This window comes from Antechinus flavipes, chromosome 5, assembly GCF_016432865.1.
Source record: "Antechinus flavipes isolate AdamAnt ecotype Samford, QLD, Australia chromosome 5, AdamAnt_v2, whole genome shotgun sequence".
Taxonomy (NCBI): Eukaryota; Metazoa; Chordata; class Mammalia; order Dasyuromorphia; family Dasyuridae; genus Antechinus; species Antechinus flavipes.
The window spans coordinates 194,475,130-194,763,487 of NC_067402.1; the positions used below are offsets into that span (position 1 = coordinate 194,475,130).

Consider the following 288,358-nt stretch of genomic DNA (forward strand, 5'->3'; position numbering starts at 1 on the left):
GGATTGGATTTGTTGGATTAAAGAAACATTAAGGATGATTTTTCTATTATTTTTTCCTTTGTTTTGGGGATGTGGGTCTAGAAGCAACTAAGGAGAAATTAATCTCTATGGAGAAGTTAATCTGATGTGTCTTCTTATCATCTTGAACAAAACTGCCATTAAGGAAAGCATGGTCCATTAAAGTGAAATGTTTGTTTAATGTGTCTAAAATCTGCCATAGTGAAATGACATAGGAAAAAAAGAAAAGAAAATCACTGATTTGTTAAAGAAAATGAATGTTAAAGAGACTAAAGACTGGGGTTGCTTTTTTGGCCATCATTTTAGTCACTTAATCTCCATTCCAAGATAAAGCAGCTTCCACCATTCTCTGAGAATAGCATTCTAGCATAATCATCTTGCTAGAAAGTAAATTCAAAGAGAAATAGGACCTTCTTCAGACTAATAGCTTTGTTCCATATTAGACATCATTCTAACTTTTGACAACAAAATGAAGCCCCAAAGAAGGGGTTAGTCACCATGAAGTGTGGTCAGTTTCAGGGGTTCAAGTTCAAACAAATGGAGAGAAGGTTTAAGTGTGGAAACGATGAAAGATATGGTATTGGAAGAAGTCACCTTAGTGTCATAAGAGAACCAAAGTGGAAGTCAGGGGACCTGGGATCATGCCCTATAATCTCACAATGATTAGCTATGTGACTGTGGGTAATATTCCCACCTCACTGTGGGTCTTAGTTTTCTTATCTGTAAAATTTGGGGACTGACAACATGGTCAGTGGGTAGAATGTATTAGACATCCAAAGACCTAATTCTGTACAGTGAAGAGGTTGGATTACATGAATTAACATCTCTTCAAGAACTAAAGCATAGTTTTATGTTTCCTGGTTAGAGGAAAGCCAAATAATATCAGGAATGGCCTTAATACAATACAATACAATACAATATAACACAAGAAAACACAACATAAGAATTCAAGATATATAAAGATGTCATTTGGACATTTCAATTTTGTCTGATTCTCTGTCATTCCAGTTGGGATTTTCTTGGCAAAGAAAATTTTCTTCAGCTCATTTTACAAATGAGAAAAATGAGGCAAACAAGGCTAAGAGACTTACACAGAGTCATAGTATAGTCAGATAATAAGTGTCTGAGGCCGGATTCAAACTCAGGAAGATGAGTTTTCCTGACTCCAGGTTCAGCAACTTATCTACTCTATCACCTATTGTGTACACATATTAAACAATAAGAGAGAAAGAGAATTTAGATCAAAAATGGTCTATGCTCTCATGCCCGGATGGAGATAAGATATCAGCACAGATGACTACAACACACATTATTCCATGATAATTGCACCAGAGCACTGGAATAATAGAAGTAGTGATTTACATAATGTGTTAGGCTGTAATGTGCTTCCCACACATTAACTCACTGCAGCCTTTTAACTGCAGAGTGGGGTAGGTGATTCAGATGTTAGTGTCCCCATTTTATAGCTATGAAAACTGAGACCCAAAGAGATGAAATTTTTTGCCCTAGATGATATGAATAATAACCGACCAAGCAGTTGAGACAGATAGAAAAATAGAAAAAAATAGAAATTAAGTTTGGCCTCTTTCCTACAGATTTGTTGATCTTCTAAAAATATTCTCATGCTAATAATTAATTAGTGTATCCAGTGGAGAATTAGTATCAGTGGGGAGAATACTGAATTAGGGATCCAGAAAATGTGACCTTAGGTAGTCTTAGCTACCTAATGACTCTAATGACTACTTAATGACCAAGCTAGTGACCTAAAGACTTGGTTTAGTCCCTTAACCTCTCCGAGTCTCAGTTTTCACATCTATAAAATGGAGTTGACAATAATACTATCTCCCTTCCAAAGCCTCAAGATTGTCATAAAAATGCAATAAGCTGAGAAGACATCTCCTCCCACTCCTTTGTACAGGCTGGAGTTCACAAACAGAACATTACATGTATTGTTAGCTTTTTAGAAAGGTATTAATAGATTTTTCATTTTTTCTCATTATTGTAGTTTCACTGTAATCTTTTTTTAAATTATATTATATCATGGAAATGCTTCTTTTATTCCATAAATAAAAAATAAAATAAATTTTAAATTTTTTAAAAAATTTCTCTTCCTTTTTTTCCTCTTAAAAATAATTCTTTGTTATAAGGAATAGCTCTCTAGGTGGGAGAGAGACACAGGATAAATTTAAATAATGCAAAAACATAGATAAAAATTTTCAAAAACAAATTTAAAAAGAATTAAATGAACCATCTAATGAATGAACAAAGCATTTATTAATAGCTTACTATATTCAAAGCATTGTGCTAAGTGCTGGAGATACAACTAGAAAGATAAGACAGCCTATGCTTTCAAGGAGCTCACACTGAAAACTATAAAGTTTTATATGACTACAAGATACCAGTACTATTACTTTAAAGTCTTTGGCACTCATCTCCTGTATTACCTTGTAACTCAACCCACTGGCTGACATTATAATCATAGATGAAATACTTACTAGCTCTATGGCTATGGGCAAAGCATCTCTTCTCTATGAACCTCAGTTTCCTGATCTCTCAGATAGAGATAAATACTACTTGCACTGCCTACCTCTTGCCTTCACTCTGACTCATCGGGAGGTTGTTGCTCCCTAACTAATGACTCATCTTCTTCCTTCCCAGGATCCTCAAAGAACAAGAAGACACTGTGAAAGAGAATATCATCCAGGTCCACCATCAACCCAAGAAGAAGGCTTGCTGTGGCCAGCAGTAGAGGGATGTGTTTTGAGACCATGACAGATCCCATATTAGATTTAGAGTGCAAGTTCTTTGTTAAAGGCTTCTGCCCAGAGCTTAATTCACTTTAATAACTCATTCCTCCTGGTTGGGACATTCCAACCTTGTGGAAGCTACTTTTAGACACTAGAGTTCTATTTCTCCCTCTCCTCTTCCTAAACCCCAGATGTCCATTTTTTAAAGCTGGTTTCCTATAGTGAAGAAGAAGGTGGGGATGGAGAGGGGAGGGATGGACTTGACAAAGTTCACTATGTGCCTTTATACATCATTTTTTCTTCCCTAACCCATTTTTAAATAGGACAGATTTGCTGCTTATTGGACAGCAACCTGAGTCCTCCTCAGGGATTATATAAAGGCATGTTCTTTGGTAACTAAACTGTCTCTGTAAGCACTTCCTAGACCTTGATCTTATTTAGCTGTGTTTAAATTACTTCAACTCAATAAAGATTTCTTGTGAAAATATACCAAGAACAGAGAACTCATATTCCCATCCCAAATTTTTCTAGCATGTTCTAACTAAAAATGGAATTGGGACTCTGGGCTTCAGTTACTTCATTTATTAAAAAAAAAATGGAGGTGGGACTCAAGACCCCATAACAGCACACCATTGGCTAGATCTCTTGCCCTACCCCAACCCCGACCCAGGCTGCAAGGAGAAACTTCTTGGCCAGTAACATTGCTCATTATGATTGATCACTTTTAGTTTCCTTGGAAGTGTGCCTCACAAAGGACCCATGACCTCACCTCCAAATCTTTACCTCCCCTTCCTCCTCCCACCAAGCTTTTGTTGGTGTTTGTCCTACATTCTTGAAGAGGACATCAGAAAGGGGCTACCAAGCTGGACTGTGGGCAATCATACTAGATCAGGGGTTAGGAAAGTGAGATTACTATTTGGTACTGGGTGAGAGATGAAAATCAAAAGGTAGGAAAGGAGGAGGGAAAGAGGGGGGAAGGGAGGAAGGGAAGGAAGGAAGGAAAGAAAAAAGGAAAGAAGGAAGAAGGGAAGGAGGGAAGGAAGGAAGGAAGAAGGAAGGAAGAGAGGAAGGAAGGAAGGAAGGAAAGAAAAAAGGAAAGAAGGAAGGAAGGAAGAAAGTAGGGAAGGAAGAAGGGAAGGAGGGAGGAAAGGAAGGAAGGAAGGAAGGGAAGAAGGAACAAAAAGAGGGAGGGAAGGACGGAGGAAGAAAGGAAGAAAAAAGAAAAAGAAAGAGAGAAAGAAAGAAAGGAAAAAGAAGAGAAAGAAAAGGAAGATGAAAAAGCCATCTGCTTCTAAAACTGAAACCATTTCTAGGGGATATAAATACAATATATATAGCTATATAAAAGGCATTTTCTAAATGTTTCTCAAAATAGCTTCTAGAAAAGCTGTATATGATGATTAATGGGTTAGATTGACACTGAGGCAAGAGAAATCACTATGCTTTCAGATATGCCAGAGAGGCCCCACGTTAGGTCCATAGTTACCAACATAATTTTCTTTTTTTCTCCTCTTTTTGTCCCCCCCCCTCCTCCCACACCTCTTCCCCAGGAGATCATATTTAAAAACAAAGCTAAAAAAATCTGTAGCTGTGTCTTTTGATATTTTGATAGAATTTCAGAAGGAAGAGAAATGTTGCTGTCATCTTGACTGGAATGAAAAAAGAATGGGAATAATTGAACCTCAGTTTCCTCATTTGTAAAAAAAGGAAAAAAAAAAGGATGAATTAGCTGACTCCAATTCTAATGTTCAATAATCCCTGCCCTGAGAACCATGTGATAATGCTTTCTGTTAGTTTCTAGTCTAGGGGCTCTTCTAGAAGTGGCCTGTTCATACACAGATTTGGAGGAATAGAAAAGGGGAAAGATAAAAGAACCCTACTACTGAGGTCAATTCTCCCTCTATCTCATGGGCAGTCAGGCAGATTTGTAGCCTGCCATCCAGCTGGGAAGAGTTTCCAGAATTTCAGACCATTAGTGCCACTTCCCTGAAATCTAACTGTCAAAAATTTTAAGAATGCCATTTCCCACCCCAATAACTGCTAACACAGTATCAATGGGAGTGGAAGGAAAGATGCTTAGATTTCCTAGAAGGGCCAGAATGATGCATTGTAAAGGATGCAGAATCTAGGTTTAAATGCCTGCTTTGCTGTTTTACTTACTGTGCAGCTCAGACAATTTGTGTTAGCTCTTTGAGTTAAAGGTTAAAGAACCTTTAAAATGGAAGGGCTGGATTTTTTGATCTCTAAGATTCTTTTTCCTATCCAAAGCTTATTATCAGTACTGTACCTAAGGCCAGTCCTGTTTCCACTTTCAGTTTTCCCTGACATTACTAGATCTACATTTCATTTCCCAATCAGGCACTTTCCCCCCAAAGTCCTTTCCTTCTCTCCACCCATATCCTTTTCTAATCTAGAAGCCTGGCCTCAACCCAGATCTGACTCACGTGTATCTTATAAACAGGAGATTCTACAAATTTCCTCTCACTAAAGAAAAAGGCTCTCTTTAGGGACAAAAGATAATTCCTCGTAAATTCAATAAAATATGGGATCTTGTAACTTTCATAGTTCAGCCTCACTCAGAGTAGGATTAAGCTGGGAGAGAGACTTGTTTTATAAAAATGCTCATGATACAGTGAAAAGATCCCCCCCCCCCATCCTTTGAGGTTAAAGAGAGTTAGAGTTGTTCAGAGAGCAGCTGTACTGTTGCTTACTACTTGTATAACTTCGGACAAGTTACCTTTTCCCTGGAACATAGCTTCTGTACCTAATCTCTGTCAGGGGTTTCCTTTTGATTAAAAGGGCCTAGATATGCTTTGAGGAACTTTCATTTCTGTAATTTATTGCCCTCACCAGATAGAATATGGGAAAATCAATATCTGTAAACTACCTACCTTTAAGAGTAGCCACCAGCTCACCTTATAAACACTCAGTCTCACAAGGTTCAAATTATAAAACTTTATTTATATGGAAAATAGAAATAACTCTTATCTGAGCCCAAAAAGAGTAAGTAGAGCTCTACTTTACCCCCATTGTTGGCAACTTTCCCTTCATAAATCTATACTGTCTCCATTATTTTCAGTATTGCTGTGGATGGGACTCCAGCAAACTGGGAGGTAGTGTTTGCTGCTTACTATAATACTGTGCTTCTGAGAATTCCCACCATCTCCCATCAGGTGATGTTTGTCTCTCAGAGGTTCTGTGGTTCTGTCTTTTATTGCTCAACTCTTGGAACCATTGCAGTTTTGCTTCCTGTAGCCCAGCTCTCAACACTGCTGCCCTTTGTTATCCTACTTCCTTTAGTTTGGTGATCTATCCAAGGCAGGGGAATTAAATCTGGGCACTGGTAGCATTGCCAAGTCGTTATACTGCTAGCATTGCCAAGTTGTTATGGTACCTTCAGCAGGATAGCTACACGCTTGATACCCTCTAGCTGGGGTATTTTGTTTTGTTTTGTTTTTCAAGAGAAGATTGTTTTTTTTTAATTTTTAATAGCTTTTTATTTACAAGTTATATGCATGGGTAATTTTACAGCATTGACAATTGCCAACCTTTTGTTCCAATTTTTCCCTTCCTTCCCCCCACCCAAGATGGCAGGTTGACCAATACATGTTAAATATATTAAAGTATAAATTAAATACAAAATAAGTATACATGTCCAAACCATTATTTTGCTGTACAAAAAGAATTGGACTCTGAAATATTGTACAATTTAGCTGGGGTATTTGCAGAATTCTCACACTCCCCATTCCCCTAGAATTATACTTTTGAAACAAATGAGAAAGCCAGCAACTCCGAGTCTTTGAAACTACAAAAGCAGTGACTTTTTTCTTTCCCACATTATACTGCTTCTGGCTCACTGACAAAGAAAGAAAAAAATTAGGTTCAGTGTTCTATCTTTCTATATTTTTTACAAGGCTTATAGAAAAATAACACTGATTCCTTCTCTTTGCCTCTGTAAAACTCCAGTCTCAGTCCAATCTTACTGGGCAAAAATGTTTTTGATCTATTTATGGAAGGGAGAATACCTCTTCTTTTTATAGATATCTATACATTAATTGATACATCAAACAGCCTAGAATTTTTGTTAGCTACCAAACTTTATCACAGGGTAAAACATAAAACAAAAAATGAATCTAGTTTCTAGATTCTAGAAGGAAAAAAGGAAGGAAGGAAAAAAAGAGGGGGAGGAATCTAGTTTCTAAATCTGGGCTACCCCTCCATCACCGCACTGGGGCCAAACAGAACCAGGGAAAGAATATAGAAGAGAAGCATTCAACTTCCAGAGTCATGATCTCTTCCTCCCATATCAGTAATGAAGATTCACTTCAGCTCCATAGTTCATCCTTGGTTTGAGCTTCTGTTCCATTTTGACCTATGGGAGGATGGTGTCATCCTTTCTGCAAGCCTGTTCCAGTTCAAGAAAATGGTAGACCCCAGAATAAAGGCTGAATCATCTCTCTAACATTTGCTTTCCTCTCTCAAGTCTATCAAGTCCCTACCTCTGAGGAATTCAGAGAATACTCTGAGGAATTTACTAAAGAATAAAGGAATACTCTTTAGAAAAAGGTGCTCATCTTCTTCCTCTGCCGTCTCTCCTCTGGTCACCTTGGAGGCTCCTTCCAAATCTAGAATTCTATAATGACTTTGGAGTCCCTGACTCATTATGTTTAGAGGCTAGAAATACATTTTAAAGCCAGAATACTCATTCCCTTGAACCTATTTTTGTACCCAAATTCCCAATAAATCACTTCAAAATTATCCCAAAAAAAACTCTAGGAATCCAATTATCCTAGACTGATAAGAGAAGCTACAGGGCACAGTAGGTAGAGTGCCAGGGTTAGAGTCAGGAAGATTTGAGTTCAAATCTGACCTCAGATATTTGCCACCTGTGTGAGCCTGGGAAAGCCATTTAAACACCACTTGACTTGGTTTCTTCATCTGTTAAATGAGCTGGAAAAAGTGGCAAACCACTCTAGTATCTCTTCCAAGCACCCCAAATGAGTTAATAGAGTCATATATGACTAAAATGACTGAATCACAACAGACTAATATTATGAATTCTACCCAAATGGCTTTCTCTCTGTTTTCTGAATTTAATTTTCATATCTCCTCTCTAAGCACTCCTACAAGCGAGTATTGCCTTGAATGCTTTGATTCCTTCTTCTGCCTTTTGGAATCATTAGCTTCCTTCAAGTCTCAGCCCAGATGTCACCTCCTATATAAAGCCTTCCTTGACCCTTCTCACTCAACTGCCATTTTGCTCCTCAAATCTTTTTTCTTTCACTTCCCTATATGCTATGTCCCACCCCACCCATAGGTACCTCTACACATACCAGGAACAGACACTATTTAGTGTGACTGAATGTAGTGCTTAATAGATGCTAAATTTATTTGTGTTGTAAGGAATGTCTTCTTGCCTTTTCCCATAGATTCAATCAGTCAATCAATCAGCTAGCATTTATTAAGCACTTATTATATATTAGGCACTTTGCTAAGTGTTGGGGTTGCAAAGAACAATAAAAGAAACAAAGCATGGTACCTCTTTTTAAGGAGATTAAATTTTTTAATGTTGAAAAAATTTGTAAATAACTAAATATATTTAAGATGTGTGAAAAGTAGATGGAAAGGGAACTCAGAGGGAAGATATTAGTAGCTGGGGGACCAGAAAAGGTGTCCTGCAAGAAGGTAGGATTTTAGGTGACTCTAGACAAAGAGAAAAAGAGAAAGAGAAAGAGTTCCTTTTACCAATGAAATCAAAGGCAGTAATATCTAACTTTATTTTTTTATACTTAGATACACAAGATAAATATGTTCTACATAACAGTTCAATAAAGTGGACCAAGAAACCTGAATGACCAATATGACCAATGATCTTGCCAAAGTACCTTAATTAAATTGTTTTCTGATGCCTTGGAAGTGATATTGATTTCTCAAAGAACATACAAGAAGAGTGAAACTGAGGGGGAGAGGGGATGTTCCATGGTGAGAAAGCCACTGAGTCATAATAGTGAGTCAGAAACACAGGCAGGGCAAAAGCACAGACAGGAGGGATATTATGGCACAGATGGAAAATGGAGCATCATGTTTTGACAAATCAAGAAAATAGACCCATATCTTAAATTCTAAGGAGGAGTAGAATTTCGGGATACTGGAATAGTAAGGAGGGAATGAGCATTTATAGAACACCTACTGTGTACCAGGAACTGTGCTAAATAAGCACTTTATACTGATACTATCTCATCATATCCTTACAACAGTACTTTAGGATAGGTTCTATTATTATACCCATTTAACAGATGGATAAACTGAAATAAACAAATGAACAAAAAAAGACTAAATGACTTGCTCAGAATCACAGCTCAAAAGTGTCTAAGGCTAGATTTAAATTCAGTTCTTCCTGATTCCAGATCTAGCACTTGATCTGACATACCACCTACCTAGAACTGATCCTAGAGGTAACAGAAAGTTACCAGAATTTACTATAGAGGGATAACACGGTCAAACTCATATTTTAGAAAAATCATTTTGCTAGCTGGATATTAGATGGAGTGAGGGGAAACTTGAAGGATGCAGAACAATTACAAGATTATTGCAATAGTTTGGACAAAAGGTGATAAGGATCTGAACTAGGGTAGGCAGCTGTGTAAATGGTGAAAGAGGAGATGTTGTGAAGAGCTGGAGAAAAGATTTAGCAATGAATTAAATGTGTGAGATGTATCAGAATGAGGATTTGGGTATGGTACTAGTATGATGAAATTGGCTTTTGGCAGGGGATGATTACTCTTGATACCCTTGATAATTACAGGAAAGGGGGAAAAAGGGGAAATTTCAAAGGGAAAGATAATGAATTCTTTTGGGGATATATTGGGTTTGAGACACCTAATGGACATCTTGTTCTAAATATTGTGGACTGGTATTCAAAGGAGAATGAGGGCTAGATATATAGATATGAGAAACACCTATATAGAGATAATAATTGAACCTATATGGGAAAATTAGGTCACCAAGTGGGGTAATAATATTCTTTTCACAAAGAGAAGCAGGTTCAGGACAGAGTCTTAGTTATGTGTGAACTGGAGAAAGAACCACCAAAAGGTACTAATGAGTGTACAGATCTTTGGAAGAGAAGTAGAAGAATGTGATATCAAGAAAACTCAGAGAAGAAATCCAGTCGAAAGGGGTCTGCAGTATTAAATTCATAAACAAGTCATGAAGGATGAGGAGTTAGAAAAGGTCAGTATATCTGGCATATAAGAAATCATTTTAATAGCACAGTTTTAGTTGAGTGATGAAGGTCAGAAGCCAAATTATATTGCCCAAGATTTGGGAGAGAACGAGAGTAAAGAAAGGAGAAAAACTTAGATCTCTCAGGAAATTTTGCCAATTAGAGGAAATGGCACGTAGGATATCTGAGAAGATGGTATAATTAAAAGATTTTTAAGAATAAAAAAGACATGAGCAGATGAGAAGAAGCCAGTAGATAGGGAGAGATAAAGAATAAGAGAAGGAAAATTATAAAAATAGCAATTTGCTGAAGAAGAACTGGGAGACATAATCCATTATGTATTTAGAAATGTTGGTGTTGGCAAGAAGGGCCACCTATACACAAAACCTAAGCAAAAGATGATATATTGGATTAAGATCTTTCAAAGCTGTGGGATTAAAGTATGAGGGGACATCTTCAACTGAGAGGGTGTGGGAAGGAGTGCTATGGGAGGTTTGAGGAGAGATGAGTTTGGGAACAGCTATTCTCTACAAAGAGAATGAGATAGAAACCAAATGACTGCCCTGCTGCAATGACAGCCCAGGTGAGATTAGATAACATCAATTTGTAGGACTATCCAGCATTTTCATGATTTACTATAGCTCCCTTTTAGTAGGAACTAAAAAGAACAAAGGAGGCTGGGAGTGGGAATCATCCAAGTAATTGAGGGAAATGATTAGACTCTTCATGCTTTAAGTATTTGCCAATATGTGTGTATCATCCTTTTGTGTTTTTAATATTTCTTTTGTAGTGGAAGAAATAAAAGGCTGACCTATGTCTCAATACTTATACAATAAAGAGTTAATCATTTTTAGGGAGATTCTCAATTCAAATCAAATATAATCTTTATAAGCTTGTCTCTGGGGTTTTGAAGTTGCAAGAACTTGCAAGAAAAATATCTTTTCTTTTAGCAGTCTAGATCCCAGAGCATTGAACTCAGATCTCTTTAGTTCACTATATCTTAGACCTCAACTTGGACTCCGTTATTGTCTTTGACAATAATGAGGACAAGTAAATCATAGTAGTGTAATGGATGGAAAGTTGTCCTAGGCAGTATGAAAACCTGAATTCAAGTTCAGATTCTGACACATTTAGAACAAGTCAGTTAATCTTTCAAGGTCCCAGAAAACTTTCTTTCAATTGCAGGACAGATATTGATTTGCAACTGCAGAAGGAATCTCTTTACTGTGAATTCCCTGTCTCAAAAAAAAAAATCACAGGTCCATTCCCGAAATAATCATATCATGTACAAAAAAGCAATTATTTTATCCATCATTGTAATCTATAAAACTTAAATACTGAGGATTAATAGCTGGATATCTGCTCACCTAAAGACTATTTTTAATCTGTATGGTATCAAAAAAGTTGAAAACAAGATGATACAAGATAAACAACAAAAATGTCATTTTTTTCAAACCTTTATTTCAGTGGAGGGAATTGCTAGAACTATTCTCCTTAATGGAAAGAAACCATGTGACTCTGACAAAGGAGCAAAATCAATGTAATAAGTGAGAAGTACCAAATAAAACCCTTATTTCCTTGAGAACCAGGGCAATGTCTTGTACATTAACCAGACAACTTTCCAGATGGTTTCTACCTTCCTTTAACCTCAATTTAGAAAGAAGAACATCTAGACACTCATCTTATCAATAGGATATCAGTATCCCAAACATTGATTAATACAATGTACTGTTCCAAAAAAGCCCATACGCTATTACTGTAAGTCAAGACTTGCTATAAAACTAAACTGTGAGGATGATAGCATTGTGTTACATTGAAGAGAATATCCTCTGAGAAGACATAGGAAAATTGTAAACTCTCTAGCTCTGCTACAAACATTGATATTAGCAGCAATAATATTAACAATAGTTTACACTTGATATGAATTAACCCTTAAGATAGGAAAGTAAAATGTTAAAATAATATTTTCCTCAATTAAATGTAAAAACAATTTTTAACATTTTTTTTAAAATTTTGAGTTCAAAGTTCTATCCCTTCCCACTCCCTGAGATGTAAGCAATCTGATACTGATTTTACATGTGCAATAATGTAAAACTTATTTCCATAGTAGCCATTTTGTAGAAGAAAATTCAAACACAAAAAAAGAAAGTGAAAAATAGTATGTTTTAGTCTGTATTCAGAATCCATCAGTTCTTTCTCTCAGAGCAGATAGTATTTTTCATCAGGAATCTTTTGACATTATCTTGTATTATTATATTGGTGATAATAGCTAATTCATTCACAGTTGTTCATTATACAATATTGCTATTATTGTGCACAGTTCTGGTCATTTCACCACTCATGTAAATCTTTTCAGGTTTTTCTGAAAGCATCTTGCTCCTCATTTTTTATAGCACAATAACATTCTGTTATGATCAAATACTATAATTTGTTCAGTCATTCCCCAATTGGTAGGTATCCCCTTTTTTCCCCAATTCTTAGTCATCACAAAAAGAACTCCTAGAAAAACCCTTGTACAAATATGTCCTTTTACTTAAAAAAAATATCTCTGGGATATAGACTTAGCACTGGTATTACTGGATCAAAAGGTATGCACAGATTTATAGCCCTTTAGGAATAATTCTAAATTGCTCTCCAGAATGGTTGGATAAGTTCATAACACCACAAATAAGGCATTAATGTCCCAATTTTCCCATATCCCATTCAACATTTACAATTTTCCTTTTCAATCACTTTACCAAATTTGATGGGTGTAAGATGGTGCCTCAGAATTGTTTTAATTTACATTTCTCTAATCAATACTAATTCAGAGCATTTTTTTCATATGATTATAGATAGTTTGGATTTCTTTATTTAAAAACTGTTCATATTTTTACACAATATATTAGTTGGAGAATGACTTATATTCTTATAAATTTGACTCAATTCCCTATATATTTGAGAAATGAATCCTTTATCAGAAATATGTAAAATTTTCACTTTTTTGTTTTCCTTCCAATTTTGGTTGCATTGGGTTTTTTGTGCAAGAAGCTTTTTAATTTACTATAACCAAAATTTTCCATTTTACATTTTGTAATGCTTTCTTTCTCTCATTTGGTCCTACAGTGTTCTCTTATCCATAAATCTGACAGGTAAACTATTCTATACTCCTCAAATTTATTTATGGTATCACTCTTTATATGTAAATCCATGTACCTATTTTGACCTTTTCTTGGTATATGAGATGTTGATCTACATCTAGCTTTTGCCAAATTATTTTCCACATTTCCTAGCAGTTTTTGTTGAAGAGCGAATTTTTCTCCTAAAAGCTTAGATCTTTGAGTTTATCAAATACTAAATTACTACAATTGTTTACTTCAATGCATTGTGTACCTACCATTCCATTGATCTACCACCCAACTTATTATACAGTACCAGATTGTTTTGGTGATTACCACTTCAAATAAAGTTTGAGATCTAGTATGGCTAAGTCACCTTCCTTTACTTTTTTTTCATTGATTTCCCTGATATTCTTGACCTTTTGTTCTAGCTTCATAAAGTAATTTTGGGGTAATTTGATTGGTATGGACCTGAATAAGTAGATTAATATAGATAGAACTGTCATTTTTATTATATTGACTCATCTTACTCAGAAGCAATTAATACTTTTTCAAGTTTTTTAGATTTGATTTTATTTGTCTGAATATTAATAAGTATTACTTATTGCTTAAGTTATAGGTTAACTTCAAAACATAAAAAAAATTATGTTTGCATAATCCTTGAGTTTGCTTTAGTGGAAAGACTCCCAAGTATTTTATATTGTCTTTACTTATTTCAAATAGAATTTTTCTCTCTAGCTCTTGTTGCTGGATTTTGTTAGTAATATGTAGAGAGCTGAAACTATTGAGCCGATGCACTGAGGTCAGGACTGCCGAGTACTTGAGGCTAACTACTGATTGAACCATACTCTATGGGCATATGCTTGGAAAATGATCCTTCCCACTATCTGTACTGGCTCAATGATTGGTGTATAGAGGGGGTTGTAGAAAGGACTAGGGGGTGGAGTAAGACTAGCCAGAGACACTCTTTGGCGGTAGACGAGAGAGAAGGCGGTTGCGGAGATTCTGCTTCCATCCTGTTCAATCCTGCATCTAAGACCAAGAATAAAGACTAAGGACTTTTGCTTATCCTGACTCCAGCTGATTCTGAGGTATCTGGAGTGCTAGCATGGTCATCACAGTAATATATAGAAATACTGATGATTTACATAGGTTTATTTTATATCCTGCAATTTTGCTAAATTTGTTCATTATTTCAATTAGCTTTTAATTAATTCTTTATATATGACATCAGAGCAATTATTTTTATCCCAGTATTATAGATAAAGACACTGAGACCCAAAATATTTAAGTGATTTGCTTAAGTAATAGGTTAACTTCAAAATTTAAATCCAGGTTTCTCCTGATCCAAGTTTAGTGTTATTAAGGTAAGTGAAAATTGAGCAGGTATGAAAAGTGTGACCTAGAATTTACTGGATATACCTGTTTTATGGGCTCTTTCACAACAGTAAAATACATTCAAGGGATTGCTGGTAAATGTTTAACAACCTCTTTTCAGAAAAAAAATATTATGTAAAACACATCTTTTAGTCTAATTTACATCATTAAATTTTTTTCTTTACTTTCTTAAATCTGAACAATCAACAAAACATTAAGTCAAGTTTCTCATGCCATATTGCCCTCAGTGTTCTTATGTGTTCAACCATTCTTTGGAGTAGTTTAAGATGGGCAGTCACTTAAGGTATTGAGCTGGGACTGCAAACCTCTCACTTTACAGATGAGACAAGTGAAATTTAGAATTATGAAATGACATCACACTGCTAGCAAATAGAACATGAATTTAACCTGAATCTTAGTTTTAAATCCATTTTTACTCCTATTACACCACAGAGTCTGATGGAAATCAAACCATCTCCTACTAAAAATAATGAACAAAGTTAACCATCCATTTCTTTTAAGAATTCAGTCCCCAAAGTCTTTGCATCAAAAGGCCTGGCAAATATGTCCAAGGGCAGGCAGGTGACTGGCTGAAATTTGCTTTTCTCTGTGCTAATGGGCAAGTTGCTGTATGTTGTTGATTTTGTAAAAAAAAAAAAATAATATAGCAGTAGCATGCCAGTGTCTGGGGCTTGATTGGCCTTTCTTTCAAGCAGTGTGATGAATATCAAAGCATTCCCATTCCTTTCCCCAAGAGTCTCCCTGACTGCTACATGGGGCAACTTATTACATGGAAAATATTAATATAACTTTGGCTCTCTCATTGCCACATGGAAAAGACATTTCCATGCTTATCTTCCTCTTGCTTCCTGCAGAAACAAACAGACACCACCCCCTCACTCCTTTCTCATTTGTCTTTTTCATCTATTACATGGGGCTTGTATATTTGGAGGCAGAGGAATATAATAATGATAACTGGCATTTATAGAGCACTTTACATAATTTGCTCCCCATAACAACATTCTGTGTAGATATAATTAGCCCCATTTCACAGATGAGAAATGGGATTTGCCTGACATCACATAGTCAGTAAAAATCAACCTGGATTTGATCCTGGCTTTATCTTATTTGAATTAAATAGTTCATTCCACTCAACTTCACACCTTCTCCAAAGGCCTATATCCTCTATCTGGTAGAAAGGGCAATGAGCTTCAATTGTTAGAGCTAAAATGGATCCCACAAATCATTTATTTATAGGAGCAGAGTAAATAGAAGGGAGGGAGAGACTTTAGAGATGGCCTAATGTGACTTTGTATTTGTGAGTTCAGTTCTGGTCTCAGACACTTATAGCTGTATGATCCTGGGAAGGTTTCCTTGTCTATAAAATGAACTGAAGAAATAAATGACAAACTACAGTATATTTGCCAAGAAAATACCCAAATGAGGATACAAAAAGTCAAACTAGATTGAAAAACATCAAAATCTGACCTCTTTATTAACCTGGATTATGAAACCTGATAATCTACAGAGAAAACTGGTTTGCCCAAAGTTACTCGTTGAGGTAATGATGGAGGCAGGATTAGCATTCAGGTCTCCTGATTCTTAGTCTAGCATTCTTTCCACTACACCAAACCCATCCTGGCCCTTCCTCCAACTGGCTCAAGAGACCTTTGATCAATGACTGCTTCTGTTGAAGCCCCAGTAGCTGTGATAGCAGCCTTCTATTTGGGGGAGGAGGGAAGGAACTTGTGACAGTGTGAAAGGCTCTTCAAAGCAAGATTGGCTCTTTTTTTTTCCTTTTGGTAGTAGTTTGATAAGAGACTTTTTAAATATCTTATTGGTGCTTTAAAAAAAAACCTTACTATAACTTTCTGCTAACTCAGTAAAGCTTTCTCTTGCTCCATATAAATAGAGTTGAGCAAAATAAATCAACATATTAGCCATGTCTGAAAATGTGTGTCTCATTCAACACCAAGACTCCATTGCCTTTTTTTCCTGAAAGTAGAAAGCATCTTTCACCATTAGTCAAGTCACTGTATTGATTAGAGTTCTGAAGCTACTTCGTATCTTTCCATTATGGTGATCCCAGGGTAGAAATGACTGGACGTAAAGAGATAATTTGGAAGGATTTGCTAAACTAAGTTTTTAGATCCTATATAATAGACTCTAGAGATACTGTACCTGGAGAAATAAGGCTCAGAAAGATACGCCTGAGAGCTAGAGAAAATAGTATATTTGACTATAGATTCACACTGCCTCAAACCAGAGATCCATAAAAAGGTGATGAAGGGATTAAAAACTGATGATCCCAATTCGTACAGAAACTTCTGTGAGATCAGAAGCTGTCAGAAACTGTTGAGCATGAGAAAGGTTTCAGAGAGGATTTCAGGTCCAGAACTGCTGAATTTGAATTTTATTCAGGGAAAATTTGTTTCCTTTTGCAATAAAGGAATTTAGAATAATTTTTTTCTGTGTTAGGAAGATTGGGTCTGTAGCAGCAGGGAATCTTCTCTGAGAAAAAATTAAAAGAAAGTCAGGGAAAAGATTGTGTGTGTGTGTGTGTGTGTGTGTGTGTGTGTATGCTGGTTAAAGAAGAAAAATTTAAAATGTCACATGCTGCTAGGTACATAGGAATTGAGGCAAAGAGCCAAGAGAAGAAATCTAGAGAAGTCCCCAAAGACTTGACCTTACCTGATGATGCGATGGAGAGAGAACAGTCATACAGGCACCTTGCTGAGGGCTCTGGACCACAGACTGGAGAGCTATGAGAATCTATACCTTCTGAGGACTGAAGACACAAGGATAAGTGACAAAGCTCTCTGGGGGGAAAATTTGCTTGTTATTGGGCATTATTTTTTTCCACAAGCATTGAGATAAGTTTTCTCTGTTTTCTCCAACCTGAAAATTAGGTCAGGTTCTTCCTTGAGCTTTGTACTTCTCAACAGAGTTATAATAAGAAAGGGCAACTGGATCTTTGTCCCAAGGCTCTGAAATTTAGATCTCAGTGACAGCATTTGTACTTCTTCAGTAAGTAGAAACAACTTGATAACACCTAGTATGGGAAGAACAATATCTGACATGAAGGTTAGGGTAGTTTTTCCTTAAAAGGCATTGAAACTGTCATTCACACTTAATTGGTTCAGGGGAATAAGTTTCATGTAATTTCCTGAGGCTTAAGTACAAGCCAGACCACACAAAAGCAAATGTTGTTCTCTCTGTCTCTCTCAGGCTAGACTGGCAATACTAGCAAAAGCATCACAGAAGCAGGAAATCTTCACTAATTGGCTCAACGATGTATCCTAGCTGGTATCCTTTCCCTGTTATGACTAAATAAGCTGCTTTTCGTTAAATGTTAGACAGTCTCGAGTAGTAGTTCTCAAAATTTTGTTCTCTGTATTTTTATATACTATTAAGAATTATTAAGTATCTATCTAAAGAGTTTTTTGTTTATGTGGTTATAATTGTAAACATTTACAATTATAAATAAACACTAATTTTGAATTTGTAGACTCTGAAAGTGTTTCAGAGATCCCTGGAATTTTGGGGGCCACACTTTGAGAAGCACTGTTCTAAAGTTTATTGTCAGATTGTTCACCTCAGAATCTCTTTAGTCACTTAAAAATTATTGAAAATCCTTAAAAGACGTTTTGTTCACATATGGTTTGTCTGTTGATGCTTAATATACAAAATTTTTGAATGTCTTAGTATTTTTATAAAAATAGTTTTTTTTTTTAAATGTAGACTCAGTGCAAAGGTCTTGGGTACCAGAATTTCCCACATGATACTTAGAGAAAAGATGGTCTACAGTGTTTTATTTCATTCTAATTCTGAACTTGAAGCTCAGGAAGCAGGTCTATAGCACCTAATTAGTATCAAAGTGTAGAGAGTAAAGGCCCATTCTAGACTTTGCCCTGACATTGAGTAGCAATATCCATTTGTTGAAAGGACTAGAATTCAGTGAACCTTAGTAGAGGTAATGATCTTGATTGCTGGGTGACATAGCCTCTGTACTTTTCCCATCTTTCACCCCCTCACCAATCTATTTGGGCAAGTGGGAGAAATTTAGAGGCAAAAACTGGGAAAATCTCAGCACCAGATCTACTTAGAAGTCACTAGAGAAATGACCATTGCCTGGGTTATGATCTGAAAGCAAGGATGTACATTTAGAAATAACTTTGGATGGTCTTTATAAACTATGATGAAGTGTCTGTTTTTCCTTTCTAAAAGGGTATGAAAAGATGGATTCATTAGTAGGGATGACCCTACTCTTTATTCTAAAGTTTGACACCTGAGAACATGCTTTTCTGCTTGGGAAATGGGAAGCCACAGAGCCTAGGCTTAGGGGAAACAAAATAGAGAAGGCTTCTGCTGAGTTAGTTGTTGCCTTTTTTTCCTTAAAATATCTGACATAACAGAACCTTGGCCCAGGATTTCATCTGAGTTAGAAACTGGATACTGCCATGTCTGAGCTGCCAGACACTGCTCTTCTGAACAGCCTACTGCCTTCCGAATGTTGAGAGATGTAATTCCATCTTACCTAACTTTGTGTGTCCTTCAGTGTTTATTATATTTTCTATGTCATAAGAGTATAAAACATGTTTATTGACATTTTTCAGCTTTTCTTTATCTTTAACTTTCTCTGTCTCCCTGTTCTGTATTGATTCACTTCTTCCTTCTCTCTCTTTCATAAAATCATAGAATTTGATTGTTGAAAAGGACTTCATCTATTTCAGTTTATGCAAGGAAGAAAACATGGATGGATCTCCTTTTCCCTCTCTGACCATCTTTACATTTCCCCCCCTTCTGCTGCTTCTTATTTTTTCCGCCATATTCTGGTACTCTTGCAGACCAAATAGGAAGGCATCAGGACATCTGTGACCCAGGAAAGGCTGCCGAAGGAGAACTTGGGCTCCCTGACTTTCCCAAAATTGTAAGAACATTGTTGTATCCCTTCCAGCCTCCTGCCAGCATCTATAACATGGCAAGTGAAATTACCAACTTCACACTGTGGGGCTATTTAAATCCGCCTTCTACGTCTGATGAATTTAAAAATATGCTAAGAGTCGACATTTTAAACACAGCGAAACACAAACAAGCAGATGAGGCTCCATTTCCCTCCTATTCCCTTCCCACTCCCCAGAGAGAGAAAGTAATTTTTCATTCATGAAGCTCATCTCCCTCCTCCCCTATAAGTAAGGGGGAGAAGAAGAGAGAGAGAAAGAGAAAGAGACAGAGACAGAGAGAGACAGAGAGAGATTCAGAGAAACAGACAGAAGATGTAATGCTGACCTGATGCGAGGAAGTCATGAAAACATCTGACTTCTGAGAAGGTTTGTGCAAGAATCAAATGGAATTTTGTATGTACGTTTTGTAATTTTTAAGTCTTATGTCAATATAAGCTACAATAAAAAGTGTTTAAACTAATTTCTATTCCATCAAGACCTTGACTATGTAGAGACTTTGAGGCAGGATGACGACCTGGTCTCATTATCAGAAATGATACTATTCACTGATATGGAGCCTGTATTGATTTCCCAATGTCTGGTAAACACCTGTTCTTTTTCTCTCCTTTCAGCTTTGGCATTCACAGGACTGGATTCCCTTCTTGCCCCTACCCACTCTCCACATCACTGTAATCCCTGGACATCCTTTTTAGTATTAGTCGTACCTTCTTTTCATAATTCCCAATTCTCTGTCTTTCTCTGTCTCTCTCTCTCTCTATGTCTCTGTCTCTCCTCTTTCTCCTTCTCTCTGTCTGTCTGTCTGTCTCTTACTCTGTCTCTGTCTCCCTCACACACACATATTGCCCCTCAAATACCCAAGCATGTCCACACTGATCTCAGAAAAGGAATCAGAATATTCCTTGTCTCCATTGTCATTTCCAGATTCCCTCTACTTCCATGAATTAACAATCTCTCCTCCCTTAAAGTACTCTATCCCAATGTATCACCAGATCCAGATCTTGGTGGCTATCTTCTACTGACCCCAGGGCATTCTCCCTCCTTTCAAATTGCTTTAATGGCTATACCACAGATTTCCTTTCCACCCCAATTCCAGCTGGTTTATTTAACATGAATGGTGATGTTTGCCACTCATTTCCTCTTTCTAACCCCATGACCTTCACTGTTCTCAACAGCACAGAGGGATGATACAGCCATCATTCAGGTCTTCCAATTCTGTGATCAAGAGTTCTGAAATTTTACATTTGGTCACATTCTATTATCATTCAATCTCTTTCTGTGCCTTAACTCTCCTAAATATATTTTTCTTCCTCTCTCTCTCTCTCTCTCTCTCTCTCTCTCTCTCTCTCTCTATATATATATATATATATATATATATATATATATATATATGTATGTATGTATGTATATATCCTTCACTTTTACTACTGAATTTCCCAAAGGAGTTAAAGGAAGTCAAACAATCTTGCTAACTGGGTCCACTACAACAGGGCTCTCACTGAAGCAAGACAATCCTTTTATTCCTTCATTAACTAATCTTCTATCCCAATTACAACAACAAATGTTAAAATTCTCTCCTTAAACCTTTCATTCCTCACTTCTCTCCTGAAAATCTTCATTATTTATTCAGAAAATCAAGACCATTGGTTATAAAGTCACTTTTATCTCCTTCTCTTCATCTCATAATCCCTTGACATTAATCCTCACTATTTCTTCCTTTACTTCAGTCTACAATAAAGAGGAGACTTTTGCCCAAAGTAAATTCCTTGACTGATGCTCTAGATCCCTTCGCCTACTCTTGTCTCCAGTAGATTGCCCCTACCCACTATCATCCACTTTTTAATTTTTAATTTCTCCATATCTATTGATTCCTTTCCTACAGTGTTGGAATCCTTACTAACTGCTAAGTAATTAGAGTTGATCTAATCTTACAAGAAGTTGTTTTGGCCAGAACCTGAAACAAGGTACTAAGTAGAACTAATTAAGACAAGGCTGGTGTTCACACCTTTACTCACTGGAGTCCACAAGTATGCTAGCTTCACAAAGTACACTTTCTACACCTCCCTTAAAGCTCATTGGGCCAGAGAGCACTATGGGAGAAAACCCATAATCCCATTCTCTCAGAAGAGGCAGATAAAAGGCCAGCGATGAGGGATCTATGGCTGAATACATTTTTTCCTCTCGAGTCCAGCGCTATCAGCCAGCCAAGAGGAAAAAATGTATTCAGCCATAGATCCCTCATCGCTGGCCTTTTATCTGCCTCTTCTGAGAGAATGGGATTATGGGTTTTCTCCCATAGTGCTCTCTGGCCCAATGAGCTTTAAGGGAGGTGTAGAAAGTGTACTTTGTGAAGCTAGCATACTTGTGGACTCCAGTGAGTAAAGGTGTGAACATAAGCCTTGTCTTAATTAGTTCTACTTAGCTACAGATACATCTAAGTACCCTCCACCTTTAAAAAAAAATATTGTACATTCTCAGCTACTGTATTCTCTTTCCTTTCTTAGCCAAACTCCTTTGAAAAAAATCATCTTTGTCTCTTTGTCTCATTCACTATGAAATCTGGCTTTTGATCCCATTATTCAACTGTAATTGTACACCCCAGTGTTATCAATGATCTTATAATTGCCTTATCTGATGACTTTCTTTGCAGTTTTAGAAACCGTTGGCCTCTCTTTCTCTCTCTGTCTTTAGCCCATCTCTATCTGTTTCTGTCTCTCCTCTCTCTCTCTCTCCTCCCTTCCTGTTTCTCAGTCTCTATTTTAATACTGTTTGCTCTCTCAGTTTCCCCCTATTTACCTGAATATTCTCAAAGTATATCCTAAGCCCATTTGTCTTTTCTCTCTGTATACTCTCATTTGGTAAATTCATCATTAGCTCTCCTCTGTTCAATTATCATCTTCATGCTGATGATTCCCAGATCTATATACCTGACCTTAATCTCTTTCTTCAGCTTCTGTTCCAATACCACTTATTGTCTACAATTGTATCTCAAGCTCATTAGATCCAAAACAGAGCTCATTATTTTCGGGCGTTAAACTTAACCTTTCCAGAACTTCCTTATGTCTGTAGAAGATGCCATGTCTTTGCAGTCTATCAGATTTGCAGTTTAACCCTCATCCTCTACTCAACATATCTACTGGTTTGCTAAGACTTGTTTTTTTTTTTAAATCACAATATCTGTCCCACACATTCCTTTATCTATACTCACACAATCACCATCCTAATTTAGATCTTTATTACCTCTTCCATGGCCAATTGCAATAGTCTTTCAATCAGCATCCCCTTTTTCATGTCTCTCCCTAATCCAATTCACTTTCCACACAGCTACTAAAGTGATTCTCTTCAAGCACAGGTCTGATCCAGTCATTCCCTACTCAATAAATTCCAACGGCTCCTTAGTGCTTCTAGGATCAATTTTAGACTTCCCTGTTCAGCATTGAAAACTCTAGCTCCATTCTACCTTTACAGCTTTCACTCCTCTCCACATTCTCTACAGTTCAGCCAAAATGATATTCGTGTTGTTCCTCACACACGACACCCCCTGTCCTGTCTTGATGTCTCTTCACTGCTCCTGGAATATTTGTTTTCTCTTTGAATTCATGGTGTCCCCATTTATAAGCGTGGTACCTGACACATAGCAGGCATTCACATGCTTATTGATTGATTATTGGTTGATTGACAAATCCATTTCCCCAGGAATGTGGACTTACTAGATTCTTCTGCCCACCCAGTCAACACACCCAATGCCACATCACTGCTTCAATTGGATCATAAGTCTTTCCTTGTACTACTCTCAAAGGAGACTGTCACCTTCTTTCAAGATCTCATTACAACCACCAGGGCCCAATTCCTAGACTAATTCCTATAATATGTCATGGAATATTAGCTAACTCCTCAATGTCCCAGGACATAGGGATCAAGTGGTTTCTTAAGAAATTATTATCTTTGTAGCTTTTGGTCCAAGATTTATGCTCAATTCCTCATGCTAATTGATCTCATAAAGTTTTATAACATTTATCTTACCTCTCTTGGCAAAATAGGCAGATGAATAGATCGCCTTGGGAATTCCACAAGGGAATCATTCTTCTGTGAATACAGAAAAGACATTCTTGTCCAGGATTGGATTCTGGATAGTGTACAAGAATTTATATAAAGAGGCAAAACAAAAAATAACTACAAGAAAGATGTCAGTCTGGCCATCCTCCCAATGGCAGATCTTTCACAGATATACAAGCCTATTTTTGAGATGCAGACTTATCTTGACTATAATTAAGTCCTGACCAAGTGATGCCCTAGTATTTGGGCTTATACCACTGGAAGCTGTTTCTACCATTTCAGTATTTACTAGCACAATGTCAGAGATACCTATGGGACATTGGGAATAGCAATTCCCAATTTTTTTTAGAACCAAGAGAACAGCTTTGAGTACAATCATCTTTTATCAAACTTCTAGTTTTGTCATAACCTCCTTGTATTTCAGTTTCTTAGCACTACATTGCATGGGATAGGCTTGATGGTCTGCAAGATCCCCTAGTTCTATGTCCATCATAACATGATCTACAGACCAAGTACTTGTCAGTTCTTAGCTTTCTAGTTGTTATAATGCCAACTCATATCAATAAGTGGAACCTCCAGGGACTGATGAAATCTTTTATGAAACCATTTTGAAAATGGAAAGAACCCCAGATTTTCGGTTTCCTTCTTTGCATAGTCAAAAGAGACAGAAACTTTTTCCAGATGGTTATTTTTTTATTTGTTTTCTCTTGTTTTGTTTTGTTTGATGCACTTAGACAACAATGAGAACAATGTTATGAGTGTTAGCATGTTAGCATTATTGTCACAAAGCATCCATCACACCTTCAATGACAGACATATGGCAGGTCTGTCCTTGTGTAACATCTACAGCTTTGCAGATTGCAGAGCTTGTCCTAGCTGTGACTGATTTCTTCATAAACAAAGATAGAAAGGACCTACTGAGTCACTGGGTAATTATCTGCTACTGCTGCAGTTTTATAGATTTGTACCTAGATGCCTTGGCCCAAAGTAACTTTGATAGATCATCTTGCAACAAGAAAAATGCGGAAAATAAGAGTTGTTGGGATTTAATCCTATTTTTCTGTCTTATTTTGTAATAGAGATACCCTTATATCCTTGAAATCTGTGTCAATAGAGTACAAATTTTGACAGGTTCTACCACGTCATAATTAACACTTCAGATTTTGTGATAAATTGTATCTCCTATCTGAAATTAAACCTAGCTAAATAAGAAGCAGCTCATCATAAGAAAATTGTCTAATTGGGAATGAATTCTTTGACTATGGCCAACCACAAAACAAAGAAAAATAGAAAGTGCCCCTTAGTCTTCTGTGACATGCTTCCTTCTCTTTAGACAATAATTGCATAGTGGTAGAAGAGGAGGCATTAGGAATCACAGTTCTAACACCATTTATAACCATTAATTTAACTGTTGGTCCAAAGACCAAAGAGTTGTTAATATTAGAGGAATCAAAGCAGTGAAGTGATAAATAAGCTTAGCAAAATTAGCTGTGGCTCTAAGTAAGTAGATTAAAACCAAAATATTTAGACAGGGTATCCCAAAAGTCTTTATAAGCTTATGAAAGATTAAAATTGCATTAAGACTTTTGGGACATATTATATAAGAGGAAAATAGAGGGAAAAACAGAGATGCAAAACAGAATACATTTGGAGTATAGCCATATTGATCCATTCTCATTATTAATGACAATGGAAACACCAAATTTAGCCTCCCACTTATTAGCACTTAGTGTACTACATGAGAAGGAAGAAATGGAATTTCCATCAAGCAATGTGGGACAGGAATTACACCTGAACAAATATCCAAAGATAAAATCATGACACATTACAAAGGCATTCAGATATTGATCTTCAAGATATCTTTAAGAGGGAAAGATATCAAAAGAATATAATAAAGTCAAAGGTCTGGTTGCATAATTGGAGAGTACATATACAATTGTTTATTCTTCATTTTTCAAAGAGAACCAACAACATTATGCTTGATTTGCTTATAAATTGGATTTAAGTAAACCTTTGTTGTTGTTCAGTAGCATCTGACTCTTCACAATTCCATTTGGAGTTTGTTTGGCAAAGATGCTGGAATAGTTTGCTATTTTCTTCTCCAGTTAATTTTACAGGGTTAATTGACATGCTGAGTGTCACACAACTATTAAGTGTCTGAGATGGGATTTGAATTATTATGATAAATCTTCCTGACTCTAAGCCCAGTGCTCTATATCCATTGAGCCACCTAGCTACCTTTAAGCGATACAGAATTGTGCAAAATTCTCAGCTTCATTCCCTCTTTCTGAGCATTGAAGTCTGGTGGAAGAACAAAAGTCAAGATGAATGATGTTGGTCCAGGATATAGTAGAGCAGAGCTTCTCAAACTTTTTCTACTTGTGACTCCTTTTTACCAAGAAATTTGTATATAACTCTAAATATATAGATATATTAAATACATATTTTACAATACGATATAATTTTTTATAATAAATCATAATTTCATAACCCTTGCATTCAATTAGAAGACACCCATATAGAGTTGCAACCCAAAGTTTAAGAAGCTGGGTAGTAGATGCTTGGCCAAGCTCTAAAATCTCCATAGTACCTGCTTTAGCTGCCTTTGTGGACATTGAAATAAATATTCTTATCTGCCTATTCTGCTGAGGAAAGTCTTCACATGCTTGGGGTCAATTTCCCTTAATACACTGACTGTTGGTTACACTCATCCTGGATTAACCCATCTTCCAAAAGGTTTAATGGGAGGGTAACCACGACTCATGGTATAGCTTCTGGGAAGCACGAGTGATAGGTCAAATTGAACACCAAATTAGATAAGCTGCCCTAAAAATGACTCATCAAACCCTCACATAAGAGGTGCTAGTCTTCCATGAACATCTGTATGGCAATGGAATTATAGATTCATTAAAGTCTGAACATATTATTATCAAAAAAAAAAGCTAACCAAGAAGACATCAGTCACTACCAACTCTGTTTTCTTCATCAATTTAAAACCTTTTTTCAGAATTATCTACATATGTATCAAAATTATCCTTAATAAAAAAAGATAAAAGAAAGCAACAGATTAGCTTTTACAGGTGGTTTTCTATTGCAAACTACTTTTTCTCAGTCACACAATTGACTAAAAACATAGAAAAATGCAAGATTTCATAATGCATATTTCTTATGTTTAAAGATATTTAACTCAGAAAGTTAAAACAAATTTCTCTCTTCTCCAACAAAGTATTCCCCATGTTAATTTTACATAGCATTCTTAAATAAATGCTGTTATAGAGATAATTTTGTTTAGTGGTCTAATTTTCTCTTTCAAACAAAGCACAAAGCCAGGGAGCTGTATGCTCAATATTTGTCACTATCATAAAAAATGCCCTGGGCTCCAAATGGAAAAGATACCCCATAATGAATTCTTCCAGATGTTTCTGTTTATGGATAGCATTTTGCCATTTGCATCCATCTTACAGAATATTAGAGTAACTCCTTCATCTGTAGTTAGTCAAAAGAGACAGGGCTATGCAGATAGTCCTCCAGAGGACAGTTGGGTGGGATGCTCATGCAGTCAGTTTATCATGTCTTGACAATGGACAGATACTATGTTAATCCTTGAATCTAGGTTCCAGTAATGTTCTTCTTTTCTCTTAGAACTGTCAGTTCCAAAGGTGAATTAGAGAACCTTAATTATGTCACATGACTCCACTTAGTTATAGAAATAGGAAGGAACAAATACTCTCACCTAGTTTAACTTTCTAGAAGCCATGTAGGAGCTCTTGTGTCTTCCTTCCCCAAGCTATATGGTGCTATTTGTCCTTCATTTTCAAAGAGTACCATTGACATCATGAGTAATGTCTTGACTTGCTTTAAATTGGGTTTAAGTGAGAGAGAATTGCACGAAGCCATCAGCCTCACTCTCTCTTCCCAATTCATTAAAATCCACTGGCAGGACAAAAGTCGAGACACCTGGTCATGGCTGAGGATGCAGTGGATAACTTTGGCTTCTTCAACTTAGAATCAAGCCCCAGTACTTCACAGTGCCTGCTTCGGTCATCTTTATGGCTGCTGGAACAAATTGTTCTCATCCATTCATTCTTGGGTTAATCATCCTCCTAATTCACGGGCAGGTTTGAAGCCTGTTGGTTACCCTTAATCTGATTTATCCTATCCACTGCAATGGTTTACCAAGATGTGGTCACTGAGCACCTTGTAGCTGTAGGTGAGAATTGGGTGAACCAGGTGAATGCCAAGATGGATGAGCAGCCCAGAAAAGGGCTTAGTAAGCCCTTAGAGCAGAAGTACTAGCTCCCTAGAACACTCTACACACATGTAGGACTTATTCCAATCAACCCTGTGTCATTTTTCTTTCCTGCTCAATGTAATCCCTTGCCCTAAAGACTCCAATCACATTGCAGAGATAATGTCTCTTCCCATGAGCACATCAAGTCTTATGGTAACCGTGGTACATGTTGTGATCACACTCTGCATTCCGGCATTCCCTTCATCTCTCAGCAGTAGCTATACTTCTATATTAACGCATTTTTTCTTCTCCCTTTCTATTCCATCCAAGTTATCAGCCAATGTTAGTCATCAATCCTTGAAATGTTGCTTCATGGCTTAGCAAGAAAAAGTTAGGGGGCAAATGGAAGCTTCCCTTTATCCATTAAATATATTATCAGACTTTGGGTACTTGGAGCTGAGCTAGTTCTTGCTCGGGCCTGCTTAATTATTTACCAAATTAACTCTTTTACCACCATAACACTTTCAGTGCAAGTAGATAATGAAAGTAGAATAGGGACCCATAATGGAATAAAAGGAAGAAAATAGACCGGATTTCATCCAGGAATTTGTGAAGTGTTTTCAATGAGCCCAAAATGTCCACGTACATACACACTTAAACATCCCCACACAAAATCTCTTAACATTGATATTCCCCCATTGAAGCTATGTGCCTGTGAGTCAGTGAATACTACAATCATTGAAGAATAAAAATTGGACATGACCAAAGGACAATAAATAGAAATGAATAGAGAGTATAAGTATGGAGGTATGATTTCACCAGGAATCAAATGTAAATGTGAAAGATGCCATCAAGGGAATGTGTGAAAGAAAAAGAAGAGATTGGTTATGTGGTAAGAGTAAGTAATGGAAAGACAGCTTGAGCTCTGCATTTATATCCATAACATGTTTTTTAAACAAATCACAATACATGAAGTATGGAGAATGTATAAAGTATATTGACAAGAATCAAGCAGATTGAGATAATGCAGATAATGAAGAGAATTAATAAAATGGTGTATCCATTGAAGATAGAACTAGCCAGCTGTTACTTTGTCACCTGACCTCTCTGACTCTCAGTTTCATCATCTGTAAAATGAAAATATTGGGCTATATATTCCCTCACAGCTCTAAATTCTTAAGTTCCTACATTTTTAACCTCGTCCATTTAACCCTAGTACCTAACTAAGGTCCCACAGCCTGCTCCTTCCATTATACCCTCCAGAATGCCTGTTCCATAATTAACAAAATTCCTTTGATTAAAAAAATGTAATAAAACAAAAATCCATTTTTCTCCCTCCCATGTTCTCTTTGATGTTAAAAAAGAAAAATAAAATCCTTGTAACAAATAAATATAAGCAAGCAAAATAAATTCCTATATTGACCATGTCAAGTCATTGACAATAAAGATTTATTAAATGTTTAATATATGACAAACCTTGTGATAACTGTCCAAAATTTACATTTCATTTTGTCCAGGAGTGGGCAGCAAACTTCTTTATCAGTCCTCTGATAATCATGGTTGGTTTTTGCATTGATCTAAGTTATTATTTATTTATTTATTTATTTGTCTATCTATCTGTTTATTTATTTATTTATGCTGAGACAATTGGGGTTATATGCCCAGGGTCACACAGCTAGGAGCTGTTAAGTGTCTGAGACCAGATTTGACCTTAGGTCCTCCTGAGTTCAGGGCTGATGCTCTATCCACTACACCAACTAATTGTCCCAGTTATTAAGTTTTTTAAAGTTATTTGTCTTTATAATATGGTTGCTACTGCAATTGATAAATTGTTCTCCTGGTTCTGCTCACTTCACGACGCATCAATTCGTACAAATCTTCTCACATTTCCTTGAATTGTCATCTCTTTCAGCATAATTCATATGCCCAATAGAGTACTGGAGTTAACACATAACAGCTCACAAGAGCAGATTATTAAATTTGGGGTAATTTTTCAAACTGGTTTTTAACTCAGGCAGAGTGCTCATTTAAATCAACTCCCAAACTTGTAATGTTATTTGTTGCTTTAAAAAAACTGGTGACTACCACAACAAAGTGTATTTTCAATATAGTAATATATGCTTTAAATGAGTATGACTTTAATGCTGAATATTTAATTTAATTATTTATATTTAATTTAATTTATATTTATAATATAATTTATATTTAATTTAATTAATAAAAAGCAACTTTAATTGCTTTTTACTCTCGTGGTGCTGATATGGTGCTGGGGCAAAAAATGCTGCTATGAAGTTTTGAAATTTTTCCTAAAATTATCATTTGGCATTGATTGCAATTATCATTTGATGATTCAGTATCTGGAACAAAGTTAATCATTTCAAAATATTTCTGGATAAAATTTATTTCATTTACTGCCAATCCAATAAAAATCAAGCTGAGCTAGAAACCATAGCTAAAGTACTTGAAATTGAAATGATTAAAAATGGTGGCAAACTGGGGAAGCATATAGTTTATGAGTCACTGCTAAATGACATGCTTGCTTTCACTGCAAAATATATGACTTTTTTCTCATTCTTATTCAAGTTTGGCAAAAAAATTAATTAGTATTAATAGTAATACTATGAATAATATTGATATTGATAATATTAGTATTAATTTCTCACAAGATCTTGCTTTAATGATTGATATTCTTGAAGAATATTTCTAACTACATTGTAGTAAAGATCAACTGTCATTCAGAAAGCACAAAAATTAATCAAAATGAGCTTTGGAAAATGTAAAGATTAGTACTTCAAAATATGACTCTCAAGTTGAAAATTTTATCTAGTCAAATAAGTTTAAAGACATTCCATTAAATTAAAAATAATAAATTTAATGGTATTCCTAGAAATATATTATTAGAAAATATAATTCAACCTATGAACATATGTTTTTTATTAGACAGATTCAATGATGACAGCATTTCTAATTATTTTAATTTATTAGAACCATCTACACAGCCTTATAAAAAATCCCCCTGTGAGTAACTAATGAAAAAATTATTTCATTTAAGAGAAATTTTAAAACATGAAATTTATTTGAACTGCTTTGGGGATTTTGTAGATAATAATGTAGAATCAAAGAACATTTCAAAGCTCCGCAGCTATACAAAAAGTGAAAAAAGACAGCACTGTTGTCAATAGTGCTGAAGCTGCAAGAAGTTGCAATTTAGTGAGTATAATTTGTATGAGGATGAGAAATAGTTTAATAGTAGATCATACAGGAGATTTAATGACAAAAAATTTATTGGGAAAAGAGTGGATTGGGCTGAAACTCCATTTGTCAAATTGTGGTCTATTGGGTATGGATATAAGAATTTGGCAAAAATCAGCAAAAGCATTTCGTGAGAATAAATTGGTTATAAGGAATTTAGAATAAAAGATATTTTTATTTTGTTATGTGTTATGCAGCTTTCTTAAGAGTAAAATTCATTTACAATAAATGAATTTTATTCTTAAGAAAATTGTGTGTATATACACATATATATGCATACCCTTTTTTTCCCTGAGGCAATTAGGGTTAAGTGACTTGCCCAGAGTCACACAGCTAGGAAGTGTTATGTCTGAGACCAGATTTGAATTCAGGTCTTCCTGACTTCAAGACGCACACCCCCCCCCCTTTTTTTTTGAGAGTCAGTTGTTAAACATTTACAAGCAAACCACTGTGTATATCATAATTTGGTTTGTCATTCCTTAAGTGCTGGACAATCCTGTAGTTTCTTATTCTTTGCCATTACAAAAAGAACTGCTGCAATTATTTTTGAATATAGGGATCCTTTTCTTTGTTGATCTCCTTAGGGGTAATCTCCACTGCCTGTTTATTAAAAAAAAAAAAAGAGTAAGAAAAGGCATATGTGATCAGCATTGTGTTTTATGCTTAAGGCAATCTTTTTGAGAGTTCAAAATCCAATCTTACATAATATCATTTCTTTCTTTTAAAATATTTCTTAATGATCCATTCTCTGAAATTAGATTTGTGTTTGGCTTAATGGTTAATCCCTCTTGAAATTTACCCTATATCTTCCCCCCTTTTTTCTTCTCTTTGCTCTGCTCTCTCTCTGTTCTTTCCTATTTCCCTATTGAAATAAATCTGCATCCATATCTGGAGGAACAGCATAACTGGGGTGGGGGGATAAAATATTATTTTAAAAAATAGATAAGATTACCTTTCCTATATTCTGTATATATCTGCAATGCTCTCTTATATTTTGTCTCCCTCATTGAGATCCCTTCACTGTACACCCAGTTTTTAGCAGAGTCCGGTACATAAGTGTTTAGTTCATGTTTGCTGAATATCTGACTAAGACTAATCTATGAGCCTCATAGAATCATAGAAATGGATATACTCATATTTTAAATGCATGGGAGGAATGAGTGAGATCACATTCATACACTGTTCTAGCATCAACCCCAAGTTCCTATCAGTTATTCCTCCTAATCCCTACCTGTTACTCCTTTCTGTTTCCCTCACTCCCTACCCCCAACCAACTATTTCTCAGGATCTTTGCTTATAAACATGTCAGTAAGGCACGTGAAAAAGGATCTAATCAGTGATGATCAATAGACAATATGAACTGAGCAGAATTAACTTCCCTGCCAGTTAACGGCAAGGTCACGCCAGTATTGCTACAGGTAATATGCTTTCTTGATTCTCTTTCCCTTCAGTTATTAAAATGATTTTTCTAAAAGATAGCCCCATCTCCATGGGAGCTTCAGACATTAATAACTTATAATCAAAAGTGAGAGGAAGCCTCACCACCTTAAATTTCTCTCCCTTTTCCTTTGTCTTCTTTTTGGCAAGCTCTCAGAAATGCTTTACCAGCTTCACTGTCAGGAAATTCATTTGCCTCCTGCACAATGTAGAAGAGCCATCTAATACCATCTAATCAGACAACCTAGTTTCTGGTCACATTCTAGCAGTAACAAGTTGTGTGACCTTATGAAAACCATGTCAATTCTCTGGGCTTCTAAGGAAGGAATGACAGCTAGAAGGCTAGGATTTTCTCAAAGCCTTCAAAAAGAGGGAAGGATGGATTCAATGTTTTCTGTATTCTCTTCCACTTTGTCATTTCCATCACTCTCTTTCTAAGAAGGTGCTTAGAATTTCAAGGTATCTTATGGGCTCGGACTAACATTTGATAGAGAAGAAAATGAGTTCCAAATAGGTGAAGTGTGTTATCCGCAGTCAGTCCCCAACTCTCTTTGGATGCAAATGGCTTTCTACATCAAAAATCTATTGAAATTGCCCTGAATCACTGAAGTGAGATTCAAATTCAGGTCTTTCTGGCTCCAAGTACAGTGTTCTATCCAGCATACCACCTAACTGTTGCTGTAGTTCCAGCCATAGACCTGTGGATTTGGGAATTAAGAGTAAAGGATTCTGGTTCCATTTTCTGGTTTAGTTACTTTCTATATGTGCTGTTCTAGGTAAGTCACTTCTTCTCTTTTCACTTTTATCATTTGAAATGATTGGACCAATCCATCGAAGGTCACTTCTAGCTCTTTGACCCTACCTCCAATTGGTTATTACCATTATTCCCAATATCACATAATAATCATTTTATACTCATAATTTTTTACATCTCAGTTGAATGTACCATAGTATAATTTTGTTCTAACATGATGAGCTTTTGTAGAGTACAATAGAAAAATTGTCACATTAGAAATCTCCTGTGAGAATAACAGGTTTTCAAAGTCCTGCATTGTGCACCAAATGATCAGAATACAAATTTATTTTTTCTCCTTCACAATAAAAAGTTGACACTATTGACTCCCTTTGGGCTCTTAATTGATGGGGAATCCACTTCCTTTTCAGCCAGCTATTTCTAGAACACTGAATTTGGAGTCAGGAAGATGTACCAACAAGTATTGGGGGATAGCTGTGGTTGTGTTGGAAACAAACTATATTATTGCATGTTCAGATTAGTAAATGTCCAAGGCTAGATTTGAACTCAGGAAAGGGAGAAACTCTGGTCAAAAAACTTAACCTTGTTTGCATTAATTTCATCATCTGCAAAAATAAACATGAGAAGGAAATGGCAACCCACTGTAGTATCATTGTCAAGAAAACCCCAAATGGGTTTGCAGTTGAAATGAATGAATAACAAATAACCAAAAAACTGCCCTTGAGAGTGGGATCTGTACCATATAGAATTTTGTATTTCCAGCACTAAATGTGTGTATATGTGTGTGTATGTATGTTTGAGAGTTTGTGTATGTTTGAGAGATTAAGTTCTGTGATTTCATTAATGATGGGAACTTTTAGGGTCAAAAACTTTCTCCATTAATGCAGATCAGCAACTCTTCTGTATCTTATCTTTTTAGATGAGTAGTACCTGAACCCACATTTTCATGGTTCTAAGACTGGCTATCTCTTCATTCTGACAAACAGAATCACTTATCTGCTATAGAATAAGCTCCTGATCAATTCTTGTTGAATCTAATTGTAATCGAGTATTCATAGGTTGGCAGTCTCACAAGGAAGACTGATGGGAAAAGAGTTGGATTTGGAGTCAGAAGAAGGCTATTTGAATCTTGTTTCTCCTAATTATAACCTGGATGCATCTGGGTGAGTCACTTTATGTCTTATACCTCAATTTTTTCTCATCTGTAAAATGAGTGGATTGGACTAGATGATATCTAAAGCCCCTTTCAATTCTAAGCATATATTTTTGTGATCCTATTAGGTGCCAAATGATATAAATGGGAAGAACCATATGTGAATATATAAAGAAAAATTTAGGGTGCTATATTGTTGTTCAGCCATTTCAGTCATGTCCAACTCTTTGTGATCCTATTTGGTGTTTTCTTGGCAAAGATACTGAAATGGTTTGATATTTACTTCTTCGGCTCATTTTACAGATGAGGAAACTGAGGCAAACAGGGACACATAGCTAGTATTCAAGCCAAATTTGAACTCATGTTCTTCTGACTTCAGACCCAATCCTCTAAGTGCTATATAAATACTATTGCTATAGTGCTAATAATAATAATATTGATGATGATAATCCATCATCTATAGAGAGGTTAGACAGAATATGTGTCCAGTGTCTTACTGGATCATGAGTAGTGTAGTGGATAGAGAGTTGGCTTTGAGTCAAGCAGATGCAAGTCACTCAGACTCCTACTGACTGTGTGATCCTGAACAAGTCACTTAATTTCTCAGTTCCTCTAGGCAACAAGATAGCAGGTTTGTTTAGTTTAGACTTCACAGAACATCATGCCCCACCCAGGAAAAACTGATCTTCTGAAATGTCATATTTGAGCTGATTGACTCAGTTTTTTGAGGGGTAATACTTTTTAACTCCTCTATGGACTCTCCCCTCTGATTGGAGGAATGGAAAGAACATGAAATTCCTCTCAAAGCCTTCCTTTATAGAGCACTGGAATCTGAAATTTTCAGGTAACTTCACTTTCCATCAGCAATTTTGATTAGTTTCAACTTCACAGAACATTGTACTTCCAAACCAGGGAACCCCAATAGGAACCCCCGTTTTCAGTTTCATTCTATGGGCTTCTTCGCTTATTAGACTATAAACTCTTTGAGGGCAGGGCTGGGTTGTTGTTGTTGTTGTTGTTTTAACTTATAGCTCCAGCACTCAGCACAGAACATGGTACATAGAAGGCACTTAATATTTATTGAATTTAATTCTTTTGAATCACAAGTTCCAAAAATCTACATTAATAAGAGAAAATTCCTCACCAGGATTTTTTTCCCCAAGTATTTACCCTCTTTGTTTCAGATTAAAACATATCTTTCCAGATTAAGATTTGTTTCAGATTAAGACATGTCTTTTTTTTTTTTTTTTTTTGTCACCCAGATAAAAATGGTAGACCTAGGACTCAAACATTGCCAGCACACTCTGCTGAGTTTTTGTGAGCCTATGACTTTGCCTCATCGAAACATTAATTTAACCGAGAGAACTCCCCATCCCTAGGCAGGTATCAATCCTAGGTCTATCAGAAACTCATTACAGCACACAAAGCCAGACACTTCATAAAAACACCATCACAAAAAGCCAGAAGCAATAGCTAGTTTTCTGTCCAGACTAGATATGGCTGATTGCTGCAGAAAGGCAGAGATGCATTTCTGTGATTAATATCCAGCTGAACAGAGACCCATAATGTCCATAATGTACCTAGGAGATTGTACAATAGTAGAGCTGATAGGATCTAAGAGGTAATCTAATTTACCATTCTCATTTAACAGATGAGGAAATTGAAGAGAACGTAATACAAACCCCAAAATAGCAAATCCAGGATTTGAAACCAGGTCTCATAAATCCAAATCCAGTGTTATTTTCATCATCATCATCAGCAGCAGCAGCATCATCAAAAAATACATTTATTAAGTACCTACTATGTGCTAGGTACTGTGCTAAGTGCTGGGAATACAAACTATAACCACTGGTCACTATATGAGGCTTCTGTCAGATAAGACAGATTAAAAATAAACAAACACCATTCTAATGACCCAAGGTTGTAATGACTTGGAAGTTAAATATGATGTGGCTTATGGCTTATGATGAGATTTTCTTAGAAAGCAAAAATTAACATTGAGCTGGGGAAATTAGATCCTCATCCAACTAGGAAAGGTCCTGTTTCCTTTGTGGCTCCCATATTGTCATGCCACAAAGAAAGTATGCTGGAAAATATAAGGAAAAGGAAACCACAGATTTTAATAAGAAATGAGATTAGACCCATCATATTCAGTATTTCATTTAAAAAGACACAATTAGAAATGGGCCAATTACACACAGAACAAGTAAGACAAGGACTAAGGATCAAATAAAAATACTTATTGTTTTGATTATGTTGAGTTTGAGATGTCTATTTAATATCCAGTTCAATATGCCCAATAGACAATTGGTGATGTGAGACTGGAGGTCAAGAGAGAGGTTAAAGTTGTATAAATAGATGGTATAATTATATGCATTGACATAATAAGTAAATCCATAGAAAATAATGAGATCACCAGATAGATCACCAGGGCCAGTTCTTGATTCACCATACCACCTGCCTGCCCCAATCCATCTATGGGATGGTTGAAAAGAGATTGAGAAAAGGCTTACCAATTAATAGTAAATTGGAATATCCCATTTCACTAGAGTTGCTGCTACAAAAACTGGATTGCAAGGGATTGAGATGAGAACAGCTAGTAAAGAAGTAAAACAGTGAGTGTGGATGATTCTTGAAATTGCATCTAGAAAGAGGCAAAAAGAAAGATATAGAATGATAACTTGAGGGAAGGTTAGGGTTAAGTGAAGATCAAGTAGTAGATCTCAGTGTTTGTAGGAAGCAAGAAAGGAAGCAGTAGACTGAGTTTCAAGATGAGGAGCAGGGAAAGGATGAGAATGATCAACTAGGAAATTTTTCAGAAGACACAGAAGGTATGATGTATGCAAGGAAATTATTTGGCCATTGACAAAAAGAAGAGCCACCTGTCCTTGTGGCACAGAAATTATTTACTCTTTAAAGATCTGATGAAATTCACTTATGAATTTCTCTATTTCTGAAGTTCTTCCCCCTCATATGGTAATTTGTTTATGGCTTGCAAAAATTCTCTTTCTCATTATGAGACATTCAAGTTATCTTTTTCCATTTTTCTAATTTGAATAGTTTACATTTTTAGATCATTTTCTATTTTGTTTCCATTGCCAGTTTATTTGACATATAATTGAGAAAATTGCTTGAGTTCACTGAGGACTTTCCAAGGTTTTATTTTCTTTCTGAGAGCATCTTGCTCATCATTTCTCATAGAATAATAAAATTCCATTATAAACACATGCCATAAACACATATAACTCAGCCATTCTCCAACTGATGGGCATCCCCTCAATTTCTAATTTTTTGGGCCCTGAGAAGAGAGTTGCTGTGAATAATTTTTGTACATGTAAGTCATTTTCCTTTTCTTTTCAAATTTTGTTTGGTATTCACGTTAACTAGTGGTGTTGTCAAAGGATATACATGAATTTAGTAATTTATCAATTGGAGCATAATTTTTTTAATAAGTTTGACTCAGTTTCCTATATATTTGAGAAATGAGGCCTTATCAGAGGAATTTGCTTTGAAATTCTTTTTACAATTATTATTGCTGTTTCCCACTCCTCCCCCATTAACTCTCTCCTTTCCTTAAAAATGTTTTGGTACTGGCTATTCCCTCTCCTAGTATGCCCTCTCTTTTATTGTCCTCCTCTCTTCCTATATCCCATTTCCCTCCTATTTTCCTGCATGGTAGGATGGATTTTTAAGCCCCTATTGAGTATGTATATTATTTTCTTTTTGAGTCAATTCTGATGAGAGTAAAATTTATTTTTTCACCCTCTTATCCCTCTCTTTCCTCCACTGTAAAGGCTTTTTCTTGTCTCTTTTTTATGACAGATAAATTGCATTCTCCCTTTCCCTTTCTCCCAGTACATTGGTCAACTCACACCTGTGTCCTCTGTCTATATATCCTCCTAGTTGCCTTAATAATTATAAAGTTCTAATGAGTTATAAGTATTACCCTCCTAAGTAGGGATGTAACCAGATAGACCTTATTAAGTTTCTTATGATATCATTTTCCTGATTACTTCCTATTGCTTCTCCAGAGTCCTATATGTGAAAATCAAATTTTCCATTCAGCTCTTGCCTTTTTCATCACAAATGTTTGAAAATCCTTTATTTTCATTGAATGATCACTTTTTCCTCTGAAGGATTATGCTAGGTAGGTACTTCTTGGTTGTAATCCTGAGTCCATTGCTCTTCAGATTATCATACTGCAAAGCACTCCAGTCCTTTAATGTAGAAACTTCTAAATCTTGTGTTATCCTGACTGTGGCTCCACTGTACTTGAATTGTTTCTTTCTGGATGCTTGTAATGTTTTTTCTTTGGCTTGGGAGTTTTGGAATTTGGCTATAATATTCCTGGGAATTTTCATTTGGGAAGCTATTGCAGGAAGTGATTGATGGCTTTTTTTCAATTTCTATTTTACTCTCAGATTCCAGAATATCAGGACAGTTTTCCCTGATAATTTCTTGATAGATGATGTCCAGGCTTTTTTTCCCAATCATGATTTTCAGGTAGACTAATAATTTTAAATTATCTCTCCTGGATCTATTTTCCAGGTCAGTTGTTTTTCCAATGAGATATTTCACATTTTTTTCTATTTTTTCTTTTCTTTTCTTTTTTTTCTTTTCTTTTCTTTTTTTTTTTTTTTTTTTTTTTTGGTTTTGCTTTATCATATCTTGATTTCTAATAAAGTCATTAGGTTCCATTTGCTCAATTCTATTTTTTAAGGATATTTTTCACAGTGAGATTTTGTACTTCCTTTCCCAATTGTCCAATTTTTGCTTTTTAAGGCATTCTTATTCTCATTAACTTTTTACATTTCCTTTTATACCACTTTCAATTCTTTCCCTAATTTTTCCTCTATCTCTCTTATTTGATTTTTGAGTTCTTCCATGGTCCAAGCCCCATTCTCATTTTTGAGGTTTTGAATGTACAAACTTTGACTGTGTTATCATCTTCAGAATGTATGTTTTTATCTCCCTTGTCACCATAATAACTTTCAATGGTCAGAAACTTTTTCTGTTGTCTGCTCATTTTCTAAGACTATTACTGGCTTTTAATTCTCTGTTAAAGTAGGGCTCTGTTCCACGGTGGAATATTTAAAGTTTCAGGGGTTTTCTGTATCTGTTTTCAGAGATCCTTTGAGGAACCTAATCACAAGCACTCTTTTCTGCCCTGGAGCTGTTAGAAGTGTCCCTGCTGCAAGATCTAGTGTGCTGAATCAACAGAGTACTGCTTTGCTCATGCTTGAGCCCTGAGATTGGGACCTGGGATTGTACTGACACAGCCTACAGTGGGACTGCACACCAGACTCCCACACTGTTGTTATAGATCCTCGCCACTGATCTTCCAAGCTCTCTCTGGTGTTCCCGTGCTGAGAAGTCCAGAAGCCTCTAGCATTACTGTTGATTGAAAGATCCTGCCTCACTGATGCTCAGGTCCAGCTGAGGCTGGGGTCAGGACTGGGATGGGTTGGAGCCAGGGCTGTACTAGTTCACCGTACCCTGTAATTACCCTAGGTTCCCATCCTGGTTCCACAAAACTTTTTTGCTGATCTTCTGTATCCTCTTTAGTGTTTCTGGGCTGAGAGATCTGGAAGCCACCAGTACTATCACTGATTCAGAAGTCCCACCTAATTGATGCTGGAGTCCTGCCCAGGGCTGGGGCCAGGGCTAGGCTTGCCCTGGGATTGTGGATTGGGCTTTGATCCTTATTGCACAGATTTTTTCTGCTGACTTTGCAAGTCCTCTTGGCTGTCTCTGGGCTGAGAGATCTAGAAGCTACCAGTACTGCTGCTGATTCAGAGATCTGGCTGGGGCTGAATCTGGGGCAGGGTCCAGGGCTATGCTGGCACAGCCTATGCTAGGATTGCACTCTGGCATCCCACCTTGGTCCTACAGACTTTTTCTGTGGACCTTCCAAATCCTTTTTGGTATCTCTGGGCTGAGGGATCTAGAAGCCACCAGCTCTACTGATGACTCAGAGGTCAGGCCTGGGCTGGACTGGAGCAGGATCCTGGGTTGCACCATGTGTCCTGTCCCAGGATTACCACCCTGGAATCACAGACCTTTTCAGCCCAGCTTCTTCAGCTGGCAAATGTTCTAGTCCATCTCTTGGGGTGTTCTGATGCTCTAAAATTTGTTTAGAGTCATTATTTAAAGGAATTTGGAATGATTTGGGGGAGAGACTGGGCAAGCTCCTGCCTTTACTCCACCATCTTGTCTCCATCTCCTTGACTTTTCAATACAAGGTAAAGTTGAAGTAGAATCTTAGAGTTTATATGCATTACATATAAAAGATTTATCTCTGACAAATATTGGATCCTTTGCATTTGCTAGGACCTACACAAAGTTTAACTGGAAAGATGAAACATGAGAAAGATGGGTGTCTGGCAACTTATTTAGAAAAATAGATAAACTACAAATTATATAATGAGGCAGATGTCATAAATGAAGACACAAGGAAGAAATAAATATGGAAAGGGAAAGAAGAATTCCTCTAGAGATACTGGTGACTGGAAAAAAACATCCTTAAAGAATTCTGCATAGTTAACCTGAAAGAAAAAAGAAGTAACTTACATAATTGAAGGGTACCTTTATAAACTGTCACTCTAAGTTTTGGTTTTATACTCTGCCTTCCATTCAAAATATATTCAAGGGCAATATTGCTTATCCTAGTGACTCAGAGAGAAGTCACAATTCCCAGTAGTTTTGGTATTTTGTAGAAGGGAAGGACAGGAGGCAAAAGTATAGGGAACTGTTCCAGTCATACCAGGTCACTGGAAAGTTTCCAAGTACTCTGGTCACTACTCACTCTCTCTATTGGAAAAACAAAATGTTGATGTCTTTGAGAGAATCATATGATCATAGAATTTGGGACTGTAATTAGAGACAATCAAGGCCAAACTTTTCATTTTATAAATGAAGAAGCTGATTTAAACAAAGCTCCCCAAGGTCATACAAGTACTAAATAATAGAAGAGATCTGATTCCACATTCAAGCTTTTTTCCACTGCATCAGGGCTACCCTTTCTGTTTGGAGAAAACATATGGGATATGATCCCAACTATTAGGAAGATAAAACCCAAGTCTTAGGGGAAACAGAAGAATCTGTGCAGCTCCAAGGCAAACTCATTGAATAAATAGATACTTCCAGTTAGGTGTGTCCCTCATCACCATCCCCTAACTGTATTTTGCTAAAATTACTGGCAAAAATTTTGCTTATTTCCATTCTGCTGATTTGTGGCACGCTGAGGACAGAGGAAAATGACAGCACAGTTCTTTGACAGAAAAAGCACAGGAAGAGTCAGGGTGGGATGGATGATACCCAAATGAAATGAATGGCCACCCTTTTGTTGGCCAAAATGACAACTGGCAAAGCAACTAAAAACATCTTATTCCCTCTGTACCAGTGAGACATTTTCAAGCTTAAGATCATGAAGGAAAACATTTGAATTAGTGGGGATGAGGGTGGGAGAGAGAGAGATTTTGTTGTTGTTGTTTTGAGGAACATGATTTTCAGAGACTTCAGAGATTTAAGTCATTGCAGCCCTGAAGAGAATTATAAGAGCACCAATTTAAAATAGGGATGGGAATCAAAAATCATCTTGTCCAACCTTGCATTTTTACAGTTTAAAGAAACTGAGGTTAGAAAGATTAATTGACTTGTTCCAGACCACCCAGGAAGACAGTGGCAAAGGGGCGGGTGTTGGAGAATCCAATCCAAGCATTATTGGAGTTACACTTCAGATGATTGTTTAGAAAACAGGACAGTCAGTAATGAGGGGGCACCTGCTGAATCATAAGTCTATTACCCATCCCAGAAGGGACTGAAAGGACCAGCAAGAGCAGTAGGTGGTTTCTAGAGTGAGATGGCTTAGGATTGGTTAGGTGAACACCACTTGAAGGAACTGGAGATGTTTAGCTTGAAGAAGAAAAGGCTACTAGACAATAATCACCATTTTCCAATCTTTGAAGAAAAAATTGTTGTAAATCCTGATTAAAAAGGGATCACACTTGTTCTGCTTGGCTTCAGAACATAAGGTTAAAAACATGCCAAAATTACAGAGAAGAATATGTCAGCCTAACATACGAAAAAACACACTACATAATGAATAAAGCAGTTACAAAATGGAATGGGTTGTTTCAGAAGGTAATGCATTCTCTATCACTTAAAGTCTTCAAATGTAGTCTGGGTGACCACTTTAGGGTTTATAGAAGAGATTGCTCTCTGGTACAGGTTGGATTAGATGAGTAATCTCCAAAGTGGGGACTGTGGCATAAATTCCAAGATGATATGGAATGACCCCAAAGGTATGTGCTCAACAATTAGAGAATGGGAAGATGGATCATGTCCTATCTTCCTTAATAGTCCATCATATTGTTTATTTCCAACACAACTACAACTCTCCCTTACCTCTTATCCCCTAATATTTGTTTATTTCACATCCTCCTTCTGTTCTTCAATCTCCCTTCTGTGCAAGGCCTTAGATGCATTCTCCCATAGAAATAGCTGCAAGGGTACCACTGGATAAATCCCATTCTTCCCTCAAGATTATCATCCACAGTAGTTTCTTCTTAGTTTCAGGATCAAATATAAACTCCTCTATTTGGTATTTAAAACATTTCACAACCTGTCTTGACCTACTTTTTAATATTTATTATGAGTTGGTCTTTTTTTCTGTTTCCTTCACTCATACAAAAACACAACTAAGATATTCAAACATAAATAGCAAATTAAGGTATAATATCTTTCATTAAATGGAACCATGCAAAGAAATAACAATAGATCTATACTGAAAAATGTCTGATTAGAAATCAGAGACAATTCAAATGCCTATTGTTTTTGTGCTGATTATGGTGAATTAATTCACACACAAAGAAAGAAATATGACACTTACCAAAAAGTTGTTATATTCACTAACTTTTAAGATCTATAAATTAATTTTTATATTGTATTTTTCTGAAAAACATTATCTAAAGAAAAAAATTCATCTGCTTGGCCAATTTCATTTAGTGACAACTATTATTTACAAGTTTGCCCCATTCCTCAACACATTTACATGGATTAAAAAGATGTTTTCACAAAAATATTATTGTTAATAACATTTTGATGAGAGCAAAAGGTTTTGATTTTGAGGCTCTTTTTAAAAAAAGTATAGCTTTTTATTTACAAAACATATACATGGGTAATTTTTCAACATTGATCCTTGCAAAACCTTGTGGTCCAACTTTTCCCCTCCTTCCATCCACCCCTTCCCATAGGTACCAGGTAGTCCAATACATGTTAAATATGTTAAAGTATATGCTAAATCCAATATATGTATATATATTTATACAGTTATCTTGCCGCACAAGAAAAATCGGATCTAGAAAGAAAGAAAAAAAAAACCGAGAAGGAAGACAAAAATGCCAGCAAACAATAACAGAAAGAATAGAAACATTATGTTGTGGTCCACACTCATTTCCCATAGTTCTCTCTCTGGGTGTAGCTGACTCTCTTCATTCCTGAATAATTAGAACTGGTTTGAATCATCTCAATGCTGAAGAGAGCCACATCTATCATAATTGACCATCATATAATATTGTTGTTGCCATGTATAATTATTTCCTGGTTTTGCTCATTTCACTTAGCATCAATTCATGTAAATCTCTCCAAGAGTCTCTGAAATCATCCTGCTGGTCATTTCTTACAGAACAATAATATTCCATAACATTCATAGATCACAATTTATTCAGCCATTCTCCAATTGATGGGTATCCATTCAATTTCCAGTTTCTAGCTTCTACAAAAATGGCTACCTCAAATACTTTTGCACATGTGGGTCCCTTTCCCTTCTTTAAGATCTCTTTGGGATATAAGCCCGTAGTAACACTGCTGGATCAAAAGGTATGCACAGTTTGAAAACTTTTTGAGTATAGTTCCAAATCGCTCTCAGTTCCACCAACAATATATCAGTGTCCCAGTTTTCCCACATCCCCTCCAACATTTATCATTATCTTTTCCTGTCATCTTAGACAAGCTGAGAGGTGTGTAGTGATATCTCAGAGTTGTCTTAATTTGCATTTCTCTGACCAATAATGATTTGGAACACTCTTTCATATGAGTGGTAATAGTTTCAATTTCATCATCTGAAAATTGTCTGTTCATATCCTTTGACCATTTATCAATTGGAGAATGGCTTGATTTCTTATAAATTTGAGTCAATTCTCTATGTATTTTGGAAATGAGGCCTTTATCAGAACCTTTGGATGTAAAAATCTTTTCCCATTTTATTGCTTCCCTTCTAATATTGTCTTTACTAGTTTTGTTTGTACAAAAACTTTTTAATCAATATTTTATCCATCAAATATCAATCAAATAATCAAAATTTTCTATTTTGTGATCAGTAATGATTTCTTGTTTTTCTTTGGTCACAAATTCCTTCCTCCTGCACAGGTCTGAGAGATAAACTATCCTATGTTCTTCTAATTTAGTTATAATCTCATTCTTTATGTCTAGATCATAAACCCATTTTGACCTTATCTCAGTATACGGTGTTAAGTGTTGTCAATGCCTAGTTTCTACTGTACTAGTTTCCAATTTCCCCAGCAGTTTTTATCAAATAGTGAGTTCTTATCCCAAAAGCTGGGGTCTTTGGCTTTGTCAAACACTAGATTGCGATAGTTATTGACTATTTTGTCCTGTTAACTTAACCTATTCCACTGATCAACTAGTCTATTTCTTAGCCAGCATCAAAGGGTTTTGATGACCACTACTTTATAATATAGTTTTAGATCTGCTATAGCTAGACTACCTTCATTTGATTTTTTTTTCCATTAGTTCCTTGAAATTCTTGATCTTTTGTTCTTCCCAATGAATTTTGTTGTTATTTTTTCTAGGTCAGTAAAATAGTTTCTTGGGAGTTTGATTGATATATCACTAAATAAATAGATTAATTTAGGGAATATCATCATCTTTATTATATTCAGTTGGCCTATCCAAGAGCAGTTAATATTTTTCCAGTTGTTTAGATCTGACTTTATTTGTGTGGAAAGTATTTTGTAGTTTGGCTCATATACTTCCTGACTTTCCCTTGGCAGATAGATACCCAAATATTTTATACCATCAGCAATTACTTTAAATGGGATTTCTCTTTGTAGCTCTTACTGATGGATTTTGTTAGTGATGTATAAAAATGCTGATAATTTATGTGGGTTTATTTTGCATCTTATAACTTTGCTAAAGTTGTGGATTATTTCTAATAACTTTTTAGTAGATTCTCTGGATTCTCTAAGTATATCATCATGTCATTTGCAAAAGTGATAATTTGGTTTCCTCATCACCTACTCTAATTCATTTAATCTCTTTTTCATCTCTTAAATCTCAAAGCTAGCATTTTAATACAATATTGAATAGTAATGGTGAAATGGGCAACTTTGTTTCACTCCTGACCTTATTGGGAATGGGTCCAGTTTATCCCCACTAAATATGATACTTACTGATGGTTTTAAATAGATGCTACTGACTATTTTAAGGAAAAGTCCATTTATTCCTATACTCTCTAGAGTTTTAAATAGGAATGGATGTTGGACTTTATCAAATGCTTTTTTCTGCATCTATTGAGATCATTATAAGGTTTTTGTTAATTTGGTTATTGATATAGTCAATTATGCTAATAGTTTTCCTACTATTGAACCAGCCTTGCATTCCTGGTATAAATCCTACTTGGTCATGGTGTATTATCCTGGGGATGATTTTTTGTAATCTCTTTGCTAATATTTTATTTAAGATTTTTGCATCAATATTCATTAGGGAGATTGGTTTATAATTTTCTTTCTCTGTTTTTGTCCTACTTGGTTTAGGTATTAGTACCATGTCTGCGTCATAAAAGGAATTTGATAGGAGTCTTTTGTTCCCTATTTTTTCAAATAGTTTATATAGTATTGGGGTTAATTGTTCTTTAAATGTTTGATAGAATTCATATGTAAATCCAAATGGTCCTGGGGATTTTTTTTGGGAGTTGATTAATTGCTTGTTCTATTTCTTTTTTGAAATAGGACTATTTAAGCAATTTACTTCCTCTTCTATTAATCTGGGCAACCTATATTTTGTAGGTATTCATCCATTTCACTTAGGTTATCACATTTCTTGGTATAAAGTTGGGCAAAGTAACTCCTAATTATTGCTCTAATTTCCTCTTCATTAGTTATATGATTTCATCTTTTCATTTTTAAGACTAACAATTTGATTTTTCTCTTTCCTTTTTCTAATTAAATTTACCAAAGGTTTATCTATTTTGTTGTTTTTTTCATAAAACCAACTCTTAGTTTTATTTATTAATTCAATAGTTTTTTTACTTTCAAATTTATTAATCTCTATTTTTATTTTTAGAATTTCAAGTGTGGTATTTGATTGGGGGTTTTTAATTTGCTCTTTTTCTAGCTTTTTTAGTTGCCAGCCCAATTCATTGATTTTCTCTTTCTCTATTTTATTCAAGTAAGACTCTAGAGATATAAAATTTTCCCTTATTATGCTATGGCTGCATCCCCAAAATTTTGATCTGTTGTCTCATTATTGTCATTCTCTTGGATGAAATTATTAATTATGAATATGGCTTGCTGTTTCACCCATTCATTCTTTAAGATGAGATTACTTAGTTTCCAATTTCTTTTTGGCCTATTTTTTCCCTGGTTTTTTTTATTGAATGTAGGTTTTATTGTATCATGATCTGAAAAGAATGCATTTACTATTTCTGTCTTTCTGCAATTTATTTTGAGGTCTTTATGTCCTATATATGGTCAATTTTTGTATAGGTTCCATCAACTGCCAAGAAGAAAATGTACTCCTTTCTGTCTCAATTCAGTTTTCTGCAAAGATCTATTATACCTAACTTTTGTAGTATTCTATTTATCTCTTTAATTTTCTTCTTATGTATTTTGTGGTTTGATTTATCTAGTTCTGAGAGTGCAAGTTTGAGATCTCCCACTATTACAGTTTTGCTGTCTATTTCTTCTTTCAGCTCTCTTTACTTCTTCTTTTGGAATTTAGATGCTATAACATTTGGTGCATATATGTTTAATATTGATATTGCTTCATTATCTATGGTACCCATTAGCAAGATATAGTTTCCTTCCTTATCTCTTTTAATTAGATCAATTTTTGTTTTTCTTTGATCTGAGATCAAGATGTCTACCCTGCTTTTTTTTTACTTCACCTGAAGCATAATAGATTCTGCTCCAGCCTTTTACCTTTACTTTGTATGTATCATCCTGCTTTAAATGCGTTTCCTGTAAACAATATATTGTACAATTCTGGCTTTTAATCTAGTCTGCTATCCACCTCCACTTTATGGGAGAGTTCACCCCATTCACATTTATGGTTAAAACTACTAATTTTGTATTTCCTGCCATCTTATTATGCCCAGATTATACTTTTCTCCTTCCTTTTCCCCTTATTCCCTTCCGCAGTATTTAACTTATGGGCACTACTTGCCTCAAACAGCCCTCCCTTTTAGAGCCCCTCCCCCTTTCTTATAACCTTTCCCCTACTATTTCTGTATTCCCTTCTATTTATCCTACCTCTTCCCTTTTCGCTTTTCCCCTCCCACTTTTCAATAAGGTGAGAGAAGTTTCTCTGTAAATCAAATATGTCTAATATTTTCTCTTTGAGCCAAGTTTGATGAGAGTAAGGTTCACACAATGTTCACCCTCCTTTCCTTCTTTCCCTCAGATACAATAGGTTTCCTTTGCCTCTTCATGAGATGTAATTTCCCTCTTTTTACCTCCACTTTTCCCTTTCTCTGGTACAATCCCCTTTTCATTTCTAGTTCCTTTTTTATATTGTAACAGTAAAATCAAATTATACATGCACTCTCTATGTATACCCATAACAGAAATACAGTTCTCAAGAGTTCTTTTTACTTTTTATCTTTTTATGCTTCTTTTTAGTACTATATTTGGAGTCAAATTTTTTGTTTATCTCTGTTTTTTTTATCAGAAATAAATGGATTTCATCTGTTTTATTGAATGCACATCTTCTTCCCTAGAAGAAAATGCTCAGTTAAATAGGGTAATTTATTCTTGGCTGCATTCCAAGTTCCTTTGCATTTTGGAATATCAGATTTCAGGCCCTTCAATCCTTTAATGTGAAAGCTGCTAGATTCTGAGTAATCCTTATTGTGGCTCCTTGGTATTTGAATTGTTTTTTTTTTTCTGGCTTTTCATGATTTTCAGGGAGTCCAATAATTCCTAAATTAACTCTCCTAGATCTATTTTCCAGGTCTGTTGTTTTCCCAAATAGGTATTTAACTTTTTAAAAATTTTTTTCTTTTTTTTTTTTGGTTTTGCTTGATTGATGTTGATGTCTCATTGAGTCATTCATTTCCATTTATTCAGTTCTGATTTTTAATGAATTATTTTCTTTATTTACTTTTTTTTAAACTTCTTTTTGTATTGGTTCAATTGAGTTTTTAAATGAGTTTGTTTTGTTCTATAGGATTTTTTTCCATTTCACAAAAATTTTTAAAGAGTTATTTTCTTTCTCCAATTCACAAATTCTGTTTTCCTGGGAGTTCTTTACCTTTTCCAATTCACATATTCTGTTTTTCGGGGAGTGTTTTCTTTTTCCAATCTATCTTTTAATGAGTTATGTGCCTTTTCCAAATACTCTTGCAAAGTTTTCCTTTCCTTTCCCTATTTTTCTTCTAGCTCTCTTTAAGCTCCTTTTTAATTTCCTCTAGGAGAGCCTTGTGTGTTAGGGACCAGATTATTTCACCCTTTGGGGTCTCATCTGGAAACAATCTGCTTTTAGTCTCCTCAGGATTTGAAATCTGTCCTCTTTCACTATAGAAGCTGTCTATAGTTAGAGCTCGTTTTGCCTTTTTACTCATTTTTTTTAAAGTTGAGATCTGCTTTTAGGGCATGGAAGTTCTAAGCTTCCTCTACAGACACCCAGAAGAGGCAACTGGACTGGGATTGCACTGAGTCACTCCCAGTGCTGGGTAGGTGTGGCCAGATCCTATGAGACTCCAGTGTTTTAGGGTATACGTTTTATCTTTTGCATTTGTATTGGATGTTTTATAACTTCTCTGCTGATCTACTGGCCTGCAACCAGTACAGAGTGACCAACACTATGGTAGAGTCCACCCCACAGAGACTGCACCCCACCCCCATCTACTCAGCATGTGCTGGCCTTCGTTTTTCTGCCTCCTTACCTGTACCTAGCCTTCTCCCATGCCCACACTCAATCAAAACAGACTTTTTATGGTGATCTTCAAAATTATCTTCTGCTGGTAATTTGCTACACTCCCAATATTTGTGGATTCTACCAGTCAAGCACTATTTCAGAGGCTAAATTTTGTAATTATTGTGCGGGTAGTAGAAGAGCTCAGAAAGAAGCATGTGTCCTCTCCACCAGCTTGGCTCCACCTTCACCTCCTAGATTTTGAGTCTCTTTTGCACATTTAATGAATAAAAAATGAAACAATATGACTAAATGGATGGAGAACAGACCTGAAAGCCAGGAAAAACTTGTGTGTGAAAGTCACCTCTGGCTGTGTGGTCTTGGAAAAGTTATTCTACTTCTAAATGCTCTAGGTAACTCTCTAAGATTATAATTTTACAGATATGGTGTCAATTTGAGTTTCCCATAGCAATGAAATCACAGGTCCAGACACTAGCTAAAGAACCAAATAAAATGTATTGTGCATTTCATCTCATTCTTTTTCATTTCTATTTTTTGAATTTTTGTAATATAGATATTATAGTAGGACATCTATATCATTTATAAATTTCTAACTTTACATATATTGGGAGTAAGTGATCAAATTTTTATTTGCTATCATAGTCATATGAACTTTTGGAAATCCCTGGACTATAAAGCTTTTCTAACTCTGAGAGGCTCTGAAAGGCAAGAGAAAAGTACTCTCACTGCATCCTTTGGACCATTAAGTCCCATCTGCCACACTACACTAATGAATGAGGTGGACCCATGGCTTTAAAGTTTGCAAAGTGAAGTTTTCTGATGTGAGCTTCACAACAATCTATAGGGTAGGTAATTTTCTCTCTCTATTTTACAAATTAGGAAATAAAAACTCAAAAAAAACTGAATGACTTGCCCATGTTGATGGACCATTGAATGCAAGTCATGAAGATCATCTAGACACCATACCATGATGTGCCATAAGGACTGAATTTTTAAGATGCCCACCCAAAACTCTTGTACCAACTTCGCTATATTATGTTTTATTTGATGAAATGCACTAAATTTCTGCAGCAATAAGCACAACAGAGTTGAAGGAGCAGGGATAAGTACACAGTACATGCAATCCTTATGAAAAGAAGGCTGGCAAAGTGATTTGTACCATGCTGGGCCAGAAGGCAAATGAAAAAGCCCAGCATGAAGCATAGAGCGTGACAGCATGTCTCCAGCTGGCACTTCAGGGCAGCTATTTCTGCCAGAAGGAAGAGCTGCCTCCCTACAGGTTTTCCAAGGTGCTTTCCAGGACCTGAGGACCCTGGAGAGGGCATTTAGGACAGTTGTTCTGAGGGGTTAATGAGTTAATGTATACTCTTGGTATGTTTCCAGTTTGGGATAGAGAAAACACTGAATTTGGAGTCAGAAGACTTGGCTTCCAGCAAATCTGATGTTCAGTTGTGTCTGACTGTAACTCCTTTTGGGATTTTCTTAGCTAAAATTCTGGCATAGTTGGCTATTTCCTTCTTCACTCATTTGATACATGAGGAAACTGAGGCAAACAAGATAAAGTAATTTGCCTAGGTTCACACAACTAGTGACAGAGGTCCTATCTGAACTCATAAAGATGTGACTTCCTGACTCTAGGCCCAACATTCTATACAGTGTCCCATCTAGTTGCCCTTCAAATTATCCTTCCTTTCTAATATTACTTCCATACTTCTACTTCTACATTCTGAATTTACTTGGTTATTTGCATGTTGTCTTCTCCCTACCCCTCACCCTATTGTAATATAAGCCCCCTGAGGGCAGAGTCTGTTTCTATTTTTCTTTGTATCCCCAGCACAGTGCTTGGCACATTGTAAGTGCTTAATAAATGGTTGCTGCTAGCTGACTGACTGCATGATGCTGTGAATCTCAATTCTTCATCTGTGCAATGCTAAAATTATTGGCCTTGCAGGGTTGTTATGAAAAAAGCATTTTGCAAATCTTAAAACATAATAGTGAAAAAAATGTTGGGTAGAGAGAAAGAGAAGGACTTACATTGAAATAGGAAAAAAACTATAAAGGATATTTAGAGGTCAGAGAAGGAACTAAAAAGGAAAGCTTGGAAAGATTCAAAGAGGACAAAGACATGGACTCAAAAGAAAAGAAGACTTTGAGCTTAAGAAGAAGGACAAAATAGAACTTCCAGCAAAAAAAAAGTAAGGATAGAAAGATATGAGAACAAGAATCTGAGGAGGACAAATAAATTTGTAAGGGAAATGAAAGGAAGCAGTGTTTAAAGGTGTAACAAGATATGAAAGAGAGTGAATATTCTAGTTTCCATGAGCTGCATTTCTCCAAATAATCTGGTCATAAGAACTGCTAATAAGAATGAAAAAAACCAAGAGTGTTTCTTATAAAAGCAAGAAATACACAGTGTTTGTCTTTCTGCTACAATCAAGAAATTGTAATGCATGTTCAAAGTACAGGCTGACCTTCCTAGAGAGAGGGAAAAAAACTTAGATGTCTCTTTGAATTGTCAGTGAGAACGAAATGTTCCTTAAAAACAAACAAACAAAAAACCCACAGAAAAAGGGCTTCAATGTTGAAACAAAGAAGAACAAGGCTCTGAAGAGGCTTATATTAAGAATAATGTTACACATGATATGAACTGAGCTAATATGATGTGATATGATATATGAAATGACATGGAATGGTTTGGTATGATATATGACAGTGTGATATGACATGGGATAGTAAGACATGATACATGAAATATTAAATGATATATGATACAACATGGTAATATTTATATTACCATATTAATATTATGTATGGCACATGACACAGCACAGTAAAGCATAACATAATTGGATATAATGTGTATGATACATTATCTGATATGATATGATACATGACCTATGTTTAGAAGTTGAGGATAGAAGAATATGACAGAGAAGGGACCACTGAACACTTGGAATTAAGTAATTGAAATTCAATGCTGAGGAAGGAGTTGAACCCTCTAAGGAGAGCAATTGCTTCTCCTCCTAAGAATCTTTAGGTACTATCAGGTAAGAGATTATTCAGCATTAGTTCAAGACAAAGATGAGGAGCTGAGCACCTACTTAAAAAACTGACAATAACAGTAAAGAGATGACTGTCTTCCTGTGATATGTACAGAATATGAATGAGGATCTCTCAAGACTTGTGAGACAATATTTAACTACTATGCACTTCTGGTAATTCATTTGAATACAAATAATACTGGGGGGAAATGAAACTAGAAAGCATCAGTAAGACATTGAAGATTTTAGGAGGGCAAGGTAGTAATTTAATCATTGCTGTAAATTGAAGTCAAAGGCTTCAGAAGGAAAATTTTCTAATATGGACAATTGATAAAAGTGTCTAAGAATGAGATTTGAATTCTGGTAAGAGTTTTTGCCTGCAGTCTGGTAGATACAATTGAAAGGTTTTTAGCTAAAAAAGAAAGAGGATGGAAAAATTGCCTTCTCCTCTTTTGTACTCCCTACACACATATATATTATATATTATTCTTATTCTCTCTATATATGTATATATAGATAATATATGTATTATATATAACTGTATAATATCATACATGTATATGTACACATGTGTAAGCACACACATATACACATATATGAATTCACATAGATGGACAGATAAATACATATACATACAGAGAGACAAAGGACTTTTTTCTTGGATTTTGTCTTTTGTAAATTTCCAGGCTCCTTTAATATCAGTTTTGTGTAATTCATGGCCTTAAATAGTTGTCCAGGGAGAAAGAAGTTACACGATTTGTTCATAGTTGTACATACAACTAGTAGGAATCAGAGACTCAAACTCAGGTCTTTTTGATTCCAAGATTATGGCCACTGTGCTTTGCTGCACATCACGTTTGTAATATATAATACACATACATAACAAAGTTTGGGTGGTTCAGTAAATCAATCAAATTATCCTACCTTAATATAACTTAATATAACTGATAATATGCTCAATCAATGAATGATTCTCAAAAACTTTAGACCAAATGTGAAAAATCTTTGAAATCCATTGGAAGGAGTGAAATGATGCAAGACTGCTCTTCCAGTCGGAAGTAGGAAGTTGTTATGCTTTCTTGTTGTGATTGTGCCTTCTGGGTCCTATATAAAAGCATTGAGTTTATCTCTAATTTAGGAGTTCCTAATCCTTGCAAGTTTTGAGGATTCTGAAGGGAGATATATCTAATATTTTAGGAGGGGAAGGGGAAGGAATGAGGAAAGGGACAGAATAAGCATTCCTTAAATGCCTTCTATATGCCGAGACTTTTCTAAGTGCTTTACAAATGTCTCATTTGATCCTCACACCAACCCTGTGAGGTTGGTGTTATTGTTATCCCCATTTTTTCATCAAGGAACTGAGATAGACAGGTGTTAAGTGATTTTTCCTGCGTCATTAATCTAGAAATTGTCTGAGACTGGACTTGAACCCAGCTGACTCTAGGTCCAGGTCTCTATCCACTCTACTGCCTAGTCTACATCTAAAATTATTCTCATCAGCTAGAATACTGAGGCAAATATATATATATGTATGTATGTATATGTATATAGACAGCATGATAAAACTTTTAAAGAAAAAAGATTAAATCTTAATGATTAAAAAAGTTAAAGTTGTTTATATAGTTATGATAGAAAAATATATCTAAAAAGTAGTTTATCTGAAAAAATACTACTTTTTATAGGCTGCAAAGTTAATATGAGGCAACAGTGTGAAAGAATGGGATGGAAAAGCATTTATGAAGCTAAGTATTAACAATACAGATAGTAATTTGAGACAGTCTCTGCTATCAAAGAGCGCAAGTTCTAATTTGGGGAGACAACACCTAGAACTCTTGGTCACATTGAGTTAATGGCAGATGCATAAGCCAGGTAATACCTAGCTTCTAGCAGGATGAATTACAGTTATCTGAGAGTCATCTACACAGAGGTGGCAACTGGACCATGAGAGCTGATAAGGTCATCAAGAGAGAAAATGTGGAGAGAGAAGATGGCCCAAGACAGAGTTTTGGGGGACTCCCAATTGCTACTCACAGGGGAAGCTATGGACCTTGCCAAGGAGATTGCATGCACTCATTCAGCTAGGCAGGAGTATTCTAAAAGCATCAAACTTTCTATAATTCTCAAAGAATAGATCTCTAGAGAGCAGTGATAACACCATGTTAGGGGGCAATGCTTATTGTGACACAGTGATTAGCAGGAGTGGAGAACCTTTTTTTCTGCCAAGGACCACTTGGATATAAATATAACATCATTTGTGGGCCATACAAATTTATCATCTTAAAGAACTCAATCAGTGGGAGACTGTTGTCACCTGCATTGCTTTTGCAGGGCTAAATCAAATTATTTTATTGACCTTATATGACTCACAAGCTGGATGTTTCCCATCCCTGGGTTAGAGGATTGTACCTGAAGTTTAGAATGCCTGAGTTCAAATCCAACTTCAGAAACTTATTAACACTGTTGTGTGACTCTGGCCAAGGCATTGATTGTGCCTGTTTCTTCATGTAAATTGGGGATAATAATAGCATCTACCTCCCAGGATTGTTGGGAAAATAAAATGACATAATATTTGTCAAGCTCTTCACAATGCTAGCTAGCTATTATTATGACAATCAAACATGATCTGAGAATACAATTGGGCAAACACCTGATAGTATGACCCTGGCCAGACCACATCTGAAGTAGGATGTTCAATTTAGAGTGTTAATATTGAAAAATACAGCATGCTTCTTACAGTCTGCCTTAACTCTGCTGCTCAGAGGTATAGGGTTTGGTGAAATAGGAAGTGCAATGCAGAAGGGCAAAATCAGATAGGATGCCAATGTAAAATGGAGGCACTGCTCCTTGACAGAGCTGGCTGTTAAGTCCACTCATTGTGCTCCATAATGAGCCAGCCAAGGCGAGGAGTATTCAGAAGTCTTCACCAATGACAACACAGTTAGAACCTGGGGAAGAAACAATTCTACTAAGAGCCATTCCCCAATCCCCTTCAGATGCATATTCTTTTACCATAAATCCAAGGTGCCAGTTTACTCCAAGGTTTTTGCCTTTGTAACTGATGGTCAGTCTTTTGGAAATATTGGCTAAATATCTTATAGAAATTGTTATTCAGACTCCTTTACTACTCACATGGGACATAGAAAGAATGAAATAAAATCACACACATCTTAGAAGTTCTAGGTTCAGATTAAACCCATATTTTAGGGTTTAGAAGACCAGTAAGTTTGTAGTCTCATGGGAGTGGTTGCATTCTTTTTATTACACATTTTCTTTATTATTAAGTACTGTTATTTGCTTTTTGAGTCTATGGTAAGACTAAAAACCAGCTTTCTACTGAAAGCATTCATCTGTGTTCTTACATATTTTAAAAAGCTTCCCTTACTTCCCCCACTTGTTATAACCTAAGAAATTGCCTATTTTGCTTACTCTGTTACCAGATTTGGTTCTATTTTCACATCAGTTGAGTCAGATTCCAAAATACTACAGGAAGCTTGTCTAGAGAAATCATAGGAGATCTGTGGAAAATGGAAAGCATTTTGGAATTTGGAGTTCTGAAATAAGGATTTGAATGGCTGTTCTGCCTCTTTCTGGGCAATTTATTCCTTTCTCTGAGCTTGTTTCCTTCTATGACAAATAGTAGGACTAGGCTCAATGATTTCCTCCAAATTCCTTCCAACTCATTTGGCCTTTCCCCCACTTATTTGGTGGCTGCTGCACATTAGGTCCTTAGGTTTTTGCAGATGAATGAGCAAACTGGCACTTGGAAGCAGACATATCTCCAGGAAAATAATGGCAGCTGGGAAAGAAACTAGGAAGTGAAAAAGGAAAGGAAAACCTGTTTTAGTGGGCTGGAATTATATGAAACAAGGCCCTCTTTCAAGGTCTTCCCTCATGAGTAAGTCAACTCAAGTACTTCTTATGGAAATTAAAATCCAATATGGATTCAAGGCTGACCCCACAGAACATTTTCTTTAAATTTCCAGGGAGTGAATGTGCACACAACCAGAAGCTCGTGTTTTGCTTGGATGGGTTTTTAAGGGGTGTTGTTTTCAATAAGTTGAAACAGCTTCTTGTCACAGCACTCTCAGAGGCTCTCTGAAGAACTCTGGAATTGGGACAGCTAGGTGGTACAGTGGGTAGAGCACCAGCCCTGAAGTCAGGAGGACCTGAGTTCAATTCTGTTCTCAGACACAACACTTCCCAGTTGTGTGACCCAGGGCAAGCCACTTAACCCCAATTGCCTCAGAAAAAAATTAAATTAAAAAAAAGAACTCTGGAATTACAACATTTTAGGAGCAAAGCAGAATTGAAGTAACTCAAAAGAAGGGTGAAATGTGCAAATTTAAAGAAGCTACCCCAAATGCTCCCCTCACCTATTTGTGCTTTACCTGCATTCCCAGCTCGAACTGGGCTGATCAGCCACCGTCAGACCCACTGTAACTCGTACCCAACATAGTGATGTCATTTTGGTCCTCTTTGAGAACAAAAGATTGACGACAAGCAACCGAGATGAAGCACTTAATTTTCTATTCTCTTTAAATCTCAAGGTTTTTCAGGTGGGTGCTTTCTCCAAAACCCAAGGACAATTCATTTTGAACAAAGGATGCATTTAACTTCAGTCCATCTCACTTTCATCCATTTTTATTCAGTGCCTTCTAAACATTTGGAACTATGCTAGGCACTAAGAGACAGATCCAGTTAAAGGAAAACCAGTGCTGGTACAGGTAACTTTCACTGGCTGCTTAACATCTGTTTAAGGGGAGAAACTAACCACAAAACAAATTCCTTATTCAAAAGCAACAGAACCCCCTCCAAGTGAGATATATATATATAAATACATATATATGTATATATATATATATGCACATATATACATACTTACATACCACTCTGCATTAATGTCTAGGTATACCCACTTGATTGTATATGCATGCATATACAGGCATATGTGGATATATAAATTAATATATATGTTGCACACACACACATACACACACACACACACATACACACACACACCACGGATAGACAGATAATCTTGGTTAAGCTATCAAAGACACTATGTCTCTGCGTTTTAATGTAAACAGTCTGCCCTAATTGCCTGCAGCATGCAAAACTTGGAAGATCCAGAGATTCACAGTTAAAGAATACAATTGGTATGCATGTGTCCTTTTCCATCCTTGGGGGGTTTGTTGGAGCACCAGAGCCTCTTTGCCTAGATGGCCTTTAGGTTGGACTTTCAGAGCTGAGCTGGGAATTCTTCTGAATCTCCAACTTAGAGCAAGGCCTGCCGGGAACCTCTTGAGGTGACCAAACTTCTGGGCCGAGTTAACACACTGAGGTCCACTTTGTGTAGTCCTGCAAACAGTTTTCCTTGGTGGGCAAATGCAGCAGATCGAGATGAGACAGTGCTTCTTTTTTTGTTTGTTTTCTGCAAATTCCTTTGTGTGCTAACGCATTTTGTAGTCATTAGATACAGATGTTTCACACAGCTGTCCCTTAAAGTCCAAGTCCACTGTGAAATCAAGATCCCGCTGCCAAAAAGAGAAATGAAAGGTCAATTCATCTTTTTCCCTTCCTGCGGACAGAATTCATCAAACCTCACCTGCACAATTTAGGTATTTAACTGACTTACTCTTACAGCTCTCTAGGAAAGGCAAACGATGGCAAACACCCAGTAACCTAGCCATATGTCTTACAGGAGGCTTATTGCAAAAAAAATTTTAACTAGATCTTCTACATTGAAATGCAGATCTTCTTGGGAAACAGTATGGGCAAAAAAGCAGTGGACGTGGCTCCAAAGGAGATGGGCCATGATGTAGATCAGAAATTCATTAGTTTTCTGACCTTAAACAAGACCCTAAATTCTCTTGAGTGTCCATTTCCTCATATGTGAAATGAAGGGACTAAGACTTCTCTACTCATGTCACGAGGTTGTTTTGAAGATTATACGTGTGGAACACAAAGATCACATTTGTGAAAATGCTTTGTAGACAGGAAGTATTATAAGACCATGAGCTGTTTTCTGCAATGGGTCAGTGGCTCCCTATTGCGTGCTGAGTAAAGTTCAAACCCTTTTCCCAAAAGGGTTCAAAGCCCTCTGAAATTTAGTCCCAACCCACTTTTCAAGTCTTATCTGATATAATTTCTTCCTATAGACTTTACACTCTGACCATATTGGACTAATTCTTACTTCCCAAACCATGCCCTCTTACCTCTAAGCCTCTCTTCTGGGTTCTTTTTATGCCCTGATATCTCATTAGTTCCCATGAATTCAGTGATTTAACGCTGTGCTGTTAATTTTGAAATCTATCTATCCAGATCTAGCCTCTCTCCTCACCTCCAGCCTCATATCTTCAGCATCCCATTGAACATCTTGAACTGGATGTTTTGCAGACATCCTAAACTCAACATGTTCAGAACTGAATTCATTATTTTCTTCCCCCAAACCCTCTCCTCTTCCAAGCTTCCCTAATATTACTGAGGGAACTACATCCTCTCAGTCATTCAGGATCACCACCTTTGTATATTCCCAGACATCTCACTACATCCCATCCCTTCTTATCCAATCTGTTGCCAAGTCCTATTGAATTTAACTTAGAAAGAAATTATTTTTTCTATTATATTGATAACCATTTTTTATATTATGATTAAAACATCTCTCTACTTCCTTATTCAGAGATCATTTCCTCTAAGTCAGTCAGTCTCTGAAGGATATTGTTGATAGATGAAATGTCCAAATCCTTCCAAAATATGCTCCTCCAGTCTTGAACAAGATCCCACATAATTAGAAGACCTTACTTTTGTGTAGAGTGCAAATAGAATCTAATTTCAGTGAATTCCAGCCCTAGCCAGGGGTTCTCAAACTTTTAAATAGGAGGCCAATTCACTGTCCCTCAGATTGTTGAAGGGCCGGACTATAGTAAAAACAAAAACTTTGTTTTGTGGGCCTTTAAATAAAGAAACTCCATAGCCCTGGGTGAGGGAGATAAATGTCCTCAGCTGTTGCATCTGGCCCTCAGGTCGTAGTTTGAGGACCCCTGGCTTAGCCCATGTCCTTGTACACATCCTTTGGAGGTTAGGGTAATTCAGCTCATGAAGGAGAAAACCACACAAGGTGTTCCAGGTAAAGATGGACTGCTTTGTCCAGATTGCTGGAGGCACCTGAGTCTAATGATTAAGCCATGCTCTCAGCAGGAGGCACTGAAGGCTTTCAGCCCACCTCCTCATTTAAAAGTTTATTCTTCATTAATTGTTCACCAATCTGGATTGACTTTTTATCTCTGTGGAAAGCACCCTTTTTTCTAAAAGCATATTAAAGCATTCGGTATCTCCATTAGGTGTTTTTGATTGCTGAGATACCCTAATCATCAATATATTATCAGCTAGGCTAATTAATTGATCATAAATTACCCAGAAATTCTATCTCTCCAGTTTTCATTAGTTTCAGCTTCAATTTCACTTTTACAACATCTCTTTAATACACTCCCTTCTCTTTGAACTACTACCCCCTTCATGCAGGCTCATATCACCTTATATCTGGACTATTATGGCAGTGGTCTGCTGGTTTTCAGCTACCTCCCCACTCCACATCATCCTCCCCTCATGTCTCAAAATGATCTTCCTAAAGCACAGGTCTGACCATCTCTCTCCATCTCTCCTCCCTCCCCATACACACACACACACACACACACACACACACACACACACATATCTTTGATAAACTCCAATGGTTCCTAACTCCTCCAAGATAAAGTAAAAAATTCTTTGACATTCAAAGACCTTTATAAATTACCCCCCCACTACCTTTCCCACCTTCTTCCTACAGCTTTCTCATTCCCCTGTTTTTTGTGACCCACCCCCTTCGGCTCCATGCTGTTCCTCCCATAAGACATTTCCTCTTCAGACTCCAAGCATTTCCTCTGACTGTTCCCCAGACCTATGATATTCTCTCCTTACTTCTACCTCTTATCTATCTTCTACTCTTTGCTAAAATCTCATCTTTTTTTTTTTTTACGAGAAGCCTTTCCTGATCCTCCTTAACATGAATGTCTTCCCTCTATTGAATATTTCTAATTTGTTCTTTATCATGTTAGGCTTGAGAGCAATTATCATCTTTGGCCTTTCTTTATATCTCAGCACAGGGCCTATAACATAGTATGTGCTTAATAAATATTTATTGATTGACTACCAGAAATGCTTTCTTTCATCTTTCCCTGATGGATTCTTACCCAATTTTTAAAAGTCTGACTTAAGTGCCACCTACCCTATGAAATCTTTCCTGACTCTTTCAAGAAAAAGGCACATTCTCTCCTAGACTTAATGTTGCATTTTATCTCATGCCTCCCACTTACCATAGAATTCATATATCACAGTTATGTGTGATAATACCCAATTTCCCTATCAGGCTCTAAACCCCCTAAGAACAAAATATTGAAGAGGTCTTGTTTAAACCTTTTTTTTTTCCTTATATAGTTTTAACACAGTACTCTGCAAACCATAAGCTCTTGTGTTTCTTAAATGATTAAATGACAAAGCTCTTTTCAATTGGGCAGATAGGTGGCACAGCAGATAGAGTCCTGGGCCCTAAATTCAAATTTCGTCTCAAATTAACTTTGTGACTTTGGACAAGTCACTCAATCCTATTTACCTCAAGTTTCCTCTTTTGTAAAATGATCTTGAGAAGTAAATGGCAAACCACTCCAATGAAGAGTGGGACATGACTGAACAATAAAGCTTTTTTCTAGACACTAGACATAAAGAGGAAGGTTAGAGTAGTGGACCAGAACAGTCTCTGAAAAAAAGGCCCTTATTCTCAAGGGTAAGTGGTTTAAGTTCATTCCCTTATTTCCACTGGGCTATGTTCAAAGAAAACTTTTTGTGGATTCCTCCCTCTATTTCTCTTTTGATTGTGCTCAAAGTACTTAAAAGTTCCTACTAGTTATTTCTTCTTTGCAATGAAAACTAGTGAGAATCTTTTTTGAAGTCCTCCCTTCAGCTCTTTAAGTCCTCCTTCTTTTCCTCAATCTCCAGACCAGAGAGCCTCTCTTATAAGTTTCCAGCCCTGTACTCACCACATTTTTTGCATTTGGTTTCATGGAAATGGTCCCGTAGATCTCCTCGCCCCTCCTGACAGTAAGATAATCTTCTAGGTAGAAAACTGTCTGCTTCCAGTGGGTGTAAGGAGCATCAGGGGCTGCGGGAAAAACAAGAATGAAGCATTAAAGAAGGGACCTAAAAGACAGGCAGATAGACAGACAGACAGACAGATACAGAGATATCTAGAAGAATCTTAGCCCAGGACTCTTTTTCACCCTATCCTTTCTTAATACTGCTTTTCCCATATTCTCTCCCATCCTAAAAGTAACCATTGCCTATAGGACACACTCTGGCAACCCAAAGCCCCTATTTTCACATCTGATCTAGCCCTGTCCACATCAGGCAATGCCCCATATTTAAAAATATTTTAAAATGTCTTCTTTTCTATCCTACCTATCTTTACCTTCCCATCAGAAGTCTTAATTATATACCCCGAGAGCATCTCACTTAGGAGTTTGAAGAAAAGCAATCAGATTTAATTTAACCATACTGAATTGTGAATGACTGTTAGTTAGCTCCCTACATCCCCCCAACAAACACATAGACCTTTTAAAAACTCTCCTGAAATCTGTCAACCCAAAAGAATCTAATAGGTACAATTTTAATTGAAATGATAAAGAGAAATGGAGAATTTCAGAGTGTTTAGGACAAGCTTGGGAGTAAAAGACCCTTTATATGACCATAGATTAAGATAGATAGACAGACAGATAGATAAAATATAGATACATAGACATAGATATATAGATATATATCCGTAAATTAGTGTATAAGGTAAATTCATATCTGAGACTGATCTTGATTTAACTGCTCAAAGCTACATATCATCCTGTGCCCATTGGGGAAAAAAAATTGGATCAGAGGACCTGAATTTAAATTCCACTGTCTTCATACTGTTGAAAGAAAGTTGGATTTGAAATCAGAACATATCATCAGCATATCTCACCTATAAGGTCTGGACTCCAAAATTGCAATAAAATTAAAATCCTTAGCCCTGTTGCTTACTACCTATGTTACCCTATCTATATTTCTATGTTCAGTGGCTTGGGGTATTCATGCTTGCAGATATGTGGGAGGAAATAGCAGTTTTGAGGGATGTTTTAATTTCCATATGTACATCAGAAGACAGATTAGACAACCTTAGAGAACCTCTTAACCTGAGGTTTGTGAGTTTGGAATTTTTAAAATATATTTTGATAATTTTATTTCTATTTAACTTGTTGGGCTTTTTAAATCTAAGGGATCTACAAAAAAAAAAAAACTGTTCAAAGATCTCTCTTAGTTAGAAATGTAACATTCAATGAAACATGGCAAGAACTTTTTGGAGAGCAAATGAGAAATTACACTAAATTGTATGGGACCAGCTCTCCCAATTACAAATAGTCTGTATTGGTCAGTCTCATGACCAGCCCTATTCCTGAGCCTTCATTCCATCCTCTAACTTTTCTATGTGAAAGAAAGTCAGATATTAGTTTCCACCCTTACCACCCCCCAAAGTCTGACTCACAACTTACTTTTCTACCACACAATGATGACTTTATTAATTTGACAAGTTGATTGGAGACCTTCCAGTCTATTATCTCCCTGTGATCAGATATCTGTTAGAGAGCTTGCCTTTTCATAGGCCCACCTACATCAACATCATGTAGAGATTTAACTCGGTTCCTTGCACAAATGAATGCTAAACTCTAACAGGAACATAATTATATGACTATTTTGGAATCCAGACCTTATAAGTGAGACTTCCTTTTAATTCACTTATTCATTCAATATTTATTAAATACCTACAGTCCAAAGGAAAGTAGATTTCTTGAAATCAAGCTCTGGAAATTCAGGTTTTGCTAAGAACCACTGGAATTCAAATGGAGCCTTAATATGCCTTAAACCCAAATTACTCTGGCTGTCTTTGATCATCCCATAACAATCCTCAGTCCACGCCTCAATTGGTCATTGTTTGGGTTTGGATGGCTCAAAGTGAGTGTAAATAGGAATTGTTTCTATTCTGACCAGAAATCCTGAAGATCTTCTCCCAGAATGATTTTTTTTGAGTGGTTAAAAGAGACCATTTTTTGCTTCAATCTTACCTGGTTTACTCACTGAATCACTTAATCAGCATCGCCTCAGACAAACTGAGACTTAGAAAAGACATTAGCTTAAAAAGGCCAAAATCTCCCACTGCACCTAGGGCCATCTTCAGACTCCTAATCTACATTTGTCGCTGGATTCAGATAGAAGGAGAATGAAAGTAGTGACTTTGCATAGCCATTATCTCCCTTAAATCCAAGTTACTTGCAAGATATCACCTTTCTGATGTCATTGATCCTCTTCAGGAATAAAGGCCAAATAACAACAAATACCTCCTGTGTGCAATGGGAGGTTCAAATATAATATATACAATGATAAAAGACCCTCTCCCCGTCCTCAAGGAACCAAATAAGATACCTCTGTATCTGTATTACTAGTTTCTCTACGTTAAAAAAATTCCTGTTGCGTAAATGTGCTTATTTCCTTACTGAGAAGATTACAATAACTCTAGTCTTCATGAGTTTCTGTAGTCCAAAAATAAAATAAAATTATCTCCTCGTTGGTATTCTGTTGATGAGGCTTTTTTCATCATTTAATTAGGTTAGCTTTCAAAACAATCAAACACAAAGTCCTGGGGTTTGTACTTGAAACCTGGTTAGCTCTGCAGAATTTGTGAAAGCATGTGTTCTGTGATCCCCTTCACAAGCATTGAAGGAAGACACTGGTGGAAGTTCTAAGATGAGAACAAAATATATGCAAAGAAGCAGTCGTTGTAAAACTATCAGATCAGATGAAATTGTTCTTTCTGAGCAGATATGGGAAGGTTTTAAGGGGAAGGTGGTCTATTTTGTATGAAATGCGTCACTAACTATGATATAATGAATGAAGTACTGAATTCAACTCAACTCTGTTTATTTTCTATTATCTTGACTATTAACATTTCATTGTTCTGTAAAACCACTGAAATTCAGAATCTGCAAGTTCAAAGAGCACTTGGGAGCCTTCTAATCAAACCTAGAGGAAACTAAATGTCACAGTGGCTGAAGACTTGGATATGGAGTAAATATGGTGTAAAGAAGACCTGGTTTCAAAGCCCAATTCAAATGCCCAATTCAAGGCAGCCCATTGAATTTTGGACATTTTTCTTGACATCTACCCAAAATTTGTTTCTTTGAGATTTCCACATTGCTCCCTGGTTCTGCTTTCCAGGGCCAAACAGAACAAATTGAATCCGTTCTTAGTATAACAAATACCCAAATACTTTAACATATACTCCCCCTGAATCTTCTCTTTTCCAGGTTAAACACACTGAATTTGTTCTTTATGAGAAATGAATTCAAGGCTCCTTCCCACCTCTTCACACTCACTTCACACTCACACTTATCAATATCATTCCCAAACTGTATTACCCAGAACTGAATATACTACTCCAGGTGACAGGGGTAAAGTATGGCAGAACTGTCAACTCCCAGTTCCTGGGAGCTAAACTTTTCCTAAGGTAGCCTGAGATAACATTAGTTATTAGGTCCTCCAGAACCACCAAATTGTTTTCAAAATAACAGCTCTCTTGCCTCCCTCTCCTCCCTCATCTTGTAATGGTGAAATTGATTCTTGAAACCTAAGAATAGGACTTTACATTTATTCCTCACACTAGAAGCTTCATCTATGTCCATGACTTTTCAATTGTTGTCTCCCATACCTAGAATGGCGATGTTCCTCTCTTCACCTATACTTCCTAGAATCCTTGACTGCATTCTACCTTAGCCACATCTTTCATATTTTCTCTCCTCTGACACAGTCATCACCTCATGTCTAAAGCATTACAGTAGGATTCATTACAGTAAGATACAGGTCTTCCACAATTTCCTACTTCAATTACTCAATGATCAAAGTAATCTTTCTAAAGCACTGATCTAACTTATCTCCAAGACTAAATATAAAACTCTGTTTGACTTTTTAAAAGCTTTCCTAACCTGGCATTCTCCTATCTTACTGATTTCCACCTATTATTCTATTCCAATGACACTGACCCCCTTGCTTTTTCTTGCCATAAAATAATCCATCTTCTAATTTGAGACATATTCTGTGAGTATCCATCAAGTCTGGAATTCTCTCCCTTGTTATCTCACATTCTGCTTTCCTGGCTTCTTTCAAGTCTCAACCAAAATTCTACCTTATGGAAGAAATCTTTTGTACTCCCCCTTAATATTAGTGTCTTCCCTGTATTGGTTATTTCCACTTTATCTTGTTTGTATATTGTGTTTCCTCTATTAGATTGTGAGCTTCTAGGCACCAGGAACTGGATTTTTGCTTTTCTTTGTAATCCCTGAACTTAGCATAGTACCCAACACATAATAGGTACTTAATGAATATATACTGATTCAATACAGGTTGACTTTAAAACTGAGATCAAGGACTACTTCTTGAGGGAGATCTTTCTGGGTTCCTTACCCCCAACTCAAGACCTTTAAAGTTGCCTTTAAACTGAATGTCTCATATGCACACAATTTCTTAAATGTTGTCTCCACTATTAAAATTTAAGTTCCTTGAGGGCAGAAATTGCCTTACATATATGTGTTATATGTAAACACATATACACACATACACACAAACACACACACACCCTGCATTATGTTCCTGGTATATACTAAGTACTTAATAAATGTTGACCAATTGATTCAATTTCATCTTATTAGATCTTTTTGTACCTTTACTATATCACTCATTGTGTTCATTTTCCTTTCCTTCTTGGTATTCAATATAAAATATGTTATACAAGATAGTCGGAATAGGGAGTTTCTGAAGTTCCTTTCACCTCTAAATTTTATAATGATCCTAATTAGGAATTCTTGGAGCAGTTAGGTGACACAGTGAACAAAGTACTGACTTTCCTGACATGCAGTCAGGAAAACTTGAGTTCAAATTCAGCCTCAAACACTAGCTGTGTGATCCTGGGCAAGTAACAACTTTATTTATAAAATGAGGATAATGATAAGCAACAATAACCTTACTTCATAAGGTTGTTGTGAAGATGAAATAAGATAATATTTGCAAAGCACTTAGTAAAGTCCTTGGAACATGATGTGGTAAGCACTATATAAATCTTAGCCATTATTATTATTATCTGGTTACTCCAAAAATTGTCTTCCCTTCCCCCATCTTCAATGATCTTAATTATACAGAATTCCACTACATATGCAAATGGTAAATATTCAAATAGTACTTTTGTGTGCCTTTGGAATAGTACAGTATTTTCTAGGCATTAGGATTAGCTATAAAGTTCAAATAAGACCGAGTCAGTGAGTCATGAGTTTGCACAAAACAAATTAAGATATAAAGATAATTATAATACAAAATATTATATAGTAGGCTAATTGGAAAAAAAGTTGAATTTATGAATGAAGAAGAATGGGGAAGGGTCAAGCATTTGAGATGGACTTTGAAGAATAGATAGGAAGACATGTAGCATTCCAGTCATAGAAAGCAGCATGAGAAAAGGTATGGAGATGGGAGATGGTAGTATATCTGAGAGGTAAAAAGCAGGCCAATTTGATTGTAGTATAGTATGAAGGGGAATGAATATGATATATTTTGATTAGATAATCGTAACTTACATTTATATAAAACTTGAAAGTTTGAAGATTACCTACATAAACCACCATGAATCTCATAAAAATTCTTTGAGATAAATAGTACAGGCATTTTTATTCTCATTTTATAGAAGGAGAAATTAAGGTACAGTGCAGCAAGGTGACTTGCTCAGGAGCATACAGTTTGTATGTGAATCAAAGGATCAAAGATTTATAGTTGGAAGATACCTTAGGGGAAAAAAAGAGAAAAGGAAAGGAGATGGGAGTAGATGAGATAAGGCGAGGAGAGAGCAGAAGCAGAGCAAGAAGGGAGGAAATGATAGAAAAGGGAGGACATGGCTATTGATTGGATATGAAAGGTATAAAGGGAAAGTGAAGTATAACCAACCACAAGGTTATAAACATGAAAGGTAGAGTGAATTGTGGTGTCACAGACAGAAATAATGAAGTTAAGAGAAATGAGCTGAGAGTAAAAGAAATTATTAGCATGTATTTTGGACAGCTAACTTAAGACGTCATTCAGACATGCAGGTAGAAATGCCTTTAAGGCAGTTGAAGATATAATTCTGGCATTCAGAAGAGAAGTCTGGACTGGAGATAAAAATTTGGAAGTCAACTGTATAGAGATGATTAATTGAAGCCATAGTAATAAATAAATTTCCAAGAGAAAGAGCACAGTAAGAGAAAAGCAAACTGAAAATAGAGAAACAATGAGGATTCAGTCAACAAGACCAACAAGTAGTTAAAACAGGAAAAAGAACTAAAAGAGTATGAGTATTCAAGAGTGTAGAATTGTAAATAGTGTCAAGAATTGTGGTAAATCAAGAGGAATGAGAAAGGGGTCCAATGGATTTTTCAACATGGTTATTAGTGAACTTTGAGAGTATGATCTCAGTAGAATGTTGGGAGCAGAAGGCAGATGGCAAGAGGCTTAGGTCATAGTGATATGAGGAAATGAAACCATCAGGTTCAAATAGTTTTTTCAACATGTGTAGATGTGACAAGGAACAGAGATGGAATAGTGGTGGATAGAAGTTTCAAAAGAAGGATTTTTTGGTCCTTTAAAAAAGGAATGGGAGATTTTTATCTCTGTACTTATTCATAGATAAAAAGGGAAAGACAATGGGAAACTGAAGACACATAAAACAAGATGGCCTAGAACTAAGTCCTGGATAATATTGGGGGAATGGCAACAAGAGCTCAAGTAGAAAGATTAACTGTAGTGAAGAACTAGAAAGTCCCTCTCCCCTGCAACCAGAATGGGGGAAGAAAAATTTTATGATGATGCTTAGAAATTTTGAGGAATAGAGAAGATAGGAAAGAGTTGAGGAAGCTATCATCAGATATCCACAATCATCTTAATGAAGAAGGAAAGCTAGGTCTTCTGCTGAAAGTAAGGATGAGGTTAAAGTTGTAGAAGAGAAGAAAAAGGATTGAAATGGGTTGCTGTTGGAGGCAATGAGAGGTGGCTGATGACAGAAGAATAGAATAGAACAGCTGCAAGGACCAAGCTGACATTTTGTAACAAATCTGTAGTGAGTGAAGTTAGCTTTTTTTTTTTTTTTTTTTTGCTGTCTTGAAGACACAGTTTCTCCATCTGTGGAATGAATAGTGTTACTGTCTATCTCTGAGGATTGTTATATTGTAAACTTTGAATAACTCCCAATTGCATGTAAGAAAACTGGGTGACATGATAGATAGTGTCCAGCTTGGAATCAGGAAGACTCATCTTCCTGAACTCAAATCTGTTTTCAGACACTTGTAGCTACTATATGACCCCTCAGCAAGTCAGTTAACCTTGTTGGCCTCAGTTTCCTTATCTGTAAAAATGGGCTGAAAAAGGAAATGGTAAACCCCTTCAATATCTCTGCCAAGAAAACCCCAAATGGATTCACAAAAAATGGAGAACAACTGAAAAATGACTGAACCACAACAAATGCATGTAAATTCTTTTGAGAGCAAACACTGTTGCATTTTTATCTTATAACCTAAGCATCTGGTGTATATTCTAGTGAATAATGGTGCTGAACAAAAGTTTGTTAATTAACAAATTGAGTATGAGTTGCAAATGTCTTATTACAAGAGCCCAGTGCTTGTAGGTTTGATTATGTTTATGTTGACAATGGTTGGGATCAATGTGGGCAGGGTATACTGGCACACTTATGAGTGAGATAATGATTCTATTCTTCCGTGCCTTTTGTAAAAAACTGGTTTAATCAGCTGATGGTATTTTGAATGGGACTAGCTAGTATCTTTCAACTTATAAATTTGCATGGATATAAATGGAAACATCAAGAGTATTTGCATACATATGAAAGGAAAATAGGATATATACACATACCAACATATATACAAACATATTTGTGTATATGTATATACATATATGTACAAACATATATATGTATAAATAAAATGACTATTAGCAATACAAATGGAACAATAGCAAAAAGCCAATCTGAATTGAATGCTGTAAAATTGCAAAGTTTAGTCCCAAATAGGAGCAATGAGAAGGAATTGCATATATATGTATAGATAAAATGACTATAGCAATACAAATGGAGCACCACCAAAAAACCAATCTAAATTGAATGCTGCAAAATTGTAAAGTTTAGTCCCAAATAGAAGCAATGAAAAGGATTTTTTCTTGCTTCTTTATCCAGGTAGGGGACAGATAGATAAGGTTGGAATATTGCATATAATGTCAGACTTTTTGTTATATTGGTTATTTTTGTCAAACTGGTTTTTTCCTTCTTTTTTATTATTTACTATAAAATGGCTCTCTGTGTGGAGTAAGGAGACAGATATATTAGGAAATGTAGGTTCTAATAACAACACTTATCAATTAAAATTATTCTACAAAATGAAGTCCACCTGCTCCCAGCCTCATTTTCTGTCAATTGGTTGTAAAAAAAAATGTTCCCCAAAGAAATCTTGTCTTAGGCTCCGTGTTAAATATTATTCAAGGAATGATTGACAGTACTCTCTACCCCCATCCTCCACCTACACCAGCTCAGACAGACAGGTGTCTTTCCTGCTCTTAAAGACCTTCAAACAATAAGATTTAAGCAGCCTCTTTCCATCATCCATTATGATGCCCCATGAGAGTTTAAGAAATGCTTTACTGGGCTCAGACCCAGTTCTTATCCAGCTTAGACAGAATTCTCTTTCTGAAAGAGGCACAGAACACAGTGGGAGGACATAGTTCAATTAAATTTAATCCAACAAACATTAAGTGCTTTGCATGTAATTGTCCTTGTGGATGCATCCTCAAAAATCAGACTTTTAGCACTTTATAGTTTACAAAACATTTTCATGCAGTATTTCATCTATTCCTCACAAGCAGAGATTTAACCAGCACTAGGCAAATGGAACCTAGAACCAGGCAACTTTCAGATCAAGGGAAGTAGCTTTCCTTCCTCCTTCTATAGCCATCTGCCATTTGACCATTCACTGTCCATGGTGTCCATCATTATGATATCCTTTCCTAGGCTGTCTTCACACCAAATCCCATCAAGGTTTTCAAGATACTCTCTGAACTACTGCTGTCTTCCATCCACAGTTGAATTTGTCTAGGTTACAGAATTCCAGTTAAGATTCTGTTTATGGCAAGGAATTAGGTAAGTAGTGCAAATATATTTTACTAGCTCTCATTTTTCATGAAAGGCTGTATGTTGTATCAGAGAAAGAGCTGACCTAGAAGCCAGATTAAAGTTTCACCTCCCACAAATATTGGTTGTATCATATTCTTAGAAAATCACAATTCCTCAGTCATCTAGACAATTAAGACATTTATCAGAGAAAGGCCAATCTGTATTGGTAGTATCACAGGTTTAGTCCCAATCTCTCTTCCTATTTTATAGATGGAAAAAAATTGAGGCTCATAGAGATTAAACTGACTTGTCTAAGGTAACACTGTAAGATATTTGACTTGAACCCAAGTTTTCCAATTTCAAGTTGTATTCATTCCAATCTTATGCTATATTTCTCAAAATTATTCACTAGGGAGCCATCCCATTGCCTTTATCTGTGAAGCATAGAAAATCAGACCTGAAAGAGACCTTTGAGATCATCTAGTTTAACCTCTTTCCTTTACCTATCGAAATACTTCTTGAAGGATTTTCAGTCAACACTAACATGAGTTAATGACTACCCTAAACTAATTGTTCTGTGGGTGAAGAAGCATATGTTTTTTTTTTTCTCTTCAAATTCTCTGGGACTTCAAAGGAATATTGCTATAGGCCAGTACTCTGGTACAGGATCAAGAACAGAACCTAGCTCATAAGATGTGCTCCATCAGAAGTTGCATTGTTCTTCATGCTCCAGAATTTGATGAGCACATCCCTATATTCACATCGTCTGAGATGGGATAGATTTCCATCCTTCTTGCTTTCAGCCTGTGTTTCTTCAGTCATTGAAGAAGTCTGATAATTTCAATCTAACCTTTGACAAGAAGTGACTACTACATCCCTGTAGTCCTTGGAGCTCTTTCATATAACCTTGCTACCTTCTCTAGTGCCATAAACAATTTTGTAGATTTGTGGTTTTCCTTAAATTTAGATAAGACTAATGAGGAGTTACTTGACTCAACTGACTGCAGAGGCTTCCTATTTCCTCTAGAATAAAATTAAAATTTTTTTGCTTAAGTTTTTGAGATCCCAAACAACTTTTCCAGACTCAGTGGATATTATTACCCCCACTTTGATTGTGATCTAGTCAAATTGGTCTTTTATCTGTTCCTTATGCATGATACCCTATCTCCCAACTGTGTATGTATCTGCAAAAAAGGCTTTTGTCCAAGCCGGAATGTACTCTCTCTTTATCTCTGCCTCACAGAATCCCTTGTTTTCTTTAAATTGCAATTTAGGCAACATCTTCTGATGAAGCCTTTCCACTTCTCCTTTTTCAACTGCTTGTGCCTTTTGAGACAAAACTACCTTGTTTTTATATTTGTGTGTGTATATACATCTCCCTAGGTTCAAATTTGGCTTCTGACACTAGCTATGTACAAATTGCTTAACCCTGTTTGCCTCAGTTTTCTCACTTGTAAAAAATGAACTGAAGAAGGAAATAACAAACTGTTTCAGCATCTTTGCCAAGAAAATCCCAAATGGAGTATTGGAGAGTCAGATATGGCTTAAATGACTAAATGACAACAGAGAGACAGAGAGACAGAGACAGAGAGATAGAGACATGCAGAGAGAGAGAGACAGAGAAAGACACACACACACAGAGAAGAGAGACAGAGAGAGAGACAGAAAGGAAGAAGACAGGAAGGAGAGTGGAAGGGAGGGAAGGAGGGAAAGGGAGATATAGAAAGATAGGTAGATAGAGATAGAGATGAGTAGATAGGTAGGTAGATATATGTATATATATGAATATATATGTATATATGTGTATATGTATGTATTTGTGTACATATATAAATGCATCTATTAATTTTTCACTATTTTATATATTATTATAGGTGCTTATCTCTATTAGAATGGAGGAAGCTCATTGTGAGTAGAAATGATGAGAACACAAGAATTATGACCACAATCATAAACTAAGGGCAGTCATAGAACAAATACTAGATATTAAGATTTCCAAAAATATGTGCAATGGGTTAAGGCCCTTTGTAACTCATCTGAAATCCTCAAGGTTGAGCAACTAAGTCACAATGCTATGGAGGCAGGGGGTTTTAGTAGATTAGATATTAAGTGTCAAGAACAATAAGCACGGCTTATAGATATAACAGGTAGTACTGGAAGGCACAGGACAGCAGAATGATAACTTATCAGAGAAGTTCCCTTATGTAGAGGCAGCTAGATAGTTTAGTAATGAATAGAGCACTCAAACTGGAGTTAGAAAAACCTTAGTCAAATCCTTCTCCAGATACTTACTAGCTATATGACCTTAGACCAGTCATTTAGTTTCTTCATTTAGCTTCTGTGTTCTTTTCTGCAAAATGGGGGTAATGATAGTATCTGTCTCACAAGGTTGTTGTGAGGACCAAATGACTTTTCCATATATATCTAATAAAACTACAGACCTCAGGGTTCAAATTGGCCATGGTTAGCCATAAAGCATTATTTCCCTGAAAACTATATTATTTCTCCTTATTACCTTCTTGCAGTATTGATTAAGGTACCAAGCCTCAGGATGCTCATAATAAAGTCTACTTTAAAAAACTTGACTTGAACTCAGTTCCTCCTAACATCAAAGCTGGTACTCTATCCTCTGTGCCATCTACTTGCCCCTAAAGCCCACTTTCCAATAGGACCAATGTGGTTTGAAGCACTTTTCCCCACAATCAAGTAAGGTACTGAATTTAAGTGTTATTTTTGCCATTTTATAGATATAGAAACTGAGTGTTAAAGTGATTCATCCAAGGTCATCTGTCTAAATGAGTGTCAGAGCCAGGATTCTGTCTCTGGCCTAGGGTCTCACAAGGCACCTTTAGCTCTACCCCTGGGAAATAGTTACCCTGCCTCACCCGTAGCAACCCTGGGTGTTGGAGGATTAATAGCAGTACATGGTAAGCACCTGATAAATGCTTTTTCCTCCAGTTACCATTGTCATCTTTATGGCTCATGCAGAGCATATTCTGGTTAAAAGGAGCATAAAAGTTCAGAGATTTAGAGCTGAGTTCAGTTTTATAATTTTCTAAGTAAGAGAATGGAGAGCTACAGTGATAAAATCATTTGATGAAGATCACACAAGTATTAGGTGGAAGAATGAGGAACTGAACCCAGAACCTTTGACTCTGGATCTAGTTCTCCTTCTGACATCTTTATCACACCCTCAGAAGGCAGATGGTATAAGTACTTTTATTTCAATCTACAGATATGGAAATTAAGGTTCATAGAATTAATCTCATTTGTCCACGCAACTGGTAGTCAGGACTTGACCCCAGGACTCCTTACTCATTATACATTGATCTTCCTTTTATTCCATACTGTTGTTATTTAGTTGTTTTTAGTTGTGCCTGACTCTGCAACCCCAATTGGGGTTTTCTTGTCAAAGATACTGGAGTGATTTGCCATTTCCTTCTCCGACTCATTTTGTAAATAAGTAAACAGAGGCAAACAGGGTTCAGTGACATGCCCAGAGTTACCACAGATAGTAAGTGTCTGAGACCAGATTTGAATTCAGGAAAATGAGTTTTCCTGACTCCAGGTCTGGTGTTCTATCCAATGTGCCACATAAATTCCATCTTATTTTTCTGTTATAATAATCATTGATTACATTTAATTTTCAGTGAGTCACCTGGGCTTCCAACTAAGCTTTGAGTGTTTTGAATGGTGCTAATATACAGAAGAGGGTATGATTCCTAATTGATGAAGAGAAAGCTGAGTTGATAGACTTTCAATTTTTTCTCCTCTTTACCTGCTCAGTATAATTTTGGAGGGAAAATAGTAAGTTGTACAGAGGATATACTGCCTGGGTTAAGAGGAAGGCTCTAGTTACAAACTTGCTTCTATTTATCTTTCCAGTTGTATTTCCAACTTTTTCCAACTAAGTAGTCTCCACAGCATCTACTGAAAATGACTTAAATATTCTTCTGTCCATACTTCTGCATGTGCTATCCCATTCAGAAGAAACATTCTCTATTTAAATCCCACTAGTCCTTTCAGCAGCTGGGTGACACAGTGGCTAGAGTGCTGGACATAGAAACAGGAAGATTCAACTTCTTGAATTCAAATCTGACACTTATCAGACACTTACTAGTCATGTAACCCTGGGCAGGTCCCTTAACCTTGTCTGCCATGGTTTCTTCATCTGCAAAAGGAGCTGGAGAAGGAAATGGCATAAACCATTCTAGTGTCTTTTCATCAAGAAAACCCTAAATGATATCACAAAGAATTAGACATAACTGAAACAACTAAACAACAAGACAACAACAATCCTTCCAGACTCACTCCATCTTAATGTTTCTAACCCCTAACTGGCCAGTCCAAAAGGTCTCTCATTTTTTCAACAAACATTAATTCAAAGACCTATTAGCGCTCAAATTGTCCAGTAAAAAGATCACTGGGTTTATCCTGACTGATTACTAGTTGAGTGACCTTGGATAAACCACGTCTCCAAATTTAGTCTTGCTTTCTGCATTTATTAAATGAAGGAATTGTAATAGATGACATGTGTGTGTATATATGTATGGGGGAGAGAGAGAAAGAGAAAGAGAGAGAGAGAGAGAGAGAGAGAGAGAGAGAGAGAGAGAGAGAGAGAAGGAGGAAGGGAAAGAGAGGGAGGAAAGGACACGCAGAGCAAAACAGAGACAAAGAAAGAAAGTCAGAGAGAGACAGGGAGAGAGACAGAGAGAAACAGTCAGAGACAGAAAGATAGAGACACACAGAGAGACAGAGACAGAGAGACACAGACATATAAAGAGGGAGACAACAGAAAGAGAAGTAACAGACAGAGACAGACAAATATATAGACAGCCTGACAGATAAACAGGTACACAGATAGATATAAATAGACAGGTATAGATAGACAGAGCTGTGTGTATAAATATATAATTCTAGACAGAGACACAGAGAGAGGCAGATAGAGACAAATATATAGACTGACAGACAAATAGAGCTGTGTATATAAATATACACATTCTATGTACATATACAACACAAGACATGCATGTGTGTGCATACATATATTTCTATGTATGTGTGTGTGTATATATATATATATGTATACACACATATACTTTCTTTTCATACAAACTGTTGTCTAGCCATATCTCTGTGTCATAGTAGTTGTTAATTTAACCTCTCTCTTGATAGGTGGGAAAGAATTATTCTGACCATAAGCTCTTTTGGAAGGAGTCAGGCAAGGTTATCTATAAGTCTATAATCAGTGGTTCTTAACCTACGGTACATGGACTTGTTTTTTTAAAAATATATTTTAATAATTTTAATATAGCTGATTTCCTTAGTCCTATGTATTTTACTTTATGCATTTTTAAAAATGAGATTCTGAGAATGGACCTATAGATTTCACTAGTCTGGCAAAAAAGAAACAGAAGACTTAAGAACACTCAGCCTATACATTCTCCAATCTGCCACAGGATCTCAGGATTAGTTGAGAGTTCACTGAAGGTACTGAGGATTTTCCAGATATTTTCAGTTTAAAATTCAGTAGCAATAGATTCCCGTGGATATGTTAGAAAAACACTGGGAAAATCTAGTGAATGAGAAAACCAGAGACTATACAACATGAAGATTAATTTAAAGCAGAACTTCTTAAACTTTTTCCACTCACAACCCTTTTTTGCCAGAGAAATTTTTACAGGAACCTAGATATATAGGCATATAATACAGGCACATAAATCAAACATTTACTGATAATAAATTATAATTTTACAGCCCCCACAATCAGTTACAAGATCCCACGTGAAGTCATGATCCACAGTTTAAGAAGCTTTGTTTTAAGGAAGTAGCTTGGAAAAGAAAACAGGAGAATATAATAGCCATCTTTGAATATCTGAAGAACTGTCATGTGGAAAAGAAATAGATTCATTGTCCTTGGCCTCATAAGGCAGAACTAAGAACTAAGTAATAACAAATAGAATTTATAGAGTGCTTTACAAATATTTTATCCTTATAATCCTGAGGTAGTTGCTATTATTATTCCTCTTTTCACATTATGGGGAGAGTTGAGGCAGACTGAGTTGAAATGACTTGCCGGTAATCACACAAGTAATATCTGAGGTCATATTTGGATTCAATTCTTCCTATCTCTAGGTCAATCTCCTGAGTTACTTTTCGCTATAGGAGGAAGCTGGAAAGAGACAACTTTTGGTTTAGTATAGGAAAGAACTTCCTAACATGCCGAGCTGCCCCAAAGAAAAAGGGGTTGCTCCATCAATGGAGGTCTACAAATTAGAAATTAGAGGGCCATTTGTGAAGAGCATTTCTCAGGGCATCCTTCTTGAGATCTCTGAGGTCCCTTTTAGTCTGGAATTCTGAGAATACTATTTGTTGTTGGTTTTCAGCCACATCTCTTCATGACCTCATTTGGAGTTTTCTTGGAAGAGACACTGGGGTAGTTTGTCATTTCCTTCTCCAGCTCATTTTATAAATAAGAAAACTGAGGCAAACAGGATTAAGTGTCTTAACCAGTATCACCCAATCAGTAAGTATCTAAGGCTATATTTGAACTCACAAAGATTTCTGAACTCCAGGCCCAGTACACTGTCCATTGAGCCATATAGTTGCCCCATTTACTATATATGTTTTATGTCATTTGACCTCTTAAGTATTGTTTCCTAACCTATAAAGATGAACAGATTGAACCACATGATTTCTAAGTTCTCTTTCAGTTAAGTTCCCTTAATTTTTTACAATCTCATAATTTTTAGATGATGTCTCTACGTTGTTTTCATGTCACTTTTTCCTCCCTAAAATAGATTCAATTGTCTGTAGTCCAAATACTCTAACTCTGAGGCATGCCATCACGCAGGAGTATGCTGGAGTCAGCTGGTAGAGGCTCCTGAAATGATTGTTTAATGTTCTATGTGAGCATTTACACTTTGGATATCAGCAAATGCTACCAATCAGAGCCTGATTTATTGTTTCATCGATTGCTTAAACAGAAAGTGACAGAGAAAATTTTTATAATGAAGATTAAGCACAAAAGTATATCATGTTGAATATGGAAATATATTTAGAAGAATTGCACTTGTTTAACCTATATTGGATTGCTTGCTGTCTGGGGAAGGGGAGACATGAGGAAAGGGAGAGAAAAAATTTGTAATATGAGGTTTTGCAAGAGTAAAATTTAAAACTATCTTTGCATATATTTTGAAAAATAAAAAGCTATTTAAAAAAAAGTGTGTCATGAGTAAAAAAAAATTTCTGGAGAGCTAGTTGTTAAACATTTACCAACCCATGTATGCCATGCATACTAAAGATTAGAAATAGTTCTTGGAGGAATAGCATTAAGAATCACTTTAAAGGAAGCTTAGTACCAGATCTTCATTTTACAGATAAGATTCCTATGGTAACAAAAGTAGATAAATGACTAGAACAAGATCACTTAGCTAATACATGATAGAGCTGAGATTAGACCCTATTATTTTGAGGGAGATATGGGAATGAGAAAGAAATTCATTCATTCAATTATTTAATACCCTCCTCTTTGTCTACAGTACTTGCAGCAAACTAAGCAAAGGGATCTAAATAAATCCCCCAATACTAGTATAAGCTTCCCCAAAAATGGGTTGCAGGGGAAATGCCCAGCTTGGTCTCTGAAAGTTACTAACTTTATGTACTTGATCATTTCTTTTCTGTTCCTCTGGTTCCTCAACAAAATGAAAGGGTCAGATTCAATAATCTGTAGGTCCTATCCAGTCTTAAAGAATCCTCTATTTTTAGTATTCTACCAATCAACTGGCATGGGCCTACCTAGGATTGCTGCTGCTCTCTGGCTTTCTGGCTTATGATGGACACTTTTTCCAAAGAAATGCCACCAGAGGAGCCACTCTTTGTACGAGGCCATCAATTTTTTTTTAAAAAGTGTGTTTTTTAAAAAGCTATTTCCTTCTCCCCTGGGTACCAACATTTGAGGGGCATGCTTCCTTCTTTCATCTATATTGGATGATTTGGGAAGGAGAAGAAAAAAGACCCAGCTGATCTCCAGGAAGAAACACAGTGCCCTGAGAAGGGGAAATGTGCTCTTTCCTCCCTCCTTCCCTTGGGTCTCCTGTGACATTATGCCCCTCTATTGGGTTTGCTTTTCCTGGCAGTGCAGAAGTTGGGGAAGAAGAAGAGATATATACAGACTGTGGTGTTCTCCGGCTTGAGAATCTGTGCCACACAAAATACCTAGGACCAGCATCCTTAAGATATCCTAGGAGTCTGGTCCATCTCTACCCACACTCAAATGAATTTTCCCTGATGATGGAATCCTCATTATGGCTCTGATAATGAGGATGGAAGCTGCTTCCCTCTAAGAAGAGATTCCAAAATGTTTTTGCTGAGCACTTTTCATAAACTACCAAGAAGCTGCCAGAATCCTATAGGAGAGGTGTCTGCTGGCCGAGAGGGCAGGAGAGTAGCCCGCTTACCTGTGGAAAATCCCATTTTCTTGTGGCACTTGGTAAATTCAATATTAAAATAGGTGACCAGAGCGTGGATGTAGTCGTTGCGCTGAATCTGGAGGCAGAATGCAGATGTGAATGAGAGCTCTTCAGTCTTCACAGTGTAAATGTCTACCTCCTGCAGCGGAAAAAGAAAGAGAGAGCACAGGATACTTACCCCCTTTCCCCAGAGGGCTGTCTGAGTCACTGGGTAGACTCCATGTTTACTCCCTGGAGTTCTGCAGCTCCAGGGCTAAGAGAATGATGCAAACTTATGGTGGCTAAGGTCTGAAGAGAAAAGAAGGAGGTTAAAAATGACATATTAAATGCGGTAAACCAGAAGATGTGTTCTAAATCTAAGAAAAAATTCATTTGGGGTCATCTGCTTTATTATTATTATTGTATCCAATTTCTAGTCCAAAAATTCATCCCAATGTAGAGATTGGGAACTCTGGGTTCCCAGTGCCATCTCAGCATGGCAAATCTCTGGCAAAGCCTGCCACTCTGAAAAGGTCTCCCTTTACCCTGGTAAGACTATACTCTGATAAAAGGAAGAGAGCTTTTGGCCCAGGAGAACTGAGATGAGCCCAAACAGGTGACACTCCTCCTCTGAAAACATGAGGGTATTGAATTGCCTAAATTCAAATCCAGACTCAAGCACTTACTAGTTGTGCAATCTTGGCTAGGTCACTTAACTTTTCTGCCTCAGTTTCATTATCTGTAAAATGAGGATAATACAGTTATTCCTTCAACATCGTGGGGACAAGAGACATGGCACCCCCACGATCTGGAAAAAAACATGTAAAAATTTTTGGCTCTCCCTTCATATCAGAGAAGTAACTGAATTTTTTTCTTTTCTTTTATGGAGCATTTACAGAAATTGTTGAAAAATTTAGGTTAAGCATTTGGTCATAGGATTTGTGTTGTCTGTTGACCTTCATATGTCATCTGTGGTTCCACAAAATTTTCCTAAATTTCCATTTAATTTCTTATGTCAATCCTCAATATATCAAAACCACAATTTTGTAGGAAAAGTGGCGATATAGAAGGGATAACTGTAAGTATCCTGTAGAAGGAACTGTAAGAGTTCCTACTTCTTGGGGAACCTGCTAAGAGATACAAAGGAAAAGGGGCTGCTTATGGAGTCAGAGACCTGCGTTCAAAATTGACTTCAAATAATTACTAGTTGAATGACCTTGAGCAAATTAATTAAACTCTGCTTCAGTTTCCTCATCTGTAAAAATAGGTTAATAATATAATGTGCCGGACTTCCGGTTAAGATGGCGGAGAGGAGGCTCACAGTTGCATAAGCTCCGCGCTTTCTCTCACTATCCACTTCATTACAAGCCTCTGAATCAATGCTTGACTGAAAAAAAAACCCACAAATAGTTACCAAGAGAAGCCATCCTTGAGATCCGCCAAGAAAGGTCTGTCTTTACTGGAGGGCTGGGGCGGTTTTAGATCGGGCGCAGGCGGCGGGCAGCGGCAGTGAGAGCACGGGAGCAGAGCTGAGAGGGGGTGTGGAGTGATCGTAGCCGTCTCTGCGGGGAGAGCTTCGCTACAGGTTTGGAACCTGCAGCAAGTCAACAGCCCAGCAGAGAAGCTAAAAACACCGGGGCTGAAAAATACAACCGCAAACAGCTGGAGTCTCTCGGGACCTGGCCGCCCCCCTTCCCCCCCTCAGTGACTCAGCACGCTTTGGGATCTCAGAGCGCAGGCGCAGCACAGTCCTGTTAGTGCCTCACTGCTGCCCCCTGCAGTCTGTAGAGGAAGCTCGATAACACACCCAGCCCCCCCCAAAGAAAGACTCCAGTTTTTTCTGTTTTTCTTTGGTAGTTTGTCTCTGATTAATAGACAGAATGAGCAAGAAGCTGAAGAGGACTTTAACCCTTGACAGCTTCTACACAGATAGAGAGCAGACTCTAAATCCTGAGGAGACTAAAAACAGGCAGTCCCCAGGTGATTCCCCAAAGGAGGAGATTGTCTGTTCCTCAGCACAGATGAACCTCATAGAAGTGATTAAAAAGGCTCTCACAAGGGAGCTAGAAGAAAAATGGGAAAAGGAGAGGGAGGCTTGGCAAAAGGAGAAGGAAGCTTGGAAAAGGAGAGGGAGGCTTGGCAAAAGAGCCTGGAGAAGTCAGTTAAAGAGAGAGTGGATAAAGAAGTAAAATCCTTGAAAAATAGGATTAGTGAACTGGAAAACAAAGTTGGCGAAATGGAAAAAAATTCCACAGAACAAAAGAACTCAATGGGACAATTAGAGAAAGATTTTAAAAAAGTGAGTGAAGAGAATACTTCACTGAAAATCAGACTTGAACAAGTGGAATTGAATGACTCGAGGAGACAAGAAGAATCAGTCAAGCAAATCCAAAAAAATCAAACAATGGAGAAAAATGTGAAATACCTTCTGGGGAAGACAACAGACCTGGAAAACAGATCCAGGAGAGACAATCTGAGAATCATTGGACTCCCAGAAAAACATGATGAAAAAAAGAGCCTGGACACCGTCTTCCAGGAAATTATCAAAGAGAACTGCCCAGAAGTCATAGGAACAGAGGAAAAAATAAACATTGAAAGGATTCATCGATCACCCACTGAAAGGGATCCTAAAATCAAAACACCAAGGAATATAGTGGCCAAATGCCAGAACCCTCAGATGAAAGAAAAAATATTGCAAGCGGCTAGAAAAACCCAATTCAAGTATCAAGAGCCACAATAAGGATCACCCAGGATCTGGCAGCATCCACATTAAAAGATCGAAGGGCCTGGAATATGATATTCCGAAAGGCTAAGGAACTTGGTATGCAACCAAAAATAACTTACCCAGCGAGAATGAGCATCTTTTTCCAGGGAAGAAGATGGACATTCAACGAAGTAAGCGAATTTCATCTATTTCTGATGAAAAAACCAGAACTTAACAAAAAGTTTGATCTACAAATATAGAACTCAAGAGAAATCTAAAAAGGTAAAGATTAATCTTGGGAACTATATTTTGACTATATAGATGTATAAAGAATACATGTATACCTTGTTCTAGAAATTGATGTGGAAAGGACATTGTACCAGAAAAAGGGTAAAGTGGGGGTAGTACATCTCATGAAGAGGCATAGGAAACCTATTATATCTGAGAGAAAGAATGAGAGGGGATGAATATAGTGGGTATCTTACTGCCTTCAGAATTGGCTTTAAGTGAAAAATCTTAAGACATATTCAATCTATGGTGAAACTTCTCCCATCTCATTGAAAAGTGAGAAGGGAAAAGTGGAAAGGGAAGGAATAAGCTAAGCGGAAGGGAATACGGGAACTGGGAGGGAAGGGGTAAGATAGGGGGAGGAACTCTAAGGCGGGGGGAGGGACACTAAAAAGGAGGGCTGTGAGAAGCAAAGGGTGCTCACAAGCTTAATACTTGGAAGGGGGGGAAAGGGGAAAGAAGGGAGGAAAGCATAAACCGGGGTTAACAAGATGGCAAGTAATACAGAATTGGTCATTCTAACCATAAACGTGAACGGGGTAAACTCCCCATAAAGAGGAAGCGGTTAGCAGAATGGATTAAAAGCCAGAATCCTACAATATGTTGTTTACAGGAACACACCTGAAGCGGGGAGATACATGCAGGTTAAAGGTAAAAGGTTGGAGCAAAATCTACTATGCTTCAGGTGAAGTCAAAAAAGCAGGGGTAGCCATCCTGATCTCAGATCAAGCTAAAGCAAAAATTGACCTAATTAAAAGAGATAAGGAAGGACACTATATCTTGCTAAAGGGTAGCATGGATAATGAAGCACTATCTATATTAAACATATATGCACCAAGTGGGGTAGCATCTAAATTCTTAAAAGAGAAACTAAGAGAGCTGCAAGAAGAAATAGACAGTAAAACTATAATAGTGGGAGATCTTAACCTTGCACTCTCAGAATTAGATAAATCAAACCAGAAAATAAATAAGAAAGAAGTCAAAGAGGTAAACAGAATACTAGAAAAGCTAGATATGATAGATCTCTGGAGAAAATGTAATGGAGACAGAAAGGAATACACTTTCTTTTCAGCAGTTCATGGAACCTATACAAAAATTGACCATATATTAGGACATAAAAACCTCAAACTCAAATGTAGTAAGGCAGAAATAGTAAATGCATCCTTTTCAGACCACGATGCAATGAAAATTACATTCAACAAAAAAGCAGGGGGAAGTAGACCAAAAAATAATTGGAAACTAAATAATCTCATACTAAAGAATGATTGGGTAAAACAGCAAATCATAGACATAATTAATAACTTCACCCAAGAAAACGATAATAATGAGACATCATACCAAAATGTATGGGATGCAGCCAAAGCGGTAATAAGGGGAAATTTCATATCTCTAGAGGCCTATTTGTATAAAATAGAGAAAGAGAAGGTCAATGAATTGGGTTTGCAATTAAAAATGCTAGAAAAGGAACAAATTAAAAACCCCAGTCAAACACTAAACTTGAAATTCTAAAAGTAAAAGGTGAGATCAATAAAATTGAAAGTAAAAAAACTATTGAACTGATTAATAAAACTAAGAGTTGGTTCTATGAAAAAACCAACAAAATAGACAAACCCTTAGTAAATCTGATTAAAAAAAGGAAAGAGGAAAATCAAATTGTTAGTCTTAAAAATGAAAAGGGAGAACTCACCACTAACGAAGAGGAAATTAGAGCAATAATTAGGAGTTACTTTGCCCAACTTTATGCCAATAAATTCGACAACTTAAATGAAATAGAAAAATACCTCCAAAAATACAGCTTGCCCAAACTAACAGAGGAAGAAGTAAATATCCTAAACAGTCCCATCTCAGAAAAAGAAATAGAACAAACTATCAATCAACTCCCTAAGAAAAAATCCCCAGGACCAGATGGATTTACATGTGAATTCTACCAAACATTTAAAGAACAATTAACTCCAATGTTATATAAACTATTTGAAAAAATAGGGATTGAAGGAGTCCTACCAAACTCCTTTTATGACACAGATATGGTACTGATACCTAAACCAGGTAGGCTGAAAACAGAGAAAGAAAATTATAGACCAATCTCCCTAATGAATATTGATGCTAAAATCTTAAATAAAATATTAGCAAAAAGATTACAGAAAATTGTCACCAGGATAATACACTATGACCAAGTAGGATTTATACCAGGAATGCAGGGCTGGTTCAATATTAGGAAAACTATTAGCATAATTGACTATATCAATAACCAAACAAACAAAAACCACATGATCATCTCAATAGATGCAGAAAAAGCATTTGATAAAATCCAACATCCATTCCTAATAAAAACACTTGAGAGCATAGGAATAAATGGACTTTTCCTTAAAATAGTCAGGAGCATATATTTAAAACCATCAGTAAGCATCATATGCAATGGGGAAAAACTGGAACCTTTCCCAGTAAGATCTGGAGTGAAGCAAGGTTGCCCACTATCACCATTATTATTTAATATCGTATTAGAAACACTAGCCTCGGCAATAAGAGTCGAGAAAGATATAAAAGGAATTAGAGTAGGCAATGAGGAAACCAAACTATCACTCTTTGCAGATGATATGATGGTATACCTAGAGAACCCCAGAGATTCTACCAAAAAGCTATTGGAAATAATTCATAATTTTAGCAAAGTAGCTGGCTACAAAATAAATCCCCATAAATCCTCAGCATTTTTATACATCACCAACAAAACCCAACAGCAAGAGATACAAAGAGAAATTCCATTCAGAATAACTGTTGATACCATAAAATATTTGGGAATCTATCTACCAAAGGAAAGTCAGGAATTATATGAGCAAAATTATAAAAAAGTCTCCACACAAATAAAGTCAGACTTAAATAATTGGAAAAATATTAAGTGCTCCTGGATCGGCCGAGCGAACATAATAAAGATGACAATACTCCCTAAACTAATCTATTTATTTAGTGCTATACCAATCAGACTTCCAAGAAAATATTTTATTGATCTAGAAAAAATAACAACAAAATTCATATGGAACAATAAAAAGTCGAGAATCTCAAGGGAATTAATGAAAAAAAAATCAAATGAAGGTGGCCTAGCTGTACCTGATCTAAAATTATATTATAAAGCAGCAGTCACCAAAACCATTTGGTATTGGCTAAGAAATAGATTAGTGGATCAGTGGAAAAGGCTAGGCTCACAAGACAGAATAGTCAATTATAGCAATCTAGTGTTTGACAAACCCAAAGCCCCTAACTTCTGGGAAAAGAATTCATTATTTGATAAAAACTGCTGGGATAATTGGAAATTAGTATGGCAGAAATTAGGCATGGACCCACACTTAACACCATATACCAAGATAAGATCAAAATGGGTCTATGACCTAGGCATAAAGAACGAGATTATAAATAAATTAGAGGAACATAGAATAGTTTATCTCTCAGACTTGTGGAGGAGAAAGAAATTTGTGACCAAAGATGAACTAGAGACCATTACTGATCACAGAATAGAAAATTTCGATTACATCAAATTAAAAAGCCTGTGTACAAATAAAACTAATGCAAACAAGATTAGAAGGGAAGCAACAAACTGGGAAAACATTTTCACAGTTAAAGGTTCTGATAAAGGCCTCATTTCCAAAATATATAGAGAACTGACTCAAATTTATAAGAAATCAAGCCATTCTCCAATTGATAAATGGTCAAAGGATATGAACAGACAATTTTCAGAGGATGAGATTGAAACTATTACCACTCATATGAAAGAGTGTTCCAAATCATTATTGATCAGAGAAATGCAAATTAAGACAACTCTGAGATACCACTACACACCTGTCAGATTGGCTAAGATGACAGGAAAAAATAATGATGAATGTTGGAGGGGATGCGGGAAAACTGGGACACTAATGCATTGTTGGTGGAGTTGTGAACGAATCCAACCATTCTGGAGAGCAATCTGGAATTATGCCCAAAAAATTATCAAAATGTGCATATCCTTTGATCCAGCAGTGTTTCTATTGGGCTTATATCCCAAAGAAATACTAAAGAAGGGAAAGGGACCTGTATGTGCCAAAATGTTTGTAGCAGCCCTGTTTGTAGTGGCTAGAAACTGGAAAATGAATGGATGCCCATCAATTGGAGAATGGCTGGGTAAATTGTGGTATATGAATGTTATGGAATATTATTGTTCTGTAAGAAATGACCAGCAGGATGAATACAGAGAGGCTTGGAGAGACCTACATGAACTGATGCTAAGTGAAATGAGCAGAACCAGGAGATCATTATACACTTCGACAACGATATTGTATGAGGACATATTTTGATGGAAGTGGATGTCTTTGACAAAGAGACCTGAGTTTCAATTGATAAATGACGGACAAAAGCAGCTACACCCAAAGAAAGAACACTGGGAAACGAATGTGAACTATCTGCATTTTTGTTTTTCTTCCCGGATTATTTATACCTTCTGAATCCAATTCTCCCTACGCAACAAGAGAACTGTTCGGTTCTGCAAACATATATTGTATCTAGGATATACTGCAACATATCCAACATATAAAGGACTGCTTGCCATCTAGGGGAGGGGGTGGAGGGAGGGAGGGGAAAAAAAAAATCGGAACAGAAATGAGTGTCAATATAATGTAATTATTAAATAAAAAATTAAAAAAAAATAATATAATGTGCCTCCCAGGATTATTGTAGGGATAAAATAAGATTTTTAAAGCACTTTCCAAACCTTAAAACACAATAGAAATGATAGCTATTGCTGTTCTAATAAGGATTAATTGAGATACTTGTAAGTGCTTTGCAAACCTTAAAGCATAATAGTTATATAAATGCTAATTATTATTGTTGTTGTTGCTATTGTAAATATAAAACAAAATATTTGTAAAATGCTTTGCAAACCTTAAATTGTGATAGTTACAAAAATGCTTATTATTATTGATATTGTAAATATAAAATGAGATATTTGTAAAGATAGTTGCAAACCTTTAAGTGTTATAATTAAATAAATGCTTTGCAAAGCTTAGTGCACTATATAAATGCTAGCTATTATTATTAGATCTCTGTATAGAAGAGAACACTAGATTTGTAGAACTGAGACCTGAATTCAAATTCTGTTCTATCATTTATTAGTTGTGTGACCCTAGATAAGTGCTTTTTCTCTGTAGGCTTCAGGTCCCCATCTGTAAAATGTGTGTGATAATACTAGTCCTAACAGCCTTCCCTGATATCTCACCATTGTACAGAGTTTGCAAAGAAATTTCAGCAAATGGCTGGTTCTACCAAGCTTTAGCCTTAAGCCTGGTCATGGGTCATTTGTCGATCATTATTATTTCCCCCCTTAAAACATTCCTGACTCTTAGCTTCCTTATTACCATGGAGAGCTACACCATCATCCCAGTCCCTCAGGCTTACAACCTAGGAGTCAACCTGGATTCCTTACTATTTCTTCTCCTCTTCCCCACTGCCAAGCTATTGCCAAAGCCTGTCAAGTTCACATTTGCATTTCACATCCCCTTTCTTTTTTCTCTCATTGTCATCACTCTAGTGCAGCCCTCATCACCTTACATCTTGATAACAGCAATGTCCTGCTGATAGGTCTGCCTGCCTCAAGTATCTCCCCACTCCAATCCAACTTCCATTCAGAAACTAAAATGATTTTCCTAGAGGGCAGGACCAGCCATATCATCTCCTACTCTGTAAATTCCTGTTGACTCCAGGAGCAAATACAAAATGTTCTACCTGGCATTCCAAGACCTTTAGAACCTATCCCCCTTTTATTTTTTCAGGTTTCTTAAACCTAACTCCTCAACAAATACTCTGTCCAGCCATGCTAAATTTCCTGGCTTCCTTAAGTTCCAAATCAAATGCTACCTTCCACAGGAAACGTTCCTTCTGTAGTTCCAATTTTGGTATGTATTTGCTTGGTATAGATTTGTTTGCAATTTTTGCCTTAAATTACAAGCTCTTTGAGAACAGAAAATATCTTTTCTATCTTCTTTATATCTCTAATGCTTAGTATAGTGCCTGGCACATAGTAGACAATAAATATCTATTTTTTGATTGTAGCAAAAGTATTTCTGTAAATTTTTAACCTATTTCTCTGAGAACTCGTATTAATCATCTTTCTGCTTTTGGACAAGGAAATATTAATTTTTTATGTATGCCTCAGGGTAATGAATTCTGTATTTAATTAATATTGTACAGTTTTCAACTGGATATCCTCTAGATGCATTATTATCCATTTCACCATGCCACAAAAAATAAATAGGTGGTCAAATTTCTGTTATTGACCTTGGATTTGACACCAGGATACCAACCAATATCTTAACATTTACAACTTCAATTTTCTTCTTAACAGTCTTTGCTGGGAAGATCAGAATATTTGTAAATATTGCATTGATCCATTGGTTCAATTTTGCTTCCAGTCAGTCATAGTGACATATACTTGTAATTCCTACAAGTAGGGAGCTACACATCTGTAATTCTTGCTCCAGGGGATATGTATCTGTAATTCCTGCTGTGGAGGGAGGTTGGTAGATCATTTGAGATTAGAAATTGTGACCTGCAGTAGGATGAATGCCAGCCTGATGTTCAAACTAAATCTGGCACAAGTACAGTGAGACCCTGGAAGAGGGGGACCACCAGACTACCTCAGGAGTGAATTGATTCAGATCAGGAAAACAACAGGGAAAAGCTTCCATGCTAATCAGAATTAGGATTGAGTTCACCGGTGGCAGCTGCACTGCCAGCTTGAGAGAGATAGGGAAATTCAGTCTCAAAAACCAAAATAACTTTTTCTTAACTTCCATATTCAAGTTCAAAAGCTTTAGGTTTTATTCTTCCTTGGAGGATATTTGACTTTTACAGTTTTCAAATCAAAATAACATTTAGGGGCAGCTAGGTGGCTCAGTGGATAAAGCACCAACCCTGAAGTCAGGAGGACCTGAGTTCAAATGTGATCTCACTTAACACTTTCTAGCTATGTGACCTGGGGCAAATCATTTAACCCCAATTGCCTCAGCAAAAATAAATAAATCAATGACATTTCATTATAATTAGAGGTTTCCATGAGAGAAGTAGTTACTTTTTTAATGGTGCCATATAACATGATTAATATGATGTTTTGATATTTGTAACTTAAAGGGTTAGGTCTCCCAAGAGGTTCAACAAAAATATAATAAATGACAGTTTCCAATGGCCTAAAGAGTAGAGGAACAGGTGAGGTAATAGCCATGGTAGAACTGGAAGTATGATTAGAATTTATCTTGCCTGAAATAATAATTTTAAAAAATCAATGTTTTCTGTTAAGAAAGATAAGACCAGGCTTGCACCAGAAAGAAAGCAGGTATTCTGTTAATAATTAATCAGTGTAAAGTGTTTGAGCCAATAATGAAGGATCTTAAATAGATTTGCTTTACACTTTTTCAGATGTGCTAGAGTTCATTTGGCAGCTAGGTAGCACTGCAGAGATAATGCTGGGTCTAGAATCAGGAAGATTCACCTTCCTGAGTTTAAGTCTGGCCTCAGACACTTAGTATTGGCTGTGTGATCCTGGGCAAATTGCTTCACCCAGCTTTCTTATTTGTAAAATGAGCTGGCAAAGGAAATGGCAAAGCACTCCAGTGTCTTTGCCTACAGAACCTTAAACGGGATCACGATGCATTGGACACAACTGAACAGCAAGAGCGTTAATTATTTACCTTGACACCTTTGGAAATATTCTATTGTTCATGATACCAGGTGTCTTAAAACTATATAGCTCAAAACTTCACTGAGACTTTTTGAATCTCCTATATTAATGAGATGCAAGCTTTCTGTTTTATACTTGATCTAAATTGTGTTTTCATTATATTAAGACTTACATGGATGAAGAAAAAACTTTCCATGTTTTCCTTCTTTGGAGATGGTAAGGGAGGTTCTCATTTTCTTCTCATTTCTTTGGCATAGTGAAATCCCCTTATCAATGCAGGTTGGCACTTTCTTTGCAATTTATAGTCTTGGAGATTTATCTCAAACACTACACCAAGTTAAGTGACTTGCCAAGGGTCACACAATCAGATTATTAGGCTCCAATGTCAGCTCTCAAGCCACTATGCCACAGTTTCTCCAACCTCAATAGTATATATTTTGATTGATGATGAATTATGTTCTTTGTGCCACTTTGTCTTCTTACATCACTCTTACTTTTTGTCTTTCACTTTTAATTTTGATTAAGGGTATCAAGAATTGTGATATACTTTTGTTTTCTATATCTTATATATCTTGGTTCTTTTTCATTGTCTTTAACTGGGCAATATAGTATTCAAATTTACTATTGTATATACTGGCTAAATATTGATGTAGAGTTCTATAAAGGGCAGGAACTCTGTATGATTGATTTAATCCTATAACAAGGTGTTAACTCAGTGGAATTATAAGACAATGGTTATCTAGTTTAGCATGTGAGTTCTCTAGCTCAGTATGATTGATTTAATACAAGAAATAATGGTTCCCTAGTGATATGATGATTGGTTTATACTCAATATACTGCAATGATGTAATTGTAATAGAGTATATAAACTGGGGACAAACTCAGCCAGAGACAGAGACTTCAAGATAGAGACCATTCTGGTGGCTCTCCTGCCTCCTGCATTAAGAGAGAAGACTTGGCCAGCTCCTGATGGCTCTCCTGCTTCCTGCATTTTAAGAGAGAAGACTTGACCAGCTCCTGGTGTCTCTCCTGCCTCCTGCATTTCCTCCATTGTAACCAAGACCCATTCTGGAGGACCTCCAGAAAACTAACCTGGTCCCAGGTGAAGGAGACAGACTGTGAAAGAGATAATAAAGACTTTGGTTTTTATTCCTGACTATGTTGATTATTCTGCTGAGACCAAGACTAGTCCTGAGACCTCCAGAAAGATTACCAAAACATTTTCAAGTTCTGATGTTTTTATACTGGTCTCCTATCTTTTTCTAAATTTAATTTAAATTTTAATTTAGAAGCATTTTTATCACTTATTGAGGGTGTCATTAACACAAAGAAATATGAAGTTTTTTCTATAGGAGGTTAGATTTATTTCTAACTTTGTTGTAATATGATATAAGCATAGTCCTATGTATATATGTATAATCCATAGAGCATAATCTGGAGTCAGAGAGATTTAAGTTTAAATATGGCCTTAGATATATGCTAGCTGATCCTGATCAAGTCATTTAACTCCATTTGCCTCAGTTTCCTCAACTGAAAAACAGAAATAATAATAATAATAAATGCCTCACAGATTTTTGTGGGAATCACATAAGATAATTTTTGTAAAGTGTTTAGCTCAGCGTCCAGAATTTAATAAATTGTGGTTTTCTTCCTTCCATGCTTCCTATTCAGTTCTTATCTTTTTATAGAAGTTCTTGAAACTCATCTGTTGCACTTAAGACGCATTATTCCCCCATAAAATAATGCTCAGCTTTTCAAGATATATTATTTTTGGTTAGAAACATATTCCATTTGCCTTTTGTAACACTGTATTCCAAAATCTCCTTTCATCATTCTTAGAAGTTGCTAGATTTTGTGTGATCTTAATCCTAAGTATTTGAACTGCTTCTTTCATGGTATTTGTAGTAATTTTTTTTATCCAAGATACTTGAATTTTGGCCTATAATACTGCTGGGATTTTTTCTTTTTTGAGATGAAGGATTAAGAAGGTTAAAAAGTCACCAAAGTACATGAAAAGGCTGTTGAAACTAGATCTGAGTTAAAATTATGGCTCCACTCTTAATTAAGAATTGTGAATTCTTGAGCAAATTATTGCCTTGTTAGGGCCTCAATCTCTTCATCTGTAAAATGTTGAGACCAAACCATATAATCTTCCATGTTCCATCCAGTTTTAATATTCTAAAAGTTTATGAGACAATAACTACTCATTTCAAAATTAAGGTTCCAATCCTTTCCCTGACAAATCCCATCTTCTCTCAAATTTGAGCAACTTTCCCTATCTTTATACAGAAGGATATACAGAATGACCTAAAAGGGCTATGGATATTTCTAGAACTTGCTCTTAGCTAGCCAATCATATCTCTGCCATCTGCCAAGTCTCTGAAACAGGGTCACTATTATAAATGAGTTGTTGGATAAGAGTTGAAAGTGAATAAAAAATTATGACAATATATACTGATTCAACCATTCTGTAGAGCAATTTGGAACTATGGCCAAAGGGCTAAAACACATGAATAGCTTTTGACCAAGTAATACCAGTACTAGGATTATATTTCAAAGAGACTTAAGAAATAAGGAACAGAACCCACATGTCCAAAAATATTTATAGCATCTCTTTTAGAGGCAAAGGATTGGGAATTAAAGATATGTTCATTGGGAAATGACTGAATAAATTGCTGTATATTATGAGGAATACTATAGTGCTTTAAGAAATGACAAGCAGAATGCTTTCAGAAAAATCTGTAAAGACTTACATGAACTGATGGCAAAGTGAAATGAGCAGAATCAGGAGAACATTATAGTAAAAGTAATCAATTGTGAGTAACTTAACTGTTCTCTATAATACAATGATTCAGGACAGTTTTAAAGGACTTATGCTCTCCATATCTCCAGGAAAAGAACTAATGAAATCTGAATCCAAATTAAAGTATTTTTTCTTTATTTTCTTGGGTGTCTTTTGCCTTTGTTTTCTTCATAACATGACTACCATGGAAATATGTTTTGCATGACTGCACATTTATAACCTATATCAAACAGCTTACATTTTCAATGGGAGAAGGAAAAAGAGGGTGGGAGAGAAATTGAAACAACAACAACAACAAAAAAAAAACAAATGTCAAAAATTGTTTCTATATGTAATTAGGGGGAAATAAAATATTAATTTTTTTTAAAGATTCAGTAGGATGTTAGGGGACAAGCTTAAGTTGGAGAGAGAAAAATCTGAGGAATCCTTCAGCTGATAAAGAATGACAAGAAGCAAGGATACTTTGACTTTCAGGATACCAGTATTGAGCATCATCTCATTTGAAACCCTAGATCAGAAAGTCACAGAGAGCAGTCCTGATTCACTCTGTGGTGACTCATTAAAAATGAACTCAAGCAGAGAAAAAATAAAAACTTTTAAAGCAATGGGGAAAAAAAGAACGGGATTTTCAGCTCCAAATGGGAAATGAAGAACTAATAGATATAACAATTTCAGTAGGAAGTAGATGAAAATCAATCTTGCATGAGGAACAAATGTAATTGAAAGACTTCACAATGTACCATTCTCTTTAGGTGAAAGATGTTCACCAGCTATTTGCCAGTTCTACTCAAAACAGGACAGAAATTTTAAAAGGCCTTATAATGAAGCAGGGGAAATTTAAGTTAGGCATAAGAAAGACCTTCCAACTTGTCAAACATGTTAAATATTAGGAACTGGCAACTGAAGGTCTGTGGACTTTCTATTCTTGGTATTCATTAAGAATAAGATAGGCAATACTCCCAAAAAGATAAGAGAAAGAAGAAAAACTACTATGTGTATAAAAAACATTTAAAGAAAAGACTTTTTGTAGTGGCAAAGAATTGAAACCTGAGGGAGTGTGCATCAGCTGAGGAGTGGCTGAGCAAATTATAGCATTTCAATATTAAAAAAAAAAAACTCTTATACTATGGAAAATGATAAAGAGAGTAATTTCAAAGAAACCTGGAAAGACTTGATTCTAAGTGAAGCAAAGCCAGTAAAAGAATTTATACTATAAACAATAAAAATAATGTGAAAACAAACAAAATTTAAGAATTCTGATCAAATATTATTCCAAAGGAATAACCACCTCTATGGAGAGGTGATGGATCCAAAATGCGGAATGAGACACATTTTTGAACATAGCCAATATGGGAGTTTGTTTTACTCAACTATGCAATTTTGTAAAGCACCCAATTAGCCAGGTTACATATAGTAGGCACTATATAAATACTTATTCCCTTCTCCTTCCTTTTCTCTTTCTCATCTTCAATACATTCCTTTGGATAAATTCTTCTAAGTCCATAGGTTCATAGATTTAGAATTGGAAGAAACCATAGAAGCCATATAGCACAACTTCTTCATTTTCCATATGAAGGAACAGGTTCAGAATATTGTGGCAGTGAAGTTGAACAGAGAAATGGCACTGTGGACAGAGCACTTGACAAGAAGTCAGGAAGATGAGTTCAAAGCTAACTTCAGATGAGAAATTCACTTAATCTCTTTCTGTCTCAGCTACACAGTGATGATAATAAGAGCACCTACCTCCCAAGGATGTTATTAGGGTAAAATGAGATAATAATGGTAAAGCACTATATAAATGCTAGCTATTATTATGGCTTGCCTAGGAAAGAAAGATGAGATTCAAATTCAGTTCTCCTCTCTCATCCATTCTCTTGGCCACAGTCATACTCATTATCACTTCTCCCTTGTCCAAACCATGGTCTCTGCCTCTGCTTGCTCCCCAATCTAATCCATTTTAGCTTACAGAGGAACTTTCCTTCCTAATGGACAGCTCTGCCTAAAACTCATCCATGGCTCCCTTTAACCTGCTGAATAAGTCATCTAGCTCACCTGCTCTGAACCCTGTTGCTTCCATATACTTCCAGTCTCCTCTTCTACTGATTCCAATCCATAACGATTATTTCTTGGCCTCCACTAAGTAATGCTACAAATGGATGTGTCCCAGCATGTCTGGTCAAGAACACTGAATATTAGTTATACTATTTAAAACCTGTGTGAAGGTCCTTGGGCCTCAATGTAATCAGCTGGAAATGATAAAGTTGGATAAGCTCCTTTAACTAATCCTATGCCTTATACATTTCAACTTCCATATCTTTGCTAATGGTTTTTGTTCATAATGGAATATTCCAGCCTTACTTTGTCCTCCTATTTCCATATGTTCCCTAGAAGCATTAGTATTGCAATATAGAGAGTTTTCCATTCGATGCAATGCAAGGAATTCCAGACTTAGATCCAAGAATGAGCAGTCCTTTCTCCAGTCATGTCTTTTTTGGGATTTTCTTAACAAAGATACTGAAATGGTTTGCCTTTTTTTTTTTCTTTTTCAGCTCATTTTACAGATAAGGAAACTGAGGTAAGCAGAGTTAAGTGACCTTCCCAGTCTGGAGTCACATTTGAACTCGTCTTCCTAACTCCAGATCCAAGGAATCTGGATTCTTACTTGGTTCTGTTCCCTGCTACTATCTCTATAAGCTGAACCACAAGTCATTTCCTCTCCCTGACCTCCTTTTCCTAATTTGTAAGATGAAAGTGTTGAAATAGATAACTGTTAAGGCTTTTTTGGCTTTAAATCCCGTTGCCCTTCTTGGAACCCAGAGATCTGAGGCAGTGCCAAATTCCGTTAGCCTCCAGGTCTCCTCCTGGGAGGAATAGGAACTTCTTTAGCCTCTCAGAGAATTTAGAGGCTTTGCTGAAGGCACCCCGAGGTGATTTAGCTGCTCCATCAGCATAAATTAATCAGAGTGGCCTTGGCCTTTCTTGGCCTCCACTAAGTAATGCTACAAATGGATGTGTCCCAGCATGTCTGGTCAAAACACAGGCTTAATTATAATAAAGGTTAATGCACCCAAAACATTAATAGCATGAAAATAGCAATTAAGGGTGTGAATGAGGGCAAATATTTCCCTAGCCCAGCAGCAAGACAAAAAAACTACTTAGCACATTATTGACAGCTGAAGAGTAGCTCACTGGTGGTTTCAAACCTCCAAACAAATCAGCCGATCCCTATCCTGTCTTCTTGTAGTAAATCAATAGAGGAAAAAACCTCAGGACAGGGAGGGATAAGAAGAGGAAAGAGGAAAAGGACTTAATCATTCTCTTCAAATCTTATAACTTGCTAGTTTGGGAGAAGGTTTTAAAATCTCTGTAAGTTTTTTTGATTCCAGTTGGTTAAAATATCCTTGATCATGGCCGTGTGAGTTCACCCACCTCAGTGTAACAAAGTGAGGAGATTTTTCTAGTGCCTCCTTCAAATGATGGAAGAGTAGCTCTGAGTAGCACAATCCACTGGATTTGAAATTGAAAGGCCTGGGTTCAAATTCTGACTGTGTTATTTACTTAGTGTTACCTTGGGCTAAGTCGTTTCACCAATTTGGGCTTCAGTTTTCTCATCTTTAAAATCAGGAAAGAGGGAGAAGATGGAGCAGATGACTTGAAAGGTCCCTACCTAATCTAAATCCTTGATCCTTTAAGTATATGATCTGAATTCCCTCAGAGGCAGCATGCCAAATTGGAGATATTAATTGGATTAACAAATAAAAGCTCCATATTTGAAACCTGATTCTGCTACTTAATACCTGTGTAATGTTAGAAAAGTCTATGTCTTAGCTTTCTCAATTTATAAAATAAGGAAGTTGAATTAAATAATCTCCCAGAACCCTATCAGCCATAAAATTCTATGATGGTGCCTGGGATAAGATCGGATTTTAGGAAGGATGCTGACCTTTTATCTTTAAGATGCTAACGTCTCTTATTGCTGAACCACCAGAGATATTGATAAGATTCTTGGTGTCTTTTTATTTCTTTGTTGAGTGACAAAAACTCTATTGGCTTTAAGTCATTCTTTAAAAATTTTAATTATGACATTTACATTTTTGTTCATTGGTTTATACTTATTTTGTTTTGTTTTTATATAGATAATAGAATCATAGACTTTGAGCTAGAATGGATCTTTCCTCCCCTTACAAATGAAGACCCAGATAGGAAATGGCAAAGCCAAGATCATAACCTGTCTCTTCTGATACCAGCCTAATATTCTTTGCACTGATTTCATTGTTTGCCTGTTTAAATGAAAGAACCTCATCACAATTTGGAGAACAGTCAAGTTTCTCCAAGACTGTGTGCCAATGGAATTTGAGCCCTAGAAGGTTCTACCAGGCTTTGAATACAGTCCCAGGGATGGATTGTGGTCTGTTATCCAAGGACCAGTCTTGCTATAATTGCAGAGGTCTACCACCAGAGGACTGGCTATCAAGCAATTCCTTTTGATAGCCTCATGACCTGCATCCATGAAGGAAGGGCAGGCTTTAGGTCTGCACACTTGATGAGAACATCTAAGTTGGGAAGTTCCATATTACTAAGGCTAATGTTATTCAGTAAAAGGGCACAATACTTGGATATAAAAGTTCTACATTTGGGTCCCAGTTCTATCACTTACTATCTTTTAGATAATTCACTCATCTGCTCTAAAGCCTAAATTCCTCACTTGTAAAATTGTGATAATGATATTTGTACTACCTACCTCACAGAGTTGTATAGCTCAAATGTGATAATGTGTGTGAAGTGCTATGTAAATGGGAATTGCTGCCAATCTAAATGATTTGCATTATGGGAGGATTTGTTTGTTTAGGGGTTTTTTTTGAAACCTTCTTTAAAAAAAAGTTTCCTCTCCCTTAAGCAAACATGTGATTTCCTTGTTGTAGAGAATTTCCAGTAAGAAAGATTCTTCATTCCTCTACCAGTATAGACCTGCAACTAATGATCTTAAATTGGGAGTGGGGGGACATTATAGTCTCCCTTGGCAGTCCAGTGAAGCCTGAAGACTAAGAATAATCATTTTAAACAATTAAATCCAGAAGATTACAAAAGAATTGAAATAGTTACCACTCAACTAAGAAAAATTCACACAGACCCTCCCCCTCTAATTGTATCCACAGGCCCACAAGGGTCTATTAAGAGCCTCTGTTTTAGAGAATTATCTGGGCCACTGAGAAATTAAGTAATAGATAAAGGGTCATAAAAGCTAGGGTGAGTCATGGATGATACCTGAGCCCAAAATCTTCTTTATGCTCAGTCCAGCTGGCTTTCCACTGTATCATGAAACTGTTCACACAGGGTTCAGTACAAAGAAAATAAAAATTCTCACTAATCTGGGAAATATACAACATCTGAATAATTCCTTTGTAAGACATTGCCCACTTATACTTAAGGCCAAAGGTGGCCCTGTTACTTAAAAAAAAAATCTCAAGTACCTCTAAAAAGTCTTCAAATTATCCTGCTTGTTCCTTTATTCTGTATTTTTAGAAAGAAGTGAAACATTTGCAAGAGACTAGGATGAAAAACTATAGGATTGGTTTAAGAAGGATGCTGACCAGCTCTACCTTAAGAGAGGCTTGAACCAGAGAAAATAGGCCTTATCTATACCAAGAATTATTTAGCATGGATATGAAAAATTTCATGAAGTGTTTATTTCCTATTAAAATTCTAGAGTTAAGGGCAGCTAATTGGTGCAGCAGATAGAGCATCAGCCCTGAAGTCAGGAGGACCTGAGTTCAAACCTGATATCAGACATTTAATACTTCCTAGCTGTGTGACCCTGGGCAAGTCACTTAACCCCAATTGCCTCACCCCCCCCCAAAAAAATTCTACAGTTAGAATGAATTCTAGAACGTATTAAATTATAATTTAATTAATTGAATGAATAGTTTGTAAGCACTTAAAATGGAAATGATCATTCTAGGGGTTTATCCAGAATAAATGGGTATGTGCTATACTAAAAGATTTAATAGAGGTAATTGGGGTTAAGTGATTTGCCCAGAGTCACACAGCTAGGAAATGTTAAGTGTCTGAGACCAAATTTGAACTCAGGTCCTCCTGGCTTCAGAGTTGGTGCTCTTTAATAGTTTCTCTGACTTTGAGATTTTATGAGGGCTATGAAGGATTTCTGTGACTGGAGATTTTTAATAACAGAAGTAACTCTTATTCCTCCCTACCTGAGCTAAATTGAGAGTTAAGAACATTACAAAAGCATTGATTCTAATTCAACTTTTCCCTCTTTTTCCTTTTTGTTTTCCTGTTTAGGGAATACTGGAGCTCTTTCCCTTCCCAGAAGCAGAAATATTCTCTTTACTTGATGTGACATCTATCCCAATTATAATTCATGTGGACTTGACAGATAATCTCAAAGACAAGTATAACTCTCCAGAATATAGACAGCAGTGTGGTACAGGGAGCAAAACCATTGTTCTGGGAGTAAAGAATCTTGGTGGTGGATTCCAGCTTCATTATATAGGATCTTAGAGAGACCTTGGTAAACTTAACTTGCTTCCTATCATTGACCCCCTTATAGAATCTGAAACTGTCAATGTTGGTAGAATCCTCAAAAATAACATAGCTATGTTGTGTTCACTCTCTCTATTGTTATTTGCTTGCATTTGTTTTCTTCCTCAGCTTTTCTTTTCCTTCCTTCTTGATCTGATTTTTCTTGTGCAACAAGACAACTGTATAAATATGTGTACATATATTGGATCTAACATATATTTCAACATGCTTAACATGTATTGGATTGCCTGCCAGCTAGGAGAGGGGGTGAGGGGAAGGAGGGGAAAATATGGAACAAAAGGTTATGCAAGGGTCAATGTTGGAAAAATTATCCATGCATATGCTTTGTAAATAAAAAACTTTAATAATAAAAAAATTTTTTAAGTTGATTTGTCAAATTTTCTGTATATCTATACCTCAGAAATCAAGAAACACAACGAATTAGGGCTTGGTTTATTGTATTGTTGATTGTCTAGACTTTAAAAGTAAGGGGGGGAATGTAAATAATATAGATTACACTTAAAAGAGTATTGTGGATACTTTTTTTTTTCCTAGAGAGAAGGTTATTGAATATTTACTAACTGGCTCTAGGAATGAGGAGCTTACTACCACTTTCCCTCTCTCTCTGGGAAACCCATTGCACTTTTGGATTCTTTGAATTACTGCAATATTCTTTAATATATCAAGCTGACATCTGCCTCTGTAACTTCCTCTAATTGTTCATAATTATACAATAGAGTTATGAGATCATATAGAACAGGTAGAATCTCTCTTCCACATGAGATTCTTTCCTTCCTTTGTCCCTCTCCAAGATCCCCCAGAGTCCTCCTCACACCATTATAGAGTATGATTCTCAACAGGCTGGCGAAAACAACTCTATTCATTTCTTCTTTGATAGAAATATTCTCAGGCTCATCAGTCATTAATAGCAAGGAAACATGTTGCTAGAGCAGCTGTTAACCCATAGGACTCAAAGCATGGCATACCCCTCTGCTGTTCCTGAGAGGCTGAGCACATAAAGTCAAGTTATGTCAACATAAAATAAGTACTGATCAATTTTTTGAGGCCTTGGGCTTCCAATGTTCGATTTGGAATCAGAAGGACAAAGATTAAATCCAATCTCTGCTTCTATGTGACACTAGGCAAATCAATTCAGCTCTCTAGGATTTGGTTCTCTGAGCTGTAAAATGAAAGGACTGGGCCAGGTCATCTCTAAACTCTCTTTTAGTTCAAGGTCTTTTAATTCTAAAGGACCAAGAATGATCCACTATACTTTAGAGAGTTGAGGTTAAATTGAGGATCTATGAATGTCATTTGGACAACTGGGATCTGAATGTGTTTCTTTTCTTTTTCTATCCAGATGTCCTATTCAAGGTCTCAGATCTCAGAATCATATTCCTTTCCAAGATACCATAGCTGGATCCCTAAGACTCTAACTTAATCAGAATATTTATGAGTTACCAGACCTTTATTAAACAGGCATTGGTCACCACTTGCTTTGGGTCGACAATGTCCACCAAGGGTTCTCTCATGGCGACGTCCCGGATACAGGTCATGTCAAAGCCGTACACGTTCTCCCACCCTGTTGGAGCAGAAAGAAGCATAGAGATCAGGTACACTGATAACAGGATTGGAAGTTTCGTTTACTTTTCTTGATTAGGCAGAAGTGTAAACAGAATATATGTTGCTACTATAAGTGATCCAGAGAGGATATGGAGTTTCTTAATTCAGTCAGCAAGCAGTCAATAAGCATTTATTAAGCACTTATTATGCTCCAAGTATTGTGCTAAGCCCTGGGAATAGAAAGAAAAGGAAAAAGAGCTCCTGTTCTTAAAGAGCTCACAAACTAATGGGGGAGAAACCATCCTAACAACTATGTATAACAAAATATATGCAGAGTAAATTGATGAAAATTTCACATGAGAGGAATAAGATTAAGAAGGACTGAGAAAGATCTGATAAAAACTGGGATTTTAGCTGAGACTTGAAGGAAGACAGGGAAGACAGGAGGAGGAAAGAAAGCATTCAAAACAGAGTTAGTAAATATGCTCAGTTAGGAGATAGAATGCCATGTTTAAGGAACAGCAAGGAGACCAGTGTCATTTGAGCCTGGGAATAACAGAGGGCAGTAAGGTGTAAGAAATCAGGAAAAATGAGAAAGGGCCAAGGATCAAAGGGGTTGAAAAGCAAAACAGCACTTCAACCCACAACTTCTACTTTAGCTGGGTATGGTTTCCTCAGTTTTCCCTATGTATACCCTGAGAACAGAGATTCCATGGTGTAGTGGGAAAAGGGTTGGAATCAGATTAACTGGTTCTAGTTCTAGGCTCCAATATATATCACTTTCCTCAATCACAAAATAGGGATAATTATAGCAACTCTGTGGGGCTGTTGTAAAGGAGTTCCCTTAAAAGTCTTGAAGTGCTATAAAAATAAGTGTAAGAAAAGTCACTTTATTTGTAGGAGCCTCAACTCCTTTATGTGAAAAATGGGAATAATGATACTGGATCTCACAAAATTGTGAGGATGAAATAAGTAAATGAACAAATTAATAAATGCATATTTAAAAAGCCTCCAAACTTTTGCTTATGCTGTTGCCCTTGCCTAATCCTTCCTCCCCCGTTTTTTTTTTTTTTTTAATCCTATGCATACTCCAGAGACTACATACTCCATGGAGCCTTTCTCAACTTCTGTGGACAAGGGATTTTTTTTTTTATTCAACTCAACGAAATATATAAAGTATCTGTTTTGTACAAAACACTGTGTTACATCTTTTATTGATACAAAGACAAATAGTCCTTGCCCTCTGGAAGCTTACATTCCATTGGGAGAAGCAAGATAAAATGTACATTGTAGAAGAATTTGTACAACAGCTAAATAAATGCGATGTAATTTGAGGACAACAGCTGGGAGAGACAATAACAGGGACTGGAAAAAGCTTCATGTAGTAGATGGCATTTGAGTCGAACCTTAAACTTGAATTGAATCTTAAATTGAGGTAAAAGATTCTGAGAAATAGATTTCAAGTCTGAAGGACAAGCTGTACTAAGAAAAACAGAAGATGAAATGTCAAAGAACAGCTATTAGGTTGACTGAAGGAAAGTAATAATATGAAATAAATCTGGAAAGAAGTTAAAGCTAAGTTGGAGGTGGGATGGAAGCTTTGAATGCTGGGCAAAAGATTTGGATTTTTAGTCTAAAAGAAACTGAAAAGTTTTGAGCAGGGGAGCAATTTGGTCTGATCTATATCTTAGGAAGATTATTCTGGAAATTGGGTGCAGATATATTTGGATGAATCAGAAAGAAAGAAGAAACTACTTAGGTAAAAGGCTAATACAATACCATGATCAAATTAGCAAGCATTTATTGGGGGGGTATTTTGCAAAACAATTGGTGCTGTTACACAGTTAGGAAATATTAGTTGTCTGAGACCACATTTGAACTCAGGTTCTCCTGACTCCAGGGCCCATTCTCTCTCTACTGCACCATTTTAGCTGCATTGTAAGCATTTATTGAACATTCACTGTTAGGGGCACTATTCTAGGCTCCTGAGTCAAAAACAAAAGTCAAATAATCCCTGAATTCAAGGAATTTACATTTCTAAAGGGCAAGACAATGTGCATATATCTAAGTATATAAAAACATGTTTAAAGCAGATACAAGTTAACTTATAAAAGGAAGCTGAAAGCAAATACAGCAACCAGAAGAAGCTTCATTTAAAAAAAAAAGTCATTTAGTTGAGTTTTGATTATTAAGATTCCAAAAAATAGAGATGTGGAGGTAGAGCAGCACTCCAGGTATAAGGGATAGCCAGTACCAAGGCCCAGAGATGGGAATGACTTAAGTCAAGGAGTAACATGGGAGACTAATAGTCTAGGAAAGACATGATGAGGATTTAAATAAAGATGTCCGTACAAGGCAGCTTGATGGTAAAGTGGATAGAGCACTGGGCCTGGAGTCAGCAAGACTCATCTTTCTGAATTCAAATCTTTCCTCAGACACTTACTGGCTGTGTGATTCTAATCAGTTTCCTCTTCTGTAAAAGGAATTGGAGAAAGAAATGGCAAATTATTCTACTATCTTTGCTAAGAAACTCCCAAATGGGGTGATGAAGAAGCAAATAACTGAGTAATGAGTACAGAGGAAATGTATACTAGTGATGTTGTAGAGAGAGAAATGATAAGATAAAGCAACTAATTAGATTTGCGGGGTGGATGAAAGTGAGAAATCAAGAATAACACTAAGGTTGCACACCTGGGTAACTCAAATAGTAGTGGTGTCCTTGACAATAACAGGACATTTTTGAAGAAGGGTGGATTTGAGGAGAAACTAATGTTTTGGACAGGTAAGTTTGAGATATCTATATCTATATTTATATATCCAAGAACCATCTGTGTAGAGGCTAATGAGCTCACCAAGAATGAGAATTAGGGAAAGGAGGAGACCTAAGGCAGAGTCTTAGCAAATGGTTGCTGTTCATGATCATGACATGGGTGATGATCCAGCAAAAGATACAAGACAGAACCATCAGACAGGAGGAGAAATAAGAGAGCAGTACTGCAAAAATCCGGAGAGGATAGTACTCAGAAGACTAAGGTGAGGAAGGTGAAGGGACAGAAGGGCTCATCAATTAAGGAAGTGTTAAGGGTTTGCCTTGCTTCAGTGAGCACCTGCTTGAGTTTAGATTATATAAATTTCTAATGGATCCAGTCAGAATAGTTTCCTAACCCCCTTCAGCTTTATACAGCAGCATGAGAATAGCAGCAGAAAAGACAGATGGTGAAAGCAATCAAGACACTGAGTTTGGTAAGGTGTGAACAAGGTTAGTCTAAAGATGCAAAGGGAGTCCAGAGCAGAGGATAAAGTCAAGTACTTTGGTTCACTAAGATGAAGAATAGGTTTAGGGAGAAGTAGAATGATATTCTGATTAGAAAAAGGAATTTCAGAGTTCTTGATTGGTCATGAACAAAAATGGGTGATGGCAGGATCAAGGTGGGACCAACCCTCTGTGTAATTAGGACAAGCTGGAGGAAGAAGTTATGAATATTGGGTGGAATGAGGAACTAAAAGATTGGAGTATTTCAGGGAACATCGATATGTACAGTAAATTCTCCTAATATCAGAGCACGAGTTGGGGTAGAGAGGAATAATGTGAGCCAGTCATGAGAGAGAGAGAGAGAGAGAGAGAGAGAGAGAGAGAGAGAGAGAGAGAGAGCGAGAGAGCGAGAATATGTGTTGGGGGGAGGGTCAGTAAATAATAGCCTCTGGGTTTTGGATAGGGACATCGATTTAGTTTGCATAAACCTCAAAGGAGGAAAGATTGATGAATGATAGGAGTCGATGAACAATCTGAAAATAGCAATGGGAAGATGAGATCACTAAAAGAAAGTATATAGAGGGGAAGAAGGATTTAAGACAAGAGTCCTTAGTGGTACCCATGTGAAAGGTATAGGAGTAGAGAAGCAGATCCAATAAGAGATAATGAGAAATAGTCATATGTAAAAAGGGAATCTGGAAAGAAAGATGTCACAGATGCCAAAACAGAATGAGGGATTGATTGACAACACCAAGAGCTGTACAGAGGTAAAATAGGATGAAGACAGAAAAATCAAATTTAGAAGGTACAAAATCAATGGTAAGCTTAAGAGAGCAATTTCATATGATTGGTAGGTCCAGAAGCCAGATTGCAAGAGATTGGGAAGTGAGTTGGTGGGAGGTGAAAAAGTGAAAGCAGCAAGTTTAGATGCTTATTTTTTTTTTTTTTTTGAGTTTGGCAATGAAAGGAAGAAACAATATCATGTGACAGTTTGAAGGAATGATAGGCTCAAGTGAAGGTTATTTTAAGGGTGAAGGAGTCCTAAAATATTTTCAGGCAGCAGATGACAGAGGATAAAAAACTGGCAGATGAGAAATTGAAGGGGTGTTTGTATGTATGAGGGAAACTGACAGAGAAACAGAGACAGAAAGACAGATAGAGGCAGTTAGAGAGACAGAGACACAGAGAGACAGAGACAGAGAGAGAAGGAATAATTAAAGGGAAAGATTCCAAATAAGATAAGAAATTATGGAATCAAAAGTATAAGAAAACAAGAAGGAAGGCTTTTCTGTCTGAGACTAGAACAAAAAAAAAGAGTAATGGACATCAATCTAGAGTTTTGAGGTGGAGATTAGGAAAGAAAAACAATAGCTCACATTAAAGTAGTAGGCAAAGTAATAGGCAAAGTCTTCCTGAGGGGGAAGGACATAGTGTAAGGAACTTGAGAGAAGAAGAGAAGGTCTGGAAAAGCAATGGAAGGAAATATAATAGAAAGGATTGCCTTGCAGTAGTAACAGTCCAACTTAGCTTAGACAAATAAATTTATAGTGGACCTTTTTATCATGGTTATGTGAATTCCTTCCCAAGCACATTTAGCTGTCATGGTAAGGCTGAGTTTTAACAAAGTATGAGTGGAAGCTGAACCCAAGGAATTCAAGGGTAGTTGAACTGATCAGGATTGGGGTCAAAGCAGTGAAATGAAGGTAGGATATAAGGAAGGGATGGGAGAGAATTGGGAGAAGAGGACAAATGTAACATCCAGAATAAAATATCAAGGCAAGGGTTTAAATCTTAGTTTTAAAAGTCTTACCTTCTTCCAGAAACCTTTCCCAATCGCACAAAATGCTAGTCCCACCCCTTTATTGATTATCTCCAGTTTAATCTGTATATATCTCGTTTGTAACATTTGGCATGCTGTTTCCTCCTTTAGGCTGTGAACCTTTGCCTTTCTTTGCATTCCTAGTACATAACAGTGCTGGCAAATATAAGTTACTAACTGAATATGACAGAAGAAGAGATGGAAGATCATAAGGACATTATATAAAGCTATGAAAAGGCTCTATTTTGTGAGAAGATGATATTCTAAAACATGATGAGCCTATAGGTAGCCAAAGTGAAGTGCAATAGAGGTCATGAGATCTATGACTTCTTTAAGCAATGAACTAAGTAGATCATGAATTAAGAAATCACAATTTTCAAGGAAACATTATTATTTATTAATATATTGAATCCCTAAGTCACACTCTTTTCCATTTTCTCCAGCAAAAATTGCCCCTAGAATGATTCATCACCTCCATGTATACTAGTTTTCAATCTCTCTGTATCTAGTTCTTTCCCTTTTGCCTATAAACAGACCCACATCCACCCCATCCTTTAAAAAAATTTCTTTTTAGATCCTAACAATCACTCTGGTTCTTGTTCTATATCTCTTTTCCAATTCTCAGTTAAACCCTAGAAAAAGATGTTAATTCATACTGTCTCCATTTCCTTTCTTCTCAATCTTATCTACTCCACTCTGGCTACAAATCTTGTCACTATCACTTATATTTTCCAATTTTAATGTCTAGTGGCTTTTATCAACGTGTGTGTGTGTGTGTGTGTGTGTGTGTGTGTTCATGTTGTCTCCTCTACCCAGATCAGAAATCCTTCTGAGTATCCCCCCCCCCCAAGATTTTCAAGAGGTATATAAGTACTTGATTACTTGCTGTCTAGGGAAAGGGTTTGGGAGAAGAGAGGGAAAAAATTTGGAACACAAGTTTTGCAATGGTGAATGTTGAAAGATAGTTTTCATATATTTTGAAAATAAAAAGCTATTATTTTAAGAAGAGGTATATGAGACTAAAACTATTTTAATAATAATGCTAAGGTGTTTATATTTCTAATACAATAAACAGATAGCTGTATAAACCACATAAACAAAGTTCTTTGAGGTCCTCAAAAAATTTTAAGAGTATAAAGAAGTCAAAAATTTTGAGAACTACTACGCTAAATTATATATTATCTCAAGGATAAAAATTGTTTTACATTTTTTCTTTTATTGACTAGCCCAATGTTTGGCATATTTATGGTTGTTCAGTCATGTCTGATTTTTTGTGACCCCAACTGGAGTTTTTAGGCAAAAGTACTAAAGTGGTTTGCCATTTCCTTTTCCAAGGCAAACAGGGTTAAGTGAATTGCCCAGGGTCACTCAGCTAATATCTGAACATCAATTTGAACTCAGGGCTTATTGACTCTAGACTGGGATTTTTCTATTCACTGTGTTAACTCCAGAAACCTCTTCCCCTTTCTGCTTCACATACATAGAAGGTGCTTAATGCATGATTCTTGATTGATTGGCGATTGATTGAAGTCACCAAATTTTAAGGGAAAATGTGGGTAGAGAAGTGGAGTAGATGATGGAATCTGAATTGGGAGTTAACAATGACAAATGAAAGTCTAGAAGTGTCACTGAGAAATTAGAGTTATATATTTATTTAGTGGAAGAAGAAGCTTAGATACCTAATCCATTTCCTTCATTTTATAGATCAAATCACACAAACAATGAGTGGCAGAGTCTGCATTTAAACCCACATTGTATGACTCCAAAGCCAACATTCTATATTAAAACAAAATGAAATGAAAAAATGGATATATCATTAAATTTCTATTTTTAACTGGTTTTTAATAGTCAGGTGCATCAATGTGCTAAAATATATTCATGAAATCCATACTTTTTTCCCTTGTGATAAAAGTATGTACTCTACTTCCTGTCCTAAAATGTTGGAAGGCACAAGGGGAAAAAGTCCTCTTAGATGAAGTGGGAGGCTATTGTCTATCAGAGGAAAACAAAAAAGAAATTAGCTTAGGGCAAAGTTGAATTTGTTAACAAATGAAAGAATTTCAGAAAGCACAAGCTAAAATTTGGCAATGACTAGGTGAAAACAGGACTGAGTTGAAAGGGGATGAAAAAGTAGGGATGGTATCAATAGAATGAAGCTTTCACCTTGACAGATGATGATGTTGAATTTTACAGATTAGAAAATAGAATGTAAGGGCTTCTTAGATGCAAAACAGAGGAAGTATCAATTAATTCAAGGCTCCACTCCCCAGGGTTAGTATCCAGGGGGTTGGAACCAACAGATTTGTCCTTTCTTCAAATATTGGAGAGATGAGGATAGAGCTAGGAAGAAAGTTAAGTCAGTCATCTGTCTTGGTAAATCAATTTTTGGGATCCCCAGGAGCATGACTGAATTCAAATGTGATAGTGTTTCCTTGCTTCATGCTAAGATCGATAAGGGATGGCTCACACATATAAGATATTCCATACTTGGAGCATGCACTTGATTTCTGATCCAACCTGATATCTTAGTTCTTAAAGCTATAACTAGGACAGAGCAATCAGGGCTTTGTATTGGAACAATTACATCTAGTGAAAATAGGGAAGTTCCTCCCCCTACCTTCTACTTTATAACTTACTTCTTCATTCTGACTTTAATATTTTGTAATTAGCTTTTGACCATCCCGTTGTTTCCTTCTTCATGCTACTGAAACTACTCTCAGAAATCACCAATGACCAGCAGCAGACAGACGTTAAAATGACGATTTTAAACTTTTGATTTTCCTTGACATCTCTGTGATTCCACACTGTGGGCCAATCCTTCCTTCCCTTATTCTGCATAATTCCTCATCCCTAGGATTTCATAAAACTTATCTGTTCTAGATTTCTTTCTACTTATTAGTCAAAAGGATCAATCTCCTTTGAAGGCTTATGAACCATTTCCCATTACCTTTCTTTGAATGTCTCCTTTGGTTGTCCTCCATTTTCTTCTCTCTCTATTTTCTTTCTTAAGAGATTTCATCAGATCCTATACTCTCTATGCATAAGACTCCCAAATCTACATATCCAGATTACATTTTTCTCTGGAGCTCTAATCCTAAATCTCCATCTTCCAGCTTGATATCACCATATGGATAATTTGAACTGAATGTTCCTAGAACAGTTTCTCCTGATAGAATGTAAGTTCTTTGAGGGACTGATTAATTTTTTCTTGGTCATACTGCCTCCCATATGGAAGTCACTAATTATACTTAGCATGTAGCATAGAGCATGGCACATAGTAGACTTAATAAATGCTCATTGATTGATTAATTGACCTGAATATAGTTTACAATTTAAAACACACTTTCACATTTGAGCATCACAACAACCTTGTGAGGGATGCAGGAAACTAGTATTTTTCCTACAGACACAGAGTCATTAGTGCCATCAGACTAATTCACTAGTCTGAGAATTGGAAAAATCTGACCTTAGGTGTCTTCTCTGATATACTGTGTGATGCTGAGTTTCTCAATACCCTCAGGCGACTCTCCAAGGTTCTAAAGGTCAGAGAAAATGCTCATCTACATTGGGAGAGGTTATTTCATAGTTTATCCATATAACCAAGAACCTGTTTCATTCTATAAGACATCCTATATTCAGACAGATTTTGGAATCAAAGGACCTGGACTAAATTCCCAATTCTTCCCATTTCCTACTTGTGTGATTTTAGGAAAATTATTTCACCTCTCTTGCTCAAATGTTCTTATGTGTCAGATGAGGAATGGGAAAGAATGACCTCTGATGTTCCTTCCAGTATATAGTTTTCTTTTTCTTCTTTTCTTTCTTTCCTGTCTTTCTTTCCTCTCTTTCTTTCTTTACTTTTCTTTCTTTCTTCTGCTTCCTTTTCCTCTTCCTTTTCTCTCTTCTCCCTCCTCCTCCTCCTTTCTTTTTTCTTTCCTTCTTTTCTTTCTTTCTTTTTCTTTCTTTCTTTTTCTTCTTTCTTTCTTTCTTCTCCTTCTCCTCCTTCTTTTCCTTCTTCTCCTTCTCCTCCTCCTCCTCCTTCTCCTTCTCCTCCTTGTCCTTCTTCTCCTTCTCCTTCTTTTCCTTCTTTTTCTCTTTGTCTCCTCTTTTTTCTCCTCCTTCTTCTTAGCATGTATCAGGCACTGTGCTAAGCTCTTTAGAAACATTAATTCATTTAATTCTCACAACAGCCCAGAGAGGTTAATGCTATTACCCCCCTCATTTTACAATTGAAAAATTGAGGCAAGCAGAAGTTAAACAATTTGCCTAAGATCATACTATTAGTAAATGTTTAAAGTATGATTTGAACTCAGTCTTCCTAATTCCAGACCCAATAAAAAGACCTATCTACGCTGTCACTTAAGTGCTTCTTAATATCAAGAAGAAGAAAAAAGCCAAAGGAAATAACAAACAAACAGTCCTGTTAACTCCCTGCCTTATTTTTCTATTTCAATTTTGCCTAGAGCTTCCAAGTCTCTTTTTCTAAATTTAAATGGACAGAACCAGTCATACAGACATTAGGAATTTCTAAGACTTTCAGTCCATATCTGCTTTGAGACTATGTAGAGCCCTGGACCACAGGTAGGAACAAAATGAAGGAAGAGTAGGAGACAAGATTGTTTATAGTCTGGCACAGGGAATAACTTGTCAGCAGAATTTTTTTTAGAAGGGATGGAAAAGAATGGAGAGCAACACCAGATGTTTGTGATTGTGTCACAAGTCTTTGGTGCTCAGCAGGTTGAATGAGACACTATGCAGAAGAGATAATAGTCCAGTGAGCAAGCTGGTTAAACTGGAGTCAGCTTTATTTTAAAATTGGAGTTGAACTACATTGGATTACTTTCTGTCTAAGGCAGAGGTGGGGGAAAGAAGGAAGTAGAAAAATTTGGAACACAAAGTTTTGCAAGGATGAATGTTGAAAACTACTTTTGCATGTATTTTGAAAATAAAAAAGCTATTATTAAAATCAATGTAAAAATAAAATTGGGGTTGAAGTATAAAAACAAAACAGAGTCTAGCAAAGGTTCCCAGTCTCCTTATCTGCCAACATGGTCCTTTGTCTATACTAGTTAGAAGCAAAAGACAAATTGCCATATAGCCCATTTCTCTATGGTTGATATTTTCATCATATGGATATATATTGCTAATTCCTTTAACATCTCTTATCCTCCTAATTAGAAGTTTCCTTCTCAGCTCAACTTCTGAGGAAGGGAATTGAAATGTCTTTCTCTACTATCTCACTCCCTAATTTTTTAAAAAAAAACCTTTCTTATTTAAACCTTGTTTCTACAGAAATTTGCTTATCAACCCTCCCTTAAAAATTTTTAACTTCTGAGACAGCCTTATGCTACATAAATCTCCAGTGATGGAAAAACTAGTTTTTAAAAAAGCTTTTATCTTATTCATAATTTCTTCTATGTTTCCATGTTGTCACACAGGTACAAATCTCGGCCTGTATACACCTTCTCATCCTTTTTTTATTCTTGCTTTTGTCCTTTCATAAATCCTCCATAAGGGATTCACCCATTTTGCAGAAGACATTACTTTGGGATTTGGGGTCCTAACAGGGATGTTGGTACAATAATCACGTCAGCTTCTTTTTCAGCAAATAAGTACTTAATAAAAAAAATACTTATAGTTAGGTACTTAGACAAAAAATTACTTATACTTAGTTACATTTTAAAAATCAGCAAATGCTATAAATCAGGGTTTGATTTATTGTTTTGTTAACTGTCTAGTTGGAGAAAATGTTAATAAGACAGAATAAACTTTAAAATGCTTCATGTGTACATTTTTAAAGAAATTCAATTATTAAACATTTATCAGCACACCTGCTTTAATGATCCTTTGCCAATGAATGTTAAATATAATTTTCAGTATTTCAAGGATCTTTGATTTCATTTTTGTCTTCATGAGTAGTTGTGACTAAAAAAAATCATCTTATGGTCCATCCTCCAGCAATGAATTTTTCAAGACTTGGTTGGATTGATTCTTAGAAAAAGACATACTTGGCAGTTCCCCACTTGAAGCTTTGCCAGATGGGTAGGAGCTGTTGAAGCTTGTGCTTTCCCATGATAGCTTTTGAGAGTCCAAAGTCATTCCTATGCCATGAGGAGTGTCTTAAGGGGAGGAGGAGAACTTAAGTAGAGGTACATTTTCTTTCTTTCTTTTTTCCTTTGCAGAGGCAATTGGTGTTACGTGACTTGCCCAGGGTCACACAGTTAGGAAGCGTTAAGTGTCTGAAGTCACATTTGAACTCAGGTCCTTCTAACTTTGGGACTGTTGCTCTATCCACTGCACCATTTAACTACCCTTAGGAACATTTTCAAAATAGCAATAATGGAGAAAGTACAACTAGTTTTTGGATGGAGATCCTGGGATGAGGATACTGTGTTGAAGAGCTAATTCAGGGGAGCTAATTTAAATGTTTTTTATAAGTAGTGCAAACTGAAGAAGAGATTGAACGAGCCACTTGGTCCTTGACTCTGTATTGCTCCTGGAAGGTAACAACTTCCTCCTAACTCTAGCCTGCCTAAACTGAAGCCCAGCATAATTTCTCTTCACCTATCACCTTATATATGAACTGACTAATGCAGTATATTTTAATTACATTGGCAGTTTCCTTTAATGCAATCCTCTCTCATGTGCAAGTAGACTTATTTCAGGATCTAGCTCAGATGTTATTTCCTCCCTGAACCTAAATCAGACTAATCTCTATCATCTGATCTCTTAGCACTCTATACTTTTTAGTACTTATTTCCTATAGTACCAAATTTTCAGTTTATCCATTATCTAGCTTCCTTTGGTTTTATTAAGCAGTTCTAAAAAAATTAATTTGTAGAACAAAACATAATATAGTATAGCATAATATAAAAGATTGCACCTGAAACTACAAATCTATTTTGAGTAGCTTGCCATTCCTTTTAAATATACAATAAAGTTATGCATTTTTAAATTATTTTTGACAGTGAAAGAGGAGATTATTTGTCTCAATTTGCTACCTAGCCTTAATCACTAAATGGATGCAGCATCAATCAAACTGAGACTTGTTGAAAACCTTAGCTTAAAAAGGCCAAGTTCTCCCATTTCATTCAGGGTCATCTCCAGTCATCCTGATCTATATCTGGCCCCTGGACCGTGATGCCTCTGGAGGGGAAAGTGAGGCAGATGACCTCATACAGCTCTCTCTCACCCAAATCCAATTTACTTGCATGTCATGCCATCATCTCCAGATGTCATGGTTCTTTTTTAAGAACGAAGAACATAGAACAATAAAGTTATGTAAATTTCTTTTTTTTCCTTTCCCCCTCATTCTGGAGATGGCTCCCATTAGACAAAAATATATATTTTCTTAGATGTTCTCTTTCCCATTAGATTATAAACTCCTTAAGGGTAGGGATTATATTTTGCTTCTTTTTGTATCCCTATAACTTAGAACAGTATGTGGCAATCATAGATGCTTAATAAATGGTTAGTGAGTGACATAGTCATTTTTTTTTGGTAGTCATTTGTGTCTGCTATATTATTTAACTCCAACCCAGACTCGATTGTATTTTGCTTGAGGTCTGGGACATTGCCTGATTTCTCTTTGTATCTATACTGACCCACATAGCACCTTGTACATAACCAACATGATGCAGTATTTATGAACTGAAATACTTAGATTGAATTTGCCTTGAAAACCATTGGATATGATTTATTGCAACATTATATGCTCAATGTAGCATATACTCAGTAAATATTTGATGATGAATGAATAAAGCATCAAAACTATTGTCTCATAGCACAGTATCACCTACTACCCAAACTCCTCCCACCCCAAGTTCCAACAGTAGCTTCAAAGTGAGGTGCCAATGTAATTTTCTCTTTTACATTCAGTCAATATTTACTCCTCAACTGCTTATATGTTTTTCTATTTTACTGTGTCTGTCTTAGAGCTAATACATAGTCTGCGTGACTTTGACCAAGTCTTTTTATTTCAATTTTCTCCTCTATAAAACAAGGGAACCAAACTAGAAAAACCCGGTAAGTTTCCTTCTAATTCTATAATACTGTGATGTTGCTGACCCTAGCAGTTCTTCTGCTCTGTATAGTTGCCTTTTGTATGGGGAAAGGAAAAGAATTATGGATTAAAATTACAAAATTCTAGCCCCAACACTTAGAATGGTTATTTGGGAATAGGCAACAATATAGCCCTTTAGTGATTTCTTCAAAGTAATGCCTCCTGGGAGACAAGCAGGATAAGTATTCCCCATTTCACAGATGAGGAAAGAGAAATTCAGAAACTTGCTCAGTGACCTCTAGAAAATGGAAGAGCCCAGACTCCAATCCAGCTGGGTGGATTCTAAGATCAGCTCTCGTTTCATGACACCAAAGTGGCAAATGATTGTTTCTCAGGCTATTTGTGAGGTGAAAACAGATGGATATTTAGCTCTCCCATTGCTAAGGAGCTTAAATTCCATGTGGCCAAATAGCACAAATACATAAATAAACAAATGGTATATATAAAATAATTTTATGGGGGTGAAGCACTAACATCTGGACAGATCAGGAATAATGTCACATAGAAGATGGGGATGGGGTTGATCTTTGAAGTGAGAGAAGAATTCTAAGAAACATAGTGAAGAAGAAGCCTATTCCAGGTGTTGGGAGTGAGGAGAACCTGAGCAAAAGCCAGGGAATGAAAGATGAAATGTTGGAAATATACAACAATAAATAAGCCAGTTTGAGAATAACATAATGAGTCTAGAATCAAACTATGATGGATGTTGAATAGCAAAGCGGGTTGTATTTTATCTATGAAACTGGTGGTCTAAAGATTTCAGGTGACAAGTATTAGCTTCAAAAAGTCTCTGTCAGGTATCTAAGTCACATATCATCTCATCAGGGAAGGAATATTAAGCTTAAGAAGAATGAAATACTTTTACCTTGTCCATCTCCAAAGAATTTGGGGAAGCTAAAGACTTTTGCAAGATTTGGTGGCTATTACTAGAAGTTTGCAAAGAACTACATCTCAAAATGTCTCAATCATATCACCCATGAATAGATGTCTGGGAGAAAAAAATAGAAAGCAAAAAGAAGCACCCTGGTTTGAACCCTTTGCCCATTTAACAATTTTAAGGCAAGATGCAAGCAGGCCTATAATGATATAATTAAAAGACTCATGCATTTGCCAGTGTTGGTTTTTATATTTGTTCTTATAATCTCTTTATTCTGAATTTAAAAACCAATAAAAGACATTTCCATATACAGCAGATTACAAAAAAAGAGAATTTTATGTGAAAGCATGTAATGATCATTTCACATTACTTCCTTCAGATATTATTTTCAAAGTTGTACTACTTGTCTCTGTGCTTCCTTCTGTTCTATATATTTTAAAGGTAAAATGAATCTACTTTTTGACACCGTTATTGCTAAATTGGAGTTAGGCATGTGGTCTTTTGGGCACATACACATAATGTCCCAGGAATGACTCTATATCTGATGACATTTGGACCTTTTGATTTCTGCTTTGGAATTTTGGATGATGACAAAATTATGAAGACTCTCTACCAGTATATGTAACTTGGTTAAGAGATTGGATTAGATTAAGGAGGAGATATCAATTAAGAATATTTCAAAAAGAAGAAACTAGATATTATATTAGAAGTTACTGTCAGCCCAGCTGGAGGATAGAAGCATACTAAGAATATGTGTCCACAGAAAACATAAGAAAAGGGAGAACTCTTGACAGTAATTGAAAGATTAGCTAATCTGCTCACCTATAGAATAATCCTGGAGAACAGTTGGGTCCCTGAAAAAATGATGATCTTTCTCAATCACCTGATAACCAAAAATACAGGAATAATGAAGTGTCAAAGAAATAATCCCCATGAAGAGACAATTCACAAGACACAGATGGAGAGCCAGTATTTAATGATTGCTTGCATGAAAAGCCTTTTTTTAACTGGGTCTGAAATATTATAGAATCTTTATCTAGAGAAAGAAGAGTTTCAATGCAATCCTCTAATTTTACAAATGAAGAAACTGAGACTGGGGAAGTTAAATGATAATCTACCTTTAGTGGATTGGAGACCTTGAATGCAGAAGATTCCCTGGATCACTATAGAAATGCCAGGTTTATAATGAAATAGAAGAATAACTATGCTGATACTAGGTACTATATATTTGTATGTCACCTATGTGTTTTATCTATCGTGTAACTTTGCTATGGGACATTATATGTTTTCTATTTTGATATGACTGCCATATTGGTCTTTGGTGTGCTCTATATTTGAACATCCAGTACAATTTGAAGTTATGGCTCTTTTTTAAAACTTGGGGGTTGTCACAATGTCATAGGGGTTAAATGGAAAATCTGTATTTCTTATTGTGTAATATGCACACCTTGTCTGAAGTCACAAGTCCAGGAGTTCAACTTGATGGCAGAGGATCAAGACTTATTTTAGTCATCATAGAACACTGTGATAGTGTTGAGGAGACGTTATCACAAGGAGGAAATAGGGCAAGAAAGAAGAAAAGTGGAATCATGAGAAGTGAAAGCAATGGATCTAGTCATAGAACTGACTGTGGGCAGGTTGGAAACTAAGTTATAAGGGGAAAAGCCAAAAGATTTGTCAAGATATCAGTTTTCCCCCAGATGTATATGAGAACCTGGATAAAGAATAGAAGAAGCAGAAAGAAAGAACACCATCATTCAGGTAAATAGTTACTGAGAATCTTTCTGTTTATTTCATTTCCTTTCCCTGTTCTAATTAAATGCTTTTACTGATTCTGTTATGATTTGATAGGTTTCTATTATCACAATGATCACTGAATATTTAGAGCTGAATTAATTTTAGAAGTCCATAGTTTTTCACAGTTGTGAAACTTACATATGACCAAAAATATACCCCATAAAATCCATAATAATACAATAGCATATATTCATTATACATTTGAAAATAAAGATTTCCACTACTAGAAAAAGGGTTATTTTAATCAGGCTCTCCAACCCAAAAGAGCTAATTGACATCAAGATGTTTTAAAGAGTATAAATTACAATAAACATAATTTTGAAAATTTTAGTATCACTGGAATATTATAAAACAAAGGCAAGAAATCAGTGGTCCAGAGATCCATTTTAGTGACTATGAAACCATAAGAGGCATTCCACCTTGAGGATTTTTCTGCTGTCTGCTACCAAGTCTGAAGCCCTCATCTCCAATTCATTTTTCATCACATTTGTATCTATTCAATCTACATGAATGACTTTTTAATTTATCTACAGTTATTCACTCACTCACTCACTCACTTATCCTTTTATTTGTTTATTCATTCATTCAAGGTTCATTTATTTAGATTCAGGAAACAGATGAAACTGTGAAGAAATAAAAACTCTTCAATGGTTTCTCATCCATAGTATTGGGGAAAGCAGATTAAAGAGACAGAGCCAGAAAGTATTAAAACAAAACAAAACAAAACAAAACAAAAAAAAGTCTCTTCTCTATTTCAAATCCCTGGCTAAATCCTGACTAGAAAACAAACAAACAAACAAAAATGAGCCTATTAATCCGTGAACCTGCTAAAGTGCTTACTCTATTAGCAATTCCCTACATCAATTAATCCACCCAGTGCCTCCGAATACTCAAGGCCAGTTTCTTAGTTTTAGAAGCCCTGGCCTGGCTCATCAAAGAAATTCAGTAAATAGAAAACAAAAACCCAGTACTAGACTGGAAAGGGTTACTTACAGTGAATTTTGAAGTCCTTGTACTGTCTGTCTTCAATTGCTACCATGTACAAAGCTGCCCGGTCTGGAAACATAAGCCCTCCAGGTTTCTGTTGATGAATTGTGGGGAAATGGATCTCGTAATCTATTCACCTGACAAAGACATCACATTTTGAACTGCACATAGAAGAACTAGACAAAGCATCCCCACTGACAATGCTTCAAGTTCTCCTGGTTTGTGATGAGGACAGTGATGGCCTTCGGTGGAGCTTTGGGGCAAAGCATGCACCAGGTGACTATCACAAGCTGGACAGGCTCCTCTTCCTTTCACCTTCCCCACCCCCAAGCACAAAATTTATCACTGAACTCTTCCTGGAGGACTTTCAGGAAGAGGAAACTTTGGAAAGAACCAGAGGAGAACAATGGGAGGATAAAGGGAGATGCAAAATTAAAGCCAAGGAGGGAAAATGGGCCTTTATGACTAGGAGGAACCTCTGATTGCTTAATACTGAATTAATACTTACTTGCTGCCCTGACTTTTATCTGAACCAATTGAAAAATTTCATTTTCAACAAAAGTGAACAAAGCTAAACATATAGAGAAACTTTCTAGTTACCTAATAGTTAGCTACTGCACTGGACTTCATGGACAAATGAGGTGGTATTATATTCACCTTCTCTGAAGAAGACCTGCTTCAGAGATAGGGATCATATGAGATAACCATTAAAAAGCATTTCTAACTTGTGGTATCTAGGAAATCCCAATGAGCAGAGATACTAGAGGGTCTAATCCATCCAGTCAAAGGACTGTAGCTCAAATGTGGGCCAACCAGCAATCCAACAAGAAGGGTGACATGCAGGACACCTACCAGCCACTTGTCCCTGGCGAAGATCACTGTGTTAAGCATTGATTCATAGAAAAGACAATAACCCATCCACTCACTGATGATGATGTCTACCTTTTCCACCGGTAACTCCACCTCCTCCACTTTACCCTTAAATATGGTGATGACTGTTGGAAAAAAAAAAAGAGGAAAAAATATTTTTAAATCCCAGAAAATTACTTCCAGAAGACTCAACTAGTAAACTGCAGTGTCAGTGTCAAGCTGGCTCTCCCCATAAAAGATTCCCTTCTGATTCTTTATTCGGTACACCCCCAGCCCATCTAGATTCAATTTATTTTGGGGGAAGAAACACTTTTTGACTATGTTGCTTTAGATCATTGTTACATGTTGGATAAATTTTGTAGACCCTCAGAGCTTGAAGGGACCTTAGACACTGTCTAGTACAATCATCACATGAGTAAGAATTTCTACTATAACATTCCTGATGAACACTCATCTAGCTGTATTTATAGATTTCCAATAAGTAAAAACCTACTATCTCCTAAGGGGATAGACTGTTCCACTTTAGGATATCCAGAAATGTTAATGATCTGATAACATGATCAGACTAATGAGAGACCTCCTCAATGTGAGTATTTCCCTTGCAAAAGGAGCAATCCATCTATGCCTTCTCATTCTGATCAACTATTTCCCATGTCCTCCTGAAAATTTATATATATATATATAATATTTTTATTTTATTTATTATTTTGTATTATTTTTATGTATTTATACATATTATAAATATATATAATAAGAAAAGGGAAATGGAATCTATACTGTGAAGAGTTAAAAGTGGAGGGTTGAGTGTATTTTATCCTAGAGGCAATAGAATGCTGCTGAAGATCCCTAGGAGCCTGCAAATATATGTCTCAAGATTACATGGAATGTGGAAGTTTACATTTATAAATGTCTTTAATTAAAAAAAAAAAGATTCTGGTCTTCCTCCTTTCTGTCACTTTGCCACCACCAAAGCAGAAGACATAAAAGATTATAAAGGCCAAAGAACTATATATTTTTTCTTTGTTTTATGGATTGCTTTGGGAAAAGAATTCAACAATTTGGTGTCCAATCTGCTAGTGAAGAAGAGTCTCTCTCCTTAGTTAGACTGGTCCTCATACAGAAGGTTTAATTTAATATAGTAGAACTTTCCAAACACTATGCTTTGTTGGTATAGCCTTACTCTAGTCAATTCTATGCTATGATGAATTATGAGAAGAAGGAAAAAAAACCTTTGTGAGAGCTTAAAAGAGTTTTAGCCAATGTGGCTTTCTTTAGGATATAAACCCTAGAGAAGCATGATCAATATTGTTTATTTGAGGATTAAGAACACAATTATGATACACATGCAACCTTTTTGTTTATTATCTAACTCTATTCTTGCTTATCATTGGATCTTTGCCCTACTTGTCCATCTACACCAATAGAGAAAAAAGCAGAAAAGATGTCTTCTCTCCTTAATGGGAGATTTTCTAAAGACAGACAACTAAGACTAAATCAAAATAAGATCTGAGAACTTTCAGGGAAACTCTTATCATAACAAGTCAACCTGACCCAGAATTCACTAGTATCACTGACAAAAGACTGTCCAAATGAGGATAAGGACATTAACCTCTAATCAATTTATCATTTTGAACAGAACCAACAAATGTTTACAGAATTTACTCATTAATTTGCTTACGGAGTTTGTTTTGTCAGTATGTGAGCACAATCTTTCCAAATTATAACAGTACTTAGAAAAAAAAGAATTATGGAGCTAACAAGATGGAAAGGACCATAAAAATCAAATGATCTCTCCTTCCATTTTTAAATAAGGAAACTGACAGTGAAAGGGAAAGGGAAACAAAGTATTCTGACTCCAACTCCAGAGATGTTTGCCCTCATGCCACACTGATGCCTAAAAACTACCTATAAAACTCAGAAAAGCCAAATGGAGTCATCATGGTTTGGACTGGCCTGAATTATGTGGTGAATTCTCCTCCTGCCTTTACCTCCTTTCCATGATGTCCAGAATATATTATTATACACAATACACATTTTCCCAGTGCCACTGCCAGAGCTGACTGAATGACTACTCCCACAATTACCCAAATATAGATGGAAACCATTTGCAGCAAACACCAGCAACTAGGTTATTTCATCTTTGAAGTAAGGTAGAAAGAACTGATAAGCCAAATTAAAACTTCTCCTTGGCACTGTGAAATCATGAATTAAGCACTAGAGTTGGCTAAGACGACCTGGGTTGAAATCTTGACCCTGGCATTTACTGGCTTGTTCTTGACTTTTCTGAGTTCTAAGTTTTCTCATGTAAAATGGGGATAATAATCCCTGTAGATCTTCCCTCATTGAGTTGTTTTGATAACAGACTGGGATGATGTAATCTAGAGATGTCAAAAACATGACCTGTGGGCCAATGTGACCCACAATATTCCCAAGTGAACTAGATTAAAATATAATTGGAAAATATTTAACAAAATGGATCTAATACATATGAAGTTCTTTACAAACTTTGCAATGCTACATAAATGTCAGTTATTACCATATCTTATCAATAATATATTTCAATACAATGTGGTCCTAGAGCTGAGAGCAGAAAATAACTAGAGCATTCTGTTAAGTCTTGACAACTATAGAATTCAAAACCTTGTGAGGTCAAGGTGGAAGTACAGGAAGTTTCTTTCGGTACCTAATTAGATCTTCCATCTCCCAAGTTATTTAGCATCATCAAAATGAGTCTTGGATGCTGATGACTGAATACAGGGCATTAATGGTAGATTCACCCCTTATGGAGTTGAAAGAGTGAGCTGAGACTAGGGTATAGAAAGAGGGACTGTGAATGAAGGCGGAAACAGAGACATTATTGAATGTATGAATGGGAGATAGGATATATTACAACATGAAAATCATTTCCCCATCCCTACTATCCCCTCATGGGGTAAGTACAGGTTGTTCAGTTTTGAAACCCTGAGGTAAAAATACAAGGACTATGACTTTATCCTGAGCTCCACATGTAGTGATTTTGCCTTGAGAATGAGGATAGTGAATCCTTGAGGAGAAAAGGAGTATACTAAGAGAAACGAATGATTTGAGACCAAAGATTTTATAAAGCTCTGAGTGCCAGAGTAGAGATGTTAATATTTCTATGTAGAGACAGAAATATTTAGGAAGCAATAACAAAAAAAATCCCTGCCAAACACATGTCTAAATGCCACATTCTGAGCCTCCAATCATCTCCCCAAAGAATAGATATAGAGCTCAGGTGGATTTGAGATCAGTGTAACATCAAATGGTCCATAACAACATCATCAAGAGCTCTACCTCTGAAGCAGTCAACCTTCCCCTTCCCCAGTAGTTTCCATAAAGGGTCTGATGACTCCAGTAAGGGAGCCAATGGGAACAGTTGTAATACTGTCAGTTGGCCATTTGGAAACTAGTGGAGCAGCAGATGAGTCGGAGCCAGAACATAGACTACTTCCCAGGTGGCAGTACTTCAGGAGAAACAGGAGCCAATGGAAGTGTTTTTCAACAGCCAGGCCAGCCTGCAACCTAGGCAGTTGTAAGCTACTTGGCACAGGCAGACATTCCAGTATTATGGAATCTGGGATATGATTGAAAAACAGGAACTTCTAAAGGAGTAGCAATAGAAATTTCTTCAATGACAAAGGCCATAAGTCCTCCAATGAAGTCATTTTGAACCAACATCTTCCATATTTTAACAAAAGGTCAGGATTCTTTTTGGCTTATTGACTTAGGCAATTCTACCTTTACTCCCAACAGATGACCTCCAGCACAATTCCTATATCCAGTCTATACAGCACACATTAATTCTGACCCTCATTGACTCTGGTCTGAATTATCATGATAGCCCACTGATTAATTTCCTTACTTCTGGTCTTTTCCCTCTCCAATGCATCTTCCATACAGTAGGTGCCAAAATGACATTCCTATGACACAAAGTTGATGATCATGTTGCTTTCCTGATCAAAGATCTCTGGGAGCTCCCCATTAATTTTAGGATGAAAATTCAGTATCCTCTGCCTGGCATTTAAAGCTCTCTGCAATCTTGATCCAATTCAACTTTCCTGCCTTTTCATATTATTCCAGTAAAAATGCATTTTCCCCTTCCCCACCACCAAGCATCTTCTTTACTTCCTGTCTTTTGTCTTGTTCCTGTTCCCGCTGTTTGGCATGACATTGTTGTTCCCTGAACTCAGCATTCTGTCTCTTCTCTCTGTGCTTATTCACAAGCTGTTCCCTATGCTCAGAATGTTCTCCTTTCTAAATGACATCTCTTAGAATCCCTGCTTTCCTTCAAAGCTAAGTTCAGATGCCACTTCTTCCTGGAAGTCTTCCCTGAATCCTTCTAGTTCTGAGTACTTTTCACCTCTTCAAATAAAATCATTTATTTAACTACTTGCATGTTGCCTCCCTTCAGGAAAATAAAAGTTTCTACAGGGCAGAGGCTATGTTGTTTTTGTTTTCATTTCCCTAGTGTCTAGCACAATGCCTTGCATATAGTAGGTACTTAATGTGTGTTTGCTGAATCATTGAATTATTGAATGACTCAACTAATTATGGAACTAAAACTTGAGTAATGCCCCTCTTGTGAAATTGAGAGAGATGAATTTGATGGGTCCCCTCTGATAGCCCTATAAATTCAAATTCTATATTTTTGTGAGGGTAGAAGTAATCTGTGGCTAGAATTTGATTTGGATTGGAAGTGAATATATTTTATATTCTGGGAGGAGGGGAAATAAGGAAATACCTGCATCTGAATTAAGGAGACTTTAGACCAGGTCTATAGAACCCACAGGTCTGTAGGGTTCGGTGGATAAATTTCAGTGGGTCCATGAATTTTGATAGGAAAAAAAATACATTTTTATTTTCACTAGATTCCGAGTGGAATCTAGCCTTTCCTTCAATTATGAATTAAAAAAAACCATTATTTTGAGGAGTCCATAGGCTTTGCCAGTCTGCCAAAGAGGGACATGATATAAAAATATAATAATCTAGAACCCTGCTCTAGATAGACTTTCATACAAGGAGTGGATGAAAGGATGGCTGTGGCTAGTTTTGGACAGATACCAGTAACAATTGAATAAAGAACAAGGTATTAAAGAGGAAGGTATGTTTGGGAATGCTCATGAAGAATGATCTGAATTAGAGAAGAAAGTAAGAAAGACCCTACCTATAAGTAAGAAACTGTCAAAGAGGAATGGAAGCCAAACCCTAGTGGAATAGTAGAGGCAAGTACACATTTAACTTGCTAAAAGAAAAGTGAAAACTTTGCAGGTAGCTGAAGCTCAGAATAAATAGAATGAGAACAAAGTTAAATGGAATTAAGAAAGAAAGCATATGTTGTCATGAAAAAAAGGCATCCAATGAAGGTTAGAATATAAGAAAACTTTCACGCACACTGAACCATCATTTGATCATAGATTTACTGGCAGGGGGGAAAATGGGGAGAAGGAGTCAAGTCAAGTCAACGAGCATTTATTAAATGGTTCCTATATTCCAAGCTAGAGATGAAAAGAAAGACAAAAATAATCACTGCTCTCAAGGAACTCAAAGAACATCACTGCTTTCAAGGAGCTCAAAGAACATGCAAACAATTAGTACATCCAAGTAGAAAGTGGAAGGTGGTGAGAATTCCTATCTAGGACCTCTGTAGTGGCCAGCTCCCTTTGGACAAAAAGGAGTAACAAAAGCATACTATTAAACTTTGGAGATGATCAATTTGAAAAGCAAATAGCTGTTTGAGGAAGACATTTAAAGTCTGTAGGTTTTTTAAGCTCTTTGTTGTTAGCCATTTCCTTGGCTATTTACAAAGTGCAACTATTTACTCTTGATTCAAGTGATCATTTATCAGATTTGAATGCAAAATGGCCACCCAAGTGCTTGTTATGAAGTGCATTGAAAGTGAAGTATTAAATGGTATGGATAACCAGGATTGCGAATGAGAATAGCAGTAAGACTAATTGAATCAGAACAAATGAATCCCAGTGTGTTCAGGTCTGGAGATTCAGTATAAGTGAGACAACCCTGATAAGTTATATGTGGGCAAGAGTAAAGGTGTATGGATATAGAACCCTCTTAGTTCAAATCCAGGTAGTTTATACTGTGCTCCTAGAGTAAAAGTTCCAAATTTTCAATTGAAATAACATGAAAAACAAGTTCTAGGTAGGCTGATATGCCTTATTTACACTTTAGAATCTACTCTCATTTACAATTCCACTCACTGGTCTGATTTTAACACATTCCACCTCAAGTATTTAGGGCCCAGTTCTATAGTCATATCCAACATATAATCACCCGCATGAAAGAAACTTTTTTTTTGATGTCTTAAATAGGCTGAGAAATGCCAAGCAGAGTTTTGTTTCCAGTACTTTCCTATCTAAAAATATCTGTATTTGGGAATCGATTATGAAAGAATCCACACAGATTTTACAAATGTAAATGACACAGTTCTTAATACCAAATAACCCAAATAATCTCTGAAGCAAGTATTTTTTAAACTTTAATACACAAGTGTGAAGTGTTACCCCAAAAAGCAATCAGTCAACAGGCATTTATTATTATATGCTTGTGTCTAGTATATGCCAGCCTTTGTGCTAGACTCTGAAAATATAATAAGGACAAAAATGAAAGTCTTGTCCTGAGGAAATTTACATTCGATCAGCACAAAAACCAACTGTATACAAGGTAAGCAAAAAGTCATTTCAGGGAGCATGAGTAGTTGGGGGAAATCAGGAAAGATAAAAAGTAGCATTGGAACTGATTTAAAGCAAGCTAGGATTCTAAGAGGGGGAGGTGACCAAAAATTGCACCTCAGTCATGAGGGACAGCCTACACAAAAGCCCAGTGATAAGAGATGAAATAACATGCTTAAGGAACAGAAAAGAGGACGTTTGGTTTAAATGTAGAGAGTGTGAAGGGAAACTAATTTGTAATAAACCTGCAAAGTTATTCAGACCATGAAGGGCTTTCAATGTCAAATGGAAGACTTGATATTTTATTCCAAAGGCAATAGGGAGCCACTGAAATTTTATAAGGAAGGAAGTAACGCGGTCAGACTTATGGTCATTTTGACAGCTTTGTGGTTGAAGTTTAAGAGATTTAAAGCAAGAAGATTAGTTAGAGGACAATAATTTAGTGAAAGACAATGAACACATAAAGCAGAGGAGTGATGGTATGAATAGTGAGAAGGGAGGAAGGCAACAATCATTAATTTAGTAAGCAATATCATGTGCCAAGCACTTTACAGATAGAGAAGAGAACAGATGTGAGAGTAGTTAGAGTTCAATGAGATTTGGCAACTGACTAAAAATAGTGGATAAGGAAATGAAGAAGGAGGAGGAGAAGGAAGAGGAGGAGGGATGAAAAAGGAGGGGGAGGAGGAAGGAGGGAGAGGGGGAGGAGGAAGGAGGGAGAAGGGGAGGAGGAAGGAGGGAGAAGGGAGGAGGAAGGAGGGAGAGGGGGAGGAGGAGGAGGAGAAGACATGGAGGAGAAGAGGTGGAGGAGGGGGATGAGAAGGAGGAGGGAGATGAGGAGGAGGAGGGAGATGAGAAGGAGGAGGGGGATGAGAAGGAGGAGGGGGATGAGAAGAAGAAGGGGAATGAGAAGAAGAAGAAGAAAGAGGAGGAGGAGGAAGAGGAGGAGGAGGAGGAGGAGGAGAAGGAGGAGAAGGAAGAAAAAGAAGAAGAAAAAGAAGAAGAAGAAGAAGAAGAAGAAGAAGAAGAAGAAGAAGAAGAAGAAGAAGAAAATTCATATAGCACTTTAAAGTTTTATAATTTTATTCTCACAATAATTTTGGAAGATGGGTGCTAATATTATCCCCATTTTTCACCTAAAGACAGAGGATGACTTCTGTTTTAGAAATGTATTTGAGATGCCTGTGAGACAATTAGCAGAAAATGCCCAATAGACTATTAGTGATGCAAAACTAGCCTCATGACAGACTTGGGCTATATATTCAGAACTGGAAATTATTTCATAGATACCAGCTAATATTGTAGATTAGGAAATTGCATCTAAGAGGAGAGGGAATAATTTGCCTAAAGTCACAAAGCTAGTGATAGCATAGGAACTGGTTCCCAGGTCTTCTGACCACCTAGGATGCTTTTCTTTCAACCTCTAACTAGGTTAACAAACTCATTTCTCATCAATATAACAGAGATTTTCTTTCATTATGGGTTTTTACCAATTAAATAAGAGTTTGAATACTCAGCAGTTCTTCTGCAATTGACTGATTTGATGAATTCTCTTCTATGGGAGACTAAAATTGCAATTGTGTTACCAAGTTGCTGATTAGGAACAGGATGACGGCAGAGAAGTTAATGTCCTTCAGCTGTTGAAAGAGGGAGATAGGGAAGGATTTGTGGACCAAGAGTTTTCTTCTTTAGGGTAATGCCTCTAATCTGAGCCTCCTCCTTACTAAAATGTTAGTTCAAGGTTGGACTGAGATCATTATATACACATATTTTTATGCTACAGAAATGATGGAAAGTTTGTCTAAGCGACTATTTCAGGGCCCTCATTTGTAAACTTTAGAATAATTAAACATAACTAAATACTCACTAGGAAACAATAGACTCTAAATTGGGAAATTTTCTCCATCTCTTCACGTAAACACATTGAATGGTTAAGTAGAATGTGAGCATATGTGTGTTGTTTGCTTGACTGGTTGGTTTCTTTCTGGCATTGCAGAAATCAAATTATTATTAAAAATGGTTCTTTCTATTTTAAAGGGACAGTAGCAAACCTGGTGGCTCAGCACTGTTTGAGCCTATTGTCCCACCATCAGAAACAGAGGAATTGCCCTGTGGATATCTGAAGTTAATCTATTATCCCACATAAGAGACTCATATCAAAGTTAATATATGTGTCTAATTTCCCTCCCCCTCATGCAATAAAGGAAGATTTTTAGTGATAACCTGTGTCAGCACTTTAATATTTTTAGAATTAATAGCAGTTATAAAACTTTTGTGATTCTTGGATCATTTGTTAGCAGAGTTGATGACTGTAAGTTTAAGTCATATCTCACCTCTTGGTTTCATTGCCAGAAAAGATTTATCTTGGTCTCTGGTCTCCTCCTAAGTCTCTGTCTTCATTACTTTCCTGCCCGTCCCTTAGGCTACCAGTGATAAAATTCAAAATATCACCATCAGTCTTTGCAAGATTCACACTCATAGATGAGAATGAAGTTTTACTTCTTATAAAGACCCACCCACTGTCCTCTTAGAATAATTTTCCCAGGCAGAATAGTAGAGATTATCTCAGTTGTCAAACCAAGGATTGTCTGCAGACCAATAGAATATGGTTAGATTAGTGCTGAAAGGCCATTCATTATATATGTCCTAAACATATCTTATCCTAAATATGTATTTAATATCCTAAATGTGTTTTTAATTCACTGGAGATATGAAGAGCATTGATCAAAGCACAGAAAGATAGACCAGTCTGGCCTGATCATCTAATCACCTGCTTTTGATGCTCTGTGCAATAGGAGGTAAGGGTAAGGTTATGGGATAGATTAGGAGCCCTTCCAGAGAACAACCAGAATCATGAATGAACATAAAACTGTGCCCTATAAAGAATAATTGAAAGAACTGAAGATGTTCATCTTGGAGGAAAAAATTCTTAGGGAGGACATAATAGATATATTTAAATATTTGGAGATGTGTCAAGTAAAAAGGGAAATCAACATTTTCTTCCATCAGAAAGGAAAAAATTTAAGATCAAAGTATGAAAAATAAAAAAGGGAAAGATTTAGGCTCAATATATAGTGGAGGATAGGGGGATTCAGTGATTAATTAGCTTTGTCCAACAATGAAATGAGATGTCTCACAAAGTAGGAGTTTCCTTTCACTAAAAATACTTAAGCAGAAGTGAATGACCATTCCTTCTACTTCCTGGATAGACTATAAAGCTGATTTTCCTCCTTATGAAACATCTTTTTAAAAGATTTTTCAATATAGAATGATTCTTCTCTCATTAGCTTGGCCACAGGAAGAGTTGGCATTTTCCTGTTCTATCAGGAAGTAGGAATCATCTGCTTTGATATTTAGGCATTGTCTTATTAGTGTCCAAGTGAGAATTTTCCTGTGACATTATTTATAGGTCTCTCAGAGAAAGATCTGAGCTATTTGTAAGATGGCAAACTGCTAAAGGAAGAACCAAAACACAGTATCAATTTCCCTAAAGGCAAAAGTAATAGTGCATGGAACCAGGCATTAGGAAAGCTTAATTCTAGCCCCAGCTCTAATACAATCTTGCTCTGTGACTGAGCAAGTCAGCTCACTCTCTGAGCATTAGTTTCTTTATTTGTCAGATGAAAGGTCCAGAAAAGATGACTGCTAGGTTTCCTTTCAGTTCTTTCTCTATATACATATGTATATGCATGTGTCTGCATGCACATACTCACACATGTATGCATATACACACATATGTATACATATAGATACATATATACACCCATACAGCTACACACACAATACATGTATACATCTGTGCATACATGTGTGTGTTTGTATACATGCTTACACACACACACATGTATATGCTATGACATTATTATCTCTAAGCTTCCTTTCAGTTCTAAAGATTTAATTGCCATGGAAGAATAGTATTGGTCAGGGTAGGCAAAATTTGGCTGGCAAGTGAAGGTTGTCCTTCAGAGAATGAAGGTGCTCCCTCCCCATGTTTTTCTTTTCTTGGCTAAGCATCTCTAATTCCTTTAAGCTGGTTATGCTCTGTGTGTTTTTCAGTTTGACAGTGTTCTTTCTATAATGTATCACCTAGAATCAAACACAGTACTTTTCAGAGCAGGGAGAAAATATATTATAATTTTTATCTTATTCTAGATACTCTGCTTCTATTGATTTGGTCTAAGATTATCTTCATTTTTTTTTTTTTGGGTTGCCATACCACACTAACTCATGTAACACTTGGAATCCAATAAAATACTAAGCACTTTGTGATATGAGCTTTTTGGTAGCCAGATTCCCCTCCCTTATGCAGGTGAGTTTTTGAACCCAAGTGTGGGACCTCACATGTCTCTGAATTAAATTTCAGCTATTTTGCTTTAATTCTACCATTCTAATTTTGCTGAAATTGTTTTGGCCCAAGTTGTTTCAGCTGATATTATTTACCTAACACTTTCAACTTTATCATACTTAAAAATTCTAATATATGAATTAAAATTTTGGGGAAAAAAACAGGATGAAGGAGACTTCCTTGGAATATTCCACCAGAACACTGGGTAGACATGAATTCAATAGTCAGTCCTATCAGTCAATCCAATCATGAATTTGTCTAGTTTTACAATGTTTCCGTCTACTATTTGTTAAATTGTTTATAAGAAGACTAGAAGAGATTTTTGTTACATACACTTATAAACTCCAGCTATACTGTCTTTTTATCTACTATACTAATAACTTTGTTTAAAAAGAAACATATAGGCAAGAAGAAAGAGAGAAAAAAGAAAGGGAAAGAACGAAGGAAGGAAGAAAAATATGGTGAAATTTAACCTTACACAGGGCATAGATTTTAAGTTAGGTCAGCAGATAAGATATATAACGTTTGGTATATAAATTCCTTTTTGAAAATTTATATCCATAAAGTACAGCATAGTATTGTTAAACAATTTTAGCTGGAAATGAACTAGGGTGTCTTTAAAGGAAGTTAATCTATATTAGAAAACAGATGGATCTGAGATGGTTGCTATCAAAATAGATGAGTGGAAGCTTTATTTTTCTTGATTTTCAGCTAAGCTTTATCAGGAGACAAAATGGGAACCAGAACTTCTACTCATATAGAAGGAAACAAAACTAGGCAAAAAAAAAAAAAAAAAAAAAAGCTAGCAGACAGGAAAGCAGATGATGAGGGGAAAAATATTCTTAAAAGGTTCACACCTAAGTGTGATTATGTTGGAGTGTGATCACGCCACTACACTGCTTCATCATGAAGAAAGAACCTAAGGAAGTGAGAGGGAACAAAATAGGAGGCTTCTGGATAACCAGGAATGGTGAGGAGACTAAGGCTGTCCTTTTCCTTAGTCCTACAAGTCTAAATGTAATGAAGAAATTGCCAGTGGGTATGATAGAAAGGTGCTTTCCTAATCTCACTCAGTAATGGGCTTCAGTCTCCTCATCTGTCCAAGTGATGACTCCTTGTCAAGGATACTATAGATTTCCACTTCAGGAAATCTTCTCAATGCTTCCTACACTTCAGGGTTATGTTGGACTAGATGAACTTTAACTTGAATCTTCTTTTCAATGATAAGATTTCAAAATTCTATGAGGGCATCAGATTAGTTGTTGTTTAGGGTCTCTAAAATTATTTTCTATGAGGAAATATTTTTAAGATTCTGGGTGGCAAGTATTTTTAAAAGTCCTATACTGTTATTTTTCTTTCTGTGCTCACATATTTGAGATCCAACTCCAAGTGCTAATTCAGCTTATCAAAAGCTTTCCATGGAATTTGCCCCCACCCTGTTCCTTCATTAGCTTGACTTGTGTTCTAAGTAAAAAGAATAGAAACACTGTCTTGTGAAGAAGAGGTTCTGCGTTGTAGTCATAATTCTACTAGTAACTAATTGTGGCCTTGGATAAAGCACTCAGCCTTAGAGATCTCAGTTTCCTGAGTTGTAGAATTTGAGGAGATTGAAACTGATATTCTTTAGCGACTCTTTCAGTTATAACTGTTGATATCACATGTGAAAATGGTATTCAATTTAATATACTTGTCTTCCAATAGCAGAACAGGAATATATGGGTTATTATATTAAAAAAGAGTTTAGGTCAATATAATTAACAATTTGTTTATCATTATAATTGTCTAAAAGTGAAATAAACTAGAATTAAGTTCCTCATTATAGAATTAAGTTCCATCAAAAAGAAGGTAAATGGCCACTTATTGGGAATAATGGGGGAAATAGTCATAATTCAAATGAGGATTCAGTTTGATTTAACAAGCATTATTTTTATTGAAGGTAGGAGCTGGACTAGATGACCTTTCCTTCAAACTCTGAAATTCCAGGACTCTATATTGTGAGTATTATTAAGGATGACAGAAAAGAAGCAGTGAGGAGAAAATTTTACTCCTCACTTACTCTTCCCTGGAAAACCAAAAAGCACAGATTCTATTGTTTTTTGATAGTCTAGAAAACAGGATTTCATTTCCTTTGGAGTGTGTGTGTGTGTGTGTGTGTGTGTGTGTGTGTGTGTGTGTGTGTGTGTGTGTGTGTATGTGTAGGCATGAGAGTGATAGGATTAACCACCCCATTGTTTTCTTGAAATTGGGGGTTTTGACCTTTGTGCCCCTAGGAGCATAGCAGGAAATCTTGGTCAAATCTGGAGGGCTATGCCTGATGTCTAGAAACTTAAGTCCTAATAGTTTTCAGTGAGTACTAACAGATTTTATAGATACCCACAATTCTTTATTCACAGATTATAAGTATGGGGAAGTAAGACCAAGGGATTTCATTGAGCCTTTCACTTTTCTCTTCCCAAATGAATACTCATCTACTCAGATTGTGATGAGGATCTGGGAGACAAAGGAGGGGCCAATGAGTTTAGAAAATTATTTGAGTTACTGAAAAAGGATTGAGAATTCTACTTCATTACAAGTTGTCAGAAGTAGAGAGAAGAAGGAATGAAAGCAAACCACACTTTCTTTACCTGCTCTTCTTTCTAATCTATGCTATCAGCCATGATGCCAGTCCAAGACATTTTACTCCATGAGCTCTTTTAGGGCAAAGACTTTCATTTGCTTTTCTTTGTACCTCTAGCACTTAGCACAGTTTCTGGCATGGCAGATGCTTAATAAATGCTCATTGACCGAATTTGCTTGATCTATTTTCATCAACAATGGTAGTGAAAGGGCCACATCTGCATTTTAATAAGGAATATAAAGTCATGTTTATCGTGGTGTTGGATATGATTGAAGAAGTCTATGCTAGAATCAATATAATTTAAAATATATCTGGGTGCTGATTTTCAAAATGTCTTAAAAAGTTAAGGATTCCAAATAATGGGCAAGTTCAAACATGGTAGTTTTAACAAACAGAAAATATCAAGAAGATATCACTTTATTGATTTTATGTTCTAATTTCTATAAAAATATTTATAAAAATTATTCATGCATACTTTGAGAATATCATTAATGAATACAGAGGAAAAGAATAGGAAGTCTTTTGCCAATGATTTTCTACAGCAGAAGATATTTATGAAAATATGAAGAATACAATATTCCACTATGTCTATTGTTTGCTTTTTTTTTTTTAATAATTTGATTCATAGGACAAGCATGTTTAAACATTCTCTTCCAAAAAGTGGTTCCTGTATTAAGAATATGCCACATAAAGAATAGATGCAGTCACAGAGATTCGATGATATGCAGAATATCAGTATTAAGGAAAGCATAAAACAGATATATATGATCACTTAAGATGTTCATCAGGGTCATAAAGTGTCAAACTAAGTGAAATCAAAAGGAATTTCCAGGGAATGGTTTTCAAATATTCCTACTCACAGATAAGATGATACTATTTGTACTGCTCTGGAACACTAACGAGACCTTACAAAGTCACTGACATTGCAAAGATAAGAAGAATGGAAAATACATATCACTTTTATATGGGACATGTAATGGGATAAGGGTAGGTACCTTTTTTTTTTTTCTTCAGTATGTGTACATTGCTCTGCATCTGGCCAACTAAGTGGTTTCAAAAATAAATAGGAAAGTGGGTTGGACTGTTTGGGGGAAATTTTACACTATTTTTAGTGATCCCAAATTTCTACTTTCTACAAAGACTCAACTTTAAGTAATATTAATATTCTCTCAATGTTTAATGGGTTGTTAAAGCCAAATAATTCATCACCTGGTATCCAGACTATTCACAAAGAGCTCTCTGCAGACTGATCCTTGGAAAGTAGGCAGTCTATCACTGTTGGGACCATGTGGAAACGCCTTCCAGCATGGTATAACCTGCCATCATTTGTGCTCTATTCATATGACTTTCAAAAACTCAGTGTCATCTCTACTCTGTAATGAAGCATCAGAACAATACTTTGTGGAAGAAGGAAAAAACATAGGGATAAAGAATGCTTTTATCTAGATTATGATTTGTCATTGGACAGACAAATCATAAGACTGATTCATCAGTATAGCTGCCATTCCAGGACATTATTCATGGACCAAAGTTGAATAGGAAGGAAAAAGTAAGATAAATTGCATTTAGGAAATTGTAGAGCTTTGAACAATGCACAGTTTCTCCTTAAAAGAAAGCCTAACTTTTAAAAACCAATATTCTTCTAGTAACACTAGTAACTAGTAACACTTCTAGTAACATTCTATACAAAATATGGAATGATGGCATTTCTGAAGAATTAAAGTTGCAACAACGAATTGAATGTGGTGTCGTGGGAGCAAAGGATAATTTATGATTATTTTCATTGGTCTTTATATTGTCAAGAGATCTAGAGAAAGCCCCTTGCCCACTGGGGCAAACTAAGTAAAGAGGGTGGCATGGATTATGTTTGGGTTAGAATCTAAATCATTGGAGGGAGTACAAAAATCAGGAAGATTACAGATACATCAAAGCATCCTTCTAGAAGTATTTTATATAGAATTAATAAACATTTCATTTTAGTAGAATCAAAATCACAAATAACCCAAAGGCTATTGGAAAGACTCATTGTGATCCATACTCTTTTTCTGCTATTTCTTTTAAGACCCAGTTCCTGAAAAGGTCAGTCAGTTTCCAAAAGACAGGGCTGAGTGATGAGATTACTCTTATTCTGAAAGCACATGCTCCTTAACTAAACTGGGCAGGATCCCAACCAAATGGGAAACCTAACTTCCATTTGGAGTATAAACAGAATCCAAGAATCTCCAGTCCTTGATCTCCTCCATTAGAGTTTAGGGCAACTTATCTCATGAAAGAGAAAACTAGCCAGAGAAGTCCAGATGGAAATGGCTTCCCCTGCCCAGACACCTTGAGATCACCAAGTCTCATGATCAAACCACCTTCTCAGTAGGAGGAGCTGAAGGCTTTTAGACCATCACCTTCTTAAATGTCTACCTATCAGGGTTGATTTTCACTTGTAAGAGAAGTTCCTCTTTCAAAGGTACTCATCTGATTTAAGTCATTTCAGAGGCTCTTTCCTCATCTTTGGTTGCTAAAAGAAGCTACTGATGATCAATTTATTGAATTTTAGCAATAATTGATTATTAGTAATTACCTGGAAACCATCTTTCAGGGATTTTATTCATAATACAACTAAGAAAAGATCTGAATAAAAATTATTTAGGATCAAAAAGTATGGAGGTGTTGCCAACCTGATGTTAAACTGGCCTGTTACCTCTTAGTATAAATAAAGTGAGAAAAAGACCTGAGCCATTGAAGGCTGACTGAAGAGAGATTTGAATTTCACATCCACTAATTAAAGAGTTTACTAATCATAGCATTACAATGTATGGATTATATTATATTAAATTATTATATTATTTGTGATTACATTATATTAAAACACATATATTTGTACAGCTAAAAATGATCTGTTCTTATGGGGTTTTTCTGCCCTCTATCATTTCTCCTCTAAAATTCTTAACATGGAAATGACCTTGGGTTATCAGAGACCATGCTACAGAATGACAAGCATTGGCAGATTCTTACAAGTTAAAAAGACTTTAATCCATAGCCCCAGTGACAGATTGTGTGTGTATACTATTTGAAGATCAGTTTTACCAATGTCAGGGATACTCATTACCAAAGGGCTGACCATGAGATGACAACTTTTCTTAACTATAGCAACTCACGAAATTGCTAAAGTCTGAGGGAACATCTACTCTGGCAAAATCATAAATTTTAGAAATTTGGAATATCAGTTTATGTATCTTATTTCCATTCGATTCTGTCTATGTCCCACCACCCCATTTCTCTCCCAATTAGGCTACCTTCAGAGTCCAAGGACAGTGCCTTATTCTTCTTTTTCAGAACCTCATACCTCCTAGAATAGTTGTCTGCTCTGAGTCAGGGTTAATCCAGTCTTGTCTGCCTGACTATCAAAGCTTTCTCACTTGTGGAACCATAAAGTGATTTCCCCTTTCTTTTTCTAACCAAAGACTGTTTAATGTAAACTTTCAAAGTACCAAGGAGGATTGTAGACCATAACAACATGATCAGTAAGAAAACCTATAGGTTGTGTTGGAAAAACTTCTAGCCAGTGGACAGGACAACACCCCACACTGGGTGGTTTTTTCTGATAAGGGGAAGTAGAACTTCTGGGAGGTAAAGCTGGTGGAGATTAATGGCATCTTACATGAGGTCATTGGACTTTCTATTACCAGAACCCTGAAGATGGTTGTAAACCAAAGTGAGCTTGGATTTGCTTCTTGGAGAAATAGGAATATGGTTTCTATAAATGGTTCCCAGGATCAACTAGATGGGATACGAGAAACTTACGGAAAAAATCCATACCAGAGATTCAAAATTCTTCCAGAACCAAAGCTAGGTCTGAAAAGGCCATTGTCCTTCACCTACCATCCCAGGGAAGAACTACTGCCACTTAGTGGGGGGACTGGGTGCATGACCACATCACCATACCCTATAGCCAGTTGAAGGTGAAAGGCCATCATTTACATGTAAATGACAGAACCAAATCAGGGGCACCCACTGCTTCCACGTTTCCAGGGGATAGTCTGAGTTGCCTTACTGTTGTCCAAGTGGTTGGCCTTGATAATTTTCTCTGAGTAGTCAGAAATACTGGAGCATTCGATCTAAAAGGAGAGTGGGACAAAGGAGAGAGGTGTTAGATGAACTGCAGAGTGTTAGAGCTGGGAGGGAGCTCATGGCTCATCTTGTATAATCCCCTCATTTTACAGATGAGGAAGTGAAGCTGAGACTCAGGCAGGTAAAGCGATGTTTCTACCTCCACAGCAAAGTACTAGTAGGACTAGAAAGTCTTCTGATGAACTGTGTACCTTTCCCTTTAGTATTAGACTCTAATAGTAGAAATGGGGCATTCCCTATTCCCTTACTATTACCCACTCTTTGTTCAGGTCATAGTCTGAGCAATAGAATCACACCCTATTGAAAGCTTAAATTCACAGCTCTAGTCCCATTAGACAAACTCTAATCTAGGTCCTAACTGTGACCAGTCCAAGGTTATAAAAGCATTACTAAATTTCAGGGCAGGTAACCTGAAATTCACCAATCTTCTATATTCTATAATATTACCACAATACACTCACCCCATTTTTGTTTATCATTCTCTCTTCCTGTTTCCTTTTCTCTGTGTATATCTTGATCTCTTTCTGTCTCTGTGTGTGTCCATCTCTGCCTCTGTTTCTGCCTCCCTCTGTCTCTTGTGTATGTCTCTCTTTCTCACTGTTCTCATCTCTGTCAATATCTCTGTGTGTCTCTCTCTCTGTATCTGTCTCTCTCTCTCTGTCTGCTTGTCTCTCTTTGTTTCTGTCTTTTTCTCTGTCTCTGTCACTTTGTCTCTCTGTGTCTCTTTGTCTCTGTGTCTGTCTCTGTATCTCTATGTGTCTCTCTCAGTTTGTCTGTCTCTGTCTCTATCTCTCTGTCTCTTTCTCTATCTCTGCCTCTGTCTGCTTGTCTTTGTCTTTCTCTGTGTCTCTGTCACTTTGTCTCTCTGTGTCTCTCTGTCTGTATCTCTATCTTTCTGTCTCTCTGTTTCTCTACCTCTGTCTCTCTCTATCTCTCTGTGTTTCTGTGTCTGGGTTTCTGTCTCTCTTTGTGTGTCTCTGTCTCTGTCTCTGCTTCTGTCTGCTTGTCTCTGTTTTTGTCTGTTTCTGTCACTTTGTCTTTCTGTGTTTTTTTGTCTGTCTCTTTCTGTCTCTTTGTCTCTCTCAGTTTCTCTCTGTCTCTGTGTCTCTCTCTACCTCTCTGTCTCTGTCTCTTAGACTCTGTTTCTTTGTCTTTTTGTGTCTGTGTGTCTGTCTCTGTCTCTCTGTTTCTTTGTCTTTGTCTTTCTCTATTTCTCTTTTTTCTGTATTTCTATCTCTCTCTCCTTTATTCCCTTCTTCTCCTCTTTTCTTCTCTTTCTTTATGTCTCTTATTCTTTCAGTTTCTCTTTTTTTTCACTATTTAGCCTGTCTCAGTCAGTTTCACAACATGTTTCGGTTCCTTTTTAACTCTGCCTCCTTTTCCTCCCCCTCTCTTCTAAGAAGCCCCACACTTCCTATCTTTTGTTGGGTATAATCATTTTAGGATTGCAATAGGGCAGCCCTATCCTACTGTATTCCAGCTTTGAGGCTATTCCAGTTGTGTGCACCTTTTAAAAAATCTGTTTCCCTTCAGCATTTTTTAAAATAACAGTTTTCCAAATTAACAGCTCTACCATAATTATCTGCATTTCTTTAAAGGAGACCCATTTTTATGGCTTCCTGCTCCATGTCCTCCCTCCCATGGATCACTAACAATATGAAGCTCAGAGATCAGAGTTAGAAGGGAGACCAGAAACCTTCTTGTCCAAGTTATTCTTAAAAAGAAATCTCTCCTATCAATTCCCCCTGAAGGAGTCCTCTAGTTAGACCTGCTAATATCTAAGGCTGTCCATTCCACTTTTACATAACTCTGATTGATAAGTTTTTCTTTACAAGCCTATTTCTGCCTCTTTGCAACTTCTAGCCATTGCTCCCAAATCAGTCCTTTGCAGTTAGGTAGAATAAGTGCCCCTTTTGGTGTGCAACAGTCCTTCCAAAAAGTGAAGGCAACTATGTAAATTCCTTGTGAATGTAGATTACTTTTAATTTGGATTTCATAAACCCAGTGCTATCCTAGCATAGTGTCTTAAATATAGTTCTAAATAAATACCTATTTTTCACCCCTTTCTAGACTACCTTGTATTTATTCTGTATATAATTGTTACTATTATATATGCACATATTATATCCCCCATAGAAGCTTCTTAAGGAAAGGAAGCATTGCCTTTGACTTCATATCCCCAGAATTTGTAGGTGCCTGGCACATAGTTAGTAGCTGTGGATTGATTTATTGGATTGGATTGGATTGATTGGAATTCTTCTCCTTCTCCAAGTTAAATATCCTGAATTCTTTCAACTGATCCCCATATGGCACAATCTCATGTTCTTTCAACATCCAAGTTACCCTTCACTGAATTCTCTCCAACCCATCAATGTCTTTCCTAAAATGTGTTGCCCAAGACTGAAGACAATACTCCAGAAGTGGTCTGATCACACCTCCTCCATTTTATACTTGTGAAGCAGATTTTTTTAAAAACTCAAGTACAAGACTTTACACTTAGCCCTATGAAATTTCATTTTCTTGAACTTAACCCAAAAGTGAAGCAGGCCAAGATCTTTTTAGCTTGTGACTCTATTATCCAACATATTAATTATCCCTCCCAACTATGTGTCATCTTTAAATCTGATAAGTGTGACATCTATGCCTTTTTGCAAGCCATTGATAAAAATGTTAGACAGCACAAAGGCCAAGTTCTTAAAGTATTCCACAAGAAATATCCTTCCAAGTTGATTTTGAACTATAAATGACTGGCTGCTCTTTGGCTCTGCCATTGAACCAGATCCAAATCAGCCCATGTTATCACTTATATTTCTTCCTTCATTTCATCCAAAATAAAAGAATAAGAAACTTGTCAAATACTTTGTTAAAATCTAGGTGATCTATATCTATGTCCTTTACCTTATTAGACCTTTGAGAAATAAGAGAGAGAGAGAGAGAGAGAGAAGGAAGGAAGGAAGGAAGGAAGGAAGGAAGGAAGGAAGGAAGGAAGGAAAGAAGGAAAGAAGGAAGGAAGGAAGGAAGGAAAGAGAGAAAAAGAGAGAGAGAGAGAAGGAAGAAGGAAGGAAGAAAAAGGAAGAAAAAAAGAAAGAAAGCAAGAAAGAAAGAAAGAAAGAAAGAAAGAAAGAAAAAAAGAAAGAAAGAAAGAAGGAAAGAAAGAAAAAAAGAAAGAAGAAAGAAAGAAAGAAAGAAGAAAGAAAGAAAGAAAGAAAGAAAGAAGGAAAGAAGGAAGGAAGGAAGGAAGGAAGGAAGGAAGGAAAGAAGAAAGGAAGGAAGGAAGGAAGAAAGGAAAGGAAGAAAATGGAAGGAAGAAAAAGGATTTTTTTGTCAAAAAGCATTGACAGTGATTCAGCAGTCACATTCACTAGTTCTTTTAGTGTGCTGAGCTAAATGACAAAACCATAGAGAATCTAGGGGTTCCCTTGCTATTTCTCTACCTATCTTGTATTTTAAATTCCAATTAGCTATTTTGGTTGGAAATGTTAAATTAAATGATCTCTCTGGAGTTCTTTTCAAACAGCAAGATCCAAATGAATCTCAGACCACGTACATGGGAAGGGTAATGCTTTTGACTGTCAGTTTCAGTCCAAAGACTGTTGTGACTTGGCACAGGATAATGGGAGCAAAGTAAGAGCCATTCTGTCTTCTACTAATTAGCTGCTGTCACCTAAGTAGCAGTCTCACTTTTCCTTTTGATCCCTTTCTTTCTACTTTCAAAGCTTACAAACAACAAAAACAAACAAAAACTTTTGTGTAATCCTTAACTTTTCCTTGCCCATGTAAGTTTATTATGAGCAGTAGTGTTCCTGGCAATATTCACATAGAACAATGCCAAGCTTTTCAACTCTGTCTCCATTATCCATTCTTACTTCTGTATATATCTTTGTAAAGTCTAATATCTATAAGGTTCTTGTGAATTCATATCTGTCTCTTAAAAAACTACTCTTTCCCATCCACTGGAAATGTTCTTTTGTATCTTCAGAAAACAGAGTTTCCCCTGTCTTGGACTGACTTGTAGAAATGAAAGATATAGGAAACTATGCTCCCTTCTTCTGAAAACTTTGATATTTGCTTTCCCAAAATCTTCACTATCACAAATTCTAAGATGGAATAATTACTTCTCAACAAATAGCCTATCATTTCTACCCTAGCATCCAGTTTCTTTTTGTTGATGACAAATAGGTATAGAGTAGAATTTCCATTCTTAGGTTCTTCCATTTTTTGGAGAATGAAATTATTACTAAGTTAAGAAAATAACTATTTACTCTTTTGGGAGGAAAGAGTAAGACACAGAGAAACAGAAACAGGAAGACCAAAACAAAATGAGGGAAAGAACAAAACAGAACTCTTACAGATTCTTCCATCCATCTATTTTCAAAATTGTTTATCCATTTCCTTCTTCTGTCCAGAAGGCCTATAATACATCCCAATGGCAATATCATTTTTTTGTTTCTGCCTCTATTGTTATTCACCAAATGCTTTAAGATCTATCTCCACTCTGATTATTGCTTCCTTAAATGAATATATCATCTTAATATATAATGCTATTATTCATTTCTCCCTTTTACAAAACCCATTTCTTTTTACACAGAGATAACCCTTTTGAGAGTTATATTCCATAATCATAAGTTCTATACCACCCAAATTTCAATGGCAAACTTGGCTCTTTGCATTTGGAGCTCTGATTTTTTTTTTTTGTTAATCATATTTTGGGCAATTTTCTATAGACATCCTTTCTTAGATTTCATCTCCAGTAAATTTCATTGCTATTGCCATTCTTCCTGTTCTCTTAGAATGTAAGCAACCTGAAGACAGCATCTGTTTCATTTTTGTCTTTGTATCTCCATCACTTAGAATAATTTTGGTACAGCAGAGGCACTTAATAAAGATTCGTTGATTGATTGATTGATTACAGCTGCTTTTGATGAGGTCTAGCTTGAAACATTTGCATAGGCAGTTTTCTCCTTGTCCAATACTTTATTAATTAATCTATTGTTTAATTAATTAATCTATTAATTTTTCTGTTATTTATCTAAAGATATGCAAAACTTCAGACATATACATTCTTACTACCCCCTTGTTATAAATGTTATAAATGGGACTAGGAATTGGTCATTTCTATATTTTAAGTGGTATTCCTGAAATATAAATCCTCTTTTTAAAATCCTATCAAATCTTAATCATTTTGCCACATCTGCCTTTCTCTTCTTTAGCACTTTCCTTAAATTAGCAAAAGTACAAAAACATCACCTATGGTCCTGGGCTCTTCAGCTTCTCAACCAAGGTCTCATTTACTTAGCAAAGCTTTTAAAACTGCTTTTGCTAATATAATCCATGCCCATGTGAATCAACACAAATTGGTAATTTTGAAAAGTCTTAGAAAACTTTTCCTCTTGTTCTGGAAATATGCCCAATGGAAGAGAAAAGAACTTTTTATTTTGTTTGTTTTTTTTTTCCTATTAGGCTGACAAATGGCTTCCTCAGCATCCTTCACAGGAAGTCACTAGTTATGTACAAATATCTCTCCTCTTCCCTTGATCTGATGGTCTGTTATCCAACAGCAGCAGCTTTCCTTAGAGGACAGGCAGCTGTTTCCTTTTCAGAGAACTCAGTTCTCTCTACTTCAGAAAGTTTTACTTTCTTCTAAATTTTACTTAGTCACCAATATTTAGTGATCTTTCTTCTTTTCTCACACTCTTCCAACCTTCCTAACACAGGTCAGGATTGCCCTTCTGCCTCTTGAAAGCTTTTCTCTTTTTTGTTATCACACTGAAACCCTTCTATCATTGTTTCTTTTTTCTTAAGAAAAATAAAAGAAAGCTTTAGTTATCTCTCTAATAAGTAGGAAGAGTGGAGAGACATTCCCTGAGCTCCATTTCCTTTATTTCTACCTCTACCAAGTTAGCTACTGGCACAAAAGCTAGATTGCTAGTCTTGGAGAGTTCAAATCTAACCTCAAGATACTTATTAGTTACATGACCCTGAGCAAGCCATTTCACTTCTATTTTAGTTTCTTTAACGAAGGAAGCTTCGCAAGATTTTTGGTGATGTTCAAATAAGATAATATTTATAAAAAGCACTTGACATAATGTCTGGTGCACAGTGGCTACTACATAAATGCTTATTCCTTTCCCATTTTAAGAGGGAAACTTTCTTGCATTTTAAGCATAAATAATAATTGTTCAACTATGGCAGAAACACAAACATTACATACTCTGTGCAAATCACTGCAAAATCCTCAAAGAAGGAGAATGGGAGAAAGGCAGGACGGCAAGAAGGAAGGAGGGAAGGGGAAGAAAAGTGGTTTTTAATTCTCATTCTACTATTCACCTTGCCAATCTCCTTGGATTAATTATTTTCCCTATTTCTATCCAAATTAATTTAAGAAACCTTTATTAAGCACCTACTCTATACAAGGGATTGGAGATACAAAGACAACTGCAGCATAGAGCCTTTTCTCAAGGATCTTACATTCTAATATGGGGAACAAGTACACAAATAATTATAATACAAAGAGAAATGCAAAGGAAAGTGCCAAACAAAGAATCATGAGATGTCTAAGGAAGAAATCCCTTTCACTTGAAAAGAGAGAGAGAGCCAGGAAAGTCTATAAGATGGAATCAGAATGTGAGTAAGGTCTTGAAGGGAAGGACTTTGGACTATAAAGTTGTTGTGGGACTCATCCATTCCAATCATGAAGGATGACAATTAGCAATGGCACCAAATAAGAGAAGTCAGGACAAGAATGTATCATAGGCAGATACTGAATTTCTCTCAGTCTCAGTTTCTTCATCTGTAAAATGGGGATGAATGATAGCACCTACCTCACATAATTGTTGTGAAGATTAACTGAGATATATATATTTATAAAGCTTATAAAGCTTAAAGCACTATATAAATGTTAATTATTCTTATTAGCATTATTCTACTTCATGCCACGCAAGATTTAGAATTCATATTTCCCAAAATTTATTTTCTTACATTATGACAAGCCAGTTCATTAACACAGAACACACAGTGAAAAATAAGGCTGGAAAAGTTAGGTTGGAACTTGCTTGTAGGAGAGACTTAAAGACCAGAATGAGAAATTTAAGCTTCATTCAGCAGCTAATAGGAAGTCATTGATTTGGTTTTTAGTAGAGTAGTGATGAGATCATATATTATACTTTTTCCATAGGTAATGAGAAGCCAATTAAATTGAGGATGGGGGAGAGTAGAAGAATAATATAATCAAATATTTACTTCTACCTAATTAACAGGTGGTTTTTTGGGGGGGCATCTCGTAAAATCACAGATGAGAAAACATTTTGAGGCATAAATGTCAGTATTTTCCAGGTAAGAGAGAACATGAATGGCCTGACTTCCTAAATGCTCCGCAGAATAACCCTGAAATGTTGGAATGAATCAGAATGTGTTAGAAAGACCACTAGACTTGGAGTCAGGAATCCTAGGTTCCCATTTTGATTCTGACACATTTTTTTAACTAATTCTGGTCCCTGGACTACTCAGTTTCCCTTTCTAAATCCTACGTTTTACCACTATCTAATAAGGATAATAAAGCTTTTATCAAATATCTTTTTTATTTACTATTTTATTTTTCCCCAATTACATGCAAAAACAATATTCAACATTCATTTTTAAAACTGAGTTCCAAATTTTCTCCTTTTATCCCAATCCCCTTCATTGAGAAAGCAAATAATTATAGGTTAGACATGTGTTGTCATATCAAATATCTTTTCATAGAATACTAAGTGGTGGGGCAGTTAAATGGTGCAGTGATAGATCTCTAGCTCTGGACTTAATACTTACTAGTTGTGTGACCCTGAACAAGTCACTCAACCCTAATTGCTTTGACCAAAAAAAAAAAAAAGAAAGAAAGAAAGAAAGAAAAAGAATTAGGTGGTATAGGAGAGAGAGCACTGGGCTGGAAATCAGATCTGAATTCAAATTCTGCCTCAGACACTAAAACCATCTGTGTCACCCTAGCAAGTCACTGAATTTCTCTCAGACTCAGTTTCCTGAACCATAAAATGGATATATTGATAGTATCTACCTCACAGGGTTGTTGTGGGGATCGATTGAGATATACATTAAAATATCTAGCAAATATTAAAGCACTATATAAATAAAACTACCATTACATTATTTTATACCTCACCAGATTTAGAGCTCAAATTTCACAAGACTTATTTTATATTATTTCATATCTCACAGCACTAGAAGAGGTCTAATCCCTTTATATTTCAAATGAAAAAATTCTCCAAACCCCAGTAGGTAAAACAACATTCCCAACATCACACAACTAGTGAATAGCAGACCCAAGATCTGAATGGGTCTTTTGACCCAAATCCACATCTCCCTGACCTTCAGTTACCTTAAAAATTTATAGAGATGTCTGAAATTATTCCTAAGGGAGTTTGTCACTAGTTGGGTGATGTTCACTCCTAACCTTTCCTACAGCTCAAGATTGTGGTTTTTTTTTTTTTTTGCTTCCTCTAAGATGAATGTTGAAGATATGAAGCACTAAGGACTATTTTTGGGGTTTGTTTGTTTGTTTGTTGAGGGAAGGGGGTGGGGATTGGCAAAATTAGAAAGAGAGATGAGATCAGATTGGATTGGAGAAGACAAGAGTATTTGGAGTTAGTTTTCTAAAAGGCCCAAAGCAAGAAAGAAATGACGCCCTTACCCCATACACTTCTTGGCCCCTGCTTTAGCAGCAAACATAGACAGGATCCCTGTGCCACTCCCAACATCCAGGACCACTTTGTCTTTAAACACATGCTTATTGTGGTACATGGAGTTTCTGTAGGTTAGCGTGCGTACCTCATCCTTCAGCATTTCCTATGACAAGAGAGGGAAAAGAGAAATCAAGTTAGGGAATCCTCTGAATTGAGTAGAAGTAGCTATATAATCAAAGGTTTCTAATTTCATTATCTATTTACTATTTTGTGAACTTAGGTAAAAACACTTCACCTCTCTGGGTCTCAGTTTCCCTATGTATAAAAGGAAAAGCTTGGACTAGATGATCTCTAAAGTTCTTTTCATTCAAAAAAACAACTGTGATTTTGCAATCCTATATTGCCATCCTCTTCTTCCATGTATATTATCTCACTCAATTATATCATCAGATCTTATAATTTCAATTATTACCCTTATGAAGATGATCCTCCAATACATAATAGCCAGTCCTAGGAACTCTCCTGAATTGGAGTCTCATATCATCAACAGTTTCTTGGATATCTCAAAAGGGATAACATGATAAACTTCAGAATTTAACAATGTTTAACACTATTCCAAATTCTAAAACAAAATTCATCATCTTGTCCCCCCAAACTCACCATCTTTCCAACTTTCCTATTTTCAAGTCACCCTGGCTTATATTTACAGTGTAATTCTAGATTCCTCACTTATATCATACCTGATTGAGTCACATTTTGGCTCTGCCACTTATTAGCTATTTGCCCCTAACTCACTTGTTTCTCATCCCAGAATGCCTCAATTTCCTTAATTTGGACTAGATGATGTTAAGATATATTACAAAGACTGTGAATCTATAAGATTGCATGGTTTGAAATGGATTGGTTAGCTGCAGAGGCTCTGCAAGAAAAGAAAAATGAGTTTGTATTAAAATTTGGAAGAGCAGGATTGGACAAATTCCATTAAGTATCAAGGGCAAATTTGTATAGGATCATAGATTTAGTAAAAAAAAAAAAAAAGTAGTTTTAAAGACCATCTAAACTTCTATTTATAGAAATGAAAGGTTAGATCAATTTTATTTTATTGATTTGATCAACAAGCATTTTAGTACCTGATGTACAAAAGGCAATATGCCCTGGGAATACAAAACAAAAATGAAACCTGCCTGCTTTTCAGGAGCTTATATTGGATAGGGGAAGGCAACATGTGCAACACACATATATATAACTAAAATCAAGGGAATCTAGAGGAAAGATAGTAGCACTAGGGTGGGTCAGGAAAGTACTGAGAGATAGACTGAGTTAAACTCTGAAGAAAATTGCAAAGAGTGAAAATGAGGAAGGTTTGTATTCCAGGCATAGAGGATGGCTCTCTATGCAATGGCACGGAAATGGAATGCAGAAATAGCAAAAGGATTAGTTTGACTGGACTAAAGAATATGTAAAAGGGAATGGCCTACAATGAGGCTCAGAAGATGGACTGGAATCCAATTGTGAAGACCTTAAAATACCTAGCAGAGGAATTTTTATTTGATTCTAGATGTAATAGGGAGGTACTGGAATTCATGGTCAAACCTGGGGTTCATAAAGATCTAGATGACAGCTGAGTGGATAATTTGGAGAGATTAGAAGACTTTAGATAGGGCTACACAGAGGTAAGATTTAAATGTGGATGTTTGACTCCAAATCTAGCATTCTTTCTTTCTTTTTAAAAAATTTTATTTATTTTTAATTTATGAAATAAAACCAGCATTTTTGTAGCATAGTAGAATAAAAAAGACATGGTTGCATATGAAACTAAATATATTATGTACAACTTGCTATTCCTTTCAAATATAGAATAAAGTTATCATGAAAATTTCTTTTTTTCTTTTCTTTTTTCCTTTTAGTATTTCTTTAGCATTCTTTCCACAGAATGGCGCCTCTCTAATTCATGGGATACCACATCATTTGGAAGAACTGACTGTTGTCATCTCTACGGTACTACCTATTATCTATCCTAAAGGAAAAGAACCACCTATCATTTGGGTAACTAGAAAGTTGATAAGAATAATCAGATGCTTCAGCCTTACCTTTGCTCACCTATAATTGTCCAAGACAATGTTATATCTGCAAAGCTGAATTTCAGAAAAGTCTGAAAAGACTTATATGAACTGATGCTGAGTGAACTGAACACAACCAGGAAAACATTGTATACAGCAACAGCAAGAGTGTGTGATGATCAACTATGATAGACTTGGTTCTTCTCAATAGTACAGTGGTCCAAATCAATTCCAAAGGACCTGGGATGGAAAATGCCATCATATCCAGGGGGAGAACTATGAAGATTGAATATGAATCAAAGCATGTTATTTTCATCTTTTATTGTTCTTTGTTTAATTGATTTTCCTTTCTCATTTTTTTCCATTTTTTTCTGATTTTTCTTTTATAATATGACTAATATGGAAATATGTTTAAAATGACTGTGTATATATAACATATATCATATTGCTTGTTATCTTGGGGAGGAGAGATAAGGGAGAAAGGGAGAAAAATTCTGGGACTCAAAATTTTTATTTGGGGTTTTCTTTTGTTTTTTTATTAAAGCTTTTTCATTTTTAAAAAAGCGTGAATGGCTAGTTTTTCAACATTGACCCTTGCAAAACTTTGTGTTCCAATTTTTCCCTGTCTTAACCCACTCCTTCCTTGGATGGCAAGAAATCCAATATATGTTAAACATAATAAAATATATATTAAATCCAACATATAAATACATATTTATCTTGCTGAATAAGAAAAATAAAATCAAAAAGGGAAAAAATGAGAAAGAAAATAAAATGCAAGCAAACAACAACAAAAGAATGAACATGCTATGTTGTGATCTATACACAGTTCCCACAGTCCTCTCTCTGGGTGTAGATGACTCTCTTCATCACAAAACCTTTGAAGCTGGTCTGAATCATTTCATTGTTGGAAAGAGCCACATCCATCAGAATTGATCATTGCCATGTAGAATAATCTCCTGGTTCTGTTCATTTCACTCAGGATCAGTTCATGTAAGTCTCTCCAGGCCTTTCTGAAATCATGCAATTGATCATTTCTTATAGAACAATAATATTCCATAATATTCATAGACCATAACTTATTCAGACATTCTTCAACTGATGGTCATCCACTCAAGTTTCCAGTTTCTTGCCACTATAAACAGGGCTGCCACAAACATTTTTGAACATACCAGGTCCCTTTCCCTGCTTTAAGATCTCTTTGGGATATAAGCTCAATAGAGACACTGCTGGGTCAAAAGTTGTGCACAATTTGAGAGCCCTTTGGGTATAGAACCAAGTTGCTCTTCAGAATGTTTGAATTGGTTCACAGTTCCATCAACAATGTATCAGTGTCCCAGTTTTCCCAAGTCCCCTCCAACATTCTTCATTGTCTTTTTCTGTCATCTTAGCCAATCTGAGAGGTGTGTCATGGTACCTTAGAGTTGTCTTAATTTGCATTTCTTTGATCAATAGTGACCTTTTCATATGACTAGAAATGGTTTCAATTTTTTTCATCTGAAAATTGTCTGTTCATATCCTTTGACTACTTATCCAATTGGAGAATGACTTGAATCCTTATAAATTTAGGGACTCAGTTTTACAAAAATAAATCTTAAAAACTATCTTTACATGTAATTGGAAGGATAAAATACTATTGATGGGGTAAAAAGTTACATCTGCAAGACCAACACCAAGGTGATTCATACTAGAGAATCACAGTGACCTAATTCTGCCATTATTTTTCTAAATGATCTTGGGTAAATCACAGCCTACGTGCATCATCAATTCTTTCACCTAAAATGAGACAAATGAGCTTGATAATATCTAATTTCTCTTCCAACTGAAAATCTATGCTCTGATGATAAATGTGTCAGCCCAGACATCAATAGTTATATTCTTGATCTTATTGGTGAGGAGAGCTTACTCCATTAATGCAGATCACAATCTCTGTGCTTTATTACCATGTTTGATTCTTCTTCATGTCTTTCCATTCTTTCAGTAAATATTCCATTCAGGCTTCCTATATCCTCTGGAAGCTGGTGTCCCATGTTTCTGATTCATGCTCCAGGTATTGCAATGTAGTAGAAAGAACATGTGATTTGGATCCAGATGCGGGATTCAAATTTGAGCTCTACTATTATCTGTGCTACCTTAGACACTTAACCTATCCAATATCTCTGAAGTTTACTTTCCTCATGGAAAAATATTAGTTTGAACTAGACGATCTCTGAGTTTCCAGAAATAATCCTGTGATTTGAGTTTTTTCACAAAGGATGATGATCTTATCTTTAATTATCTCATTATCAAATATAATGCAATATATATACATAACATTTTGCAAAACTTAAAAGTGTTTTATGTGTTATTATTATTTTTATTATCTCTGTACGTATTCATTCACTCAACAAATATATTGAGCATCTCCTATGGAAAAACACTGTACAAGGCTAGATGCAAAGAAACATAAGACATAGCTCTTGTTCTCATGGACAGGGGATATAGAGGCATATATGAAAAGCATATACTAAATGCCATGGAATAAATAATCAAAGTTTTCTAAGAGTACAGGTTTTGAGGAGAGAGAGGCGGCATTCAGTTTACATGATTGTTCTCTCATAATAGTATCAGAACACAGGGAACTTTGCATAATATTGTGAACTACCTTATTTAGGTTGTATAAAACCTGGAGAATTGCCCTTGTTTCACCAATGACCAAAATATATGTGTTTATCAGATTTGGAATCCCTCTCCTTGGACTGAGACCTCTTTAAATTCAGATAAAATTAGAGAAAGAGGGGCATAAGTTATGAATATGAGATATTCTTGGGTAAGAAATGAAGAATTATCTGACAGAGAGGAATAATTAAGTTATACCTTTGCACAGGCTATCCTCCATACAAAGTCTCTCTAAGTCTCTCCAAGACTCTCTGTATTCTTCCTCTTCACCTCTACCTCTTGGAATTCCTAACATTCTTAAAGGTTCATTTCAAATGTCATTTCATGGTCCCTTCCCTACCATAGTTGTGAGGCAACTAAGTGATGAAATAGATAAAGCACAAAGCCCAAAGGATCCTAAGTTAAATCCAATTTCAGCCAACTGGTAGCTATGTGACCTCAAGCCAAGTCACTTAATTTGCTTATTTCCTTACACTGTAAAATGGGGATAATAATTACTTCAGGGGGTTATTATGTGGATCAAATGAGATAATATTAATAAAATGCTTATCATAGTACCTGGTACCTAGCAGGTACTACATAATAGGTATATATATTATATATACTTCTCTTTTTTATCTTTTTAAAACTTTTTATTTTCAAAACATATGCACGGATAATTTGACAACATTGACCCTTACATAGCCTTGTGTTTCAGATTTTCTCCTCCTTCCCCCTAACCCCTCCCCTAGATGGCAAGCAATCCAATATATGTTAAACATGTTAAAATATATGTTAAATCCAATATGTATAAACATATTTATACAATTCTCTTGCTGCACAAGAAAAATCAGACCAAAAAGGAAAGTAAATTAGTAAGAAAACAAAATGCAAGCAAACAACAAAAAGAGTAAAAATGTATGTTGTGATCCACATTCAGTTCCCACAGTTCTCTCTATGGATGTAGATGGCTCTCTTTGTCACAAAATCATTGGAACTGGCACCAATCATTTCATTGTTGGAAAGAGTCATATCCATCAGAATTGATGGATAGTCTTATTTTTATTGTGTATACTGATCTTCTGGTTCTACTCATTTCATTCAACATTAGTTCATGTGAGTCTCTCCAAGACTCTCTTTATTCTTCCTGTGGGTCATTTCTTATAGAACAATAATATTCCATAATATTCATATACCATAATTTATTCAGCCATTCTCCAGTTGATGGGCATCCACTCAGTTTCCAGTTTCTGGCCACTACAAAAAGGGCTGCCACAAACATTTTTGAACATGTGGGTCCCTTTCCCTCCTTTAAGATCTCTTCGGGATATAATCCAATAGAAAGACTGCTGAATCAAAGGGTATGCACAGTTTGATAACTTTTTGAGTATAGTTCCAAATTGCTCTCCAGAATGGTTGGATCCATTCACAACTCCACCAACAATGTATTAGATTTTCCCAGTTTTCCCACATCCCCATCTTTTCCCATCATTTTAGCCAATCTGAGAGGTGTATAGTGGTATCTCAAAGTTGTCTTAATTTGAATTTCTTTGATCAATAGTGATTTAGATCACTCTCCTCTTCTCAGAAATTACTCTGAACCTACTTTTTTTTTTAATTAAAGCTTTATTTTCAAAACACATGCATGGATAATTTTCAACATTCATCCATATAAAATCTTGTACTCCAAATTTTTCCCTCCCTTCCTGCTCCCCATCCCCTAGATGGAAAGTAATCCACTATATATTAAACATGTGAAATTTTTCTATACATATTTCCACAATTATTGTGCTGCACATGAAATATCACATCAAAAAGGGAAAAAATGAGAAAGAAAATAAAATGCAAGTAAACAACAACAAAAAGAATGAAAATGCTATGTGGTGGTCCACACTCAGTTCCCACAGTCCTCTCTTTGGGCGCAAATGGTTCTCTTCATCACAAGTCTATTGGAATTGTTCTGAATCACCTCACAGCTGAGAAGAGCCACGTCCATCAGAATTGATCATCACATATTCTTTTTGTTGCTGTGCACAATATTTTCCTGGTTTTCTGTTCATTTTACTCAGCATCAGTTTCATTTAAGTCTCTCCAGGCCTTTCTGAAATCATCTTCCTGATTGTTTCTTATATAACAATAATATTCCATAACATTCATATACCATAACTTATTCAGCCATTCTCCAATTGATGGGCATCTACTCAGTTTCCAGTTTCTTGCCACTAAAAAAAGGGTTACCTCTCTGAATCTAGTTTGTATGTATCCTATATATTTACTTACACATGTGCATGTTGTTTCTTTTCACTAAAACCCAAATTATGTTTCAATCTTTGTTCTTTAATAGCAGTGTCTAGCCTTGTGCATGGAATATAGTAGGTGCCTAATAAATGTTTATTTAAATTGAACTGATAGTGATTACTAAAGAAAATGGTATAATGATTTCATTTGGTTTCATTTTTTTCTTCTTTATTCTGAACATGATGATCTGCTGCTGAAGATTATTTAGGAAAGGACAGGGACTATTTCTTGCCCCCACCACAGAGCATAGTGCTTAGCACATTGTAGGTGTTTAATAAGTGCTTATTGCTTGTTTGATTGGCTGATTACCTCTCAACAGGGAAAGAGACAAAATGACTTATTTTGATTTCTTCTTTCATGAGATTCATAGTTTTTTGGCAGATTTTAGATATTGTTTTAGATAGATCCCTTCATTTTATTTCTTTCTATGAGATGCAGATGTGGTGGTTCAACATTTTCCCCCACTCTTCCCAAATATCTGGGAGGCCAGGAAGGAAGAGATTTAGGAGATGGCAAGAAATAGATAGCTCTATATAGGAGTGTGAAACATATTCCCTTTTATTTTCATTATATTCGATAAATTATAATATCACAGTACAAAAAAACCTGAGTCCTATGAATATGAGGAGAATTATGGAAAAGAGAGAAAAGAAAGTACAAACAGGATAGGGACTCATGAGCTGATAGTTTAATATTTTGAATATTATTATATTTCACTAATCCCAAAACTAATTCTGGACCTAATCAATAGCACCATATAAAGACATAGAGTTGGCAACATAAAGAATAATCTAAGCATCTATAGGCTAGGATCTTTGTGGTGGCCAAAGGGCATTCTATAAACATTTAAGGAAAGCTATCTTATACATGCAAATGAGACACTCCTGACAATTGATCAGATGGATAACTCAAACATTACATTCAGAATCAAATGATTGAGGGTGATAAGTGACCTCAGTAGCCATCCAGTCCAACCCATATCCCCAAAGGATTTATATCCAACATGCTGGACATGAAAGAGAGTCCAACACCTCTTCAGGCAACTTCTCCCATGTTTGGACAGTTCTAATTATCAATTTTTCTGACATCAAATTTAAAAAACTTTTTTTCAGCTTTTGCCTATTGCTCCTGGCTCTTCCTGATAAGGCAAAATAGCATAAGTCTGATCCTTCTTGAAGACAGATATCATTCTCCTATGTACTTATACCATCTACATACACACTCACATAGACACAACACATACTCATGCATAGTTTACACACCCTTCTGCCCCCCACTTTCACATTCCTCTCACACATGCTCACAAACACATACTATACATATCCATACTCCTCCCCACAAATCCGAACATACATATACTTTTTTTTCTCAGAGCAAAACAACTCCAGTGCTTTCAATTACTCCTCCTACAACACCAGTTCCGACCCTTCACCAATCTGATTTTCCTCCCTCGAGTGGAAATTCTCCTGTTTTTCAATATACCCAGAACCAACTGCAATATTCCAGATGAAGTGGAATATATCCAGGCATTGGATAGAGGACCTACAACTTCTGACTGACTCTAAGCAACTCAAATTTGATTGAGTTTTTTTGGCAAAAGACTACACTGAGAATGAGTTTACAAAAAACCCAGATCTTTTGTCAGAAAATTTCTAACTATGTCTCCCTTATTTTGTGCTTGTGAGATTGATTTTCTGGACAAGAATTTGGACCAAAATTATCCTTCTTGAATTTCTTTTACTATATTCAGTCAAATGCTCCAGAACGTTTTGGATCCTGACTGTCATCCAGTGTGTTTAGCTATACCTCTCAGCTTTATGCCATCCACAAATTTGATAAGCATTCCACCTATGCCTCTATAGAAGTAATTTATGAAAAGGAATAAATCTCTATGGTATTCCATTGGAGACCTTTTGCTATGTTGACATTGAATCATTAACAACTGTTTGAGTATCACCATCGAATTCTAAATCCATTTAATTATATTATCAGCAAATTCACATCTCTCAATTTCTTGCATGTGAAGTCTCAAATACTTCATTAAGTGCTTTGCCAAACAATGACAAGAGCAAGAGATTAAAAGTATAAAGATAGATAGAAACGAAGGGAGGGGGGAGAGGAAGAAAGGGAACTATCCCTATTTCCTGATGATGTGATGGTTTACTTTGAAAATCCTAGGAAATCAGCCAAGGAACTAATTGAGGCAATTAGCAGCTTTAGCAAAGTAGCAAGTTACAAAATAAACCCATAAGATTATCAACACTTCTATATAAAAACAACAAAACCCAGAAGAGAACACAGAGAAGGATGACCCATTCAAAACTATTACAAAATCTATAAAATATTTTCTAGCTCACACATTCTTTGTATATAAAGGGCCTAAACCTATGATTTACCTCTACCATTAATAGTCAGGTCCTTCTTCTCTGTAACTCAGTTAAATGATTTTCTCAAGCTCAAAAGTAAGCATATGTCATAATTAAGACTGAAACCTAAGCTTTCTTCATAATATGAAAAACACTTTGACTGAGACAGTACTGAAGGGAAATCTCCCAAAGAAATAACAAAGAAAGTTCATGAAAATTGCTTTTGTGAATTACTTTTTATCAGCGTGGGTGCATAGTGGCTAACTATAAGATGGACTTAAAAGGAAGAGAGGTTTGTTGGTGTTGTTTCATCTCCCTATACTGCCTATCTGTATAGCTATGATTAGAAAATGCTATTCAGAGAAATTTTTAAAAATTTAAATACTTATGATACTCAGTGAGCAAGGCTGAACAGTACTGTCAAAATTAATTTACAGATTTTGTGTTATAACAATCAAACTACCAAGGGCATACTTAACAGCAACCAAATTCATCTGAAAGAAGAAAAGACCTGGAATTGCAAGGGGAAAAATAGGAGGGAAGTATGAATAATGGAAGAATATCACTCCTAACACAAATTACATTATAAAGAAATAATCCTCAAAAGTATTTGATATTAGTTAAGAACAGAAAAATATATCATTGTAATATACTAGAGAAAGAAGATTCAGATAAAATTGAATTCAATAGTTCACTATTTCCATAAAACCTAATACATAAATTATATATGAAAGAACACCCTATATGACATGAACCACTGGGAAAATTGAAAAGCAATCTCATACAAACTAGATTTGGACTATTATTTTGTATAGTATATTATAATACTATATGAGCTGGATATAAAAATAATCATACCATTAAAAATTTAGAAGAGAACCTTTTATGGCTATGATAAGGTAATAAATTCTTGACCACATGAAAGAAAGTAGTGATTACAAAAGATATAATAGATAATTTGATTACATGAAATAGAAAAGCTTTTTCATCATCAAAATTAATGCAATTAGAAAAAGAGGAGAAGAGATTGATTAGGGAAAAAGTCTTTGGATTAATTATTTCTGATAAGGGAATGATATCTGAGATAAAGATATAGGTTTGGATATATATATATATCTTAGAAATTGGATATGCACACACACACAAATACATAAATGGTCAAATATACAAATGATCAAAAGGATATAAAAAACTTTCTCTTTTTTTGCTGTATGCTGACATGTATTCTTTTTTTTCTTTTTTACATATTTTTCTTTTTATATTATAGCTTTTTATTTACAAGATATATGCATGGGTAATTTTTCAGCACTGACCCTTGCAAAACCTTCTGTTCCAACTTTTCCCCTCCTTCACCTCACTCCCTCCCCTAGATGGCAGGTAGACCCATACATGTTAAATATGTTAAAGTATATGGTAAATACAATATATGACAAAACAACTTTCAAAAGAATATTTGAAAATTTAACAACCACATCAAGGAATACATCAAATTACTGTTAGTGGCAGGGCTAAGGCCAGCACACTATTAATTCAGGTTCAATGTTGAGACAAAATAAGGTACTCATAGGTCAATGAAGTCATAGTCATTAAATAATTAACAAAAATACACAACAACACAATAGTAATTAGCTTTGATAGAAGCCTTTCCCTTATCCTACATATGAACATGTATCTGATCAGTATAGTGATTCCAGTGGTCTAGGGACGTCCACCAACTTTGAAAGTTTAGTCCAAGGGTCCTCAAACTTTTTAAATAGGAGGCTAGTTCACTGTCCCTCAGACTGTTGGAGGGCCAGGCTATAGTAAAAACAAAAACTTTGTTTTGTGGGCCTTTAAATAAAGAAACTTCATAGCCCTGGGTGAGGGGGATAATCGTCCTCAGCTGTTGCATCTGGCCTGCGGACTGTAGTTTGAGGACCCCTGTGACCATATAATGAATAGGCATTTTTACACCCTTTGATGATAAGGGTGCCAGAGCCAGCAGTCACTAGAAAACTGTCTCTAGAGAAAAATGCTCTTGACCTACCACTAGGCAAATCAAGTCCTAACTTTGAACTTTTAGGAAAAACGTAGCCTAACTCATTTCAGGGAAAAGGTTGGAAAGAAACTTCCTGTCACAACTAAATAATAGCAGAAATAGAAAACAAAAAACATTGCAGGCTTACTTCATGTCTTATAAATTGGAAAAGATGAACAAAAAATTGAGGATAATAAATGTTAGAAGGTTGTGGGAAAATGGACACACTGATACAAAATGGGTCCATTCTGGAAAATCAATTGAAGTTATACAAAGAAAAGAACTAAAATATCCACATTTTTTCAACCAGAGATTATATATTTGTAAGTATATGTAATGTGATGAATAGCTAAGCAAGTTGTGGTTTACATTATTAGAGTATTACCATTTTGTAAGAGACTATGTATATAATGCATAAAGAAATGCAAAATGGAGTATGTTGAACTAGAAAAACAACATGAACAATTACTTCAATAATATAAACAGCAAAAACAAAACATTTAAACTGAATGCTACAAAAATATAAAAAACAAACTTTAACCCAGGAGAAGAGAAATGAGAAACTACTTCCCCTGCTTCATTGCAAAATTAGAGAACCATGGGTACAGAATAAGAAATATAACATCAGAATCTATACAATCGTTGATTAATTTTACTGAATGTTTTTTTTTTCTTTATTACAAGGCATTGCTCTCTGGGAGGAAGATGGGACAAGAATAGGTTTGGGAAATGTAAGTAAAAAAGATAAAAATTTAAAAATCATATTAAAAAAAATCTTGCCTAAAATCTTGATAAACTACCTTCCCATCCTTCTTCTTGTCCTGTTAAAAAAGAAATTTGAAATGATGTGTTCTTGATGAAGCCATGCTGGTCTTTGGTAATCACCCCTTCTCTTTCCAATTATTCTTTAATGATCTGCTCAAGATTTTTTTCCCAGAAAGCTAAATCAAACTCATTGGATTATAATTTATAAATTCTATTCTCTTCCTTTTTTTTTTTTTTTGAAAATTGAGACATCTGCTCTTCTCCAGTCTTGTAGCACTCATTTTTTCTGGGTACATTATTCTTGGGTATAATCCTAGCTTCCTTGCCTTCCAGAATATCATATTCCAAGCCTTCCAATCCTTTACTGTGAAAGCCACTAAATTTTATGTACTCCTGACTGTGATTCCATGGTATTTGAATGAAATTTTCATTTGGGAATCTTCTTAGAAGGTGATCAAAAGATTCTTTTGACTTCTATTTTACTCTCTGAATCTAAGATATTGGGACAGTCTTCCTTGACCAATTTCTTGAAATAGGATATATAGGCTCTTTTGTTCATGGTTTTTAGATAGGTAAATCATCCTTATACTATATCTTAGTAACCTTTTCTTCAGATTGGTTGTTTTTCCTATGAACTATTTCACATTTTCTTCATTTTTTCCCCTTCTTTTGACTTGGTTTTATTGTTTCTTGATGTTTCATAGAGCCATGAATGACTTCCATTTGTCCATTTCTAATTTCAGAGAACTGTTTTCTTCAATGAGTTTTTTATGCCTCTTTTTCCAGTTGTCTACTTCTTTTTAAGAAGTTCTTTTCAATGACTTTTTGTGCCTCTTTAGGTCAGTTCTGGTTTTTAAGGGGTTGTTTTTCAGTATTTTTGTGCATCTTTTATCAAACTGTTAATTCTATTTTCATAATTTCTTGTATCATTCTCATATCTTTTCCCAATTTTTCCTCTACCATTTTTGTCTCTTTCTTCAGTGCTTCCAGGATTGTAGGACATGTATCCAATTAGCATGCCTTTGAAGCTTTGTTAGTAGGTATTTTCACATTATTGTCTTCTGAGTTTATTCTTGACCTTCCCTACCGCTTCTATAGCTTTTTATGATCAGATTTTTTTTTGTTCGCTCATTTTTCCAGCCTATTTCTTTTTTAAATTGTGTTAAAGTTAATCTCTGCTCACCTAGGGGTAGGAAGCACTGTCCCAAACTTCAGGCTTTTTTTGTGCTACTGTTTTTGTGTTACTGTGCTATTGTTTTGTGCTCCTGGGGATCCATAAGTTTTTAGTGCTTTTAAGGTGGTGTGATCCAGGGAGAGATGAGGCTACTATTTTCCTGGTCTGTGTCTAGTTTTATTTAGGAAGGGTTCCTTCTCCACTTCAGCCATACACACTAGCACTATTCTTTGTCTTGAAACTATGACCAGTGCCCTTTCTCCATTGTTATTGATTATCACTCCTACTCTCTGCTCTGGAATATATATAGGAAATAGAGTTGCAGTGAACATAAACTGGATTCAGTGTCAACAAAGGGTCCCCTGTAAATCTCTTTTTGATTCATTGTCCAGCCTCCTTACCATCTCTGAGCAGTGAGTTCCCAAAGATGTTGCTGCTACTGTTTGATAGCTCTGAACTAGCATATACTTGTGCCATAGAATTCTCTTGCTGACCTTTAAATTTTGTTCAGCCAGAAAATTGTCTTACCCCAATCTTTTGTTTATTCTACTGCTCCAAAATTTTATTTGAGGCATTATTTTAAAGTTATTTGGAGAGGAACATTGGGAGAATTTAGCTGGAGCAGGTGATTTGAATTCATCAAGGATATTTAAGTTCTCTCTTATTTCCTCTCTACTTGGGTATAAATCTACTATTAATCGTTTTTGTTCTGTTATATTCAAGCAAGGGTCATTATCCTTGGCAGAAAAACATTTGTATTCAATTGTCTTCAATTATCTCTGACTCTTTGTGACTCGATTTGTTTGTTTGTTTTTTTTTGGCAAAGACACTAGGGTGTTTTACCATTTCCCTCTCCTGATCATTTGATAGATGAAGAAACTGAAGCAAAGAGGGTTAAGTGATTCAAATGCTTAGGGTTACATAGATAGTAAGTGTCTAAGGCCAGATTTGAACTCAGAAAGATAAGTCTGCTTGAAGTCAGGCCAGAACATGTTCTACCCTAGCTACCTCACAGACAGAAAAAAAGAAATAAAATAAGAACTGAGCAGCCCTTCATTTTCTCTTTTGTTAGTTATCACAATTCCATCTACTCCAAACAAAAGTACCATCTCTTCTTTGATCTTCCTTTCTCTCCCAGAATACCTTTGAAAACACCTTCTCTTTAATTGTCTTTCATTTCACTCAAGAGTCCCAGCTCATTCTGAGTTTTGCACCTTTGATATGATTCTTCTAGGGCCACACATATTCATCCTCTCTCATCTGGCCTCATTTCTATTTTCTAAACATTTTTTTAAAATTTGAGTTGATCAATAAGCATCCTATGCATACATACATCAGTCTCTCAAGACAAATCCTATTATCTGGGACCCTACTTCTTCACTAGATGATTACTATAAGAGCACACATTCTTTTTAAAGATTTAAGTATAATAGCATTTAAGATATACAACCCAAGAGTACCAAGCAAGAGGTTACTGCTACCATATAAGTTTCTAAACTTTATGCATGTAATGCTTTCTAAGGACATGCTTTAAAAAAATGAAGGTGGAGTAGAGGTGAACTTTAGCCCATTCCAGGTTTAAAGGTATCACATCTTAATTAAAAAAAAATAAGCTAAACAAGGCTAAAAACTTTGTTCATCACAACCCTAACAGATCATGAGGTTGTGAGCCACAGAGATTGTTAGTTCAATAAATGAAGATAGACCTTGGGTGCTTTGCTTGCACTGAGAATTTTGGGCAAACTATATGAATTATAAATAGTTGTTTCAACAAACATTGCTTAGAGAAAAATTATGCCATCTGGATCTGGTTATGTTCCCCAATAAAGACATTATACCATTAAAAAAAAGTTTAACTGATATCCAACTCAGAAATAGATGTACCACTCTATAGAACATAAATGCATTTTAAGAAAATTTTAATGGAAATGCATTGTAGGAGGCTCTGTCTTAATTAGGTTGGCTAAACGTTTTTCTGAACTTAGTCAATGCTAATATAAACACATCACCAAAAGCTGACAGTCAACAGGGAGAAAAATATTGGCTTCAACATACACCTCACATATGCAGTTTTCCCATCTTAGAAGATTTATTTTTAGAATGTTACTCATAGACCTTTACCTCTCTACAGCTTCCATTTCATCTATGTCAGACAGCCTAGTGAAATGGAAAGAACATTGACCCAGGACTTGGAATATCTGGGATCTAGTCTTGGTTCTCTCATTTGCCAACTGTGTGACCTTGAACAAGTCACTTTTATATGCCTCATTTTTTCTCAGCTGAAAAAATGAGGCTCTTGAACCACATGGACTTTAAAGTAACTTTGGGATCAGAAAAATTTTATGACCCTGGATAAGGAAAGCACATGTGCTGTGTTTTACCATGTAGGTTATGTGTGCCTAAATGGCTCTATATAGATATGGCTTGGAGGGAGGAAGACTTGATGGCTAGGATCTCCTTGACTTTCTCATAAAAACAATTTTTATTTCAGCCAGGATGGGAGAAAGACTTTGGGACCAGAGATTGGCCACTTCACTCTCCTTGAAGAGAGGAGATAATGGGCTAGAATTATATCTATTGCCTACCCACTCCAATATTGTTAGTCTGGAAAATAATTTTTAGATTCAAGCTGAGCTACTAATCATTGTCTTTTAATGAGAAGAGGGTGCCCCGAGCTATATATGCAAGGCTCAACTCCCTTCCCACCAAATGCCAGTTCCATAATGAACACATATAGCAAACAGCAAATAAACCCATTCATCCAAACCAAAAGCAAACAGAAATCAGAGAAGTATACATATGAGAATATATACCAAGCAGTACACTTAATGAATGAATTCCTCTACTGAAAGCAGAAAATCTTGGCTCAAAAAAAAGAGAGAGATTTTCATACAAGAGGAAATTCCCAAAAATCTCTGTGTAGTAAGCTAAAGACAAGAACATGACTAAGGTGTGACTTCTCGGACTTGGCTTCTTCAGAAATGTTTCCTTTTAGAGATCTCTTCCTGAAGACAGTCTGAAACCATGTTTTCTCTCCCAATTTTGGAATCCAGAAACCCAGTATCTCTCTTTTCCCAAGCTCTCACAAATTCTGCCCCTTCTGAAGTTATGGAGCACTGAATAATTTCTAGCTAAATCCCCTGCAAACAGGTTTAAAGTACATGTTGTTACATCTGGCAAGCTTTCTACTGAGAACAAGACCCGTTTGTTTTCAATCTTCTCAGTGCTCTATGATTTAAACATTAAATTCAGTAAGCATACTTTGTTAAAAGTTATTGTTAGACTATAAGCTCTTTTAGAATAGGGATTTTTTTTCCTTTTTACTTTAGTTGTATCACCATCCCCAAGTGCATAGAATGCACATGATATGTAGTAGATGCTTAATAAAGACTTTTTGACTGTTTAAATATTACACTATCTAGGAGTTTATACTCCATTGCAGCAATACAACATATAAACAGATAAATTTGTAAATATGTGCCCAGTGTGTGGTATCGATAATAAATGCTCTTTATGGAGGAATTCACAGGGAAACACCCTAGAATATGAGCTGATATCAGAATAAGGGAGTCATGGCTTCAAGCTTCTTCTAACAATTCTGACTCTATGGCCCTGGGCACATAGGAATCTTAAATTCTCAACCGCCCCCACCCACCCACCCCCCCCACCACCCTCAAAGCAACTTTCTAAAACTGAAGGATATCGTTTGTTTGCTTTGTTTTTTGGTCCTCCCTTTCTTTTTATATATTATTTTTTTTTGTTTGTTTGTTTGTTTTGAGGCAACTGAGTCACAGCTAGAAAGTGTTAGGTGTCTGAGGCCAGATTTGAATACAGATCTTCCTGAATTCAAGGCTATCCACTGCACCATCTAGCTGCCCCCATGGTTCTCCCTTTCTTTCTGAGGCTGGAAATCCAGTGGTACCTACAGATGCCATCCCATTACTACTTGTCATGGACATTTTTACCTACTTTATTCCTAGTTTGCCCCTTTTAAGGCAGTCAGATGACTCATCACACTGGTGTTGGATTAGTGTAGACATTGCACTGTGTTTAGCTCTATTGCAGCTCAGAACTCCAAGACTCAAATGACCCACCAGCCTTAACCTTCCCATTAGCAGGGAATTATACACATGGTCCATCACACTCACTCTAAGACTATTCTGATGTTTTGGTAAAGAAAATTCTTTTATTGAGAATTTCTCAGATCAACATAATCACAGGTCAGGACAAAGGAGTAGTTTAGGGTAAGAGGAAAAGATAATTTCCTATTGGTAATATCAAGAAAGACTTCACAGAAGTGATTTTGGAGCTGGAAGAATTAATGTTTATTGAATGAATGAATGAATGAATGAATGATATCCTTCCCTCTCTTTTCCAGTTTAAAAATCTTGAATTCTTTGCAAACTATATATTTATGGCCTAGTCTCCAATAATCACCTTAGTATGCCTTCTCTGAATATATACCAGCTTGCCAGTATCTATTCTAAATGTCAACCATGGGGTTTTACACACTTGTATGTCTTGTTCCTGGGTTGTCCTATTACCCTTTGGTCACAGCCCTGAATAGAAGTTTCTTGTATTAATTATTAAGCCATTTGCTGAAATCCACATCTAGATGTCCTTTCAACACTGATGGGCAAGTTGAGACATTATTCAGCACATCATTGAGGACTGAGGTTTCTGGAATTGGTGATGTCTTTTCAGGAAACAAGATAAGGCATAGGATAGAAGCAAATTTTTAAAACCAGGTTGGAACAGCTCCAATTAAGTAAATGGGTCAAACCTCTTAGATGACAGATTTCACAGAATCTTGGGTTAAGAGCCAGAAGTAATGGATGTGCCTAAGATAATTGTTAAATTTCAGGGTTGCCACTTATACCATAGAAATAAACAAATAACTACGAATCTGGGATTGAGTTATTGTTTGATAACTGTCTAGATTTAAGAAAGTGATGGATTAAAATATTTATAATGCAAAATAAACTTTAAAATGTGTTAAGGGCATTTTTTTTTCTAGAAAGCCAGTTGTTATTTACCAGCACATCCTTGACTTAGAAACTTTAGTGGTCATGTAGCCTAATATCCTAATTTTACAGGCAAGTAAACTGAAGGCCAGAGGAGTTAAGTGACCTCCCCAAGATCACCTGGGCCTTGGATGTCACAATGATAGAGCTAGAATATAAACTCAAGTCCCATGATTAAGTTTAGTACTCTTTCCACTGGATACCTGACCCCACCCACACCAACACACAGAGAAAAACATACACAGTAAGAATATGTAAAAAATACAAACTATCTCAAAGACTCAGATTGGTAATAGGCCTACCATCTTAACAAAAGATCTAACCCCTGAAGCTTCTTGGGAATGTGAGAATAGTTTTCCTGTCATTTGAGTACTAAACTGAAAGACCCCCGACCCTGGAATCAAGAAAGCACTGTAGCTGATTTCTAGATGCCATTTACTAGCTGTATTTCCCTGGTCAAATAATTTTGCTTTTCTAAGTTTTAGTTTACTCATTTGTGAAATGGGGTTGGAGCACATGAAGAAAGAAAAAGAAATGGCGGAACTCCCACTATCTATCTCACGACGTAATTGTGAATAATGGGTTTTCTAAATCCTAAAGTGCCAAATGAAGTATTTTTTTTAATTGAGAAACATCTGCTCATTCCTCAGTGCCTTAAAGATTTTTCATTCCCATTTTACATTTTCCATATAAGTCTTAGATATCCCCATATAAAGAGGATTGCAATTGCCAGGATCTTAGTGGCCACGGATTCCTATCAATTCTAACTTAACTGAATCATCTATGGGAGATTTGCCCAAAATAGTCCCAAGAAATTTTAGGCAAAACAATGCTACTTTTTATTGAAAACATTTGTTTTAGCCCAGCTGCAGACCTGGCTCTGTCTCTTAGTTTTCCAATCTATTCATCAAATAAACTGGGCATTGACTGATTGCTGGGAAATGAGGCTCCAAAAAATCATTTCAAAGAGATCTGCCACCACATTTTCAAAAGAAAGGGCTCCAAACCATCTCCTAATTATTTATCATGAGCCCACTGCTTTAGGGGAAAAGAATGCTAAAGGCATTATGTAACATTCTCTAAAGCCAGTAAATATCTCAATTTCTGGTATCTTTCCATGGTTGATGACTCCCAAATTCTAATTCTTTTCAACATCCACAACATCCTTCACATCTAATCTCTTCTCTCTCCTTACACAGCTACCCTCCTTTATTCAGGTCCTTATGATATCTCTCACCCACATTATGACAATGGCTTCCTAAGTGGTTCCTCTGTCTCAAGTCTCTTCCTAGTCTAATTTATTCCTCACCCAACTTGTAATATTATTTTCTTTACATGCACATTGGAGCTTCTATTTCCTCTAGGATATAATATGGGCTATTATGTTTAACTTATAAAACCTTTCACTGTCTGACCCCAACTTGCCTTTCCACCTCTATCACATGTTACTCTCCTGGGGCATCTAGATAGTACAATGGATAGAGCATCAGCTCTAGAGTCAGGACTTCAAATCCAGCCTCAAAAACTTAACACTTCTTAGCTGTGTGACATTGTGCAAGTCCCTTAATCCCAATTGTCTTGCCAAAACCTGCAAGTCACTTAATCCCAATTGTCTTGCCAAAACCAACCATGTTACTTAACAAAAACCAACTATGTTATTCTCTCTTCTAGACTCTATGATTCAGTCAAAATGACCTCTCTCTTATTAATATGACATAAGATATTCCATTTTTTGTCTCCAATTCTTTGTACCAGCTGTCTCCCATGCCTAAATGTACTCTTTCCTCACAGCCTTTCCTGATCTCTCAGTCGTTCATGCCCTCTCACCCTAACTCTTCTATATTTAATTAATTCACATATATTTGTATTTAGTCTTCTTTTTTAAATTTATTTTATAATAACTTTTTATTGACAGAACCCATGCCAGAGTAATTCTTTTTACAATATTATCCCTTGCACTCACTTCTGTTCCGATTTTTCTCCTCCCTCCTTCCACCCCCTGCCCTAGATGGTGAGCAGTCCTATATATGTTAAATATGTTGCAGTATATCCTAGATACAATATATGTTTGCAGAACAGAACAGTTCTCTTATTGCACAGGAAGAATTGGATTCAGAAGGTAAAAATAACCCGGGAAGAAAAACAAAAATGCAAATAGTTTACATTCATTTCCCAGTGTTCTTTCTTTGGGTGTAGCTGCTTCTGTCCATCATTGATCAATTGAAACTGAGTTAGGTCTCTTTGTCAAAGAAATCCATTTCCATCAGAATAAATCTTCATACAGTATCATTGTTTTGAAGTATATAATGATCTCCTGGTTCTGCTCATTTCACTTAGCATCAGTTCATGTAAATCTCTCCAAGCCTCTCTGTATTCATCTTGCTGGTCATTTCTTACAGAACAATAATATTCCATAACATTCATATACCACAATTTATCCAACCATTCTCCAATTGATGGGCATCCATTCAATTTCCATTTTCTAGCCACTACAAATAGGGCTGCCACAAACATTTTGGCACATACAGGTCCCTTTCCCTTCTTTAGTATTTCTTTGGGATATAAGCCCAATAGAAACACTGCTGGATCAAAAGGTATGCACAATTTAATAACTTTTTGGGCATAATTCCAGATTGCTCTCCAGAATGGTTAGATTCGTTCACAACTCCACCAACAATGCATCAGTGTCCCAGTTTTCCCGCATCCCCTCCAACATTCATCATTATTTTTTCCTGTCATCTTAGCCAATCTGACAGGTGTGTAGTGGTATCTCAGAATTGTCTTAATTTGCATTTCTCTGATCAATAGTGATTTGGAACACTTTCATATGAGTGGTAATAGTATCAATTTCATCATCTGAAAATTGTCTGTTCATATCCTTTGTTCATATCCTTCATATCAATTGGAGAATGGCTTGATTTCTTATAAATTTGAGTCAATTCTCTATATATTTTGGAAATGAGGCCTTTATCAGAACCTTTAACTGTGAAGATGTTTTCCCAGTTTGTTTCTTCCCTTCTAATCTTGTTTGCATTAGTTTTGTTTGTACAAAGGCTTTTTAATTTGATATAATCAAGATTTTCTATTTTGTGATCAGTAATGGTCTCTAGTTCATCTTTGGTCACAAATTGCTTTCTCCTCCACAAGGCTGAGAGATAAGCTAGCCTTTGTTCCTCTAATTTATTTATAATCTCATTCTTTATGTCTAAATCATGGACCCATTTTGATCTTATCTTGGTATATGGTGTTAAGTGTGAGTCCATGCCTAATTTCTGCCATACTAATTTCCAGTTATCCTAGCAGTTTTTATCAAATAATGAATCCTTATCCCAGAAGTTAGGACCTTTGGGTTTGTCAAACACTAGATTGCTATAGTTGACTATTTTGTCTTGTGAACCTAACCTATTCCACTGATCAACTAATCTATTTCTTAGCCAATACCAAATGGTTTTGGTGACTGCTGCTTTATAGTATAGTTTTAGATCAGGTACAGCTAGGCCACCTTCATTTGATTTTTTTCATTAATTTCCTTGAGATTCTTGACCTTTTATTGTTCCATGTGAATTTTGTTGTATTTTTTCTAGATCATTAAAATATTTTCTTGGAAATCTGATTGGTATAGCACTAAATAAATAGATTAGTTTAGGGAGTATTGCCATCTTTATTATATTTTCTCGGCCTATCCAAGAGCACTTAATATTTTTCCAATTATTTAAGTCTGATTTTATTTGTGTGGAACGTTTTTTGTAATTTTGCTAATATAATTCCTGACTTTCCTTTGGTAGGTAGATTCCCAAATATTTTATGCTGTCAACAGTTATTTTGAATGGAATTTCTCTTTGTATCTCTTGCTGTTGGATTTTTTGGTGATGTATAAAAATGCTGAGGTTTTATGGGGATTTATTTTGTATTCTGCTACTTTGCTAAAGTTATGAATTATTTCTAATAGCTTTTTAGCAGAGTCTCTGGGGTTCTCTAGATATATCATCATATCATCTGCAAAGAGTGATAGTTTGGTTTCCTCATTGTCTACTCTAATTCCTTTAATCTTTTTCTCGACTCTTATTGCAGAGGCTAGTGTTTCTAATACAATATTGAATAATAATGGTGATAGTGGGCAACCTTGCTTCACTCCAGATCTTACTGGGAAAGGTTCCAGTTTTTCCCCATTGCATATGATGCTTACTGACCGTTTTAAATATATGCTCCTGACTATTTTAAAGAAAAGTCCATTTATTCCTATACTCTCAAGTGTTTTTATTAGGAATGGATGTTGGATTTTATCAATACTGTATTTATTCTTCACTACATATCTATATATGTATTTGATTTTCCAAATGGGAATGATTTCATTTTTTTGTTGTAGCACAATGCCTGGCACATAGTAGGTGCTTAGTAAATTATTATTGATTGATTTCCTCATTGCTCCTCAAGCTGCTCTTGTCCTCTCTGAAATTTCCAGTTCTTCAATCCCTCTTTCTTCTTCCAAGTCATCACTATTGTTCTAACCTTCTTTCCTTTTGTAGTCTTGATCCTATCCTTAGCTATCTCAGCCAAGTTATTTTTCTCTAAGTTCTTCTGTCCTACTCCTGTTCTTCCCATCAATTCTCAGTCCTTAATGACCATAACTATCCAGTTTCTCTATTTCTAATTCCTAACTGCTGGAGAGATTCATGAAACAGTGATGACTGTATTCTCTACACCTATTTTTGATGGGGCGGTCCTCCCTGAGGTATGAGACAATTTTTTTATTTATATGCCATTTATTTCTTTTCAAAGTGACTTTTCTTAATAATCCAACTTCATTACTACTCAATTTTCTCTCAGAAGAGGACACTTCTACTTGACTGAGAAGACTGAAACCAAGATTCAACTCCCATCACAAAAGGTCCAACTGAAATATCTTCCTTTTCTATATTTCAGGGGACTGACTTATCTTTTTTTTCTGAGGCAATTGAGGTTAAGTGACTTGTCACAGATAAGAAGTATTAAGTTTCTGAGGCCGGATTTGAACTCAAGTTTGATCCTACCAGACTTGAGGCCCAACACTCTATCCATTGTACCATCTAGCTGCCCAGGACTGACTAATTTTAAAGTTTAAGATTAAAGTTAAGTCTGCTACTTGCACCACTTGGTCCTGTTCTCTCTTGTGTCAAAAACATCCATTACTTAGTAGCTAACCTGCTGGAGAACAGCAGACTCATTCTGTCCCTAGGACTATATTAAAAAAACCTTAAATGAATAAAAAATGTCCATTATCCAGACTATTTATTCCATGCAGTTGGCTAGTCAATCTGTTGAGCTAGTACTTCAGCACGTATATTTTAGGTAGGCACTATAGATGGACAATGAGTTAAGCTCTGAACTGAATAGGAAGAAGGGAGTAGGTTGAATTATATTTGGGAAACCACACAGTACTTTTAATGATTTCAAGCTGCTCCCTGGCACAAAAGCCCATATTTTTAACACAATCTCCTTGAGATGCTCTATGGTTATGAATCTTGAAACACCATAATCTCTGAAGATTAAATGTAGTGAGTGACCTAATGGGCAATGTAGAGATGTACTCTTGGGAAGTTAGAATGTACCATGTTATCAATGATTAAGCTACCTTAAAGAACAGACCTTTAATATATAATTGAGAAAGTATATGATTGAGAAATGGAAAGATTGAAAATTTAACAATGGACTATTTGGTCTGGGGGTTGGGCCAACAAGGCCAAGTACATTCAGGAAGCTGCTTGAGCTCTCCCAGTTTCCCTTGAAAACCACCTGAAACCAATCTTCTGAACAGAGTCTGATGGAATGAAACCCCTCTCCAGCTCAAGAGAGATTGAAAAAAACTTCAAGACAGATCAGTCTCACTGGGGTGAACAGAGTATTCAGCCCAGGTCAGATAGACTCTTCGAATCAGCAACTAAGACCCCCAATCCTGGCTCAGTAGAATAGCAAATCAGTGGGACAGCCCCCAACATCAGCTTAGAAGGCAAACTCTGGAAAATAAGGCTGTTTCTTGGAAAGAGCAGCCAAGCTACCTCCTACAAACACTAGAAGTCCCTATGCTTAAAGCCAAGGCTCAGAGCTACACAGGAAGCTGGGAACAGTGCCACCTTTGCCCCAGGAGGAGAGTACCACTATAAAAGTAAAAAAAAAAAGAGAGAAAGTACCAAAAAAAAAAAAAAAAAAAAAGGAAAGAAAATGAACAAGAAACAGAAAAGAATCTTGACTATAGAAAATTACTATTGGTGACAGGGCAGACCAAAATACAAACTCAGATTAGGATAAAATGTCCACAGAAGAAATCTGAAAGAATGATAAATTGATCTCAAGCCCAAAGAAGCTTCTTAGAAATGCTCATAAAATACTTCAAAAGGTAGATAAGAGAGGGAGAAGAAAAAAATGAGAAAAGAAATGAGAAGTATGCATGAGAGAATCAAAAATTTGGAAAAGGAAGGACAAAAGTTGTCTGAAGAAAACAATTACTTATACAGTAGAATAAACCAAATGAAAAAAGAGATACAAAAGATAAGTGAAGAAAATCACACATTAAAAACTACAACAAGGCAAATGGAAGCTAATGACTTTGTGAGATAGAAAGAACCAGTCAAGCAAACTAAAAAGAATGAAAAAAATGGAAGAAAATGTGAAATATTTCAATGGCAAAATAGCCAACCTGGAAAATGGATCCAGAAGAGACGATTTAAAAGTTATTGGCTTACCTGAAGGCCATGACCAAAAAAAGAATCTAGATAGCATTCTACAAGAAGTCATTAAGGAAAACTAATCCAATATTCTACAAACAGAAGGGGAAATACTCATCGATCACCTCTGGAAAGAGATCCCACAAGGAAAATCCCAAGGAACATTATTGCAAAATTCCAAAATTATAATCCCAAAGAAAAAGTATTAAAAGTACCAGACAAAAACAATTCAAAAATCAAGAACCAACAGTTAGGAATACCCAAGATCTGGCAACTTCTACAATAAAGGATTTGAGGACCTAGAATACATATTCTAGAAGGCAAAAGATGTGAGGTTACAACCAAGAATTAACTACCCAGCGAGAGACTGCATCATCTTTCAGAGAAGGAAATGGAGCTTCAATGAAGAAAGAGACTTTCAGTCATTTCTATTGGAAAAAAACAGAACTAAAGGGCAGCTAGGTGGCACAATGGATAGAGCACCAGCCCTGAAGTCATCAGGACCTGAATTCAAATCTGGCCTCAGGCACTTAACACTTTCTATCTGTGTAACTCTGGGCAAGTCACTTAGCCCCAGTTGCCTCAGCAAAGAGAGAGAGAGAAAGAGAGAGAGAGAGAGAGAGAGAGAGAGAGAGAGAGAGAGAGAGAGAGAAAGAGAGAGAGAGAAAACAGAACTAAATAGAAGATTTAATCTACAAACACAGGATTCAAGAGAACCATAAAAAGGTAAACAGGGGAATATATTTGTGTGTGTGTGTGTGTGTTGTGTGTGTGTATAATATGTTAAACTATAAGAAAACAATATCTATAACTCTTGCAAATTTTATTTGCCATTGGGGAAGACAGAAGGAGGCATCACAGGGATTGAGACTATGGTTGTGAATAGTACCTGATGTGATGACATCAAAGAAAAATACTTTAGGAAGTAGGAAAGGTCTGTCCTGGGAAAAAGAGGAAAGGAAAGATACAATGGGATAACTAGTTCACATGAAGAGGTGCAAACAACTTATTACAATCCAGGGAAAGAAGAGAAGATAATGAACATTGCCTGAAACTTGATCTCATCAGTTTTGGCTTTAAGAGGGAATAATTTAATCATTCAATTGAGTATAGAAATTTATCTACCCATATAAAGAAGTATGAGGTGAAAGAGGGGAAAAAAGGGAGTGAAATGATAGAAGGAATGACAGAAATACTAGGGGAAAGGGTAAGAAAAAGGGGGAAGGATTGATTAAAAAAAATAAGGTTATTGATGGAGTGGGTTTTAAAAAACCCTACTAAGAGAAGGGGGAGAGGTAATAGGAGATAAGGTAGTGAGTGGGGTGGGTAAAAAAATACCTGACTAAGGACAGGATAGAAAGAGAGCAAAAATGTATGTACAGGGGGAAGATAGGATAGAGGGAAATACAGAACTGGTAATCATAATTGTTAATGTGAATGGGATGAACTCTCCCATAAAATGGAAATAAATAGTAGAGTAGATTAAAAAACAGAATCCTACAATATGTTGTTTATAAGAAACACATTTGATACAGAGAGGTACATAGAGAGTAAAGGTAAAAGGTAGAACAGAATTCATTATGCTTCAGCTAAAGTTAAAAAAGCAGGGGAAGCAATTCTGATCTCAGATAAAGCAATCAGTATTAAAAGAGATAAGATCTTATTAAAAGAGATAAGGGGGGGAAAGTAATCTTGATAAAGGATACCATAAATAATGAAGTAATAACAATACTGAATGTGTATTCACCAAGTGGCAGAGCAGATAAATTCCTAGAGAAGATTTTAAGCCAGAAATAAACAACAAAACTATTCTATTGAGGGACCTCAATTTTCCCCTCTCAGAATCCAAATCTAACCACAAACAAACAAGAAAAACTAAGGCACTTAATAGGATCCTAAAAAATCTAGATATGATAGATCTCTGGAGAAAATTGAATATGGAAAGAAAGGAATATACCTTTTTCTTCACAGTTCATGACATCTACACAAAAATTGACCATGTATTAGGGCATAAAACCTCACAATCAAATGCAAAAAGGCAGAAATAGTAAGTGCTTCCTTTTCAGATCACAATACAATAAAAATTATATTCAATAAAGGGCCAGGGAAAGAGAAGACTAAAAAACAATTGGAAATTAAATAATTTAATTCTAAAGAATGAATGGGTCAAACAGCAAATCACAAAAATAATCCATAATTTCAACCAAGAAAAATGACAATAATGAGAGAGCATACCAAAACCTATGGAATGCAGCCAAAGCAGTTCTTAGGGGAAATTTTATATCTCTAAATAGCTACATAAATAAAATAGCAAAAGAGTAGATCAATGAATTAAGTATGCAACTAAAAAAGCTAGAAAAAGAACAAATTTTAAAACCCCCAATTAAATACCAGATTAGAAATTTTGAAACTGAAAGAAGAAATTAATAAAATAAAAACTGAGAAAACTACTGAACTAATAAATAAAACTAAGAGTTGGTTTTATTTAAAATAAAACTAACAAAATAGATAAACCTTTGGTAATTTGATCAGAAAAAAGAAAGGGAAAAAAAATCACGAGCATCAAAAATGAAAGAAGTGAATTTACCACCAATAAAATTAAAGCAATAATTAGGAGGTATTTTACCCAATTCTATGGCAGCAAGTCTGACAATCTAATAAAAATGGATGAGTATTTACAAAAATATTAATTATCCAAGTTAACATAAGAGGAAATAAAATTCTTATATAGTCCTATTGTAGAAAAGGAAATTGAACAAGTCATTAATGAACTCCCTAAGAAAAAATCTCCAGGACCAAATGGATTCACAAGTGAACTCTACCAATCATTTAAAAAACAATTAATTCCAATTCTATGTAAACTATTTGAAAAAATAGGTAAAGAAAAAGTACTGTCAAATTCCTTCTATGACACAAATATGGCACTGATACCTAAGCCAGGAAGACCAAAATAGAGAAAGAAAATTACAGATGAATCTCCCTAATGCATACTGATGCAAAAATTTTAAATAAAATATTAGCAAAGAAATTGCAGTAATGTATCAGCAGGATAATACACTATGACCAAGTGGGGTTTATACCAGGAATGCAAGGCTGGTCCAATATCAGAAAAAAACTATTACTATAATCAACCATATCAATAACAAAACCAACAAAAATCATATGAAAATCTCAATAGATGCAGAAAAAGCTTTTGACAAAATACAGCACCCATTCCTATTAAGAGCAGTAGAGAGCATAGGGATAAAGGGAGCTTTTCTTAAAATTACAAGCAATATCTATCTAAAACCTACAGCAAGAATTATTTGTAATGGAGAGAAGTGTGGATGCATTCACAATAAGATCAAGAGTGAAATAAGGATGCCCATTATCATCACTATTATTCAACATTGTACTAGAAATGTTGGATTTAGCATTAAGAAAAGAAAAAGGAATTAGAATAGGAATGAGGAAATAAAACTATCACTCTTTGCAGATGATACGATGATATATTTAGGGAATCCTAAAAAATTATCCAAAAATCTACTGGAAACAATTCACAGCTTTAGCAAAGTTGCAGGATATAAAATAAACCCACATAAATCATTAGCATTTCTATATATTTCTGACAAAGCCCATTAGCAAGATGTAGAAAGAAAAATTCCATTTAAAATTATGGTAGACAAAATAAAATACTTGGGGATCTACCTCCCAAGACAAACCCAAGAACTATATGAACACAACTACAAAATGTTTTTCACACAAATAAAATCAGATCTATGCAACTGGAAAAATATCAATTGTTCATGGCTAGGCCAAGCTGATATAATAAAAATGACAATTCTGCCTAAATTACTTTATTTGTTCAGTGCCATACTAATCAAACTGCCAGAACATTATTTTATAAAACTAAAAAAAAAATAACAAAATTCTTCTGGAAGAACAAAAGGTCAAGAATATCAAGGGAAATAATGAAAAAAAATACAAAATATGATGGCTTAGCAGTACCAAACTTAAAATTATACTAAAGAAGCATTAAATAAAACCATTTGGTATTGGCTAAGAAATAGACTGGTGCACCAGTGGAACACAACACAATAATCAAGGCCCAAACAAACCCCCAAACTCTACCTTCAGGAATAAGAACTTACTATTTGACAAAAATTCCTGGGAAAACTAAAAAGTATTATGTCAGAAACTCAACGTAGATCTACATCTCACACCCCATACCAAAATAAGGTCAAAATGGATATATGATTTAGACATAAAGGAGATACCATAAACAAATTAGGAGAACAAGGGAATATGTTGTTCACAATAACAGTAAGAATGTACGGTGATCAATTATAAAAGGCTTGCTTCTTCTCAGTAGGTCAGTGATCCAAAGCAATCCCGATAGACATTGGACAGAAAATGCTATCTGCATCCAGAAAAAAGAATTAAGGAGAGTGAATGTAAATCAAGACATGCTATGTTCTTTTTTTTCTGTTATTTTTATCTCTCTCCCATGGTTTTTCCCTTTTGCTCTGATTTTTTTCTCCCAACATGATTCATAAAGCAATATGTATTAAAATAAAATAAAAAACTTGCTACAATAAAAAAAGAGAAATGAGGTGAAATAGTCATGTGGAAATAGGACAACAGAATTCTTCTTAATGCAATCTCTATATATTTTGTATATAAACATCATATATGATGTTATAGCACTTTGAAAATTTAAGGCACTATATAAATAGTAGTAGTAGTAGTAGTAGTAGTAGTAGTAGTAGTAATAGTACTATCTGCTTTGTGTTTTTGCTATTTACAGGTGTATGTAGCACCTGTGTAACTCTGATTTCCAATTAAGTCTCAGGCCTTTCATTTGTTGTTGCTTATCCTTAACTCAGAACTACTAGAGAGAATGCTGACATTGTGGCAGAGACAGGGATAGCAAAGAATTCTAGCTTCATGGTAATAGCACCTCATTGGGAGATATTACTAGAAGACAAATCTATAACACCATGATCCTATATGTTTCTTATTGGCCAAAATGTTGCACTAGCATCCACTAAATGGAAAAAGACCCAAAAGAAAGTCTTCAGAATGTGGGTCTTCATTCTGAAGAATGTCTACAGAATATTGGGTCAATTTTCTTTTTAGTATTTGATACGCATTGAATAACCTGGGTTTGGGGAAATTGTTTAAATTTTCTGGGCCTTCATCTCTCAATGAAGAGATCAAGTCTATGATTTTATGATCTTATGAAATAGCACAGATAAATATCACACAGGTTAAGAAGACATGGAGAGGTTATGATCTAGAGCAATGAAGGGAACAATCATATCAAATAGATAATAAATCCATTGAAGTATTTATTATGCCTTACCTCGATTAACCTAGGAATGATTTTGGGTTCTTGAAAGAATCACCAGCAAAGAACAAACTCTACTAAGTACCATCTTATGAAGTCTAGGGAGATTCATAATCAGCTTAGATTTTTCAGACAAGGAAGCACATAAAGGTCATATAAAAGACATAATCTGTCTGAGTAGAGAGCCTACACGAGTAATATATCACAGATCCTTGGATTATTGCTGTTGTTCAATCTCATTCCCTGAATACTTTTTTTAGAGAGAAGAGAGAGATTCTTCTTCTGATGAAAAAGTACAATCCTGAGAGATAGAGTATATCCAATGTCTTTGGCAAGTTGCGTTTTTAGTCTTAGAACTTTTAGCTGCAAAATGCTGTGATCTCCTATAGCGAATAGTTCTGGAGTATCTGTACATTCAGGGATAAGAGACACAGTTGGTGGAATACAAAGTAACACAAAAATCCTTTCTTTTTGGCTTTGAATTGCATAATCGGTTATCCACATCCTTTGAAGACCACAAGCACACATACTCACAAACACAGTCATAGACTGACCATTTCTATGCCTTTTCATTATTCCTTCTTACCCTGGCCTCTTGTCCATTGCCTGAAATCCAATTCATTTCCAGAACAATCCAATCATGAAAGATTGAGTGTCAGTTCTATTACACTGAATTAGGAAACAATTTTCTTAAAATCATGGAATCTCAGGAGACCTGGGAACTTGTAGACCCAAACTATTCTTGAATCAGAATCACCTGTACAAAATTCCCACCAGGTTGTTATTCCAGGCTTTGAATTACCTGAGTAATGAAGCAGCCCACTTAAGTTTTAGAATAGTGAAGTAAAAAGGCAAAACTCATCGCCGTGAACTTTGGACCAGAAGCCAACACTCACTTTGTAACCTTCCACAGGCCACTTTCCCCTTATTCTAAACCCTCAGTCTCTTCATCTCTAAAATGATTTCTAAATTTCCTTACCGTTCTAACATTCTATGATTTAACTCACTCCAAGTCACTGAAACTTCTTCACATTTGTACTAAGCAAGGATGATTTTACCTCATGAATCCCAAAATGAGCATAGGAATCAAAGTAGTAATCCCTTGAAGTCATCTCTTCTGGATTCAGTAGTTTAGACATCTTTCCTCGGCCAGGGCAACTGGGTTGGGTGGATACATGGTGGACACACTGTGCGGGCTTGGGTACCACAACAGGCTGAGGAGGTTGGGAGGGTGCACTGCTGACCTGGAAGCAAAGGGCCTGGTGTTAAACAGAAGCAAAAGATGAAGTTGAAGGGAAAAGTTCCAATCCTCAAGCTCTTCCTCCCCTTTGTCTCTCAATCCCTTTCCCTGAATCCTTTTCCTAGTCTTTGTTCTATATCCCCAGCCATTTTTTTTCCAAAAGCACATAAGGGTTATTCTCTATAGAAGAAGCATTTTAAAAAGCCTACAAAACCCTTCTTCCTCCCAAAACCTTGATCATTTAAATTGTCTCTGCATTCTCACTCAAGTTACTGTAATTCTGCTTTTCCCAAGGACCATGATTGGACTGATAAATTCCTACCTAATGAACTACCTATAATTACTTTCTTCTTTCTCTTTCTCAAAATGTACCCTAACCATTCATCTTCGTCCCTACAAAGTAATTCTAACTACACTAGAGATGACATAAATAGTTCAGTATTTACCTACTAATTCATGTAATGTTTTCACTCAATTCAACAATTCAACTTTTATTGCTCACTATTTGCCAGGGACTGTGCTAGATATTGGGAACAGAAATGAAAAATAAGATTAGGTATACTTTCAAGGAACTTATAGTGTATTAGAAAGCATACAATATTCCACAAGTTTAATACAAAATAGAAAATGACAGGAACAAAGGAAAGAAGGAAAGATCCAGACAAAATAAACCAAGAAAATCTGTTTTGGCTTGAGAGTCCTTAGAGGTCAGAAGTCCTCTTGGTGTAATTACCTTTGTACATGTAGCATATTTGTGTATTCAATATCACACTGTACAAACAGGAGCTTAATGAAAGTTTTTAGGCAATAATGCTGATGAAAGTGAAGATGCTGGTGATAGTGATGCTGATGGTAATGATCATAATGGTTATGGGGATGGGAATGGAAATATGATGATGATGAAGGGGATGATGACAATGAAATGAGTGATGATGATATAGTAAAGATGGTGATCATGAGAATGGAATCAGTGTTGGTTATAAGGATATGGTAAGGCTGATAGTGATTGGACTATGCTAATGTACTAAGTGATGGTAATCATGAGCATTATTGAGGGGAATGGCTTTGTGGTGAGAATAAGATCCCACTCTTTCTTATTTTTTATCTTACCAATTCTTTGTTAAAATTCAGGGGCAAGAAAAGGCCTAGATAAATGAAATTTTACTTGCCCCTTTGAAGGCCAAATAAATGAGATAAAATCTCCATGAAATGATTGTTCTAGATAACATCAGAGCATTTTTTCCATTATGCACATTTTATTTACAGTTTTGTACACTTGAAGAGGACTGCTTTTTAGATGAGTCTTTTTAAGCAAAATATGATCTAAGGAATACAAAGTATTAAAATGAGCATAAACATGTTTAACATATGTAGGATTACTTGCCCTTTTGGGGAGGGGTAGGGGAAAAGGGAGGGAAAAAAATTTGGAACACATTTGTTGCAAGGGTGAATATTGAAAATTATCTATGCATATGTCTTGAAAATAAAAAAAAAAACTTTAACAAGAAAAAAAATAAAATGTAACATAAGATGCAAAACAGGCTTAATATATTTAGTTTGAAATGTAATCATATTCTATTCTTAATTAACAATTATTTTTAGAAAATCACACATGGATCACCAATTTGAAGAAAATAAGCAAATTTGTTTATCCCCCCCAAAAAAAAGAAGTTGCAAAATTAATGTTTTTTCCACTTTTATGTCATATTCTCAGATCCTTCATCCATGTTACATGAGCAAAAATTAAAACAAAAACCAAAAACCAAAGTGAAATCAAAATCACTGATGTTATCAAGTAGAGAAACAAATAAATCTACCAGCCATCAGCACAGTTTGGTTCATAGAGCTCCTGGATACTTTGTCTAGTGGCTGCCACTATGCTGCTTTGGACACGTCTTCCAAGAATAGGGCTCAGAAAATGAAGAATCAAGAAAGTAAAAATACAGAAGGTAAAAGTCAGAACCTAAGAAAAAAGGTCTAGGTCGCTATTCTTAAAAGATTCTCACAGCCCCACATTTCTAAATTTGCCTTCCTTCTTTGCAAAGTGAGCATTTGAGTAGTATAGTATAAAAACACTAGTCTTGGAGTCTGAAAACATAGATTCAAATTCTCATCCTGATAATTCTTAGCTTTATGACTCCAGAAAGTCACATAACTATGTGGTTCAGTTTCTCATTTGCAAAGTGGAGATGATATTATTTGACTAGGCAAGCAACAGAAATAGCAACCAATTTAAAATGCAGAAGTGTGACCATCACTGAATCATATAACCTCCCAGGGACCCGTGCAACCTTCTTAAACTTTAAGTTACTAAAGAGGTGTCCATCTGCTTTGGTGGAGGGATTTTCCATACTAGGATAATCATCAGGGAGAAAAAAATATTAATTTTAATACATGACACATGTATAGTTTTTCCCCTCTTTTAGACCTCCTTCAAGATTCTTTACAAGAAGCTAGTTTCACAGTAATTGAAATATTGCACACAATAAAATTCAGGTAAATTAGTTCATGTATCCTAAATGGATAATATGTTCAGAGGAATACAGTTTTTAATTTAACGACAGAGGTGGTGCAGTTGAATGTCAGTCTCAGACTTAAGTTCATTTACAGGTTAGATTCTCTACAAATTATTGAAACTTCAATCTTGGCAAAGAAGGAAAGAATTCTAGGTATCTACAAACTGAACAACCCTGATGCCCAGTAGGCAGAATGATACCATGGGGCTGATAGCTCAAGTGAAACATTTCCTGGTGTTCCACTCAGGTATTATAACTCCTTGCTGAATAAATAAAATAGTGACTTAAAAAAAAAGACTTATGAAAGCATCATAAAACTATAAGTTGTCAAATGGGGGTTGGTCTGGGATTATTTGTTTATTTTTGGTTTTGAACATCTAAATTCCCGGCCACAGTGTCATGGATATCAAATGCAGGGATGTAATTTCTGTGAATTTAAAAATGTTTTCCTAACAGCTTTTGAATTGATGGATATTTTCTTTCTAAATGAATTTTATTTTATGTTTTTATTCTTGAAATCAACAATTTTTATTAAGGACCTCCTATATGCCAAGAATTGTAATGGGTGCTAGTGATATAAATACAAAAAAATAAAAAATAAAACAATCCTTACAAGGATCTTGCATACTAAGGAGAGAAACAAGTACATGTAAGAAAAATATATATATGTATGTTATATATATATAATATCATATATACAAAGTGAATAAATACAAATATGTTTAAGGTAGTTAAATATAATATAGTATAGGAAGGAAAGAAGTTGGAGGGCAAAGGGAATGTGTTAATCAATTACTCATACAAAAAATAGGCTTAAAAGAAGAAAGGCCTTTCTGAGGCAGATAAAAAGGAGCACCATTCTAGGAATATGGGTAACCAATGCAAAGATAGAAAAAAGAAAATGGAGTGAGGAACAAAGAAAAGTCAAATTTAGTTGCATTTCAGAGTATGGGAAACATAATGGAAAGGTAGGTTCCAGACAAGTTGAGGAAGGTTTTAAAAGCTAAAAATAATTCATATTTTATCCTAGAGGCAATAGAAAACCACTAGAGTATGATTTTGGAACATTTTCTTATTTCTTCACTGAAATTGTTTCTTTATGATCTAGATTATGATATTTTTTAATTTCATTTTCCCACATGGGAATTTTCTCTTTTGTAATTGACCCACTACATTCCCAGTTTCTCAAAGACATTGTGCTTTTGAATATTATTGATTATGAATGCTTTATGCCTATTGCCTACAGTATAATTGCACTGCTGGCCATCAGCACTACTTGGAATTATGTGCTATTGACATCTTTGCTTATTTGCATGTAACAATGAATTCATTCTTATTGCTTGTCTTTTTGTATGCTAATTTTGGTACACTCTGTTAAATTATTGTCATTCAAACTTAAGACACACATTTCACCACTTAGTTCTTTGCTTTTGCATTATTGATTTACTGAATAGCATTTTAGTGAAATTTAAACAAAATGGAGACCAAATTTTTGGAAAAGTGATTTAGAGCAATGAATATAGAACCCCACAGGACTTTTATTCTTGAGAATAAATTCTGAGTATAAGGATATTATAAAAAACACCCTAAAAGAGCTATAAATGATTAGTACAGATGTGCAGAGGTGAATAATCAGTCCTGAGAAATCTTCCCATTTCTTTTTGTGTGAATTACCAGATAGATGATCACTCAAAAATTTCTGATAACTATGACAGAGAAGATAGTACCTAAACATTGATCACTTGATCTGAAGAGATGCAGTGATTTTTTTTTAATAGGCAGAAAAGATCTGCCTATGGACAAGCTGAAAAGCATGATTAAATTGGCAAAAGAAGCTTCTCTCACAGATTTAGATGAACTATTTCAGAAGGAAATGAAGTTTCAGGTTTTTCTCAAGAAAAGACCCATGCTCTCCAGGGAGGAAATGCCAGTAAAAGTTATGCACCAAATTACTTCATGACTGGCAAGCTCCTGAGTCAGGCAAAATGGGTTGCCTTCTAGAAAGCATTAAAGGGCTTCCTTTTATATTTCTGCATAGCCTAAAGACCACAATTCTGGCATCATTTGGCAGCAATGCCTGTAAAGATTAGAAAGACATTTTGGCAGTGGTCAGAGATCACAGCAGCATAGCCCAGGATCAGACATCTATATCAGGAAGAAAATTGACAGGTCATCCAGTCTAAAATGCTTCATTTTACAGATTAAGAAACTGAAAATGAGGTAAAAGATTTAATTAATGCCTAAAATTACATGGATGGTAAGTGGCAAAGCCAGAATTTTAACTTTATAAGAAATGGATAGAACATGTCAAGTGGTAAAAATCAGGAAAAATCTAACTTCAACTAACCTTAGATCACAACCTAGGAGCTATATCTTGTATTCTTCATTATTTCTTAATCCGTATAGTCAATTTATTGCCAGGGCCTATCGATTTTACCTTTGTAACATCTCTCATATACCCCCTTTTTCCTTATGATACTGCCAGCACTCTGGGGCAAGCCCTCATCAGCTCACATTTGGATTATTACAATAACTTGCAAATCAGTTTGCCCACCTCAAGTATTTCCCCACTCCAATCCATATTCTATTCAGCAACTAAAGTGATTTTCCTAAAGCATTAATCTGATGTCACCACCTCTCCACTCAATAAACTCTAGTGGCTCTTTATTGCCTCCATGATCAAATACAAAATGCTCTCTTTGGATCCATAGTCCTTTAGAACTTAGATGCCTCCTACCTTTCAAGTTTTCTTATACCTTATTCCCTGACATGTACTCTTTGCAGGGTTTCCGGCCTCCTGACTATTCCACAAATGGTATTTCACTGACTATCTCCCATCCCTGGAATTTTCTCCACTCAAATCACTGACTTCCCTGGATTCCTTTAAGACCCATCTAAAATCCAACCTTTTCTATGAAGCCTTTCCCATATCCTCTTAATTCTAGTGCCTTCCCTCTGTTAACTATTCCCTATTTATCCTATATCTCTTGCTTTATTTTCATAGTATCTACCTATTAGACTGTAAGTTCCTTGAGGACAAGGATTGTTTTTTGCATTTTTTTTGTATCTCCAGCATTTAGCAAAGTATATTATTGCTTATTGATTGAATCATACTAGAATACCTTCTAACATATGGCATACAGAATCAAGAAAAGGAACTGCCACTTTCTTCTGCAAGGAAAGGTGACCAAAACATGAAGTCAAGAACCTACAAGAATTCTGTTGAAAAAATACAATCCTGAATAAAATTATTCCCCTTGGGGAAGATAAAGAATTCAAAAACCAGAACTCACAGCAGCCTGATTCAAGAATATTACTTAGCATGAGCAGTTAGGCCTATTAATTTATTTTAAGTATTGGAACAAAATGAAAAGCCCATAGATCATTCAAAAGTTGACAAAAATAAATTTACATCACTAGAACATAAAAAGGATGTTCAATAAGAATAATGGAGCTTTTAACTTTAGACCTCACTTCCATGTGGAAAAAAAGGGGAAAAAAATCTGGTCAACTTAGTCAGGATGGTGACTTTTGCATTGTTATGATCTCTTCCAAATATGCAAGTCCTTGAATTAATGTAAATAGTCCTTTTTAAGCCCTTAAGTGACACAGAAAGCCATATCTAGATGGTCAGAGGCCACCAGGAAGTTATGACAGGGGAACATGTTTGAACTTTAGTCCCTTTTTATCACTTTTCAAAGACAAAAAAATAGCTTAACTCATGAATAAGCAATTAGGTGGCATTGTGGATAGAGTGCCATACTTGGAGCCAAGAAGACTCATCTTCCTGAGTCCAAACCTGGCCTCAGACACTTACTAGCTACGTGACCCTGGGCAAGTTATTTAATCCTGTTTGTCTCAGTTTCCTCATCTATAAAATGGAGAAAGAAATGATAAACTACTCTAGTGTCTTTGCCAAGAAACTTCCAAATGGGTTCATTAAAAGTTGAACACAACTGAACAAGGACAACAACATCATGTGTGGAAAGAGAAGAGAGAATATTTCTAGGGATTCTATCAAACTACCAGCAGATTACCCAAAGAAATAAACTTTTTTTGCTACAATTATAGTCTATTGCCCATCCATATGTTGAATACTCTTGAGAAATGAATGCTGATCTTCTTTCTGGCAAGAATTGCTAGACCATCTTTTAAAAATAAATGAGTCCAGATATGATAGTTCTCCATTTAAATCAGGACTTTAAGGTTGAGGGCATTAGCTCATCACAATGCATTTGCCAGAAGCCTCTTTCTTGGACACTCTTCTCTTTCTATAATCTCTTTAGAGGTGACCTCATCAGTTTCTAGGGACTGGATAATCATCTCCACAAAACTGACTCTAAGATATATGTATATCCTGCCTTGATGTTCTCTCTCCATGCTTCAGTTCTGTATCACCAACTGTCCATAGAACATTTCAAAATGGATATCCTATAGACATCTTTAGGAGGAGCAATATCTATTAATGTCCTTGAATTTTAATCCCTATTTTCCCTGAAAGGTAATTAAATCATCCTTGAGCTTTAGATGATCCATGGGACTAAGGTTTGTAATGCCAGAGAAACTGAGACAAGATAGAGATTAGAGAATATTTAATAATTTATTTAAAAGATAGAGATTTACTAGGACCAAATGGATCCATGCTTTGGTCCCAGGGCTGAATAAGACTGTTGTCTCCAAGAATCCAGCAAACAATCTGAGTTCTCAATGACCTATATACACATGGCTCAAACTCAGGGGGTAGACTGAGGCAGGGGTGGAGTCAGGGTACTGAGATTGGGAATGGGACCCTGACAGGATGGGGTGAACCACCAAAGATGGGATGATCTAGGAGATGGGATGAACTAATGGAGGGAGATGGGGAGAGGCATCTTGATAAGATGGTATCTGACATTCTGATAGCTTAGGATGGGGAGAGGCATTCTGATGTTCTAAAACATAAGATCTTTTATCCTTATCAAATATTCTGATAAACCGGGAGGGGTGGTTTCTGCAGGAATGAGCAGACAATTATAAACTGAAACAGAACATTTAGGGAAAGAGAGATAGAACTGGGTCAGGATAATTAGAGAAACTGAGTCAGGACAATAAAAGAGAACTGTGGCATAACAGTTTAACTATTGTACTTCTCTTATCATCTGTTTAAAATGAGATTTGGAATCTTTTTAGGATTGACACACTCTTGATCACATACCCATCATCATGGCAAATATGGATTCAAAGGAGTTGTGCCTAGTTAAATCAATGATGTATCATTGCTAAATTCTTTTCCATTGCCATTTTAAATAAATTTTCTTTTGTTGATTGTTAGGTAGTTTATGGGTGCCTTGACGATCATTCAATAGTTAACAAAAAGAAATTTACATCACTATACCACAGAAAGGATGTTCAATATGAATAGTGGAGCTCTTAACCTCAGTATGCATAAAAATCCTCCTCACTTCCACTTAGAAAAATAGAAAAAAAAATCTGGTCAACCCAAGTAGGGTATAATGATTCTTGCATTCTATGACCTCTTCCAAGTATGAGATGTATTTTAATATATGCAAAACAGAAATAAGGCTATATTTTAATATATCCAAGATAGAATTTGTTATCTTTCCTCTAAATACAACTTCTTCTGAACTTCTTTTTGCTAAGTACTTCATAATTTGTATCTCATTTGATCCTCATAACAATTGTGGGAAGTAGATGTTATTATTATCACCATTTTACAGATGAGAAGACTGAGATAATAGAGATTAAGTGACTTCTCTAGGGTCATACAACTGGTAGGTGTCTAAAGTCAGATTTGAAGTCAAGAATTCTGACTCCATCCCCAGAACTCTAAACACTCACCTATCCCCATAACATGTCTCTCATCATTCCCCTTCTCTCCACTCACACCATAATCACCTTACTTCAGGCCCTCATCACCTCTAGAGGGGATGATTTCAATGGCTTAAGTGGTCTCTATGCCTCAAGTATCTCCCCTCTACAATTCATTCTCTTCAGAGATGTCATTTCCCTGCTAAATAAATACTAATGTCTCCATGCTTCTAGAATCTCATACAAATTCCTCCCCATTATATCAAGAATTCAAGGCACTCTGGATTGCCTGCTATGTAACCAATGGCTTTCCACAGTGGGTTTGTGGAGTGGATACTATCAGATGCTTAAGATAACAGAAGACAAAGATGCCAGCCTTCATCAATCTACATGGATTTTACCAGTTTGAGTATTCCCAACCTAATGCATCTTGGTTTCTGACTCTTTTCAATAGCTTACATAGAGATAAATTATATGGGAATAGCTAGATGAAGCTGTGGATAGAGGACCAGCCAAGGAGTCAGGAAGAGCTGACTTCAAATCTGACTTCAGACACTTAATACTGTGTGACCCTGGGCAAGTTATTTAACTCCAATTGTCTCACCAAAAAAGAAATAGAGAAATGAAGTACATGGAAGTGTTAGTGTATATAGATAAATTAATTTTCTTTGGGAAAACTGATCAAAATTTTGTATAGACTAGAAAATGCTGCTTTAAAAGTGTTACTTGACAAATGCTAGCTTTATGGAAATTGTGACAAGTATTTACATCTTATAGTATCTCATATCAAGGAGTGAGCACAAAACCAGGAGAAAAAAATAGAGATTTTCCCTAACATTTAAAGAACCTTCAAAACCTACACACATCTAGAATTTTGTGGTTAGATCATAAATTTGTAGAGAACCAGAACTACCTTTACCAGGTTATTGAATGATCTCATTGAGTAAATGATTGAGAAGAATTTGAACAGAAGAGGAAAACATCAATTTGCCCTAAACCCTCTGAAACTACCAATTGTGAATGAGTCTTCAAAGCAAAGATCAACTGACTTTCACAGGCCTCAATGCTGGGCTGTACAGAGCTAAGCAAATCTTTTGCTTTGCATTTGGATGCTAGCCTGGAAGGCTTAGGAACAGTTTTGTTTCAAGAAAGCAATGGTCATCTGAAACCATTTTGCAGCATTTGCCAGCAGGAGACTTATTAAAAACAGTAAGATTCAATCTCCTTTTACAAAAACTAGAGTTTTTGGCTTTGAAGTAGGCTCTTACTGAGATAGGACTGTCACTCCATATATATTGAGATAATTTTCAGATGTTTACAAGACAACAATCCACTGACCTTCATTTTGACTAATTCCAAAATGATTGCTGATTACCAGAAATAAGTTAAAATCAGCTATGATTTTAAGATAAACTATTGTCCAGGAAGTCCAATGTGGAAATAGTAATGATTATCTGTATTATCTAGGAATTTTAACTGCAGTCAAATAAGAACATAACTGAAAGTTTGGTTCTTCCACTAATTTGCCAGTAGTATATGTAAACTTCAAGTCACCAAACACAACCTCTTTTCCTCAGTTATCCTTGTATAGTTGTTATGAAGAGCAAAATGATCAGAGTGAAATATTTTGAAAAATGGTACAAGTAAAGAAGTACCTGAGGGGCTCAAGTTTCATCTCCCCTCCATACTATTGAAGCAATCATTGGAGTTGTGGAAAGAATTTGGAGTTATTCAGTGGATTGCTATACTGGACTATATACATTGCCTTGAATGGGGAATATTGGAATCCAAAGGCATTTCCTTTTTTGCCTAGTTCTTCCACTCTAGGGGCCTCTAAGATACAGAGATACCATTAGAGACTACCAACAAGTATTGGCTGGTTTTCCTTGCCTGGCTGCCTTCCCATGAGAGAGACTTTCCCCATCATAGACTGATAGGTAGGTTGTGAACACAGACCTCTTAACCTCTTTTTTTAGGTGAAGGAGACTGAAGAAACTATGACATGAGCTTCAAAAAGTCACACTTGTGAACCACCAGAGTGGCGGTTGAGTTTGTGGTAGGATTTACCTGAAACCAGAGTGAGAAGTAAAATACCAAGCAACTTGCTTGATCTAGGACCAGCAGGAATAGAAGATGGACTCAGTCAGAGCATGACCACATGTCATGCTGCATTTGAAAATTAATGAAGCAAATGTTATGTGGAAATTGGGTTAAGTCTGAGCCCACTCTCCCCGGGGAATGGAGTGATATAAGGGAGAAGACATCGTAAGTATTGGGGAGAAATGTTAGTACTTCTATTCTTGGTATCTCTGTAAATATTTCCTTGTCAGAAAAGACAGAGATCAAGAGATAAAGACCAAGAGTAACACAGAGAGAATAGTGTATATCAAGGCTAGTATAGCTACAAGCACAAGATTGTGAATGTGCTTGTAGGTCTGGGGACAATGATGCTCAATCTAGACTTGATATGCAGAAAGTCAGCAGGTCACAAAAGAGAGAACCATCTAATCAGTGATCAAAGTCTCTAGCTTAAAATTCCATAAGACTGTTGCACTTGTTGCCAAGCAACACTAAGGCTCATTGATATAATGTATGCATATTTGGATTTAAGCTCCTATGTTGGGATATATTGTTGCCCTTGTCAACTGTTATTGCATATTTTCTGCTTTCTATTTATTATTTTGATGTTTATGATTGTGTAATGTCTGTGTTATGCATGTACAATTCAGCCATGCATTTTTATTGCTGCTCTGTGCTTATTTGCTTATGCATAGAATGTCCACATGCATCCTTGCTCTGTGTGCATGTGATTCGCTTCACATGTCATTTAGACACTGAAAGAACCTGTCAGATGAAGCTTTGCATGGTGTTGTGTTTGTTGCCTATAAGGTTAATGTGGATATAAAACAGTACTGTGGGATGATTGCCTGTGATGATGGCAAGATTATCTCTGATGTACTTAATGTTTTTGCTTAGGTTGCTCAGGATGAATACAGGCAAGGGGGGGAGGGAAATGGATGAATCCAGGGCTTCTACAGCACACTATTTCTTTACTGTAGGGATCCAAGTTATTTGCACAGAGGGAGACAGATGAAATATAGCCTTTGGAATCCAGGGAGGCTGGAGAGGACTGTGGAGCAGCAAGTAACATGTGCATCTAACTTTGGCTTTCAAATTCTGTCTTAATTCTGCTGCTCTTGGATGAAAACTTCTTAAGAGAGAACTAGGCTAGTAAATCATCCAGCACATAGTTGTTCTTTGTCTGGACCCATGATTTCTTTAGTTTAGGGCATACCCAGCCAGGAATGTCCTCCACCAGTACAGATTCACACCTCTGAAATGTATAATCTTAAGAAATGAAAGTTGACAAGGCAGAGCCAAGATGGCAGAGTAAAGGCGGGAACTTGCCCAACCTCTCCCCAAAACTGCTCCAAATCCCTTTAAACAATGACTCTAGATAAATTTTAGAGCATCAGAATACCCAAAAAGACAGAGTAGAACATTTTCCAGCTAAAGGCAACTTAGAAGCTCAGCAGAAAAGGTGTGGGAGTTCTGGGTCAGGATATAAGGCGCATCCCAGGATTCAGCTCCAGTCCTGCCTGGGACTGACCTCTGAATCAGCAGCACTGCTGGTGGCCTCCAGATACCAAAGAGGGACCTGGAAAGTCAGCAGAAAAGATCTGTTGAACCAGAGTAAAAACCAACACCACAATCCCAGGGCAGGCCCAGCCCTGGTCCCAGCTCTGGGAGGGACCCCAGCATCAGCAAGGTGGGATCTCTGAATCAGAAGCTGTACTGGTGGCTTTTAGACCTCTCAGCCCAGAGACACCAAAGAGGGCCTAGAATTCAGCAGAAAAGGCCTGTGGAAACAGAGCCCAGTGTGCAATCTCATTACATGCCCAGCCCCAGCTCCAGCCCAGATCCCAGCATTAGCAAAGTGGAACCTCTGAATCAGCAGTTGTGCTGGAAGCTTCTGGACCTCTCAGCCCAGGGACACCCAGAAGGACTTGGAAGGTCAGTCTAGAGGGTCTGTGGCTACAGGGTGGGAATCTCAGTGCACTCCCCAGTCAGCAGAGTCCTGGCCCCTGCCAACACATTAGATCTTACAACAACAGGGGGCAGGGATACATTTAAAAGCTCCTGAACAGAAAAGAGTGCTTGTGGTCAGACTCCTAGAAGGATTTCTGCAATAGTTGCATAAAACCCGAAGCCTGGGACAATGCACCTTCCACTCTGGAAACAGAGCCCTACTTTAACAAAGAGTTAAATGCCAAGCAATAGGCTAGGAAAATGAGTAGAAAACACACCAAAAAAAAAGTTTCTGACAATTGAAAGTTATTAAAATGACAAAGTGGACCAAAACACACATTCAGAAAGTGATAACTAAATCAAAGCTCTTACAATCCAAAGCCTCCAAGAAAAATAAGAATTGGGCTCAGGCCACAGAAGAGCTTAAAAGGAACTTTGAAAATCAAGTAAGAGAGACAGAGGAAAAGTTAGGAAAAGAATTGAAAGAGGAACACAAAAACACAAAAAAAAAAAAAAAAAACTCATGAGGAGAAGAATGTCTTAAAAAGCAAAATTGGCCAGGTAGGAAAGGGGGTACAAAAGCTCACTGAAGAAAATAATTTCTTAAAAAATAGAATTAAGCATATGAAAATGAATGACCCTATGAGAAATACAGTGAAACAAAGTAAAAGAAAATATGAAAAAATAGAAACAAATGTGAAATATCTTGTTGGAAAAATAACTGACCTAGAAAATAGATCCAGGAGAGATAATTTTAAAATTATTGGTCCCTCTGAAAGTCATGATCAAAAAAAGACTCTGGACATCATCTTTCAAGAAATTATCAAGGAAAATTGTTCTGATATTCTAGAACCAGAGGGTAAAACAGAAATTGAAAGAATCTACCAATCACCTGAAAAAGATCCCAAAACAAAAATTCCCAGGAATATCATAGCCCAAATTCAGAACTCCTGGTAAAGAGAAAATACTGCAAACATTCAGAAAGAAACAATTCGAGAATAGTGGAGCCACAGTCAGGATAGATAAGATTTAGCAGCTCCTACATTAAAAGACCAGAAGACTTGGAATATGATACTCTGAAAAGCAATGGAGATAGAATTGCAACCAAGAATTACTTACCCAGCAAAACTGAGTTAAATCCTTTAGAGGAAAAGGTAGTCATTCAATGAAACAAAGGATTTTCAAGCATTTGTGATGAAAAAATCAGAGCTGAATAGAAAATTTGATTTTCAAACACAGGACTCTGGAGAAGCATAAGGAAGTAATCAAGAAAGTGATATCATAGGGTGCTTAATAAGGTTTATCTGTTTACATTCCTACAGGAGAGCATGATATTTGTAACTCATTAGAATATTCTCATTATTGGCAGTTAAAAGGAGTTTATAGAGACAGGGGACATGAGTGTGAGTTGAATATGAAGGGATAATATCTTTTAAAAAAAGATTATAAAATTAAGCGGTGAGAGACGAATGTACTGGGGGAAAGAGAAAGGGGAAAGTCCAATGCTAAAAATTATCTGCCATAAAAAAGAGGCCAGAAAAAGCTTTTACAATGGAGAGGAAGAGGGGGAGGAAAGGAGGAGTAAGTGAACCTTACTCTCATCAGAACTGGCTCAAATAGGAAATAACACACACACACACACATATTTATATATATATATATATATATATATATATATATATATTATATATATATATATATATATTATATATATATATAATATATATATATATAAAACGATAGATTTTACCCTGCAGAAAAATAAAAGAGAAATGGAATATGGGAAGGGTGCAGAGGGTAATAAAAGAGAGGCCATATTGGGAGAGGGAGTGATCAGTAGCAAAACACTTTTGAGGAGGGACAGGGTGAAAGAAGAGAGAGAATAAATGGGAGAAAATACAATTAGCAATATTAATTGTAAAAAAAATTTTTTTGAAGCAAGTTTTTCTGATGAGATTATTGTTTTCTGGAAAATGATAAGTGAGATATTCTCAAGAAAAAAAAATCCTAAAAATTCTTCTATGAACAAAGTCAAATATACTATGCAAAGTAATAGCAATGTTCTGAGATGACCAGCTATAAAGGACTTTGTTATTCCCAGCAGTATTCTCATTCACACCTATTCAGAAGGACTTATGGTAAAAATCCTATCCATAGCCAGAGAAGAAATTAATCAAGAGACAGAATATTATATCTCTTTATTTTAAACTTAGTTTTTCTTGAGGGTTTTTATTTTTATTAGAATGGAAGATTTTTGTTTTCTTTTACAATTTTAATTTTATGGAAATGTTTTGTGTAATTTTATATGTAGTTTCTTAATTATAGGTGGGAATAAAGGAGAAAACCTAGAACTCAAAAATCTTAAAATTAAATGTTTAAAAAATTGTTTTGAATGTAACTGGTGAAAATATTTAATTAATTAATGATTTTTAAAAAAAGAAATGAAAGGTGACATGACAAATTCATACAGTCAGTAAATGTCAAACATATTACTTGAACTCAAGTTTTGCTTACTCCAAGGCCAGCTCTGTCTCCACTAAGCTATTTTGCTTCTTGGTAAGTAGAAAGTATTTAATAAATATTATTTGATGATCTCACTAATCACTATAAAGATGGCTGTTGCCTTGGATTTCAGTAGACTAGAGGTGTTAAACTTGTTGCCCGAGATGAGACTAGCAAAACACCCAAGTACAGGCAACTAGATTAAAAAATATGATTGGGTTGATGTGATGGAAAATGCTGAATGTGGATTTTTTACTTTTTGTTGTTGGTGTAATTTGCTTGGTTTTTTTTCTCATGTTTTTCCCTCCTTTTAAAATTTATTTATTTATTTTTAATACACATTGCTTTATGAATTATGTTGGGAGAGAATGATCAGAACAAAAGGGAAAAACCATGGGAGGAAAAAAACAAACAAACAGAAAACAGAAGTGAACATAGCATGTGAATATTTACATTCAATCTCCAAAATTCTTCTGGATGCAGATGGCATTTTCTGTCCAAAGTCTATTGGGATTGTTTTGGATCACTGAACCACTGCAAAGAACCAAATCTTTCATAGTTGATCATTGCACATTCTTGCTGTTATTGTGTACAATGCATTGCTGCTTCTGCTTGTTTCACTTGGCATCAGTTTGTATAAATTTTTCCAGACCTTTTTAAAATCAGCTTATTCGTTTTTTATAGAACAGTAATATTCCATTACCTTCATTTACCACAACTTATTCAGCCATTCCCCAATTGATGGACATCTATTCATTTTCCACTTCTTAGTTACCACAAAAAGAGCTGCTACAAACATTTTTGCACATGTGGATCCTTTTCCCTCCTTTTTTCCTCTTTTGATCTGATATTTTTCTGCATAGCATGATGAAAATGGAAATATGTTTAGAAGAATTGCATGTTATTTAACCTATATCAAATTGTTATTGTCTTGTGGAGAGGGAGAAAAATTTAGAACACAAAGTTTTGCAAAAGTGTATGTTGATGTACACATATATTGTATTTAACTTATACTTCAACACATTTAACATGTATTGGTCAACCTGCTTTCTGGGGGAAGGGATGAGGGGAAGGAGGGGAAAGTTGTAATAAAAGGTTTTGCAATTGTCAATGATGAAAAATTATCCATACATATATCTTGTAAATAAAAAGCTATAATAAAAAAGTATACATTGAAATTTATCTTTGCATGTATTTGGAAAAATGGAATATTATTTTAAAATGTAACTGAGAAATGTTTAACAAAACAATAAAAATAAAACACAACATAGTGTTACGTAGTGGTTTTCTAAATTAATATATAAGATGCTAGGTAGTTCAACAGATAGAGCATGGTGCCTGGAGTCAGGAAGACTTCAGTTCAAATCCAGCCTTAGACACTTACTATGTGACATTGGGCATGTCACTTAACTTGAGCTGGAGAAAGAATTGGCAAATCACTTTAGTATCTTGGCTAAGAAAATCCCAAAGGGGTCACAGTGAGTTGGACACAATTAAGAGGATTGAATAACAAAGAGTCAACACATACACATGGTCCACAGGGCTACTGCAGTGGTCTCTGCTGCTGTGTCCCAAAACTTGATAAGGTAATAACTGAGACTGGCAGAGACCCACACTGTGGAGACAAATTCTATTCGAGCAGAAGTAGAAGATGCAGAATGAGAAGGGAGTAGTCTACATTCTAAAACTGGTAGCTATATTTAGACTCCTGAGCTAGAAGGAGAAAATTCATTTCTCTCACCTTTTACCTATTTATGCCTGTTAAGAGTCCATGATTGAGAGAAGGACTTTCAAAATCCAGAAATACTTTTCCCTTGTTATTTTCTATGGACCATGGGGTCAGATAGGTCAATAATTTCCCCCTACCATATGGAACAATCTGGGAGGGCAAGTGGGAAGAGGTTTTAAAGTTGACAGGAACTAAATAACCCCCTACAGGAGTACATTACGTATTTCCTTTCATTTTTGCTTTTTGATAAACTATGTTTTTTGCATGTGTTTGGAGTTATGATCAAAGAAATAAAAGCCTGGAAAGATGGGATGAAGAGTTCTAGAAAGATAAGGGGGTGGTTCTAAAATGTACTATCTACATAAACTGTAGATTATATATTTTGATACTTTGATTAATATTCCATTTCATTCTCCTATCATAATTCCAGATTGGCTAGGGTAAACACACTTGAAGATGCATATCGACCATGTGAAGAATAATATCTGATGCATTTACAGGGTGAGTACCACCTGATGGGGACACAGCTAGGTGACTCAATGGATAGCGTACTGATCTTGGAGTCCAGAAGACCCATCCTGAGTTAAAACCTGGTCTCAGACTCTTACCAGCTCTCACATAGCTAGTAAGTCCTTTAACCCTGTTTTCCTCAGTTTCTTCATCTATAAAATGAGCTGGAGAAGGAAATGGCAGACCACTCCAGTATTTTTGCCAAGAAAACCCAAATAAGGTCACAGACTCACACACGACTGAAATGAGTGAAAATAACAACTATCTGACAGCCTAAAAAATTTTAGGAAGGTTATCCCTTGCATTGATTGTTTGTCTTTCACTCTCAAAGAGGACCAATAATATCAGGAAGGTAGTGTCTTGATTTGCAAATGAATTGGTCAAAGTCACCAGCCTCACTCTCTCCTCCAGAGCCATCTGAGTCCAGTGACAAGATATAGATCAGGATGACTGGAGCTGCTCCTCTCTTGTATAGAGACACCTTGGGGATGTTGGCTCCCACATTGTGAGAAGTTCAGATATGATACTTTCTTGCTGAAGAATTAATAAAGTAACATATTGTCTTTCTATAGTCTTAAACAAAAAAGCATTCAAATCCCACAAGTAAGGAATAGAAAGAATATAAGTGTCAAAAGTATTATTGCTATTTTATACACAAAGTGATTCAGGTTCATAGGAGGTCACAAGGTCACAGAGCTAATAAATAGAAGAGATATGATACAAAGTCAGATCCAGAACTCCTCACGCCGTATCAAACTGCCATTTTATCACCTTCAAGTTCTCATGGACATTGGAATAGAAAGAATATGTATCAAAATTACTATTGCTATTCAGGGATTCAGGCTCACAGGAGGTCACAAGGTCACAGAGCTAATAAATAGCAGGGATATGATGCAAAGTCAGATCCAAAGCTCCTTATATTGTATCAAAGTGCCATTCTATCACCTTCAAGTTCTCATGGACATTGGAATAGAAAGAATATAAATGTCAAAAGTATTATTGCTATTTTATACACAAAGTAATTCAGGCTCACAGGAGGTCACAAGGTCACAGAGCTAATAAATAGCAAGACACGAACTCAGATCCAAAGCTCCTTATATTGTATCAAAGTGCCATTCTATCACCTTCAAGTTCTCAGGGACATTGATGTCATCACCCTAGAGATATAGCCGGTGGGAAGAGGGGCGGACAGAAGGGGGAGGGAAAAGTGGGGTGGGGTGCGGAACGAAAAAAGGAGGGAGGAGGAAGTATGACTGCCCCATTTTCCGGGTATATCTAGGCTATGGCCTCTGGGAAATAAGCGGCGCTTCCCAGTTTAGCAACATCAAATTTCAAGCTGATGAGTTCCTGGGGCCAGGGACCGGCAGCAAAAGGCAATCGGGAGAGAAGCGGGGCTTGCTTCATTAGCATGCAGCAGGTGTGGCCGCCCTGCGCTTGGAATGTTGGTCACGGTCTCCGGGAGGCTAAAAATAGACTGTGTCAACTGCACTCTCTCTCTATCAGGAGGCAGGAGTCACCTCTAAAGCTGATTCAGAGCATTGGCAATGCTTGCAGATAAGACTGACCCCGATATCCATTCGATTATTTAAATGTATTTAAAGGGGGAAAAAGAATGCCCTCATTGTTTTGATCTGTCAAGGTCATGGACACCTGCAAGACTTGCTCTACTCTTTTATTTTTCAAATATCTCAGTCCCGGTTACAAAGATTTCCGTCCCTCTGCAGGATTGCCCGGTTTTCCTGCTTTTCTTTCGTTTCTCTTTCTTTCCTCGTTAGAATGCCAGATGATATATGAGAGAGACAGAGAGATAGAGACAGAGACAGAGACAGACAGAAAGAGAGACAGAGACAGACAGAAAGAGAGAGACAGAGAGACTGAGAGAGAAACAGAGACAGACAGAGACAGACAGAAAGAGAGAGACAGAGACAGAGACAGACAGAAAGAGAGAGACAGAGAGACAGAGACAGAGAGACTGAAAGAGAAACAGAGAGAGACAGAGACAGACAGAAAGAGAGACAGAGAGACAGAGACAGAGAGACTGAAAGAGAAACAGAGAGACAGAGACAGACAGAAAGAGAGACAGAGAGACAGAGACAGAGAGAGACAGAGAGACAGAGACAGAGAGAGAGACAGAGACAGAGAGACTGAGAGAGAAACAGAGAGAGACAGAGACAGACAGAAAGAGAGACAGAGAGACAGAGACAGAGAGACAGAAAGAGAGAGAGAGAGAGACAGAGACAGACAGAAAGAGAGACAGAGAGACAGAGACAGAGAGACTGAAAGAGAAACAGAGAGAGACAGAGACAGACAGAAGAGAGACAGAGAGACAGAGACAGAGACAGACAGAAAGAGAGAGACAGAGAGAGAGACAGAGACAGAGAGACTGAGAGAAACAGAGAGAGACAGAGAGACAGAGACAGAGACAGACAGAAAGAGAGAAACAGAGAGAGAGACAGAGACAGAAAGACTGAGAGAGAAACAGAGAGAGACAGAGACAGACTGAGAGAGACAGAGACAGAGACACAGAGAGAGACAGAGACAGAGAGACTGAGAGAGAAACAGACAGAGACAGAGACTGAGAGACAGAAAGAGAGAGACACTGAGACAGAGACAGACAGAAAGAGAGAGACAGAGAGAGAGACAGAGAGAGACAGAGATAGACACAGAGAGACAAACAGACACAGAGACAGAGACACAGAGAAAGGCAGGGAGGGAAGGAGCAAAGGAGGGAGGGAAGGGACAAAGACAAGACAAACAGAGACAGAGACACAGAGAGAGAAGCAGGGAAGGAGGGGGAGAAAGAGGGAGAAACAGAGAGAACCAAAGAGAAATACAGAGACACAGAGAGATAGACACAGAAAAAAACAGAGAGAGAGAGAGAGAGAGAGAGAGAGAGAGAGAGAGAGAGAGAGAGAGAGAGAGAAGAGAGAGAGAGAGAGAGAGAGAGGAGAGAGAGAGAGAGAGAGAGAGGAGAGAGAGAGAGAGAAGAGAGAGAGAGAGAGAGAGAGAGAGAGAGAGAGAGAGGAGAAATGATTGCTCTATAATCTTACACTGTGAGCATTTTTCTAGGCAGGAATGGCAGACAGAAACTCTGAAAATTCTGCCCAATGATTCTGACATCTTGAGATTTGACTTTGTAAGGTTGTCACACACATCAGATTTAGCCCCCTTGGGAAAGTGTCCTGGTAGTTAGGATGAGCTGGAGCCAGCTCATACTAGCCCTGGAAAACCAATAGTTAAATTTTCAGTGTGAGCATTTATCCCTGGGATTTGAAAATGCTAGAAATTAGGGCTCTGATTTGTTGTTTTGTTCGTTGTCTAAATTTAAGAAACGGATGGAGAAAATATTTATAAGGTAGATTAAAATGAATACTGTATGTGTGTACATCTGTGTACATATGTACATATATAAAAATCTACATATGTAGATATGAATATTATTGATAGTCAATCATTTTTTTCAGTTGTATTCATGACCCCATTTGAGGGTTTTTTTTTAGCAAAGATACTGGACTGGTTTACCATTTCCTTCTCCAGTTCATTTTACAAATGAAAAAAAAAAAAAAAAAAACTGAGGCAAATAGGGTTAAATGACTTGCCCAGGTGGTAAATCTGAGGCTAGATTTAAATTCAGGAAGATAACTGTCCCAGATATAAATAAACAAATTTCCCCATCCAGAGAGCTCATTGTTAAACATTTGCTAGCACACTTCTACAGGAATGAAAAATATCCTTAGTTACATTTATATGCCCCTTTATGGTTTACGACATGTTTTCCTTCTCTAACATTTAGGGTTCTTGTTATAATAACAAAACTCTGCAAAGGAGATAAAGGAAGCATTATTGTTGCTAGTTTAAACAGGAGAAAACTGAGTTTGAAAGCGATGAAGTGATTTGACTGAAGTGGTACACCCATCAAATAACAGAGCCAAAATCTATTTTCAGACCCGATGTTCCTTCTAATTTCCCTTCTGCAAATTTTACCATCGTTTTCACATTAGATTATAAGTTCCTTGCAAGTAGGAATTGTTTCATTTATTATATTTTTATTCCTATTGCCTAGCACAATGTAATAAATGTTTGTTGATTGATTGGCCATTTGATTGAGAAGCATTTGTATGTGTGTGTGGCATGTCAAATACTTGCCTCACGATCACAGGGTAAGCAATTCCAGTATTATTCCCATTTTATAAAGCCAGCTGGTATTCAAAGTGGTTATGTAAGTTATCCAAAGTCACACATCCAGTATAGAACAAAACCAAAACTAGAATCCAAGCTTTTCAGGTCCAAAGCCACTATTGCACATTGCCTTTAACTGTACATGATGCCTTATACAGAGCTGACCCTTGCCCTTTTGGCATTCGCAGATCCAAGAACAGTGATCACAGGCACACATTTATTGGATATATAAAACGCAGAGTAAAAATAAAGACTTAAAAGAGATTCAGAGAATGAAGTGGAGAGAGTGCCCCTTCAACAGGGCAGTAGAGCATCTGCCTGATAACCTGTGAGTAATCTGTATTTAGTGTAAATAGAAATGGCCTTTTGGTCAAAAAATTTGGTTTCTAAATCCTGGCTCTGACAATCACTATTCACATGGCAACTGGGAAAGTCGTTTAACATTTTAAGTTTTATAAAATAAATAAAGTCTCCCTATTTATAAAATGTTAGTACAAATATATGGATCCAAAAATTTAAGCTACATCAGAGCAATGTTATAAAGAATGTATATATTTACTTAAAAGTAACAAATAAGCATATATATCAGATGCCCACGATGATGATGATGGTGGTGATGATGATGATTTGCTCCCAGGGAGAACAGAGGTAATAAAATAGCCCTGGGTCCCTGGAGACTTTGCCTGGATACAGCAGTTCAATGATTTGCTAGGTAAAAGTCATTTAACTATTGGGAAGAAGGGAGGGGAAATAAGTATTTACATGGCATCTACTATGTATTAGACACTTTGCTAAATGCTTTACAAATATTATTTCATTTCAGTCTTATATCAACCAAAGGAGGTAAGTACTATTATCATCCCCATTTTATAATTGAAGAAACTGAGGCAAATACATTAATTGACTTGCCCATGGTCACATAGCTAGTAAGTTTCTGAGGCTGAATTTGAGCTCTGTTCTTCTACAGCCAATGTTTTATTCACTGAGCTACCTAGCCAGCACCTTACAACAAAAAAGGATAGATTCTGTGTACAAGATAGACAACTAAGGTCAGCCCTAAGATAGCAAAGATCCCTTTGCCTCCTTCACCCTCTCTCCAAATGCCACAGATTTCTCTTTGAGGCTTCGGGTCTATGGCATTAAAAAACAATCTACCCCCTAAATACATCTCTGGTGGTGTAAATAATGGGCCTCCCGAGATTAAATATTTTTAAAAGAGCTTCATCATCCATTGTTAAATGAAAAAACAAATTGTGAGTTCTTCACTTTCGGCCTTGTCCCCTCCCACCACACACCCACACATCCATTCACATACACACAAACACACACATTCATACTACTTTTATGTCCCTTTTATGTTATAACCTCAAGCACTTAGCACTTTCTAATTGTGTGACCCTGGACAAGTCATTTAATCCCAATTGCTTCACAAGAAAAGAAAGAAAGAAAGAAAGAAAGAAAGAAAGAAAGAAAGAAAGAAAGAAAGAAAGAAAGAAAGAAAGAAAGAAAGAAAGAAAGAAAGAAAGAAAGAAAGAAAGAAAGAAAATGAAGAGTTTGGATCAGTTCTAAAGTATATGCCCAGAATGTACTGATGTATCCATCTCTGAAGTGATCAGGACCCATTTGACAGGTGGGAAAATTGAAGTCAAAAGAGGTAGATGATGCTCAAGGTCAAAGAGCAAGGTCATCTTTGAAGCTAACTGAAATCAAGAAACAAGCAAACCAACAAGGACAGAATAAAGGAGGAAAAGATGGGAGGGAGAATGAGGAGGGAAAAGAGAAAGGTAAAAAGAGACAGGTAAAGCCGTGGAAGAGGGGAGGATAGAAGCAAAGGGTAAACTAGGAGGAAGAGAAAAGGGAGGAGGGAAGAGGAGGAGGACAGGTGAAAGGAAGCCTGTTCACTGCACCAAGCTGACTGAAGCCAACACGAGCCAATAAGTCTATAAATGGCTCCTGCTGGCACCAGCCCAAGCTGTAAAAATGATTTCCCTGAGAACAAGAGGCCCTGCCAACAGAGCCAAAAACATTCCTCCTTCTCCAAATGTCAAAAGAGCTTTTTTCTAAAGCAATCCTCACATCACTAAAAGAAGGCATCTAACAGACAGGGTGTCCAAGACAAAAGAACAGTGACTGACTTGGGAATTAGGAGGGCAGGGGCTATGATCCAGTGTTGCCACTGACTAGCAGTATGACCTTGGATAAATCCATGTATGTCCTGGCATTAGTTAACTTCTAGGCAAAGCTTCAGGCTGGCCTAGGGAAGTGATAGACTATATCTGAAATATTATGTTGGGTTTGGGGTTCCACATTTTAGAAAGAATATAGATAAGTTAGAAGACAACATTCATCTCCAAGTCTATGATTTTCTGAATAGCATCCTTTGACTTATTCAAAGCCATGTGCTAATTGCAGAGGAGAAACAAAGAGAGTTCCTGGCCATAAAGAGCCTATAGTCTAATTGCATTATATATGGCATATTAGTTATGTCAATATTATATTATTTACACATATCATATGAATTATGCTATATTGTATTTTATAATTGTGTTCTATTATTTAGGCAAATATGTCATATTAATTATTTACAAATGCCATAAACATTTTATCTATTACACCATTTATTTTATTTGTTATGTTTTCTATCATATTGTTTATATAATATATTATATTAATCATTTACATATTTACTTATTCCATAATGTTTTATATATCATTGACTAGTTATATTGTAGTAATCATTTGTGTATAACATTAATTACATTACATTAATTACTTATACATGTATATTACTTATATGTTATATTAATGTTGTCATACATATTGTTTATATGTAGTTATATGTTACTTTTATGTTATGTTCTCCCAATAGATTATAAGCTCCTTGAAGAAAAGAACTCTTTGTTTTTTATCCTTTGTACCTAGCACAGGGCTTTGCATATAGTTTGCATGTAAATAGATATAAACTAATTTGGAGATGGGGAACATTAAGTACCAAAAGGATCAGACAAGGTCCTGTGTAGCAAGTGCTACCCGGGCTGAATCTTGAGCAAAGCTAGAGATTCCAAGTGGCAAAGTGGTGGAAGGGAAGCATATCAGCCATGGAGGAAGGCCTAAGCAAAGACATGGAGATCAGCTGTCCTGTGTTGGGTAAATTAAATAGAACAGATTTGACTGAGGAGAAGGAATTTGACCCTAGCTCTTTCCAATCCTTTCAATCTTGTCATTGTACCACTAGATCACACTGCCTCCTTTACTGTATACTACCAGGGCAAATTTCAGGTTAACGTTTCTGCAATGTCTAAGGACACTTTCAAATGGTCAGATGTCTATCTTGTTCTACCTCAATGGGGAACACCTGCCTCAGATCAAAGGGGTATTACACCCACACTGCATTCCCTTTCAGTAATTGTGGGGAAAGAACTTATTCTATTTGTTGGGTCTGACCTATTTTTTTTAAAATAAACTGGTGCTGTTTTCCAGCTATTAGTCACTTTTCTCCCAAGCCTCCACATATTAAATTCCCTTCTTATATTCTCTGATATTTTGTCGGAGAGAGATGTCAGGTTAATTGGATATTTGGCTCCTGGTTCTTCCTCCTTAATGGGTTTAAAGAGCAGACTTCCCAAGTTCTGCTTGGCCCCTCCCTTTTTCGACTCCCTTCTACTCTTCCAAAAACAAGAGAGGCCTCTTTTCTCACTAGGGACTTAGGAAAGGTTGCAAAATACCCTGATGTCTTTCATCATCCCTCGATGTGCAAATGTACAGAGAAGAGTTCCAGATGTTTTCTCCCATCCCCATGTCACCATAAATTTGAAAAAAAACCTTCAGTTCCAGGTTTAGGTCATTTAAGCTCTTCAGATTCTCTACTGAGATTGCTATCTTCCTCTCCTATATACACATACACACACATATACACTCGCCCTTTTTTCAATCTGTCATAAAACTGCTAAAGAAGGAAATACTTGTAAAACCCTCACTCCCCATATTATCAACTTCCCTAGTCAGCCACTTCTGGGTTAGTGATCTTTGATTCTCTATAAAAGCTTGATTTTCTTTGTAATTTCTTGAGTTAGAGTCCAGAAATCCGCCACTGTTAAAACTTCAGGTCTCTCTCTGTCTTTCTGTCTCTGTCTCTCTGTCTCTCTGTCTCTCTGCCTCTCTCTCTCTCTCTCTCTCTCTCTCTCTCTCTTCTCTCTCTCTCTCTCTCTCTCTCTCTCTCTCTCTCTCTCTCTCTCCCTCTCTCTCTCCCTCTTTTATTTTAAAAGCATTATTCAGCTAATTTTTGAGTTTCTAAGGTACGGGTCTTCTTCTGTGCTCCCAATAGAATTTCAGAATTTGATACACAATTTAGCACTTGATTAGAAAGAGACTCACAGACCTCAAGGATATAGGACCCAGAAGGACCTTATACATCCTGTAGTATATATGTGTATATACATGCCTATGTGTATACATGTATATGTGTCTATGTGTATACATAATATATAATACATATGTTTAAAATATATGTGTATACATATAAAATATCCCTCATTTATAGTTGATAGGATTGTGACCCTGATCTCTAATATTTTATGTCTAGTCTAGTCTATAAGCCCCTTGAAAACAGCATCTGTATCTTTTGCTTTGTTAAGTCTCAAAATGTTTGATATAGGTAGGCCCTTTCTGTATGTACTTAGTGTATATGTGGCTGTACCCTTTAGCTTGCCCTTTGCACACATGAGGGGTGGCTGGGTCTGAAGTCAGGAAGACTCATCTTCCTGAATTCTAATATGGCATCAGATGTAGTAGCTGTGTGACCCTGAACAAGTCACTTCACCCTGTTTGTCTCAGTTTCCTCATCTGTAAAAAGAGCTGGAGAAAGAAATAGCAAACTACTCCAGTATCCTTGCCAAGAAAACTCCAGGGCAATCGTGAAAAATTGGACACAACTGAAAATGACTCAACAACTTGCAAATATGATTGGGTTATAATCTACTTATTTTTATTTTATTTGTTCATTTTTAAGCATCTCCATTTCAACAAAATTCTAGTCATTAAAAAACAATAATAATAGAAGGTACCTGCTCTTTCATTGGTACAAAATAGTAAATCACATTTAAGTTTACAAAGCTGCCCTTCACCATTCTCCCCTTACTCCTCAAATTTCCTGTTACAAAGTTCTTGTTTACATCAAGCTGAAATCTGTCTCTACAGTTTCTGCTTCCTGGCACTCAGATTCTTACTGCAGGCTTTGATTGGTGAGCTTTCACATCTTCTACTTCTCCTCCCTAATCAAATGGGCCATTTTCCAATCACATCTATATCCCTCTCCTTTCACTTTCCAATTCTAGCTGTTTATGTTGTCTTCCATTGTCAGAATGTAAGCTTCTTGATGATGGAGACTATTTTGCTTACTTGCATTTGTCTCTTCAATAATGGAACATAGTAAGCACTTAATAAATGCTTATTCATTCATCCATTCATCTCCTAGTTCCTAGTCTGCTCCACTGGGACCAAATGAAAATGAGCTAATCTCTTTCATTGTGACAAATTTTCAAGTACAAGTATTATAGAATTTTTAGAATTAGGAGCAACTTTATAACCCATTTAGTGTACTTTCATCATTTTATAAAAGAAACTATAGTCTAGAGAAGGGACCCAATTTATCTAAGATCACATAGCTGGTAAGGGACAGACTTAGTTTTCAAACACAGACCTTCTCCCTCCAAATCATTACTTCATATTGCCTTCATATTATTCATATATTCATATTCATATACAATCATATTGATTATGATATCCCTTTTCACTGGAATCATATTTCTTCTTATTCTCAGTCCAATGTTCTTTCCAATTCTCATTAAGACTCACTTGAAAATTGTCTGTACCTCTAAACTTATCACGACTTTACCTAGATAGTCTATTCTATTATTATTCAACTCCAATTGTTAGAAAGCTTGTTTTTACCGGGCAAAAGTCTACCTCTCTGTAATTTCCAGCCATTGTCCTTAGTCTAACTCTCCTCTCTGTAACAGAAAACCCTTTAAATATTTAAAGATAGTGATTTCCCCCCCCCTCAATTTTCTATTCTCTAGAGCTAAACAGCTTTACTTTCTTTAACTGATCTTCCTGTGATAATGTTTTTCAGGCTGCTCACCACTTTAATATAGAAAACAACAGTGATTTTCAAATCAATTGCCTATGTTCAATCAGAACTTTAACATCAAAAAGATCAAAATTTCATAATCAGAAAAAAAGAATGAAAACGAGAAGAATTTGGCATTCAATTAAAAGAATTCCAATCCAACATTTTTAAATGAGCTATTAAAACTGGAAAATGGAAAAATAAATGAACAGACACTAATAAAAACTTAACTATGCATACAGGAAAATTAGTGGATGAAGGAAGAATGGCTATTGTTCAAACCACAAAATGTAGTAGCATAAACAGTTCATAGAGTCAATCTATCAAATCTATCAAAGCAACAAGGGAAGGCAACAAGCATTTATTAAGTGCTTATTATGTGCTAGGCACTTTCTAAGCACTTAGGGAAACAAATAAGAGCAAAAAGAAAAATTATTCCTGCCTTCCAAGAATTTACATTGTAATGAAGGAAAACCATGCAAAAAATAAAAAGCTAGGGGAGGGGAGAGAATTCATACCCACAATGATATTGAAGAGCATATAACAAAACAGTACATGAATAGAGTTACACAGAAAGAAAGGAGTCAGATCATGTAACATTTGGGAAATTATTGAGTGTTTTTAATGTCCTCCAAACTTATACCATGAACAAAGGTCAATCTTTTTTAACATAAATATTCTTCTGGTGATGCTATATAGCAGTAAAGTTACTGCTTTTGTTACCCAGAACAATTAGAGTTACAGGTCATCCAAAAAGCCATGGGGAAAAGTAGATATCTATAGGTTACAATGTATCACAGTGAAGAATTATGTGAGAAAAGAAAAATCAAAGATATCAAAGAAATAAAAAACTCAAAAGAAATAGACCGGTCACATAGTAAAAATGAGAAATGAATGCTTCACATGCTCCATCAGTATACAATCAGAATATTCTAAAGGAAAACTTTTCCCTATGTTGGATGGGGTCCCCATGGAGAATTTATGAGAAAATAGAATACAATCACATGAAATGAGAAGACATGGACTGTGATCTGAAACATGGGAATAAATATCCATATCAGTGAGATGACAAATGCAGGCTTCATTTTTCTCCCTAAGTCTTTTCTTCTCTAGTTTTAGTTTCTTCAATTGAACTTGCCCCAAGTACCTTCATTTGAATACTCTCCATAATAGTCCCCCAAAATATAGCGCTCAAAACTGAATAGTTTTGAGTTTGGAAACTACTAGATGTAGTCTGTCTGATCAGCTATACATGAGCCTTGCTTCATCTCAACCAATAGCTTGCACTACCACACTTTTGAGAATTAATATAAAAAGAGGAGATAAGAAAAGATCCTCTAGCCCAGGATATCTGACAGAGTTGGAAAATAAGGAATGAATTCCACAAATATTAATTGCATAGTACTTTAATATTTACAAAGCACTTTACCCAAAATAACTCTATGAGGTAACTAGTCAAAGAATTATTTTCCATATTTTACAGATGAAGAAACTGAGGCAAGTAAGAAGTCTTGATTTGATTAAGGTAACATAGGTAATAAATGGCAGGGACAAAGATAGCCTGAACTCAAACTCAGTCTCGCCTTTGCAAAAAAGAAAAGACAAATGTTGTAGGTTTGATAAATAGCTTATTTCCCAACAGTGACTAGAAATGGTAGAGACTCATTTAGAGCCCACAAGGGCCAAGTCAAAGGCAGAGATAATGAATTCTATTTAAAGAAATTACTTAGTACCCAGATGGAAAAATGGGTCAGCAATTATAAAATTTGGGGGCTGAAAAGGACCTTCAGAATTCTTCTAGTTTATTCCTCTGCCTTCAACAGGCAGAAACTTTAGAATATTAGGAAGAGAAAATAGCAACGATTTAATCCAATTCCCTCATTTTATAAATAAGGAAACTGAGTCTGATACAAGGAGAATTCATTTCCCATAATGAATAATTGTCACTCATAGACTGACACTTAATGTAATAACTAAAAGATTCATGAATACATCCTTAGACTCACTGAGCTCTGTAAAACTTAGCCATATCTTACAACCTAAGACAGTAGGAACAGCAAAGGCACTGACTCTTAATAAAACTAACTCTTGATAAGCAGAGGAATCCCAGAGCAAGACCCCAGGTGCTCTTCTTGAGATTGAACCAAGAAGTCCTTTTCCCTAAAGGAAATTGACTTGCTTTGTCTTTCTTCCTCAGGGAGCACAAAAACAACATTATCACAGAGTAGAGAAAGTAGCAGGAGTCTAGCAGGAAAAGTGGAGAACATATTATTCAGTGTATAGAAGAATATTATAAGAAATCTGGAGAAAAAACCCAAAGATTGTTTTTGGCCATGTAGCAACTCAGTCAATGAACTTTGGCAAGTGTTAAGATCAGAGAATTCAAAGATTTAGAGAAGGGACCTCAGAAATCATTTAATCTAGATGTGTCAAACATGAAATCCACAGGACTTCCTGATATAATCCAAAACCAAATTAAAATGTACTTGGGAAATGCTTAACAAAAGAATTAAAAATACAATACACATACAATACAATCCCTCAGGGATTCATTTCAATTTGAGTTAGACACCATTGGTTTAATCCAACACCTCTTATTTTGCAGATGTGAAAATGGATTCCCAGTAAGAAGCAAAGATTTGTCCAAGATAACATAGGTCACAAGTAGCTTTACTTCAAACTCAGTCCTCAAATCTCAAACCCTGTGTTCAGTGTTCCATTGCACCACACTATCCCTCATCTCTGCTGTTTTACCCTCTTCAACATTATCATTACTGCTCATGTCACTTTTATAAAGAAAACCCTATAGGCAGCTGGCCCCTTTTCCCTCTGAGCCATTGCCCCAACTCATCTCCAATCCAAGCACCCTTTGCATGGTCCCAAGAATAGAGAATCTCAAAGCAGTCTAGCAATAACAATAACAACAACAGAAGCTAGGGTTTATATAGTGCCATAAGGTTTGTACCATGTTGTACATTTTCTCATTTAATCATAACTCATTATCTCATTTGATCATAACTGCCAATGATAATAAGCAAGATGACAGGCTGGCCCAGGTTTGTATCCTGGGAGATAAACCTGCTCCAGGCACTTTACAAATCACAGCCTGACTCATCTGCATGATCAAGAAAACAAAGAGGAAATAACCCAATAATTCTGAAACACAAATCCTTTCTTTTTTTCTTACTTTTCAAATTCTCAAGCCCCCCTCCCCACCCTGCCATGTCCTGAATAAAGGGTTCTGTCAATTATCTTGCCTAGAAATCCTTTGCCCATCATCCCATAATTTTAAACTGGGGCAAAAAGTATAACACCCAGATTAAATCCGGAATGTTGAAATGTACTGCTGGAAAAAAAAGTCATCTTGTCCAAACTTTATCATTTTACAATTGAGGAAGCTTGAAAGTAACAGGACCCAAGGTCACCATAGTGATATATTGGCAGATCGGGGAATAAAACTTTACTTTTATCGAACCATAGGATTGACCTTTGGAAGAGACCTAGATGATTATCTAGCTCGGACATCCTTAACCTTTTGCATCATGGACACTTCAAGTGATCTGGTGAAGCTTATAGTTACCTCAAAATAATGTTTTATAAATAATTGTATGAAATGCCGAATATCATTTAGAGGTTAGTGAAAATAAAAATGTGATTCTTCCCATCCAAGTTCCCAGATCCCTTAGGAGTCTGTGAATCCCAGGTTAAGAACCCTTAATCTAACCTAATCCCATCATTTTAGAGATGAGGAAGCTGACTCTAAGAAAGCTGAAGTCACTGACCCAGCAATACCACTTGCTCCCAGTATAAAATGAGAGAATAAAGAAGTCCTTCCAAAGGGAGCAGGAAAAATGCTATCAATCACTGATCTTTTCTCAGATCAGAACCTAGAAAAAAGGAAGTGAATCTGTAGCTGGGATTCATGTGATACTACTGTTTTCTCCCTGGAGCAACACCATAGTTCTGAACACAGACAAACTCACATTTACATAGGGTTTTAAAGTTTGCGAAAAATTTTCCTTACAAGGATCTTGATAGGCAGGTAGTGTTAATAGTAAGTTGACACTAAGGCATAACTTAATAGTTCAAGTTCAATTTCATAATTTTCATAAGCATTATACTAGTATTATTAACTTCATTTTACAAACAAGAAAACTGAGCCTCAGGAAGTTTGAATGACTTTTCCAAGACCAAATAGCTAATGTCAGTCCTAAGATTCAACCCCAGCTCTCCTAATTCAAAGTCCTGCCCGCTTTTCTCTACCCTTTTGCCTTTCCCAGCTACACAGTCTACATACATGTGTATATTAAGAACAATTAAGATCCATCTGGCTGATGAAATACTGTAACTTGGTTCTGCTTTATGCATCTTAATTGATTCCTGCTAGCCTCAGCTTTCATGGCCAAACACCCAATTGTATGCACTATTCAAAAGCAAAAGACAAGTACACATATTGTACACTTGCTGTTCCAAGTATTTTTTTTTTTTACTGGTTATCCCCCATGCATGGAAAGCATTTATATCTCCCCCAGTAAACTGTGAGTTGCTTGAGAGCAAAGATTGTGCCTGGTCCAGAGTAGATATGGACCAAAGAATTAAGTATTAAGTCAAATATTAGTTGACTTAAATGCTAGTTGACTGAGTGACTTGACATTAAGACAGACAGACAGAAACAGAGAGAGACAGACAAGACATATGTGCTCTATGGGTATGTGCTCAATGGTGACTTCTGGACTAGAAGTGGTTTAGATACCACTGAAGAAATTTGAGATGAGAAAAGCAAGTGAGCCAGTCATGTAAGAAGAGTAAAAGGTAACAAAACAGCTCCATGAAATATTTTTAAAACAAAAGAATTACATGGAAATGTTTTACATGATTGCATATATGTAACCCATTAGATTGCTTACTGTTTTGGAAGGAGGGAAGATAGAATTTGAAAGTCAAAACTTTAAGAAATGAATGTTAAAAATTGGTTTTGCGATGTAGTTGAAGAAAAAATAAAATATCATTAAAACAAACAAAAAGAGGTAGCACTGGTGAATCCTCAATAGAGGATTTATTAAAATACAGGGACAATGATGCTGGCATCAGGGGGATAAATTATAATCTGCACTAGGATAAGGTTCATTTTATTGTGCTTTGCTTTATTGTTCTTCACAGATACTGTGGGGTTTTGAGGTTTGAGTTTTTTGGGGTTTTGTTTTGTTTTGTTTTTCTACAAATTGAAGGTTTATAATTACATTGCCATGAGCAAGTCTATCTGGGCCATTTTTCCAATAGCATGTGCTCACATCATGTTTCTGTGTCCTAGTTAGGTAATTCTTAAAATACTTCAAACTTTTTCATTATTATTATAATTGTTGTAGTGATCTGTGATCAGTGGTCTTTAATGTTACTATTGTAACTGGAGGACCACAAACTGTACCCAAATACAATGGCAAACTTAATAAGTAAGTGGTATATGTGTTCTGACTGCTCCACTGACCAATCATTTCCCATTTCTCTCCCTCTCTTTGGACCTCCCTATTCCCTGAGACACAACAATATTGAAATTAGGCCAGCTAATAACCTTACAATGGCCTCTAAGTGTCCAAATGAAAGGAAACATAAAACCAGGCAGCAAACTTGCATTGTATTATTTTAAGAAATTCCCACAGTCACCCCAACCTGATCACCACCCTGATCAATCATCAGCTTTCAACATCAAGGCAAGACCCTCCACATAACAAAAAGATAATGGCTCACTAAAGACTGAGAAGATGATTAGCAAATTTTAGCAATAACGTATTTTAATTAAGGTACATACATTTTTGAGACTTAATACTATTGCACAGTTAATATAGGGTAAAGATAACTTTTATATACACTAGGAAACCTAAAGATTTGTGGGACTCACTCTATTGAAATATTTGGTGATCTAGAGCCAAACCTACAATAGTTCCAAGATGTGCCTGAATCTCCACTAGTAAAAGTATAAAGCATCAAGGTATGGAGAGATACACATAGTAGAAATATTCATATGTCACCTTGGTCCAAATATAAGCTATAATTTAAAATGAATATTTTTGAAATGAAAAAATACATATTTAAAAATTTTAAAACCCAATTACAAGCACAATCAATTTTTAAAGAAGCCACATTTAGAGAAACAAAGCTATTGGATCAATATATATGTATATATATATATATAGATACATATATATGTGTGTGTGTGTATATATAAGCATAATATATGTCTACATAAATACATACAAATATTATGAAATGGGAAAACAAGCTTCCCTCACATGGAAAAGACTGCAAGGTCTGCTTTTGGAAAAGCATGATGATATATTATGGAAAGACTTTTGAGAGATTAGAAGCCTGCATAAGCATTCTCCAATTGGATTGGCTTTGCTAACTACATGGTGAAGAGTATCTTTGATCAGCTATAGAAACAGAAGTGTAGAAGCTTCAAAATAGCACTAGTCTGTCCAGGATCAGTCTCTCAATTTCAATTCTTTCCAGTCTTGCTGGCATTGGAGAAGGAGAAGAAGCTGCTAAGAGTCTCCTGGTGGTTCAAGAGCCTCAGGCCCTTTCTCATGTGGAGCAGGAAGCTCCGATATTATTTCTGTCTCTGTTATATCCAGTCTTTCCTGCTTCTAAAAGGAAATTGGAGTTTTGTATGATCTGTTTTTGCAAAGGGTTCAGCATCAAAGCTCTGAAAAACAGTCTTCAGGGCCCAACCCAATAACCTGAAACTCAGATTCATCCAGCCATTATACTACATTTGGACAGGAATTTGGTGGCTACAATGCTATGTAGACACTGAGTTCAGTCAGAACTCACTCCCCTCAGAGATGATTTTTAGGCATTGGGAAGAAATGCTTGTATTTCTGTTCTTGCTCTATCTTTGAAATAAATACTCCATGAAAAAATAAAGGAATAAATGGAATCATCACCAACAATTAACAGTGGGGGAACAACACTGAAATGAGGACATAAGCCAATAGAGAAAGATACCATCAAACCCCCAAGGGTTTGGAATTCCCTAGAATACTAAGAATACTAAGGAAGAGATAAAGCCTTCTTTATAATAAAAGAATAATATTCATTCTTGTGTGTATATATGTATCTATAGAGCTACAAATAATACAGTCATATATCACATATATAATTACATATACACAACATAGATATGATACACTTATATAAAGAATTCCTATATACATAAATGTATGTGTGTGTACATGTGTTTGTGTATTCACACCCACAAATCCATATATACACATATACTTTAATTTCACTACTTTAGACTATTGTTATCTAGCAACACTGAAATTTAATAGTAGCTCCTTCTACCCTCCTCTAAGATATTTTTCCTAAAAAAGTACTTAAAATTAAGGATTAACTTGTAATTTTAACACCAATATATATCTATAACTCTCATCCTCACATATTTTAAAGAATTATTTGATTGGAGAGGAAAGAATTAATTAATATGAGAGATATGTTTGTTTCATACCAAAGATAACTCTTTGCTAATATCTGTAAAGAGGAGACAATTATTAGGAAATTAATTAGTGTCAGTTTATATTTCTATTATTGACTATAGTATACTAAAATTATAACTGCTTGACAGTAACAGAGAATGTATTTGAATTTCCTAAGTATGTGTAAATTAAACAAGATTACAAGTGAGTACAATTGCCAGCTTTACTCCATCTCTTCACTGAATGATGGTACTCAAAAAGACTTAGAGTCTTCTTCAAACCAACAAATAATTTTGCAGTAGATTTATGGAAAGAAAGTAGATGATCTGAGTTTTAATTTTGCAATAGACTTATAAAAAGATAGTAGATGATCTGAGTCTAACATTAATGTCCTTGTTTATTACTGCTCCTCACCTGGAGTCTTATTGAACTATTCTCTTCATATTAGTCCAGGCTGACTTTTTAGCTGAACTATATATTCCCTCCCATACATTATCACAACAACTTTCATGTACTGCTTTAAGATTTGTAAAGCATTTAAAAAAAATCTCATTCCTCACAACAACTCTATGAGGTAGATGCTATTATTCCCATTTTACAGATGAGAAAACTATGGTAAACAGAAGTTAAATGACTTGCTCGATGATACATAAGCTAATAAGTGTCTAAGTCAGAATTCTAATTCAGGTCTTCTTGACCACAAGACCATTACTCTATCTAGTGAACCCCCTAGCTGCCTCCTTACATAAGTAGTGTGGTATATCCATATCCACAGGCAGTTAGATGCTTCAATGGATAGAGAACTGGGCCTGGAATCAGGAAGGTATGAATTCAAATCTAGCCTCCAATACTTACAGTATTGCAAGTCACTTAGTCCTGTTTGGCTTAATTACTGGAGAAGGAAATAGCAAACCACTCCAGTATATTTGTCAAGAAAACCCTATGGACAGCATTGGCTTGCTATGATCTACAAGGTTGGAGTCAGTCAAGACTGAACAACAGCAACATATCCCCATCACTATCTCTCTTCATGTGGGTATCCAGGCAAAACACTGAACACTAAATTTTGTCACCAATTCCACCACCAATTTTCCTGTATGAGTTTAGTCAAATCCTACTCTGTTCTTCAGCTTCCCTTCGAATTGTGAGAGCTAGAAGAGAATTTAGAGACTTTCTATGCTTATTTCATCACTTTACAAACTAGGGAACTAAGACTCAGGGAAACTGAGTCATACTTAATATCCTATCAGCTCATAAATGGCAGAACCAAAATTTCAAGTCATATCTCCTAACTACCAGTGCAGCAGTCTTGCCAGGAAAAGAAACAACCGACTACTTCTTGAGTGTCTTCTATATTACCCAGCAGAGGGATACAAAGAAATATCAGACATACTCACTACACTCAAGCAGTTGCCTTTGGAAGTGGTGGGATCTACAGCACTAGAAGTCTTTGAACAGAGGCCAGGTGATCAATTGTCAGGAAGTTGTACAGTGAGGCTCATCAGTCTATCAACAAGCTTTTATTAAGCACCTACTCTGTACTCTCAAGTTCTCAACTTATGGAACTGATTGCATAAGCATGGGAAACACTGGCACATCAAAATAGGTGCCCTATGAGAGAAACAGAATTGCAGTAGCTAAAAAGAAATGAGATGCACAGAATTAGAAACATCTCTACCCCAAATGTTCACATGGGCTATCCATGCCCTACCTGTGGGCACATTCCAAGGTCTTATTGGTCTGATCAGCCACAGTCAAATGCACTGTACTTTGACTCTAACATTGTGATGTCATTTTGGTCCTCTTCAAGAACAAAGGATACCAACCAACCAACCAATCAACCAAGTACCAATACTGGGTCAGTCTTTGCAGTTATAATAGTCTTTGGACTTACAAATATAAAGGGAAAAAATCTTCAATTTGAGAACTTAAATTTACTCATGGGAGGCAACACATATATAAAAGTGTTTTCAAAATAAACACCAGGCAGAGAGAGAGAAGGTATTAATATTTGTTGTGGGGTTGGAAAGACTTCGTGTAGAAAATGATTGTTGAACTGTGCCTCAAAGGGCTAGAAGAATTCTATGAAGCAGAAGTGAAGAGGGACAACCAGGATAAAGGCACAAAGACAGAAGATGCAGCATCCTATTGAGGAACAGAAGGCTAGTTTGGACACACCATAAAGGAAAGCAATAGGGAGTCACTGGAATTTATTGTGAAGAGGAGTAGCACAGCCTCATGTACTTTGGCAACTCTGATAAGAATGAATGGGAGTAGGAAGAGACTTAAGGTCACTAATTAGGTTGCAACCTTGCAATAATCCAGGCTAGAGGGGATAAGGACCTGAATTAAGGTCAGAGGTTTATGAGTTAATAGAAAGGAGGAGGCAGATATGAGAAATATGATGAAGCTAGCAGTGATCCAATTTGACACCTGATTGGATTCAACAAAGATTTTATATGTTATATCCAAAACTAAGTGCATATTATTCTAAAACTGATAAGTCTTTTTTCAGCGTCACACTATGTATATAAATTCACTCTTTGTAAAACCAACTTTTTAAAAATTTTAAACCAAATCAAAAGCTTGATTAAGCAAAGAAGAAGGAAGTACACACTGTACATGTGACCCACTTCTCCATAGAACCATGAGAATCACCAAGAATCTCTGTCCATATTGCTTGCTTGGGATGACTTATGTCAGGCAATTCTCTACAGTGGGCAGCAGGGTGACAGCATTCTATAACATTCAATGGGTCCTCAAATGGAACTGCTGCTATGACAGGCCACAATGACTTTGTTCTCAATCTGGATCTGACTCCCAGGGGTATCATAATTTCTTGTCTAAGTCCATATTAGCAGGAGATTCAAATTTTACCTGATTGGAGTACTGTGAAGCATTAAGCAAGCCTCTCTCTCTCTCTCTCTCTCTCTCTCTCTCTCTCTCTCTCTCTCTCTCTCTCTCTCTCTCTCTTCCTCCTTCTCTCTCCCTCTTCCTCCTTCTCTCTCCCTCTCCCTCCTTCTCTCTCCCTCTCCTTCCCTCTCTTTCTCTCTCTTTCTCTCTCTCTCTCTCTTTCTCTCTCTCTATCTCTCTCTCTCTCTCTGTGTTTCTCACTCTTTCACTCTCGCTCTCACTCTCTCATTCTTGCTCTCAATCAAGTTTCCCCCCTCCCTCTCTCTTTCTTTCCCTCCCTCTCTCACATCTCCCATCTCTCACCTTCAACAAGAAGCTTTTCCCATTGCTCCACCCTCTTTCCAGTTGTTATTGGTCATTCCCATTTGAAACTATTTTATGTGTAATTTTGTATATAATCTGAGTGTGTATATGTTATAGTTTACCGCATCCCAGAATGTAAGCTCCTTCAGAGTATAGAGTATTTTGTTTTCTGATCTTGTATCCCCAGAGTTCACTATAATGCCTTAACGTATAGTAAACACAATGTATGTTTGTTGTGTTGATTTGAATTTTTTGACTCCCCACTCAATCAAGGAATCAAAGAGTTATAAGGAATCACATTAAGATGTGGTCCAACCCAATTCTAACAAGAAACTCTGGAACACAGGTGTAAATTTATAACTGATGACCCCAGGCAGTCAGCAAAACTTCACAGTGCTTCCTAAAACAAATTAAAATGTAACAGGGAAATGTTTAAAAAAATACATAAAAATGCAATATAACACAGATAAGATTAATTCATGGTTTTCTAAATCAGTATGCATACCTCGGGGATTGGTTTCTATCAGACACACCACTGTTTTACAATATCCCTCACAAATGGCCATCAAGACTTGAAGACCACCCAAGGCAGCCTAATCTACTTTTGGACAGCCGTGATTCCTCAAAAGTTTTCCTTTAAGAAAAAATCTGCCTTTGCAACTTAGATTGTAACCTGTACCTACATTACTTCAGAAAGTCACAGCTTTTTCTATGTATCAGCTTTATTATCTATAAAAATCAATGGGTTGAACCAGTTGGTTCAAATTTCTGACATCATCATTCAATAGAAACTGCTCTCTCCAAAGTTATTAATAATGTCTTATTTGCCAAGTTAAATAGTAAATTCTCATTCTTCTTGCCACTTTTAATTATCTTCTCTTTTTAATTGTCTTCTTTTGTTAGGTACTTTCTCTTCTTTGGGTTTTCTTGACACTACTTTGACTCCTACCTGGTTCTCCTCTCTATCTGATTGCTCCTTGTCAGTCTTTTTTGATAACTCATCATCCATAGCACACCCACGAACTACAGATGAACTGAAAATCCTCTATCTTAGTTCCTCTTCCCTTTTTCCTCTACACCACTTCACTTGATGATCTCATCCTTCTTATGCTTTCAATGATCATTTCTGTGCAAATGACTCCCAGATCTCTATATCCAGCCTTAGCCTCTTTCCAGAGGTCCAGCCCCACATTACCATTTATCTATTAGACATTTTGAAATGGATGTCCTTTTGGTATATCAAACTTAACATGTCCAAAATACTATTTTTTTCAATGAACTCTTCCAAACTTCTGCATTTCTATTGAGGGTATCACCATCTTCTTGTCACCTAGGTTCCAACCTTCACATCATGCTTGATTCCTCATTCTTGCTCTACATATCTAATTCATTGCTAATTTTATTGTTTCTCACTCTTTCATATGCCCCTTCCTCTCTAAAGCCCTGCTGGCCTTTTTCACCAATTATCTGCACTCCAAGTTAATGCAGCCTCTACATCCCTCATCCTCTCCATCCACCCATCATAATCTACCTTTCACACAACTGCCAAAGTGATCTTCCTAAAGTTCCTATCTCACCCTATCAATAAATTTAATTGGCTTCCTATTACCTCTAGGATAAAATATAATTTTTTTCTATTTGATATTCAAAACTGTTCATACCTGCATTTTATTCTGCTTATTTAGTATGTTATACATTAGTACTAATAGTGTATTCTATTCCCTCCTGTGCATTCTATGATACATAACTTGTAGTGATCTTGCTGTTCTTCACACAAATACTCCCATCTCTGTATATTTGCATTGACTGACACTATCCTATTTCCTCCCCCTCTCTGTTCCCACCCCCAGCCTGAAAGAGTGTCTGTCCTTCCCTTCTACTTCTGGGAATCTCTCCCCATCTCTTCAAGACAGTTCAAATGCCCCCTACTGCATGAAGTCTTTCTTAGTTCCCTCAGCTACCAGTGCTTCCTTCTACCTCCTCTCAAGTCTCCTTTGTACTTAATACATAAATACCTATTTGCACAGGCTATATCTGTTCATTAGAATGCAAATTCCTAAAGGCAGAAACTTTCATTTCCATCTTTGTATCCCCAGCATTTAGAACGATATCTGTCACCTGATGGACACTTAACAAATGCTTGATTGATTGGTTGATCGCATGTTTATAACATTCTATGACTAATTAGATAATAGAATGGCAAAAAGACTTCAAAGACAGGTCTGATCTACTTTAAAATTCAGTCTAGAGATGATCCTGCCCTTTGGCAGATGACTATAACCCCAGTAAGGGCTGGCCAATAGTCCAGCTATCACATCAGGAGACCTAGGGCTTTGGTGCCTAGAATATTTCCCAAATTAAATGGTAGGATGCTGAGCTAGTGAAGGAATGGGAAAGAGGTTGGTAGAAAAGGATATATTGTGCCTCTGATACCAGCATTTTCCAGTTTCACAATTCTACTAGTTCATGCCATTGATAAAGATAGAAGTCATGATGATCACAAAGTGAGGGTGAAAATAAAATGGGAGTAGGGTTTAGAGGCAAAACAGAGAAGCAGGCTATTCTGAGATCTCTTTTGTTTATGACCTTATATTTTCTCCCCTGTTTTCTTCTCATCTTTCCCTCCCTTACCTTCATTACTCCTAGATACTTAAAATACACCAAACTTTCATTTATCCACAAATACAAAATCTACTATATAGAATCATAAGATCTAAAGCACAGAATGTTAGCTGGATAGAAACAAAGATATCCTCTAGTTCAATGCTGTAATTTTACAGAGAAAGCTACTGAGACTCAGAAAGATGATTGCAACTTGTCTGAATTGACACACATAGCACTTCACTGTTTAATCTCTAACCCCATGAAGCTGATTTCCTCTGCTCTTAAATATGTGTGATCAAGGAATCATAGAATCATGAAATTACCAGTCTAGAGTTTTAAGGGAATTTAATCCAACACCCTCAAATTAAAAAATGACAAAAGTGAGTTTCAGAAAAGGAAAACATTTGTTCAAATGAATAACATAGATGAAACTAAAATTCAGACTTCTTACCCACCCATCTCTCAGCATTCTTTCTGAATCAAAATGAGAGCTCTTGGTTAACCCAGGGGAAAAAAAAACTGATGCAAACTAACAATAAAAGTAGCCTTAGCATAGCATAGAGTTGGTGAAACTGCTAGGAAAAAAAATCATAAAATCTGATCTAAAGACCAAAAAGAAGTAATTTTTGTAGAATCAATACCCACTGCTCCTTTTTGTCCATTGTGGAAACAATAACTGCATCTCTTTCTGTAAATCCCAACTAGGTCTTTATCTTCATGATGTTTTCTCCATAATCATCATTTTGGTATCAATTGCCTAAGCCTCCTTCCTTCACAATCTTTGGCAATTTTCTGACATTTTGACAATGATGATTGACTCACAGAATTAGGTTAATAGAGCAGGAAGTGAGTTTAGAGGCCATTTAATCTAAGCTATATCTGAAGGAGGACCTATTCAATAAGGTTAGTAACAAATTGCCAGACAGGTTCCATTTGAAAATCTACTATGAGGAGGAACCTTTTAATTTCAGAGATAGCCAATTTCACATTTTTATATAAGTAATTATTAGGATGTTTTTCCTTACATCAAACCTAAATCTACCTCTTTCAAATCTTTGCCCATTTTTTCTAGTTCTGCTATCTAGGCCTTTAAAGGATGAGCTTAATCTCTCTTCCATATAATAATCCTGCAAATATTTAAGTCAGCTATCATTCGTCCTCCCACACACAAAAAAATCTTTTTTTCTTCTTGAGAATGAAACACCCTAGTTCTTTTAGTCAGTTTTCATATGAGAAAGTCCCCGATACTAGTCAATATCTTCTGGACATTCTCTAGCTTATTAAAGTAATTCCTAAAATGAATTCCAAACAAATATTCAGGATCTGATGTGATCTTGTACGATACAGTAGAATGATCACTTTCTGTATATAACATCTTTCTTAATGCATTCTATCAACCATGTCACATTGTTGACACATTGAGCTTGCAGTCCACAAAGAATACCAAATCTTTTGTCCATGAACAGTATTCTAGAGTATTTCCACAAACTTACTTGTAAAGTTTATTTTTAAACCTAACTATAGAATTTTATATTTGACCCTATTAAATATTACTTTATTATTATAGATTTACAACAGATCTGCTAGAGCTCTTAAGATCTTGGATCCTAATTCTGTTTTGCAATGTGTTAGTGAGTATCAATGGACAGTCAGATATGGACTTAGAAAACATTATTAACATTAACATTATCTATGTTGCATTGTATTTTTATTTATTTTGTTAAACATTTCCCTTTTACATTTTAATTTGATTCTATTAGTACTAGAAGTTTTGTAGACTTGGGCAGCAAATTTGACACTTCTTTGTTAGCTATCCTTCCTAACCTCATGTTATCTTCAAGTGTAGTAAGCATGCCATCTGTGCCTTTACCCACATTTTAAATAATATAATCATGTTAAACAACACAGCTATAAGACTAGTCCTCTGAGACCCAGCTAGAGACCTCCTTCAGAGTCAGCATGTCATGTACTGACTTTTTTGGATACAAGAATTCAGCTGATTTTAAATAATGGGTAGAAAATGAAGAGAAAAAAAATTAAGTTCAATGCAAGTAAAAAGTTTCTAATACTTTGAAATATCACAAAAATGTTATGAACTACCTTAGAATGTAGTATGTTCCCCTTCACTGGAGGTCTTCAGACAAAAGCTATATGACAATTGTCCTGAATATTGTAGAAGTGAGTCATATTCAGACATATGTTAGTTCCTTCTAACCTTGAGGTTCTGTGATTCTGTGAATTCAAATAATTGTACTATCATCTAACATGCACTATCAGCTACTTTTGAACATCTTAAATTGCACAAGCCATAGATAAATCTGAACTATCTGCAAATAGGCCACCCAATATCCCATAGATAATCCCAATGTATTAGGGAAATCATATAATTAGTAAACTAGAAAATCCTATCCCACATAAAATAAACAAAAAGATTAGCAATGTTGAAAAGGATAATCTATCCTCACTGTTTCCTAGTTCCTAACTAGACAAACGGAACAAAAGCAGAGATAAGCAGAATTCAGATACTAATACTAAGCTTGGGAGAAAAAGAAAATTTGAAGACTCAAAGATACATTTATGACAATCAATTGTAAGAAAACATGATAACCAAGTGAGATCCCCTTTTCCTTTAAGGTTGAAACAGGAAAAAAAGGCTCAAAGCTTAATGTAGTGAAAAGGACACTGGAATCCAGGGATCTGAATTAAATTTATAGGTCTGTTATTAATTACCTTCATGTCCTAGGGCAAAACACTTTACTTTTCTGGTCAGTTTTCCTAAAAATGAGGAGATTGGATTAGATAGATTCTAAGGTCCCTCTAATCCCAATTATATTAATCTACAAACCTTAATTTATAGGAATCAAAAAATCTGGGTTCAATTTCCTGTTCTATTAATTAATTACTTTCCCCTAGGCAAGTTATGTAACTTCTCTAAACTTTAGTTTTTCCATCTGCAAAACGAAGACTTGAACTAAATTATTCTACAATTCCATCCAATAATGACAATCTATACACTCGCATGTGAAGCGTTAGAAATGAGAACTAAGGCAGACCCACTTCTGGCAGAGCAACACAATGAAGGTGTGGATATTTTCTCTGATCCTCATGACTCCATAAACCTTTCCAAAACATAAAGATAAAGAAAGTTCAACTGGTTCCATATTCTAGTATATCAGAACACAAAAGAAAATCGTAAGAAAACAAAATAAAAAAAATAAAAAACAGGAACTGATGCTCATTAGCTCTCACTCAGCACCACTCTCCCACTTCCCATCCTACCAAGCATTGAGGCAGTACTAACAGTCCCAACAACATAATACAGTCTTCATCAAAATCTAGTCCTATAGTCCAGTCCCCCTCCCTCTTTCCAGTGCTAGTTATATCCCAACTACAAGTTTGCTCAGACCTTGACAGCTAGCTTGGCCAGTCTTTCAGAAACAAAAGGTTGCTGGGGGTAGCAACCTGGAAGTATCAGTGCTGCAAAGTTCTGAACTGCCAAGGAAAACAGGCTCTGAACTGTTGGTACCAGCTCAGAAAACTGAGGAACAGAAGGGGTGGGACAAGTTATCAGGTCAAAAGCCTGTGCATGTAGGAAGACAGCAGTACTGCATCAAGCCTGAAGAAAAGAACATAGGTTCTGGCTGGAGCGAGTTCTGACCACCCAAAAGTGGTTTGAAGCAAGACTTAGGCTGGTGAATTGTACTTGCCCTGTGTGGGAGGGAAATGAAGCATTTTGAGATCCAGCTCCCCAGAAAAACAAAGTCAGAAAGGAAGGAGGATTCAAAAAGTGAGTGATAAGAAAAATGGAAGTGAGGAAGGGGAAAGAAAAAACTGGAAATACAAATGATTTTCAGGAAGAAGAAAACTCAAAAACCTTGAACATAAACAGATAAATAAGTCAACAGGAAAAACAGTAGCAACAAAAGGAAATACAGACTCCAGATTTAGTAAGTGAGTTCAGATATCTGAATAAATCTCACAAAATAAAATGATCTAACATTTGGTGAAAGAAAGAACCCTTTAGAATTTGAAAACATGGAACCATAACATGCTATTCCTGAGTAGTTTAAAAGAAAAATAAATATTATGAGAAATGAATTTAAGTCCTGCCCAGAAAAAAATGACTAGAACAGGAAAACTTAAATTCAAAACACACAGAATTAAATTTAACAGTTCAATCCAGAAACAAGTTCTATAAGCCACTGAAAGAGAGATTGTCAAATACAAAGAACATTCAAATAAAAGAAGACAATTACACACTTTAAAAAATGAAAAAGAAAAAGGAGGAAGGAATGGAATAGTGTATTCCAAAAAGCAATGGAGCTCAGCATGCCGCTTAGGGTTACCTATCCTGCAAATCTAAGTTTGACATACAGAACAAAAGAGGGATGTTCAAAAATAAGAAAGAGTTTGAAATGTTTTTAGAAAGAAAATGCAGATCTTTAGGCAATTTTATCTAGTAAATTAAATAAGGGTTTTTAAAATATATTTTATTAAAAACAGATTTAAAAAAGAAAAACAGAAAAGGAATTAAAAATGAAATAAAAGAGAGCACTGTCATGTGCCCAGCAGAACATCAAGGAGGATTTAAAATATATAACAAATTACAAGATCAAGAAAGTGTGTGTGTGTATATATATTAGTAGAAGAAATTATATTCATGAGTGTCCATTTTTCTTTACTTCATTATAAATTGTTCTTTTGTTCTCTGCTATGCACAAAATAATTATTTTTTAAAAGTAAAAAGGAAAGAAAACCAGAACTAAAGAAATCATTTACCTGTACTTCAAACAAGAGCAATGCAAGAAGAGTGAATAAATGCAGCAGGCAAGAACAGTAACAGGAGCGGTGTCAAAGACTAGTATGAAGCTTCTTTACAAATGTACACAAGGAAACAGGTGAAGGAGGAAATCTGGTAGAGTGACAGTAAAAAGATGGACAAAAGGTATTTTGTACAAAACCTATCAATATTCTATCTTCTGGTAATCAACACTTTTTGGGATGGAACTACATTACAACATGGGAGGTACATAAAAGGGAGGAGAATGGGGAGAATGAGAGGAGTGAATAATATGCAGAGATCAAATCAAAGGCTAGTAATGAGAAGAGAAAAAAAATCTGCCCTAGAAGAGAATGGGGAGAAGAGACTGGAAGAGATGGAGGAAGAAAGGAGATTTTGTATCAGAAGTGGGAATGGAATCCCCTGATGAATACTCTTGTGAGCAAAGAGAGATGGTCAGTGGAGGGAGAGAAGGAACTCACTACATGAAGCTTGGCAGACTTGAAGCTTGGAAAGTCTGCTTGTCTTGGTGGGGAAGAAGGGGGGTTGGAACCCCTGGATCCAGTTACCTGGAAGAGTGAGAGAACATGTACACAGGAAGGAAATTTCCAGGCAAATATAGAAGAAGAAATAACAAGAAAGTATAGACCAGTGATGGGCTATACAAATAGAAATGTAGCAGAGATGGGGCTTTTCCATGAAGCAATGTTCTTCTGACACCTGCATAAATAGCATTGTTCTAGAAATGAGGCATAATGGAAAAGGAGAATCCATGGGACAAGTCCTTCAAGACAGTGACAGAAACTGCCTAAGGGGAGAATTTAGAATGATTATCTTGGAAGCTTTGATTGCATGAAGGATACAGAGAAACGAGAGAAACCAGATAACTACAGGGATCATGAAACAGAGAATAAAGGTCTAGAGTTATCAGAAAGAGAAGATAGATAATGACGAGACTAAGAGAAATTCTTTTTGGAAAATGTCACAGAAATAAAATTTAAAAACTAGTGAACAAAATTAGATGAAAAGGAGGAGAGGAAGAAGGACCAACAGGAAGTGTGGTGATCAGAGGTGAGAAGAAAGTGAGTATGAATAGAACCATCTTTAAAAAGATTAAAGTAACTGAAGGAATATAGTAGTATGTTTGCAGCAGAAGAGGAAACTTGAAACTGTAAAACTTCTGCACAATCAACATTACTACATCTAGAATAAGAAAGGAAATGGTTGAAACTAAAAAAAAATTGTATCAAATTTTTGACAACAATTTGATATCCAAGATTCATAAACAATAAGATTTATAGCCATTCCTCTAGTTGATAGTCAAAGGATATGAACAAACTGTTTTCAAAAGAACTTCAAAAGAAGTACTCAAAACAACATTTAAAGAAATGCTCCAAATTATTCACAATAAGATTAATGCACATCAAAACAACCCTGAGGTTTTTTACCTTGTACCTTACAAATGAGCAAAAATTACTCAAAAATGACAAGTTAATATTGGAGAAATTGTGGAAAAATAGACACACTAATAATAGCTAAGAATTAAAAACAAAGTAGATGATTATCAATTAGGAAATGGCAAAATAAATGAATATGATGGAATATTACTGTGCTATAAGAAATGATATATATCAAGATTTTGCAAAGGTGAATGTTGAAAACTATCTCTGCATGTATTTGAAAAAATACTACTTAAAAAATATTACCATTATTGTATACAACAACAAAAACAAAAAAGAAATAATGTGTATGGTGAATATATAGAAATATAGAAAGATATACATATACATATGAACTGATATGCAGTAAAATGAACAGTCAAGAAAACAACCTACACAGAAACTGCAACAATATAAGTAGAAGAAACAATGACAAACCAAAGAAAAATTGTAAATTAACAAAATTACATAGATCAAGTGAACTCAAATGAATAAAAATAAGAAGATACCCCAATCTATTTCTTTGTAGAAATAGAAGGTCCATAGGTGTTATCCATACTTTCAGACTTTTTCAACGTCAGTTATGCTGAATATGTTTTTTTGTTTTTCCTTTCCAAAAGCACTCATGTCTTTCGGAGGAGAGAAGAGGGGAATACATAGGACTCTATGATGTTTTAAAAACAGAAAATATAAAATTTTATTTTAAAGAACTAAGGCAGAGTTTTTTGGTTAATAGTTGTTTAAGTAGGTTACCCTGAAATGTGGAAATTGCTTTTGACAAGAGGACAAACATCTTCTGTAAGAGGATCACAGGACCATAGGATTACAGAACAGGAAAAAAACATTTGGGATCATGTTTTCAAACCACTTCATTTCATAGTTAAAGAAACAAAGAGATGAAATACTTTGCCAAGGTCACAATCTTAATAGCTGGCATTCAAACTCTGGACTTGTGACACCAAATCCAGTGCAGTTTCCATAACAATCATGGTTTAGATATTGCCAGCTTGAAGGCAAATACATGGATGTGACCTATGAAGGTCCCATTCACAGAGGGATTATATTCCTTCTACCAAAAATGACAATATTTTCTCTAATATAAAAGTATCTAACACACTTGCACTTTACACTAAGACATTATGTTTGTTTCCAACTACCTTGATGGTTATATATTGTTGGATTGCCCAGTTGTTTTTGTTTCCTTTTTTGGACTTTTCTTCTGCTAACATAATAGGCCCTAAGGTGTAAGATGTAAAGAATTTTCATCTCACATGCTATTGTGGAAAGAAAAATTCATATCACCACCTGGATGAAATTGGAATTCTGTGCTTAACAAATCTTACTTAATTTACAATTCTCTGGAAAATTGCATTTGCAATAAAAATACCAGTAACCCCTTAACCCTAGGCAATCCATTAAAATAAGTGTGCTCAATGCTTGTGGTGAGAGACATGGCCCTTAATTCTGGTCTTTGCATGGGCAGTTCATTGCAATAGCAGAAATAGAAAATGTAAAATAACGATATTTCACTATTATATGGTGCTTCACAAAGTCCTTTATTCACAGCAACTCTTGAATGTTGGGAGAATAAGTATTATTAATTTATTTGACAGATTAAGACATTGGAATTTGGAAAGGACCAGCTCATAGAAAAGTAGTCAGAGATAAAAAGGAAAACTTAAGAAGTCATCTAGTTTAACCCCACTGTGTAAAAATCAGAAAACTGAGACTTAGAACATTTACGTGATTTGTCCAAGTTGGACAAAAGATAAGTGGAGTGAGAATTTGATATCAGATTCTTTCACTCCAAATCCATACTGATAAGTATATCATCAGTAAAATGGAGGTAATCGTACTTGTACTTTCTGGCTCTGAGTTTTGAAAGGTATCACTTTGTAAATCTTAAAGTAGTACATGAATATAAGCTTTGTTGTTAAGCTATTTCAGTTGTGTACAATTTTTCCTAACAACATTTGGGGTTTTCTTAACAAATTGGACTGGTTTGCTATGCCCTTCCTCAGTCCATTTTACAAATGAGAAAACTGGAATTGTTCAAGAACACACAGCAAATGTTTGGAATGGAACTCAAGTTTTCCTGAATTCAGTCCTGGCTCTCTATCTCCTTCAACAACTAGCTGTCCCTAACTATGAGCTATTATTATTAATGATGGTAAAGCTGATGCTCAAGCACAAAGCAGTGGGAAGATGATGTCCTGGCTCAGGATACTCTTACTAAGAGAACAACTTTTAAAACCTGAGGGTAAGCCCTATATAGTTCAACTTAAAGAAGATGACCAAAGTATGCACTCTATTTTAAACATCTTTTCTGTTAGCTCATAAAACTATGTTTTTATCCTACACATTATATTTTGATTCAATAGGAAAAGGTCTGAACTATAAGTCAGATGACCTAGGTTTGAGTCTCAGCTAAGCCATTAATTAACTATGTGATCTGGACAAGTCATTTCTTTGACATTTCTAAAAATTAAGAATTTGGAAGGACATTTTCTAAAACCTCATACTACTACTCAGGCCAATCCCTTGTTAAGTATTAGAATAAGCTTGATCTCTCATTTTTTACATGTTACTCTGTTTTTTACTTGCAATGTTTTTATGTGTATGACTTACTGCCTGCTAGACTATCAGCTCCACAAAACACCTAGTTGATCTCACACTTTTTTTTTTAATTCTCTGGGGGCCCAGCACAGAATTGTTGATAACAACAATTGTTATCCATTTCTCTTACTTTTTCTGTTTCACTTGGTACTAAGCTCTTTCTTCAAATTAGATTTTTCTTTTTAGACATAATTCCCGGAGCCAGCATAAAAATATTCAAAATGCTTCTAAATCTGGTCTCCAAAGCAATTCTTTTGCTAAACCAGTTTTAAACTTCCTGGAGGAGTTAGAGATTGGTTCTCTTTCTCTAGGATAGAAAGTAAAGCAGCCATCAACAGCAAGAATGCATCAATCATTCACTGGGACTCAGTGAAGCAAAGTACTGCTTAGAAGTGGCCATTAGCCTTCATAGTTCAGAACTGTGGATTGTGATTAATCCATTTATTTATGATTCAAAAGAGGGCCCCTCAGTAGGAGTCAGTAATTGCCAGGTCTTGAATAGAAGTATGAATAACCAAAGAGTATTCATTCATTCATTGTATTACATTGCTGAAGCCCTTCTATTCTGAGAATTCTGGGCAGATTTGCTCATATTCAAAAGTTCCACTCAATTCTGCAAATAATGATTAAGTGTTTATCCTCTCCAGAACTCTGTGCTAGGATGAGGAGAGGAGACACACAAAGGTTATGTAAAATTAGATTCCTTTGATGGTTATGGTCTCTTCAGCTTGAGTCTTTTATAAGGAGAGAAGATAGTATGGTTTAGTGAAGAAAGTCAGAAAGAGGCCTAAAGTCCCAATTCCTGTTCTATCTGAGTGATTTTAGCCCTTAAAAATTCTAGGCTTTCCTTATCTAGACCCTCTTTTAAGACCTCTATTAATTCTAAATTTGGGGGGGGGAATGTTAGGTGAAAACTATAATTTACATAAAGCCTTGAGGAGCTGAGACCTGAAAAGAGTAATAATAACTTGCATTTACATTTGAAGGAACTTGAAGAGAAGAAAGCAGACTTGTGATCTCTACTGTGGAGAATACTTCTGTTGTAGAAAATTCCTCTGCCATGAATATCAGCAATTTCTTTGTAATTTAGAACCCCAGAAAGTTGTGCTGGAGCATTTAAAAAATCAATTAATATGCCTATCTAACCAGTCGTTGTCAGAGACTGAACTTTAATCCAGATCAACCAGACTCCCAAATCAGTACTTCTATCCACTATATTGAACCGCTTTACATTTACATAGTAATGTGGGGGGGGGGGGTTGTATAAATAACTTTCTTTACAACAATCTTGCAAAGTAGGTAAATGTATTATTATCTCCATTTTACAAATGTAGAAAAGAAGGCTCAAATAAGTGTTAAGTGGCTTGCCCAAGGTCACACAAAATATCAGAGCTATAATTAGGACTCAGATACAGGTCAACCAATATTACATGGAAAATACATATAAGACCTAATTTTCAGTCTAGTGGCCAATGATCAGGCAAAGATTCTAAGATGAAGTTCTTGTATTTTAATTCTTCAGTTTCTCCCTCTCTTCCTACTAGAGCTATATTTGGCTCTATCACTTACTAAATACTATTAATTCCCTTGATCCTTGAAATAACTCTGATAGGTGGGTAGTAAAAACATTATTCTTCCAATTTTACAAATGGAGAAACTAAAGCTAGGAGACTGGGACTCGGAGAGAATAAGTTGCCCAAAGTCACATAGAACTAAGAATCCAAATCCAGGTCTCCAAACTCCAAGTTCAGTGTTTTACTACTTTAGAGTGGCCTTTCACCACCCCCTCCCCGTTAATTCACTTTCTTTCTTTCCCTCCCACTCCTTCCAACTCTTCCTCTCTCTTCAGATTCTCCCCTACAGCTCCTCCTCCCGATCTATTTCCATTCACTCTAGTCATCCTATGAAAAACACATTCACAGACCCCACCCACTCCGCAGGAACTCACAACAAATTGCACTGGGGAAATTCCTGCTTCTGACCCAACTCATTAGAAAAACAACTAGTTAGCTCTTGGATGGTGACCAAATGACCATCACGAGGTACTTAGATTCCTTCCACACTTATAATAAGGCAGATAGTTTATTACTCAATAGAAAGTGGCAAGAACGGAATCCTCTGATTCAGAAACCCTGAAGCTTGCTCCAGCCTTGGCTGCCAGTCACTCCATCAACCCTTGGCATTGGGGTACATCAGCGATCTGCTGGCTCTACGCAGTAGATGCTGTTTTCATCTAAGCCTGAAGTAAAGCCTGCCTGTGCGACTGACGAGAAAGACCCGCAAGGTGGGGGGAGGGGAGGGGCGGGAAGAGTAAAGAGAGGGGGAGAGCGAGGGAGGGGGGAGAGGAGAGGGAGAGGAGAAGAGGGCAGGAAGAGGGAGTAAAAATAGCCAGGCTTAGCTCGCAACCCTAGCTAAGGTGGGCTGTTGATTTTGTGGTAGTTATCCAAAGCAGACTGCGGAAATCGGAGCCACTGTCGCCTTTTCCCAGCCAGACATTGCGCATCCAGGATGGGGAGGTGGAGAGAGTTTACATAGGAGCGGAAACTTTATTTTAAAAACAAAACGAGAAGAGGCGGGAAGAAGGATGGTGGCAGTAGCTTATGAGAGTCTCTTTCTCAGGCATCCTGACGCTTCCCACTCCCCCCCCCCCCCGCCCTTCTAGTTGCGCACAGCACCCCCCCCCCCTTCCGCCTTCTTTCTCCTCCCAGCAGCCTGTTGGAGGCTGGGTCCCGCTACGTGCCTGGCTGGCCCACACTTTACAGAGGTGCAGCCCGGAGCTCTGTGCTATTTTTAGAAACCACTGCTACAAATGTCAAGAAGACTAGGGTGGGCAAGCAGAGAGACTGAGCTTTAAAGGGCTAGTAACGGAGCCGACGGACCTTTGCTTTCTTGTGCATGAAACAGATGGTATACGTGAAGGATCCATCTAGCAGGTGGAGCATTTTGTAAATTCTATATCTGAGGATTCAGGGATTGAGGAGACCGAAAAAGAATTGATATCCTAAAGTCTACCTTATAAGAAGACCTTATTATTGACGAATCTCACAGCTGCATTCATGCACCTCCCCCCACCTCCCACATTTCAGCCCCCGGAGCGTGTGTATTTCAAGACACAATTCCCAGATAAATGCTGCTTCTGGTATCTTTCAGGAAACAGGGTTTTGCGTCCCTTGCAGCCTCTTCGAAGAAATCGAGATGGGTTGCTCTACGTGGGGTTGCTGCAAGTGTTAAGGAACAAGAGATGTAGGGATAAGAGGGAGAGATAAATAGTTTTCTCGTTCTCTTCCTCGTTCCCACCCTCTAGTGCTTTTGGGTATCCGTAGGTGAAATGTGCGGCGGTCCAACTGAATTACAGCTATTAATAGAGTCTGGAGTTTTCTCATTTCTTTTTCCTGCCGGCAAGTAAGGGGGCAGTCTCCACACTCATACCCCAAACCCTCACCGACTTTCATATACCGCGCTTTTCCAGGAAGCTAACCCCATTCATGACCACAGGTGCCCTAATGTCCCTTAACCCATTACAGTTGTAAAGACGTGAAGGTCAGAGACGCTCGGCACTCTAGCTAGGAGTTGCTTGTAGGGAGAAACCGCAGGCCGAGGGTTGGTTCATAAGAGGAGACTAGCGTTTTGGGTCGACTTGAAGGTAAAATTGAAGCGAGTAGAAAAGGATGAAAGTGGGGGCGAGGTGGGGCCTTAGTCAGGACCAAAGATAGAGCTGCAGAGAGGCAGGGGACATCATTCCCAGGCGTTTATGGAGTCAATAGCTGCAGTCACAAACTCCCTATCTCCCAACCCCACCTCCCCCCCCCCCCCCCAAGTTCCTGGGAACTGCAGGAGAGCTGTCCCTGGTACTGAAGAAGGCTCTGGATATAACCCATGCTCACTCGCACTTCTAGGAGCACTTAGACCAAATCAGAATTACAGATCTGTGTTACTATAGCCCGGGCTCTGAAAGTGAAGGATCTATCCGTGGTCCTGAAGTAGTACCCAGAGTACTCAAGGCTCAGTTCCGGCCGCAGTCGCTTGTGAGAAACCAAGAACCCAGAAAGGGTAAATCAAAAGATAGCTCAACCTCTACAAGCAGGAAAAAATGACTATTTGATTTTTCATCCTGCCTTACCTCCCCCCAAAAAATTTATGCAGATCCCAGAGTAAGAAAAGAGAAAGATCTGCAGCCAGAAAGCTGCAAAGCCAGAAACAAGACGATGGAGAGCTTGCAGGCTAATGGTATAAGAGGGTGATGGGGTGATATCTGCTTCTTTGCATTTTCAAGGGGGAGGAGGACTGGTACATGCACTGTCTCGCTTTCTCTTATCCCTCCTCCTACCCCCAACCAGAAAGAGAAAGAGAGAGAGAGAGAGAGAGAGAGAGAGAGAGAGAGAGAGAGAGAGAGAGAGAGAGAGAGAAACAGCAGAAGCAAGCAGGATGGAGCTAGGGAAAGTTTGGCACTTGAAACGGAGCAGCGGTAGTGGTAGCAGCAGCAGCAGCAGCGTAGTGGTTCCAGATTTGAGCGGCCGGGGTCGCCAAGGACCTTGGCTCTCTCGCCTCCTTACCTCGGTGTTCTCGGCAGCGTTCTCCGCCATTTTCCTCCTTAGGAGCAGGCAGCGGGAAGAGTGTTTCATGCCCATAAGAGCCAGCAAGGGGTTGGAGATATATAGATAGTAGAGAAAGGGAGAGCTGTTGTGGCTTTAAAAATAAGGGCCCCTAAAAACCCCACCCCAAAACAAAACCCAAACCTAAACACCGTATCTGGAGCACACACGGGATAAAAAGCAATCACGGTTGAGTCTTTTCAGCAGTCTCCACTTTCTTTTATTTTCCTCCCTTCTCATTTGCTTCTGATTCCTTCACACACTTTCAAGTTCTTCTCTTGCATCCCCACCCCCCCACCCCCACCCAGCCCCACTCCACACACGCTGCGGGTTTGCTTAGGGAGGTAGCCTCAAATGCACAGCTGCTTCTCAACCCGCTTCTGGGGAAGTACAGCAGCCCAAAGGCAACCAGCAACTCCTCTTAACTTCTGCAGCTCGGCTGAGCTAAGCAACACCCCTTTCTCCTTGCGTCTTCTCGGGGGCTGAGCTGGGTGAGTGGGGGTGGGGTGGGAGGTGGAAGTGGTGAAGGCAGGCCACGGGGGCACGGAGAGACAGCTGGGCAGGGGCTGATCGCCCCCTAATCTTTTACCCTCGTTCCCTCCTCCCCCGGTTTCCTTGTTTCTCTCTGCCTAAAGAAACACGCCTAGGCTCTCCGGAAAACTTGCGCTGGAGGCGAGAACATAGCTCAGGAGACTCGGACGCTTCCCTGCTACAGTAAAACGCGCTGGAGCGATCAGCAATCTCGGGCACTGGACTCGTTTCTGGCTTTCTGAGTTGATCAAATATCTTCCTTTAGATGGAAAACGATATGGGGTGGGGGAGGCGAGAGAGGGAGAATCTACCCCGCCCCCAAAGCCCACCTCTCCCCCCCTCCTCTCCCTCTGTCTCTCTTCTATTTCTTCTCTGTCTCTTCCCCCAACTCCAACAAACCTTCAATTACAACTAGAGGAATGGAAAAGAAGAGAAATTGGTTACCAGTTTCTTTTTGCCCCTTGCCTGTCCAAGGCTGATGGGGTCTTCAACACTAGGGTAAAAGCGGTTGGTTGGGGGTGGGGAAACAGTTGCAGAAGGAAGTTTAAATATAAATTCCTGTGCCTTTCATCTCCACTCCCCCCCACTCATACACAAATGCACACCACGTCTCCCGAAGACTTCTTAGATTCCCCCCAAAAAAACACACACACAGGGTTCCTCTTTCCTGTTCTCCTCACTGCTGCCCTCCCACCTTGGGAATCTTTCTTTTATTTCCCCTGGGAGAAAGGGAGGTTATCACACACCAGTTAGGATTCTCTTGCTCATTTTGAAAGGAGTATGGGCAGAAGAGGGTGTGCATCATTATACAATGCTTCCCAGTCTTCACTTTTAAAATATCTCTTTCCATATTACAAGCCATCTGTTGGAAGGGGGTTGGCACGGATGTAAGAAGGAATATTGAGAGAAGGGGAGACCCAGTACTGTTCTATACCAGTACTCTCTCCCTTTCCACTGTAACAGGCTTCCCTGGTCTCTGCTTTCAAAGATAGACAGTTTTCAGGCCCCAATCAATGGTAAGAAATTAGAAAGGGCTCCCTAGCTTTTCTCTCCATCATTCCTTGGGATAGTTCTTCACCCATCTTGTTTTTATTCTGATTTACAAATCATTTTTAGCAACAGTGTACTGAATTTTCTACTTCTACATTTTACCCAATTCCATGGTGATGAGACAGGTGTTTTGCCCAATGGAAAAAAGAAATAGTTGAGGACCTGTTTTATCTGGGTATAGGTGGAAGTTGAGAACAGGAAGGGATTGAGGTAATTAGGAAATAGACGTTTTGGGGAATAACAGCTTGAAAGAAAAGAGTTGAAAGGCTAGTGTGGTCATGGATCGTAATAGGATTAAAGTTAAAAGCATAGTATATGGAGGTAGAGTCAAATTAAATGTTAAAAAAAAAACCACCTTCTGATCCCTGTTGCCTTAGATGTTGGGGGAGGAGTAATAAAAGTTATTTGCTCCATTATTTCACACTCCCCATCATCATCCTTTACATAACCATATCAAAACAAAAGATGTGGGTTTTTTAAATATTTTGTTGTCCCCAAGATATTGAAAGAATCAAATACATATTTTCAGTTAATTCAATGGTTCCTCTGGAAAGAACTTATAAAAAGACATAAGAAGAATCACGCAGGACAAGAAGACATCAAGAAATTATGCCTTTCATTGTATAAAGGGAGTTCCCCTGACAAGTGAAATAAAAAAATATTCGAAGTGTCAAAGTGTTATATCTCACCAACATATAAAGGGGCTTAAATTAATCCTACAAGGAGGAGAGAGGGTTACCAATTCAACAATATCAATTCTAAGAGCCTCCTCTCTAAAATTCAAAGAAGCCAGATGAGGATCTTCCAGCAAAGATTAAGGGTCCTCACACAACACCAAATGTCATCTTGTTCAATCACCTGCATATGAGGAAACTAGAGTCTAGAGGGATGATATGATTTATCTTAAAATCACAGTACTAATTAATGATAGCAACCAGACTCAGACATAGGCCTCCTGATGCTCATTCCATCTAGTGCTCTTTCCATTACATGCTGCCTCAGATCATGCATCCTCTAACAGATAGGGAGGGGGAGCTGAAACAGACTTCCACCAAAATAGGCTGTTGCCTGTGCACAATTATGTTGCTATGAGAACCTCAGTGGGTGTGTTTCCTTGATTCTCTGCTGAAATCTTGTGCTTTTCTTGGCTTTTCCCCAAGCACAAACTCAGCTTCTCTTAGAGTGGAGAGAGAAGTGCATTCACATGGCATTCCTATTCAGAACCATCCAATTCATAAGCTTCCTAGGTTGGGAAAGGAGGAGGTTGAGGCTGCCCAAAGTAGTAGCATGCTGGGGGGAGGGAGAGGGTGATGTCACAGACCCTTACTAAATCAGTGCCAAGGTGGTTCTTTTATGTGACACTGAGACTCTTGCATGATTGAGCAGTGCTAGTAAGCCTTTAGTCTATCCTAGACAAAAGGAAATTATTCACTTTCTACTTGTTGGAATTATAGCCAAATGATGAGACCCACTCCATTCCCACTCCCATAGATTCTTCCCCAATGAACTTCAAGAGCATTCCCCACACAGTCTAAATTTCATTTGAATCTCATAGGTAGAAAAGACCTTAGACAAAGTCATCTACTATAACCTTTACACCCAATTCAGAAATATTTTCTATAGAATTCTCAATATGGTAGTCTATCATTGGGCTACAATACAGTCACTTTTGCTTTAGTATCCCTCCCATTAATAAATTATTACATGGGCACCTTATCAGATGAGCTAGAATCATAGGAACTCTGAATTTCATGAACTTCAGAAATAAACATTAAAATTTGATAGCTGTGATAAGCTGGATAGTATCCTGACAATAGATAACAACTAATATATAAATAGTCAAAGAATATGAACTGACATTTTTCAAAGCTATCACAGTCATAAGGAAACAGTGCTGGAAAAAGAGAATAAAACAAGAGAAATAAGATTAAAACCACTGTGAGGTTCCACTTTGCATCCATCAGATGGGCAAAGATGACCACAAAAAGTAAAATGACAATTGTTGGAAGCATTATGGGAAGATGAGTACATTGGTGTATTGTTAATAGATCTGTAAACTGGTCCAGCCATTCTGAAAACAATTTAGGCCTGAGCCCTAAAAAGTCATTAAATGGTACATACTTTTTGATTCAGAGATCCCACTCTTAGGCCTATATCACAGCTACTGAAGAAAGAAGAAAAGGTTCCTATGGACAAAAGTATTTCTATCAACCCTTTTTAATATATCTGATCATATAACTGAATCATATTGACACCAACTGAAAAACTGATCATATAACTGATCAAATAACTAAAAACAAAGAATGTTTATCAATTGGGGAATGACTGAACAAGCTACAATATATGAATAGAATGGACAAACTAATAAATGGTAAGTGGTAGATTCTGAGAAATCTGGAAAAAGTTATATGAACTAATTCAAAATGAAGTGAGCAAATAGAAAACAATTTATACGTCAATATTCTAAACAAAGGCAATTTTGAAAGCCTTAAGAATTCTCATCAATGCAATAAGCAATTACAATTCCAGAGGAACTGGTGGTGAAGCACTTTTCAACATAAAGTAGAATACAGCATGAGGCATACAAATTTGGACATGGAAAATGTGTGCATTTATGATACTTAACTATGCTTATTTGTTACGAGTATTCTGGTTTTCTTTTTTTCATGGTGGCAGGGAGGTTTGAGAAGTTAAGCTAGCAAGAGTGCTGCCCACAAAAAGAAGGAAGAGGGTCACTGAAGTAGTTTTAAAATGAACAGATGGAAAATCAGAAGGCAACCCATGAGAGCAGAATAGTTTTTAAAAACAATATTGGATTTGTTGCACTTTTTAAAAATGCAAGCTCTATATAATAGAGATTTGTTGCTTCACAAATAATCTTTTTTTCTGTTTTGATAGTATTTCTTGAGAATTTTTCAAATGATTTTTTAAATGAAGTGTCATTTGTGCACCAACCAATATTAGTCTTTCTTCATCTAGGATTTATAACTGCAAAAAATAGTTTCTGGTAAGTATGCCTCAAATGAGTAGATCTCCTCTCCATGTGAAATAGGAAACTTCCTCCAATTCTTTTCTTTCCCCCAAATAACCAAGGATGGATATGTTTCCCACCATTCCTGACTAGGTTTCTGATCAGAAATTTAGCAAAATATTGTGATGTTTTGGCAGATATAAGCACTTGCCTCTCGATGTTTTTGGTCATCGTTCTATTCCTGGCTTATGTTGTCTATAGTTTTTATATGCCATTAGCAAACCTTAGCAATTTCTGGAGCTCTGTTGTCTCATATTAATCCAAAGTTCTATTCCTTGACATTTTCAGAATTTAAGACCCCTTATAATTTCCCCTTCATGGTTCTGCTTCTATTTCATTTACCAGCTCCACAGTCCACTTGTACAAGGACCCTAATGTAGGTACACAGTCCTTCAGGGAACAAAGTACTGCCTACTACCTTCCCTTTCCATCAACTGCTTTCAAGTCTAGATTTCACAAGAAATGGCCTTTTGTTGGCCACACAAAATTGTTCCATCACAATTAGATTTTTAAATTTTTTTATAAAAAGAAACCAATGTGGAAAAATTCTTTATTTGAAATATAATTCAGTTTGGAATAATGCAATATGGTAAGACTAGGAACTGTGGGAGCTAGGACTGTCTTGCAATAAATATCTATCTTTAGGGAACTCAAACCCTGTTGATGATGTTATGAGTTTTAGATTAAAGTATGAAATAGATAACCCTAAAGTACCTTCCTATTCTAAAATCCTGTGATTTCAATTCAGTAAATTTCTAATTTTAAAAGAAAGTGTGCTTCCTGCAATGTCTATGTGGCCTTCTAACCTTTTCCTTTATGATTTAGGATCTGATTAATCCCAAGGGTTCAAAAGTTGATGGCAAAATGGTTAACTATCTTTCAGTAAAGATTTTTTTTAAATACTAGATACTTATCCAAACTTAGCACATAATAAATACTTAATAAATATTTGTTGCATTTTATCATTATCTATTGCTGTCATTGCAATGTACCAAATGGATTAACTGATTGACTATCATAGATCCTTTATTTTTTTAAAGCTATGAAATTTTAATGACAAAATTTGACCATAAAGACAAGATGAGAAGACACCTACAAATGCTTCTTTGCAGAGAGTACAGTAAACCATGTAGGTGTAGAATGTCATATATAATATCAGACTTCTTAAATGTGTCATTTTGATCTTGTTTTGTTATAAGAGATAATTCTCTGGGCTGGACTGATATCAGGACAAAGTGGGAGATGCAGGTATTTTTTTTTTTTTAATTAAAGCACGTTCTTGGGTTTTATCTCTCCTTTTACACGCTTTTTTAAAAAATCAAATAAAATTGACCCTTTGGAAAGTAATCATTAAATTTCTTTCCAATAATTTAAAAGGAACATGATTTATGACTAAAATTTTCAGAGCTTTTTAAATTAAATATACTTAAAAGTTAGGAGTGGGAGCACTGCATAATAGCCCAAGACTTAACCTCAAAAGCCAGTGAATTGGATTCAAGTCTCACCTTAGGACTATCACAGATTCTTATACTTCTTTGACAATATTCATTTTTTCCCAGAATTTATACTTTAATTTTCCTTTCAGGGTACTAGGCAAGGACAATGTAAAAAGTTGTTATTTAATGATAATTGTTTCTTTTTTGAATATCACATGCCTTGCTCTGAACATGCAGAAGAAATATTTTTAGTTCTTTTTAACTCCAAAAACTTCTCTCTCAGAACTCCCCAGAAAGCATTTCTTCATATGAGTGTGTCTTCAACCTATAGGAACCTAAATAGTAAAAACTTGACATTCACTTAATAACTCATATACCCCCAAATTGATCAAATATGTAGGGACTGGAGGAAGGAGCATAAGAGGAAAGATATATAACATATCTTATATCTCTTCATAAAGGATTATAATTTTCCATAAGAAATATAGCAAATCATTAGGGTATAATGCATAGATGGATCAAGGAACTCTGGACTCTAGATTCAGATCTGCTATTGACCAGTTGTGTGATCTTAGACAAACTCCTTCCCTTCTTTGAGACACATTTCCTCATTGTTAAAATGAAGGAACTGGAATAGATGATCTCTACAGTTCCTTCCATCTCTAATATTCAATGATTACATGCAACATTTGCTTCTACTTATACCCACCTTAAGATAATATTCTATAGAGATGGCTAAAACAAAATTTCCCTCTGAGGGCTGAAAATAAAACTTAAGAAGGACTCCTAGACAAAATCTATATAGAGGGGAGCTCCTATCTCCCAGTGGAAAGAATGCTTTGAAAGAAAGTTGAATTTCCCTGAAGAGAGAAATTTATAAAGGACACCTATATGCAACCTTAATTATGGTGTTCACTCCATCACTAGCCTATGATTAAGAGTCTTTCAGAGGTCAAAATGAATTCAATTTAAAAACAAAGATAAATCTTGTTTGACTCCTATAGTCCCAAGGACAATAACTAAGCAGCTCTTATAAACAATAGTCACTTGATTTGTCTAAATCCTGTAACCAGGATAAACTGTATAAGGGTAAGTAGATGAGTTTCTAGACAATCCTGTTAGTTAGAAATATATCTTGGATTTATATAGTCAACTTGCAATTATCCACAGCAATGAATAATTGATACAAAAAGTACTCATACTCAATTTTTTTCTGTTTGGTTCACATTAAATATGTTTCTCTACCCAAAAGTTTGCTTACTTTTTAAACTTTTGGTTTCAGCTCTTATGAAAATGAGTTTGTTGATCTGATGACATAATTACAACTTCGCCTGTATTTTCCCACCTTTGCAAAAATCATTCTCCACCACTGGAATGAGACTATCCTAGTGTCTCCTTCAGCCTATTAAAATAATATCCATAATTCAAAACCCATGATTGAAGCCTATTCTGATCACTGCAGTTGGAAGTGTGTTTTCTGTCTTTCTGTTTCTGTCTATATTTTTCTGTGTGTTTCGCTCTCTTTGTCTCTCTCTCTCCCTCTTTCTTTGTCTCTATGCCTTTCTCAGCACCCTAATAGCTTATTTATGCCTTTCATGCACTTACTACATTGTACCTCATACTTTATGCTATATGTAGTTTTTTGTCCATCTCTAAATTCCTTGCTCATTGTAGAACAAGGATTGGTTTTTATTCAGTATCCTATTCTTCCAATATTGTAGTCATTCAATAAATGTTTATTAAATGAATGGGCAGGAGGCCTAGAAGTGAGTTGTGTGGTAAAGAAAAGAAAGCCTGAGATTCAACATTTTCTATGAATAATTCACCACCATATTTCATCCAGAATTGATTATATCATAGTTTACAATTATTTCCATTGTGACTAGGAAGGGGCTGCCCATTATATAGGAAGCAAAGCACCTATGGAGAGATTTAGAAATTTTTCTTCAAAACACATAGAAAAGTAGAAAGGATAACATTTCCTTGGACCTTTTCAATTCTGCATCTGATCTGCATAAAAAAAGATTTGCTCATAAATATAATGTTATAATCTGCTCATGAAAAGGTGAGTTAACTTTTCTCAAAAAAAAAAAAAAGCATAATCATCCAGGAGCAGAGTCTAACAGGTCTGTGGTCTTCCTAACCAATGAGATTCACTGAAGTGCTGCATTGGGCCACAGGCAATTGACTCCAGCACTAGACACTCAGGTACAAATAGATGCCCAGAATATCTGTCAGCTTGACAATAGGTTTAGACAGAGTGACTCTACCTAAATGACACCTATCAAACCATATTCCAGCTTCAGCTGTGCCTGTCATATCCCCTTAAGTCACTGTCTAGCCTCTGCCATTTTGGGTTACATACCATATTTTCAGGGCCAGATGAGGCACTGGCATTATTTTTAACTCTGGAAAGTTTGGTTTTCCAGTTGAATTTTATACATAGCCGTACTTTAAAAATGTACCCTCTAGTAATGGAGAAGTAATGAAAGGCAGGAAAGAACTTTTCATTTTGGGAAGAAGGCAGGTTGGAGGGGGAAAGAACAAAAGGCTCAAAATGGCCTGTGAAAATGGAAAGCAACAATCTAACAAAATACAGTTCTCAGGATCACTTTCTGATCTAACTCAGACCACCTAATGAAACCTTTTCTGCAATCTGGATGGACAGCATGCAGTAATAGATACATTATAGGATTGGGAATTTGAGAATATAGGTTCAAATCCTACCTGTGTGAGGAGGCTGGAATAAATAATACCAAATCTCAAAATTCTGTCATCCTATAATTCATTTTGGTATCTGAAACTTCATAGTATTCTAACCATAACCATTCCTCAGATGGTCACTGAAGTTCTCTGTCTTTGGTGTTCACTATTTCCATGATTAAAATCCAAAAGAGTTTGTCATTGAACAAGGCTGTATACATGTATAAAATTTGGTAAAGAAAATTAGAGGCCATTATGTAGTTGTCTGTCCAGTAAACCTAATTATTCACATCCTTTCTGGAAGTGGGCCAGACTATATAAATTATGGGATATATTGATTTACTTCACTTATTAGAAGAAAGAGAAAGGAAAGAAAAAGAAAAAGAAAGAAAGGAAGGAAGGAAGGGAGGGAGGGAGAAAGAAAGAAAGAAAGAAAGAAAGAAAGAAAGAAAGAAAGAAAGAAAGAAAGAAAGAAAGAAAGAAAGAAAAAGAAAGAAAGAAAGAAAGAAAGAAAGAAAGAAAGAAAGAAAGAAAGAAAGAAAGAAAGAAAGAAAAAGGGAGGGAAACAAGGAGGAAGAAGGGAGGGAGAAAAAAAGGAGGGGGAGAAAGGAGGAAGGGAAGGAGGGAGGGAAGGAGGGAAGAAGAAAGAAAGAGGGAAAGAAAAGGAAGTAATAAAAAAGAGAATAGGAAAGGAAGGAAGGAGGAAGGAAGAGAAGAGGAAAAGCAGAAAGAAAAAGGAAGAAAGGAGGAAGAAAAAAGGCAGAAAAGAGAAAGGAAGTAAAAAAAAGAAATTGAGGAAAATTTAAAAAGATCTTATAGGTTATAGTTATATATTTACATATGTGTATATGCATCTACATAGATATGTGTATATTATTAATATAAGTGAGGACTGGCCATTGATCTCAGTCCTTATGAGCACATGCTGAGTACCAACATACTGTTGATGCAATTCACTGCATGGAGCAGGTTGGAGAGCTCACTTCCAGAACTGTGATGACAGGTAATGGAAGATCCTTGTAGATACTGTATATGTAGAAACTCTGTAGCTTATTGCAGTCCACTAACTATGTGGCAAAGAGGAATCTTTTTGATTGGCAGGTAGTGCATTCAAAAGATAATAACTGACCTGTGTGTGTTATCAGCTTCCTAGACTTAATTGCTAGTGGTAATTTTATCTTACAGTCTTCATAATATTTGTCAGAAGACAACCATAAAAATTATTTTTCACTTATATTTTTGCAAGGAATGAAGAAAAATTCACTATAAGATCTTTCATATTAAATTAGCACACATTTTGATGTTAGGTAACTTCAATGAGGATGACAATAAATATATTGGAAAGCATGCATCTGGAATAAGGAATAAAAAAGTCCAAAGACTTAGAGGTTATTTGGAAATTCCATACCTCTATTTCATGAATTCTTTCTTTTTCTTTTTTTTAAAGTTTTTTATTTTTCAAAACATATGCATGGACAATTCTTCAATGTTAGCCCTTGCAAAACCTTGTGTTCCAATTTTCCCTCTCTTCCTTCACAGCCTCTCCTAGATAGCAAGTAGTCCAGTATATGTTAAACACAGTAGAAATATATGTTAAATCTAATGTATGCATACATATTTATACAATTATTATGTTGCACAAGAAGAATTAGATAAAACCAGTAAAAAAAAAAAGTAAAATAAAATGCAAGCAAGCAACAACAAAAAGAGTGAAAATGCTATGTTGTGAACCACATTCAGTTCCTACAGTCCTCTCTCTGGGTGTAGATGGCTCTCTTCATCACTGAACAATGGAACTGGTTTGAATCATCTCATTATTGAAGAGGGCCACATCCATCAGAATCGAGCATCATATTACCTTGGTGTTGCCATGTATAATGATCTCCTGGTTCTACTCATTTCACTCAGTATCAATCGGTTCATGTAAGTCTCTCCAAGCTTCTCTGAAATCAGCCTGCTGATTGTTTCTTACAGAACAAAAATATTCCTTAGCATTCATATACCATAACTGTTTCAACCATTTTCCAATTGATGGGCATCCATTCAGTTTCCAGTTTCTTGCCACTACAAAAGGGGTTGCCACAAACATTTTTGCACATGTGGAACCCTTTCTCTCCTTTAAGATCTCTTTGGAATACAGACCCAGTAAAGACACTGGGTCTGTACAGTTTGATAACTTTTTGAGCATAGTTACAAATCACTCTCCAGAATGGCTGGATGTGTTCATAATTCCACCAACAATGTATTAGTGTCCCTGTTTTCCTGCATCCCCTCCAACATTCATCATTATCTTTTCCTGTCACATGAATTCTTTCTTAACAAAAAGAATCAACAGACACCAGACATGAATAACATTTCATAAAATGAAATTGCTTGTGTTCTAACAAACAGAAAATTACTTCTTAATAATGTGGAAACCATTTTTTAATCTGTCTATATCCTACTAGCCCTCTTGTTAGAGAAAACATCAAAGATAGTTTAAAATAGTAAAGAAAGAATAAAAATATGCAAAAGATATGGAGTACCCCTGGAACAATTCTAACCTATTTGAACAAGTTATTAATGATGAAAAATATATGATGTACAGGATAAAGAATGTCTATATCCTTGTGATATTTTCATTTACAAGTTTGATTAATATAAACCAGTTATCAAAACAAAGCAAGCAATGGAGCCTAAAAAGAGCTATTATCAGAAAACACTTGACTTGTTTTCCAGGTAGGAAAGACAACAGCCAAAGGTAACTCAGACTTAAAAGAGAAACTCATTTGTTAAGTCTTACAGAGAAGAATAATGGAAGATTATGAATAATGTTATTTCATAGAGCAAAGAGGAGCAGTGGAAAGAAACGTGGTGGGAGGCCCAAATAAGCAAAGTCCTCTCAAGGCCATTTGAGAATGAAAACAGGGGAGTAAAAATGAAGGGGAAAAATAGAAAAATAGAAAAAAGATTTTTATTTAAAAAAAATCCCACAACTTTTATTTTATCCTCAAAAAGCCTGTGAATCAAACATCAAAGTTTCAGGTGAACTACAGAAAGTGCTTAAAAAAGAAGGATAAAGCATCCAGATTTGACCAAGTATATATAGAGAAAATCATGCTGTAAGTGACGCAGTTTTGACAGTATTGAGACATTGATTCGGAAAGTTTCTAAAAGAGAAGACACAAAAGATATCAAAGAACATACCAGGAGGAAAAAAACCTCAGAACTTATTTAATACCCTCCAAGAAACCAAGAAAACATAAATTACTTATCTGTACCTTCTTTCCTATCTATACAACATTTTAAAGAAAATTATATATACATATATCAATAGCACCCTAAATGAAGTCATTAGTAGGAAATAGACAGAATTTCACTAATTCTACATCTTTTCCATCACACAGTTGACTCAATAATATAGAGATTACAAGACCTCACTGCAATTATTACAGTTTATATTAAATAAATTATTTGACTTGATAGACACACCAAAAATCAATCAATATTCTTTTTAATCAATATTCTTTTAAAAGATAACACCATTTCAGAGGAGATTCTTGTATGAATTGATTCAGAGTGAGGGGAGAATACCCAGAAGGGCAATTTATAAGAAGAACTGTAAAAATTGTATACAAACAATTTGAATACACTTGAAAACTCTGATTGATGCAATGATCCTAGAATGATTCCAGAGGTTAGTTGATGAAGAATTCTTCTCACCTCCTTTTAGTTAAATGATGGACTAAATATGTAAAATGAGATGAAATTTTGGGCATGGTTTGAAAAGAAATTTGTTTTGCTTGATCACTCATTGTTACAAGGTTAACCTTGTAACTCCCCATTGGAGGAAAAAGGTGAGGAAAAAAATACATGCTTTATAAAAACTGAAAAAAAAAATAAGGCAACAACAGCAAAAATAGCCTTTTAAAATGACCATCTAATCACAAATATCAAACAAGGCATAAAAAAGATAAGTATTTTTATGTATGTATATACATATATAAATATGACAGAAAACATATAATTTAAGTTGGGTTTAATAGAGATATAAATGTCTAATCAAAAAGAAAAAAGAAAAAGAAGGGATATTTTTATGGTAAGGTTATAGTTTAACAGGTAGACAGTCAAAGTGTTCCAGTCTATCTTAGTAAAATAAAGAAAAATTGAGGGTATAGCATCAAGGGTCGATCATTTTGGGGAATCAAAGGGAACAATGAGAATGACTATGCATAAGTAACTTACAATCTGAAAGAAATTTTCAAATTAATAAAATAATAGATCCATATTCCAAATGCACTCTAAAGTTTGAGTGTGTATGTGTATACTAAAAATCTACAATATGTCCTTATCTAAGTTCTAAATCCTGTGGATTTGAAGATCAAAGTCAATCTAGTTCAGTCCTTGCCCTTAAGGACCTTAAAACTACTAATCATAAAATGGAAAATAATTTTATTAATATGACCCTTGTGTCTTAAGCTTGCTTCTGATCTAAAAGATATGGGAATCTCTGACTCATTGGAATCATCCAGTTAGAACCTGGAAAAACAAATATTTTATAGTACCCCAAGAGCAGTCCACTTACAATTCTCCTTATAAGCACTCAAGCTCACAAAGTTTGAAATACCAACCAGTTTTATTTTCAGACTAAAGGATTCATGTCCTATACTAAGGCATATATAATCTTCATGCCTGATAGCACAACTTTGTGACAGGCTTTGGCAGTGGAGAATGCCAGTTTGTTTCTCCATATCAACCTTACCACCACCACTGAGTCCCCCTGTTATATATCACATTGTTCCTTCACAAGAGCTCCAGAGAGTTGGTTACTCATTTCCTTTTCTCTCAGTTTTCTGTGCTCTCTGACCACAGCAGGTAGGGGTTACCTATAGTAAGCTTTCACTGTCTTTAAATTTTAAAGAAAACAAATGTAGGCTTCTTAGTTGTGAAAGAATAAGAGTGAATGAAAGTAAGCTTAGCATGACTGACACTGCAGGGAAAAAAGAGTAACAATTCCAAACTATATAGATTCTCTTTTCTTATCTTAACAGAGAAGGGACAAAAAAATCAATTAGGTTCAGTCTCTGGGGGTTATTTAAAGGATAGGGAAGGATTTGAGGGAATGTGAATTAAGTATATCTTCCCAAGTATAAGAATTAAGCATAAGTTCCCAAGGATGACATAATTCAAACTTTCAAGAACAGAAAATGACCTTATAGTCCATTGCCTCCAGTCTCCTTATCCTTGTTAATCTGGGAATGCTTTTTAGTAGGCTTTCAGGAAGCGGAACAGGAGTTAGGTTTGGGATGAAATGTTAAGGCAATTAGGTCCTCAAGTGTTACCAGGAATACCCTCCCAGCACACACCCAATCTACATCAAGTTTGTGACATTTTAAATAATGGTCCAGATTACTGCTGGATATTAGCCCTTAATTTGACAAATGATGAAACTGAAACCCAAAAGAAAGAAATTACTTTCTCAAATTCCATGTGTGCAACAATTCTCAAGAGACTGGAATTGAGCCCCATTCTTTCACTCATAGGAAATAGGACCACCAAAAGTTAAGACTCCTTTATCTTTCTTATATTTACTCATATACAGATAGTAATAGTTCAGGAGAATGGTGTCCCACATTTGTCAGGGACCAGCCAATCATCCCCATTCCTCTTCATATTAAAGAAGGAAATCTCAAGAGCAAATAGGAGAAGGGAACATTCAAACCAATATTTCAACAAATCAATTTTGTCATAACTATTACCTCCCTTGACTTATATGCCATTACTCAGATTGCATTTCCCTCTTTCCTCTCTTCTCAGGAGACATGCAACAAAGTGGACAGCACATTCCTATCCCATTTCTGTATTGCTAAATAAAAAGGCAAAAATTTATCTATGAAAAGTGCAATATTTGACTCTCAGCTCTCATGTTAATGCTTGTTCTTCATATTTCATTTTTTCTTGGTACAGGGGAAAACAATAAAAATTAAATAGATGAGAGATCAATGTCTAGGCACCAGTTATAATAAAAATAGCATGCATCTGACTAGGCACCAAATAAGTGTAAAGAAGAATCTGATTGACTGGATCCTTACAAATCTAATCAAAAGGACTTTAAGCTGAAAAGGAAGAGGGAAGAAGAGAACTGCTTACATATAGCCATCAAGCTATCAATCATATAGAAAAAAAATCTCAGAAAACAATCCAAAAAAGCAATAAAAATCCATGCCTATGTACAAATGCACAAAGTATGGGTAGCATACAGGTATTCCAATAACAGGAGGAAAATTAGAAAATATATTTATCACTGAGACTTTATTAGATAGCACTCTGTCTGATTCTGAAAGAAATCAGATAACAAAGAGTGCAGAGTAGTATAATATATTTTCAAAAAGAGGAGGATTCAAGGAAGAAAACTGCAATTTTGAACCTCATTCTCACCAATAATTTGGAATTTTGGTAAGATGGAAATTCTTGATGAATCCTTGGAAGGAGGTGACCAATCCTTCTCAGTGTTTGTGATAGAAAAGGAAAAGAAAACCAGACACTGTCCAAAATGTATTTAAATTAATGAAGTTATTTGCCTAGAATGGCTCCATGTCAGTTTGGAAAAAGGTCTTTAGTGGAATACCCAAGAAAATAGTTTGACTTATTTTTAACAATGACTTGGATAAAGGGATGGATAATATGTTCATTAAGTTTGCAGGTAACAAAAAGCAGAGAAGAATATATAATATATTAAGTGACAATCATTATCTAAAAAGATTTTATTATCTAAAAACTTGACAGGCTGACTTGAATAAAATAAAATAGAGATAAATGTCAACTCTTTTACTAGAGTTCAAAAAATAAACTTCTAAAGTCCAAGTTAAAAGAAGAATGCTAGAAAAAGTTTATCTGCAAAAGATACTGGGATTTTAGTGGACTTCAAGCTCAATATGTTAACAATAGTAATCATTTGTGACAGAAAACCTAACTCAAACTTGGCCTGCATTAAGAGACATAATGTCCAGTCAGTTAGTTCATAAAAATTTATAATTATAATAACAGTAGTTAACTCTTTATCTAGCATTTTGAGGCTTGCAAAGCAAGTAACAAATATTATCTCATTTTAACCACTTAACAACTCTAAAAGGTAGGTACTATTATTATCCCTATTTTAGAGATGAGGAAACTGAGACAGTTTAAGAGCTGCATCATATAACTTAAAAAATAATTGAGACTGGATTTAAATTCAGATTTTTCTGACTCCAGGACCAATGTTCTATTTAGTACACCTATTAGCATATTACTCTTATTATAATTAAGTGTTTACTATGTGCCAATTATTATACAAAGTGCCAAAATAGAAAGCAAGGCAAAAACATAGTCCTTGCCTTCAAAAAACTCATAGTTTAATGAGGGAGACATGATGCAAATGTGTACAGGTTAGATATCCATAGAATCATGTCAAGATATTAGGAGAGTCCCTGTTTTCCAAAGCTAAGGTCCAGCCAAGAAAGCTGTGCCCCAGTATTGCATAACAACAATCCTTTGCACTCACTCTCTGGATGATCTCAGTCACAGGAAAATCCCAGAATCACTTCATAATTATTGTATTACTTTGACAGCATCAAGTGTTTTCTGAGGCCAGACAAGTACCTGCTATAGCCATGTTTTGATCATGAAGTCCTATTATGAATCAAACTTGTCATGCCAGGTCTAAAGTCAGGAAGACTCAATCTTCTTGAGTTTAAATCTAACCTCAATCAATTATAGGCAATGTGACTCTGGGCAAATCATTTAGTTCTTTTTGCCTCTGTTTCTCATCTGTAAAATGGACTGGAGAAGGAAATGGCAAACCACACTAATGTCTTTGCCAAGAAAATCCAAACGAGATTGCAAAGAATTGGACATGACTAAAAAACAACAGATATTGAAAAACACAGGGGATAGAGCATAGGAATATTGGAAAGTGGGGACAAGGTTGTGAAAAGAGTTAAATGTCAAACAGGGAACTTTTTATTTTAATCTGAATGTAATAAGAAACCACTGGAGATTGTTTAATTGAGGAGGAGTGAGGAAGAGTGATATGGTCAGATCTGAACTTTAGAAGAACACTGAATGACGTGAATTGAATTGAATGAAAGCTGGATTGAATTGAAGAACAATTTGAGAGAGATCAATCAGAAGACTATTGCAATTTTCTGGAAGGAGGACTATATGAATGGAGAGAAGGGGGTGTACCAAATAAAAGTTTTGAAAATAGAACAGTGATAGGGAAGTTCAGAAAAATTAGAGTGTTTGGAGAGAAAATGAGTCTTCTTTTGGACTTATTAAACTATCTGGCTCCAGATATCCAAAAAGTTGTTAATGATGAGAGTATAAGGATTGGGGGAAAAGCCAGATCAGTATCATAAATACCAACAGAAGAGAGTGGATATAAGTGTAGAGTATGATCAAAAGAAGGTATTAAAGACAAAAAAGAATGATGTGGACTGAAAAAAAAGCCATTTGTTCTGGCAATTAAGAGCTCATTGGTGAATGAAGCCAGATTACAGAACGTTTAGAATCAAATAAAAGGAGAAGCAATGAAGGCAGTGTTTTTAGATAGTTTTTTCAAGTTGATATATATTAGATTACAATGGTCATTTACTATGATGTAATTTTTATTTAATCTCTTCCACTGATCAACTACTCTATTGCTTAGCCAATACCAGATTACTTTGATAATTACCTCTTTAAAATACAGTTTGAGATCTGGTACAACCAGATCTTTTTGCATTTTTTTCTCATGATTCCCTTGATATCCTTGAACTTTTGCTCTTCCAAATGAATTTCTTTATTACTATATTATTTTTCTAGCTCTATGAAGTATTTTGGATAGTTTGATATGGCACTGAATACCAAAGACAAATAGTTTAATTTAAAATTTAAATTTTTTATTATATTGGCTCAGCCTACCCATGAGCAATTAATATTTCTCCAGTTGTTTAGATCTGACTTTATTTGTGTGAAAATTATTTTATAGCTGTGTTCCTATAGTTCCTGAGTTTGTCTTGGCAGGTAGATTCCCAAATATTTTATATTGTCTATAGTTATTTTAAATGAAATTTCTCTTTCTAACTTTTGCTGCTGAACTTTGTTGGTAATATGTAGAAGTGTTTATAATTTATATGGGTTTATTTTGTATCCCATAGTTTTGCTAAAATTATTCGTTATTTCAACTAGTTTTTTTAGTTGATTCTCTAGTTTATAAATATGCCATTATATCATCTTCAAAGACTGATACTTTTGTTTCTTCATTGTCTAATTCCTCTAATTTATTTTGCTTCTTTTATTGAGATAGTTGACATTTCTAGTACAATATTAAATATTAGAAGTGATTATGAGCATCCCTGATTGTACTGGAAAGAATGCTAACTTATCCTCATTACAAATCCTGCTTGCTAATAATTTTAAATAAATATCATTTATTATTTTAAGGTAAGCTACATTTATTCATATGCTGTCTAATGTTTTTACTAGGAATGGTTGCTGAATTTTGTCAGAAGCTTTTCCTGCATCTCTTGAGATCATATCTGATTTCTATTAATTTTGGTTTTAATATGGTTAATTTTGCTGATAGTTTTCCTAATATTTAACCAGCCCTCCATTCCTGGTATAAATCCCACCTGATCATATCACATGATTCTTGTGATAGATTGCAATAATGTATTTGCTAGCATTTTATTTTAAAATGCTGCATCAATATCCATAAAGGATATTAGTCTATAATTTGCTTTCTCTATTTTGGCTCTTCCTGGTTTGGGTATCAGTACCATATTTGTGTCATAAAATAAATTTGGTAGGACTCCTTCTTTGCCTATTTTTCCAAACAGTTTATTGGAATTAGTTGTTCTTTAAATGTTTGGTAGAATTCACTTGTGAAACCATCTGGTCCTGGAGAATTATTTTTGAGGAAATTCATTGATGGCATATTCAGTTTCTTTTTCTAGGATTGTGTTATTCAAGTTTTTTTTTCTTCTAGTAATCTGCTCAATTTATGTTTTTGTAGATATTCATCCATTTAATATAGATTGTCAAATTTGTTGGCATATAATTGGGCAAAATAGCACCTAACAATTATCTTAATTTCCTCTTTATTGATGGTGAATTCTCCCCGTTCATTTTTGATACTAGAAATTTAGTTTTCTTCTTTCCATTTTTTTTTTTGCTGAGGCATTGAGGTTCAGTGACTTGCCCAGGGTCACACAGCTAGAAAGTTTTAAGTGTTGGAGGTCAGATTTGAACACAGGTCTTCCTGACTTCAGGGCTGGTACTCTATCTACTATTCTTTCCATTTTTAAAACAAATTAAACAAAAGTTATTGATTTTATTTTATTTTTTCATGAAACAAGCTTCTGGTTTTATTTATTAGTTTAATGGTTTTCTTTAAATTTTATTAATCTCTAATTTTCAGCATTTCCTATTTTGTGTTTAATTGGAAATCTTTAATTTGCTTTTTTTTTTCAGTTTTTCTTTTAGTTGCATGCCCTTCGTTGATCTGCTTTTTCTCTATTTTATTGATGTAAACAATTAGAAACATTTCCCCTAAATACTACCTTAACTGCTTCCCATAAATTTTGGTATGTTGTCTCATTGTTATCATTTTATTTTATGAAATTATTAATGTTTGTATGATTTGTTCTTTGACCCACTTGTTTTTTAGGATTAGATTATTTAATTTCAATTGATTTTTAATCTCTCATTCCATTGTCTATTATTAAATATAATTTTTATTGCATTATGATCTGAAAAGTATACATTTGCTATTTATGATTTTCTGCATTTGGTTGTGAGGTTTTTGAGTCATAATACATGCTCAATTTTTGTCTAGATGCCTTGTACTTCTGGGGGGAAAGCTACATTCCTTTCTATTCCTATTCAGTTTTCTTGAGAGATCTAGCATATCTAACTTTCATAATTTTATTCACCTCCACTTCTTTATTATTTAGTCAAATTTATCTAGTTCTGAGAGGGGAAAGTTGAGATACCTAAGTCATATAGTTTTATTATCTATTCTTTCCTGTAACTCATTCCACTTCTCCTTTGAAAATTTAGATGCTTCATATGAAAGAATGTTCCAAATCATTATTGATCAGAGAAATGCAAATTAAGACAACTCTGAGATACCACTACACACCTGTCAGATTGGCTAAGATGACAGGAAAAAATAATGATAATGTTGGAGGGGATGCGGGAAAACTGTGACACATGCATTTGTTGGTGGAGTTGTGAACGAATCCAACCATTCTGGAGAGCAATCTGGAATTATGCCCAAAAAGTTATCAAATTGTGCATACCCTTTGATCCAGCAGTGTTTCTATTGGGCTTATACCCCAAAGAAATGCTAAAGAAGGGAAAGGGACCTGTATGTGCCAAAATGTTTGTGGCAGCCCTGTTTGTAGTGGCTAGAAACTGGAAAATGAATGGATGCCCATCAATTGGAGAATGGCTGGGTAAATTGTGGTATATGAATGTTATGGAATATTATTGTTCTGTAAGAAATGACCAGCAGGATGAATACAGAGAGGACTGGCGAGACTTACATGAACTGATGCTAAGTGAAATGAGCCGAACTAGGAGATCATTATATACCTCAACAATGATACTGTATGAGGATGTATTCTGATGGAAGTGGATTTCTTTGACAAAGAGACTTAACTGAGTTTCAATGGATAAATGTTGGACAGAAGCAGCTACACCCAAAGAAAGAACACTGGGAAATGAATGTGAACTATCTGCATTTTTGTTTTTCTTCCCGCGTTATTTTTACCTTCTGAATCCAATTCTCCCTGTGCAACAAGAGAACTGTTCGGTTCTGCAAACATATATTGTATCTAGGATATACTGCAACATATCTAACATATATAGGACTGCTTGCCATCTAGGGGAAGGGGTGGAGGGAGGGAGGGGAAAAATCGGAACAGAAATGAGTGCAAGGGATAATGTTGTAAAAAAAATTACCCTGGCATGGATTCTGTTAATATAAAATTATTATTAAATTACATTAAATTAAATAATAAAAATAAAATTAAAAAAAAAGAAAATTTAGATGCTATACCATTTGATATAGATCTGTTTAGTTGAGGTGTCATGTATGTGTTGTAGTGTCATCTCTGAAAGAATTCAGGCTCTGTCTGCAACCCAAGTAAAGGCATTTTAGTGAGATTTACTCACTCAGTGGCAGGCCAAGCTACCTAAAGGAGTCAACAGTCCAGCAAAGCAAGACAAGGATTTTTATAAAGAAAATGGTGCTGATTACATCACAAGATATGTAAAATTTGAGGTTATATAAGGAGTTTGCTAACATGGGGAAGTCCCTTAGATTTTGTGGAACTGCTTGTGTAGTTACCTAGAATGTATACAGAAAAGCCTAGTTGGGGGGTATTAATTAAAATGAAGTTGGGGGATAGTAATGATATTATAACAGCAAAGAAGAGAAATTCTGCAGATACCATGTCACAGGAAAGATTTATTGACATTTGTAATCCAATATCCTATTATGCATACTATTGGCACTACTTTCTTACTGGTTTATTTCTGTGTTTTCTTTTGCAATAACTATAGTTACAGAATATACTGACCTGCAATTATTCTGGTGATATCCATGGATAATTGGGTTTGGAGTTGGGGACAAAAGGTTTGGGCTGAGATGGTCTGGGGGCAAATATCAGAATCTCATTAGTTTTGCTGTTTATAATACTTTTAATCAAGATATAATTTCCTTCTTTATCTCTTTTAATTAGCTATCCCTGCTTTCTTTGTTTCAGCTGAATAATAGATTCTGCTCCAGTTCCTTGCCTGTACCCTATGTATCTCTCTGCTTCAAATGTGCTTCTTGTAAACAACATATTGTAGAATTCTGATTTTTAATCCATTCTGCTATCCACTTCTGTTTTGCAGGTGAGTTCATTCTATTCACATTTACATCTATAATAACTAATTATGTATTTCCTCAATGCCATTTTTTATTTATTTATCCCTTCTCTCTCTTTTCCCAACCCCCTCCCTCCTTCTGATCACCCTCTTCCCCAATATACCCTCCCTTTTATCAGTTCCCCTTACACCTTCAATTATCCCATCCCCTTTTACTTTCTTAGGGAAAGAAAAATTTATATATTCAAATTAGTGTGTATGTTATTCACTCTTTGAACCAATTTTAATGAGAGTAAAATTTAAGCTTTGCCAGCCCTCCATCTTCCCTCCAATTTTAATGAGTTTTTCATGCCTTTTTTATGTGAGATAATTTACCTCATTCAATCTCCTCCCTCCTTGTTTCAGTACAATTTTCTTTTTCACCTTATTAGTTTGTTTTGGGGGTATCATACCATCAAAGTTACCTTGTATCCACACACTGTCTATATATACTTCTTTTAATTGCTCTTATAATAATAAAGTTAAGAATTACAAATATTCTCTTACCTTATAGTAAAATAAAGTTTAACTTTGTTGAATTTCTAATGTTTTCTCTTTTTTGCTTCCATTTTATGTTTACCTTAAGTCTTGCATTTAGAGGTCAAAATTTTTATTCAGCTCTAGTCTTTTAATTAGAAATACTTGAAATTCCTCTATTTCTTTAAAGATGCACTTTTCCTAAAAAAAGTATATTCAGTTTTGCTGAGTAAGTGATTCTTGGTTATAATTCTAATTCCTTTGCCTTCCAGTATATTATTTTCTAAGTCCTCTAGTTCTTTAAAGTGGAAGTTGCCAAATTCTATGTAATCCTGATTGTAGCTCCATGATATTTGAATTATTTCTTTTTGACAACTTGTAATACTTTCTCCTAGTTGGGGAGCTTTGGAATATGATGTTCCTGATAGTTTTCATTTTAGGATCTCTTTCAGGTGGTGATTTTTTACCATGGATTTCAGACAATCCAATAATTTTTTGTGTTCTGTTTTCTGTTTTCTAGGTCAGCTGTTTTTCCAATGAGAATTCATATTTTCATCCAATTTTTTTTTACTTTTTTGATTTTGTTTTTATCATATCTTGATGTCTCATGGAGTCATTAGTTTCTACTTGTTCAATTCTAATTTTCAATGTTTATATTCTTCAGTGAGCTTTTGTACTTCCTTTTCCATTTGTCCAATTCTAATTCTTAGGGAGTTATTTTCCTTATTGCCATTCACTCTTTTTTTCACAATTCTCTTTATTCTCATTTATTTTCCAAGTTTTTCTTCTGCTTATCTAATCCCTTTTAAGCTCTTCCAGGAATTCTTTTGATCTTGAGGCCAAATTCAATTTTTTGAAACTTCTCATGTAGCCATTTTTACTCTATTGTCCTCTTCTAAGTTTATGCCTTGATCCTACCTATTACCGTAATAATTTTCTACGATCAATCTCTTTAAAACAAATTTGTTTGTTTGTTTTGCTCATTTTTCTGCTGTTTTTAGTGATTTGATGATTTTATGTGAGAGTTGAGCTCTGGTTCTTCACTATCCCAATCTTTTTGCACTGAGGCTCTGGGTCTTATTGCAGGGTTTAACTGCTTGCTCTTTGGAGGTACAGTTCCCTTGTGGCTTATACTGAGGGTTGGGGCCTCTGTACTAACCTCCCTTGGCATGAGGTTTAGCTGGAGGCCTGCTCCAAAAGTAGAGCCTTGCTGCTAAGTTGGTATGGTACAGAGTCTTTCTGATGACTGTCCCTGGAGGAGAGGTGTTGTTGCTGGTCTACCCTAGGTGTGAGGTCCTGCTCATGGGTTGCCATAGAAATAGAGTCTTGTAGCTGGTAGGTTCCTGGTCAGTAATGGGGTCAAGGTCTCACTGGTGACTTGTTCTAGGGCCTTGATGCACTACACAAACTGCTCATGTACTTAGGAGGCTACTGGTCTTCAGAAGGGTGGAGCTTTGCTTGTGGATTGTCCCACACTTGAGGCCTTGCTGCAGATTTATTGTTGTAAGGCTGGCTTTTGCTGCTGCTCTTGGACCTCATTTCCCTCCCACATCAGTGAGGTAGATTGTAAACAGTTTCCCTACTCCTAAATCAATTCTGAGATGGTTTTGTTGTTGTTTGGAGGGAAATTGGTGAGGCTTCAGAAGTTTTCTTCCTCACTTAACCATCATAGCACTGGAATTTATAAGGCATTATTTTATTTAGTATTTTTGATCTCTCTTTTACCAAGCTATTAAATCTCTTTCTATAATTTTCTTGTGTAACTCTCATTTCCTTTCACATTTTTCCTCTATCACTTTTATTTTATCTTTAAAATCACAACTTGCTCTTTTAAAAAAAATCTCTGTAGTTCTTTTAGGAATTATTGTAGAGCTTGTATCAAGTCTACATGTTTGAGGATTTGTTTGTAGATGTTTTCAAATCTTTATCATTTTCAGGATTTGTGTCTTCAGTTTACCTTTTTAATGTTCAGGTTATTTTTCATTTTGTTCGTTTATTCAGCCAATTTATTGATTTGAGATTTTATTCTTTGAGGATAAGGGGAATGTTTGGCCTGAACTTCTGTTTTTGTTTATATACGTTTATTTTTGTCTTTCTCACTTTCACAGATCATTGGAGACCTGTAAGTTTTCAGGGCTTCTAAAGTAGTGTGATCTAGGAAGAGGTCTGTTCACTGTCCTCCAGCTCTGCACTTTTACTCTTCTATAGGATAAAAGTCCTCATTACTGGGATTATCCTCCTCTAGACACCCTATAACCATAATCCAGAAGTAACTGGGCAACAGAACAGTCAGAGAGCACTCCCTTCTTTCTCTGTAGTAGAGCAAGGATTTCCTGTGATTTCTTTCTGACATAGTATTCAGATTGCTCCCCATCACTGCTATTGCAATCACATCCACAACGTGTGCCACTTCTGCTGAATAGTGACTGAATAGAATTTCTCAATCAGCCCCCATTTCAATGTATTTCTTTCTGTATTTCTAAGCTTTTTTGGGATAGAAAAATGACTCCTTGTGAATTTTTTGTTGATTTTCCTGCTCAGAATTTGATTTGTCATTTTTTAAAGTTGCTGGAGAGGAAAGGTTGTTGAGAGAGCTTGGCAAAAATGTAGGTTTCTCTCTGCCCTTTTGACTCTATTAATCTACAAGTTTAAAGATGAGAGAATGGGGATGATAGCAAAAAACAATATGCAAAAGAAACTCAAGGATAACTAGAGAGAGTTGTCTTAGCAAGGAAAGGGACTATCTCTTCATGAGAAGCAAGGGGGAAGGAGAGATGGTGAGGAAAATTTTTTGAGTGATGTGAGAAGAAGAAAATGGAAAAATAGAGACTGTTTAGCAAATGGCCTAATTTTTTTAGTAAAGTACTAGCTAGGTCATCCACTGAAAAAATGGGAAGGAGGTACCATGAAAGATTTGAGAAGGATAAAAAGGTTTGTAAGAAGTGCTTTGATGAATTAGATAGTGAATTAATTAAGGAAGTATGAAAGAATCATCTTTCTATAGTGAGGGAAAAGTTAAGATTATATAACATTTATCCATGGACCCAGCTCTGTTTAGCAGCATTTGAATAAGTCCAAAAGGTAGCAATAGATGGCTAGAAATCAAAGGGTAAGAGCAGCAAGAAATTCAAGTGTAGCAAATAGTGATGCACTGATTATACAGGAGATTCAAATAGGAAAGGGTAAAGAAAAGGAAAGGGTTGGTGAGTGATTATGGGAAAGTGAGAGTCTGGAAGACTTGAAGGAATACAAGGAGTGTGCTAACTCCCCTGTCAATAATCAATGAGTTAGGGAACATCAATAAAAATGCAATCAGTATAAGATAGGGATGTCTAATGATTCAGGGTCATCAGAAATGATGTTCTCAGAGAGTGACAAAAAGTAGGAGTGAGGATAGAAATGATTAAAACAAATTTGTTAATTGTAGACTAGGTACTGAAGAGAGCAAAGCAGAAAAAACGACTATATCTGGAAAGGAACATTTGGGGAATAGAGTTGGGGGATCACTGGGAATGAAGAAAGGGATATATTTCAGCATTTGGGGGTTCTTAATCATTGGGATATAGAGAGTATGCAGGGGTAGAAATATGTTAACCATTAGAAGACAATCTTGTAATATTCTGACCTAGTTAGATGACATCTAAAGTATTGTGTTCCTGTTATATGAGGACCAGCTTAATTAAATGTCTATGTTTAGTATGGAGAAGAGAAGACTTGGGAGAGACATTATAACTGTTTATTCAAGAATTTGAAGAGTTGCCATGTAGAAGAGAGATTAAATTTGCTCTATTTGGTCACAGAGGATGGAATTAGAAGCAATGGGTAAAAGGAGGCATATTTAAGTTTGAAAAATTTCCTAACAATTATGTCTTTCTTAAGGAGTGTGCTGCTATAAGGAAAAAAATGTATTTGTAATGGTGTAGTATGAACCAATTTGTGAACTAAGCCCAAGTTTTGCTCTTCCTCCATATTATTTCATGTACTATACTAAGTACTCTTATTTCTCTATTATTGGTATAGTAGAAAGGACATTGAACTTAGAATTAGAGAATCTGGGTTAAGATGAAAATTCTATCTTCTACTTGGGCAACACTGGACAAATCATTTAATCCTTCTGGAGTTCCATTTTCTTATTTTAAAAAAATGAGGTTAGAGTAGAGGACTTCTAAAGTAATTTTTAGTTCTAACTCTATTATCATATGAATAAACTATAAGACTTGCAAAGTACTTTCCTCACAACTTGTATATGATACAAGTATTCCATTTTATAGATGGTGAAACTGAGTCATGGAGAGATTAAGTGATTTGTCCAAGCAATTACTAAGAGACATGACTTAATTCCTGGGTTATCATTCATGTCCCACCCCCTAACCTGAGTCCCCTTCTCTGTAGATTCTCTCTTGTTTACCTCATCAACTTCTATGACTTCAATTACCATCTTTATCCAGTTGACTCCAACAAATATTTGAACTATTTATAGTCTCGTCTCGTTCCTAAATTTTAGTTCCTTCTCACCAGATAGTTGTCTTTTGGACATTTCCTATAGGATATGACATAAGCAACCCAAACCCAACATGTTCAAAACAGAACTAATTATTGTTCCCCCAAATCTGTTTCTCTTTCTAATTTTTCAATTTATTTCCAAGTTATTGCATATATCTAAGCAGTTGCCATGTCTTGTCAATCCCATACAAGTCCTTTCTCTCCAATCAAATGGCCACAGCTTAACTTCAGTCTTTTAGCATCTCTGGCCAGAACTATTGCAATAGCTATCTAAATAGTGTCCAAATCTTTCAAATATTTCTCTTTTCAATCCAAACTTCACTTACCTACCAAAGTGATTCTTCTAAATCAAAGATCTAAATATGTCACTCTTATATTCCCCTCTAGAATAAGGCCTTAAAAAATTTAAAGATTTTTACAAATAACTTTTCCAAGATTCTTCACATTGCTCCTATTCAAATACTCTACATTGTCACCACACTAACCTGTTTGCTACTTTTTGAATGCAAAATTATGTCTCCTTTCTCTGTGCTTTTGCATGTTATTCCCCCATACCTGGAATGCATTCACTTCTTCCTCCTAGAATACCTGGCTTACTTCAGGTCTCAGATCAATTATGATCATCAAATCTACTTGTGTACTTTTCCTGATCTCTACCCTGCCCTCATCATTCCCATTTAAATTTGTGTGTGTGTGTGTGTGTGTGTGTGTGTGTGTATGTGTGTGTGTATGTAAAATTAATGGAACACTAGCTACCATTAAGAATATGTTTATGTGCACACATGTATGTGTATATATGTGTATGTTATATATGTATGTAATTGAAATCCCAACATTAAAAATATGTGTGTATGTGTGGGTATTCTTAATGGTGAGGTTCCACTAATTATCCTATATACGTAAAAGTTATTACCTTTGTTAAATAAGAGCACTGCTTTTTGAATCAATCTGACTATAAATATGGTTTGGATACCGCCTTGAATCAAATTGTGTGAATACTTAGTAAGTGAATACTTAAACTAAGGATTAGTATAAAAGAAAAGACTTATCTCAAAATAAGAGAAAACAAGGTGAGAGAAGAAGGGAGAGAAAAGGAGAGAAGGAAGGAAGGAAGGAGAAAAGAGGAGAAAGAGAGTTCATCTATAGACATCTCTAAGCAGGAAACTGGAGAAAAAGTCAGCTTCTCTCTAATATCCTGTGTATCCACAGACAAAAGAACATAATATGTTGTTACATTGCCCAAAGACTGGTAAACTGGTAAACAAGGGATAAGTGAAAAGAAATATAATTACAGAGTTAAGCAGAGAACCTAATTTCTGACTCCATATTAGTGATGGGTCAGAGTTAAGGATCTGCTCAAAATTGCATATCTAGCTAAAGAATGTGGAGCAATAAAACCTAAGATATCCTAGCTCTTTATCTCCTTTACAATTTACAGCTTTGTAGACTATTAGTTTACTAGGTAAACTCAAAAGTTTTAGTATTAAAAACCCTCCCCAGATTCTTTCTAATTGCTAGACTTTCTTAGAATTTGATACATTGGCTATGGCATAAATAATTTTTTGTGACTATAAGAGAATCTCCTAGAATTTTTTCAAACTATGAACTGTGATACACACTTCATTAGGAATTTTCCTAATAGGATATTTGAAACAAATGTAATTGAATTTAATTTTTGCCTAAACACGGTGCAATAGATAGAACATTGGCCATGAACTCAGGAGAACTGAGTTCAAATCCAGCCTCAGACATTTAATATTTACTAGCTGTGTGACCTTGGGCAAGTCACTTAACTCCAATTGCCCAAACCAAAAAAACAAAACAAAACAAAGAGTAGTAATAATAAAACAAATTCCCCAAATTTGTTTGGGGCTACATGGACCTTTAGGCCCATTGAATTGTCTTAGGCTTAAGACAGGTTAATTACATTAATAGAGTGTTACATATTTTATATTTATTCATATTGTTTCCCCAGGAAAATGTGATTTTCTTGCAGATGCGAACTGTTTCCTTTGCATCCCTAGGACCTATAGAGTGTCTAGGTACTTTATAGTATCTTGGAGTAGGTACTAAATAAATGCTTGAGTCTTCTTATTCTGACAGAGTTTTTTTTTTTTTTTAATTATGGAGGATGTACCCTAAGATAGCAAAAACCCTTAGAGAAAAAAGAAGGTATAAATTAGTGACCCAAATCATTGGATATTTTCTATCATGACTTTTGTATAAATTCATTAATCTTCTCAATGAAAGCAAAGTTCAAATCAAAGTCAACAAAAATAAGGTTAACAGTGTGCTCAAAGCCAACTTACATTGAATGCAGCTAAGTAATTAATACAGAATAAGCAAACAAAATCAAATTTGAATCAGTGAATCTCAAAGCAGACATAACCTGCACCGTCACCATCAGCTGGCTCATGACATAGATGACTTGTGTTGTCATGCTGTTTGATTCATTTGGATGTGAAATGTGTAAACTCAAAATTAAGCAATCTTTGTATGAGAGTTAAAGGTACTATAATAACTGAATATTTCTTGATATCTTTCATTCCAGTAAGTACAATATAATAATCTGGTTTCCAAAAAAGGAAACTTTTTAAAAATTGAAATAATAAGATGGCACTAATTATTTGAAATATTCAGTAATTAAATTTAAATTTAGTTGTCTTAAAATTTTATTCTCTAATTTCTTAAGTGAAATAATACCCCTTTGTGATGGATAAACTATTCAAAAAGAAAATCTGTTGGAACTGCTGAAGCTAGTACAAAGAAAATAATTTAACAAACAGAAATACAGAAACATATATTAAATATCCCAAAATATAAAATACAAATAGATCCATTGTATTTGCTGATTTTGATAGAGAGAAAATATCACTACTTTTTTTTTTGTTTAGGTGTTTTAGCTACAGATAGAATGGAATATATCTAAATATCTTGAAAGCATGCATATAGAGTACATAGACAAGATTTTTCAAAACAAAACAAAACAAAAAAAACTTGATATTTTGAAAAAGCACAGAAAGCCTTTTTTCTTTCCCCTGAGGCAATTGGGGTTAACACAGCTATGAACCTTTTTTTTTAAGCTCCATCTTGAAAGCAAAAGAATTACTTGTATCATATGAGTTTGCTTACAGAATTGCTAAGTATAAATGCTTTCTATAGGAAATATGTGTGCTTGGCAAATCACACACAAAGTAAATTTGCAAAGTTGATACATTTGCAGATAATACAGTGAAAAGAAGAATTGCTTATATATCTGAAGATCTTTGTAATCAATCAAGAAGCTAAAATCTTCATTGAAAATAAATGATTCAACAGATGAAGTTAAAAATAGTCACTTGAAAACATAAATATGACACAGTTGAAATTAATAGGAAGCTTTGCAAGACTATTGATGACAATGCTGCATTAACATATATTTTCAATATAAATGATGGATTTTTTAGAATGAAGATGATCTAATGGAAAATTTTATTGGACTTTGCACTGAGAGAGCTCATTTGATGTCAGCATGAAAGACAGACCTATTTGTCACTTGGGAGCTGGAGAGGGAGGGGGGGGAAGAGGGAGGAGGAAGCTCTCCCTTTCCACAAGAGGCTCTATTTTGGATTCACACAGACCTGTATTCATCCTGAAGTAATGATGACCTTAAAAGAGCTCTGTCTGTCTATCTCTCTGTCTCTATCTCTGTTTCTCTGTCTCTGTTTGTGTATTTGTGAGTGTGTTTCTCTGTCTCCCCTCCATATCTTGGAGTAAGTGTAACTCTGAAGAAATCTCTAAAACAAAATTTACATATAGCTCATGTCTAGGTGTGATGAGTAGACCTGACAGATGCTCCTCTCTTAGTTTAGATTAGGTTTGGGAACAAAATGAAGTGAAATAAACTATAATAAACACTTAATAAAAAAGATTAATTTAGCTCACCAATTGGAGAAAGGCTGAATAAATTGTGGTATATGAATGTTATGGAATATTATTGTTTTGTAAGAAATGACCAGCAGGATGATTTCAGAAAAGCCGGGAGAGACTAACATGAACTGATGCTAAGTGAAATAAGCAGAACCAGGAGATCATTATATACTTTAACAACAATACTATATGATGATCAATTCTGATGGACGTAGTTCTCTACAACAATGAGGGGATCCAAATAATTTCCAATTGATCTGTAATGAACAGAACCAGCTATACCCAGAGAAAGAACACTGGGAAATGAGTATGAATCACAACATTTCCACTCTTTTTGTTATTGTTTGCTTGCATTTTTGTTTTTTCTTCTCAGGTTATTTTCATCTTCTTTCTAAATCTAATCTTTCTTGTGCAACAAGATAACTGTATAAATCATATACACACACACACATATATATTGTATTTAACTTATACTTTAACATATTTAATATGTATTGGACTACCTGCCATCTAGGGAAGGGGTTGAGGGGAGGGAGGGGAAAAGTTGGAACAGAAGGTTTTGCAAGGGTCAATGTTGAAAAATTACCCATGCATATGTTTTGTATATAAAAAGCTATAATAAAAAAGATAAATTTAAAATATAAAGTCATAGAATATAAAAGATACTCAAAGGTACTACAGATTAGGCAGATTCCCCCATTTTTCTCTTTCTCTCTTTCCTCCATATGGAAATGTATCTAGCAATCAAAGTAAGATATAGCGACTCTCAAGGTCTTGGGACATTCACAAAGTCTGAAGCACCCTGATCAAATTGCTTATGGAACATTCACACCTAGTTTATAGACTGATGGATTGACAGTGGAATTTTATTATTTGATATCTGTGATTAATTAGAATGGAGACTTAACGCAACTCTTCCACTAAAATAGTACATTTCTGCATTATAGAAGAACACTGTGGATTTCTTTTTTTATCTCTCTCTCTCTCTCTTTTTTTTTTAATAACTTTTTATTGACAGAACCCATGCCAGGGTAATTTTTTACAGCATTATCCCTTGCACTCACTTCTGTTTCGATTTTTCTCCTCTCTCCTTCCACCCCCTCCCCCAGATTGCAAGCAGTACTATACATGTTAAATAGGTTACAGTATATCCTAGATACAATATATGTGTGCAGAACCGAACAGTTCTCTTGTTGCACAGGGAGAATTGGATTCAGAAGGTAAAAATAATCCGGGAAGAAAAACAAAAATGCAAGCAGTCTATATTCATTTCCCAGTGTTCTTTCTTTGGGTGTAGCTGCTTCTGTCCATCCTTGATCAATTGAAACTGAATTAGCTCTCTTTATCAAAGAGATTGTGGATTTCTTTAGACAAAGTACATGGAAGGATGCTTGAGTTAGGAGAAGAAATTGTCATTTTTTAAGTGATAATCATAAAAACAAAGCAAATTCTTTTTATAACAATCATTTTCTTGGATATTTTTGAAAAACTGAATACTCCCAATAAATCAGTATAAGAACTTCAAATTCATTCTCTGTTACACAGAAATAAAATGACTTCAGTTTAAAGTCAGAGCTATGGATAACACATATTTAAAAGACTATTGCTATTTTCCCAAGTCAAAGAATGCCAGCCACACAAAGAAGATATAAGAAATTAAAGACCTACTTTTTAATCATTTGACTGGTCGACAGAAGCAATTCTCATTTTTATTTTAAAGAACCTGACAGTCTTCTTCTTCTTGGGCTCCAGTTGAATAATGAGTTCTCTGGCTCGTCAAACAAAGCAATACACATTTTACTTCCATTAGAAACATTTTATTTCTGTAGAATATGTTTTTCTTGTGTAGCTGTTATAAAAACAAACTATCAATTTCTATTAGAAGTTGAGAAAAGGAGTATGAGTAAAACTTATCATCAATGACATGAAATTTTGAGAAATCATATTTGATAAAATAATTCTACCCATCATGTTAATAATGATGTTTTTTATTTGATCTTATTTGATGTTATAACCCAGATTTACTAGGAATGATTGCAATCTTTGCCACCCATCATTAATAGAATTCCACAGACTACCTGCCAGAAAAGTGTAGGCAAAAACTGATCCAGTCAATCTAGTATATACACAACATGAGCCACTGTCTCAGAGCATCATAGATCTATTATTGCTCAGTCTTGTGAATAACTGAGGAATCTGAGTGAGAGATGGCATGTCATACTGGAGAGAAAGTGGGCCTCCCTCTGCAAGCCACTTAACTTCTCATAGCTCTAGGCAATCTTCAAAGACTGTAAGTAGCAAGGGAACTTAGCTAGGAGTTCTCTGTACCAATGAAAATATAGGTCCAGATCTTGCCATTTATGTATGTGTATATATATATATATATACATATATATATATATATGTATATATATATATGAATATATGAAAATCATAAAAAATTTATTAACAACCAGTTGTGTCATATTATTTTAATGTCTTTTAAAATGTTCTCTGTTGTTATTAAAATTATAATTTTATTTTAAATGAAAATTTTAGTTGCATAGATTGTGTTATGAAAAAATGGTCTTATGACCCTTTTTTGCATATAGGGGAGATTTTCTACACAAGATTTAGAAATAATTAGAATAATTGCTTTGACAATTCCTCTTTCCAGTATATCTGTACTCTAGAATACACCAAAATCTCACATACACAAAGTGGCCCAAAAGTCTAGAGCAATATTAAGCTAGACTTTGGGGACACCCTATATTTTAATGTGCTTGGTTATAACATTTTAATGGGAAACTAGGAAAAAACAACAAGCCTTCAAGACCCAAAAAGAATGCATCTTTAATGAATCTCTTGCATAAAGAAAAGACTGGTAGGTGAAAGATTTTGGAATGAGGAACTTACTTGTCAATCACATTAACAAATACTCCATTATTTTACTTTCTTATGTGGTCAATCTATGGTATTCAAAGTCAGAGACAACTTGAAAGCCAAATCTATATGACACTGAAGTCAAATAATCTGAGTCCTTTTCCTGAATCTGTGACTTAACTAGTTGTATGACCACGAAGCTCAGTTTTCTAATGTGTAATATGAGGTAAATGAATTCAATGATCCTTCATTGCTAATATTCCCTGATTCTAGGAGTCTTGTATCCATCATTACTAAGTTGGCAACATTCTAGTTCTTGGAAACCAAACAAGACAGAGGAAGGAAGATATATGAACTGTGTAACATTTGAAAAGCCTTCCTTGCACAAACACAGGCTATCCATTCCCAAAGAACTTTCCCCTAAGGTGTCTTCAAAATGGCTTGATTTTCAAAATCCAATGAAGGTCTCCTCTCTTTCCAATGTATATATCACCTCCATTTTAAAGTTATCCATTGTCAAATTTGATTTGCAAACCAGGATTACAGAGTACTGCTCACCAAGGGGGAGTCATACTTTTTTATGTCAGATAAGTGAGAAAAATAAGTCTATTTTTAAAAATGTATCTCAACTCTTTGGGAAGAAACATGAAAGCATAACTTTAGAACTGAAAATTTCCAAAGGGATCATTTAGGCCAACCTCCTCATTTTATAAATAGGGAACTGGAAGTAACTAGGTGGCACAGTGGATAGAGTACTGGGGTTGGAGTCAGGAAGAGCAGAGTTCCAAAACTGCTTTAGACACTTACTAGCTGTATGACCCTCACAAGTCACCTAATGTTTCTCATATGTAAAATGTTCATCATATGTAAAATGGGTATAATAATAGCACCTATTACAGTAGGTTTGCAAGTGAGATGATACATAATGCCTTGAAAATTTAAAGCTAAACCTACATTTTATATGCAGAAGCTAGCTATTTAGGAATTGAGACCCAGAGATATTAGGTATTTTTCACAAAGTTACAGAGATAAGTGAGAGAGCTAGGATTCAAACTATGATTCCAAATCCAGAGCTCTCTCTAATATCTTCTAAGTAATCGATAGGTTCTGCCTAAGAAGAGGAATTCCCTGGGCTTACTGATGAAATCATAGATCCTCCACATTTTCACAAAATTTATAAACCATCTGCCTGCCTCCTGATAATGTCCTACTTAGAGGCTCAAAGTGTAAAGAACTTTAGAGATTATTTGGTTCAATCTTCTCATTTAACAGATAAAAAATCTGAGCCACAGAGAGTTTTGAGTCACATGGGCAGTAGGTTACAATACAGACATTCAAATTTTAACTTCCAGTCTAGGAGCGGCTCTTTATTACGCCACATATTCCGTCTAGACAGACAACTGCAAATAGCTACAATGCACCCCATACAAGAATGAACTATGCGAGGGCCTACCTTTCTGCCTGAGAGACAGAAATGATTGATCTTAGCAGAGGCTTCAGGGGCACAATGAAAACCAGGTCTTCAAATGCAGGTGGGAGTAAAATTTTCAGCAAAGTCTCATATAAAGTAATGTGGGCTGAATAATTGGGGGAAGGAAATTCTCAGCCTGATTTTGCTACTATGACTCTATATACTCTCTGCCTTATCCTCTATATGATAAGCTATGGCAAAATTTTACTAATCCAAGTAGAATGGCTCAAGATAGTCACTATTTTGATGACTTCCCTAATCAACCTGATAAGATTATAAGATATGGAGATATCTAAGGGACATTTCCTTATGGAAAGTAGGCATTGGCATTTTGCTGGTGGAATATGGGAAGCTCTTAATAAATGACTGATTGAGTCCCAAGGCAATGAACTCAGAGGATCTACTTTTTTCATGACCATAAGTAAGTTGTCAGATCAATTCTTAGGATTCGTTCTCTACTTTCTCCCATGTGCCGCCTTCTTTTATTTGTTTCTTTTTTGGCAAGCAAAGAGCAAAGATTTCCCTCTTCTCCTTCTCCCTCCACCCAGAGCACCTAATTGTGTCTTTTTACAAAGGCACCTGCCCAATGGACTTATGAAGACAAATCTTGAACCTCAACTTTTTTTGAATGCAAGTTAGACACCATAGACATGAAGAAAGTGGATTTCCCTGCAAGAGATGGCAGATCAAAGCATTAGCTGTAATGGGGAAAAGCTAGAAGCCTTCCTAATAAGATCAGGAGTGAAGCAAGGATGCCCTTTATTATCACTATTATTCAGTATAGAACTAGAAATGTTAGCTACAGCAACAAAAGAAGAAAAATAAATCAAAGGAATTAGAACAGGCAATGAGGAAACAAAACTATCATTATTGAAGTTTATATGATAGCATACTGAGAGTACCCTAGAGCATCAGCTAAAAAATTACTTGAAATAATTAAGAACTTTAGCAAAGTTACAGGATATTAAGTAAACCCACATAAATCATCAGCATTTCTTTATATGATCAACAAAGCCCAGTGGCAAAAGATAAAGAGAAATTCCATTTAAAAGAACTGTAAAAATATAAAATACTAAGGATTCTACTTGCCAAGACATACCCAGGAGCTATATGAACACGATTACAAAATATTTTTCATGCAAAGTCAGATCTAAAAAATTGTTAAAATAACAGTTGTTCATGGATGGGCCAAAATAATATAATAAAAAATGATGATTCTCCCTAAACTAATTTATGGATTCAGTATCATACCAATCAAACTATTAAGAAATTAACTGATAGAACCAAAAAAAAATTTACCTGGAAGAGCAAAAGTTCAAGAATATCAAGGGAATTAATGAAAAAATACAAAGGAAGCAATAGCATGTCTCATATTATTAAGCAGTAATTATCTTTTTTTTAATAACTTTTTATTGATAGAACCCATGCCAGGGTAATTTTTTACAGCATTATCCCTTGCATTCACTTCTGTTCCGATTTTTCCCCCCCTCCCTCCACCCCCTTCTTCAGATGGCAAGCAGTCCTTTACATGTTGAATAGGTTACAGAATATCCTAGATACAATATATGTGTGCAGAACTGAACAGTTTTCTTGTTGCACAGGGAGAATTGAATTCAGAAGGTTTAAATAACCCGGGAAGAAAAACAAAAATGCAAGCAGTTTATATTCATTTCCTAATGTTCTTTCTTTGGGTGTAGCTGATTAAGCAGTAATTATCAAAACTATGTGATAGTGGCTGGGAAGTAGAGTGGTAAATTAATGAAGTAGATTTGATATACCAGACACAATAGTCAATAACCATAGTAATCTAGTGTTTGATAAACCTAAAGACCCCAGCTTTGGGGATAAGAGTTCACTATTAGATTAAAAACTACAGTGAAAACTAGAAAACAAAAGGACATAAACCAATTATAGACCAAATACCAAGATAAGGTCAAAATGGATGCATGACTTAGACGTAAAGATAAAATCAAATTAGAAGAGCAAGGAATAGTCCACCTGTAAGATTTATGAGAAAGGGGAGAATTTATGACCAAACAAGAAATAGAGAACATTATGAAATGCAAAATAGATAATTTTGTTGATATTAAATTAAAAAGCTTTTGTACAAACAAAACCAATGCAACCAAGATTAGGAGGAAAACAGAAAGCTGGGAAATAATCTTTATAGTCAGTATCTCTATATACTCATTTCTCAAATAAATAGAGAACTGAATCAAATTATAAGACTACAAGCTATTCTCCAAATGATAAATGACCAAAGAATACAAACAGGCAGTTTTCAGATGAAGAAATCAAAGTTATCTATAGGCATACTAAGAAGTGTTCTAAATCACTTTTGATTAATACTACCTCACACCTATCAGAGTAATTAATATGACAAAAAATAAGAAAAGTGATAAATGTTGGAAAGAATGTGGGAAAATAGGAATACTAATGTAATGTTAGAGTTGTGAACTGATCTAACCATTCTGGAAAGCAATTTGCCCAAAGGGGAAAAGAATTATATATCTTCCTTTTAATCTATCTATACCATTACTAGGTCTGTATCACAAAAAGATCATAAAAAAGAGTAAAGAACCTACATGTGCAAAAAATATTTATAGCAGCCCTTTTTGTAGTGATAAATATTAGAAATTGATGAGATGTCCATCAATTGGGGAATGGTTGGATAAGCTCCTAATTCAAGTCAGGAGAATCAGGAAACTGTTCACAGTATCAACAACATTGTTGATGATCAACTATGAATGATTCAGGTCTTCTCAGCAACAAACACAATGTTCGAAGTCAAGGACAAAGGACTAATAAATGAAAATGCTACCCACATTCAGATAAAGAACTCATGAACTCTGAATGCAGATCAAAGAATATTTTTTCTACTTATTTTATTCTTTCTCTTGTTTCTTTTCTTTTTGATCTGTTTTTTTTTCTTTCACAACTGTGACTAATATGGAAATGTTTTACATGATAACACATGTATAAACTATATCAAACTGCTTACCATCTTTGGAAGGGGGAGAGGAGGAAGGGAGAAAAATTTGGAACTCAAAATTGTGTAAAAATGAATGCTAAAATTTTTCTTGGCATGTAACTGGGGAAAAGTAAAATACTATTAAAAAACAAAGTGATAAAAAATTGGGAAAAAAATGCAAACTCCCTGAAAAAAAGGACACAACAGATCAAGCAATGAAAATTATCTTTTCTACCCTAATTCTAATCCAGTGCATCTACTAGAATATCTTCCAGGAATAGCTCCAGATGGGAGCATTAACCCCCTTGGATCTAGCCCAAAATCAAAACAGATCTATGCAATTTCAGGGATAGGGTTTGGGGAGATGGGCTGGGGATTGGGAGAGTGACAAGCAGGATGGGGAGAATAGAAAGCTAAGCCACCAAGAAGAATCATGGCATGATTTCCAAATGTCCCATAATAAGTCATAGCAAGTTCTCTGGTAATAATTTTTATATAATTCAATGTATATTTTTATTGCACCAACCAAAAATTGCATGACATTGTTTTTCTTATTTTATTTATTTTATATGTTTTTAATTTTTTATATCTTTTTTATTATATCTTTTTATTGACAAAACATATGCATGGGTAATTTTTCAACATTGACCCTTGCAAAAACTTCTGTTCTAACTTTTCCCCTCCTTCCCTCCACCCTCTCCCCTAGATGGCAGGTAGTCCTATATATGTTAAATATATTAAAGTATATGTTAAATACAATATATGTATACATATTTATATGGTTATCTTGCTGCACAAGAAAAATCAGATTTAGAAAGAAGGTAAAAATAACTTGAGAAGAAAAACAAAAATACAAGCAAACAATAACAGAAAGAGTAGAAATGCTATGTTGTGGTCCACACTCATTTCCCATAGTTCTCTCTGGGTGTAGCTAGTTCCTGTTCATTACTGATCAATTGGAACTGATTAGGATCCTCTAATTGTTGAAGAGAGTCATGTCCATCAGAATTGATCCTCGTTGTTGAAGTGTATAATGATTTTCTGGTTCTGCTCATTTCACTCAGCATCAGTTCATGTAAGTCTCTCCAAACCTTTCTATATTCATCCTGCTGGTCATTTCTTACAGAACAATAATATTCCATAACATTCATATACCACAATTTATTCAGCCATTCTCCAATTGATGGGCATCCATTCATTTTCCAGCTTCTAGCCACTACAAACAGGGCTGTCACAAACATTTTGGCACAAAATTTGGCACAGGTCCCTTTCCCTTCTTTAGTATCTCTTTGGGGTATAAGCCCAGTAGTAACACTGCTGGAATAAAGGGCATGCACAGTTTGATAACTTTTTGAACATAGTTCCAAATCGCTCTCCAGAATGGCTTGGATTTATTCACAATTCCACCAACAATGCATCAGTGTCCCAATTTTCCCTGGGGAATAATTTCAATAAGCTCCTACTAGAAAGGCAACACATAAGACAAAGTTATCTCAAGAATCTGCTTCTAGCTTGAGGGATCATGTGCTACAGCTATCTCATCCAAGACCCAGAAGGAACTCCTATTAGTAATTTCAGTTGGGACTCCATGAATCAAATTCATTCCTGATGGATCTTGAGTCCTAAAAGAAATAGAATCAGCCTTTTTCACACCATTTTCACTTCATTGTCCCAATCTCAAAATTCCAGGAAAGATCTCTCACTCATTGTTTAAGTATATGGTTCGTTTCGGGGGTTTTCCTCAAAAAGGATAAACCAAAGCCTTTCTGGAAAAGATACTCAATACAAAGTTAGCATCAGATACAGGGCAGCTAATTATTTCCTTCATCCCCCCCCAAAAAAAATACTTAAAACACAAAATAATCATAAATACACATTGGCAAGTACTTAAGACATGCATTAAATAAATTATATTAGACATCAATTATACTCTTGCTCCAGACAACTCTATAGGACTGTTCCTTTTGATCTTCATCACCAGTGTAATGTTCAAACCTCAATTGCCCAGCAAACCAGGACAGACCTTAGGCTCTCTTAGTTCTTTTAGCATAAGGTTCTTTAGGTAGTAGTCCATCTTTTTTTCCAAGACGGGACATAGTTTCAGGGACTGCCTCCTATTAGGCAGCCAACATGACTGACTGAATACTACTCCCATTTCCATTGGAAATACAAGAGATGGCAGAATACCAAATAATGTTCTCAAAAGACAAGAAGATAGAGACCTAGAGAGTCTTTCTCCTCTTCTTTTCCAAGAAATTGAGTGGCTGGTCCTTACCAGCTCAGTTGCCAATTATCTTTGACACAGTCCCCTGATCATAGTGACCTATGCAGGATTAAGTTGTCATACCAAAGGGTAAATCCTTCAACACTGAACCAGAGCATGTCTGTCCCAGAGAATCCAGCTGTACAAGCTCAGCTCTGCCAAATTAAAGCTTCCCCAAATAAAGTAAAAAGAGCTGTGGATCAGAAGTTAGGAAGATCTGAGTCCAGACCCCCTGTCTTCAATAATGAGCTTTGGACCTTGAGCAAGTCAATCCAAATCTCCAGGTATCTCTTGATTCATTTGCAAAAGGAAGGTGATAGCCTCTGCCCTACTCACTTCCAAAGGTTCAAAATGACAAATATATGGGAAAGGGCTTTGAAAAGCATCATATAAATGTAAATCATTTTTGTTATTAGCCTGGGAAACCTAGGTTTTTAAAAGAAAATTAAAAATATTTCCCTGCCTCCTGGGATTGTTAAGAGAAGTAGCTAATTAAGCAAGACTGTCAAACCCTTTGCAAATGTGAAGTGTGGTGGAAATGATTATTTACAAAGGCCTATCCAGATGAAAGGAAGATCGGAGTGAACTTGGCATTCACTAAGGACCATGCTGAACTGAGCAGACTCTGAGGAAACACAGGCTGGCATAAGGAACATTGGCCCCACTTGGATTTCTCAGGCACTTTTATGCAATGGATGGTAATTTGAAGAGGAAAAAAATCCCTTTAATCATGTATGAATTTTTTAAAGGCATTCAACTGCCCTCTCCATCCTCCACCTCCCTTGCAGAAGGACCCATCAGAAAAACTAAATCATATCAAATTCACAATAAACTCCATAAGTAACCAGGGCCAGGATTTTATTTCTGAAGCCGGATTTCACAGTGAACCTTCCCACCGCTGCTGGTTTCTGACTTACAGACTTTTTGAGGTAGCAGATCTGGAAGCCTCCTTGCTAAGCTCCCATTGGTTAGTTTATAGTACTTTCTTCCCCAAGGTATTCATTCCCCTCCGTTTCCCTGTTATAGCCTCTCTCAAACCTCTGCTTTCTGGGGGAATAAGCCTTGTTAGGCAGACAAGGCCAGTCATCATAATGCCTGTGCCCTAGGGCCTGATCAGTAGATCAGAGGCCCTAAAGCTGGAAGAAATCTTAAAAATCATCCAATTCCCATATTTAATAGATGAAAAAATCAAGCACTAGAGCAAGTAATATACCCAAGATGATACCCAGTAAAAAACAGAGCCAGGATTTATACTCATGTTTCCTCCTCTAAATCAATCTTTTGTACTATTCTATAACTCCTAGTCTTCCTCTCCAAATGAGAATAAAAAGGTTACTGTAGAGTAATGATGCTGGTATGAGGATAACTGGCATCCAGTGGTAGGCTCTTACCAGCTCAGTTGTCAATTATCTTTGACACAGCTCCCTGATCATAGTGATCGATGCAGGATTAATTTGTCATACTAAAGGGGAAGTCCTTCAACACTGAGCTAGAGCATGTCTATCCCTGAGAATTCAGCTGCACAAGCTGAATTCTTCTTGGCATGGAACTGGGGAAAAATAAAATACTATGAAAAAAATAAAATGATAAAAAAATTGGGGAAAATGTAAATTTCTAGGAAATAAATCCTCCAGCACAACCCTCACCTGGTAATCTGATTATTAATCTGTCCATTTTGACTGAGCTTGCCTTAAATTGCAGAATGAAAGATTTGTTATACCTAGAAATAGATGGCCTATGGATTGCCACCTTCCATTATATTTATTGGATTATTTTTTTAATTTCTGCTCTATGTCAAATAATCATTGTTCCAAACACAGATGCTTACTAATCCATAAATATTTCAATGAATCAGTGACCCCATTAAGATAATTCTTCCAAAAGTGTATACCTACCCATCCTGTATAGCTATTACCCATGTTATTCACTATATCTTTCAGAGAATGATTGAGAATTAGAGAATCCTTGATAATCAACTAAAACACTACTAGAAACAGTTAACAACTTTAGCAAAGTTGCAGGATACAAAATAAATCCACATAAATCATTGGCCTTTCTATATGTTATCAACAAAGTCCAGCAACAAGAGACAGAAACATTCCATTTAAAAGTAACTGTAGATAATATAAAATATTTGGGAGTCTACCTGCCAAGACAAAGCCAGGAACTATATGAGCACAATTACAAAACACTTTTCACACAAATCAAGTTGGATCTAAACAATTGAAAGAACAAGTGCTCATGGGTAGCCTAAGCAAATAGAATAAAAATGACAATTCTACTGAAATGAATCCACTTATTCAGTGCCATAGCAATCAGACTGCCAAGAAATTGTTTTATAGAGCTAGAAAAAATAATATCAAAATTCATCTGGAAGAACAAAAGACCAAGAATTTCAAGGGAATTAATGAAAAAAAATGCAAAACAAAAGTGCCAACTGTAACAGAAAACTATATCATAAAGCAGCGGTCATCAACAGCATTTGATATTGGCTAAGTAATAGAGTGTTAATCAGTGGAATAGGTTAGGTTCACAAGACACAATACTCAATGGCGACTATATATATATATAAAACAACTATAGTAATCTACTGTTTGATAAAATCAAAGATTCCAGTTTCTGGGATAAGAAGTCACTCTTTGACAAAAATTGCTGGGAAAATTGGAAAATACCATGGCAGAAACTAGGCATCAACCAACACCTAATACCTATACTAAGTTAGGAATGGGTTCATGATTTAAACATAAAAGGTAATAGTATAAATAAATTAGAAGAACGAGGGATAGTCTGCCTCTCAGATCCGTGGAGAAGGAAGGAATTTATGGTTAAAGAAGAACTAGAAAACTTTATGAAATGCAAAATGAATAATTGTTATTATATTAAATTTAAAATTTTGTACAAACAAAACTAATGCAGACAAGATTAGAAGGGAAGCAGAAAACTCGGGAAAATTTTTACATACAAGCATTCTGCTAAAGGCCTCATTTCTAAAACATATAGGGAATCGACTCAAATTTATAAGAACACGAGCTATTCTATAAATTGATAAATGATCAAAGGATATGAACAATTTTGAGATGAATAAATTAAAACCATTTCTAGTGACATAAAAAATACTCTAAATCACTATTAATCAGAGAAATGAAAATTAAAACAGCTCTAAGGTACCAGATTGTAGCTATAGTATGTAAAGGGGGAAAAGGATTCTTAGGGGATAAATAGCTGTCTCAAAGCCCATGACTTTCCATCCAAAAAGATCCAGGGAAAAATGTTTCATATCTAAAGCATAGACTTAAGTTATTTGGAAAATTGAAGAATTTCCTATTATACTACTTTTATTTAACTGTTTTGGAAAATAGTAGAAAGGGCAACTAGGTGGCAAATTGAATAGAGCCAGGAGACTCATCTTCCTGAATTAAAGTCTTGTCTCAGACTCTTTCTAGTTGTGTGACCTGAATAAGTCACTTAACCTGTTTGCCTCAGTTTACTCATCTGTGAAAAAAGCTGGAGAAGGAAATGGCAAACTTCTTCAGTACCTTTACCAAGAAAACCACAAATGGGGTCACAAAGAATTGGATATGACTGAATCCACTAAACATCAAGAAGTAGAAAGAACATAGTCCAAACGATCTGTATTCTAATCCCACTTCTGATATAGTCTACCTGGATAACCTTTGACAAGTCAATTACCTCTTAGGGTTTCAAATCCTTATAGGTAAAATGAGGGATCTGAAGAATCAGAGTTAAAACTTGTAGCTGGCCCAATGCTAGTGAACCAGATTAAAAGGTAATTGGGAAATGATTAACAAAATAAATAAAATACAACACAGATAATGTTAATTTTTGGTTTTCTATGTCGTTACGTGGCCACAAGAATCCACTTCTATTTGAGTTTGATACTCTAAACTAAATGAAGTCTGAGTTCCCTTTTAGCTCTAAATCTTATATTGGCCCAATGTCCTGGGTTCATGCATCATGTTTCCCCTAAAGTAGATTATAAATTCCTAAGGGGTAGGACATAGTGTCCTCTACATCTTTTACATAGAAAATACAAAAGCCTGAATGGTAATTCAAGTTTTGCCAAGTTTCCCTTACCCTAACAGTGTTATATAGTGTAATGCACATAAGCTTCACTGAATTTTTTAAAATTTATTCATTCATCTTATTAATTTAGTTCTGATCTTCCCATCTTAGTTTCCCCACTCTAGAAAATAAGTATTGTGATATTGTCTAATTCTTTAACTTTAGTGAGTATAATAGCTACCTTCAAGAAATATATTTTTATTTTAAATTTATTTTGTAATACATAAAATATATATGGTATGCATTATTACCTCACAGTGTTCTTAAGAAAGTGAAATGAGATCATGTGGGAGAGAAAAAAAGTAATTTTTTAAATCATGAGTTAAATTCTCATCTCAACTTTTATTCTATTTTATTTTTTTGTAGCTGGAAGGAAAATATTTCTTTTTTAAGCAAAAACATTTATGTAAACTCATAAGTAGTAATTTTAAAAATAATAGACCTCCAAAAGACTTAAACTGACCCGTATGATTTGTCATTTTTTCCTCTTCTCTACATTTTCTATTGTATCCCTCTGATCTTCTAGGGCATGAATATGAAAATAAATCATATTCTCATCTGATGTCAAATACACTCAAGAGTCCCATCCCTCCAAATGTAGACTTCCTGACAAGCAAAACATGTTTGGGTTTCTTCTGAAGCTCTTTGCCTCTAATGGATTTCTAGTAACCTTAGCCACTTGGGTCAATGCTAATTGGCACAGCTGCTTTGGGGCTCCTCCCATCAGCACAAATTCTGTGGCCATAAACACAGGGACAGGTTTAAAGCAGTAGCCCATAGGATTTCCAATTTGGAGTCTTGCCACATGCTTGAATGCTCACAGCCCCAAATATATATTTTTAAGCTGACATTGTTGGGCAAAGAGTAGAGAAAAGAAAAGAAATTTTTATCAACCCTCTATGTGGAGAAATCCCTTGACTGCTTCCCCATTTTAACTGCCAAAACATGCTTTTTTTTATCACTAGGCTGCAAACCTTCAAGCCAATGTCCCAGCCATGGAAGGACTCTTGAGGATGAACACTATCATAGTTTATCTGTCTGTCCTGTCTTTATGTCTGTCTCACTAAAAGGGCCTCCTGAATTGAGAGAAATCACAGGTATACATTAAGTAGAAATTATGCCCCTTGCTTTCCTTGTAAAGTCAGGCCAGCTTGGAAATATAGTTCCTCTAGTCCATTCTCCTCCCCTCTGTGAGCTGCAAATTGATGTTGTCTTTAAAATCCTCCCCCTTTAAAGAAATTCCTTGCCTCCCCTTATTAATTCCAAATTTTAACAAAGTGGATAATTAACTTCATAGGGATCATAAAATTAAGAGCTGAAAAGCACCTTAGAGAATCAACTCCATCACTTTATAAATAAGGAACTGAGGCCCCCCCAAAAAAGGAAAAGGTAATGGTGAGATAATATTTGATCCCACATTCAATGATAAATCACTGAAATTTATTAAGTGGAGGAGAATATGATGGGATCTGAACTTTAGGAATATGATTTTGGCAGTTGTATAGAAGATGGATTTGGAAGGAAAGTATATTATTGGGGGATTGGCTCCAATTACAATGAGTTGGCAAGAATCCATGGCAAGTATTACAAGGAACTGAGCAACTGACTTTAATACTTAACCAAAACATGCAATGTTCCCAATTGATATATCTTAAGCTATTCCCACATGGATTTTGAGTCATGTATAGACATATTTAACAGGTCTCCTAATCAAGTTGAAACTTGAGGGCCATTCCAAAGTTATTAGTTGTTCAGAACTAGCCTCTTCTATTGATTTGACTTTTTCAGATCTAATAGCATTCTAAGAAGAAAGACAACTCTATTAGGGGAGAGGTAGCAAGAATATGAGCCTCAGTTACTTGTGTCTTAGTTTCTTTCATTTTAAGTGAAAGCTATTGGTATCTTATTAGCTCTTGAAATATAAGGAGAACAAGCCACCAAGTGGCCCAGGAGTCTGTGCCAAGGTTTGCAGTTGACTGGCCCAAGTTTGAGAATCAAAAAATAATTAAACAAAATTAGGACATTAATCACTAGAAGGTAACAGAGAGGGTATTACCTAAGAATAGGAGTTCAAACTGATAGTATTAAAGATACCTAATCTTTCAGGACTATCCCAGAATCCTGAGGAGATGTAGTCAATCTCTCTCAGATAATACGATTGGATTAATCTGTACTTGTATCTCCTTACAGAATTGTCTCTCTTCTTTCATCAGAATGCCCCTAAATCTGAAGAAATCCATTAATAGAAGGGACAAGTTCTAAACAACTAATAATTTTTGATTTGCTATTCCAGTTCCACTTATGCAGTCAATCAAAAAGACTTCTATTCACCACATGGTCAGTAGGCTGGGACCAATTATGATGTGTCTACATACGATTCAAAGTCCAAGTAGAAGTTGTATTTAACCAGGCACTGTACATTCTGGTAAAGACTGGTGTCATTAGCTAGTTCCCTATACTACCTGCCATGAGTTCTAGTCTTCATGCCAGTTCAGGATAAAAAGGGATCAGTGATTTGTTAGCATTCCTATTTTATTATATGTTTTTGCTCTTTGTTTTTTTGTTTTCCTTAAAACACTGGAAATTAAACAAATAAAACCCTCATAAAAATGTGCATAGCCAAGAGAAACAAATTTCCTGCATTGGCTATATCAAAAAATATGTGTCCTATTTTGTACCACAAGTCCAACACCTCTCTGTCAGGATGTTATCATGTGTTGCCTTTGTAACAAGATCCCATATGTAATGAGTTACATCTGGAATGAAAGCAAATCATTGTGATCAGAGTTCGTTTCTTAATCTTTTTTTATTTTTTAAACTGTTTATTTTCTTTTCTATTTTAGTAAATTTATCTTTTAATATCTTTATGCTTTATGAATCATGTTGGGAGAGAAAAATCAGAGCAAAAGGGAAAAACTATGGGAGAGATAAAATAACAGAATAAAGAAGTGAACATAGCATGTGTTGATTCACATTCAGTCTCCTTAGTTCTTTTTCTGGATGCAGATGGCATTTTCTGTACAACGTCTATTGAGATTGCTTCAAATCATTGAACCACTGAGAAGAACCAAGTCTTTCATAGTTGACATCGCACATTCTTGCCGTTATTGTGTACTATGTATTCCTGGTTCTACTTGTCTCACTCAACATCAATTCATCTAAATCTTTCCAGGCCTTTCTATAATCAGCTTGTTCATCATTTTTCATAGCACAATAATATTCCATTACCTTCATATACCATATGTTCAGCCATTCCCCAACTGATGGGAATCCACTCATTTTCCAATTCTTTGCTACCACAAAAAGAGCTGCTACAACATTTTTGCACATATTGGTCCTTGTCCTTCTTTTATGATTTCTTTAGGTTACATACTCAATGATGGCCCTGCTGGGTCAAAGGGTGTGCACAGTTTGATGGTCCTTTGGGTATAGTTCCAGATTGCTCTCCAGAATAGTTGGATCATTTCATAATTCCACCAACATGTATCATTATTTTTTCCTGTCATCTTAGCCAATCTGAGGTGTGAGGTGCTACCTCAGAGTTGTTTTAATTTACATTTCTCTAATCAATAGTAATTTAGAGCATTTTTTCATATAACTATAAATGGCTTTAACTTCATCATCTGAAAATTGTCTGTTCATATCCTTTCATCATGATCAGAGTTCTAAGTCATTCATAGTTAGTTGTCTTTCAATATTGTGTCATATACATTACTTCACTCTGAATCAGTTCATACAAGTCTTCCCAGGTTTCTCTGAAACTATCCTTTTTATCATATATTTTGGCACAGCAGAATTCTATGGCATTTGTATAAGATAATTTGCCTAACCATTTCCCAAATAATGGGTCCTCCTTAAGTTACCAATTCTCCCATAATTTTTTTGAATAAATGACTCTCTTTCTACTTTCTTTGATTCCTTTGGGAAATAAGTCTAAAAATGCTATCTGTGACCTCCATTATACAGATTAGCAAAATTAGGCTCAAACAAGTTGTGACATGGCTAGATCATATAACAGTCAGGACACTTTACCAAGTCTTTTTAATCTTAACTATTACTCATTCTACTACACCAAGCTACCTTTATTATTGTATATATTCATTTATGCTACTAAAAGCTAAACAAAACAAATAGCAATTAATATGCCGTCTCAAAATCCTCAGGAGCTTGTGGTCTTTTGCATTCAGATGAAGAACGCCAAAGAAAGAACTTGGCAGTAGCTTCTATCCAGGTAATTCCAACCACATCATTTGGGAGCTCTCTAGGGACAGGTAGGCACTATTGTGATTTGATATAATGTGACATTCAGAGTTTCTCTGGCTCCTCTGAAAGTTGATTTCTTTAAAAATTGAAAATCAACTGACAGTCCCTAGGGGCAAGAATTCATAATCTCCCTAGCCAATTGGGACAATAATTCTAGGACCTGACTTCCTTTATATTTCCCACTACCCAGTACCTTAGAGGGTGCCTGGGGCCTTCCCAAGCCATTAGGTGTGATTTTTATAAGAAATGATGAGGCCCCAATATCTTAGCTTCTTTTGTCCTACATGTTGGTCAGTCAGTTATACGAACTGAGACTTCTCTGTGTAGTAGCTCTACAATCCAAGGTACAATCCATAATCTCTGTCTTCAGAGAGCTCACACTATAGGTCAGCAAATCCCACACATGCAGAATCATAGAATGTGAATGTGATTAGATCCAGTCCAATCTCCTTAGGAATCTGAGATTCAGAGAAAGGAGGAGACTTATCAGTCCAGTACACATTCTAACCTGCCTTAGAGCTTATCAGAAGAAGAGCATGTATTAACATAAGCAAAAATCAGTAATTTCCTCCTTTTTTTTTTTTCACCAGAAAATCAGGATTAAATTACTTGTCCAAGATGACATAGTTAGTAAGTAAGATGTCAATTTTGAACTCCTGTCCTTCTGACTCCAGGGCCCGGGCTCTATCCATTATGCATCCTAGTTTCCTTCCTTGTCTTTGCAAATAAAGACAAGTTAAAACAATAACAACTAGGTACATATAAAATAGATATAGAACAAATTTGACATAATCTTTTAAAAATTATAATGTTTACCTTTTTACATTGTCTAAATCTTTTCATTGCTATCCTTTCCCTTTCCTAGAAAACCAGTTCTTATTAAAAAAAAAAAAAAAAGTTTAGAGAAGAAAGTAAAAAAAAAAAAAAAATCAGCCAAATTGATCAATATATCCAAAAAATTTGACAAGATATATAATTTTCCCTACTGATGAACCTTTCTCCTTTGCAAAGGAGTTGAGGAAGATTTTTTTTCATATCTCTTCTTTAGAGTCATGTTCATTCTTTGACTCATTTTAGACATTCATTTTAGATTATTTTGTGATTTCAAATAATACAGTTGCAATTATTGTGCATAATACTTTTTTGCTTTTGGTTACTTCACTTTGTATCAGTTTACATAAGTCTGTCGTATTTTCTATGTCTGTTCTATTTATCAATAAAATTTATTTATATTTAATATGTATTTAAAATATATTTATGGCAAAAAAAGATCATATTCCATTAAATGCATATACCATGACTTTTTTTTAGCTATTTACCAATCAGTTGACATATATTTTATTTCTATTTCCTCAATACCACAAAAAAGTGTTATTACAAATATTTTGGTATATATGGAAACTTTCTTCTCATCAATGACCTCTCTGGAATTTCCCAAGAGGTTGGTTTAATACATTAATCTCAACTGGGAAACAGGAGGGAATTTGTACTAGAGAGGAATAATGAGGATAATTAAGGAAGAGAGACATTAGAACATGAAGAAAGTTTAAAGAAAGAAAGAGTGAAAACATATGATAGTGGCACTATAATGAGGGACTCAAATGAGGCACTCAAAAGGGAAAGTGGAGAGAAAACAGATTGTACCAAGCATAGATCACCTGTACTAAGAACACTACTCTCTAATAACCCTCTTCTTTATAAAGAAGAGGTGGAAGCAAAGGTAGGAAAAAACATAAGAGATATGATAAAGAAAATATACAATAATTATAACTGTAAATGTTAGCAGAATGAACTCACTCATAAAATAAAAGGGTACATAAGAAAGTTTACCTCATTCAAATACCAAAATAGAAATCCTGCAGAGCAAAGAAGAGATTATCAAAAACTGAAAACAAAAACATGTAACAAATAAAACTCAGAAGCAATATTTTTAAAATGATTAACATTTGATAATTCAATTCTTAAAAGAAAGAAGAAAACTAAATTATAATTATCAAAGATAAAAATGGAGAGGTCACAATAAATGAAGAAGAAATAAAGAATATTCTTAGAAACTCTTCTGTGAAAACTTATATAAATAAACCACAACATAATTGAAATGAATGTTTAAATAAATATCCAAATTAGCAGCACAAGAAATAGACTTTTTAAAGAACCCAACCTCAGAAAAAAGAAGTTGAACAGGTTACAAATGAACTCCCAAAGAGAAGAAAAAATCAAGACTATTTTGATACTTAAATGAAATCTATTAAATATTCAAAGAAAAATTCATTCCATTATTATATTAACTGTTTGAAAAAAATAGAAAAAAATCCTCCCAAACACTTTTCATGCAACAAATTTTATCTTGATAACTAAAGCATGAGTAGTGAAAATTGTAGAGCTCTATCCCTTGTAAATATCAACATAGCACTTTTTAAGAGAATATTAGCAAAGTGATCACAAAAAATAAATAAAAAAGATTATATATTTTGACTAAGTTGGATTTATACTCAAAATTCAAGATTGGTTCAATATTCTGAAAGTTATTAACCTCACAAACTATATTAATAAGAACAATCCAATTTTTTAATATCAATAGATACAGAAAAGGCTTTTGATTTTCTGGTAAAATACTGGAAAACATAGGTATACATGGTCCTTTTCTAAATATGATAAGCATTTTTTTCTCTAAAATTAGGGGACAGCATTATATTTAATGTCTTTCAGAGTCCTTGACAATAAAATCAGAGGAAAAGCAAGAATATCTATTATCACCATTATGTAATGCTATACATTCTATCTATAGTAATAAAACAAGAAAAGTAATTTGAGAGAATAAGAATAGGCAAAAAAAAAATTGCAATATTTTACAACTTTAATAATGTTTTATTTAGAGAATCCTAGACGTCAAATAAAACTTGATTGAATCAATTAATAACTTTAGCAAAGTTACAGAATATAAAATAAATCCATACAAATCATTAGCATTTTCATATTACCAATAGAATTCGCCATGAAGAGATAGACAGGAAAATTCCATTTAATATTACTGTTGTTTGTTCTTCATTTTTGAAGAGGACCATGATATCAGAGATATGATGCCATGACAGGCAAGTGAAATGGATTTAAGTGAGGGAGGGCTGTGCTATAGAATATATAAAATATTTGGAAGTCTATCTGCCAAGATACACCGAGGAATCATATGAATATAACCCAAAATACTCTTTTTTTACAGCTGAGTAAATTGAGGCAAATAAAGGTCAATTTATTTTGAAGTAAAAAAGTGAAAGTAAAAAAAGACCTAAATAATTTAAGAAATATTAATTGCTCATGAATAGGCTAAATATATATATATATATATATATATATGTATGTATGTGTGTATGTGTGTGTATATCTATATACAGGACAGACTACACTAAAAATTGACCAACTGTGATTCCAGATGACTGATGCTGATCTATGGTATTACTCATTTCCTAAAAGATCTGTTGGGTTTCAAGGTACACAACTGAGACGTGTATTTTTGGCCAATGGGGAAATATGTTTTACTTGACTTCACATATTTATTACAAGGTTTTTGTTTTGTTTTGTTTTTCAAGATGAGGGAAAGTAAAAGGGGAAAAAATTCATTTTGGTTAATTAAAATTTTTTAAAGCTATGTGACTCCTAGCAAGTATTTCAATTCCTCTGATGCTCAGCTTCTTCATTTGTAAAAATTTTACTTCAATAAGACAAAGTTTCAGGATTTCATTAGTATTTGTATTCCCTTTCACCAATGCAAATCACACCCTTCTCCTCTCCTAAGAAGATGATATTCAAGAATTTCTGGGCCTAAGAAAAAATCATTAACAGTTGTTTGTTTTTAATATATCTCTACACTTATCCAGACTGGCCCTAGGATGATAAATACCTTATAGCATTTTCACTCTAACTTTCTACTTTGGTGGGATTAGCTAGAACTTGGATCTAATTCTAGATGCTAGATTTGCTAGAATGGCAGCTAGATACAGAGGTGGATAGAGCACTGATTATAGAGTCAAGAAGACCTCAATTCAAATCTTATCTCAGACATTTGCTATTTTTATAATCCTGAGGAGTAATTGGACCTTTATTGGCCTCAATTTTCTCAGCTGTAAAATGGGAGAAGCGATAGCATCTATCTCAAAGGATGTTGTTAAGGTTAAAATAATATTTGTAAAGCACTTAGCACAGTGCTTGGCACATTATATGCACTATATTATTGTCATTATTATTGTTATTACTATAGCCACTAGCATGGCCATCAGCAGTTCTAGATCATCTTTGCATCATTCCAATTATCATAATAGGGCTTACTGCAAGTATCAATGAAATAGAAATAAAAATTAAAATACTTCCTCACTTCACTGGGACTCATGAGGTTCATATGATATCACTGACATAAAAGTCTTTTGAAATAATTGACAATATCAAAGACATCAAGGATCAGTATTTCAGTGAGTGACATCTCAATCATCTAAAGAATACTTGCTCAACTATCTTAATCATTGGGGCCATAGCCAAGAACAGAAATAAGCAGAGATGGTGTGAACTATTGAAATGAATGTCACAAAGCTATACTTCTGTCAAAAATAAAGCCATCAGTTAAGAGTCCATTTGCTCTCTCTTAAAACAACTCCAGTGAGTTTGGTTGAGTTTTCATATCTGAAATCTGATTAAAAACACTAATCTATAAGGAAATGGTGGTGAGTTTAGAGGTAAGCAAAGCAAATAGACAGCTGACAGCCTGTCATAAAAAACAAGAACTCAACCAGGACAGCAGCCTAGGGCCATTTGATTGTTATAGATATAGAGTATATAGATATATAATTCAAATATCTATATACCAGTAGGTATAGACCCAACTACATAATCAAACTCAAATGAAAAAAATGGCTATATCATGATACATTTAATAAGTTGGTCTTATGATCTAGTAAAAGTAGAGTTTTGAAATTAAACATAATAGGGGATAATCAAGACTACCTAATCAGGAATGCTGCAATCAGCCTTATAAAATTAAAGGGCATGGATTACTGTTTAGAGGGACAACCGAAGTGAATCTTTTTGAAGGATATGACTATGCCCAATGACATTCTACTGATTGGGGCTGCCTCCTGATGAGTGGTTGAATCAACGGTCCATTTCTGAGGTCTATAAAAGCAAAGTATTTCTTTTCTTCCTTTTCTTTTGCTCCTCAGGGTTTCCCCTTTTTCTTTTCCCTTGTGACTTTTTGGGAGTGCAGCAAAAGGATGGGAAAGAAAATGTTCTCCTTTGAGCAGTGACTTAAAGCATTAGAACATGGCAGTGGATGCTTGACTAATCAGCAACCTCCCAAGGTAATCTAAATCATCCAGGATGGTCTCTGAGTCTTAGAGAGACTATATTGAACCCCATAGGAAAGAGGGATTCACTGAAATGACAACTGCTTGCCCTGAAAGTAACTTCAAGTTCAGTTCTCTCATAAGGCTAGTTGATGAGTTATTTGAATGCTTTATATTTCTTTGTCTATTCTTGGGCTCCAAGGATTCATTTCACTAGTGCTTGACTCAGACTGAGTCAAACACTTCTTGGCAAAGATATTGGAGTGGTTTTCATTTCATTGTACAATTAATTTTATAGCTGAGGAAACTGAGGCAAACAGGGATCAAGGACTTGTCTGGGATCACATAGCTAGTAAGTATCTGAGGTCAGATTTGAATTCAGGAAGATGAGTTTTCCTGATTTCAGACCCAGTGCTCTACCCACTGTAACTCCTAACTACCCATAGTGATTTATGAGTGTATATTTTTCCTGTGTGCATAAAAATTGTCCCAAATCTGATCCACAAAATGCACATTAAGTGCTTATATGGGAGGTAGGAACCTGTTACCTATACTTAAGGAAATGTACACACTATAACCAAACGTTATTTTGGACATTTTCTTAAACTTTAAATAGGGATAATGAGCTAAAGGCTCAAAGCATTGGACCCCATGTATGAAAAGCTCAGACTCCTTCAGGGAATCTAAACAAAACTATTTTAAAATTCCCTTATGTGCTGTGTTGATTAATTACACACTGTAGTTAAAGTGAAATCAACCCTACAGTGCAGGGGGTTTTAGAAACTGTTACCACATGAGTATTTCCTGTCCTTTCATCCCAAATCCAAAATTATCAGAGATGAACCAGTGTTTCCTAGGAGTAGCAGAAGAAAGAGACAAATAATTATTGTCAAAGGCTGAAAAATTCCAAATAACCAAAGTAATAGGGACAAATAATATTTAATGTTATTAAACAAATGCTTATTAACCTGCTTTATAATTATACCATCTACATTTCCAACTATATCCTTTATCCAATCACCTTTAAAATAAAAGGTTTTTTTTTAAATGGGGGGAGAAAAAACTACTTCAATAAAATTGATCAACATATTAAATAATTCTCACATTAAATGCAGTTTTTCAATCCTGTGATTCCCCCATTTCTACAAAGAAGTTAGAAGATAGATGAGTGCCTTTTCTTCTTTCTAATTTGCAGCCAAACTTGGACATTATAATTTTACAGTATTTAATTATGATTATTTTGTTGCTGAGTCTATTGTTTTCTTGGTTCTCTTTATTTCACTTTGCATCAGTTCATAAATGTATTTCTATGCTTCTCTGAACACATCATTTTTTAAAACACAGGAGTATTCCATTGCCTTCATATATCACAACTTGTTTTACCCAATCGCCTACTTTGTTTTCTTTTCTTTCTTACCATAAAAAAAGTGTTGCTATAAATATTTTGATCTATCTAGGGCTTTTTTTTTTTTAATCACTGACCTCATTGGATATTTGTACCTAATAGAAGAATCCCTCGTAGAAGAATATGGACATTGACAAATAGTATTTTAAAATCCATTTCTTGTTATTTGGGTCAAAATCTCTCTGAGAAACTCAGAACAGCTCTTGGAGTCAAAAGGAAACAGAAGTATAGTCTGGACTTGTCCTCATTAATTTATATTTCATACATAGGTCACAGACATAATTGTGAACCCAAATTCATATACATTGCTCATAAAAAGCTGTCTTGGTGCTTTATTTCCAAATCTGATATAAAACATTCACGTTCAACAAAAAAGATACCCCTCAGATGCCCCAAAGAGAAGACTCCTCCAATTGAATCCTGACTGCTACTTTTCTTTAAGAAGTAGCTAGCTAGGTGGTACAAGTTTGGGAGTTCAGAAGACCTGAGTTCAAATCTAGCTTTAGATATTTCTTAGCTATGCTACCCTGAACAAGATACTTAAAAGCTGTTTGTCTCAGAGAGTTGTTATGGGGGGGGGAGAGGGAGGCGAAGCATTTGTAAAGCACTTAGGATATATAAGTTATATAAATAAGTTATATAAATGCTTCTTTTATCCACATTTTGCTGCTACCACCTGAGAAGATTCCAGGAGGGATTCTTCTTGCTTTGCTTCAGTGATGTCTTTTTTCCTTGTAATGGAAAAGTTTTCTCAAGTAGACTATTTTCACTAAACTGTAAGTGATAAATTGGCAAAAAAAAAGAGAAAGGGAGATAATTTGTATACAGATAAATGAGTAGAAGTTTTAGAACATATGATCTCTGCAGTCTATTCTAGCTCAAATCTGAGGATTTATTAATTGATTTTTATCAATATCTAAGTATGTTATTCCATTACAGAGTATTGTGTGAAGATTGGGTCAGCTAGAGTCTAAATCACTCCTGGTCTTTGCCAAGAAAACCTCCTGGATGACACTGGCATGCTCTGGTCCATGAAGTCACAAAGAATCATTCATTACTAAACAACTATATATATATATGTGTGTGTGTGTGTGTGTGTGTGTGTGTGTGTGTGTGTATCCATGTATCTATAGAGATACATGTTTCTATGTATAGATATATAATTAAATAAAAATACATACATGTATATATGCACATGTACATACATATGTATGTATCTCTGTGTATATTATATACATTTGCATCCATATGTTCATGTATATTTTTACATTGTATATTTTTAAAATATTTCTTATATAATATATGAAACAAATAAACTACAAAATATTCTGTTATACTCAATAAGGCTAATTTAAGAAGTCAGGAAAGTGTATAATATATTTTAGAAAAATGGCAATCCAAAATTTATTTTTAAAAATTATCACTTAAAAATGGTAAGTTTCTGGTACTTCTGGGAAATTCACTTACAAGAAACTCTTAATCCCCTACCAGTACCAGATAAGTGGAATATGATTATATGACTAGTGCTTCAAAAAGATTTTAATTCCTCTAGACCACAGGGGTAGCATTTAATGTATTGTTGTAATAGTGAAGTCACTCACTTGTATTCTGGGCCTATGAAAAAATTCTTGTATAGTAACAGGCCATGTGAAAGATGGTTTAAAAAACTGGAGATATTCAATCTAGCAAAGAGAAACTGGAGGTGTGTGGGAGAGGTTTTCAAATATCTGAAGAGTCATTCTACAGAAAAAAGTTCAGAAGTGATTCACTTGACTGTAGAGGACAGAAGTAGGACCATTGGGTAGAAGCTACAGGGAAGCAATTTTTAGCTCAGTGTAAGGAAAAACTTCCTAATAGTTAAAGCTATCCAAATATGATACAAACTGTTTTCAGGAGATAGCAAGTTTTCTTAAAGAGAACTTAAGTTTGTAAAACTTGACTTAAAGCAGAGGCTGGATGACTATTTTTTTTGGGTTATTGTAAAAGGGATTTCTATTCAGTTTGGAGTTGGGCTAGAAGATCTGCTCTAAGGTTTCCTCTAGCTTTAACATTCTATCATTCTGTGAAGAAGAAAGTACTTGACTCACTACCATGAAAAAAGTCAAGCCTCAGAAGAATAGATTTTATGTAAAATTAGAAAGGAACATTCAGATCCTCAATTGCTTATAAATTCACATTGGAGGTCATGGAGATCAAAGATTTTAGAATGTATTTCTGCTATACTCTTCCCTTGGTAGTTCAATGTATTAAAAAGCCAAATGTCCTTAGGACTTCAAACCACTTCCATCAGGGAAGATGAGGCTAAGGTTGGTCTATCCATTAGACAAATAAGATTAACATAAGGAGAGTGATAAAAGGATTTTAGTCCAAGGTCACCAAATGAGTCAGTGGTTGACCTTGGGATTGTAGCCTACATTGACAGATGGGAAGG

The 288,358-nt window shown here is 35.8% G+C and overlaps 2 protein-coding genes across 2 annotated transcripts in view; one reads left to right on the plus strand and one right to left on the minus strand.

Annotated features, from left to right (window-relative positions):
* Positions 1-3,790, plus strand: part of CRACR2A (calcium release activated channel regulator 2A) — a 219,174-nt gene extending 215,384 nt beyond the window's left edge. The window contains exon 18 of the mRNA XM_051963345.1: positions 2,677-3,790. Coding sequence (XP_051819305.1) covers positions 2,677-2,767 — 91 coding nt within the window. The 3' untranslated portion in view covers positions 2,768-3,790. The remainder of the gene's footprint in view (positions 1-2,676) is intronic.
* A 53,770-nt stretch (positions 3,791-57,560) lies between these two features.
* Positions 57,561-231,025, minus strand: PRMT8 (protein arginine methyltransferase 8). Its single transcript, XM_052000778.1, has 11 exons — positions 230,689-231,025; positions 176,427-176,612; positions 145,006-145,160; position 144,301; positions 136,246-136,309; positions 118,514-118,656; positions 117,668-117,755; positions 100,770-100,885; positions 79,285-79,435; positions 61,599-61,720; positions 57,561-58,058 (listed from the first exon to the last, which is right to left on the minus strand). Exons 1-11 carry the CDS (start codon positions 230,761-230,763, stop codon positions 57,975-57,977), a joined length of 1,185 nt encoding a protein of 394 aa, XP_051856738.1. The 5' UTR covers positions 230,764-231,025; the 3' UTR covers positions 57,561-57,974.
* Positions 231,026-288,358: the final 57,333 nt, after the last annotated feature.

Bases quoted from the DNA above. Each gene is read 5' to 3' on its own strand.
- PRMT8 (XM_052000778.1), bottom strand. From the start codon at position 230,763: ATGGGCATGAAACACTCTTCCCGCTGCCTGCTCCTAAGGAGGAAAATG. The intron at 176,613-230,688 runs GTAAGGAGGCGA...CTTTGCTTCCAG, and splicing joins ACGCTGCCGAGAACACCGAG to GTCAGCAGTGCACCCTCCCA. The intron at 100,886-117,667 runs GTAAGTAACCCT...CTGCTCCAACAG, and splicing joins CAAGGACTTCAAAATTCACT to GGTGGGAGAACGTGTACGGC.